At 32.5% G+C, this 288,358-nt stretch overlaps 6 protein-coding genes and 1 long non-coding RNA gene across 14 annotated transcripts; 4 read left to right on the top strand and 3 right to left on the bottom strand.

Moving 5' to 3' along the window:
* Positions 1-4,315: 4,315 nt before the first annotated feature.
* LOC134726955 (uncharacterized) lies at positions 4,316-17,938 on the bottom strand. Its single transcript, XM_063591352.1, has 7 exons — positions 17,844-17,938; positions 16,877-17,167; positions 14,836-15,108; positions 9,637-9,912; positions 8,824-8,895; positions 6,751-6,825; positions 4,316-4,962 (listed from the first exon to the last, which is right to left on the bottom strand). The coding sequence occupies exons 1-7, from the start codon at positions 17,887-17,889 to the stop codon at positions 4,457-4,459; spliced, it is 1,539 nt and encodes a 512-aa protein (XP_063447422.1). The 5' UTR covers positions 17,890-17,938; the 3' UTR covers positions 4,316-4,456.
* Positions 17,939-21,163: 3,225 nt separating this feature from the next.
* On the bottom strand, positions 21,164-25,298 carry LOC134726953 (uncharacterized). Its single transcript, XR_010108683.1, has 3 exons — positions 25,148-25,298; positions 22,825-22,943; positions 21,164-21,359 (listed from the first exon to the last, which is right to left on the bottom strand). It is a non-coding gene; the product is annotated as an uncharacterized LOC134726953 (long non-coding RNA).
* A 28,735-nt stretch (positions 25,299-54,033) lies between these two features.
* Positions 54,034-55,398, top strand: LOC134726336 (toll-like receptor 6). The gene has a single exon (XM_063590735.1). The coding sequence runs from the start codon at positions 54,034-54,036 to the stop codon at positions 55,357-55,359; it is 1,326 nt and encodes a 441-aa protein (XP_063446805.1). The 3' UTR covers positions 55,360-55,398.
* A 23,514-nt stretch (positions 55,399-78,912) lies between these two features.
* On the top strand, positions 78,913-91,123 carry LOC134726952 (spermidine synthase-like). Its single transcript, XM_063591351.1, has 9 exons — positions 78,913-78,970; positions 80,307-80,459; positions 83,096-83,216; positions 83,676-83,768; positions 85,465-85,615; positions 85,920-86,003; positions 87,942-88,087; positions 88,402-88,524; positions 90,879-91,123. The coding sequence occupies exons 2-9, from the start codon at positions 80,329-80,331 to the stop codon at positions 90,909-90,911; spliced, it is 882 nt and encodes a 293-aa protein (XP_063447421.1). The 5' UTR covers positions 78,913-78,970; positions 80,307-80,328; the 3' UTR covers positions 90,912-91,123.
* Positions 91,124-97,425: 6,302 nt separating this feature from the next.
* Positions 97,426-118,193, bottom strand: LOC134724909 (epsin-2-like). 3 transcript variants are annotated; one of them, XM_063588259.1, is made up of 9 exons: positions 118,127-118,193; positions 115,738-116,373; positions 114,498-114,603; positions 112,139-112,338; positions 111,044-111,070; positions 108,910-109,171; positions 105,609-105,866; positions 104,143-104,304; positions 97,426-103,675 (listed from the first exon to the last, which is right to left on the bottom strand). In XM_063588259.1, exons 2-9 carry the CDS (start codon positions 116,233-116,235, stop codon positions 103,458-103,460), a joined length of 1,731 nt encoding a protein of 576 aa, XP_063444329.1. In that variant the 5' UTR covers positions 116,236-116,373; positions 118,127-118,193; the 3' UTR covers positions 97,426-103,457. The 3 variants fall into 3 exon arrangements, with proteins under 3 accessions (XP_063444329.1, XP_063444327.1, XP_063444330.1); XM_063588257.1 differs by lacking the exon at positions 118,127-118,193 and adding an exon at positions 117,914-118,116; XM_063588260.1 differs by lacking the exons at positions 111,044-111,070; positions 118,127-118,193 and adding an exon at positions 117,914-118,116.
* LOC134724910 (uncharacterized) lies at positions 118,006-151,503 on the top strand. 6 transcript variants are annotated; one of them, XM_063588266.1, is made up of 13 exons: positions 118,006-118,227; positions 129,602-129,714; positions 136,349-136,462; positions 137,517-137,571; positions 138,608-138,711; positions 139,454-139,571; positions 140,417-140,483; positions 141,335-141,362; positions 141,689-141,715; positions 143,944-144,106; positions 145,005-145,140; positions 145,839-146,380; positions 147,865-151,503. In XM_063588266.1, exons 2-13 carry the CDS (start codon positions 129,666-129,668, stop codon positions 147,959-147,961), a joined length of 1,500 nt encoding a protein of 499 aa, XP_063444336.1. In that variant the 5' UTR covers positions 118,006-118,227; positions 129,602-129,665; the 3' UTR covers positions 147,962-151,503. The 6 variants fall into 6 exon arrangements, with proteins under 6 accessions (XP_063444336.1, XP_063444331.1, XP_063444335.1 ...); XM_063588261.1 differs by having other exon boundaries at positions 136,349-136,528; XM_063588264.1 differs by lacking the exon at positions 118,006-118,227 and adding an exon at positions 118,277-118,295 and having other exon boundaries at positions 136,349-136,528.
* An 11,144-nt stretch (positions 151,504-162,647) lies between these two features.
* On the top strand, positions 162,648-225,315 carry LOC134724908 (TATA-binding protein-associated factor 172-like). Its single transcript, XM_063588256.1, has 40 exons — positions 162,648-162,979; positions 164,472-164,595; positions 165,109-165,223; positions 165,963-166,100; positions 166,873-167,042; positions 167,878-168,005; positions 168,772-168,925; positions 169,725-169,883; positions 172,917-173,012; positions 173,723-173,899; positions 175,805-175,945; positions 179,715-179,842; positions 180,689-180,812; positions 181,052-181,309; positions 181,747-181,907; positions 183,099-183,273; positions 183,865-184,034; positions 187,314-187,478; positions 188,393-188,510; positions 189,013-189,166; positions 189,686-189,747; positions 190,437-190,529; positions 198,853-198,994; positions 200,969-201,072; positions 202,064-202,265; positions 203,131-203,279; positions 203,697-203,849; positions 205,846-205,983; positions 206,308-206,459; positions 213,523-213,600; positions 213,860-213,923; positions 214,845-215,052; positions 217,555-217,685; positions 218,182-218,304; positions 218,631-218,779; positions 219,716-219,871; positions 220,261-220,338; positions 221,793-221,922; positions 222,909-223,000; positions 224,748-225,315. Exons 1-40 carry the CDS (start codon positions 162,969-162,971, stop codon positions 225,013-225,015), a joined length of 5,538 nt encoding a protein of 1,845 aa, XP_063444326.1. The 5' UTR covers positions 162,648-162,968; the 3' UTR covers positions 225,016-225,315.
* Positions 225,316-288,358: the final 63,043 nt, after the last annotated feature.

The following is a 288,358-nucleotide window of genomic DNA, read 5'->3' as shown; positions in this document are numbered from 1 at the left end:
ATAAACACCGTATGATGGAGCCAAAGGCACATCGCCGTCTAAAAAAGGAAAATTAACAATAGGAAATGAAAAATCGTCTCTTTTGTCGTAAATTTTAGTGTGAAGTTTCCCGTTTGAAATTGAAATGTCTAAATCTAGAAAAGGACAACTGCTGCTGTTTATGTTAGATTTAGTTAAAGTAAGTTCGTTTGGGTAAATTTCTGAAGTATATTTAGAGAACTCTGGATTATTCAACGAAAAAATATCATCCAGATAACGGTAGGTATTTTTGAATGTATCAACCAAATGTAACAATGATGGGTATTTACTGAGTTTGGTCATAAACAGAGATTCATAGCAATATAGAAATAAATCTGCTATTAAAGGGGCACAGTTGGTGCCCATAGGAATACCTACTACCTGACGATACTTTTTATCGCCGAAACATACATAATTGTTATCAAGCAGAAAGTTTAAAGCTTCAATCATATCCTCACATTTCCAGTAAGTGTATCTAGCATACTTTCCTTTTTCGTTACAGAAAAAGGCCTTAAACGAGTTACAGCAAATAAAATTACAATGAGATTTTTCGAAAGACCATTTTATCAAATACAAAAACTTTTTCTTTATAAGATTGTGTGGAAGTGTAGTGTACAGAGTAGAAAAATCATAACTGTCAACAGAATAGTAAGGACCATTGAAAGCATGTATTTTATCTAAAACCTCTAAAGAATTTTTAACACTCCAAAAATAATTAATACCATTATTTTCATAAGCTTTATTACAAAAGTTAATAACCAGTTCTTTGATAGTAGTAAGGGAGGTGGTTAGAAGCACTGATAGATTAGTAGTAGAACACTTACTCGAAGCGGAGATGAAACGGAATTTAAATGTTTTTTTGTGTAATTTCGGTAACCAGTACATGGTAGGGACTTTCAAATGGTCGGAAGATGCTTTAAGCTGGGCAGTGGTAGTGGTATGCTTGTTAACGATTTGACTCTCTGTGGTGCGCACTGACCTGAATGTAGAGGAATTTAAAAAACATTATCAGGATTTAATATTTAAAGATTATATCACACAAACTGATTAAAAAAAAACAAATAAAATTGAGAAAAGAAATGGTGAATTTGTCAAAGCGATAACAACCCAACCATAGAGCAGACAACAACAGAAGGCCACCAATGGGTCTTCAGTGTAGCGATAAACTCCCGCACCCATAAGCGTCCTTCCGCTGGTCCATTTAAAAATTGCATACTAGTACAGTGATAATGGACGTCATACTAAACTCCGAATTATAATATTAAAAATCATACAAGATCTAGACTAACAAAGGCAAGAGGCTCCTGACTTAGGACTAAAAGCCAAAACCAATTAATAGTAAAAAATCATGCATCAGAGACTAAAATCGACTAAAACACATCACAGGGATTTAGTATTTTAACGTCATTAATAGTCAAAGAAGACATGACTTGTGCAATGCCAAAAATAAAGGTATCGACAGGTAGTAGTACAGTGAAGAGCGACTTTCTATAGAAATAAAAGTTAACGTGGCTGTGTCCCCTATACATCTCGCCTCAAAAGATAATGAAATTTAGTTATGTTTTAATTTGCTAATGACAAAATCAATATTAGTGCCAATGTGAACTATATTCAGAGATCTAATTACAATATTGGTACGATAACCCTTACTTATAAGTTTGTTTAAAGGTTCGATGAGTTAACAAGGATCACATTGTGATTTCCTCGCTTTAAGTACAATATTACCATAAAATTTAGGATGAGAAATACCATTTTTAATAAGCTTTCTACAGGTATAGCCAAATTTACCAACCAAATCTTTGTATCTATGAAAGAATTTAGTAAAAGTTTTAAGTAATACTAGTACAGTGATAATGGACGTCATACTAAACTCCGAATTATAATATTAAAAATCATACAAGATCTAGACTAACAAAGGCAAGAGGCTCCTGACTTAGGACAGGCGCAAAATTGCGGAGGGGTTAAACATGATTATGTATGTATACATATTCCAGGTTAGATATAGATATAGTATTATGTGGTGTTAGTGCCAATGAGACAACTCTCCATCCAAATAACATTTTTTTTAAAAGTAGATATATATATATATATATATAAAAGTACTTAAGCCGTGACAATATACATTTATTGTATATATGCAAGTCTAAATTGAAAACTACGTTCAAACCTATGATTGCGCTGGTTAAAAACCGCAATTTTTATACGTGAGCATGTAAAACAAATTTCGTTGTAGAAGGGTCTAAACACAGGACAAACAATTTTCCAAAAGACCAAAAAAGTGAAAATCGCATTTGACTAACAGGTCGAACAACTGATGTTCTTTAACCCTGCTAACTGCCATTGGCGGTTGCCAAATACAATGATTGATTTTTATATAAATTTGATACTAAAGAGAAAACAATAAACTTGTGGCCAAGATGTTATGCCACAAACATGGGGTGTCAATATATATTGTCGCGGCTGAAGTAGTTTTGTGTCCAAAAGAATATCCAACGAATTTATAATAAACTCATCATATATACCAGGATTGATATAACTCAGTAATGCATAGGTCACATATTCACGGATCACCTTGCCGGATCCACTACAGATTAACTTTCACGGGTGTTCACGGAAATGCAGTTTCGGTGGTCCGATACGGATACGATACGGATGATCAACGGTATGTTTACAGTTTTTGGCGTTACTACCACGCATAATAAAGGAAAGGTTTTAATATTTAAAAACAAATTCTGACGTCAGACACTAAAGTCAATCCATGTGTTCGTAGATAGTAGATGTTTTGTAGTCTGTTAAATTGTTCCCTTTAAAATTGTTATACGATGATTATTGATGAAACCATATTTTGACTATTTTATTTATTATGTCTGCTTATTTAACGCATCAATGTCAATATAACGAAATTTGATGATACTGTCATTAAAGTGAGAGGGTTAGCGCGTTAGAACCAGGTTTAATCCACCCTTTTCTGCATTTGAAAATGCCTGTACCAAGTCAGGAATATGACAGTTCTTGTCCATTCATATTGATACGTTTTGTTATTTGATTTTACCATGTGATTATGTACTTTCCGAATTGATTTTCCTCTAAGTTCGGTATTTTTGTGATTTTACTTTTTTACGAGTTCTTACGGTAAGACCCGGTTTAATACGGTCATGACACGTGTAGTAAGCAACAACAAGTGTCGGCCGTGTGTACTGCGGATAAACAGCAGTTTGCTACCGTATAGATAAGGGTTAGTAAGAATAAGAACAGTCTGAAACGGATTAGTACGAACCGTCACATTTTTACTATCAACCTATGAGTTATCGTTTCTCTATGGCAGTTAATCGTAGATTCTTTTTTGTTGTTGTTGAATAAATTATTTATATGTCTGTTCCCTGTGGTGTTCTTCGTAATCCGCGGACCAACGACATTGAGCAGTTCTTGGAACGAATTTGGGACTTTTTTTTTTCAAAATTTTAAATGTAGCTGGTTTTCCCACACAATTTAGTCAGGAGGGGGCTCATACTGTCCATGGTAAGGAAGTCAGTCTTTTGCCCACTGTGTACTCTGCCTCATCTCACATCTACAGCTAAATATTAAAGTAATTTCAATACCCATGCAATGCCAGCCATTGCAAGCAGCAGTTGTTGATTAATCTGTTAGATAATTTTATGTATAACTCAACGGCAAAACACAAAATAAATTCGGCCCTATAATAATGGAGTATTTATATACAAAGAAGCTTCAGATCATTTTGTCGTGGACAAAAACATTCCGTAAAATATCGTGTTGTAACGTAGTAAACCGAAACAGACTTTCATAACCCTGGCTGATACCTAGCTATCCGTAATGCAACGTAATGAAACCGTGCCGTTCCGTGATACATTTGTAACAAACCGTATTGTATACTTACCAATACGTGGTAAATCCGTACTATTACGTAGTTCTACGGACCAAGATGTAGAAATAATTCGGGCCTTCAAATAAGAACGGACTAATACGGTTTTGAAAGGACTAAAACGGTTTAGTAGGTCTTATACGGTTCAGTACGGATAAACTACGGTCGTATTATCCGTGGTCAAAATTTGCGCATGTTCAAAATTTGTCAAGGATAAACAAGTACTACTACGTATAACAACGACACGGAAATCTACGGACTAATACAGATTGCCACGAATGATGCCGGTTCGTATATTTAGCTTATCCGACGTCAAATCCGTGAATGTGCGACCTAGACATTACTCAAATGGCAAAATGCTGAATAATGAGTTTGGGTACTTGATATATTCTTATGTGGAAAAACAAACATGTAACTGATACAGATAGAACATTCATAATGTATTAAGGTCAAACGAATTATCTTTTCCGTATTTACATTCTAAACGAATTGATTTGCAAACATTACCGTGTATACACACTTTGAGTCACTTTCTTTCTTAAATCAAAAGCTGACTTATCGGTTGTTGAAGTTTACGGGTCTCAGGTAGTCACTGTTGTCACTGTTTTCGTTTGACCAATAATTATCGACATCTCCATATCTGATTGGATTCGAAATTGATTGAAAACTATTTGGATCATTTAGAGACTTGGGAACTGTCTCGATATCTGTTTTATCATTTGATGGTACGTTTGATTCTGATATACTCGCATCTCCGTGTCTGTGCAAAAGATCACTGAAAACATATTTTGGATCTGTCCTAGAAGAAGCTAATTCATGAAATGGATCCAGATATTCTGAATTTGGATTATACATATTTGTAGTAAGCTCCCTTTGTTCTTCAATTGTATCATATATGGCTGATACTGTTGATATTCGCTTGTCAGGTTCTTCAAACGGTTTTTCAGTTCTTTGGGAAGAGTTGCGATGTCGACGCAAGAATACCAGTATCAGAACTACGATACCAATAATTACAACAACACCAACAATTGGATAAATGATAATCTCTTTTGAGATGACACCTATGATTAAAAAAATAAAATGCATTACGTTGAACTGCCTTGATCAAGTAAAACCGACTCACCCTACAGCAAATGAAACGCCGAAATATCAACTGTTTTATTTAAAATTTTGTACAACAATATCCTGATTTGTCCTTATTGAACAATACGTAAAACTCATTCACCTGTTTTTTAACTTCAGATTGATTTTTAAAATCCTAACTCTCACAAATATAAATCCCTAACTAACCCTGAAATAGTCTCAAGGCAATAATCATACACACCAATCACCTGCGCACGCTGATCACATTATCCTTGATGTATTTGTTTCACGCAGTTACTGAATAGATTGTTTGACAAAAACAAATGTAGAGGCAGAACCAATTGCAAAGTATGTAGAGAAAAATCTTCAATATGGATTGATACTCGAGATAACAAGAATGTGTACAAAGTACACGGATGGCCCACTCGCACTATCATTTTCCATGTTCAATGGACCGTAAAATTGGGTAAAAAATCTAATTTGGCATTAAAATCAGAAAGATCATACCATAGGGAACATGTGTACTAAGTTTCAAGTTGATTGGACTTCAACTTCATCCAAAACTACCTTGACCTGAAACTTTAACCTGAAACTCGAACTTTCATTTTCTATGTTCAGTGGACCGTGAAATAGGGGTCAAAAGTCTAATTTGGCTATATAATTAGAAATATCATATCATAAGATAAATGTGTACTCAGTTTCAAGTTGGTTGGACTTCAGCTTCATCAAAAACTACCTTAACCAAAAACTTTAACTTGATGCGGGACGAACAGACGAACGGACGCACAAACAGACGAACGAACGGACGGACGGACGGACAGACTAGAAAACATAATGCCCCTCTACTATTGTAGGTGGGGCATAAAAATGAAATAATCCTGCAAAAATCTTCACAGTTCTGTCCCAACTATTATTATGCCACTGTAGGGACATACAAAGCGCTCTCAAATTACACCATATAAATACAAAAGTTTTCATAAGGAACCAACCATTCTTCGATATTTTTGGGCAGAGGGGATCAATTATGATTAAAACTAAAAACGGTTTGAAAAGATTGACGACATTCTGTGTTTGTCTAATATAAATTCCAGATAATATTATGGTCCCTATTCCTCCTTACAGTTCGTTTTCTTAATTGTTGTAACACCGACATGTCGAAGGATAAAAATTGTTTAGTTTTAAAAAAATGTATGATTACTGTTATGAGTATCATTACGTTTGTTTCTGTTACACCTGTAGATCTTGATTTATGCATTGCATTGTTCTTTTTCATTGTCTTTTCATTAATCTTATACTGAAAACAATTTGCTGCACAGGTAAATACAATAAAAACTTGAAAGAAATCGTATTTTAATGATCTTAGCGAAAAAATGTAATTATAAGTATTGAATGTTTCATTTGGTAATTTCATAAAAGCGTTGAACGTGCGCAAAAAGTTATTTGGTCAATGCTTTAACACCCCAATAAATTTACAATAAATAGCATTCAATTTGTACATGTAGCATAAAGCTACACAGTTATTCATTTTGGGGGCCCTTTAAAGCTTTTATGCCAAGACTCCGTGTTGAAGACCGTACTTTGACACATAACGGTTTACTTTACTTTTACACATTGTGACATGGATGGTGTCTTATTGGCACTCAAACCACATCCTCTTATGTTTAGTATGATTTCTAGTTAAATACTGACAATATAAACTTCACAAACTACAATTAATTAAAGTGTTCAAAACATTGCTACGAACGTGAAGTTTGCTGTAAACGTACCGTGTTCAGTTTGTCGGTTTTTTTCATTGGAATCTTCATCCGGGATTTGTGTCACATTTTCTGAGCTTGAATGGCCTTGAAATAAGAGATACAGGTGCATCATTTAGGTACCAAACCCACAAATGGTTATTAGTGAAAAAATACACATTCGAGATAATGAACTTTTGTAAATTATTTTTTTCTTTGAAATTCAAAAAAATTTCTACCTTAGAAAGATGAAAATAACTAATGGAATTAACTTTATTCATCAAATACAAGATTCAGTATAACAGATATTTAAGTATATATAAAGCAAACAGTTAATTGAAATAATTTTACAAAAAGCTTCAATTATTTTACAGGCTTAAGTATTGATGTTGCAGACAAAATTTAAATTGTTTAATTTCCATATCCAATCCAGGTCCAATTACGTATTAACGGTACTGATTGGTTGAAAATCAGCGGCAACGTATATATCGACCTGTCTGTAACTGAGGGCAGTCGACTTCTCAAAATTCCGAAAAGTATTTACCTGTAATTTTTCCACCAACAGGCAAAAAACTCAATTATTTTGTTTACTTTAATCTATACTAAATTTGATGAACATATTTATATTCGTTAATAAATACATCAAATATTTATATTGAAAGTTCTCGTTAACATTAGTGTCGAACATTTATTCACGGCAAATTTTGTTTGTACACATATTTCTTCAATCCGGATATAATTTATGTCTGCTTCGTTGTTAGTGGCTTTGAACTAGCTGTCAGATAACTGCGAGTACTCTTAGATCTGTTCATTGTGTCTTTTTGTGTCGGGATGTATAAGTACCGGGCCACGTCCACTTGTATTTTTGTCCATCTGATGAGTTAAGCCTTTATCAACTAGTTTTTATAGTTCGTTCTTATGTTGTACTATTATACCACTGTCCCAGGTTAGGGGAGGGTTGGGATCCCGCTAACATGTTTAACCCCGCCACATTATTTATGTATGTGCCTCTCCCAAGTCAGGAGCCCGAATTCAGTGGTTGTCGTTTGTTTATGTGTTAAATATTTGTTTTTCTTTCATTTTTTTATATAAATAAGGCCGTTAGTTTTCTCGTTTGAATTGTTTTACACTGTCTTATCGGGGCCTTTTATAGCTGACTATGCGGTATGGGTTTTGCTCATTTTTGAAGGCCGAGCGGTGACCTATTGTTGTTAATGTCTGTGTCATTTTGGTCTCTTGTGGACAGTTGTCTCATTGGCAATCATACCACATCTTTTTTTTATATTCACTTGACCGGTTTTTTTTTATATTAATTGCTTTGTTTACAAAGTAGCTTGATTACACGTGTAGTGCTTTAAATGGAATATGCATTTGTGTATTAGCTAAGGATTTTTTTTCAAACTATTTGTTATTGATAGATTATTAATATGCAGTTACTCTCTCTTGTTGTGAATATTCGTTTGAAATTCATATGTGTTATACAAAATATATCTACAGTAACATCGGATGCTATTTATCAGATAAAATTGAGAATGGAAATGGGGAATGTGTCAAAGAGACAACAACCCGACCAAATAAAAAAACAAGAGCAAAAGGTCACCAACAGGTCTTCAATGTAGCGAGAAATTCCCGCACCCGGAGGCGTCCTTCAGCTGGCCCCTAAACAAATATATACTAGTTCAGTGATAATGAACGCCATACTAATTTCCAAATTGTACACAAGAAACTAAAATAAAAATAATACAAGACTAACAAAGGCTAGAGGCTCTTTAAAAAATTCGGTGTTTATGGTTGACATGGTATGACCAGCATACTAACATCTAGTTTAGTGTGCGGAATTTTCGTTTAATGAAAACATGGAAAATGTTACACCGAAATAATGATTTGTTTACTTTGCATTAGGATGAAGATAACTGTATAAGCTTTGTGGACGTGTATTGAAAGTTTTATTGTGACAAATATCTGTTCACACCCTCTGTCACTAGATAAACTCAATTTGATACAGAAAAACTATACATGTACGTTCGATCCGCAATATTTCAAATACAATACAGGTATCTCTTGAACGTGCATACGAATTTGATTTATAGCAATAAATATAATTACTTGTAAAATCTACCGACGTTGTTTCTGTTCTTAAGATTTCAGCTTCTTCTGTTGATACTTCAATCACTTTTTCTAGTTAAATTATAAATACATCAGCCAAGATATAAGATCATATAAAAGACTACGTTTATATGTTTTGTAAAACAATGCTATGCATAAAAGTTTCTATTTGATCATTTTGAATGAAATATATCTAGTTCATGTTGTAGATTCATTCGCAATTCAAAATCATATGAAAATACAAACCGACAACTGTCATGAAAGTGAACCAGTATACGGAAAAATGTGACATACATGTCCATCGATCTTTTTTTTACTCAGTCTTTTCGAATATGTATTATTGTCTTTTCGACTGACGTGATAGTCATGTCATCTAACTCCATGATATAAAAAAAGGGAATAAGATTAAAATTGTCGACATGTATCAAGGTATCCAGGTTCTATAAACATCACATGTGTCACATTAGGAGGAAATTCTTCAACGGAGGGAAATATATCAAAAATATATAGTTAGTAGTGACAAACTGACAACTTCTAAGTTGTTTCAGTAACAGTTTGTGAAATTTTATTTCAACAGTTCGTCGTTTTCGTCTTTTAACATACAGACATGTAGTCAACAATAACATTTTTTGTCAATTTGTTTTGGACTGAAAGCTTAAAGCCTTCAGCCTCTTTTGTTCAATAATTAATTTCTTTATTAGTTGATTTTTTCATGTAAAAACCCATACTCTCCGTTGAGTTTGTGCAAAACTAAGTATTAATCGAAGTATTTGAGAATGCCAATTGAGAACAATCAATGTAAATAACACTTACCATGAACAATTATTGTAACTTCAATACTTCCTATTCTTGCGGTATCATTTTGATGTGTAACCGCGCATGAATAAATACCAGCATCATTTTGAGATACAGCGGTGATTGTGTATGTTTGATTATTTGTAATGTCTAAGATAACCCCGTCAGAAAGACGTGTCCAAGCAAAATAACATTTGGGATGACATATTGCGAAGCAAGTTACAATAAAGCGACTTCCTACTGTAACATTCACTGATTCGGAGTCTGTTGAAAGTCTTATAGATTCAGGACCATCTAAAACAAGACAAAACAGATAATAAAATAGCTATGATGTAGTTTGCTTTATTAAGTTATATTTGTTTTGTTCATCTCCAAATTTGATTTTTGGTATTCCATGACCTGCATGTCGATTTGAAGAAGTGACGAAAAAAATAGAGAATTGTAAAAAAGCAAAAAGTAATTAGTCATCAAAGGTACCAGGATTATAATTTAGAACGTCAGACGCGCGTTTCGTCTACAGAAGACTCATCAGTGACGCTCATATCAAAATATTTATTAACCCAAACAAGTACAAAGTTGAAGAGCATTTAGGATCCAAAAATCGCAAAAAGTTGTGCCAAATACGGCTAAGGTAATAAAAAAGGGACAGTCAAACTCATAGACTGAAAATAAACTGACAAACGCCATGGATAAAAATTAAAAAAATCAAACAGACAAATAATAGTACAGAAGACACTAATTTGTTTTTGTCCCGGTCGATAAAGCTGCTAATAATATTATTATCGTTTGACGTAAATTTTAAATTGAGGTTCTGAAAAAAGAAATCACCAATTCACCAACATTCCAACTGACTCCATTTAAAAAAAAACACATCTGTAACAAACATAAACTTATATCACAATATAAAAGAATATTAAAGTTAGGCTAACTGCAATACACTATTCTCGAGACACTCATACACAGGTTACCTGTACATGTGAGAAAGTAAACACACATAATAAACACACATAATATAATAACAAAACGGTACGGCGTAGAACCGTATTTTTTTCCCGATTTGTAAACAGATACACACAAAAAAAATTAAAATGAATGAATCTATTTGTATTGATGTTTATTTATATAATGTATTATGTTTAATTGTAAAATACTAACATTAATATAATATTTTATTATATATTCTCCCTGGATGTATAATAATTGATATACAGGGATACTTAGCCTAATGATGTAAGCTAGGTAAATTGTTAAACAGCATTTAGTGCAATAAAGATGATTTAATTGTTTTAAAAAAAAACCAAAAAAACTAACTTTTAGCTACCGCTTTACAAGCAGAGCCAAATACAATTAAAGTCTCAACTATGTATTGGCTTCCGAAGCTACACAAAACACCTTACAAATATAGATTTATTTCGTCTTTAAGCCATTGTTTAACTTCTAAATTGTCTATTCTTCTTACCAATACACTTGGTACAATTAAAAACCTGACAATAAATTGTTCAAATAAGGCCTTCGAAAATAGTGGAATTAATTTCTTTTGTAGTGTCAAGAACTCGTTGGAAGTACTTGATAAATTGCATGCTTAAATTGGTGATTTTGAATCTGTTCAAAGTTTTGATTTTTCTACCCTGTATACAACATTGCCTCACATTCTCATTAAGAAAAATTAACACGCCTAATTAAATGGGCATTCAAAAAGTCAGAATGTGAATATATTTGTTCAAACTCTTTTAGGTCATTTTTTAGTAGCAATAAACAAAAAAAAACTCTGTCAATTGGACATGCTTTGATACTATATATGCCCTTGAACTTTTTCTAGATAACATTTTTGTTCCCTTTGGGAATTCCGTATATCGTCAGATTATCGGAATTCCAATGGAGACTAACTGTGCAGCACTTATTGCGGACCTGTTTTTGTATTGTAATGAGTTACAATTTATGACAAAAATAAGCAAAGACCCATCGAAACAACATCTGACAAACAAATTTAATAACACTTTTAGATATTTGGATAATATTTTGGCTCTCAATAATGACGACTTCAGTATGTATATTAAAGAAATTTATCCTGTTGAAATTACTTTAAATAAAGCTAATACTAGCAATGACCACTGCCCTTTCCTCGATCTTGATATATATATCACTAACGGAAAGCTGAATACTAGCATTTATCATAAAAGAGATGATTTTTCATTTCCTATCGTTAATTATACATTTTAAGATGGTGATGTTCCCTTGTCACCATCTTACGGTGTTGGTATATCTCAACTTGTACGATTCGCTCGTGTATGTAACAATGTTTTAGATTTTAACGAGAGAAATTTGTATATTACTGAAATATTATTACACCAGGGTTTTCAATATCACAAACTAGTCAAAACATTTACTAAAATTTATTATCGGTATAAGGACATAATTCGAAAATATAGCTCAACATGCAGACTTCTTATGCGTTCAGGTATTTCACATCCAATTTTTTATGGAAATATTCTTTATAAATCACAAAGGTGTCAGTATTCACCTCAGAAACTAACAAAACCTTTGAATAGACTTATTAAGAAGGGATATAGGTACGAAACTGTTGTCAGGTCATTAAAGATTGCATGTTTCGGCGTTAATATTGATTCACTTATAGGGTCTTTGCATCGGAACTAAACATATTTATTTAAAAAACAGTTGTTGGCATGATACGGGTTATGTTCTTCTCCTATATGTTATGATGGTATGATACTAAAGCCCTAACGGAAAGGATTGTGCCTGATGTTCATATGATGAAATCATAATCTTTCAGTCAGTTTTATTGAAGTCTGGAGCTGGCTTGTCAGTTGACTGCTAGTAGTCTGTTGTTATTAATGTACAAGATACATATCCAGACATTTTCCCTGACCGTAACCGTAGTTCTTTAGCCTCTATCTTTCGGACATCTGCCACATATTTATGTGTTTTGACAATAAAATCCGTGGTGACTCAGGCTTTACACAGTTTTATAGTACATAAGTAAGATATGTTGTTATATTTCAGGACACTTATCTTCCGATTTGTATGGCCCTTGATGATTAAAGAATTGTCCCCTCGGCTCGTTTCAGTGTGCAATATGTCTATCATGTTACAATGAAGTTGCAGAAACATATGAATCAAAATTATCTTAATCATTAACGAAAAACATTTAGAACCAAATTTTACCAATGGTATACTACATGCACACGTATTAATTTACCTGTAAATCTAATTAGGAGCAAAAAAAAACAGGCGCAAATGAAAAAACAGTTTGGTATTCGTAATAGTGTTATCTTAGAAAGTCTTACTGATTAAAATACTGTAAATTCATAAATTATTGCGTGCATTTATTATTGCGATTTTGTCATTTTAGACTGAAATGCAATTTTAATTTTTACGATTTTGAGAAAAATCCTGTTAAAATCATATAAAATATTTCAAAATGCAAGTTTAAATTATTGCTTTTACAACTCAGTCGCATTTTTCGCAATAATAAAAACCTCGCATTAATTTCTGAATTTACAGTACTACACAATAGGGAACAATCTGACCCTGTGATTATGACCCGTGTTTATAGCAAAATCCTATAAAATACACCGTAAGGTGGTGCGCCTGTCAGATGCAGAACGTACAGATAAGGTAACACACCCCGGCGTGATATCGCGGGTCCGTGACTGAATTAAAGAATATAACTATGCGCAAGCCTTGTTTTAGTATTATTATTGTCATAAGATACACAGTTTTCTCTGCTTTCAAATCTTTCTGTTTGAACCCGTCGAACTGGAACTTATCAATTATTGGTATTTGGAAAACAAAAGGTCCTGGAATGGAGTATTTTTAATCAACAGCATTGTCCTATATTAGTTATAGATAAAGTTGAAATCTTTGATTCGCTGTTTTATGTCATGCCCGCTAACAAATTGAAAACTGTACCTATACGCCTTATTTTTAGTCCAGATTTTTAGTATTCGTATTGTTATCTTAGAAAGTCTAACTGATTTAAATACTACAATAGGTCACAATTTGACAATTTAGTAGTGTCAACCCTGTGATTATGACATGTGTATATATATATATATAGCATATTAATCCTGAATACACCGATTGTTGGTGCGCCTGTCAGATGCGGAACGTACAGATAAGGTAATAGGTAACAGGTGAATATACTATTGGTATCGGTATCGAACTCGACCCGGAACTTCTTAATTATTGGCAATATTAATTACGTGGAAAACATAAGTGCCTGGAGTGGTGTAATTTTTAATCTACACTTTTGTACTACAAAATGTATATAAGTTATATATAAAGTTGAATTTTTTGATTCGTCGTTTTTACGTGATGACGGCTGACAAATTGGACCTCGTAATTTTAGTATTATAGATTATTGTCATTTTGTTTATTTTCTTTGGTTACATCTTCTGACATCATACTAAGACTTCTCTTGAACTGAATTTAAATGTGCGTATTGTTATGCGTTTACTCTTCTACATTGGTTAGAGGTATAGGGGGAGGGTTGAGATCTCACAAACATGTTTAACCCCACCGCACTTTTGCGACTGTCCCAAGTCAGGAGCCTCTGGCCTTTGTTAGTCTTGTATTATTTTAATTTTGGTTTCTTGTGTACCATTTGGAAATTAGTATGACATTCATTATCACTGTACTAGTATATATTTGTTTAGGGGCCAGCTGAAGGACGCCTCCGGGTGCGGAAAGTTCTTGCTACATTGAAGACCTGTTGGTGACCTTCTGCTGTTGTTTTTTTCTTTGGTCGGGTTGTTGTCTCTTTGACACATTCCCCATTTCCATTCTCAATTTTAAAACATAGAAAACTAAAGACACGACCCCCACCAAAAACTGGGGGTGAACTCATGTGCTCCCGAAGGGAAAGTAGATCCTGCTCCACGGGCTGGTGAAACTTTCGGGGATGAAACGTCCACCAGTAGTTGTATCGAACCAGTGGTGTAATTAGTTACCAAAGGTACCAGGCTTATAATTTGAAATGCTTGACGCTCAGATCAAAATAGTTAGAAAGCCAAACAAATATAAAGTTGAAGAGCGTTGAAGACCCAAAAAATTTGAAAGCTTAGTTTATTTTTGTTATTCATATGAAGCATGAGTACTCCTTAATTTTACGTAAAACAGAAATCATAAAGAAGTAGATTGACAAAACATATACAGTAATCTACTAGTCACACTTTTATTTAAACAACTGATACTTACAGTAGGGATCTAAACTGACTGTATTGCTGGAGGCAGAAACTTTCCCCCTTTCGTCAGTTACAGTACATGATACAGCTTTGCCTTTATCAGACTTTGTAATTGGATTTATGCTTAATGTATTGTCCTGTTTAATACCGACTGCAGACCAGGTGTATCGCAAATGGCTTGGAAGATACATAGGATGTCGTTTAACTGCAGATGAGCACCTGAATACACTTGTACTTCCAACAAAAGGTTGTTTATCATATGTCATATATGGAGTCTTGGGGTTCTCTGAAATTCAACGATAGAAAAATTGTATATTTTACAATTTGCATTGGCAAATGTTGATAGGAAAATGTACTGCTAAAAAAATGATATCATAGACAAGTTTAAATAATACCTGGCTTTATGAAATATTTAAAAGCTCAAACACACCTCATACAAATGGAAATCAAGTGTCGTCATTTGGTACAGTAGGACGTCAAACGTATTCCATAAACTTTATAAATAAGAATTTATAGGCACAATATTATTCCAATATGTTTGCATTATTGATGTCATTAAGTACTTGAATGCTCGAATATCGCTGGGTATGAAAGATGATCGAATTGAGGAATGATATCCAACGTTGTGGAAATCAGTTTCCTGTTCAAAAATTATATCCGTTCAATTACAAGTATAACATTGATACTCGTAGGAACACCCCTTAGATCATCTGTCCTATATAGGCCGACATTTTTTACTCAACGTGTCTTTATGCAAAAAAAAACACGGTTGTATTCTGAACTGATTTTTAATTAATTGTTACACTAGTAGGACGAAGTATTATCTAGCCTTTCTACTTGAAATTTAAAAAAAAAATAACTGTTGTTTTATCTGGTTTGACTTTTGTCATTTATGTGCAAGAGGGGCGAAAGATACCAGATGGACAGTCAAACTCATAGTTAGAAAATAACCTCACAACGCCATAGCTAAACACAAACAGACAGTACAAAAGACACAACATAGTAAACCCCACAAAACATTGGGGATGATCTAAGGTGCTCCGGAAGAGTGAGCAGATACTGTTCAACATGTTGCACCCGTCGTGTTGCTCATGTTATTACAAACCCGGTGAATAGTCTAATGAGGTAGGTCACAATATGTACGTATTCAATTATTGATTTAATTATTGTTTAATCTTGTAATGATTTCACATAGTAAATGAGCTATCACCTCTGTATATAATTCTGATCATCTTGTCCTAAAACAATTACTGACAAACATCAGTTTTTGTATTCTCAGCCTAAACTATGTAGGGGCGATGTGATGTCTGTTAGACAACGAACCATTAATGTAAAATATGCACAATTGATTTCCGTTATGTTTGTTTTTCAGTGTGTACTCAATTATCATTTCGTTAAACCAACGACTATTAGAAAGTGATACCTCCTGACATTTGCATTTATATAAATTATATGAAACATACCAAAATAATGTATGAGTACTTAACTATAGTTATGTTGTGGAGAATAAAATTGAGAATGGCAATTGGGAATGATTATGTGTCAAAAAGACAACTACCCAACCATAGAACAGACATCAGCAGAAGGTTACCAATAGGTCTTCAATGCATAATTTAGGTTTTTCTTGTTGTAAAACACACAGATGGGTTCCAGGATTGATCCCGTAGGTAGTTCTTTCTGTGTACAAGTCTGACACCCTGAGGTGTGTTCTATGACAAGAAAATAATCTGGCTAATATATTGTTAAAAAAAAGTTGCAGAAGAAGCCTCCTATTACCGACCAGACTAACGTGGAAAATTCTTTACTATTTGAGTTCAGATTTTAATACGCTCTAATTAATCTAGATACAACCATAGAAATCATTATCCAAATTATCCAAATACAATCATTATTATTTACTGTAACTGCACTGACATATGATATCGTACGTGTTGATTTTTTTCAAAGGAAAATAACTACATATAGGCATATAAGTATACAAGTGCGTGTAAACATTTGAGTTCAGATGTATTGTAGACAAAATATATGAGCAAAAACAACATATATATGTGTACCTGTAATCACTAATAAGGCACATTCATCAATAACTGTGATGTCGGAAGCTGGTGCGGACTTGTACAACCCAACGTCAGAAATTAAAGCGTCTTGTAAGGTGAACTGAATATTCAAGCCATTTTTATTCAGATTCCTGTATTTCTGGGGATTATCAATTGGATTTTCATTCGCAAATATTTTTTTCAGTGTGTCTACTAGACTATCAAAATATACATCAACACTTGGTCGATCTGTTGGAGAGGTCCAAGTTATGTTCATGTTTTTATTCAGGTCAGAATAAACTAGGTTCTCTAGAACATAAAAACATTCAATAAAATAAAACAAAAAACATGTAAGGAATGAATAAAAAATTTGGTGCACACTGAATAACGCGCGTAGCGGGTTATTCAACAGTGTGCACCACATTTTTCATGTTATTTCTAAAATTCTAAATTCCATTTTAAACCGTAAAAATATGAAAAAATGTTGATGACGTCACGGTCACATGACCAAATTATGTCTATGGGCTGATAACAAAATAACGTCAGCCAATCAGAAGACGCGTTACATCCAAAATTAAATTATAGGAAAATGAAGTATAGGTTAATGATTTCATATTGAAAATACATGTTTTTTTGTGTAAATCTAAAACGCTTAATCACTAATAATTTTAAGATGTGAACCAAAACCTAATTTTAATGTTCTTGGTAAAATGTAATGCGTCGTTCTACTGTATGGACAACAATTATCGTTATTATACGGTCTAACTAAAATTGACAAATTCAGAGTTAATAATTTAAATCTCGTTCTTATATCAAAATGTTTAACAAAATCATAAATATTTGTATACAGAAAACCAGTTGAATGGATTGAAGGATTATATTTACAAAGCTACTTTTATAACTTCTGTTTCAAATATAATTTGTATGAGTACCGGTTTTATCCTATCATACTTATACCTTTAATTTACTCAATTAATCAACAAACCTGTTGCCCAAAATGTATGTTCTACTTTAGGGGACCATCCATGCATACTGTATAGACATCGAAGTTTTATTTTATATCGACGACATTTCTGCAGCTGAATTGCTGTAATCGTATGTTCAGTCACTGGATAGTATGCACTTCTGGTATAAACTATGGAAACATTGTTATTATACAGTTCGAGTTCTGTTTGCACTATATAATCTAGGATCACTGGAAAATTCCATGATACTTTAACACTCGTTGAATGTACGTCTATAACTATATCTTTAGGAGGTTCTGCAAAATAACATTCACAAAAGATATGAGATTGTGCAAATGAAAATAGTAAACGCTGTTTAGTTGGTTTAAGCGAAAAACAGCGTTAAAACTTTTGTAAAAAGTAAAATCACAAAAATACTGAACTCAGAGGAAAATCAATTTGGAAAGTCCATAATCACATGGCAAAATCAAAAAACAAAACGCATCAAAAACGAATGGACAAGAACTGTCATATTCCTGACTTGGTACAGGCATTTTCAAATGTAGAAAATGGTGGATTAAACCTGGTTGATTAAACTAGCATGAGTAAGCAAAATCCATCAAATAGGCGGTGCCTTTTAAATGTGTTCAATGAATACAAAAATGTTGGGCGTATCCATTTTCGACCACTCAAAATTGTAAGATGCAACCAATTCTGTTATTTTAATTTTTTTGCAATGTCAAACAATTGTACTGTTTAACGTCACAGATAATATTAATATCCCTGGCCCTGAAAATTTTAACGACCATGGTAGTCAAGTATTCATTATGAAATCCATAAAGACTACACACAAACTAATTGAACAAGTAACTCGTGAATATTTTAAAAGTAATTTGTTTATCTCTGTAACGATAAACGTATATCCACTAAGTTTGGTTACACTGTACAATTAAGCAAATGTTAGTAAATAGCTAATTTAAAAAAAGGATGCACTTACCAATAGTGACGCATGTCTTATTATCAGATGTCATCGCATAAAAATCAGGGCACATGCAACCAGATAATGTACTTTGATCACTACTGTAAGTCGGTAATGGAACACAAATATGGCTACAACCGCCATTACTTATTTCACAAACATTTGTTCCTGCAAAACATATTAAAAAGTAAAACCACAAAAATACTAAACTCCGAGGAAAACACACTGACGCTGGGTTCAAATATTTTATTAGTTCTCTGCGATTGTCGCGTTTACTCGTAAAACTGTGTGTACTATGATCATGATGATGAAGATTTACGAGGTAAAACAAAAACAATCTTCTTTTTTATATGATGTCTACTTTCCTGAACGAGGATTTAAGAAGCCGTGACTTTTGTCCGTTAATCATTTATGAAAATTATAAATATTATTTTCTTGTGAACACATCTTTTGATTTCGAAATTTTAATATAGAACAACAACCTTTTCAAAGTAGATTTTATCAATTCTCATAATAATATGTTAATTTTGATAACAGAAATTAGATTTTCTATGTTGTCAACAATATATATAACAGCAGATTCATCAAGGCAGTGCTTGAAATATATGTAGACGACCTAAAAGAGGGACGAAAGATACCAAAGGGACCGTCATACTCATAAATATAAAACAAACTGACAACGCCATGGATAAAAATGAAAAAGACAGACAGACAATCAATAGCACACATGACACAACATAGATAAAACTAAATAATAAACAACACGAACCCCACAAAACACTAGGGGTGATCTCAGGTGCTCCAAAAGGGTAAACAGATCCTGCTCCACATGTGGCACCCGTCATGTTGCTTATGTGATTACAAATCCGGTAAATAGTCTAATTCGGTAGGTCACATTCATGAAAGGGAAGGGGATTGTAGTTACGACGTAAGGAACATCTCCGATATCATTTGTGAAACAGTTATTCCATAACGGTCAACCAACTCGTGATGGTGTCCGTAAAATTTTCGAAGGGACGATTTCAACTTCACCTTTTGGAACTCTTGGTTTAAAATGATTTCTAAACATTTTGTTTTAAGACAATATCCTTCACCAAAATACAGAGATTATTCTGTAATTTTCTTCAAACATGGCAAAGGTATAATTACCTGTTTATGTTTATGTATATACATGTAAATATTTGATTTGAAATATTGGGATTATACTGTAATTTTTCATCAAACACTGCACATGTATAACTACCTGTTTATGTATGTGCATGCAAATTATAGTGTTTATCAATTGTGAGTTTAGATTTAACTGTATTTTCATACAACAGTCAGTAGTTGTTTTTATATGTATTTGTTATGTTTTCATGGTTATTACTTGTACTATATATTATTCGTCTCTTTTTGTTGTTGTCCACTCATATGTTTCCCCCCACTAGTTTAACGTTATCCAAGACATAACGTTACATTCTATAATCTGACATAAATGACAATTACCTTCAATTGATATGATAAAATAGCATCCGATTTTACTGTAGTCATATTTGGCAAAATGTATTTGCATATCAACCAAATATTCACAACAGAAAAAGATAACGGCATATCAATAATCCTTTCAAAACAAATATTTTGGAAACATTTCCTTGAATAAAAAGCACTTATTATTTCATATTCCAAATATATGCACTGCACGTGTTATCTACCTTCTTTGTAAACAAAGATACTAGTTTAGAAAATCATTCAGGCAAACCCATGAATTATATCCGGATTTAAGAAAATTTGTGTACTAACATAATTAACCATAATTTTAGATGTTTTATACTAATGTTAACGAGGCCGGGGTAAGATACCGGTATTTGATGTATATATTAACAAATGTAAATTTGTTAATAAAACTTACTTTTAATGAAAAAAAAACAATATCCTTGTGATCATTTCAAAAGATTAGACGTAGTACATTACGGCACGGATACTCATTTGAAATACACCCTTACGACACATCACAAAACTTAATGAAATTATATGCTGCTGGTATCAATTTCAAGTCAATGTCTTTATCCTTGACTTTTTTTAAAACTCAACTATAATTACATCTATGAGATATACATCAACTGAAACTTAAATCACTCATCTTTCAAATTTCCTCTGCATATATTATGCATGTGTATTACCAACTCGACCTGACAATATGGAAACCTTTTTTTTTTAAACCAACAAAACAATTAATATTCAAAAGAATCGGGAGCGAACGCGTCAAGTTCATAATTAGTTCATATAATACAATTGCCTTATTGTTTTAAATAGTCACCTTTAGGTTGCACTCCATCTGCAAATACTTGTATTCCCATCGGTGATCTTATATAATTTGCAACAATCGAAAAATCCCGCCCAGTGTTTTTGTTTACTCTGCATATACTTCTGTATTCCCAATTAGACCAATACACATAACTTCCATACACAACCAAATCAAATGGTTTTGGTAAAACGTTTTCATTTTTGATCACGGTATATGTATCTGTTCCATCAAACCTTGTACTTTTAATTTGGTTTAGGGAACCATCTATCCAATATAACCTTCTTCCAATATGATCTACAAACATCGAAACATCGTTAGCGACCATAAGCTTCATTTTAATCAGGGAAAAGTTTTTCGCACTAACATTTAAACGTATAAAATAGATATAAACGCACCTTTTTTTCTAAAATTAAACCTACAAAAAGTGTGATGATATTACACTGTGTATTCAGTCCATTGAATGAGTATTTTAGACGCAATTTTGATATACAATAATTAATTTAATATGGCAACCACTGGCATACAACAAAATGGGAAGGATATCAACCACAACAAAACCTTGAGCAAGGTTTATATCATGGCCTTTGGTATAGGTTTGATAACTAAAACTCTCTGAGTGATAAGCCTCTTGATCTATTCTGCATGTGTAATAATCCTGAAGAAACGATTAATTCAGATTATAATGTATTCATTTTGGAAACCGCCCCTTCGATGATGTGAACAGTTCTTACTCACACTGAACATATCAATTAACTCATGCGTTCAAGTGAACCACCTTATATGTCTAACACGTTATAGAGGTATGTGATATTGACAGATAAACTTTGATTGCTAACAACATTGCTGTACCAAGCCAGCTTATTATCAAACATCTTATAGAAGTAACGCAGAATTACAATAGACGACAAAAAACACATAACCTAAATAAGTAAAGCGGGAACTAGCATGACTAGGTAAGGCCATGACCAAAATCCCCAAATCACAACATTACAACATGTTTTCTTTGTAAATAAAACCACCTATTCAGGTGAAGAGGAAACCACAAGTAGAAATAAAAATCATCTAAACAAATGAACAAATCTTAAAAACAAACAAATAATAAGTTAAAAAAAAAAGACACATGAGACACTAATGTTTCACTTTGGCTTATAAAATCATTTCATTTTGTGTGATAATTTACATAAATGTCATGTATACAGGAGACTTTAGTGGGGATTTACCTCAACACATTTGGACTAATGCTACATTTAGCAACCAACAAAATGTTAGTGTTTAACGATCCTCAACTATTAAAGGCAGGACTTTAAATATACAGTCTTTCTAAACAAAGTATATGTAAGGTTAGATAAGGATGCTTATATTTGTTTTGATATTTTTAACTTATATCTAATATGTTTATTTTACAAGAGTTTATTGCTAAGATTAAAAGACAAAAGACTGTAAAACGAACGCACTTTTTTCCTAAATGAAAAATGTATACATGTATGTAGAGCAAATGGTAAAGTTTATTAAGGCCTAGGTTGGCTTTAAAATAAAATCCACTTTGCATCTTAAAAATGTAAACAGTACCCACAAAATTCGTTCCTTACATCTTAAACGGCAAGAACATTGTACTAAATGTGTTCTGCTGTGTATGAGTTCAAAATTTAACATGTTATTTATATTAAAAGAATACGAGCATAGTTAAATGTAATGTTCTTTCTTTTGTGACAGTTTTTCTAATTGATATTTTAATGAACTAAATTGTAATGTAAAATACCTATTGTCAATCCATTAGGCCATTTTATATCCGAGTTAATAATTATCCGTCTATCTCGTCCGTCCATTCCACATCTTTCTATTCTCGATGAGCTCCCCCAGTCAGTGAAAAACAATAAACTAAAACAAAACAAAACCATGAAGTGAACATGAAACCAACATCAATGGTTCTATGAAAAAAAATGCGTATAAAGTATTCTTGTATGAGTCAATGGTCAGTATGTTAAGCGTATGCATATAAGGTTTAAACATACATCAGAAGGCACGCATATATAATGAGATGATAAAAAAAACTAACTTTTACTACTGTATTAACATTTATTTTCGTGGGGTTAAAATTTTGTGGTTTTGTATCCATATGTAAGTTCGTGGGGATTAATTTTCGTGGTTTTTTAATTTTAGAAAACAATTATGTAAATGTCACTTTATAATTGACAATACTCAATAAAACTGATCTGAACTTTCGCCGATTTGAAAAAAATCAACAATTGCCTATCCTAGTAACAGTGAGCACTAATCAAGTGTTGCAACCTGCACACGCTTATTGGCTTTTACACACCTTTGATATTTTATCAATGGACAATGATTGTGTAATAAATGTATTACGACTTGAGGGCATTACAGACGCATTAGACTCTTAAATGACATTGATTGACAGTTCACGATCATTATTTATTACTGTACAAACAAAAAATTAGGATTATCATCTGATTTAAAGAAAACCTTTGAATATCGATGTCTAATAAAGTAACCTATTTATTTCATTGTTTTCTTTTATGTTAATCAATTATATAATGTCAATAAGATTTTGTTACATCATAGAATAATGTAAATCGACAGTTAAAATTTCGTTGGGGTTTTAATTTCGTGGATAATTCTTATCCACGAAATAAACGTAATTATTTTTTTAATCCCCACGAACATTTCTGCTTTTACAGTATTATTGAAAAACACCATGTCATAACTCAGAGCTACAATAGCCCAGTCAAACTAATAGCAACAGAAAATGTTTGAGTTCTAACATATAGCAGTATGCCCTTAAAATACACAGAAAAAAGTCCCATAAAATCTAATTTGAGGAAAACTCAAAATCAGCATTTTTAATTTCCTATGGAAATTAACATTTGAAGGGGAGATAACTCCTCAAAAATTAGTCAGTTTTTGGTTGATTTTCTTGAAATTTATGTAAAGTATGATACTTTGATGGGGTTATAAGTTGATATTTGACTAAATTCTATAATCGTCTGCTAATGAAATGTACAAAGCCGAAGTTGGTTTTTGTTTGTGCATTTTTTATTAAAGAAATTGCAAATTTGAAGCTTTGTGACCATTTTGAAAAAAAAATGTGAAAATTTGGTAGTGTTTATATCTGTATATTATATTTTTTCAGCATCTAACTTGTCTAAAGAAACTTTAAACCACAGAAAGAATAATACATGCTTAATTATTTTTATTCAATTTGAGATTCTTTACATTGACATGTTGAAAAATTCAATAAATGTCAACTAATGAATTACGAAATCTAGATTATAGCTTGATAAAAGATATGAATATAGTTATCAAAGGTACCAGGATTATAATTTAGTACGCCAGACGCGCGTTTCGTCTACATAAAACACCTTTAGAGTTGTTTGTTATACCCTAAAGACCGCTAAAAAATCAAGAATCAATAGATTCTGATGAATAGAAGCGGTAAAGTTATAATTTTGTTTCACTTTTTATTGATATTTCTGCCTTTTTTATAAGAGTTATCTCCCTTTTCAATGCAAATCTTCATAGGAATTTTAACTGGTGATTTTTTTAGTCTTCCTCAAAGAAGATTTTAAGCGACTTTTTTTCAGTGTATATTTGGGGTATAATGCTAAAGATTAAAATTTTAAAATCTTTTGCAATCACTTTCAGGTTAGGGTCAAATTTATGTTAGATTCACTGGACTACTAGAAAATATTATACTAATAAATATACTTATAAAATAAGAAACAACTCAAAATATGGAAGTGGTTTTGTCTTTTGGGTTTTTTGTACCTACTGATTCTACAAATCTTCCCAAAACGTTTGTGCAGTCGTCCTAGGAAATTTTCACAGCTTATTTGTCAATAAAAAGAGTCTCCCGTGATTTTGCCAGGACTTAGTTAATGTGTGTTTAACTTATATATTTGAATATCCCTCTGGTATTTTCAACCTCCCCTTTATTCTTCAATAACAATTGTTGTTAAATATCTGTTAAAACGAGAATATGTTTTTTCCCAGAATTTAAATACAAAAAGTCAATGTCTTTATCCCGGATGAAGGCTTCGTTTAAACATTCCAATATTCAAACTCACCCAGTATTTGGATCAACTACAATAGCCCTTGGTTGTTCCAGACTTCCGTCATTTTTAATGATTGTTTTTCTGTCTGTTCCATCAAGTCGTGACACTTGTATATGGTTATGTCCCGTATCTGTCCAGTACAAAAGGTTATAAATCCAATCAATAGCGATCCCATCTGGAGTATCTACTGTTTCGACAATAATGTCTTCAACATAACCAGAAACAGAAGTTCCTGTCACCGTACTCCTAAAAGTAAGAAAAGTAAAACTGGAAAAAAATCTAGTGCTATTTTTGTGTAACAATTGTTTTTAAATTGTTTTTTTACATTTTACATTTTGATGTTTTTGCTTCTGAGTTCACATCATAGCTTTTATTTTTTTATTTTTCTTATAGTTATGTTCTCACACAATTATTGCGTTGAATTTTATTTGTAAAGTGGGTTTTTTGCCAAAATGTCAGCACGATGATTTTGTATTTGTATTTGTATTTCTTTTTATCTCAGCTTACAATGAACGAAAATGATTAATTGAAATGATGCGCTATGAACAGAAGTAAAAGAGGGACGAAAGATACCTAAGGGACAGTCAAACTCGTAAATCTAAAACAAAATGCTACATATCTTTATACGAATTTTGAGAAAGTTCATGTAAATAGTAAGAATATAAGATATCTTCCTCGTTTTGTTTAATTGGATTTTCAAAAATCTTACGTTTCGGGCTTCCCGAAAACTTTGAGCTTTCAGTGTTTGTTTTGAGGTTGAACATATGAGATCAGCCCTTGTTTTCGGTGGGGTTAATTTATCGTAAGTCGAGTGTTCCTGATTATGTTTACGGCAATTCGTTCTTCGTAATTGTCATGGCATTGTCTGTTTGCTTTACACTTATGAGTTTGTTTTTCCCACAGATAATTTCTCCTCCTTATTCATGAGAATGTGTTTTATCATTTGACTCTTAATGAGTATTATTAGTATTGTGAATGCAATAATATCCATACCTTGATATCTTCTTGGCGCGTACATCAGACCAATATACGAATCCTTTCTCATAATGAATGTCTAGATCTACAGCATTAGTTGTTTTAGAAGCAATTGTCTCCGTAAGATTAGTCTCAAGGTCTATTCGTTCAATGGTGTTGAGATTAGCAAAGGTCACCCATTTACCAGAACCTTATAAAAGCGTAAATTAAGTATGCATATTATAGCCTTGATTAAATAACAGACATTAACTTGATTATAAATACCTTATTATCTCAGTAGTTATGTATAGTTTAACAAGTAGAAATGTTGTTTTAATGAAATGTGCTTTGATAAATCTTATGAAAGCGTAGACAATCATTTTAAATTTTGAAATATATATCCCAAACAAATAAAACTGGTCCGTATATGGAGTCTGCCTTACATGGTGGTCTTTTTCAGCGAAGATCAGCTGTTGAAGTCATTTATATGTTTAATAAAAAATACTGTGGCATCAATCAAGTAATGCTCGAATAAAAACAAGTGCAAATGTACATCTCTATTGGCCATTTTACATGTTGAAATTGAAAGTAAACAAAAAATTCAAAATAAACAAAAATATATATTTTACCTCTGTAAAGGCATGTTTTTTCATCAGCTTTCAGTTCAAATCCATCCGCACATGAACAAATAATTGTATATTGTGGAGTTGGCAGACAAAGTTGTTCACAACCACCATTGTTTGAAAAACACAGATTAGTACCTAGAATAACATGAAAATACACTACGGTGAAAGGTTGATTGAATTTATCATGTGTTATATTATATACAGTGCAATTAATTAGTTCACTTGACAATTGAGTAGGTTGCTTAAGGGCATACGATACAGTTTTGATCCCATGTTTCAATTTGCTGACAATTTGCATATAGGCTAATTTTTGCCTGATAAATTCAAATATGTAATTAAAAATAAACCTGTATGTGCTACTTTTTAAGTAAAATGAGGTCCAAATTTTATATCTTTGCTCAAAGTTCGGTTTTGTGAACGTAATTTTCCTTTCGACAGAAATACATAACTTTTTTGTTTAAAAAGATAAACACAAGCTGTTTTTTTGGTTTAATTATTTATAAATTTTGTTCTATATAAATGTCCTTTAAATTTGTGCAATTTGTTTTTCAAATAACTCATATTTATCAAATGTTCACGAATGTAGAAAAAAAAATGTCATTGTTTGCGTAATATAAAAAAAAATGCACAAGTGTGTGTAATTTTATTCTTTTCGTAGTTATTTGGTTGTATTACAATAAATACTGCATTATGTATTATAACTAATGATTAGTGAGTTGTAACAGAACCAACTTTTATCGATATGGTGGTCTATAATAAATGCCCCTCTATTTTTAGCAATTACAACGTGTTTAAGTACAGTGTTGCAGTTTCCGTGTTAAGTTTTTCACTTATTCTATTTGAGACTTTATATAACGACTAATTGATTATTTCAAAAGCAGATTGTTTGGAAGGAAATAACATTTATATCGATAAATCTATTAACAACCGTCATCTAGTTATACCTTTAGGCTGATTATCCTCGCTGTAAACTTTAATTCCTACAGGTTGATCTGCATTTGCTCTAATTATTTGGAAATTCGAACCATTCTGCTTATCTACTCGACATACACTATTGTTGCTAAATTGGGTAAGGTATAACCAATTTTTATACACTACTATACCCCACACCCATGGCAAATTGTCTGCAGACAGCATCATAAGTTTCTGAATATCTGTTCCATCCAACTTTGATGATTTTATATGCTTAAGCAGAATGTGATTGTCCGCCCAATAAAGTCGGTTTGTCGTAAAATCTAGATAATACGGTTTTGAAAAAAAGACAAGTATTTGCTTTTGTTTATTCTCAACATATGATCGGAAGAATACACTACAGTTATTCAGTGGAGGACATTATCCTAAATATGCTACTTTTATAAATTGTTATTTGGATGGAAAGTTGTCTCATTCGCACTCACACCACATCTTCCTATATCTATCTTATGTTTTTGGTTCTAATTACGCTTATAAACATGATATATATGGTATGAGTAAATTGAAATGTAGGAAATATTTCAATGGTACAGGAACCAACTGAAACATAACTTTAGATATCACCTGAAGATCACTAAAATGTCTTCAATACCAAATATATATCTTTTTAATATGATTTTACTGAACGATGTTTATTATGTCATCACTTGGACAAACAGAATGATTAACCAGATACCTGTGTCATTTGAAAACAACAAAATACACTTAAAAATCGATTATGAAGATATATTTCAAATAAAAATATTGTCTTTTGACTTGTGTCGGTTGAGATTTCTTATATGACGCCAGAAAACTTTAGGATTACCCATATTCATTTGACCTTTGCTCGTCAAATTCAGATCTGAGGGCATTCGTCGCCGAGTGGTCTTAGTCGTAACTACTGTAATCACCAGGGAGTTAACATTTAGGTTGTAAGTTCGGGTGCACTCGACTTCAATCTTAATTGACTAAATATGGCAAAATGAGCAAAAAATGCATACTATTTATAACTTATTATGTTTATTCTGAACAGAACTGTGTGCCTCTTTTGATGTTGGTGATAAATTGCATTAAGAAATACCAAGATAAAAAAATGTACTTACTCTTTTGGTTACAAATAGTTCAATATGGCATTATCCAAAACACATTGTTATCTTAACATCCCATGTAGTTGTATTAAACATACCAATTGACAATCCATTCGGAGAACCGATATCAGTTGTCACAATGGCTTGTCTGTTGCTTCCATCAAGGCCACATTTCTCTATCTTTGGATCGTCCACATCAGTAAAAAACATCCATCTTCACATACAATAAATGTTTGCAGTTTTTTATATACTTTTTGTTTATCTTGTTTAGGTTTATTCATATTCTATGTAATTTTTCTATTGGTGAGACTGTATGTTAGTTTATTAATCCTCTGCGCTGTTTTTTTTTTCTTTTGATTGGTTCTTAATGCATTGGCGTTTTACCTATATGTTTCTATTGTCTTTCAGTCAGATGGTAATTACTTTGAACATTTTGAATTACGCAATTGAACCAAAGAAATCTTTCGAATTTCGTGTGTAATAATGAATTACAGGTAACTTATGCCTTGGACTATTATAGTATGAAAGTCCTATTTTATGCAAATCTGATACAGTGTAACCTGCCTAATCCTATACTTGAGTATTCCAACATCCTGCTTTAAACGACACATTTCATGGTCCAAATATATGTCTATCCTTGCAGAAATAACATGAGTATTCCGACACCCTGCTTCATCCGACTTTTTTTCTGGTCCCCCAGTGTTTCGGATAACACAGGTTACACTGTAACTTAATGTGTGTTTCCCTTGTATCAGTTCTTAAATTGAAATAATGTCTACGCAATTAGGAATATAAAAAAGATATCAAGAAGTTTGCTCAAACACTTACCCAATATTTGGGTAGACAATAAGTGCACGGGGATATACCAGTTGAGTACTAATTATAGTTTTTCTCTGTGTGCCATCCAACTCAGAGACCATTATATGATCATGACTTGCATCAATCCAATAAAGATGGTCGTATATCCAATCTACAGCAATTGCATCCGCCAAGCTTAGCGAATTTGTGATTATGTCGACCGTATCATTTGGGTTGGACAGATTCATTCTATAATAAATAGTGACATAATGTAACGTTGTTTACGATGTGAGAAATACATATAAATTGCTTTAAACTGTAAATATCAATGAAATATTTTAGGTTAAGACACTTGTTTTGACTTGTTTACTGGTTAAATAAGGCAAAATGGTCATTGGTATAGAACTTGTGTCGAATCATTAGTAGTCAGGTCTTGTTTTTCTATAGTACAACCCAGCATAATAGTTTTGATCACTGAATATACGTATACCCCAAAAATATTTGACCCATCATTAAACTAAACTATAAAATCATATCTGTTAACATAGGCTAAAGTTCATATATAATAATTAAACGTAAGGATACCCAAGTTGCATCTATTTAAAAGGTGTTTTGCCTACGGTTACGTATGATCCAGACAAAAGTTTGAATACTGTGTTTATTTTGTAGGCTTATCCCTATTTACATTATATTGTTCGACCAATTTTATTTTGAATCCATATTGAATCATAGAAAAATGGATTTGAACCGACCTCCAAATAATTCATGATTCTGTATTGAGGAGTACCCAATATGTATTCATGCTTAAATTATATCTTAAAAATCGTATAACAGATGTATAGTTTAATGTCTTACAATATTTAGTATTATTTGACATTAGTCCATGGTTACTATCAACCTTTTTTTGCAGTGACGTTTAATGTTTTTTGAATACCTGCTACAAATGTGGTTGTTAGAAAAGTACATAAAGGGTCCGTAGTCGAAGAGCATTGAGGACCAAAATTCCTAAAAGTTGTGCCAAAAATTATCTAATGAGTTAAATCAAACAATTCATAGCAATATTGTCATGTACAATATCAAATCCGTTATTTGTAATCCATTGAGTCATTGAAGTGTACTCATTACTGAATATTCATTCTTGAATTTTCCGTCTTTACATGTTTTGTTTTTTTAAACAGTTTCCAAATTCCTCAGACAAATTGCCTGCAGGAGAATTTTGTCTATTATGTTTCGATCTCTTTTGTAACTGTCGACATTTTAAATGTGAACATAATTAAAGATATTTTAAAAGGTAAGCATGATATTATGGCTGCATTTCTTTCCAACCAAAATTGTGTAAACGTTGTGTGGCGTTTGTTGCTGTTTTCTAAACACTACAAAAGTAGAAACAAATACAATGTTTAATAAATCTTTACTGACCCTGTTTGAACTTTCAATTTTGCATGCACATATTGTTGGTAAAGTTAGTCAGGTCTTATTTTTCTACAGTACAACCCAGCATAATAGTTTTGATAACTTAATATACGTATACCCCAAAAATTGTCCCAAGTTAGAAACAAATGTAGCGTTTGTACTAACAAACGACGAACGACAAACTGTAGACGCATCTTTAGCGATTGCATAGTTTGTCAAAGTTTATGTAAACTTTGCAAACGTTTGTTAGAAACATATGATCAAAACACGTGTCCGCTTAGTCGTTTGCATCTTTTGTGATAGAAAGATATACACTCTATATGATATTTACCTTGATACCCGATCAGCGTTTTGATCAGAGTAGAAAATAAAACCTTTGTTAAAATGATAGTCTACTGATACAGCACCAACCATGCCGCTAACTACCGAAGAGTTTTTCCACGTCTCCATTTCTAGCCGATCAATTGTTAACCTGTTGGTGTGCATTACCCATGGGTTGTCGTCTTCAATAATCATAAGATGAAAATGAACATAGTTACTACAAGTGTCACTGAAAAGTCAACATTTGGTGATATGATGTTTAGTTACACAATGATTGAAATGTCAACCGGAGTTCAACATTTTATCCAACGACAACATGTATATAAACTCAACATAGATACCAGGACTAAATTTAGTATTTACGCCAGACGCGCGTTTCGTCTACAAAAGACTCATCAGTGACGCTCGAATCCAAAAAAGTTAAAAAGGCCAAATAAAGTACGAAGTTGAAGAGCATTGATGGTTGTGCATTTCATATGGAAGCCAAATTAAACGTAAAAATTCCAAAAGAATAGAGCTTATCGTCATGTAAAGTGGTAGACACGTAGTTGTATTAAACTATATGTTTACAAACATTGCATTTGATTCAACTGTTTGCATACCAGTGTACACGAATCTAAAAATAAAAACCATTAAACTCAGTGAATTTTGTTTGAAAAGATGATCTAAAGGTAAACTTGTCTTAAAAGAAGGACGAAAGATACCTGAGGGACAGTCAAACTCATATACTGAAAGTAATAAAATTAACGGTACCAATTTTCTTGCACCAGATGCGCATTTCGACAATACATGTCTCTTCAGTGATGCTCGTGGCCAAAATATTTGAAATCCAAAGCTTATATAAAAGATAAAGAGCTATAATCCAAAAGGTCCAAAAAGTATAGCCAAATCCTTGAAAGGAATCAGAGCTTTGCATGAGGGAGATACATTCCTTAATTTATAATAATTTCTAATGGTTTGTAACAGCAAATTTTAATAACTCAAAAAAATCCGTATTTACATGCCAGTACCGAAGTACTGGCTACTGGGATGGTGATACCCTCGGGGACTTATAGTCCACCAGCAGAGACATCGACCCAGTGGTAGTAATAAAATTAACGGTACCATTTTCTTGCACCAGATGCGCGTTTGGACAATACATGTCTCTTCAGTGAAGCTCGTGGCCAAAATATTTGAAATCCAAAGCTCATATAAAATATAAAAAGCTATAATCCAAAAGATCCAAAAAGTATAGCCAAATCCTTGAAAGGAATCAGAGCTTTGCATGAGGGAGATACATTCCTTAATTTATAATAATTTCTAATAGTTTGTAACAGCAAATTTTAATAACACAAAAAAAAACGTATTTTCATGCCAGTACCGAAGTACTGGCTACTTAGCTGGTGATACCCTCGGGGACTAATAGTCCACCAGCAGAGGCATCGACCCAGTGGTAGTAATAAAATTAACGGTACCAATTTTCTTGCACCAGAGGCGCATTTCGACAATACATGTCTCTTCGGTGATGCTCGTGGCCAAAATATTTGAAATCCAAAGCTTATATAAAAGATGAAGAGCTATAATCCAAAAGGTCCAAAAAGTATAGCCAAATCCTTGAAAGGAATCAGAGCTTTTCATGAGGGAGATACATTACTTAATTTATAATAATTTCTAATAGTTTGTAACAGCAAATTTTAATAACACAAACAAATCCGTATTTTCATGCCAATACCAAAGTACTGGCTACTGAGCTGGTGATACCCTCAGGTCGATGTCCTGCTGGTGGACTACTAGTAGTCCACCAGCAGGACATCGACCCAGTGGTAGTAATAAAATTGACGGTACCAATTTTCTTGCACCAGATGCGCATTTCGACAATACATGTCTTTTTAGTGATGTTCGTTGCCAAAATATTTGAAATCCAAAGCTTATATAAAAGATGAAGAGCTATAATTCAAAAGGTAAAGTAAACTGACAACGCCATGGCTAAAATTAAAAAGACAAACAGACTTATAATAATACAGGAGACACAGCATAGAAAGCTAACGACTAAGCAACACGATCCCAAAAAAAACTGGGGGTGCTCTCATGTGCTCCGGAAGGGATAGCAGATATTAATATATAGACAATAACCAGCACGTGTGTTTCAGCTTTGTAGACTTAAGTAAACATGATACATTTTTATGCTCTGTCTTCAATGCTTTAACCAATAAAATATAATTCCACCCTAGAAGAACATACAAAGATGAACTACTGTGTATTCATTTAGCATGTTTAGCGTATTAAAGTTGACATTATAATATGGTAAAAACCCTTTAATAACACTATTACAGTTATACAATTAACAAATCTTTGTAGAAGACATTAATTGTCACCCATCTCACCCATTTATCAGACAAGGAAGTTCTGTAATATGTATACTACGATGTCTTTGTTACACCTATTACTACTAAGTGCTCAAGCAAGCATAATGAATTCATTTACACTGAATGTCATAATTTGAATACACATGCGATTGTATGTTTGAATGATAAAGGCAGATATAATTGAATTAACGTATATATTTGAGACGTTTCTGTAATTGTAGATACTGCAAAAATGACAGTATTACATCGTGTATATTGTTTATTTTATAAAAATTCAATTGTATAAAAAAAAAACTCAAAAACAAAACATTACCTCCTCGCGTTACGAATGACATACTTTTTATCTCTTTTAATATCATTTGTTCATGTCTCATTTTACATTGTAATATTTAAAAATGAAATAATAAACGATATATTTAAGAACTCATAGACGGAAAACATTTGCTATTATGATTAAATTTGCGAAAATATATTTACCGTTTATCAAATATTAATAAGTCAAATATAGGGTTTTACTGTCCGTTTGTGCTTAAAACTAGTAGTGTTATAATATATCTCTTTTAGGCAGTGTCTCTCGTATTTTTAATCAGTATTTGTTTTCTTCATGTATTTTTCTTCTGACGCTGGTCAGCTGCACGGTAAATAATAAACTCATCATAGATACCAGGACTAAATTTAGTAAATACGCCAGACGCGCTTTTCGTCTACATAAGACTCATCAGTGACGCTCGAATCCAAAAACGTTAAAAAGCCAAATAAATTACGAAGTTGAAGAGCATTGAGGACCAAAATTCCTAAAAGTTTTGCCAAGTACAGCTAAGGTAATCTATGCCTGATGTAGAAAAAGCCTTAGTATTTCAAAAAATTCAAAAATAAAGTATTCGAACTATTCTTCAAGTGCTCTTAAAAATTAATGGTTTTACGGGTTTTAACTGGAGGATATCAGTCTATTGCCGTACCTCACCCAAGTGCTGTATACAGTCGTTTAAGTGGGTAGCCTTTTCAATTTTAAAATACTAATTCACGTTCTGTCGTAATGATATGTTTATTTTGATTCCTCGGGTTAGTGCACGTGGTTCACTGAGCACTCTTTACGTTGGATAATTCTTGTAACAACTCTCTAAATGTATAGGTTGCCTATTGAAATTTGAAGTCAACAATTACTTCATTACGGCTTTATATATCAACCACAAAAAGTCATTCTATTATATATTTCGTAGACGCAGTGAATGTTGTAAATCAAATTATATTTTTGGTATGGTTGTCTTGAGTATACTTCTTGACTGATCATTGTTTTATAATTTCATATCTGTTTTACTTAATAAATCATTATGATACAACTACAAATATTTATTTGTGTCTCCACAATTTAACATACATTTTATTTTCGTTGAATATTTTGTAAAAAATGTATAAAAAAAAAAAAAAAAAAAGAGAGAGAGAGAGCAAAACTAGTAAAACAACCTTTAGAAATCATGCAACGTCTGAGGAGGTATTAAATTAAATAAGACGAATGATTTAATATCCATAATTATTTAGTACCTACCTTTAGCTAGTACAATCCATTTATTTAGTATATTACAGTAAACAACCAATAATTGAAAATATCGTTTCAATGTAAATGTGTTCACCATGTTATTTTCAAATCAACATCTTATCCGATACAAAAGATATTCAAGTTGTCCCACAGGATGCACGAAATTTATCAAATATTGCACTAAATGGTATGAAATAATGACAAAACTATGAACACTTGCACGTTAGTTATTTATATAAAAGTCAGAGTAAAACATGTTAGCAGTTTGCAATTGCTTTCAAACATGTGTTATGTATTTAAATTTAACCCACTGTCGCCTCGAATCGAACTAGGAAGTAATTATATATAGGTATAGTAATATAAGTAACAGTCTCAAATCACCGTAGAAAATACCCAGTGAGGTATTCATATTTTTAGATGTTAAGCGATAAAGGCGAGGAGAGGATGATTATTGTTCATTGTGTCCATCTTTAATTCTTCTTTGTCATTTTTTCGTCCTATTCTTTGTTGTCCTCTTGTTGTGTTTCCTTCTGTTTAGCTGTGTACCCGGATTTTTTCTGTCAATGGATTTGTGACATTTGAACACCGGTATACTACTGTTGCCCTTCTTAAATCAGTATAGATTGTTTTGGAACCTATCAATGAAATTAGTACTTCAGCGTGTCTTTTATGTTATGTTATTGATAATGTATATTTTAAGGTTTGTTTTGTCGTATAACATCGAGATGAACGGTGTCAAGATCGATTAAATGAGAGGGACGCCTTTCTTTTTCATCCTGACACCACACGGTTATACAAGAAAACCCTTAAAATATGCATTATCTGACTTATCTACCGTAAACATATATTATCGTATGCAAAAATTTGCACTTTTGTTATCCTGTCGTTTCGAAGTGGAATATTCTTTTGTGACGCGATTTCGTTTCAATACTGGTTACGGCGCGTTTGTAATGTATCTGTCACTTTAATTGCGTGAAGCAAACACAAATGAATTGTAACGATGTATCAAAAATACAAGTCACTTTTGTAATTAATTATTATCAGCTTAGTTTATGAAAGGGGAATGCTATGTTTTGCGGTTGGTTTTTTTGTTTGTTTCTTTTGTGAAATATTCATCGTGTTGAGGCAGATAATTTTTTATCAATATGTAACGAGCTGTACAGAATTGTCGGTCTTAGCTTTATTTTCGAATAGCTAGACATTGTTTTTAGAACAGGTAACTTAGTCAGAATGAAATATTTTACATCCCAACCCAATCCTATCCAAAGGACACGGCTGTCTTCTATAGAAAATAATGAATTAAATAGTATATACCGTAAACAATTTCTGTACAGATCCAGCAAAAACTGAAAAACCAGATACAATTAAGCAGTGGTATTGACCGTGTGTTAGAAATTGAAAACAATACATCGTATACATTTGGTTCGTGTATTGTGTTGTTATCTTAACTTCAAGTGACTAAATGATTAACAACGCAGGTAAAAGTGTTACCTTTTGGATTGTATTAATGTTTTCATGCATCAATTGAAGTAAATTAAGATAAAATATACTAGTTATGTATAAGTTATATTTAAAAAAACAAACCTATTACTGTATCAGTAAAATGAACTCAAAAATTATTTGACATGATTGTATGTACATTTGTATTTACATTAAAATACAGAGATACAATTTCACCAAAAAGTAAATGAAGATTAACGTAATGCATGTAATCGTAAATTTTCAATTTTTATAGATTGATGCAAAATACAGGGCGTGTATAACATGAGCCTTTCACCGGTTTAATTAGAATTTAGTATAACTAGCTATCATTAATATTAAAAATTAATATTGTGGATTCATTTGTTTTCGTGGGTATCAACGTTTGTGAATTGCTGAAAAATTGCCTGTTCATGGATATTTGATTTACTGGTTTTGTCAATCCCTGGAAACAAAACGTAGTGAACATATGTTATCCATTGAGCATTTGAAATCGCAATTCACCTGTACCCAAGAAACCCACGAAAATTGGTATCCAACGAATTATAATGAATCCACAGTAGATTAAACATTAATTGCATCTATATATCTATGTTCCGGACCATATGAGTATTTGGACCATACGCGTATGGTCATGACCATATGGGTATATACTCATATGGTCGGGGTAATTTACAGGTACATTTGAATGCTTAACTCTTCATATAACCCTACTAGATGTCACGTCATTAAAAAGACACTACCAAAAGTCATTTTTTCATAGATCTATTAAAAATTAATAATAACAAGATTAACAAAATAAAATAAGCAGTTTCACACAGTAAATTTCATCACTAGTCAAAACTATAGTAAACACATTTTTTTTCATTACCGATAATAAATTATGTTTAATATTACGAGTGAATGGCAAAATGTCGACCTGGAAAGATAACTTTCAAAAATATTTTTATTAACTGTTTCACACGACTATAACCTGACATAAAAGTCGACAGGATAAAGAGTCTAATAATTTGCTCACTTTTGAAACTTAATATAATAAGCATTAGAAGTGCAAAATTCAGAATTTTTATACTTATACGTGATTTGTTTAAAAAAAAAATGAATGACGTCAACGGCAAGGACACTAGTTCATTTTTTTAAGTTGTCTGGTGATATGATGTACTTCAGTCATATTACGATATTGGAGATCTAGAGGTTTTTAAAATCACCGTAGACACATCGGAATGACCCAGGCCCCAAGAAAAGCTATGGTACATGTACCGTGTGGAAGTAAATGTCACCCTACACATACATACAAGAATGCAACTTAGCCATGACAACTAACTTTAGCATCGATATTTAATGTTATCTGAATTGTAAATAATACAATTGCATGTAGTAATCATTGTTTTTTTATGAAGTTTTCTAATGCATATTATTGAAAAAAATACCTGTATGGTCCAAATACTCATATGGTCCGGCCCGTTTATAACCAAACGAGTATATACTCATATGGTCCGACCATACGCGTACGGTTGGACCATATGAGTATACGCATATGGTCATGACCATACGCGTATGGTCCAGATACTCATATGGTCCGGAACATATATATACATACTAGTATATCAATATCTATAATTCATATTTAAATATTAGCTGCATTTTCATATACAACTTTATTCCCAATAAACCATATATATAGGTATATAGAAGACATATATGTACAAAATTTATAATAAAACAGAACAAACAAAACTAACAAAACAAATGTTCAGACAGCATTTGAAGCACAGTCGTTTTTGTCAGTTTATTTTCAATCTATGAGTTTGAGTGTCCTTCTGGTATCTTTCATCCCTCTTTTCTTTAGCCAGGGGCACATATAACTGAGTTGATAATCTTAAAACATTTACAACGTTAAATCATTCTGATTTGTGTTTTGAAGACAGAATCTGTTTTTAACAATATTTTCATTTTTTTGATAATAATGTGATGTTCAATGTTTCTTGTACTCTTCAAAGCGTTTGTATTCTTAAATACAAAAATTAAAACCTGGTTTAATGATTAGTTTATTTTAATATTTAATGAACTTCATTACCAATGTTATTTTTGTTACATAGAAGACACAGTATATTCTTTCTAAATATATTGTTCCATCTACCCTGTCAAATGGAGAGCTTGTGATTTCTGAACCTAAATACACACAAATCAAAAGATAACTTATTCTCAAGAATTTTGGCCAAGAGCATCTATGAAGAGAAATGTATTGTCAAAATGCGCATCTGGTGCAGGAAAATTGGTACCGTTAATGTTATTGTCTCATTGGCCCTCTTACCACGACTTCTTTAATTAATTTTCTACATTAAATTGCTTCGATTTTATTAAAATGACCTGTTCTTGTTATAAATATGCCCAAATATTAAATTCATCAACGATATTGTTTTGTTTATATTAAAGAAAAACTGAAAATTACATGATGGTCGTCTCTTTGTAAAAAACAAGATCTTTGGTTTATCAACAATTACTTTTAGCTTCCATACCTCTGTGTAATCTAGAAAAAAATCTAATATGTTTTGGAGTTCAGTTTCGGATTCGACTATAAACATTGTATCAATAACATACAAGATATTAAAAAGTTTTAAACATTTGTCAATTTTTTTTTCAAGCTCTGTTAACACTGATTTTAGGCCCTTTCTAATACTGGTTAGCATGAATGAAGATCATTCGAGAAAAGAAAAGGCGATAATTTTTTTCTAACACCGTTACTACATGAAAACTCATACATGGAATTGTATATATTTACAGTAAAATTATACATACACCCATTCATATAATTCAAACTCATTTTATACCACAGTGCGTTTCCCTATATCGTTTCAAATAAAATTGAGAATGGAAATGGGGAATGTGTCAAAGAGCCAACAATCCGACCATTAAAAAGACAACAGCAGAATGTCACCAACAGGTCTTCAATGCAGCGAGGAATTCCAACACCCGGAGGCGTCCTTCTCCTGGCCCATAAACAAAAATATATACTAGTTCAATGCTAATGAATGCCATACTATTTAACACGGGATTTAACATGTTGGCATCGTGAGGGCTCATCCCCTAACCCGTAATAGTGGTATTGACGCAAAATATATGAATGAAACTATTAACTTTAACTTCCTTCAAAAGATCTATACGTAACAAAACACAAAAACACAAAAACGTGTAACACACATCACCGATATACGAGTACTCGCAGTTACTGAAAGCTTGTTCAATGTCAATGTTCCGGACCATATGAGTATTTGGACCATACGCGTATGGTCATGAAATGTATGGTCCGACCGTACGCGTATGGTCGGGGTAATTAACACTCTGTAACAGTTTACTTTTAATACTTCTAAACTCTTCATATGGTATGACCGTTCATAAAAAAAGACGCTATCATATAGGTTATTTTATTATTATATTATGATAAAAAGATAAGCTAAATAAAAATTAGCAGTTTCACATAGTTAATTTTACTTAATTGTCAAAACTATAATAAACATATTTTATACCGATTTGTTATAACACGTGAATGGCAATATGTCGACTTAAACAAAATTCAAAACATTTCTTACTGAACTGTTACACAAGAATCTCTGGAAAGTAATATAGTTTATTCTGGTTGTTTTGCTAATATTTGTATTGGAGTTATGTTACGATATTCGAGATCTAGAGCTTCTTAAAGGTGTAATACCACCAAATCATGGTAGGTCACATCCGGTTGCATACGACAGTAGGTCTAAAAAATATTCCCTTGAATTTGACCGTTGTAGGCAATTAATCCTACATTTTATTGCAGTAAAACTATTTCTGAGTCATAAACATATGTCTTGGGTATTTCAAAACACCATTATATTTTATTTGTGATTTCTATAGAAAATTTTTGAATCTTGAGGTTACATGGTGACTAAACCTTGTACACAGATATAATAAGGGGAGAAATTTGATTGGTTAACTTCCAATGATGGTTATTTTCTTATATGCAATGAAATGTTATGTGAAACTTTTTCTATAGAACTGGACATGATAAAACTTTACTCATGCCAAGTATTTCTTTATTTGAAACAAAGATAAATTCTACACAATTTTTTGAAAAGTGCAAATTTAACAAAGACTAATAGGGGAAAATCAATGGTGGTATTACACCTTAAAAACACCATAGAAATATCAGAATGTCACCCAAGCCTACATGCAAGAATGTAATTAGCGATGAAAATTAAAATATTTAATTTTACGTAGCATTGGAATTGTAAAATAATACATTGTCATGTGACCATCATTGATTTTTTAGATAAAGTTTTTGTATTATTGAAACTTTTATATAATGTAATTTAAAAAAAAAACCTATATGGTCCAAATACTCATATGGTCCGGTCCGTTAATAACCAAACGAGTATTATACTCATATGGTCGGACCAAATGAGTATACGCATATGGTCATGACCATACGCGTATGGTCCAAATACTCATATGGTCCGGAACATCAATAAAAACGAATAAATAAGTCATATTCCACAAGTCTAAGGTATCAATCAGTTCAAATTAATCGGATTAAGTGTAAAGACATCATAAAAAAAATCAAAATTGTAAACCCTAATTAATTGCTATAATGTTAGTAAACTGCATCGACCTAAGTTTTTTATGGATCTGTAAAAATCAGTCAATGAATATATCATTGTTACTTGTGGAATTGTCCTTACTTTAAGGTGCTCCAGATAAGCATCATTCGTCGCGTCAGTACTACCCTATCATCCCTGTTTGTGTTTATAATAGTCGGATACTTATACTTATATCTCATCGTTCTCCTGACGCATAAATCCTGTAAATTATTATATATGCCTAAACCTCTTTAACATTTACTAAACATCGGTAAACACAATGTGTCATTTGGTTTCTTGTGGAGAGTTGTCTCTTTGACAATCATACCACATCTTCCTTTTTCATATGTACTACAGAATTCAATCAAATATTCGCATGATGTAAGTGAGACGAGACAAACATAAAAAAAACATCTACAAATACTACGTAGACTTATCTCAATTGAACTAGTAAACAGCAACACAAAATATTTAATAAAACATCCGTATATATTTAACAGGAAAATTAATCTGTTTAATGTTTGTTTTTATATAAAAGCACAACATATAGTAAAAATATTGTTTGTTCGCAAAAGAATTATACCTTGGATAAATGAACAGTAATAAAAGATAACAAATGCACAGTACAAAAAGGTTATACTAACATATTTATATACGAACACATGGTTCTTGTATATTATAAATATGAAGAAAAAAAGAAACAAAACTCACGAAATATTTTAAAACAGCACAAAAGTAATGCATATGAAATTAATAGCTCATTACTATCTAACACAATGTATTTACAATTCTGAAACTGGAGGTAGTCCGATGTCTTTTCGAAGATCTTCAACAACTGCAGTCCAAAATACATTTTCTCCAATCCCTTGTTTGTACCTCAGATGTGTGGTACTATCGAGTAAGGTACGCAGTGGACTTGTCATGTTTTTCGAGGTGACATTTTCAAGCATTACTAACAGGAGTGCATTTCTGCCTTGTCGACGTCTTCTCTCCTGAATTATATCGACCTCCCACTGGCACCATTCACTTTTAGCAAATGCATTCGATATTATAACAACAACCTTCCATGATTTGTTAAGGTATTGATCAATGTTGACACTGATTGGTTTTCCTACATCAAAGTCTCTGTAATGAACGCACAACTTAAATCCCTCATCATTTTCAAGTCTTTTGACAAAGTTGTCATGGACCCATATTCGGTTTTCATTACAATAAACGACAAAAGCGTGATATTCATAATCATCGCTATTCACTATTGGAATATATCCCTGTCGTCTGAATTGTTTAACTTTGATAAGATATATCAGATTTTTAATATTTGTATTGCATTTTAAGAAAACGATCGTTATCGATATTATAAGAAAAACAAATGCAGCCATTGATATTACAATCGTAAAAACTGGGTTGCACGATAAAACGGAAGGTTTGTAATCTTTTAACAACTTGCCATTATATTTTTCTGGTATAGAACAAATATATTGAGACGGATAACCAATAAGTGTTATATTTGTTTTCTGCAACCAATTAACAAACCATATTTGTTCACATGTACAAGCGAAGTAATTATAACCTAAATTTATCTTTTTTAGATTTGAAAGTAATGCAGTCGGAAAAGAAGATTCGTTTACTATCTTTATTATATTATTATTTAAATCTAAATATTGAAGAGAATTCAAAGAATCAAAAACATCTCTATCCCATCCATATACTCGATTACGTCTGACGATTAGCGTGGTTAAGAACGGTAAACCTGGAAATAAATTGGCAGGCAAAAAACCCAATCTGCAGTTTTCTAAATTGAGATATCGCAATTGTTTTAATGGTGATATAATCCTAGGTACAATGATTGAAGTCAGATAGTTCCCGCCTAGATCTAAGGATACCAGATTATTACAGCTTGACAATAAACTACTTTGCGCCGACGCAGACATTCTTTCAAAATGAAAATTGCAATTCCTGAGTGACAACTCCAGCAATGATGGTATATCAAAAGCTCCATCTTCGATTTTTTTTAACTGTTTTCTTATACCTTCTAGACTCAGTTGACTTAATACTTTTAACCCTGTAAAACTATTTTTATGAATACTACCGATCAAATTATAACCTATTTTCAATTGTCTCAGCCTCGGAAAACATCGCAATTGTCCAACATTTCCTATATAATTACCGCTAAGAGATAAATAGTTTAAATTTGGAAGGCTGCTGTTATAACCATGATTTATACAAAACTTTGGAATTTTGCTTATTTCATTGTTGTCTAAATAAAGTTTGTTCAGGCTAGAAATAATCCCAGGTATAAATGCTGAAATTCTATTAGAGCTGACTTTAAGTGTTCTTAGACTAGTAATATTTGTAAACCAAGAGAAATTCAAAACCTGAAGATTATTTCTACTAATGTCAATAGTATGAATCTTATTCGTGTGTATTGACTTAAACATGTTGTCTGGAATTTTGCTTATTGCATTGTTGTCTAAATAAAGTTTTTTCAGTCTGAAAATACTTCCAGGTATAAATGCTGAAATTCTATTAAAACTGACTCTTAGTGTTCTTAGACTAGTCATATTTGTAAACCAAGAGAAATTCAAAACCTGAAGAGTATTTCGACTGATGTCTATCTTTTGAATTTTATATGTGTATATTGATCTAAACATGTTATCTGGAAGAACCGACCAGTTATTGCATGTTAACGTAAGTGATTCTAAGGATGTAGTTTTCAGATTGTACAATGCGTTTTTGACATCCGTCGCAAACAATGAAGACTCTGCCGATATGGTTAATGACGATAATTTAGTCAAATTAGAAAATGTATCAGGTTCAATTCGAGCTATTGCATTGTTTGTAAAATTTAGCTCTTTAATTTTATTGAAAGTTAGATTTTTAGTCCTTTCTATTGACAGTGTTCCAATATTCCCATTCAGAAAAGTAACTGATTGAACACCACTTGGAAAACGTGGAACATAAGTAAGATTTTTACCAGAGCATATGGCTTTATCATCTGTACATTTACACATATCAATCGTACAATGTATTCCATCGTAACTTGTGACATGCTTGATCAAACTAATTAATGCACAGATCGAAATTATAGCCATTATATGTAAATGGTATAGATCACCTGAAAAAAAAGCATAAGGTCAAGCATAACTGTTGTTATCTCATATCTATGGTTAATCTATGAATAAAAGAACATGTAGATAATGTATGTGCACTTTATAAGAAGATAAAAGGCATGCACCCAATTTTGTGGTTTACGTAATATTGTTAAATTTTAGGTATGTCTATGTTTGAATAAGCAACGGTCATAAAAAGTTAAAACTATCTACTTTATGTGGGGCAAATTAAACATACTTTTGAATGCATATCATGCATATAGGTCTGGTTCTTGGGAGTTTTGTGTATAAAAAGGATTAAATCGAAACAGTTATCCTGGGTATTCAAGCTTTGATATGATATCAAAATCACATATGTTCTTCAAGACCAGGCCCGATTTAATGAGTTAATACATTGAAGCCATAACAAATTGGTAAAATTAATTTGAAAGGCCAATATTGGTGTTGGACAAACTGTTATGTACTGAAAATCCGAATCTTGATATTTTTATATTTGGTGTATAGTTTTCAAATTCAAAGGGGACTAATCTCTTCATACTTCTCATTTGATTTTAAAAAGTTAATGCCTGCTATTTTGATAATTTGTGACTTTGAAATATTGTTTACACTAAAAACCTTTGGTTTAATTGTGTTTTATAAGTAATAATAACTAAAATATTAGTACTCACTCTTATCGGTCAGGTATCGTCAATAAAATATTTATTTCCTTTTGGAATAATACAAAAAATAGCAATGTCAAATAACCTAACTTCCTTATTTGTCAATGAAAGAAAAAAAAACACTCTTAACAATGGCTTATGATTTTATTATTATCACCTTTACATCGTATGAATTCTACACATTTATACTTTTTTATTCGTGTTGTCCGAGGTTATTTGTCGTATTTGATATTTATTCCTCAGTTCAGTGAGCATTGCTTCCCTCCGATAAGATCAACAGATTATGACACATTTTTGTAGATATCAATTACATTGTACACTTGGTCTAACCCAACAGTCTGGAATATGACAGGTTTGTTTTTTTAAATTCGTTTGATGTTTTTGAACTTTAAATTTTGTCATTTGCTTAGAGTCTTTTCTTTTAGAATATTTCTTGTAGTTCGATATTTTTATTTCTATTTTTTTCGCTGATAAAATTAATTCAGCGTTAGGATTTTGACATACTTCCTCTCTGTGAATTTACCCTGAAGGTCGGTATTTTTATTAAATTGTTTCTCTCATAGTTATTTACCTACAGATAAACAAGTACACTGGACAAGCATACTATATATTACTAAAAACATACAATCATTCTAATGTGCGCGTCAGAATTCACTTATGGCTAAGCAATATACATGTATATATAAATGATGTTTGATTATCAATACCATATTTGATATAAAAATAACTTGATAAATGATCAGAAGATCATATCAGTTATTTTTAAATACTTGATTTTAAGATATTTCCGTATATGCCAAAATACTTGTCAAATGTTGAAAACTGTTTATTGACCTTAATTGACCTTTTTTTATTCTTTTATAGATTTTTTTTTAATATTTATAAAGTTAGCATTAATAGTACAATATTCAGAATTGTGCTTTCTAAACGTGTTAACGTTGTATCCTACTCTTGTGCTTTTCAGTTTTGTTCTTTTCAATCAAAAAAGATGTGGCATAATGATACATCTTTACACCCGAGATTAATTGACGCAATACTTTTCAACTATAGGCCTTCAATAGTAATTTCTTTTGTTTTATTCTGCTCCTCTTAAAAGCTAATTTATTTACTTTTCATTTTTTAGATTTTCAAAGAAATGCAAAAAATCCGATCTGCTTGCACGTTGGTATTTTGTAGTGGTAGTAATCAATTTGTTCAAGACTTTAGATTTAGTTCATGAAGGGAATCGGACTCAAAAAGAGTATAATAAATTATTCAATCTTACGGAACGCCTTTGTAAAAGATGTGTACAATTTGCCTGCCAGAAACCTCTAAATAACATAGCACCATTTGTTGTTGTATTTCGTTTATTTTTGCTCATAAATTAGAGCGTTGTTTTTCTTGTTCGAATTGTTTTACATTTGTCATTTCGGGCCCTTTTATAGCTGACTATGCGGTATGCATTTTGGTTATTGATTAAGGCCGCACGGTGACCATACCACATCTTCTTTTTATATATATCATAGACTAAAAGAGTAGGTCTGGTCAGGATCGATTTTGGCCTATAATTTTAGGTTCATCTGACGAAATATTTTGGACACTTTTCAAACACTTCAGTGTCTATTTCAGTCATTCAATTAGTTTAAGTGAAAGATTTTAACTTATTTAGTCATTAAAAACGCCCCGATTCAATCTTAAATATGAAAAATCTATCAAATTTGCTAAAACAAATGTCACTTTTCAGAGGATTTTTGTCAAAAATGAAAGTGGCCGCATCCGTGTTCATTCCCAACCTTTATATATGTTATGTATTATCATTAAATACAACTTAGATTTCAATATTAAGAATGAACACAAATGCGGCAACTTTCATATAAGACGGAAACCGTCTAAGATTTAAATAAAATGCTAAAAATGTGAAGATTTCAGTAACTTAGCATGACTTTTGATGCTAGTTCCCGATATATGTGCATTGTATTGTCAAAAACAGTCCATGTTTATGTAGCAGAAGCACTCTACTTTCCAATAAATAACTAAACGTTTACATTTTAACAATTTTGTGAAATTGCTATATTTTGGGGCCAAAAAGGGGTCTCATTGGACCTACTCCTTTTGTCATGTGACCGTGACGTCATCAACGTTTTTTCATGATTTACTCCGTCTTAAAATGGAATTTAGAATTAAATTATAAGAAATGACTTATACTTGTTTTGCCTTATTGAAATAACACTGTATTTATATAACTCGACTATATAGTTTGACCTGCTTTGCAAAACATATATTGCATGTTATTGCAGGTCAGACTAGAGTCGTGTTATATCGATTAAAATGCATACCAATTCCCTTCAGTCGAGTAAACGTATGTTTGACATCATCTATCGTCTCGTGATGAATAAAAAGAAAACAAATTAGCTGAGTGATTCCGCAACATCCTCAGCTGAAAATCATTGTAAAATGATAATTTAAACAGACGCTCTTTTTCTCATGTAAGTAGTTGTAAATGCTAAATTCATGGATGTTCAAAGTCGCCATTGTACATATTTCAATTAGGCGTCAACGGTATATTAAAGTCTTGTGTCGTTTCGAAAATTTCGATTTTCCTAGTCGGACTCCATTTTTGTTTACCTGTGATACTTGTAAAACACAAGTTGTCTCCTTTTTACCGAGTTTGACAGCGATATGACTTTGCCATGAAGTCAGACGACCGGAAATTTTATAGCGATTTTCAAAATTCCTTGACTTAAATCGTCATTTCGCCGTCAAGATTATGGACATATTATGTATGGATGTTGAACTCCTCATGCATAATTAGAACTACATAAACGTATTTCGTTGCTACAATAAAAGCAATAAAAGAGTAGGTAATCTTTTTTAATCATGCATCAGAATTTGAAATGCTATTACTATAATACATATTCAAAATAGGCATATAACAGAATCTGCCCTTTAACGTTTGACCTTAGTTGCAATTTTTGACTAGTAAAAACGATTCAAAAGAACACAATAAGCAAATCAATGACCAAAGAAACAGACATCAACTCAAAACTGAGTGTATGCCTATGTGAATAGTCACTTTTATGCTTATATCAAATAGACAACTAAATCAAGCAGTGTTCTAGTTAAGTTACTAACTTCGTTGATATTAATTATGCTAAGGTTATGACGTGTTACATAGTGAAGAACGCAATGGTTGAATCATTGAAGAAAGGGGCATATATTTACATATTTGAAGAACACAAATGTCTTCTATATTAATATTTATTCAACAGCGGTGTTGTATTTTTGCTAGGTTAGTATCCGAATCAATGCCAATGTATCTACCAAGTGGATAATTTTTCTATGGATAAGTATAGCATGAGTTTTCGTATGCCCGATTATTTGAAATGGTCCAAAAGATAGAAAAACTGAAATTATAATATGACGACCTATTATTGTCAACCAGTATAATCACAATATATCTACCTTTGGCGCAAACGCATTAATCCACAAAACAACTATTCCGCGTTACCACCAAATTCTTTACACTGCCAGATATTCTCAATTTTCATTGAATTATATAAAACTACTAATATTATCAAAATTGGGTAAAACAGAACAGCCGTATGTATTGGGCTTCCATGGTTTTTCTTTAATTAACTATTGATAGGTTTCTGGTTTTGTTTTTAAAATGCAAAAATTGTTTGATGATAACTGTTTGTTAACACAAATATCCACATTCACGTTAATATCCGTATTATAGTATATAAGGAAGTGTTTAATTTCTTATATGTATTGTAGAAACGTGATAAACATAACTGTTGGTAAATCAATTTGTGTAAATGAGGACGTTATCATAGACATTATTGTCATAAAAAAAGTGACGTGAAATAAAGCATTTGTCGACTTCAATATTTTAATTACAGTAAGTATTAAAATGTTTTGTTATTTATAGCAATCTATAACATGAATAATTATCAAAACAGTTTCTAAACGAAAACTGTTAATATAGAAAAATATCTAGTGGCCAGTTATATTTTAAACAATCATTTACTTCTCAGATAGAATTTACACCTGGATGTATTTTTGTTGAATGAACTTCAAGGGTTCGTTTATTTATTTTTTATATTTTAAACATATTTATTTATAGTGGATTGGGAAACGAGTTATTACAACTTATATTAATCACTTTCTACTTTGCAAGTATTGCTCTGTAGCGGCATTATCTTACTCTTTTTCAAAATCTACAAAGGTGCCTTTTACGTGCAAGAGATATGGCTCCTCTTAACAGATATAATTTTCAAACTTACCAAAATTAATTCAAAGTGCTATTTATTCTGAAAAAGTCATGATTTTAAAGGACATCTAAATGTATATAATAGCTAAAGATACATGTTAATCATGTTAATAAGGATCAATTTGTTTTCACAATCCGGGCAATACATGCGATCCACACACAGCGACTAATAAATACTTTTATCTTCACATAAAAACTGCTAAATTCTTTAAATGAACGATGATACTCTCAATTAAATGTTGATAATCATATCAATAAATTCATCTATATGATACAGATTTAGATTCAAGTACTTCCTTATAAATGACAAAAATTAAAAACATCTTCATGAAACGTTTTCAGAAAATAAAATATTTTACTTATCAATTAACAGTTTAATAGTTTAATTGCATCTGTGATAGATTTTGTCGATTGCCTTTGGTGAATAAGTATTTACATATCTTACACTTCATTAAACAGGTCGAGAACTCTAGATTTTCTGACGTCAGAATATATTAGCATAGTAATTTCCAAAACACAAGGCCAATATGGCCTTGAAAAACTGACCAATCGACTCAATGAACTACAATGCATTGTGGGCTACTACGAGTAAACTACTACTTAAAACACGTGGAATTAGTGGGAAAACAGTCAAATAATATATTGTCTGGGACTCTTATTTTCAATGTTTTTATTCTGCAAATATATTTAATGTAAAATATATAACGTAATCCTCAATTTGCATGCTCAGATTAAAAAAATATTGTTTACTGGCTTCAAGATTCGACTTTCTTTTTCGCCTTGCAAAAGTAGTTGAACCGGTTTTGTGCATTGTTATGAATTGAACCTGCATCAATTTCACGACACGAAACAGTGAATTATCCAATGAAGTGACCACTGTCAAGTAAGAAAATCATTTGAGCTCTTTTAAACCGGTATAATGTCATTCCAAAATCATTTCTGCCTAGAAAACACGAAAACTTTCATTGAAACACTTCTTTCTGTACTGAATGTGTAAATTTTTTTTTATCAGGACCTGAACTAAAAGTAAGAACATCATAATATTCAGTATGCTAAAGATAAGTGTTATGAAAGCGACAGAGGCGGATCCAGCCATTTTAAAAAGGGGAGGGGGTTCCAACTACATGTCCCCATTCAAATGCACTGATTGCTCAAAAAAAGGGGTCCATCCCCCCGAAACCCCCACCCTACTGGAGCGGGTACGGTATATAGCTCAATTCATTTTTTATGTTTCATCCATTGATAATATCCGTTTGTTTCTAATTTCATCACAAAATATACCTTAGAGGGTTTTTTTATCGTTCGGCTGCTGTCCTGTTGACATATGTAAAATATCTCCAATATCAAAAAAAGTTTCTGGACCATAGTGGGTGCCATATTACCTATTTTTTTTCTTTCTAAAACGTGCTTTGTATATAGAAATAAGAAGATGAGGTATGAGTGCCAAAATGAGACATCTTTCCAACAAAGACATAATTCAGTATATAAGCAGTCATAGGTTCAATACTGAAAAATTAAGTAAGCTATAAATGACCAAAAAATAACTTGTGTAAAACAATCCAAACAACAACAAACTAAAAACCGGCCCAATTAAATATATCAAAGGAGAAGAAATATATCCCATCAAAAAAAAATATTGTATAGGAGCCTGTATTTCAGTGGTTGTCGTTTGTTTAAGTGTTACATATTTGTTTTTCGTTCAATTTTTTGTTTGTTATATACTTAAGGCCGTTAGTTTTCTCGTTTGCAATTGAATTGTTTTACATTGTCATATCGGAGCCTTTTATAGCTGACTATGCGGTATGGCATTTGCTCTTTGTTGAAGGCCGTACGGTGATCTATAAATGTTAATTTCTGTGTCATTTTGGTCTCTTTAAAAATTGTGGACAGCTGTCTCATTGGCAATCATACCACATCTTCTTTTATTTTTATCATAGGTCCAACGCTGCAATTTTCACAAAACATATAAAATTTTCCACCTTGTCGCACATACATATGGATAACATTATTACAGCTTATTTCCTAATGCATGTAGACCAAAACTTTGGTTAGCTTGCTTGCTTTGTTTGTATATTGTACAAAATATAAAATCTACAAGTTAAACTATGCCTATATATATATAATATATAATTGTTTAAAGATGTCAATATTTATTTAGTTTTAAGCTTGTATAAACAACTATACAAACAAAGCAAGCAAGCCAACCAAAGTTTTACTTTGCAGGTATAAGAAACCAGCTGTAATGATATTTTTTTTTAAAGTACGAGCCTGTTAAAAAACGAACAAACTGAAACTACAGTTGCTGACTTCACTACCTTGAAAACAAAGGGAACAGCTGACAAAAATAAATACTTCTTAGCCTTTTTTTACGAACACAAAATTCAAGGATCACACATTTGCCTTTAATTATCTATACGAAAATTGCTGTACTCGTGAATATTGGCACTGGCTGTTATCAACGGCTTATTCTTACACTAGTAAGTTTTTCTCATGGGTAATTGTGTTTTTCGCTGTTGTTTCGTTGCTGTCTGGTAGACGAATACATGAAATCTCTGTGCCATCATCAGACATGTTAATGGCTATATATCGGGTATTTCAAACCCTGTTTTCTTCGCACAGAAACAACTCTTCGTTAATCTGAGCATGGAAGTAATACTTTATATCACGAACTATAAATGAGGATACACAAAATGAAAAACTGAGCGAAATTGTGAATCCCGCATTGCACGAAAAAATGTGTTGTATTTCAGTAAATAACACGTGTTCTTGGTTGATTGTAAACACGTAGTAGTCCATCATGCATTGTTACTCATTTAGTGGATTGGTCAAAAACCTAGGTAAAAATAAATTGCGTCACATGTAAATAAACAATTACATGTGCGAGAACATAAGTATGCTAATTTATGCATTTCTATATAAGGTAGTGGTCCTGACCTGTTAAAGAGAAGTTGAACACGCTTTATTAAATGAGCATTTGGAATATTAGAAATATTTATTGTTTTTTTCCCAAAAAAGATAAATCAGCTTCTGTCAGGTTCTTACAACCTGTTGGATTTTAACTCGGTGTTGAAACTCTATTTGATTAACATTACTTGAATTTCTTTAAAATAATAGAATAGGACAAAAAAGAATATCCATAAAAAATATTTTAATCAACATATTTAAGATGCAAAATTTAGAGCTTTAGAAAGGGACAACCCACAATACCCTTATACATACCAAAAAGAAAAAGAATGCAATTCGACCAAAAAGAAAATTGTAAATCTCAAAGTTTAAAATTTATATTGTTTAATTAGGATCATTTTAAAAGAGCATTTTTCTATCTCCTGGAATAAAAACAATCGTGAAATTTCAATTGCCATAAAAACTGTGCTGGTGTTAGGAATAAGTAGAAATGAATATTCGATATTGGGAAATAAGTTAAGTTTATATATCAATGGCTATCAAAAAATAGCATTGCTGGTAAATTCAAATCAGCTGACGCACCACGTTGAAAAAACAGCTATTTTCCTATTTCATATCGGATTCCATTTTGTATTGTCATTCTGAAGTGATAAACATACTGAGAATAGCGCACTAATTTGTTGGTTTACATGCATTTAAGCAGTGATTAAATTGGTATGATCATTCATTCTTTCATTTTTCGATCACATTAATGTTGGTCTTGAAGAAAGTATAAACGAATACAAGACAAAACAAATAAAACTTAGTCTACACAAGTTCCTAGGAAAAAACCAAATACATTTCGGTTCAAATATCTTTTGCTTTAAAAATTTGGAGAGGGTTATTTTAGATACATCACTAGTGACATGAAAGATTATACATATAAGGATTAACAGAAGATTATAAATGTATTGACTATTTTTAACTGTATTAGAACTACTTTTGAATCCTACGTTAGTTGTCTGTCCGCTAGATATGAAACAAGTTAAATTTTATTATTTTTTTTCTACTTCAGGTAACAGTAATCACAGAATTGTAATGGCATTTATTCAAATCTGTTTATTGCTCAGTGTCATTGTATATGTCTCAAGATCAGATGATATAAAATGTCCAGCTCAGTTTTGTAAATGTACGAATTTCGAAGCCATCTGCTCTGGTAAATATCTTACTTATATTCCAAGCTTACCCAGGAGTATTCGCAAAGTTACTTTTCTGAATGGAAATATTAGAACATTATCAGGAGGAAAGATAACAAACCTAACTTTCAATGTTATTGAGACTCTTAGATTCATCAACAATAACATAGTTCGACTTGAGCCTGACACATTTTCTAGTTTCCTTACAATGAAAGCATTGACTGTCTCATCCGAACCAGCATTGCAAGCAAAAGATGTCAGGAATGTTTTGAACAATATGAATACTGAACGTTTGAAGTCACTCAACATATCAGACAACAATTGGAGTTATCTTCCAGATGACATGTTTAAGTCAATGAAAAAGGATAGAATTCACTATATTAACCTTAAAAGAAATAGTCTTCGGCTGTTAAATTTCACATGGTTTTCAAATATGCCTGCTTTGCGTTTTTTGAAAGTCAGTTTTAACAAAATTGCAACAATTTCACTAGACAGAATTCCCAACCTGAAATCACTTAATCTCGACAGGAATTTAATAACAAACTTTCCAACGTTTTGTATAAATCATGGTAATAAAAGTGCACTTCCAAATTTAAGACAGTTATTCCTTAGCAATAATAGAATTGAACATATTGGAGATTTTCGGTGTTTGCCGGGGCTTTTCTTATTAAAAATGGACGACAATTTGATCGAAAGAATTGACTACAATACTTTTGCAGAGTTGAAAAAATTAACAAATCTCAGTCTTCAAGCTACAGGAAAACCTTTGAAAAAAATTGAAGATGGTGCTTTTAATTTTCCATTATTAAAAATGTTATCACTTCGTAATTGTGGTTTCCATTTTGATCATCTATCACTGTCGGCACAAAAAAGTATGCTGTCAAACTGCAAGGATATAAGATTCCTTGATCTTAGCTGGAACTATATTAAATCAACCAGTTTGGAAAGGATGATATCACAATTGCAACAGCTAAGATATCTTAATCTGGAAAACACTAGGCTGGTATTTTTGCCTAGCAACGCATTTCCTGACCTACCAGTCATTGAAACGCTAATCTTGCGCATGAATCGAATATATGGATGGGACATAGATGTGTTTGCTCATTTGACATCACTACAATATTTAGATTTACGCCATAACTTGATAAAGATAATAAACGAATCATCTTTTCCAACTACGTTACTTGAAAATTTAAAAACGATTGGTCTAGGAACAAATCAATTTGCTTGTACTTGTGAGCAGATATGGTTTGTCAATTGGTTAAGGCATACCAATATAACGCTTTTAGAATATCCAAAACAATATTTTTGTACTACACCAGACAATTATAATGGAAAAATGTTGAAAGATTATAAGCCTTCATATTTGTCATGCAACCCAATCGTTACAATTGTTACTTCAACGACTGCATTCGTTTGCTTGTGTGTATCGATTATGACAATTTTCTTGAAATGTAATACAAATATTAAGAATTTTTTATACCTTCTCAAAGTTAAACAGGTTAGACGACAGGGGTATCTTCCCATTTTGAATAGCGATGATTATCAATATCACGCTTTTGTTGTTTATTGTGATGAAAACCGAATGTGGGTTCATAACGACTTTGTCAAAAAACTTGAAAATGAGGAGGAATTTAGGTTCTGCATTCATCACAGAGACTTTGATGTAGGAGAATCTATAAGTGGAAACGTCGATAAATACCTTAAAAAGTCATGGAAGGTTGTTGTTATTATTTCAAATGCATTTGCTAAAAGCGAGTGGTGCCAGTGGGAAGTCGATATAATTCAGGAGAGAAGACGTCGACAAGGCAGAGATGCACTTCTCTTAGTTATGCTTGAAAATATCAAATCGAAAAACATGACAAGTCCTCTCCGTACTTTACTAGACAGTACCCCACATCTGAGGTACAAAAACGGAATAGGTGAAAACTTATTTTGGAGTGTAGTAATTGCAGATCTTCGAAAACCCGTTGGACAACCCCCCGTTTCTGAATTATAGAATGAACTTTAACTGTTATGTGGTTAAAATTTGTACCAATGGCAGGCTATGAATCGTTTAGTTTTAATCTTTCAATTAAGTATTTGTTACTACAAGAGTTGTGGTCACTTCTTTTATCCACTTTTAAATAAAATCAGTCTACATGTATCATAAATGTTACTTTAGCAATTATGTTTGTTTCAATATTTGTACCTGTTGTAAATATTTACTAAATAAACAAGGTGTTCTCATTGTGTAAATATGTTTAAACATTGCAGAATGTATGATTGATGTCATGTCATTTATACTTGTGCCAAAAGTTTTCTTTCTTTTTTTGAGTTTCTCAAATACGATTAATCGGGGGGTCGATGAAATGACAAACAAATCGACGAGATAAAATAATTGCTAAGAATTAAAAACTTTGAGATGTGTCTTTTGAGTGTTTGGGTAAAGGTGGGGTGTACAGTTGTGTTTGAAGACAACAAATATGTTGTTGGTTATACGTTCATAAGACAAGCAACTATGCAGAACACTAAGTTTAAACAGTTCTCAATATTTACGAACAAATATATTCTATATAATTTGGAATAATAGGTGGCGAAAACTAAATATAAATAACAAGTGAAACCGCAACAAAATATATCAGCAGTTCATGGAAGCAAACTCAAAGTATTCAACCCATAGATCAAATATTTAAAAATGCTGAATTCCGGTTGATGTTCATTATATAAAACTTTATATATATATATATATATATGTCTTTATCAGTGGAGGAAAGCATTATATTGATCAATGGCAAAAACAACTTTTTAAAAGAATGAAAAACAAGCTTAGTAGTTTTGCTTCAAAAAATGATGAAAAATAAAAAGGTGACATTAAAAACTCTTCAGTCGAAGACCACGCCATTGCAAAATGAAATTATGGTATCGTGCGTTTGATACGCCTTTCTTTCGGGTTCACCAAACATGCTTAAAAACTAGTAGTTAGCTCAAGCATATGTCATCTTAGAACCAGTAGCACATTGAAAATTTGAAATGAACTCTGGAAACGAGTATGAAAGGTACATTCAAATTCATTAGTCGAAAATAAACTGAAAACGCCATAGCTAAAAAAAGAAAATAGACAAACGCAAGTACACAAAATTCACCATAGCATGGACAACACGAACCGCAATAAAATGCTGCGGTTGAACTCATGCGTTCTGAAAGTATAAGCATATCCTGCTCCATATATGGCGCGCGTCGTATTGCTCACCTAAGTTCAAACCTAATGATATGTCTTATCCTTTATGTTACTTTCGACAGAAAAGGACATTAAGAATAGATCCAACGTCATGTGTGTGTAAGAAGATACTGCTCCAAGGGTGCCACATGTGGAGCAGGATCTGCTTACAATTCAGAAGCACCTGAGATCACCCCTAGTTTTTAGTGGGGTTCGTGTTTTTTTTTTCTTTAGTTTTCTATGTTATGTCATGTGTACTATTATTTGTCTGTTTGTCTTTTTCATTTTAAGCCATGGCATTGTCAGTTTATTTTCGATTTATGAGTTTGACTATCCCTATGGTATCTTTCGTTTATCTTTTAAAGCGATCACCAACTCTAGATGACCTCCGTAAAATTTACGAAGGAATGATTTTTGATTTACAGATTTAAACGGGCAGAAAGGAGTCAAGCTAAGAATGCAAATAAATAAACAAATGAAGATAAATTGTCAAAAATGAACTATTAAAAAAAACACATACATAACACAGAACACACACCATCAAAATATTAGAAATTATATTGCAATCCTCATTGATTGTTTTGCGTTTGTCTAACGTCCAGTGAAAAACATTCCATGCATTTCTTAAACAAAGCTATCGTACAAACGTAAGCAAGTTCAACAAGGTAAATATTAACCATGCTGATACTAGAAAATCATAGTTTGGTTGAGTTGGATATCAATGTTGCCTTGAAACAGATCAAATACGAAAAATGTTTCGAAGTTTCTATACCACTCAGAGGGCTAGCGCTTTTTCTTCTAGATTTATCGGATTAAACGTTACCTTTCCGTCCAGATGTGACTGTATATTTATACATCCTACACAGTCAGACCAGTGTTCCTCATTGCAAGATTTTCATTACCGGTACAAGTATGACATTTTAGACCATATTGCTGTACCCATTTCAACTCGTGGGGTGATAAAAATAAGAAAGAACCTTTATACCCTGTTTAAAGTTGAAAACAACACGTTTTATAATTTGTTGCGTCCGAAGAGCTTTTCTGGATTTACATTCATCAGGAACGCTCAAAATTAAACATTTGAAATCCAAAGATGTATAAGTACCGTAACCTTTGAAGAGCTATATGTCAAAAATCCAAAATAAATAGCCAAATTGATATAAAATTTATAAACGGACAATTTTAGTAAAGTGTTTTAATTCATGTACCGATGTACTGACTACTCAGCTGATGATCCCCTCGGGGACGTATAGTCCACCAGCAGAGGTATCGACCTAGTGATGTAAAAAAAATTGAAAGATACATTTGAATTCACAAGTCAAAATAAATTGACAACGCCATAGCCAAACAAAAAAAAAGACAAAACTTGCCATATCATGAGCAACACGACTCGCAAAACTAAGGGTGAACTTCGTGTTGTTTTTTCTTTTGTTTTCTATGTTGTGTCATGTGTACTATTGTTTGTCTTCTTGTCTTTTTCATTTTGAGCCATGGCGTGGTCAGTTTGTTTTAGATTTATGAGTTTGACTGTCCCTTTGGTATCTTTCGTTCTTCTTTTACATATGCCATCACAAATTAGTTGACCAATATTGAAAATGTGTTTGTTACCATAATACCGTCTCTTTTCTTCGAGTGTAACATATCTAATTAGATTTATCACCAGGTTAGCACTTGAGTTATCAATACGACTGGTGCCACATGTGAAGCAGGATCTCATTACCCTTCCAGAGCACTTAAGATCACTACTGTTTCCTTTCAGTTAGGTTTTTGTAAGTTAGTCGTCAGTTTTCTATGTTGTGGTTTGTCAACTGATGTTTGTTTTTTCGTTGTTTTACATTATTTGCCATGGCATTGTCCGTTTGCTTAAGACTTATCAGGTAACATATTCCTTTGTATCATTTGCCTAAGTTTTCCAATCCAATATGTCAATCTATGAATTGGCATCTGTCAACGTCAAACAAATGATTTTTTCATACACATTCTGAAGACTTGTTCTATTCGTCGTTCGTTTATTTTTTTTATTTTTTTTACCATTATAGTCATGACTTGTGACCTTTAAAAGATGGACGATAGATACTAGAGGGATAGTCAAACTCATAGATTAAAATAAACTGACAACGCCATGGCTAAAAATGAAAAGACAAACAGACATAAATTAATACAGAAGACACAACATGGAAAACTAAAGACTTATCAACACGAACCCCACCAAAAACTGGGGGTGATGTTTCCTTGGCATCTTAGTATCTTCTGCATCTTTCTCAAAACTGATTGGATCAGCATGTCATATTAAACAACTCTAAAACAGAAACCCGATATCTTTTAGCTCTGCATTTGATGTTTAATGACAGGTCGAAAATCAATAAATCAGTTAGATTATCCATATTCAAGCATCTCTTTATTGCTTTTTGATTGCCTCTTATCGGGATTGGTAAACCAAAAAATACTACATAAACTATACAGATTATAGAATGTTCAACATGAACCACCACAAGGAATTACTAAGATATAGATTGAGATTGCTGTACATTGGCTAGGATGAGCTAAATAATCATTTATACATCTAGTAGTATTACCTTAGTCTTGATACCTTTCAAGAAGCTAACCACACTCTTGAATAATAGTTGAAGCATATCTGATCAAAGGCATCCTCATTTTAAAAGTTCAAAAACTAGATATTTAGTAGAAGGGCAGACTATTAAAACAATTAGAGGCTAATAACCTAATTTATCACACATACAAACGGTTTTTTTTGGTTGAAGTAAAGATTTGCATTGATTAATTACTAAGTTGGGGGTTATGGTTTTTTTTCTGTGGTTTAAGAATATATCGTGTGCCAACTGATTGACCAGAAACCTTTTTTTCAGCAAATCGAGAATCAGATTATTATTAGAAAAAAAACATAACCCCTAACCCCACCCCTTTGAAGTTAAATGGTCGTTCCCTTATTTTACATTGGAGAACCTGCATGTATCCACAAGATCGATCGAGCGTGTACAACTAGTCCTAAACATTCATTTAAGAATGGAATTATAGAATTAAACACATAATGTGTTTAACGTAAAATTAAGACCTAACTGCATTTTGTTTGGTATCTATAAGTTAAAATGATTTTGGAAAAAGTAAAACAAAACATCTAATAGCTTGGATACAAACAACAAGACACGTGAATTTGACACAAGTTAAATAATTTTATCAAAGTCAGGAAGGTTAGTGACCCATTTAATTTGAACGATAAGAATAATTTACAATCCTTCCTGACGGTAAGGCTGGAACTATTTATGTAAGTTGTCAAACAAATATCTTATTTCATACCAAATGTTAAAGGAAATTACAGGAATACATTCATACCTTAATATTATTTTTTGATATATTAATTAAATAATGCTAAAAAAATTACCATGCTCAAAATTTTTTACACATACTGATATAATTGCACTGATGATTAAAACAAGAGATTCGCCTAAAGAAAGTGTATGGTTTACTTTCACCAGGAATGATCTAATGCCATATTTTTTTTAAATTATAGACAGGTTTGGTTTTTTTTATATTAATTTCCCAGAAAACTTCTTTCTTTTGAAATCGTGAAAATAGAAACCATTGTATAGGGAGAATTCGTTGTCAATTGAGATCTTCAAAACCGATTAATTTATACGCATAGCATCATTCCGATCCATATCTGATAGATGATAAACTCGTGCCGGAAAAAAAACGCTCATTTCACCAACAGAACATCGACCTAGTGATTTTTTGTTTAGGTGAGAAAAGACTTACCGTTGGTGATACATAAATCTTACGAAAAATGAAAAGCAAATTTAACATCATTGAAGGTCAAAGTTTCCACTCAGGTTTGAAAAATATAGATCGATCATCTATGTCTACATGCATGGTTCAACATGTATATATATAACGGATTACAAACGAAATTGTTTTTCGTTTCTCTAAAACCATTACAGCTTATATTTCATTTTGCCTTAGAAGTAATCTTAATATAAAATAAAGAGAGGTGATATGATTGCCAATGTGATAACTATTCTACAAAGATAAAAAAAAAATGAGCGTAAGCAACTATAGGCAACTATACTGTCTTCAATAATGAGGAAATCCATACCGTATATCTGACTATAAAAGGCTCCGACATGAAACATGAATAATTGAAAACAAACAGTTTTAATTTATTATAAAACAATCTACGAAAAACAAATACAAGTATGTCAGACTTGAAGATTCGAGACAACCACTGACCTATATGCCTCTGACTTCGGATAGACATCTAGAGAATGTGATCGATACAGAGAAAAACCTAAAACGACAGAGGTAGCATGGTATATATCCTTCTCTTATCCCTAACGAAAAACAAAGACATCAAAAACAAATGACAGATCTTAGGGCATTTGAATTTGCTAACAGCTAGTTCAAAGCCAATTACAAATTATAAAACGTCCATGTTTCTAAGAATAAAATATCAATCATCACACATCCGAATTGTCATGGAATAGGTGTAAGACTGCTTGGATTTATGATATCAGATTGATCAATTTGCATGGCTGCCAGTTATGACATCTTACCCCTCCGTAGCACCTGAGATCACTCCTAGATTTAGGTGGGGTTCGTGTTGCTTATTCTTTAGTGTTTAATGTTGTGTCATGTGTACTATTGTTTGTCTGTTTGTCTTCTTCATTTTTTTATTTTTTTTCCAGTTTATTTTCAATTTATGAGTTTGACTGTCCCTCTGGTAACTTCGTCCCTCTTCTATCGATGATATTCTTCGTATATACTGCAATATTCACCTTTGCTTAAAACTTTAAAAAATTCAACCAAACGCTCAAAAAGTAGTTCCTGTTATATACATTGTACATGATTTTTTCCGGTTAGATCTTCTACCGAGTCAGCACAAGTCAAAATTACTTAGTAAATTCCTATGCAAGATATCATTGTTAATTTCCACTAGGTATAACTATAAGAGCTAGTATATCAACGGAAAGCTGAAATAATTATATGAATAAACTGGTGTGTTACAACACAGATTACAACGGAACGGTTTTTCGTTCAGCAGCACCCTAACTTGGTTTCTGTTTTTTTGGGGGTTTTTTTTGTATAGCGTGTTCTTTTTAGTTATCGAATTTTGCTTATACATGTTTTGTAATTATAACATTTCTTAGTTTTATTTTAATTTTAATTTCCTATAGTCCCTTTTGGTATAATATTCCGTAGCAATACAATTATATGAACTAATTACAGATAAAATGAGCAGAAAACTACGACCTGCCATTAGTAGGTATTCTATGTATTTTTTATTCATTACATTTCATCTGTAAATATGCTAGGCATACGTAAAATATCGTCATTTAAGACTTAGGGGATAAATAATAAACATAACACATGTAAACCATGCACAATACTCTACTTAGAGAAAATGCATGGGATATGCAAATTGATTTTTGAAAAGAGTAAGATTACTATATGTTCACGTGTACTATATAGATACACTGTGAAACATTATACAGATACCAAGCGATAAGGGTAAGTTAACTCAAAAGAGGATCGAAAAATTAAAATTGTCACATTTACAGAATTTTAGATAGAACAGCTGTTTATCACTAACTATTTTTTGTTTATTTCAGAATTTACATATACTATAATTGTTGGGATTTGTTATATAGCCTATGTTAATGGTAAGTTAATATCTAAATAAATGAAGTCACATTTTTTTTGACAGTTTATCTCACTTACTGTAAAAGAGGGACGAAAGATACCAGAGGGACAGTCAAACTCAAAAATCGACAATAAACTGACAACGCCATGGCTGAAAATGAAAAGGACAAACAGACAAACAATAGTACACATAACTTAACATAGAAAACTATAGCATGAACAACACGAACCCCACCAAAAACTAGGGGTGATCTCAGGTGCTCCGGAAGGGTAAGCAGATCCTGCTCCACATGTTGCACCCGTCGTGTTGCTTAAGTCAGTGATTTTTGTTTGCTCGAACCTTTTTTGGCTTAACTAGTAATACGAATCATATTCCTAACTCGAAAAAAAATACCATTTATTTTCGTGGATACCAATTTTCGTGGATTGGGGAAAACTTAAATGTTCGTGGATATTTAATTTCGTGGTTTTGGAGAAATCTGCATACAAGCCTATAACAAATTTGATATTCGCTGAACATTTAATTTCGTTGTTTGTCTGTTCCCACGAAATCCTAGAAAATTGGTATCCAACGAATAATAATGAATCCACAGTATTGATGTTTGACTATATCTAAATGATATCTATTCCTTTGTAAAAAAAAAAAACACAGTGTGTGTGTAAGATTTTTATTATCACTTATAATTGTTACCTGCGTTCTCATATGTATATGTATTTGAAAACAGTTAGATAAGATAGATATAGTTTGAAAAATCAACGGGCGTGCTTAGAAAACTTCATATCGGAAGTCCCTTACTAAAAGGCAAAATCAAAAGCTCAAACACATCAAACAAATTAATAGTCATGTCTGTTCTTGTCCAATCAAGCGCCATTACGTCGATAACAATCAATAATTCTTTTGGGAAAAAAACTATTCATTAGATAAAAAGTAAAATCACAAAAATACTGTCTTCAGAGGAAAATCAAATCGGAAAGTCTCTCATCCTGGCAAAATCAAATGACAAAACACATAAAAAACGAATTGACAGCAACTGCCATATTCCTGACTGGTACAGGTATTTTTAAATGTAGAAAATGGTGGATTAAACCTGGTTAAATGGCGCTAAACCTCTCAACTTGTATGGCAGTATCATCAAATTCCGTTATATTTACAATGATGAGTGAACCAAACAGACATAATAAATAAAATAGTCAAAATATGGGTACAGCAGTCATCATCGTGTTACAATTTTAAAAGGAACAATTTAACAGAACACAAAATCATCTATCAAATTAAAAACACATTCATTGCTGTGTCTGACATAGGGTTACAGCAGTCATCATCGTGTTACAATTTTAAAAGAAACAATTTAACAGAACAAAAAGCATCTATCAAATCAAAAAAACCCATTCATTGCTGTGTCTGACGTCAGCAAATCTATGCGTCGCATTATATTGTCGTTCAATGTTTATACAAAAAATTTTAAATTTTCACGTTGGCAATGTTAACATACAGGGTTAAAACATCAAAAGTATGTAAGAATTAGTTTAAGAAATAGGCCGAGATTTGAAATAGTCAAAAAGTTCTAAAGAATTTATAAGAATCCTACAAATGGTTCATTCCACTGCGTGATTGAATAATTTTGACGTTTGTGGTTCAACGTTTTTTTCTAATTTATAATAGAAATATAACATAATGACATTTTATAGAGCAATAACATACTGACAGGATCTTTTGATTTACTAACATTAAGAAAAACACACATTTCCCGTACAATTTATCTGAACCCACTTTGATTAAACAACTTCAGACTTAAAGACACGATTATTTGACAAGGAGAGTATATCTAAAACTTCCTCTCTTGAAAGTATACAGAATGTTTATCAATGACAATGCAAAATAGGTGTCATTGTATGTGTCAAGCGAAATGCACGAATTGATTATCATCGTATAAACATGATGAGTATGTAATATACGAATATTGTGCATGTAATTATTTGATAGGATTGGTGTGCTTGTCTTGCAATGATGCTTCTGATTTAGACGATTGCTTAACTTCTACAGCTACTTGTCAAGATGGAACTGAGGTATTTGAATAAACCATTTGATAATGTGTTTTGGATTTGTGATGAGTGACCTATTATTTTTTTTTAAATTCTGCAAGTGTTGTGTTTTTTCTAGATATTTATATAGAGAATTTCTTATATTTAAAATTCTATTAAAGAATTGAGTGTTTCTTTTTTTAATTTTATGCCGAAGCGCTTCATTCTAGAAATGCGCGCACGATCAACACTTTTTAAAACTATTCAAAATTACTTAAAGATGCATTCAATTCTTTTAATTACCTTTATATGCTAGGATCATGAAAATCGATTTCTATCATGTATTTCTTTATATTAAGGTGGCTCGGGTGTCTTCCTCCATCTTGGATTTTAAATAAGCAGATATCTTTGGTCTATAAATTTGATGAAATGTGCAAATTTTGAGAGTTGTATGTAAATTATGTAAAAGACTTTTGATATAAATATAGAAAATTGTGTGTTTTAACATAACTTCAGTTGTAATTTTGTAAAAACGCCTTGTTTGTGTTTGATTAGATTTTTTCAAACTTTGCCAAATAAGGGGAGATAACTCCGATAAAGTAAATTTTACAATAGAAAGTGTTATGAATTTACCTATTTTGATATGTAGCAAGAAAACAAGTTCGGTGACCCCATTTTTTCTTTTGCTTATTTGAAAGCATGTTATAAGAGCAATATTCTCACATTTTATCTTAAAGTTTTTATAGTACGTTTTCGTTTTATCACACAAAATTTAATTTTCCATGAATAATCTATACAAAATCTGACAATTTTGCGCAACCTGTAGCGTGAAAAAAAGTCCGGTGACCCATACTTTTTTATACAGTTTTGAAAAAAGCATGATAAAAGCTTTATCTTGACAAGTTATCAAAAAATTCTGTCAGTTTTAATTAAGACGCCCCAGCCACCTTAATTGTGATTGCAGGTGTCATCACGAATATTACACTTCATTGGGATATGAAGGTTAATTTTAGTATGACAAGCAAGCGGTGTTATCCAATCAATAATTCTTTTGAAAAATGCATGTAATGTAATAATTGATATTTATTTTGCTGAGTCGACAATTACGACATGGAAATGTCAAAACTATGTGCCAAAGCAGGTGATTTTTATGACATTTTTTCGAAAAATGTAAATGATTTTTTTAACAAGATGTCCTAACAACATAACAAATTTGTACATGTCTAACCTGGCGTTTAAAAATACGTAATTAGGATTAACTTGTACTTATGCCTGCATTTGGTAGACAAAGTAGTAAACAGAGACTGTAGAGTTTCCGCAAAACAGCACTTGAGGATACATACCTATTACCAAATATAACTCTTCATATAATTTATCTAGGAATGTTTTTTGGATTGGCACGTTCTCCCTTCTCTTCAGTCTGTATTTACAGCTGGATGCAGATCAAAACAAGTACGTAGATTGATAACATTACTTTTTTTATTTCTTTTGATCATCTTTTTTTTTTATCGAACACAGATAACCCAAAAACATTCTCGACATGAGTGTTGCAGTCTTTCAATGTATTTCTTTACTCTGAATCTATTCGATGTTGGATGTGTTCTGATTGATAATTTAATCTAAGTTGCATGTTTCTTTTTATTAGCTGTTAGTGGCTTTGATCTAGCTGTCAGTAACTGCGAGTACTCTCAAATCTGTACTTACTGTCTCTTTGTTCTTGGGATATACAGGTATTCGGTCACGTCCACTCTGTGTTTTTGTTAGCTGTATTTCTATTTATATCCATTTGATTAGGTAAGCCTTTTTCAACTAATTTAAAAAGTTCGTTATTATGTTGCACTGTTAACACGGGTGTCATTCGGTTTAACGAGAGAAATGATCGTGAAAGAATCTCTTACGGCGGTCAAGTATTGAGAGACGATCGTGAAAGCTCGGGTAACGGATCGTGAAAGACATTTGATGTAAATTCTAGTTCAGAATCTTTGAAAAAGTCATTTAATTTTTAAAACGCGGAACAAATCCGAACAAAAAAATATGTCTGTCAAAATGGTTTATGTTCCTCAACATAACTGTGAAATAGGATAAAGAAAATATGCAGTACTTTATGCAAAAAACACAAAAGGCGCAATGCATGTCTAAGAAATTAATTACAAATAACACGCTTTTTTTATCTATAATGGTCATATTTCAGTTCATCATGATATATTTGAAATTTAATCTTTGGTGGATCTGATAGTACAGTAAAATTAAAGTATGTCTTTCCCTTATAAGCATTAACTTGTATATGAAAACCTTGAATTTGTTGAATTTCCATCAAACTTGATCGTGAAAGATCAGGCAACGCATTTTTTTTATCGTGAAAGATAATGCGTGACCAGACTTAATACTAGTAATTAGAAATCAGTATTTCTTTTACCATTTGATACACCTGCAACTGAATGAAGCCTGTAACTATTTTGATAAGGATGAACATTAAAGCTACTGGTTTTTTTTTTATTCAACACTTTACCTCGAAAGTTTAAAAAAACAACAACTAAAAACATGTCTAAATAAGTGTGAGAGATTCAGCACTGAGAATCGGTCAAGTGCAATTTAGAAAGACCGACACTATTTAGCCAATAATATGGATATGCAACGTTTAAACCAAAATGATATCCATCAAACAAAAAATTACAGCAAAACAGCATCTTTCATGGGTAATTTGAGATTGAACGATAACCAACATTTTGTGCAACAGTAAATTCTTAAGTTCTTTATATACAACGCAGATGTGGATTGATTTAACTATATACTACAGACTATATAATACCAGATAGCAAATGCTGTAAATTAACACCAAATAAATGTGTTCCGATCCTTACAGTGCCTTAGAAACTGACAAATGTAAAAATTATGCTTGGCCAATTAATTCGGAACATAAGGTCAAAAGTATATGAACCCGGACCGACAGCCAGACATATACATCTTACTATCATTCAATATATCAAATACAATTGACGTCATCATGATCATATATGAAACATGCAGACAGACATGTACACCAGACACGAATTACATTGGCGCTATAGCATACAGGTATATATCCAAAAGCTAAACAACATAAAACAAACATTGCCGAATGATGCCTTGCAGAAGTCGACAATCTACACCTTACAATCATAACAACAGACAGTTATCCTTTTTGAATTTTCCTCGGAGTTCAGTATTTTTGTGATTTTACTTATCCTAAAGCTAAACGAATCCACGATACGGACTTGACCACAACAATGAATCTTCATCCATGAAATGAGGCAAATTCGGGATCAGGTGAATTCTGACTGACGGACATGTAGTTTATAGGGTCCAATGTACAAAATGTGGGTATCCTATAACTCGTGATAAGTGAGTACTTCACATGACAATAAGAAGCTTCATTCTACAATCATCCAACTATTTCATTTCATTTACCAGAACTTTCACGATCGTCTCTCAATACTTTTAGATATTCCTTCACGATCATTTCTCTCGTTAAACCGAATGATACCCGTGGTAAATCACTGTCCCAGGTTAGGGGAGGGTTAACATTAATGTTCAACCTTGCCAATTATGTATTTATTGTATGTGCCTGTCCCAAGTCAGGAGCCTGTAATTCAGTGGTTTTTGTTTGATTCATATTATGTTTTCGTTCATTTTTACATTAATTATGCAGTTACTTTTCTCGTTGGAATGGTTTTACATTTGTCATTTTGGGGCCTTTTATAGTTTACTATACGGTGTTGGTTGTGCTCATTGTTGAAGGTCGTACGCTGATCTATAATTGTTAATTTTTGTGTCATTTGATTTCTTGTAGAGATATTATCCTGTATGCACGATGCCTTCAGTCACATGACATCAAATATAATACAGATCGCCAAAATTACATGAAGCTCAATCAGTCAGGCATATATATTATACATTTGAAATATACCTAACTAAACATGTTTTATGCCTATATAACGTTTTGAAGCATGTCCAAAACATATTGCAAAAGAGAATTTACAATGGTTTGATTATGGCACTTTCATTATAAATCGACAGCTTACTATATCTATTCTTTAACATTTTACAGTCTTAAGTATTCTGATCTCAAACATTTTTATTTTTATATCTTGTCATTATTATTTTGAAATACTGCTCAGGCAAATTAAAAATAACAATTGTCTATATTTATTCAGGTGTGTAATTTGTTATCAAGTGGTTTTGGAAAAAGAGGATCAAGGAGGTCACATGTTGGGTGTTCACAGTGCTGTAATACTCCTCCAAATAGTACACTATTTCCGTGTAATGGTTATTTATGTCAACAATGTGAGTTATGTTTTAATGTTGCATAAAATAAAATAAAAACGTGTAAATGGGACATTTAAACTCATTGGTCGAAAATAAACTGACAACATTATGGCTAAAAAAGAAAGAGATCAACAAACAACAGGACTCAAAACACAATAAAGAAAACTAAATACTGTTTACGATTTATGATCACTAAATTTAAGAGCCAAAGTCTATAATATTCCTTAGCTATTCAGCTAAATATTTTTATCGTAAGATTAATCATACACTTAAGATGTCTTGTGAAAAGGGCGGCAGATTTTGTAAGATTCGAAAAATTCAGATAGCAATATAAAGTTTGGTAAATATCTTAAAAGTTAACCTCATACTAGTACGTCATTTGTTTTTCGTCTCATTTTGTGATCAAATTGCGCCAAAATGTACATTGGCACTTATGAATTTTTGTAAAAGTTGTTTTATCTTAACTCACAGATAACCTTATAATCTACAGCACCTGCTCCAGGACCATATTGTGGCGTGTGTAACCTTGTCAGCGATCCGCAAAAGTGTAGTGGTGTCTCGAAATGTCCAGTTGATCAGGTAGGTAAAGTAAAAGTTGCATACCATAACATATCATTTTAGTTTATATATTTTATTACTGTTACATTATTCTGTGACGCATTTTGTTTTATTGTGTTCTGTATTTCAGTTAATACTATTGTTTAGTGTACATAAATCTTTCACAACGCTCCTTAATATCTATTTGACGCGATATTCATGATATTGTAGCTTTTAACTTTTGTTTGCATTTTTATAAATATCTTATTAAAAAAAAAACGCTCATTTTGATGGAATTATTCGAGTAAACTTTCAAATTATTTTCTTAAATGAGCTAGTTATCTACAGTTCGCTAAAACACAAAACAGTTCCCGCTCTACCGCTTCTCATTGAAAGTATACTAAAAAAATCGATTGGATATATCACTGTTTCCGCTCGACGCAGCAGGTCTTGCTAATTTATGATTTCATGCAAATTCCTCTGTTTTTGTTTTTAATCTTAATCTCTCATATTAAAAAAAATCTACATTTAAACGTGGGACACTAGAGCTGCATTAAGTGATCGTATCTAGCATTTTATGATATTAAGAGAATTAGCACTTACCTAAACTTTTTTGTTTTCTAAAAAATTGAAAAATTGGCAAAAAGTAAAAGCACAAAATTTAAAACAGATAGTCCCTAATCAAATGGCAAAATCAAATGATAAAACTCATCAATCGAATGGATAACAACTGTCATATTCCTAACTTGGTACAGGCATTTTTTAATGTAGAAAATGGTGGATTGAAACTGATTTAAAAGCTAGCTTAACCTCTCACTTGTATGACAGTGGCATCCAATTCTATTACATTGACAACAATGCGTGAACAAAACAAACAGACATAATAGGTAAACATGTTATATAGGAACCTTTTAACCATTATTATCACTGTTATCAGGATCCCTGAAGACTATTTTTTCATCGATAAGAAATGGAAGACAAATTCATATAAAAATAATTAAACCGTGTTTTTTTTTAGAAGACATAAATATCAATTATGTTATGATCGATACATTGATTAAATAGATACTCTCCAGCGAATTCAGTTTTACTTAAAAATCAAATTTACACTATTTTTAGGTCTGTTCAGTTGACATGATTTTACGCAATAATCAAATCGTACATCGTCTAGGATGTGAGCGGAGAACCGTAAGTTATTGTATATATTATATTAAACCTGACTAATTCACGCACAAACTAGATAAAAACCGAAATATAATGATTGCTTTCGTCACGTCATAATAATATAAAATACTTTTTTCTGCAAAACTTATTCATAATAAAGCAATGCTTTGTTTAAATAGTTGTCCTGTTTTGTTAAGAAAGTTCAAAAACACGTTTTGCACAATAGAATAAAAATGGACGATTTCATGACTAAACATATATGGTGTAAGTTCATGGTATACATATCATCCAAATGTTCTGACTAGAACTTTTGCTTAAATATTACACTTTCCTTCTCATCTAATTATATTACCTAAAGTTCCATAATTCATATACTTATGCTTTTAACAGAAAAACTGAAAACATATTCTATTCAATCCAGTTTATGATTAGGCTTGACAATAAACAGATCCAGACATATATATAGGAAGATGTGGTGTGAGTGCCAATGAGACAACTCTCCATCCAAATAACAATTTAAAAAGTAAACCATTATAGGTTAAAGTACGGCCTTCAACACGGAGCCTTGGCTCACACCGAACAACAAGCTATATAGGGCCCCAAAATTACTAGTGTAAAACCATTCAAACGGGAAAACCAACGGTCTAATCTATATAAACAAAACGAGAAACGAGAAACACGTATATATTACATAAACAAACGACAACTACTGTACATCAGATTCCTGACTTAGGACAGGTGCAAACATTTGCAGCGGGATTAAACGTTTTAATGGATCCAAACCTTCTCCCTTTTTCTGAAACAAGAGCATAACATCACAATATAGAAAAACATACGATAAAATATCAATTGGCAGACTTAACGCAATCTAATTAATAGGGTTTTAGAATCTTCAATATTTGGTACATATCTAAAAATAGAAGTTGACTGGGTTTTTGAACTCTCAAGCAACTTGCCACTAATTAAGCACAAATTGCAATGACAGTCTCATCATGCTCATCTTCTTTGAATATAAAATATTATCTTCCAAAGAAAATTGTTTTTTCTTATAATATCGTTATAAATAAATTATGTTGATAGATTCATGATGAATTTTAAATATATATTTTCCTACGAAATTAAACATTGCGTTGTATTTATCCGTTTGCTTAGTGCTTAGTTTTTCTCTGTTGTGGTTTTTAGATTTTGTTCTTTTGGTTGTGTTGATTCGTGTATGGTTTTGCCACCCTCTTTTCTATTTAGAATATTGATCATTTCTCTGTCGTCTTCCACATTTTATGTCAATATTTTGGTGAGACCATGTCACGTCCAGTTTGTGTGTGTTTGTGAAATGTCGCTACACTACTGGCCTAGATAATTATGGGTTGGCGCTTCCACACATGTAATGCAAACCACATCATGTATTTGCTGTATTTAAGTAGTTCATATCTGTCATATATGATTTGCGTAAATTGTGTTTACCTAACTCTACGGTATGACTTTTCTTCATAGTTAAAGGCTGTACAATTTTACGGGCGGCATTTTAAAAAACATGACCGATACAATGTGTAGGCGTTTCTTCTCTGCAGCTACCTGTTTTGCGGGCTTACATCACTGAAATTTCACTTATTGTCATTTAATTTGGTCGAAATCTCATCGAACGGTAAACTACTGTCGTCTTTATTGGTTTTTCGTATTTTTTCCTATTACAGATATGCGATGTTACTTTAAAGGGGTACAAAGATGGTCACCCAGACAAACATTTAACTAATAAAAGAACAGATGGTGATATCGTTATCTGTTCTGCATGTTGCGATGGCTTTGAGTGTAACAAAAATAAATGTTACACCATGATAAAAAGTAAGATAATTAAATATTAGTTTGTTGAAAGACGACACGGACGATACCAAAGGGATGCCAAAGGGATATAAAAACTCATAAATCAAACATTGTCCATTTATGTAGGTCCGGTAAGGGCCGATTTTGTCCCCAACTTTCAGGTGCATTTAATGAAAGATTTTGGACACTTTTAAACACTTACGTGACTACTTCATATAAACTGGAGTATATTTGTTTAAATCATATATTTGTTTAAATATACTTTTTCACTTTTTTTGTCTTTTGGAAAATGTTGTTTGCTCTGTTTTCAGACCCTTCTACAACGAAATTTGTTTGACATGCACACGTATAAAAATGGAGGTTTTTATCCAACGCAATCATAGGTTTGAACGTAGTTTTCAATTTAGACTCGTTTTTATATATATATATATGTAACAGAAGTATTCTACTTTCAAATAAATAGCTTAAAGTTTACATTTTAACAATTTTGTAAAACTGCTATATTTTTGGGCCAAAAGGGGTCTTACTGAACCTACTCTTTTCGTTAACTGTATGAGTATATACAACTAATATGATTTCAGTGAAAAATAAACGTTTCTCAGATGAGTAGACTTGTCTGTTTAAGTTTGACAATTACATCTAACGCCTTTTTAGCCCACCTGGCCCAAAGGGCCAATTGAGCTTTTCTCATCACTTGGCGTCCGTCGTCCGTCGTCTGTAAACTTTAACAAAAATCTTCTCCTCTGAAACTACATGGCCAAATTTAACCAAACATGGCCAAAATCATTATTAGGGTATCTAGTTTAAAAATTGTGTCCGGTAACCCGGCCAACCAACCAAGCACCGGGGTAAAATGCAGTTTTTAGCTTATAACTCAAAACCTAAAGCATTAACAGCAAATCTGACATAACGGTAAAATTGTTTATCAGGTCAAGATCTATCTGCCCTGAAATTTGCAGATGAATCGGACAAACCATTGTTGGGTTGCTGCCCCTGAATTGGTAATTTTAAGGAAAGTTCGCTGTTTTTGGTTATTATATTGAATATTATTATAGATAGAGATAAACTATAAACAGTAATAATGTACAGCAAAGTAAAACCTAAATAAGTCATCATTAACTAAATAAGTCACCCTTAAGGAGTTATTGCCCTTTACAGTCAATTTTTAACAATTTAACATTTGTAAATTTTCACTAACATTATCTACTGTAACTACTGGGCCAAGTACATTATAGAGATAATTGCAAGCAGCAAGAATGTTCAGTAAAGTAAGATCAACAAACATATCACCATCACAAAACACAATTTTGTTATGAATCAATCTGTGTCCTTTGTATTCACATAGACCAAAGTGAGCGACACATGATCTCTAGAGCCTCTAGTTATTGTTCTACTCACTCATATGCCGTTGACTGTCCGTCTGGCATATTTCGTCCCTCTTTCATGTGCATGCTCGCAAATTTTATTTTAAAAGAAAAGATTGGTATTCGCATACAAATAAAAACTTTTTTTTTCATTAATTATTAATTATTTGGAAAGGTTCCTTAACATATTAGATGAATTGCTGTTTAGTTAAGGTCGTTGAAGCAAACTCTTAAAAACGATTTATATTTATATATTTCCACTATAAGGAATTATCTAACATTGCTTATTCAGATTATTCAAGAGCAGATGCAACTTAATTTAACTATGCCGATTTTGTCGATTTAAAAAAATGACATACTGTTACATGTCACTTTAAAACAACAGCAAAAGAATTATGTAAATGAATAACTATAATCGACACTAAACAAGTTCAATGGGAAGACACAATCAACAATTGTTTGACCGATGCCGTGTGTTCCTTTTGTCATTATTTTTGTAGTTTTATATCTGTTAAAGCGGACACATATCTGGGATATATAGATTGCAAGTGTAGTAATTTCATATTTCTTACTTCGGAATTCCTAATTACTAAATAAATGTTTAGATGCATACATGGGCAACTCATTTTGGAAGCCTTTGGGGAGATTTCACATATAGTTTCTGACGTTGGTCAGTGACATGCACATTTAAAAAAGTGTTTGTGTCTTACCTTATCACAGATTTATAGTTAGCGTGATGAAATCGGCTTCTTTGAAGATTTACAGATTACATTTAAATATAATTATTTATCAAGAGTTATTGTGAAACCGATTATTTTCTTCATGATGACTAAGACTATTATACTAAAGGTTAGTATAATAGTCCAAGATGATGCCTTATATTTGTGTATCGCCGAGCAAGAGCATCTTTGACATTTTCGATTTCAATTAATTTATATCGTTTTTAAAATGAGATACAATTTTGATTCACCAAAAAACGTTGACTGACAAATACAAAGCATTAGTAATATTCATTCATTATTTTCAGATCAAACGTGCTACAACTCTGCTATCTGTGGATGATTATAGAAATAACAGTCACCATATTTAAGACAAATAAATATACTATTTAATTGATATTATATAATTATTGACTTTTGATGCGGTTGATACAATAAGTTATCAACCAAAGAGATGTGATATTCACCGAGGCCAAATGAAATCAAAATTCAACAATTGTTTTATTATATTGCTTTTAATCCTTTTCAAATTTTCTAGTATTTGCTCAGATACTCACTACATTTAAAACTGATTCTTGTATATTTACTAGATATGTCATCTGCTTTTTCTTTAGATAAATATTAAATAAAATCTACTAAAAAAATATATGCATAAACAATAAGAGAAGACAATTAAGATCGAAAACAAGAAGAAAAAGAAAAAAACGGTTATTTAAAAGACGCAAAAGAAACCAACGTCATTGACGTTGCCTTGGAACATCTACAAGGACGGTGTTCCAAATCTTATATTAACCTCTCGTGATTTACCCCGCGATGAATATAATGGTTTATATTAGAGGATGTTGTATGATATTAGCCAATGAAAACACAGAAATCTTTTAGTCATATAATAAAAAATATCACATATAGCTTCTTACATTGATACCAGTGGATTATCGGTTTTATCCAATAGAGATTGTTAAAAAATTTAATTATCTATCGAGATTGGATAAATCTGATAACCAACAGGTAACTAAAGTATGTAATAATCTGTTTCTATAATGATAAAACAAAATCATTGTTCTTGAAATCCCCTTCGAGTGCCTACCACATTCCAATAAGTTGCCAACTTCATGAACACCTGTTGGCATATTTTGATTCGGGCAGTGAGCTGATAAAGGTTATGACCCTTAAATGCATCCAATCATCTTCTGAGATCACTGACCACCACACTTTGATTAAATTTGTTTATACAATGTTTCGGAAAGGTATAAATGATTATATAGTATAAAAATATGAGAGTAGTGTCCTTTGTGGTTTTTGAACTCTTGTTTTGTTCGAACGAGTTTTACATAGATTCCATAACAAAGAAATTGTGATCACTAGATCATTTTTTTTTAATCTTCTCTTCGAAATACTAAACACATTATTTGTTCATCAACCAGTACAAAATTTCTTGATTCAGAAACAACTGTTCTATAATACAAAAAAAATAGTTTTGCTGTTCCTGATACGTATTTCGACAGTAAATGTCTTTTAGTAATGCTCGATTTTAACTGATATAAGTTGCATTCATATCGAGGACAGGTTGCAGGAATAAAACAAATAAAACTATGTAATTTCTGGTCTGATAAACAACACGTCCTTGTAGGAGCTCCTGGCATTGTGATGAATTGTCTAAATTCATTTTTATAGAACATAACAGATATATACAAGTAATACGTGAATTTTAGTCAAATTTTGTACAAATTTTAATGTGTATACTAGTAGTCACTTTTTGTACAAACAACAATTTCTACAAAGTCAAAATACAAATTATAATTATGTATGTTCCCTATTGGAATTTTGAAAACAAAGAAAAAATTTTGTACTAATTATAATGTGTACAAAATGATAACTTGTACACAACATATATATGGATGGGTTTCAGTTGATTTTTACTCTTTTAAAAGTCAACTTCATGTACTACATTGATGTTTTAAAGTGAAGAAAGGTTCAAAATGTTGGATTTATCCATGGCTTTATCAATGATCTGCAGCATTATGCAAATGAAGCTGTTATTAGAAATATGTTAGATTTTTGCGATAATCTGAGAGATGAAATTCTTTTTTCAAGGTCAAAGGAACAAAAAAATGTATCAGAATTCGTCTAGTTGTGACAGTTGCCTAAGGTTATTTTTCAAATGTTGCATGATTGTCTGGTGGATTGCCTTTTAAGAAAGTGTTGTTTTTAATGTATGTTGTGTATTAATAAAAGACCTCCTTTCTAACAGATACAGAAAAAAAAACAAACGTGAAGACCTTTCCATAATTTGATTTCAAGGACAGTTTTGTAATGCTAACTCCTTTTATATCAAATACCTCTAGCAGCATTATATATGATGATGAATATATGTACGTCATATCATATCGAGACAGAATGAAAAGTGCACGAGCTCGAGTGGCTAACCCTGAACTCCACAGTATAGATACATGTTAAAGAAATCTACTAGTTTTCAATTCTTCAACAATTACTAACGCTTATAGACTACCCAACTTTATACACATAAGAATAATAAAAACCAAACTAAAGTTCAAATTGAATACCCACACGACAGTGCCATATGCTGATTTTAATTGCACATTATGATACATAATATCATGTCGACAAAATATAGTCAGTAATTTATAAATACTACTGAAATCAAAACATTAAATATATCATCAAATAAATTCACATAAGCAAGATAAATAGAATAACTGGGATACACGTCTAATTGAGTCGGCCCTGTCGTGATGAATGGTTATATCCTATGACGCGCGGGAATACAAATAACGGTCTTGAATACCGAATAAGTTGGGAAATGTATATCCAAAATGCAGCTGAAGTTATTATATTGCTACTAAGGTGAAGGAAATTGTTAGTTTCAACATTAAATTATCTCGTTTGTGGGGATAAAGTAATGGAACCTAATCAGAAAAGTTGGATTGTTTATCATCAATATATCTGAATGTAAAATTAGCTGACAGCGCTTCTTTGATCGCTCCTTCTTTGACTTAAGAATATATGAATATATCGGAAAGGAGAGGCGCAGATTGTTCCCATTTGAATGCCAACAATTTATTGAATAACTTGTTTTTCAATCTAGTTGACAATTCTTTAGTTGAACATGCAGATGATCCGGCAATGTACTGTTTTTGTTTTGAATTTTATTCTAATCATCAATTTGGGAACAAATTCAGTATTAAAGATGCACACATAGATCTTGTTGAGTGACAGAGGTACTTTGAAGTCTCAAGTTTACATCACTAGATCGATACAACTGCTGGTTGAAAATCATATGAAAAATTAATGGAAAATTACAAAAAGCACTGATTTCTGATTTATTTTTATTTTTTAAATTATGATTAAGAAATTAAGATTTCATTTCCCGTTTAACTTTGAATTTGGTTATTATTTTGAGTTCTCTTTTTTTGCCATATAGCTTTTTAATGTTTCGGTTTAAAAACATCTTTGCCTCAAAAATTCTGCTTTCAGCGTTTTTTTATGAAGGTTATCACAAAAGCGCTTTTAACTACTGATATTTATAAAGAATGTTTTTCATTGTTGCGAACTCATCGTTCCCAAATTAAATGGTTTAACTTTGTTTAACTAATCATGTTGTTGAGCAAAAATGTTGTGTTTCTAAACCATATGTCAATTCAATATGTAAACATGCATTTAAATGAGCGTTTACAAAGTTATAGTCATGCTGTAAAAAAGAAGAACATAAGCTTGAGGAAAAAAATGAAAACAAGTTTTTTAACAATACCAAACAATATGCATGCATTACATAACTATAAATTATTACATAACAAAATTGTAATTGATAGCCAGTTGTTGATATCTAAAAGAATCATGCTATCCTATCTTATCGTTATTGTTTCATTGAGGAAATAATATAGAACTGTAGTGTTCGGTTTCTTTTTTGTAACCTGACTGTTCCCTATACAATGTGATTTAAGTATTTGTTGATTTTTATTGTTTGACTATGATATCTATAATATTAAAATAACGAGGTCCAATTTAAAAACGACACAACAAAGATTTTAACTTATAGCTAATAAAGGACAATGGTGTTGATTAAGAATTACACCACTCCAGACCTTGTTGCTTTCCCCTTAACTAATATTGCAAATAATTAACAAGTTCCGGGTCGAACCCGATACCGATACCAATAGTTTATTCACATGTTACCTATACCTTATCTGTACGTTTCGTGTCTGACAGGCGCACCCCCAAACGGTGTATTTAGGATTTGCTATATACACCGGTCATAATCACAGGGATGACAAAACTAAATTCTATCATTGTCACATTGTTTCTTATTGTACTAGTATTTAAATCAATATGACTTTAAAAGATGACAATACGAATATTAAAAATAGGTTCAGTTTGCAATTTGTTAGCCGGCATGAAGCAAACCAAACAAAAAAACATAGTTTCATCTATTTTCATAACTAATATTGGACAATGCTGTTGATAACAAAATTATTCCATTCCAGGCCCTATTGTTTTTCAAATAATTGATATTACCAATAATTGATAAGTTCCAGGTCGACGGTTTCAAACAGAACGATTTTTAAAGTAGAGAAAAATGTGCATCTTATAATAGGCATGACTTTATCAGATGCCAATATCAATACTAAATATCCAGGCTAAACTAAGGCTTACACATAGTTATATACTTTAATTCAGTCACGGACCAGCGATTTCACGGGTAAGTTATAGTATATATTAAAATTCAGGTCTGTTAACAACAGTAAGTAGTAGGGTTTTTAAGAAGTGGAAGAAAAATATTCGCGAGGTGATTAAACTTGAAGATATCAGGTTTGTCATGTTTTGTAATCCTAATGTAAATACTCAGTTTTGTTAATTTGAACATTCATTATTTGTAGTCCCTTTAACTGTAATTATTGTCATGTTTATGTTTAATCTATGTATGTAGTGGGCGGGGCACTAAAAAGACCGGGAATAATGTACAGTAAGATGAGTTTTGCAGATAAATATTTTAACAAGTGCCTATCATTTTAATGCTTAAAGTCATAATAAACGAGTGACGCGGTGAAAATAATGTTATTCCAATTCTTCAACCAATGCACACAAACATCATAAACTTAATCTTCTGTGCACGATTTTATCATTTTTTTCGCATAAATTTCGTATAATCGTCAATTTTTTTTTTCAATCGGTCAGTCTCGTTGTGAAAATATGGCAGATAATTAAAGTTCGTGTCTTGAAGCCGAAGTTCAACGATTGTCACCTGTTTGTCAAAAATCAACGAAACAGAATGAATATTGAGCACGCGTTTATAAAAAAATTAACATGTACAATCAGATTATAGTTTATTTTAAGGTCATCCATGCGTATTGCGGTCACCGGGTTTGTACGAGATGGGTCACATCGAGGTCACTTTACATACGAGAAAATGTGTCGTGGAATTTTCCAGGAAGCAATTAAAATAAAGTAAACTTTTTCTTTAAATGAACAAATTGAAGAATATTCTTCAGAAAAAATAGTATATGTACGTAAGTTTTATAATAAAAACTATCCATTTAGTTATAAAATACATATGCATTAATTTTTTAATTTGAGGTTTCTTATGATTTCAAAATTTTAAATATTTCTATTGCCGAAACTCAGTTGGAAGTCTTTTTAAAAAGGAACTGTAGTTCCGGTACGCCTGTTTTTGTTGTGAACTCTTGTTGTAATGAATTTTGTATTTTGAAATCTGAAACTTGATGCTTCCCGGCGTTTTTAAATTAAGTCGTACATGTTTTGAATTGACAGATATTTGTAATAACGTCCGCATTTTACTAGAAAGTGGAATCAAGTTTACTCAACTTAAAAGAAATGCTTTATCAAGCATTCATACATGAAGATATACTGTGATCAAATTAAAAACAAATATAATTGATATATCTTATCAATATGGATAACTTATTCAAATAAAAAAACTATTGTACAAAATAACGTGCCAAATATGTTCAAAATTTTGATTTACTTCTCATTTTGAAAATACACTTATAAACCAAAATTAATATTATGCATTGATATATTGATTTAAATGTATTATTGAAAACGAAATCACTATGTATCCTCTATGTAAATCGTTAGTGATTAATCTTTCATTTTTTGTTTTGTGTCTTTTTTCTAAACTTACTAGACAAAGTCATATATGAATCACAATGGAGCATATCGATGGAAACTGGTTTCGAGAGGAGAACGATAAATGGAGTGGATATAGCATTGGCATAGAAGTAGAGAGAATTCTTTACTCTGAAAAATCAGAATTTCAAGAAATACTTGTTATTAAAAGGTTAGTAACAGGAAAGAGCATTAGTACTCACATTGTCTCATAATATATAACTGAAATAGTTTTGAAAACACATGAAACCAGCCCCGGGTTTTGGTGAGGTAAGTTTTGTTTCTAAACTGTATTTTCTATACTGTTTTCATTTTCTGTGTCATTTGTTTATCTTTTTCCTTTTGCCGTTGTCAGTTGGTAGAAAAGGAGATGATATTGCAACGTGGTAAAATTGAAAACGAGACATCTATCAACCAATTTGAAAGATGAGAAGGGACTTAGGGGTATGGCCTTCACGGGCATTCCTGATTAGGAATCACCAATTGTTTAAGGATTTTAGGATTCTAGTATGTTTACATGTCTGATATTGTTTGGTTAAGAAATAATTCATGGAAGGCGTAGATTGTCGGAAATTAACACATGGCCTGAGCCGTGATATTCGAATTTTATCCTGAGCGTTAGCGAGGGATAAAATAAACGAATAGCACGACCCAGGCCATGTGTAAATTTCCAACAATCTATGGCTTCCATGAATTATTTCGATTCTAATAGAACAAATACGGTCAGTGAATAACTGAAGTGAAGGTGGGTATGCTGTGTGTGTGGCTGTTCATTTTTACTCCCTGTTAGATAAAGCTCAAATATCTTTATAAATGTGTAGCTTGCGTAGGTTATTTCGTGAATAACTGCTCAAAAAAATTTCTTTAAATTCTCAAACCCAACATTTGCCATTTTTAATTTACATGTTTTCTCTTAAGCTTCCGTCAAATCCAAAGTTGACATTTTGTAACTATATAAGGAGCCGCCATGTTGACTTGCTGAAATGAGTGAATATGCGAATAATGCAATATAATAGAAAATAAAACAAAACAAAACATACCTCAAAAATCAGTTTTAATACAATATCATAAGAATTCCGATGGTTCACGTAACAGAAAACTTTCAACTTTAGCGGTTTCATTTGTATGACGTCATGTTTTGAAATGACTTAAATGCGCCCAAAAGATTGATAGACTTTTCCGGAATTTTATTTAATTTTTATTTTGTTGATTTCTTCGAGCTCTTGTACATTACTCCTTTATATTATGCATACGAATAAGAATAAAAGTTATTTTGTCTTTTTTTAATTACACTTTTTAAAACAATAAAATCGGCAAAGGGTCTGCAAATAGGTTCCAGTACATGTAGATTTACATGAGAAGTATATCGTAACAGCCATTATTATATATATCTCTGAGTCTGCGCTTAGTATATTTTATCGAGAATTTTATTACAGTGTTGTTTACAAAGCCAAAGAAGCAAGTCATATTAGAATACTAGTTTTGTAATATTTTTTGTTGATATTAGATCCATTCAATCTATATAGTCTCTCATAGTTCTTAATAGAATAATACTTGTATATGTTTTAGTATTTTTAAGCTAATGATATTTTACTGTAAGTTTTAATATACAAATAAACTCATCATAGATACCAGGACTAAATTTTGTATATAAGCCAGACGCTCGTTTTGTCTACAAAAAAGACTCATCAGTGACGCTCGAATCCAAAAAAGTAAAAAAAGACCAAATAAAGTACAAAGTTGAGGAGCATTGAAAACCACAATATGTTTTATGTATTTTATCCAACATTTCATGTTATACGCAATGTTTTATATGTATATTAGAATGTATAATGTTATACAAGTGGTGAAACTATTGAATCTATGAATCTATGAATCTTTTTATCTTTCTTGGTGTAATTAAAGCTTCTATAGCTATCGGTCACAATCGATCTTCAACAAATATGAAAAATCATCACCGTATAGTTATCAATGATAAGCCCTGAATTGAAAAGTAGTTTTAAAGTTATTTTACCATATTGTATTACAAAAAAAAACAGTTGTCAAAAAAATCAAAAAAGAAGTTCGAGTCTGATGTCAGAAGATGTAACCAAAGAAAATAAACAAAATGACAATAATACATAAATAACAACAGACTACTAGCAGTTAACTGACATGCCAGCTCCAGGCTTCAATTAAACTGATTGAAAGATTATGAGTTCATCATATGAATATCATGCACAATCCTTCCCGTTAGGGGTTTAGTATCATACCATCATAACATATATGAGAAGAACGTAACCTGTGTCATGCCAACAACTGTTTTTTTAATAAACGTGTTTAGTTCCGATGCAAAGACCCTATAAGTGAATCAATATTAACGCCAAAATATGCAATATTTAATGACCTGACAACGGTATCGTAACTATATCCCTTCTTGATAAGTCTATTTAAAGGTTTTCATAGTTTCTGAGGTGAATACTGACATTTTTGTGCTTTATAAAGAATATTTCCATAAAAAAATGGATGTGAAATACCTGAACGTATAAAAAGTCTGCATGTTGAGCTACATTTACGAATGATGTCCTTATACCGATGATAAAATTTATTAAAGATTTTGACTAGTTTGTGATATCGAAACCCCTGGTGTAATAATTTTTCAGTAATACATAAATTTCTCTCGTTAAAATCTAAAACATTGTTACATACACGAGTGAATCGTATAAGTTGAGATAAATATACACCGTAAGATGGTGACAAGGGAACGTCACTATCTAAAATGGATAATTAACGATAGGAAATGAAAAAGACTTGTTTCTATATTTGCAGTAAATCATTCGGAAATGTACTTGTGTTAGATGGTGTTATATCAGCTGCTGAACGAGATGAGTTTGCCTATTTGGAAATGATGGCTAACGTACCCTTAAACTGTCATCCAAAACCAGAAAAGGTATCCTCCTTAATTTGTTAAGTAGATAATGAACACATTTATTATTTTTTTTCAATGAATAAAGGAGGCAACCGGGTTGTCATATATGGTATTGAAATGTTAGTATATATAGGTCTATATATCGATTAAAATGCGGCATATCATTAATGAATTATTGAAAAGATTATCCGCTCAATTTTAAAACTAAATAAAGTCAACAGTAGTATACCGCTATTCGAAATTCATAAATCGATTGAGAAAAAAACATATCCGGGTTACAAACTAAAACTGTTGGAAACGCATTTAATATAAGAGAACTCAACACAACAGAAACCAACATTATAATGTAACACACACAGAAACAAAATGTGTTTCTAAGTAGTAATTTTTAACTTTCAGCTCATTTAAAGGTTTGATGTTTGCATCTTCCGATGCATATTATAAACATTTGGTCTGTATCATCTTCTATTTGTGTTATAGGTTTTGGTCGTCGGCGCTGGTGGTGGTGGAGTTGTAAAAGAGGTTCTAAAGCACGTCTCTGTACAGAAAGTTGTCGCTTGTGAAATTGATAAGGTACACGTGCTACATGTTCCTTTAGGAAATGGTTGCTTGGTTCTAGGTTCAATGATAAAGTATTGCTTGCAGTTAATAGGTTGACTTTAGGCATCTCGCAAACATTCGCACAGCTACCTATCAAAGCAGGTTTCACACCAAATTTTCTTCATCAGAAAATGCATGTTCCAGTTCAGGAATATGACAATTGTTATCCATTCATTTTAAATGTTTTAGCTTTTGATTTTGAACTTTGATTATGGAGTCTTCGTTTTGGGTTTTCCTCGGAGTTTATAGATTCTTAAATCCGTATCTCGTTTATCAAAAAGTGCGTCTGGTGTTCATGTTATAATTATTGGCAACGAGCGTCTATCCACCAGAGTTCAAATTCCAAAGATATAACCAAGTATTAGTATGACTTTAACAATAACAAAACCAATACAATACAATCAGCTATAAAATGTCAAATCATGCAAAACGTGAAATCGAGAAAATGATCTACAACAATATAATTTGCGAGAAACAAATAGGATAGACATGAATCTATATCAACAACTAAATAACAGACACATAAAGAATTTGACGGGGCTCAACATATTTTACGGTACCCAACCCTACGATTAACGTTGTGTAAAGCACTGCATAAAAACGAAGTGTAAAAACCAGTTGCAAATCCTAACCTCAAAAGATTGGTCCGAGGGAAATAAGTACAAATAAAAAAAACAATACACACAAAATACCGATAAACAAGTACTTGCAGGTACTGACAGGTAATTCAAAGTCAACTGTACATAAATCATGTTTCCCATACAAAAGAGTCAATCAGTACAAATTCAACGGATGTAATGTAAAGTCTTCATAAACAGTCTGAAAAACGAATGACATTGTGTAAATAAACAGTATCAAAAGAGTGTAGGATAATGAGTACTCGTTACTGTAATTATGGTCAGATCATATGTCTTCGTACTATGCATGCGTTTTCAATGAAAAATATGACGTCACAATGCATTCTTAAAAGCATGAAAACCAATGAGACGAGGATATATATCAATATATTAGGTGAAGTTGTGTTATAATTGTTCAATGTAAGTACGAATTATTAGTATCTATATCTACAGATTCTAAGATTCTATATAGTCGTTAAATTCATGATTTCCTATTTAGCTTAAAATAAAAGAATATCTACTCTACTAGTACAACCAAATCTGCTCACCAAATCGTTGAAGTTCAAGATAATGCACTTAGTCATTTATCAAATTACCAATTATACATAACTTACGTTCATTGACATCTAAAATGCGGTTACAGACAAAATCATAGCGAACATTTTTTGAAATAAACAAAACATAAGCAGGGACCAAAGGAACAACGCCATCTTACAGTGTACGTCTTGAGTGGAATAAAAACCGAAACAATACTAAATGTCCTCTCTACATGTCGGACTTTTCTTTTGTGATTTATTAGACTTACATATAGGTTCATTTTAGCCTTTAGAAAAATAACTTAGTTTCGGATTTACCTTCATCAGGAACGCTCAAAGTCGATTATTTGAAAGCCAATGATGTATGAGAACCTAACAATTTGAAGATATATATACTAGTAACCAAAACCTCTAAAACTAAAATAATAGCCAAATCCATCAAGTTAGTCTAAGGGAGTTGAAACCTTAGTTTCTACCCATTTCAAATGTGTAAACAATTTCGTCTTATTTTTAAAGAAAGTTGTGGATGTTTGTAAGAAGTATCTCCCTAGTCTGTCACAGGATTATGACGACGACCGCGTTGAATTAGTTATTGCAAATGGAGCACACTATATGAAAGAACACAGTGGAGAATTCGATGTTATAATTACTGACTCTTGTTTTGAAGGTATTTGACGCTTTGATGATTTTTTTTTTACAAAATCACATTGTTTACATTTAAATATAATTGATGTAATAAATGTAAAGCAAATGCTTATAAATATAGAAATTGGACGAAACACTGAAATCATATACCTTTTTTATGTGGAAATTACTGAAGTTTATTAACTATAAGCCATTATTCGGTTTGCTGTTTAACCATAATTGAGACAATATTTGTCATCGATCTATTTATTGGTTTTGTTTTTTTAAATTATTATATTCGATAAGTGAAATTGTCAGGAAACTTTATCCAACTAAATAAATTACAGGACCTGGCGAAGGACTGTTTACAGATGAATATTTCAAAAGCATGAAAACGGCGTTAAGACAAGATGGTGTTTTATGTTTTCAAGGTAATTCTTATTAGATCAGAAATATGTCAGTTTTTCAGTTGCTTTAATTATTTCAGCTTTTGATTTGACATTTGATATGGGACTGTTTGTTTTTAATTCTCTTTTGATGTCGGTATTTTTGTTATTTCCCTTTTTTAAACCTAGAAGGGTAACCATTTGAATAATGAATAATCTAAGTTTTCTCTTATATGACAGGGATATCTAGTGCAGGTAAAACTCACATTTAATTCAGATATTGAATTTATCAACAATACACTTTTATCACAGAGATATGTCTTGCCTTTTTGTAATTTTGATTCTGCAAATTTTAAAATCAAAATAGCAATACTTTAACATCTTACACAAGTTATGAAAATATTCAAAGTCAATGAACCATCACTGAGTTACATGGAAAATAAGATGTGCAAATGCTTATACAACTGCATGGCAAATACCATCATGAACATTGACATAAGTCGTTCCCAAATCTAAATACAAACATTTACTAGTAAACTATAGAAAAGTTTCAAATTCAATAAAAGGGGGTGGGGCTGTATTATCTCCATGGAAACGATACTTGCAAATGGCGATAAATTTGCTTACCAAATATCATTGACTTGACATAAGCAGTTCATCTTAAAATGATCTTATCACAAACTAATACATGTAAACTATAATAAGTTTGAAAGTCATTAGATTGTGACTGAGTGGTGGAGCCTAATATTGATGGAAATGAGATGTGTCAATCCTTATACAACTGAATATCAATTAAGATTGGCCTACCACTAATGGTTCCCCTTGAATTGACCTAATCACAAACTGATTCATGATAGTAGACAAAGACTAAAGGGGCGAAGCCAAATTATCTCCATGGAAATGATATATGCCTATGCTTACACAACTAAATACCAAATGTCATTGACCTACCACTTGTGGTTCCCCATAAACTGACCTCATCAAAAACTAATACATGTAAAACAAGCAAAATTTTCAAAGTCAATAGACCATAACTAAGGGGGCGGAGCTAAATTTTCTCCATGGAAATGAGATATACCGATGCTTCCACAACTGCATACCAAATATCATTTACCTTAACTTGTGGTTCCCAATAAACTGACATAATCACAAACTAATAAATGTAAAATATTCAATGAGGTGTGCCAATGCTTATACAACTGCATACCAAATATGATTGACCTACCATGTGTGGTTCATCATAAACTAGACCTAATCACAAACTTACAAATTGTTGACGACGCCGTCGCCGACGCCACCGACGCCGGAAACAGCATAACATATGTATCGCTTTTTGACTCCTTCAAGGCGAGACAAAGATATAATTTACGTCTCTGGAAATTAACATAGAAATCAGGTTTTCGTTTACAGTAGCAGTAAATCGATGATTTAAATTTTCGTAAAGAAAAATAATCTAAAACTTTCGAATTGTTAATTTTGTTCACGCGTCAATCAATATATTGGAACTTGAACCAAGTTTTTGTCCATTCGTCATTTAATTTTGTCATTTGATAAGGGACTTTCCCTTTTGAATTTTCCTCGGAGTTCAGTATTTTGATGATTTTACTTTTCACTAGAAATGGACGAAAATTGAGTAGATTTCTTGTTCATCACTTACATAAGAGACTGTAGAACGAGTGCACGTTGTGTTTTGTGGATGCCTTTTATTTCAAGGAAATATATAGTCATCTGGTTAATCCACATTTGCGGTATTCATGGAGATTCAAGTCAATTACTGTTTAGTAATGTATGCAAGCCTTCCCAAATTTTAACACATTTACGTCACATTTCGGACCCCTCATTACGTATTGCTTTTGTTTTTCAATATGTTAATATGTATTTACAATATTCCAGAATGCTTTTTTATCAAGTTCAAGAATGAGTGTACAGAAATCCTTTTAAAAGATATGATATATATAATATTACGGTTTCATTAATTTACAGGTGAAAACATTTTCATGGATCTCCCATTGATCAAAGAGATCATGACCATATCTAGGAAAATATACCCCAACGTTGAATTTGGATATTCTATTCAGCTAACAGTTAATGGTGGTCATTTCGGCTTTATTGTTTGTAGTCTTAACAAAGTAAGGAACATGTATATGTTTTGTTTAGTGCACAATGCAATTTAAATTAATATGGTACACATTTTGTATGTCTCTAAAAACTTAAAGTCTTACTTGACATGTAAAATATTCCAAGTTCAAACATTAATTTATAAAATTAATACTTCGTTGAATAAATGATACCTGCTGTCTTTATATACAAATAGTAATTCTATGGAATGTCGCCGCATCGCTGGGGTTTATGTACACGGATGTATCTTTGAAAAACGTAAAAAGGGGGACTGTTACTTCTAAGAATATGTGATATAATATTACGACTTACCTGTTTTTATTAGAATACTAGTTTCAAAGAACCTTTGAAGACGTACACAGATAAAGAAATAGAAGAGATGAATTTCAAGTTTTACAACACTGATATTCATAGGGCTAGCTTTAGCCTTCCCAACTTTGTCAAGAAAGTAAGTATATTCAAATTGATAAATAATAATGATTTCATAAATGAAACTATTCCTTTATCGTTATAAGTTTCACAATATCAAACAAATGTAATTTAATCAAAGGACTTAGCTTTTATATTACAGGTTTGGTCATTGCTACATAAAAAAGTAGATGACTTATAATGTAATCTAATGTAAAGCATACTTCGTTCATATGATTACCATTTCCAGTGCAACCGTCTAAACAATAGAACATGTTTTAAATCACATCTATAGTTTACTGAAATGATATTGACAGAACAAATAAAACGAAAAAATTGAAAATGTTCATTTTGCATGCGTTTGAAGAGCCGTAATCAGTTACGCTCAACAAAGAATATTTCAAATCATCTAGGTTTCAAAAAGTTTCTAAAGATAGTAAAAACAATATTAGGTCAACAAGTGTTCAAAATCAATAAACACTGTTAGCGTTAAAGAGTTAACTAACCATTCTTTCACTTGTTTTAGCACTGATAAATTTATTATATGTATATATCAATTTTTCATAGCTTCAGATTCAAATGTAATGCCAAATCTACTTTATAAAAAACTTGCAGCACCTGATTCATATTATTCTTGCTGCAATGATTCTGGTGGTCGTTATGAATAGAATCGGTTGTTCGCATGCAGAAATGTGATATTCCTTAAATCTTATTTGACGTATTGTTTTGATTTTTGTAAGTTCATATGTTGTCTTAAGGTAGCTCAGTACAAAGATTTTTATACTTGCAATCTCCAACCTTTAAAATGCTATTACTTTCTTAAGACTGCAAATAAATTAATAAAAGAGGTATATATAGATAGATTAAAGATAAATCTTATAAATGATTGCAATATTTCTGTTATGCAATCATTATGTAATCAAGTATCATGCAATACGTTGCAAACTTGGTCAGTTTACTTGAATGAATTTAGCTTTGTCATCTCGATAACTATATAGGATTTTTTAACAAAATCTCAATCAACACAGCAGGAGTTACAAAAGGGTGTCTCAAATTATAGCTACCGTATTACATTCTCTCATAAATCTCTAATTAGTGTCAACATCCGTTACACATACAAGTAGATAATATTTGATTAGGTGTAAAATTTGATCTATACATTCTGATCAAAATCTGAGACACTCGTATTTAGATAATGGCTCTAGGAAAGCATATTATAAAATCAACCCTCTCGGGATATCAATGAAGATACTAATTTTAATTGAAAGTGGAAATTTCTTGTAAAATTTTGTAGACACAGTTAGCATTATAATTGATTATATAATTGTTGTATAATAGTAGCATTTCATTAATTTGAAAGTAATCTGTTAGCTGTTAGTATCATGCAATACGTTGCAAACTTGGTCAGTTTACTTGAATGAATTTAGCTTTGTCATCTCGATAACTATATAGGATTTTTTAACAAAATCTCAATCAACACAGCAGGAGTTACAAAAGGGTGTCTCAAATTATAGCTACCGTATTACATTCTCTCATAAATCTCTAATTAGTGTCAACATCCGTTACACATACAAGTAGATAATATTTGATTAGGTGTAAAATTTGATCTATACATTCTGATCAAAATCTGAGACACTCGTATTTAGATAATGGCTCTAGGAAAGCATATTATAAAATCAACCCTCTCGGGATATCAATGAAGATACTAATTTTAATTGAAAGTGGAAATTTCTTGTAAAATTTTGTAGACACAGTTAGCATTATAATTGATTATATAATTGTTGTATAATAGTAGCATTTCATTAATTTGAAAGTAATCTGTTAGCTATCCATAAATACCACATTTATAAATTTTCAAGCATTATAAAGAATGTTCCAGAATTTAAAAACTGGGGAATTGGAGGTACAAAATATTTGTATTGTGCTATGCTTTGGTGTTCTTTAAAATTCAAAATGTTACTACGCATCTGTCTTAACTTCATGACAAGTAATTTGTTGTCTCCTTAGGTAAATCACACCGCATAAAATGTTTGATAAAGGAATTAGGTACAACATATACCACAACACTTACAATGGAAGTAATCCTTAATCATAGTCAATTTGGAGCTTACCTAATGATGACTTTTCTTCTGCTTAAGTAATACCGTTGTGTTGCTTTATTTTTGACATAAATAGATTAAAACAAAAATACCAAACTTCAAGGTAAAAAAGAAGATCCATAGAATATGACAAAAACATACGTCATAAACCAACGGAACAAATCAGAGAAAAACACCCAGACATATTCCAGACCTACTAAACCATAGTCTTCTACTATAACTTTTCAAGTGTATTAATCTATCACATTCTATAAACCTGATATGTAATAATTTTGTTATTTTTTTCTCACTTTAGGAGTTGTACAACGATACAGTGATAGTACAATAGACTTCCAGATGACTATGTATTACATACAATCAAATTTAGTAACATGTTAGCAATGTTTAAATACATGTTGTTCCATTGTGACTAGTCCTCATTACGTTAAAAGTTATGTCAAAATGTAGTAATAGATGCACAATAATATATTTTTCTCTGTATTGTTCAGGAGTTTGTGCATGGTTTGTTTGCAAAGTTGGATTGTAAGCACACAAACTACAGCATACAAGTAGTAAATAAATATGATTGCTCCTACATTGTTCAGTTAACTACACTAGAGGCTCCAAGGAGCCTGTGTCGCTCACCTGATATTTCTATTTACAATTTTTGCATCAAATAATGCAACCACTATACTTTAGCTTCAGTATCAAGGATTTTAGTCAAAACTGCATTTTCCCCTATATTCTATTTTTAGCCATGTTTGTCATGTTGGTTGCCAGGCACGGTCATCAAACACATTTTGTAAACAAGAAACTCTAATGCTGATTGTGGCCAAGTTTGCCTCAGGTTTTTTCAGGAGCAGACTTTTGTAAAAGATAACAGAAATTTGTGAAAAATTGCTTAATTTTACTTTAAAGGGCAATTACTTCTTATGGGTCTGGTGCAGGAAAATTGGTACCGTTAATTTTATTACTACCACTGGGTCGATGCCTCTGCTGGTGGACTATTAGTCCCCAAGGGTATCACCAGCCCAGTAGCCAGAACTTCGGTACTGGCAAGACAACACGGATTTTTTTGTGTTATTAAAATTTGTTGTTACAAAATGATAGAAGTTATCATAAATTAAGGAATGTATCTCCCTCATAAAAAGCTCTGATTCCTTTCACGGATTTGGCTATACTTTTTGGACCTTTTGGATTATAGCTCTTCATCTTTTATATAAGCTTTGGATTTAAAATATTTTGGCCACGAGCATCACTGAAGAGACATGTATTGTCGAAATGCGCATCTGGTGCAAGAAAATTGGTACCGTTAATTGTATTGACCAATTTGGTCATGCTGAATTATTTGTAGATCTTCCTTTGCTGAACTTTAATGCCGTTTACAGTTCATCTCTTAGGCTATCTATAATAATATTCAAGATAACAATCAAAAATATTTTCTTAAAAATACCAATTCAAGGGCGGGACCAAACAATAGGTTGTCAGCTTTGTCTGAAAATATCAGTGCAGATAGATATTAACCTGATCATCAATTTTACCGCATGTCAGAATTGCTCTTAATGCTTTGATTTAAAAAAAATGTGCCAAAATCTACATTTTACTATTATGTTCTATTTTAGCCATGGCAACCATTTAGGTTGGCAGGCATGGTCACTGGACACATTTTTATTAACTACATACCCCAATGATGAATATGACTAAGTTTTGTTAAATTTTGCCCAGTAGTTTTAGAGAAGAGGATATTTGTAAAGGTAAAGGACGAATGACAGACAATGGCACTAAATGATGAGAAAAGCTCAATTGGCTCTTAGGGCCATGTGAGCTAAAACTAGAGGCTCTAAAGAGCCTGTGTCGCTCACCTTGGTTTATGAGAATATTAAACAAAGTAAGCAGATGGATTCATGACAAAATTGTGTTTTGGTGATGGTGATGTGTTTGTACATCTTACTTTACTGAACATTCTTGCTGCTTACAACTATCTCTATCTATAATGAGCTTGGCCCAGTAGTTTCAGTGGAAAATGTTAATAAAAATTTACAAATTTATGAAAATTGTAAAAAATTGTCTATAACGGACAATAACTTCTTAGGGGGTCAATTGACCATTCTAATGCAACAACGTTTGTAACGTTCATTTTGATTGGATAACGTCACTTTCTTACATGGCACCAATTGACAATTGATGCTATGGGACCTACGTGCAAGCGCAGACGGCATATGACAGATTTTAAATACATGTTTAACGTTGTTTTCTGTCAGTTTCATTAGAATGGAGATAACAATATTGTATTTTAAGCTCCGACGGCATCAATTGGGGATTTGATGGTCGCAAATACCCGTTTACTGTCTCCGCTAACGCGTCGCCAGTAAACTTAATTTGCGACCATCAAATCCCCAATTGATGCCGTCGGAGCTTAAAATACAATACAGTTATCTCCTAATTTCAGTCATGTTGACTTATTTGTAAATCTTAGTTTTCTGAACATTATTGCTGTTTACAGGTTATTACTATCTATAATAATATTCAAGATAATAACCAAAAACAGAAAAATTTCCTTAAAATTACCAAATTGGGCAGCAACCCAACAACGTGTTGTCCAATTCATCTGAAAATTTAAGGGCAGATAGATCTTGACCTGATAGACAATTTTACCCCATGTCAGATTTGCTCTAAATGCTTTGGTGTCAGAGTTATAAGCCAAAATCTACATTTTACCCATATGTTCTATTTTTAGCCATGGCGTCCATCTTGGTTGGTAAGTGGGGTCACCCCACACATTTTTAAAACTAGATACCCCAATGATGAGTGTGGCTAAGTTTGGTTAAATTTGGCCCAGTAGTTTCAGAGGAGAAGATTTTTTTAAATGAATACTAATTTTTTTGAAAAATTGTAAAAAATTGACAATAAAGGACAATAACTCCTTAAGGGGTCAAATGACAATTTTGGTCATGTTGACTTATTTGTAGATCTTACTTTGCTGAACATTTTTGCTGTTTACAGTTTATCTCTATCTATAATAATATTCAAGATAACTACCAACCAGATGCTCCACAGGCTGCAGCTTTATACGACCGCAGTGGTTGAACCCTGAACCGTTGGGGCAAGTATGGACACAACATTCAAGCTGGATTCAGCTCTAAATTTGGATTGTGATTAAATAGTTGACACAGCATAGGTTTCTGACACAGAATAAATGTGGTCTAATGAACTTAAAATTTTTGTTTTGCCTTTGAGCAATTCACTTTGCTGTTGAATATTAATTCTCTCCAAAAAATGTTTGAAGAAATTTTCTTTTCATTTATGAAATTTCATATGAGAAAAAATTCCCCCCCCCCCTCAATTTTTTTCACATCGCCCTTTCCTTCATTCCAAAACCGATCTCAATTCAAATTTCCAATGGAGTTTGCAACAATAGTTACCCATTTAAATACATCATCAAATATTAAAATGTAAAAAAAATGCTTGTTATCACTGAATGGTAAAGATTGTTTTAATTTATCAGTTGGTAGTAAAAGTGAATATATATTGTATATTGTATAAAACAATGGTTTAAGTTGATTCAACTACTATTCTGGACAAACACAGATAACTCCAATTGAAATTTCTTGCTATTGCACAATATTGTGATTAGATATTTCTTGCTATTGCACAATAGTGTGCAATGGAAAATACTTGTTATTGCACAATACTGTGCAATTGAAGATTTCTTACTATTGCGCAATACTGTGCAATTGAAAATTTCTTGCTATTGCACAATACTGTGCAATTAAAGATGTCTTGTAATTGCTGAGTACTGTGCAATTGAAAATTTCTTGCTATTGCACAATACTTAATATAATAATTTTGGATCCTGATTTGGACCAACTTGAAAACTGGGCCCATAATAAAAAAACTAAGTACATGTTGGGATTCAGCATATCAAAGAACACCAAGAACTCAATTTTTATTAAAATCAAACTAAGTTTAATTTTGGACCCTTTGGACTTTAATGTAGACCAATTTGAAAACAGGACCAAAAATTAAGAATCTACATACACAGTTAGATTTGGCATATCAAAGAAATCCATTTTTTCAATTTTTGATGAAATCAAACAAAGTTTAATTTTGGACCCCGATTTGGACCAACTTAAAAACTGGGCCAATAATAAAAAATCTAAGTACATTTTTAGATTCAGCATATCAAAGAACCCCAAGGATTCAATTTTTGTCAAAATCAAACTAAGTTTAATTTTCGACCCTTTGGACCTTAATGTAGACCAATTTGAAAACGGGACCAAAAATTAAGAATTTACATACACAGTTAGATTCGACATATCAAAGGACCCCAATTATTCAATTTTTGATGAAAAACTGGACCCGTTGGGCCCTTATTCCTAAACTGTTGGTACCAAAACTCCCAAAATCAATACCAACCTTCCTTTTATGGTCATAAACCTTGAGTTTAAACTTCATAGATTTCTGTTTACTTATACGAAAGTTATGGTGCGAAAACCAAAAAAATGCTTATTTGGGCCCCTTTTTGACCCCTTATTCCTAAACTGTTGGAACCTCAAGTCCCAAAATCAATACCAACCTTCCTTTTATGGTCATAAACCTTGAGTTTAAATTTCATAGATTTCTATTTACTTATACTAAAGTTATGGTGCGAAAACCAAGAAAAATGCTTATTTGGGCCCCTTTTTGACCCCTTATTTCTAAACTGTTAGGACCTTAACTCCCAAAATCAATACCAACCTTCCTTTTGTGGTCATGAACCTTGTGATTAAATTTCATTGATTTCTCTTTACTTAAACTAAAGTTATTGTGCAAAAACCAAGAAAATGCTTTTTTGGGCCCTTTTTGGCCCTTAATCCCTAAAATATAGGGATCAAAACTCCCAAAATCAATACCAACCTTCCTTTTGTGGTCATAAACCTTGTGATTAAATTTCATTGATTTCTATTTACTTAAACTAAAGTTATTGTGCAAAAACCAAGAATAATGCTTATTTGGGCCCTTTTTTGGCCCCTAATTCCTAAACTGTTGGAACCAAAACTCCCAAAATCAATACCAACCTTCCTTTTGTGGCCATAAACCTTGTGTCAAAATTTCATAGATTTCTATTTACTTAAACTAAAGTTATTGTGTGAAGACCAAGAAAATGCGTATTTGGGCCCTTTTTGGCCCTTAATCCCTAAAATATTGGGATCAAAACTCCCAAAATCAATCCCAACCTTTCATTTGTGCTCATAAACCTTGTGTTAAAATTTCATAGATTTCTATTCACTTTTACTTAAGTGAGAGTGCAAAAACTTAAAGTATTCGGATGACGACAACGCAGACAACGATGCCAAAGTGATAGCAATATACGACGAAAAAATTGCGGTCATATAAAAATTGCAACATTTCCTTAAAATTACTAATTTGGTGACAGCAACAGGATTCTGATTTGTCTAAAAATTTCAGGCCAGATAGATCTTGACCTAACATACAATTTTACCCATGTCAGATTTGCTCAAAATGCTTTGGTTTCTGAGTTATAAGCCAAAAACTGCATTTTCCCCCTATGTTCTATTTTTAGCCTTGGCGACCATCTTGGTTGGATGGCTGGGTCACCGGACAAATTTTTAAAACTAAATACCCCAAAAATGATTGTGGCCAAGTTTGGAATAATTTGGCCCAGAAGTTTCAGAGGAGAAGATTTTTTGTAAAAGATTACTAAGATTTGCGAAAAAATTGTTAAAAATTGACTATTAAGGGCAATAACTCCTTAAGGGGTCAACTGACCACTTCGGTCACGATGACTTATTTGTAAATCTTACTTTGCTGAACATTATTGCTGTTTACAGTTTATCTCTATCTATAATAATATTCAAGATAATAACCCCTAAACAGTAAAATTTCCATAAAATTACCAATTCAGGAGCAGCAACCCAACAAGGGGTTGTCCAATTCATCTGAAAATTTCAGGGCAGATAGATGTTGACCTGATGAACAATTTAACCTTGTCAGATTTGCTCTAAAAGCAATGTTTTTGAATTATAAGCAAAAAAACACATTTTATCCCTATGTTATATTTTTAGCCATGGCGGCCATCTTGGTTGGTTGACCCATTTTTTAAACTAGATACCCCAATGATGATTGTGGCCAAGTTTAGTTACAAATATTTTTGTAAAAGTTAACGCCGGGCGCCGGAAGACGACAGACAACGGACGCCGGATGCAAAGTGATTGGAAAAGCTCACTTGGCCTTTTAAGCCGATGAGCTAAAAAATATGTTGTAAATATTACCATCATGCAACTGTAATACTAAATGAAATTGAGACCAAACCAAATAAACTAAATTATCATAAAGCACCAAACTTCATCTACTAATCACCATGCATGAATACCATTCTTTGTGTAGGTCTCTTCTTTTTATTAATTTTTGTGTGGACCAAATCATAATGTCTGGCAAAAATGTTTCATCCAAAAAAGGCTCATATGGCAATAACACTGAAACATTGATTTTTAAAAGTCCAATCAAACCAAGATGTTTTGAATGATCTTTAAAATGATTACTAGATTTTATGAAGTTTCTCATATATCACAAATTTCAATGTCCATTGAGAATGTCAGAGTCACTTTTTGCATTATTGAATTTATTAAACTCAAATAAACAATTCAGGCTCCATCCATGCCTTGGAATCTTTTATCTTACTATCAACTCTAAATGTCACTGGTATACAGCTTAAAGGTAAAGTATTTAAGTATGATATGGCAGGGGAGACAATCAATAAGCCCCTTAATGAGGAAACATTAGTTGTCGAAATATGCATCTGGTGCTTTGAAATTGTTACCAGTTATGTTCTCAGGCTATAAACAAATAACAAAACTCCAAAGTTACTTTAGAATCATAATGTATTTTTGTTCATTACAATGTTTTCAATATCACATTTACTATCGTATAGTTATGTCATTAATGTACAAATGTTACATACATATTTTACAAAGCAATTTACATCTGTAGCTATTTATAATATATTAAAAGATAAATGATATCAGCTTAAGGTTAAAAATGTCACTTTCACTATTATTATTGCATGGTCAAGCTAAGCGATAGAAAAGGTCAAGCTAAGCATTAGAAAATATTGTAATCAACATCTGTATACACTACGTGAAATAATCAGTTAAAGAGAAACCATTCATGTGTAAACCAGTTTTCTTGAAAGTGGTCAATTTAATATAATTCTATCAAGGTGCTGCTTAAAAGTAGGGATTTGTTGAAAGCAAATTGTTTATGATCGACTCAGTATATCGATTATGGTAAAGTCCTTTTGTGTTATATTCTGTGCATACAAGCCGGTACAAAAATTGTAAGAGAAACTGTTAACAGATTTATGGTGAATGTTATTTGTGAAACTAAAGGATAATATATAAGATATAAAAGCTCTGAGTTTTATGAACAAATAATGATAATTTTGAGAGAGCTCTGTTATCTAAGCTCTGGTTAATAAAATCAATTACCTTAAAAATAGTTAATTATCAAAATTTATGATAATATTCCATGAATTTAACACTTGAACAAGTACAAATTCCATTGGATAGTGGAAATTTTTTTTTTGGCTTCGAAGAAATACAATTTATATAAAAATCTGATCTTCAGCATGTGTGTAAAAAAAATCCTACTATCTTTTTTTCACAGAAATTAGTCCATTGATATCAGTTGTGTTAAAACATCTAATTCTCACATTGTAACTGGTAAAACACTTAAACTTAACTACATATGGACCTTGATAGCTTGACTTTATTTATATTTTTAGAATTTTATGTAATTACAGGCAAAAAACAGGCACAAAAAATTCAACCTTGATAAATTGAATAAAATATTAACTTTCAATGTTTTTTTTAAATGCACTGTATTTTCATAGGCAAATCTCTTTTTAACTAAAATCATTCTAGTCCTTTTTCTTGTACAATCATTTTGAAACTATTTCAATTAAAAAATATTTGACACAGAAAATTATAAACAATAAAAATAAACTATCACATTATGAATCTTACACTTTTTTCCTACTAATAAAATACAATCAGATAAATGTAAGAAAAACAGTAAACAATGCATGAAGATTGTCTCCTATCAATAAACCTCAGTAAGTTTATGTTAGCCAATCGATGTGGAATTAGCTTTTAATATCTAAAATTCTATACTATTTGGTTTTTTTTTCTACAAAAACGTTGAACAATTTAACAGATCTCATTCCTCAGATCTATGCTCAAAATATCATACTATCAAAATGTGATTTTTTTCTCTATGACGATGATAAAGAAAGTTAGTCCCTTATTGTCTTGATTAAATGTGTTAGCATACAGTACATTAAATAAATAATCTAGTCTTTATATACAAACATGGTACTGTGTTATCTTTTAAGGTGGTACCTAACACAACAGGGAGATAACATTGTAAAATCAGCTAAACGTTTTAATTACCATGTGTTGTAAAGGCAATGTTAAGCTTCTCAATGATCGAAATAAGTGTTTGTCAAACTGCTATATAACCAGTGTAATTTTTCTGATAAAACGGTTGGTTCAAATTTTCTAAAATTTTTATATTTTTGTCAAAGGGTCAAAGTAAATACTTTGTCAAAATTTAAAAAAAAAAAAACGAGCCAAATTAATTTTAGTTGAAGTGTTGGGTACCACCTTAATATTTAATCATAAGATACATTATATTCTTAAATTACAAAATGTTTAAAAATAGCATTGAAAATTCAGATAGATTGATTACTTATTATCAATTGCTAGCAATGCTCATCCAGAACCTAATTAATACACTAAAGCTACTTACAGTTTTATGATTAAATAACTTCAAAGACTTCTGTAAAATTAGTTTAAAAGAAGACTTTATATAAAAAAAACTCCACCATAGACCAAATATGTTAGAATCATTGTCAAAGTCCAAAATCAGGTAATTTTTTATTATGTCTTTTTATCAGGTAGTCAACTAACAATGCTACATTTAAACGTATTGTAATTAAGGAATATGGTGATGACAATAAAGACATGCATTGAAATATGATTAAGGAGTTATCTTTCCCTGGTAATTTTTTACATTGGCATATTTTAGATGTTTTAAACTCCCAAATTAGTAAACACCTTTTGTATCTTTTCCTCAAAGTAAGTTACACCAGAAAATGACACAAATAATTCTGGTCTGGGGTCAGAAATTTCTATGGCATACATATATATTACATCTTAATTAAAACTACCCACATCTGTAACAATGATTAAATCATTAGAGTAGTCACATTCAAAGAAAACATTACAAAAAGAAAATATATAACAACATGTGAATATGTGCAAAACACAATTATATAAAAAATTAACACACTTAAACAATAAACTATAACAAACGAGGTAATTAACATCGTGAACAAAGCTTGTGATGAAAAATATGGCATTCATTCTCACATTTTGTTTTCTTTCCAACTTAAAGTCATTTACAACAAGAAACAAATTCCAGTGGCTCTTTTCAAAAAAAATCTTACAAGAAAATGTACTTTTGAGAAATAAACATTTCTTTATAACTGAATTATTATAACTAAATTTTAATCATAAGATTTTTGTAGGGAAAAAGCCACAGTATTCTGAAATTCTGATTACTTGAATGTTACATGAAGATATAGAGACCTCTAAATAAAAATGTTAATCTTCATGGTAGATTTTACTCTATCTTCACAATGAGGCTATTTATAAAGTTATAAAGTTACAAATGCATGATGGGTGAAAATCTTAAGCTTTTTCAAGTCAAATAATTCTGGAATCTATCAAACAGACCATTGTATTAGAGCTAATTTCCTAATGCATGTAGATCAAGACTTTGGTTAGCTTTCTTGCTTGTTTTGAATATTGTACCATTCATAGTATTTGGGATAATGTCCAATCAAATTTGGATATAATATAGAAATGTTTAATATATGCCTAAATATATTGTATAAAGATGTCAATCTGAATGACAAAGCTTCCATACATTTAAACAAACAAAGCAAGCCAGTCCACCAAAGTTTTACTCTATAAGCTTTAGGAAATTAGCCCTAATGTGTGAATTTCTTTGGCACAGATTGGTTATACATCAATCGTAGAAAAAATCAAATAAAAAAGATATCATGATATACAATAACACCCGTCTATTACACTTAACCCCTATAGTACTATACATTTTGTGCAGATCAGACAGGTAGTTGTTTTAAACAGGTTTAATTAAAATGAATATACAGTGATTATCCTGATACAAGACTTTACTTAACACTGGTTTTTCATTTGACATTTGTCCAATTTATGCAGAGTTCTTTTTATAGAGTTATTTTAACAGAAGTTTTTATCTTTTCTTAGAATGAAAGATACTGTGCATCTCTTTTCACAAAAAATCCTACAATTAAATTCAACTATGTTACAATGAATGGGTATTTTTCTTGTAATTTTTTTTTTGAGAAATGGATCACTAGTAATTTTAAATAGTTCATAAGCATAAGAAAACACAACTGCATTAAAAAACAAATTGATGACAAAATTTATATCTTTTGGGCAAACAAATTAAATACAAAATAAAATTGCTTAAAACATATTCTCTGTATCAATAAACCAATTTTTTTAAGAACATTCTCAGCAAGCAAGAGAAAGACTGTTAATAAATCTTTTTTTAATAATTAATATATACACACATTTAACAGCTTTTGATTGAAAGGGACAAACAGAAAGCAGTTTACCAACATTTACAATTTCCATTACGCATAAAAATGCACATGTTTGCATAGCTCAATTTATCCAATACTTTACATTACAACATTTCTACACTGCATACGTGTATTCAAAAAATAAAAATCAAACAGTGCTTTACAATATCTCTATACTTAAAAACACATAAGTATTAATAAAATAGACATACATTTCAAATCTAAAGCAAGTGTTGTCAATTAAGGCTAAGAGATAAAATATTAAAAACAAACCATTAAGAGTTTTTGAGCAGGTATAATTCAGGGACAATGAAGTATAAGACTATTGTCAAGTGGCAATTTGTTGCTAAGGATTTATATTTGTTAATTATGTTATCAAATTGAAATCACTTAAATATCAATTTGCCTAAATTTTATCTTTAATACTGAAGGTCTGTGGTGTTTTCACAAAAACATTTACGACACATAACAGTCAAGTTCATAGAAATGGTCAAGACTTCTGTGTTATTTTCTTGTGCGATTATTTTGTGAAATTAGCATGAGTTTCAGAAAAGTTTGCTAACCATAAAAAATTTAGTGCTGTTAATTGCTAAATTTTAAATCTAAAAAAATTAACAACTTAACAGCCCTTTTTCCGTTATTTTTCCGTAAATATGAGACAGATATGGAAATGATCTGGAATGTCAAATTGTTCATAAAATAAAAGATCATTTCCAACATGTCATCATACAATACTAGAAAATTTGCCAACAATATTTCAATCAAAAGTTTGAACAATGAAGGTTTAGAATGAAAGTACTGTAATCTAACAATAAAAATATTTTTAAATCTTTAAGCTTATCTTTAGATTCATTCTTATAGTTAGACTTTTTCTGTAAAATCTCAAACCTATCATAATTACTATCCCTCTTTATTTTTAATTCAAGCTAAGCTTTTTTTCTATTCCAATCTATAGTATGTATCTTTTGCTTTCATAGCCAGCCTAAAATGTGGTAAAAAGAATTAAAAAATCTACAGAAAAAATAAACACACTAAAGGCACAATTTGTTTATTTTATATATCATACTGAATTGGTAACTGTAAAAAAAAAAAAAACTTCCGTCTTTAAAAACTAACGATTGTGTCATCAGCTGAAAAATTAGTAAAAGATCCTACATTCCATTTCTTGCAAATTATTCAAGGTATACAATTATTTAAAAATGTCTAGTTTACAATGTATTGTTACATGAATGACTACGTAAAATGTCCAAAATGGTAACAAGAGTAGACAGTCTTGAATCCACTGCTGATGTTTAAAACCATAAAGATCTTAATTGTCATGCCATTCTTATTCAAATATTCAAATTCATTTACTTAAGTAGCTCCACTGCATGTATGTATGTGATGCAGAAAAAGGATATTATCAATTATCAAATAAAAAGTTAGAGCCCCTTCAGAATATCATTTTTAAAAATACTAGCTATCTATCACATCTTCAACTTCAAACAATATCTACAGTAGCATGAACATATGAAATACAAACAACATTCTTAAACATTAAAAAAAATATTGATGCATAAAACTGGAACAATGAAACATATGCATATAAAGACATCATCAGATTTGTTATTTCCCCATTCCCAAGCAAACAACTTAAAAAAACAAGGAAATTGGTCAATGTTTTTGACATATGAATTTATTATGAGTGACATTTTTAATGGATGATGAACAGTATTGTCGTATTCTGTTATATTCTTTTATATGTTTCAAAATATTTAAAGACATAGGTGAAAAAAAACCACCTTTTAACATTTCTAAAGACTGTTCCATTTTAACATACATGGTACCAGGGCATGCACTATGACACCAAAATTGAGAACTTCAATTACCATCTTCTCAAAATAAAAAGTATTTTGACACCCACAATTAGTTAAAATATTGAAGTGCCTTCCCTGGGTCTCGTGTGCATTTAATGGTACAGCCCTTAATCATAAGAACTGATGTACAAGCAGTTTAAAAAATAAAAACTGTACATATGACAGATTAGTAGTTTTTCACATTTTATCTTCCGAGTTCATTTCTAAAATCACTTCATGAACATGCTACTTCTAGATGTTGAGTAAACACTCATTTTCAAACAGCTTTCTCTCTTCCTTTCTCTTTCCATTCTCTAGAATATATATAACAATACAAATTTTCAGAATTTCTATATTTTTCATACTTTCACAAAAATGGGTTGTAACTTTGTTGTTGGGGTTGCGCAGGTCCCGTCGTATTTAGTGGAGCTAATGGTGCCGGCAGAAGTCCAGATGAAGCCGATTGTGAAAATCCTTGTTGTGTATTACTCTGTAATTGACTCAATGTCATACGTGCAGGCTGATTACTCATCTGTGCAGCAAAAGGATTTGATGTAGCAGGAGCTTCAAATGGATTCAGAGTTGCTGAAATACAAAATAATTGATTATTAACAGGAATTTCTAATTTCAGAAATACACCTCAACATTTTTAACTGGAAATGCCTTCATAAAAAAACAAACATTGTGAATCAAATTCAATTAAATAATCAAACTCATTTAAAAAAAAAATGTACTTTCAATGTACTACATAATATTAACCTATTACTTCACACATTGAAATCCAAATCCCCTTTTAAGCAAGTGAAAAAAAAACACCTTAAAACTGAACTTACTTTCATGCAAAATAACACAAGTACAGCAATTTTGGATCAAGTTTAAAAGTAGATACATGAAAATTTAACAGCAACTTGATAATATGAAGAAATTTTGTATCAGAGTTTCTCAATCGTTACATTTTCATCCATGGCGATCCCTTGACCCTATTACGTATGCATTTACCATGTTAACTTGTATCAAAACAGACAAGAACAGAAAAATAAACATAAACAAACCTTGTTTAGTACTTGTGGTAACCAGTTGATCTAAATTAACTAAATTAGCATTGTCTCCTAAAAATTCTTGTGGTGTTTTCCGATGTTTCTGCTGTTCTTGCTGTTGAAGTGTGGGCAATGTGTCTTGCATACCATCCAGCATCCAGAGGTCTTTTTTCTCACCTAAAAACAAGTAGAATAAACACATGTTGTTTTTTGTTTGTTTTGTGTTGCAATAAACAAGGCAATAGGATGTGTTTTGTTTTGGATAGGTATTTATCTGTTATAAAAATGAAAACTGTGGATTTGTTTATTTACGTGGGTACCAACTTTTCATGGGTTGAGGAAAACTTGCATTTTCGTGGTTACATGATTTCATGGTTTTGCCTAAGACTGCATATAAAACTATAAGAAATTTGTTCTTGGTTGAACATTTCATTCCGTGGTTCACCTGTAACAATGAAATCCCAGAAAATTGGTATCTCACCTAAAATAATGAATCCACAGTAGATATTATTTTAATAATGTAATATCTCCCTAATGTAAAACTATGAATCCATGACCTTTTTTAACCAAAAATGTTTGTCCTTTTAAGCTTATTTGTCTTTTTTTAAGTAGTTTTTGATTTTCAAATATTTTGGCCTTTAGCATCACTGTAGAGATATTTGTTGTCAAAATGGACATCGTGTGCAGTTAATTGATTAATGTTATTGTTTTAAATTCACTAAATTCTGTCATGTTTAATCTGCAGGGTTGTACTTCAAATTAAATTAACAGTCATGTTTGTTGAATATACAATAATACAAGCAAGAAATAAGACAAAATGTTAATTCTCCCATGTTTGTTTGTGTTGGCAATCATGTTTTGTCCCTTTTATCATTTTTACATCAATAAAACAAAAATGTATGTACATGTATCAACAACATATCATTTTCTATGAAAGAATCTATCAATATGAAATTTGAGATTTAATGATTAAAAGACACATTTTTAGTGCTTCTTGACAGTCTTTAATGTGTTTTCTTTACAATTGTTCACCTATATATAATGAATTCAATCAATAATATTTCAGGAAAAAAAGATTTAAATATATGAATCACTTTTTTAATTTTCAGAACTAGTTCAACAAGCTAAAGTTGAATGTCAAAACTATTTCAAAATCTGTGACATAGAGCTCTTAATGTACATTGACTGTAGCATGTTCTTTTACTGAATGTAATAATTTGTTACTGGTATTAAACAGCTGTTAATCTATTCATATCTCACCCCAGTATAGTTCTTACTTCAATATGTGCTGTTTGAAATATACAATAAAAAACACACAATGAACATGTTTCATTCAATTTCTTTTTTTAATGCTGTTCTGTTGTAATAATAAAATTAAATATTTACTATTTAAGATATAAATGAAGGAGATTTGGGGTAAAAAAATAATTAGACAGCTTCCCAACTTAACAAAATAACCAATATTTGATCTAAAAACAGACCTCCAAGTGGATCAAATCCATCTAAACCTCCATGACTAATAGGAACTTTAGCGGGAGAGTTTCCGGTACTTCTGGAACTCAATAAATCAAATCCATCGTCTTCTTTCTGTCCATTTGTTGTAGCTGCACTTGCTCCCATGCCAAACCCATTATCAAAGCCTGTGTTATTTTCCATTGTGGGTGAGGCATCCCAGGGGGATTTCTGTCTAGGAGGTTGTGACTGAACTGCAGCAGATGCTGCTGGTGTTATCCATGGATCTGTAATTAAACAGGTCACAACCAAATTAAGTACTGTTTTAAAATTCCTTCATTTTTTTAATGTATTCATTATATTGCAAAATTTGCAAAACTGTAATGAAATATTTCTCAAAATGTATTAAAAAGTCACATTTTAAGATTTAATATCATGATTTGTTTTCAACAGTTTTGGATAAATTATCTTACATTTTGTCAATTGTTTAACAATTAAATGTATAATAATAAATACACACAAACCATGTTGCTCTGGTTATATGAATATATAATTGCTTCTTCTTTTCCATTGAAAAAATTCAGTGTTATCTAATTCTGACGGATTGTATTTGTAAATATATATACAAAAGTAAAATTTAAACTAGAGGCTCTAAAGAGCCTGTGCCGCTCACCTTGGTATATGTGAATATTAAACAAAGGAAGCAGATGGATTCATGACAAAATTGTGTTTTGGTGATGGTGATGTGTTTGTAAATTTTACTTTACTAAACAGTCTTGGTGCTTACAATTATCTCTATCTATAATGAATTGGCCCAGTAGTATCAGTGGAAATGTTAATAAAAATTTACAAATTTTATGAAAATTGTTAAAAATTGACTATAAAGGACAATAACTCCTTAGGGGGACAATTGACCATTTCGGTCATATTGACTTATTTGTAAATCTTACTTTGCTGAACATTATTGCTGTTTACAGTTTATCTTTATCTATAATAATATTCAAGATAATAACCAAAAACAGCAAAATTTCCTTAAAATTACCTATTCACGGGCAGCAACCCAACAACGGGTTGTCAGATTCATCTGAAAATTGAAGGGCAGATAGATATTGATCTGCTTAACAATTTAACCCCATGTCAAATTTGCTCTAAATGCTTTGGTTTTTGAGTTATAAGCCAAAAACTGCATTTTACCCCTATGTTCTATTTTTAGCCGTGGTGGCCATCTTGATTGGTTGACTGGGTCACGCCACACATTTTTTAAACTAGATACCCCAAAGATGAGTGTTGCCAAGTTTGGATTAATTTGGCCCAGTAGTTTCAGAGGAGAAGATTTTTGTAAAAGATAACTAAGATTTACAAAAAAATAGTTAAAAATTGACTATAAAGGGCAATAACTCCTAAAGGGGTCAACTGACCATTTCGGTCATGTTGACTTATTTGTAAATCTTACTTTGCTGAACATTATTGCTGTTTACAGTTTATCTCTATCTATAATAATATTCAAAATAATAACCAAAAACAGCAAAATTTCCTTAAAATTACCAATTCAGGGGCAGCAACCCAACAACGGGTTGTCCGATTCATCTGAAAATTTCAGGGCAGATAGATCTTATCCTGATAAACAATTACACTCCATGTCAGATTTGCTCTAAATGCTTTGGTTTTTGAGTTATAAGCCAAAAACTGCATTTTACCCCTATGTTCTATTTTTAGCCGTGGCGGCCATCTTGGTTGGTTGACCAGGTCACGCCACACATTTTTTTAACGAAATACCCCAATGATGATTGTGGCAAAGTTTGGTTAAATTTGGCCCAGTAGTTTCAGAGGAGAAGATTTTTGTAAAAGCTAACGACGACGGACGCCGGACGACGGATGAAGCCGGACGCCGGACGCCGGACGCCAAGTGATGGGAAAAGCTCACTTGGCCCTTTGGGCCAGGTGAGCTAAAAAGAATTGGCACCACTGTTCATATTTGCATTGAAAATAGCAGTCAATAGAAAAACAACTAGATTTCATTGAGATGGGAGCCATCTCTTTGGGCCCCGCTGTCAATAATGTGGGGTAAATAAGTTGTATGGATAATCTGATATGAAGCATTATTTGGAAGTTATTACATAGTCTCACATGTGATTTTAATCTAAGATTTTAAGTTAAAACTGATAAATATTCTCAACTTACTTTCATAGTATAATAGTGATATGACTGCATGATGTGAACTCATTGTTGACTACTCTAAGGTGACTTCTGGATATATGGATTGATGTTTGAACAATGTTTAAAGATGCTGCCCAATTGATATTTGTCACATATTTTTAGAATTATGCCTTCAATATATTATGACCCACCAAGTATAAAGTATGAAATATTAACGGTTCTCGAGAGGTAAAGCGGACACAATTTGTTAAGAACAACGAACGGATGGACAGACCAACGGACTGACCTTTGACCTAGGATGCATACATTATGACACATTTAATATATATGTTAAGTTGAAAATGTTTGTCAGGTATAAAGTATGAAATAATAACAGCTGTCCTCTCAAAATATAGTGTGGATCAAATTTGTTAGCGATGGACAGACCAACAGACAGACAGACCTTTGACCTAGGAAGTGGTACATACATCATGACACACCCTCTGGTGTTGGTTAAAATGGATGTCAAGTATAATATTTGAAATCATAATGGTTCTCAAGATATAGAGCGGACACAATCTTCACAACAGAACACAGGGTTGTCAACTGAAACCAAAGTTTTTTTGACGTTGACCTTTGACCTAGGAAGTTGTACATACATCATGACACGCCCTCTGGTGGTGGTTAAAATGGATGACAAGTATAAACTTTGAAATCATAACGGTTATCTAGATATGGAGCGGACACGATCTTCACCACAGGACACGGGGTTGTCAACTGAAACCAAAGGTTTTGACCTTGACCTTTGACCTAGGAAGTTGTACATACATCATGACACACCCTTGGGTGTTGGTTAATAATCATGTTAAGTATTAAGTATAAAATCATAACGGTTATCTAGATATGGAGCGGACACGATCTTCACCAAAGAACACAGGGTTGTCAACTGAAACCAAAGTTTTTGACCTTGACCTTTGACCTAGGAAGTTGTACATACATCATGACACACCCTCTGGTGGTGGTTAATATACATGTAAAGTATAAAGTATGAAATCATTATGGTTCTCTAGATATGGAGCGGACACGAAAGTGTTACGGACGGACGGACAGACGGACGGACGGACGGACGGACGGACGGACAGACTGATCACTATAGGGCGACCCGCCTTTTCGGCGGGGCCCTAATAATAGTACCTGAAGCTGCTACACTACTGTAAGGAGGTGGAGCCTGTGGCATTGCCAATGGGGCTCCCCATGGGTCTGCTGACACTTGTTGTTGTGCTGGTGACACTGTTCTAGCAGGAGATTGCCATGGGTCAGCAGTTGGAGGTGCTGGAGCTTGTACTGGGGCTCCCCATGGGTCTGTATTGGCTACAGGAGCTGGAATAGGAGCACCCCAGGGATCTGTTGTCAGTTGCTTGGGCGAGTCCAATGTTAGCAATCCACCTGGCTGTCCCTGTAAGATTAGAAAATATATTTTCTGAATTATTGATTAAAAATATGTGTACATTTTGTCAATGCTTAAAAATTATCTACACATAACGATAGTAGTGAATTAGCATTGTATTTGATAAATAAACTGTTGATTCATTAGTAGTCATGTTATATCAATTTGTGTTCCTTTCTTGGGTATAGGCTATGTTAACCACATATTAATTTTTTTAAGATGTACTATATCTTGTATGCAGACTTTGTGAATACCCTTAAATCAATATATATATCAATTTGCTTCCTGACAGAAAAAAATGTGAAGGTGGGTGTAACAAATAAGACAGCTAAGTAAGTAAGTTAAGCTTGTCTCTTTCGGTGACAAGGCATCATGTTCAGTTGAAACTGCCAAAATGGTTGGCCAGTAATAAATAGATATTTTTGTAATTCAAAAAGGGGTCCAAAAAAGTTCTCAGAAGCAAACATCTAAGGCGTTCATATGTCTTAACTTGTGTTGGTGGTGTAAATGCATAAAATGCTCAGAAATTTATAAAAATGTATAAAATCACTGAAACTACATGCACATTCATCATAATATGCACACAATTGAAATAGATATGTAAGCTCCAATAAAAGCATATAAAATAACATAAACAAGACATTTACCACGTATCTAATACTTTAAAACTGTGGCCAATGAATTTGAAAATAGAATTATTTATATACCTGTAACAGTATGTGCATATGAGAGGAGTATTTCATATCTATCGATAATCTTTTTTTCTTATCTTTCAAAGAAAGAGAAAAAAGTTTTATAGGGCATGTGTTTGCTGGAAGCATTTGAAACTTCCAATTCATATTTTTAAAGTCTCTGATTTTTTCTTATACAGATTTTGGATCATAAATGTAACATCCAGCCAATATAAAATTGTTAGAAGTTGTTTCTTCAATAGAAAACAATCTCTAATTATCATAACACTGACAAGAGTCTGAAGTTATTTGTCTTGTAAAATGTGTATATGTTATTTTTTAAATCAAGCTAACTTTCGGGGTAGCCTAAGGAATAATATTCAATATTTTTTATACAGCCAAATAGATTATTGTAGTTTAAAGCGACTGTTGCAGCAGGGCAAACACATGGATTCAGTACATTCATGCTAAAAAAACACAATATCTGAACATGCAACACTTTAAATGCATTCCACAATACAGATAAATTGTATACAATTTTAAAAGTTACATAGAAGGCTATATATATAAGGGAGTACTTGGATAAAAAATGCAGTAATTTCAAAGGTCAACTGGACAATATCCAGGAATTTTGGTTTTATTCTACTTTAAGGGAATTCTTTACTAGAACAATTGTTTACTAATAATAAAAAAAAAAATACTTATAATTTGCCATTTCAGTATTTTAATCAATCTGTTCCCTATATTTTGTACTTTTTATAGTGTATGCCAAAACATTGCAATTGGTTAAAAACCCCTTCAATATAAAAAGAAGATGTGGTATGATTGTCAATGAGACAACTCTCCACAAAAGTCAAACTGTCAACATGGTCAAAGAAATTAACTACTATAAATCACTGTATGACCTTCAACAATGAGCAAAGCATAAACACTGGTTATTCAATACATCATTTTAATTTTGATGTGTGAACAATTATTACAACTCCCAATAAACCCAACTATCTGACATGTCTGAAATGGCAAAAGCTATGAAGGTACCCAAAATACAGGTACATTTGCACGTTAAGTAAATTCTGGTAATTTTTTTTTAAATCAGACGGTCTGGTGTATAATATAAAATGTGGACCTTTGGAATGACTGGTAATGATTTATGAAAACATGTACATATCAAATGCTTGGAAAGTTTGAAAACAGAAGATCAAACTCTTACTGTTGTTTTACTTTTACTTCTTCTTTCCTAAACAAAATAAAAATAATAACTAACAGACTTTAAAAAATCTACTTCTAGATGACAAAACAGAAATATCAATTTCTATTAAATAAAATTACATAAAATTACATTTATCTATGTATACTGGTAGAAAATTACCATCCATCCAAAAAAAATAATACTTAACTTGTCATTATATCAAACAAAAGGTATAACTTGCACATGTTGCAAGTGTATATATATAGTTTAAGTAATAAACATTTGTACATGATATATAATAACAGCATTAGTTAATTATATTGTCCTTTTTCCAAAACTATTCAAAATTTTTGTCTGAATTTGTTCTTTTTTCATATTAAAATATAAATTACTTAAGCATGCTTTATATCAAAATACAAAACAATATGTGACATGTGACCAAAAATTATTCTACTTTAACCTTGCCAAAAGATCAAATGTGAATAAGCACTGAATAAGATGACATGTGCAGTGGCATGGAGGCATTGTGAAACATTGTGGACTGACTATATCTGCCATTCAAGATGTGCTGAGAACTAGCATGACTTGCAGGTGAAATATACTATTTAAATGTAACATGTGTAATGGAGTTGGTATCTGGTTTATCATTTATCTGTAAATTATAGCCATTTTTACCAGAAATCTGTATCTGATAACCTGCCAACATCAATCAAATATTTTATAGTTACAATATAAATGTACTGTCAGTAAATAAAATTTCTACCATAAAATCAACATTTATGTAAAACTAACAATGACTAAGTAGATTTAAATTGATACCCAAGGAGATACCTTCAGTGACCTCATGATGAAGATGTAAGCATCTATAACTACATGTTGTTTTCTGCTCTTTGTTCGGGTTATTTTCTCTTTAATTCGTTCCCCTTTCCCATAATCAATTTTATTTAACCATGTTAACATTGAGCAATAGCAACATTTTCAAATTCAAACTAATGTTTTAATAAAAAATGATTGTCAATCACAAACATTTCAGTAACACTTTGGATCAAGTTTTGTAAAAATGTTTTTATGGAGAGAGCTGTAGAACTCAATAATTTGAGACATTTTTAAACTCACGTCATCTTGTTGTTTTCGACTTTCTTCCAAGGCCAGGGCTAATTTCACATCATCAGATTTCTGTTTCTTCAGTTCTTCGTCATGTTCTTCTTTACTCATTGCCAAGGCCAGTTGTAACTGTATTTCTTCTTCGCCAGCAGACGACGGTCTAGCATATTCTACCATGTCACCTGACCTACGACGCACTTCTACAGGAGAAGCTAAAAATACAATGAAGATGATTACTATTGTCTTTTATCAAGCCTAGTAAAAAGTATTTTTTCATTTCTCGTTGGCATAAAATTCCTCTCAAACATATGCCCTTACATTTCATTGTTCTGTTGAATCATGACTGTGCATAGAGAAATGTTGAAAATTGTACATGAATACAGCATAGACCTTATTCAAATACAAAAATGTACATATACATGCATTTTCCACGAACAAGCCTTAAAATAACTTTATAAATATCTATTCTCATAAATCATTTTTTCATTTGTGTCAGTTAATTTTAACATTTGCAAAATGTATGTTGTTCACAGCTTCTAACATTTTTTGTTTTCCTAATCTAATGAAATATTTTTTTCTAGCTTAACTTGTGCCCTTTGCTAAAGCAATATGTTTATGTTTATTTTTCTTTTTTTCCAGTTTTACATTAACATGATTAACCCTGACAATAATTTTTTTAGCAACAATGTGCTATTCAAAATACAAAAATTTCAACTTCAAAATGTATGCAGGCTGCTAACAGAAATTTCAGGAAAAAGGATAGTACAAACAATATAATAATCTAGGGGAACTGCTGGAATGGCTTGCATAAAGAACACAGAAAGGATAAACAAGCAAATCAAATATATAAGTATTAGTAATTAATTAGACTGAAAATTCAACTGCATGATTAATTTATCTTATATTGTTTGATAGTGAACTGTGGGAGATATACAAATGTAACAGCACTGGCATGATTAAGTTTTACTGGGGTCTTTTTTTTCTTAATCATCGACAATAAGTCATCCTTCATTTACTTCTTACTGACAAAGAACCAGTTTAAATGTTTAAACATGATAGTAAAAATAAAGCCAGTATGCTGCTGATAAAAAAGTATGAAAGGTAAAAAACTGCTTTTTTCAGTCATTATGAGGATTGTACAAATAAATAGAAATTATACCAAAAATATTTTTCATTATTCATATTATTGTCTCCCCTTATTCCTAATATCAAGTGGAAGTGAAAAAAAATCTTAATCAGGTTTATACGATGATTACATGTACGTGATGTATGTGAGAAGAAGAATAAAATAATTTCTCACAATAATTGCTTATATAGATGATGCCAATGTCAGAGAGGTCAAGGTCTCTTCAATCTAATTATTGCACTTTAGGTTGTACTGTTATACCACTGTCCCAGGTTTTGGGGAGAATTGGGATCCTTCTAACATGTTTAACATCGCCACATTATTTATGTTTGTGCCTGTCCCAAGTCAGGAGCCTGTATATTTCGTGGTTGTTATTTGTTTATGTGTTACATATTTGTTTCTCGTTCATTTTTTGACATAAATAATGCCGTTAGTTTTCTCGTTTGAATTGTTTAACATTGTCTTATCGGGGCCTTTTATAGCGGACTATGCGGTATGGGCTTTGCTCATTGTTGAAGGCTGTACGGTTCCCTATAGTTGTTAATGTCTGTGTCATTTTGATCTTTTGTGGATAGTTGTCTCATTGGCAATCTTACCACATCTTCTTTTTTATATTTAAAAACATTATACTAAAGCAGATAGCATGGATCATGCTTACTGCTAACTGGATAATTATGATAATTGCCTGTGAACTAATATACTAATCATCTTAATTTCAGGGATTTGCATAATGCACTTATTATAATCCACTCATGCACAATTTGTCTATCATTTGCAAACTGTTAAATGGTACTATAATTAAAATTTTCATAAACTATCTAATTATTAGTAGAAAAGATTGAGTAATAAAGAGTTGAAATGGCTAAGCTCTAATGCAGGGACAAATCTTTCATATCCTTCTCTAACTAAATGATAAAATGCAACAGCAAGTTTAGTTAATTATAAACAGAGAAGAATGACATGAATAAGTAAATGCAAAATCTGATTTGTACTCTGATCATAGTGCAATACGTATGTACAAATACTACATTTGTATATTCAAATTAAAATATAAATTAACTTGCTTTTGCATTTAATTTTAAAGAACAAAATTGCATAAATAATCCAGTTTAGTCTGCATCAACAAAATTGTGTTTTTATTTGCAAAAAAGAAGCAGGGTTGAACTGGCCATGCATATATACATGTACATGCCATGTTTTAATTTATGCAAATTTGTTTATTTATGTAAATTTCTAGCTGCTCACATGCATCACTGTGCACACCACTTTCACTCCCACCTCCATAAGGGTCAGTATAACCACCTCCTCCTGCTCCTGTGGACAAACTGGGACTTCCTCTTCCATAACGAACCTGCAGTCATAAACATTTATGCTAAACTTATATTTTGCAAGATACATACACACATGTATTTAAATTTGTTTAATCAATTACTGAAAAATGGTTGACCATGATGTGTATCTTTTTTTGTAAAATGCAATCAATTGATTTTTGAAGATCCCCTTATGCAGATTTGTATATCATGTTTATGGATGTTCATGTATCATGTGTATTGCAAGAATACTAGCTAGCAATTATTTTTTTTTAGGAAAAGAACTATTTATATTAGATATCTTCTAAAATGTTAAATACACATTGGGCACATGATAAATATTTCAAAAATATTACATAAGAACCCAGAGTTCATAAAACAGTACATTGATTAAATCATTTGTCTTTTCATCTGTTCAAATATATATTACTCATACTTTCAAAATGCATTCACTATGCCTTTGAATTGGTTTTAGTCCAAATACATGTACAATGGAAATTTTGAGAAATGTGCATGAGTCATCTGAGAGAGGTACTTGTAAATGTTGTATGATAATCATGATCAATAACTGGAACTTTTATAACAAGAAAGTTTGAAGTTCTAGTTACCAAATTTAAATATCCCCAGATTAAAATATTTAGACATGTTAGACAGATATATTTGATTTAAGTCATTTAACATGTTTAAATCCCTCGGTAATCTCTGTATTACATAATATATTATGACAGCAAAATACATAACCATGTCTAATTCCAGTATTTAAATATGTAATATTTTGTACTTGTATGTATGATCTAGATAACACCATGAAAATTGCCATTAAGCTTTTACACTTCAGTCATGACAGTTAGAAATTATGTCACTAGGAGCAACAAGTACACTTCTAACAGGAAATGTAGTATAACCTCAAAGAAGTATATGAATAAAAGGTCAAAATACATTCAGTAACCTCACAGAACTTTACAAAAAAATAATGAAAATAATACATATATGTAATCATGGTAATCTTTCTTGCATTGTTTTTTTTATGGAGAATGTGTCTTTAATTGTCTCTGTTAACTCATTAAAGTTTTAAAACATGGACCAATTTTTAGCTTTAGTATTGCAAAGTCTGATTTAAGACCTTAATGAAAATGTGACCTGTGTTGAAACTTGAAACCTTGGTGATATTTTACCTTGTCATCGCTACCAATTCCCATTGCATTCTGAGCGAACCTTTCTTTTGCTTTTAATGCTTTGGCCCTTTCATTTCTCAGTCTCTCATCATCTTTTAACAGAGCTACCAGCTGTTTTGCCTTCTCTCTTACATTCATTCCTTGATCTTTGTTATCCTCTCGATACTGAAAATCTCTCAATGTTTGAATTGCAAATATATTTTCCTTACATTGTTGCGCCACTTTTTCACTACCAGTTTTAATAATATAATCCAAGAGCATGAGTGATTTATAAACATGCCTCCAGTTTTTACCGTGATCGTTTAGTCTCTTCCAGATCATTTGCATAATTTCAGTAAATGCAACAACATTGTACGTAAGATCGGCTATTTCAGACATCAGTGTACTGGAAGGTCCCCAAGGGTCATTAGATGTTGCTTCTCTAACTTTAACCTGTGCCTCGGAATAGTTGTGAATAACATTTTTCACAGTCCGGCGTATGGGTGGCATGTTAGACATTGTTAAGCCGTTTGCGTCAACCTTTATTAAATACCAAATGTCCTAACTTCTTGCAATGGCCTTTTAATACTAAATTCTTTTCCAAAATCCACAAATATAACAAACTTTCTTGAAAGTTGTCTTTCTATGTCTTCCTATCTATATAAAAAAAATATCACAATTTGAAGATGATGAAATGAAAAATGTTATAAATCATACAAGAAGATAAATAAAAGTATGAAAGGTCTAACCACACTGTTTTTAATATTATGACCTACAAAAGAAGTACTTACCTTACATGTACATTGATGCTTGATTTATATGTGTTTAATGCTGTTTTCAGCACTAATGGCTATTTCATCATTTTGTTACTCACAGAGCTCTATAAGTTTTTATTGGTGGAGAGAGTTGAAATTGCCAGAGAAAACCACTGGCACTGACAATCCTAGGCAATTAAGATCAGTCAAATGCACCTGCGGACTGCTATATTTGAACATACGAAATCAGTGTTGACACGCTAGTATCATGATAATGCATTTGAAATACTTACATGCAGCAGTCTACATGGTCTATGCAATTAGCCACTAACCCTATGCCAGAGACAAGTAAAAATTGGTGAGGGCTAGTAAAAATGAATGAAAATTTATTTGAATAAATGAATATAGGGGAAACTTGTCAATTTGGACAGGGATCAGTACCTGAAAAAGGTCTTACATGTCTTAGTGCAGACTGAATTGTAGACCACTCATCCACAAGGCCCTGGCTGTGGCATTACACTCATTATAAATACATTTATGTAAGACTTTGACCAGCAATGTTACTCCCAACCAAGTGGTCATGCTGAGTGTGTTTAAAAGATACATGTAATGACGACGAATGGGGGACTTGTAAACTTTAAATACTACGAGAAACTGGGAAAATAAGAAGATAGGGGGAAATTAACAACCTATTTGATTTATTTAAAAAAAAATTATGTACAATGGAGCGTGGCATCCTTCAAATGTATACATGTCTGCAGATTCTCAGTATTATAAAATTATGGGAAAAAAGGAACTAAACAAGAGCATGAAGAGGGAAAACTGTCAAATAATGAGAAAATAAAGGTGGCAAGTAGGTGAAACTTACATAAATGAAGTTGAAAATGAACAAAATGAAGCCCAATTTATATGGATCCAAGGCCGTCAGTTGGCTCAAGCCAAGGCGCATCTATTTTGATATGGGACAAGTTCTGACGTCCCAAAGCTCCGGTTTGTCTGGCAAAACAGCTGTTGGACGCCAGAGTAATCTCAGACTATACAAATCAATGCTGAATACAAGTTACAACTAGCATGTGCATGTATCACATATAAAGCACCACATATATGACATACATGACATATAAACATCAAAGACAATGTCAAAAAAAGAGTAGGAGATGTCTCTAAAAAGTTGTGTAAGCGACAATAAATTACGGTCTTCAGTGAATAAAAGGACAGATGAGACAAAAATAAACAGACAAATATGAGACTGAAAGTGTGTATATATTATATGTATTTCTAAATACCCATAGTATGCCCATAGCATAACCCGGCTACTGTCAGGAGTAAGGTAGAGAACTCCTCAAAAAAATAATCATATCAGATGTAAAAATTTTGAATGATGATATTTTCAGTTAGAGTTTTAAAATGTTAACTAAGCTATACTCATGAAACTTGCGTACATTTTTGACAAGATACACAGTTGAACAATGAAGTGTCGATGAATAATATTTCTGACAGGAAGTTGATTAAGTCTAACTTCCGGTTAGTGGGTGTACGTTAGAACAGCCTATAACCTTTATTAATTTTAACCCGTAAAGATTGTTTTGGAGTCAATTTTTTTTTGAAAACATAAACATAAGCACCATGATATAAATATCTATCAATTAACAAACATTTGTTAATCCTAATAAACATTCCAACGAAAATAAACAAGGCCGATCCTACTTCCGACCCGTTTCCACATTTACCTTGCATTAACCACTTCCGGATTCAGGTGAGGTGCAGTTTCTTTGTTGTTTATGTTTCCTAAACATTGTGATGTTTAAATAACACAATCAACACGTAAACCTATTTTAAGAACTCTCAATGTAATAGTTTTCCAATTAATAGTCTGTACTTTGTTTGATAACAATGACTCATTACATAGCTCAATGCACTTGTTTCATGCACCCCCTTTATTATTTTTATTTTTCTTTCTTCAATTTGCAAAAGACTTGACAGACTGTCCCAAAATTTTCTTTCTTTATTGCCTGTATTTCATATATTTGTGACCAAAGGAACACATATTTATATTACCAGTGGTGACTTCAACTTACTTGCGTAAAAATGAGGGTAGGAATTCCCTTTACTGTCAAGCAGTTATTTTCAGCTAACCTAGCATTAGTGTCAAAATTTCTCAAAAAGTTTGGAATATAACAATGATTCTTTAAAAAATGCTCATTGCGATTTATTAGAGGTCTCAAATATTTATTGTTACTGTTATTTTGGAATCAGTTGACTTTATTATCGTCTTTATAATAAAGAAAGTGTTTATTTATCGTCATGCACCAATAATCATGGTTTACATCTTATCGCAAGAATTTTTAAAGTTATTCCTCATGAAGGTTCCTTCATTGCAACCCTCAAATATACCAACCTCAAGCAGTCAAGAGGTTAGGAATGCCCTTTACCATCAGGCGTTAAAAAGTCAGCTATTGTCAGTGTCAACTTTGTTAAGATTTATTTTATGTTTGGTCATTTTTAAAAGAGTTACATGCCCTTTGAAACATTAAAGATATAGAAAATGCTTCATAAGCGCTCTCAGGTATACAATTCTGGCCAGATTTTTGTAAAAAAAAGCAGATGTTTTAGGTTTATATCAGCAATGTCTTGAATGAGGTCGAAAATCAATGTTGAACAGCTATTTTGAAATTGAAAAAAATTATGGCCATTTAGAAATATTGATTGCTGGTTATCTTTGCAATGTGCCTACTTTGTTTCACTGAAAATGGTACAAATAATATTATTATACCTAACATTTACATAATATACAAATGTATTACAAACAATTCTATTGGGTTACCCAGTAACACACTATCACATGACGTGGAATAATTCAGTTAAATAACATTTGATTGCAAGGAAGGACCAATAACCCTAAAAATAAACACCAGCATTGTTCACCAGTGAACAACCTTTTGAGTTTTTCTTGATTTGTACACGAGTTATCTCCCATAAGAATGAAATCACAGAGGTATATAAACAAAATGGCAACCATCACGTTGCAGGGAGCTCATCAAGTGACAAAGAAACAAGACCAATCAGCGTTGGAAAATCATGTAGTGTCCACGATACAATGTATCTCTTGTAAAGGGCCCTTTTCAGGGCCATCTATATTATATACATGTATATTACAGAAAGAGTTCATACACGAAATGTCAATACACACAAAATAGTTTTCTAACGTAAGTGTTGTCAATTTGACATATAAAAAAGAAGATGTGGTATGATTGCCAATGAGACAACTATCCACAAAAGACCAAAATGACACAAACATTAACAATTATAGGTCACCATACAGCCTTCAACAATGAACAAAGCCCATACCGCATACAGTCAGCTATAACAATCTGTTACAATATTTTTCTTTCTGCTCATTTGGTATAATAAAACATTTATGGCTAATTGAGTAGGTGATTATCCAAAATTGTCAACCTGAGTAAGAGTTGTTCCCCTTGGGATATAGCCATCATGGAATAACCCTTACTTGGGTTGACAATTTTGGTTAATTAACTCCTCAGCTGGCCATAATTGTATAGGTGGATGTAAGGGGGCCTGGGCCCTGCTTTTGTGGGAAAAATTTGGTTGATTTTATAGGGAATCACTGAAGTTTGACTGTAGTCAGCCCCCTCCCCCTCCTGTTAGATCAGTCAGTGGGCCTCACCTTTCAAAAAGTTCTGGATTCACCACTGAATTGTATAATGTAGGCATGCTGAAATCACTAGTTTGTGTTTCCTCTGATGAAAATTTCTGTGATAATGTGTTTCCTCTGATGAAAATGTCTGTGATAACTGAAAGACATTATTACAGACATTATTTCTTAGTACAAAACTGACATGTGTTTTAACACATTCATGAAAGGAGGAGATAACTTTGTCAGAATTCCCACAAGAATACAAAATGTAGTATTATTATCTGTTATTTTCCATAATTACTTGTTTAAGTTATAACGTTGTCTAATTGCACAGTATCCTTGTACTTTTTGTACACATGGTACATGTATAATTTGGAGGTAAAATTTCTGTATGACCAATTAATTTTTTGTCTGAAATTTTTTTGGTCTGATTTTGTTTTGATTATGTTGCACATAAATAATGAGACAGGTTAAACAAATTTGCAAGTGCCCTGGCAACCCTCCCCTAATCTGGGATAGTGGTAAAACATTACAACATAAGAACAAACTATAAAATTAAAATTTAGTTGCAAAAGGCTTATTTCATCAGATGTTTACAAATAGAAATACATCTAACAGAAACTCAGACTGGACATGGATGGGTACTTATACATTGCAAAAAAAAAAAAAGTACAGATCAGAGTACTAACAGTTACATGTACTTACAGCAAGTTCAAAGCCAATAACAAAAAACAAATAATCATTAATGAAAAAATTGTTAAACTTAGACTTAAATATATCAGTCGGTACACATTTAACATCCAAGGAATTTTAGTGGAAAGACGTTGACCATTTGGGGTTTGAGAAATGTATATTATCATGATTATTGACATGATTGAAAAAATTATGATTAAAAAATGCCAGAGAAAAAAGAAGTCTGTTGTATAGGAGTAGGACCGATTTTGGCCTCAAATTTTAGGTTCATCTAAGAAAATATTTTGGACACTTTTTAAACACTTTAGTGTCTATTCCAATTGATTCAATAAGATTATGTGAACGATTTCAACTGATTAATTAATAAGTCATTAAAACGCTCCGATTCAAGCTTAAATATGAAAAATCTATCAAATATATATGCAAAAAATCGTCACTTTTAGTTTTCAGATGGTCTTTGTCAAAAATGAAAGTGGCTGCATCCGTGTTCATCCTCAACCTTTATATATGTTATGTATTATCATCAAATACAACTTACATTTCAATATAATGAATGAACATGAATGCAGCCACTTTCATTTAAGACGGAAACCGTCTCAAATTTAACTAAAATGCTTAAATTGTTAAGATTTCAGTAATTTAGCATGATTTAATGATAGTGGTACCCGAAATATGTCCATTCTATTGTCTTAAACAGCCCATATTTGTGTAGCAGAAGCATTCTGCTTTCCAATAAATAGCTAAAAGATTACATTTTCACAATTTTGTAAAACTGCTATAATTTTGGGGCCAAAAAGGGTTCTTACTGAACCTACTCCTTTTGAAAGTCACCATTGACCATGTTGACCTTATTTTACTGTATATATACATGTATATATGACATGTATGATATATAGTTATGAAACCTATATTATCCATTTAGACTTAAACATATTAAACTATGGTTGCTTATGCTAAACTGATTATTTTTAAATGGTTTGCCATGTGTTTTTTGTTTACAATTTTACATGGTCATGACAGTATAACATGCCAAGTTCATCTTACCTTGCCAGACTGCCAATTAAACATGCCATTAACACATGTCATACATGTACTTACATCTTGTTATGTCGGCTGTCAATCCCAAGCGTTAACTAAACAGACAGAAAAATTAGATTTCCTGTGAGGAATAATTAATAATCTATTGATTAGTTATCAAGATACAAACAATTGTTTAAATCAATTTGTCACCTCAATTGATTGTTTTAAGATTCGTTGTTAATAGAAAGAGCATGTAAAATTAGACAATAAATCATTTAGGTTATATGCAACAATTTTTTTTTTATTTCGCTTGGTATGGTTCTAGGAAAGATAGGTTACAGTGATTCGTAAAAGATTTCCATATTTTGTATGGTTATTGATTTAAAGACTATAATACTTATAATCATGATAATATATATATATATGCCTGATAAATACCAAAAATGTATGTACAATGTAATTAACATGGTATAAGGCAGTGGATAGTGAGAGCAAAGCATATTACAATAGGGTTAACACTGTATATGATTTGAAATTCCTAAAGAGAAATTTTATTAGGGCATGACTTGGCTGCAATGAAAGTGTTCACAGATTTTCATGACTTACAGTATATTAAAAAATCTGGCTTCCAACATATATCTTAAGGTTGCATTTCTGTAAATATTGAGAATGCAATTTCCCATAGGAACTCCTGTTACGGCTAAAACTGTACCACTTTTACTATGAAGTTTTGAAAAAAATCTTATCCAAGAATTTTTGAAAGTTCATTTGCACCACAATTTTTTTCAAAGGTCAATATATAGGGCTGTGCGGCATATTTTCAACATTTATATGCCCTGAACTTCAAGAGTTTAAACTTACACTAATTTTCTTAGCTACCCCTACCTCAGATGAAAGGTTACCACAGATTTCAATGTAAACAATATGCATGTGTTTATTTACTGTTAACATTCCCAAGTTCTGTCTCTGTGATATGGAACACAAGAGAGCATAACTGGGAACCAGTGTGTAAACAAAATTAATTTTCTATGAATATTCTATTTCTTCCCAAAAGAGGAGAGTTTTCAGAAACAGCTGTATTTACAAAGTGCAACCTATATTAAGAGTTGATTGATTGATTGTTGGGGTTTAATAAGCAACACTTTCAGCTAAAGAATTTACGTTATTATTGCTACTTATGTACTTGTTCATGTATTATGGGTAATTATAGTTCTTATAATCAAAATATATAACCATCTTCAAGTCATATTAGGCAGTGAGATTGATATTTTCAAAGACATGTATGAGGATACCCTCATGCCTAATAATGGTATAATTTTAACGGTAATTTTTGGTTCATACTGATAAAATATTCACTTTATTTACTGTTTGACGCCTGAATGTAGAGGCCATTACTTCTCTCTTGTATGTCAAATTAAGAACACAGTCAGACGTTCATTGTATACGATTAAAGGGGTTGATAATTTTAGTCATTAGGGTTAATAATTTCAATTGATAAACATGTCATTAAGTAGTAAAGGGCTGATAATGCCTGTAGACATGTCATAGTCCTTAGAGTCGATAATGTCAATAAACATCTGATAGTCTTATATGATATGTCAGTCATGTCAGTGGGATGATAAAGTTAGAAGAATCGATGACATGCGTCATTGCAATTGGTTAAAGCTCAAATTTGGTCATAATACATACCTGTTCTACCATGTTTACCACAAATTATCATTTTCATTTTAATGTATATATATCTTTTTTGATTAAAGATATATATATTTATATTTAAAAGATTTAAGGTAACATAACCTGTACACACATTTTCTAAATTTAAGACAAATAATTATTTAAATTAAAAATTTCAGAGAAAAAAACATTTCTTGTCTTTTTATTAAAAATTTGTCATTTCCTTACACCCCACCCAAATTCAGATCATAGATTCACATCTTATGAATTAAAATTGTATTGGGTACATCCAAACTACTGCCATGACTGCCTTTTAAATGTACAATGTCAACCATTGTCAGATATAAATCAGATTTTACTTTATTGAATGAACAATTTTGATTTAAATGGATGTTTACACTAGGCCTACTTTTCATCTTTCTCTATAACGACATACTTATATGTAATTAGTGACCCTTCCGTGAAATAGACAACATTATTTATTTATCTACTTTTAGAAAGGTGATTGTAACTTGTATTTTGTAACATGTGTAAGGAAAACAAGATTTGTATTCTATGTTCTTATTGAACATGTAAATAAAGAACAATTATTTTGGCGGTAACATGTTTTAAAAAAACAAATTCTATGTTATTATGTTGTTAAATGGACTTGTTTGTTAAAAAAGTATTTTTTCTAAAATAAGGTAAGGAAATTGATATCCTTTAAACATTTTAAATTACATAACATCATAAATATGAAATAATTTATGATATAAAGATTGATTTGGATGAGTTAGTAATTTTTAGGCCATTTTTGTCTTTTTTCCCCCTATTTGCCTGTTAATCCCTAATTTCTCTGTTACTTATTTTTTAGCATCTCATTGTCAAAAAGATTGTCTGAGTGTTCTATATATATTATTAGTCTTTTAGAAGCCCAATATTCTCCACTCTATTGTGTTTATGATATTTGGGTATTTGAATTTCTTCATCCTTGTTGCCAATGGCCATGATTTTATATTCCGTTATCTTAATACACATCCTCTTATAATTGGCTCATTAAATATCATTACTATATGGGCAGGAATTCGCTAGTGAAATTTTAGGGTCAATAGTGTTTATCCAATTAAAAAATAAAGAAATCATGCAAATATGGAGAATAAACATTGTTTAAATATCAAAGTGGGTTAGTCTTTATTGCCACATGCAAAAAAAATGGATCCAATTAAAAAAATCAACAAAAAATCAGCACTTGTTATGTGCTGGCAGTTGAAAACTGTAGACAAAAAGTGTGACATTTCTGCAGTGGCAAAACCCCTACTCATATTTAGAATATGCCTGAAGAATTGTTCTACTATAATAGTTGAAAATCAACTGCAAAATGATCGGTCTATCATTTAGAAACCCCATTTTGTACAGAATCCGATTATTGCTGCAAATAAAATACGTTTGAAAATGGACAAGTGCATGTAACTTTTCGAGTCAACAAATGTTACATGCACCTTTTCATTAGCTGATTAGCTTTGGAAACAAGTTATTGGTCCAGCATGGCAAATTTTGAAAGGTGTCAACAATGGTTACAATTTGGATTTCATGATTTTTATCAATCAACTGAAGTTTGAAAAATATAGAAGGTAAGAAAATTTATTTCATTTTTGTGTCAATACTGCCCAATAATACTCATCTTTTTATAACAGTTGTATACTTTTTATAGTAAGCATTAACACAATTATTTTTTTCACATTTCAACCCACTGACAATTACATTAAAATGTGGCTTTGTCATCTTTCACACTTGGCATCTACCAGTGATCAAGCAGATGATAAGAGAGTGGGACCAGGTTAATTTGACCTCAGAATGTCGTGTTACATGCACTTTTTGTGTAACTTAGGTTCTTTGATAATGATGTGCGACTTGCTTTGCAATTTTGTCAAAAAATATAAGTTTATCTTGTATTCAAACAGGTTTGACCCTTACGATATTCATTTTATTGCTGGAGAGATTTCTGTACATAACATTGACACGAAAATCTTTACCAAGGAAAGGTGTCTATGATACATGCAAAAGCTTTTTTTTGTACGGTTTGCCTTATCAATCTAATTTTTTACATGAAGTACCACAGATTAATTGCCAATTTGATTAACTAGTACTTGTATTCATTCTCAGCATTATAAAGATAACTGGCCACTTAATTTGAAAACATAAAATGTAACATTGACACCAGAATAAAAACAATATTACTTTATTACACTTAATGCATAATTGGCCAGTGCATAATATTAAATCAAATGTAAATTTATGCTGAATTCTTAACAGAGAAGTTGTTGATCTTTCTTGATTTCTAGACTTTACAATAATTACTTGTAATTCTTATCGTTTAAAGGCATGTAACATTGACACATCTTCTGCGTCCAGGTTACATGCTACAACCTAATAAATGTGCATACAATTATTCAATCAATAAAATCTTGTTGAAATTTAAATTTGCTTCATTAAAATGATATTAAAGAAATAAACGAGTTTTAATTATTTGTGGTAATTTTTTTCCTGATTGACTTGCAATTTTTCCTCATCATTTGTTGGTGTTCCTGTCAATGTTACATACATAACCCTCTGTTATGAGCTTTAAAATGAGTTTATCTGAGTTTATAAATGACTAGCATCTGAAATATTGTCATCACACAATTTCTTTGGTGCTCCTATGATAACTTTAAGAGTAACATGGACTACGATTTTTGTATGAGGTCTTTTTTGTGTTACCTGAGAAGATTTTACAGTGTTGAAATCAACAGTTAATCTAATTTTTAATATTCAAAGTTATTATTATGATACTTATTTTAAAAAATAATGTATAAAGTAAACCCAAATTAAACTTTTTTTTCATTAAGAAATTGTGTATGTAACATTGACAGAGTCTATTATTTAGACTTTAACATGTTCAGGCCAGTGTTACATGCGTACACAAAACTTACTGCCATATGGAGCTATTATCTTATTTTTATTTTACAAAATTAAAGCGTTTTCATGTTTTCCTGTTTAATTTGTCTTTTAACACTAGTTAGTAACATTGACAACAATATTTTGTGTCAAGATTTTTTTATGTTACATGCAAAGGTATTACTTCCTTAAAGTCAGACATTAATATAACATTTTATAACCTAAATAATTAATTAGATATTACTGGGCAGCAATTATATTATTTTCTCCAAAGTTGACTATTAAGCACACCACTTTCATCTTCTTGTCTTTATGTATGTAACATTGACATACAATCTTTTACTTTCTGTCAATGTTACACGCATGAACATAACTGATAACATTTACTAACTCCTTTGCTCTATAAAGAGATTATTGGATAATTTAACTTGTTTCACCACCATCAAACTTCATCTTTATTTCTAAATATAGATATTCTTTTTAGAAGTGTATTTTCTTCATTGACAACAAAATTGGTGTCGGTCTTGAAAGTTTACATGCAATTTTTAATAAAAAAAAATCTACCGGCAATATAAACCTAAGAAAGAAAAAGATGATCAGCAATAAATGTGATGAAGAAATCTCTCAGGAAGATGCTGCAAAAAGATACTGTCCCTGTCAACCAGTCAGATGGTGATGTCCCTGGCAGCCAGACAGATGGTGATGTCCCTGTCAGCCTGGAAGATGGTGATGTTCATATCAGTCAATCAGTTAGTTGGTGATGTCCCTGTCAGTCAGTCAGTCTGTGATGTTCTTGTAAGCCAGTCAGAGGGTAATGTCCCTGTCAGACAACAGATGGTGATGTCCTAGTCAGCCTGGCAGATGGTGATGTTCATATTAGTCAGTCAGTTGGTGATGTTCCTGTCAGTCAGTCATATGGTGATGTTCCTGTCAGCCAGTCAGATGGTGATGTCCCTGTCAGCCAGTCAGATGGTGATGTCCCTGTCAGCCAGTCAGATGGTGATATCCCTTTCAGCCTGTCAGATGGTGATAACCCTATCAGCCTGGCAGATTATGATGTCTGTGTTAGCCAGTCTGATAAGGTCCCTATTAGTGAGTCAGGTGGTGACGGTCCTTTCAGCCAGTCAGATAGTAGTGTTTGTCTGTGTTAGAAAACCAGATGATGGTGACTGTGTATGCAGACATACTAGTGATCTCCAATTTGACCATTCTACAACCATTCTACAGCAGTGTAGAAGATAGTTATTTCAAAATCTTGTTTATTTATCCCTTTTCAATCACCAGTCAACACATGTATCATGTGTATTTACTGATGCTCATTATAGAACTCACGAGGAATTCAATTTGTAACATTTTTTTTTAATTGTTATGCCAATAATTGACATTCCAGAATATCTTTTGCATTATAAGAGGTTCAGGCTCCTTCTGATTTCAAAATAATAATAACAAACTCATCATGGATACCAGAATTGAAATTTTGTAGGCCAGAAACGCTTTTCGTTTACAAAAGACTCTTCAGTGGCGCTAATGAAACAAAAAAGTAAAAGAAGGCCAAATAAAGTTTAAAACAGGACTATGGTCTAGTGGGTGTTGGTTTTCTCTTCTGAATTGTTTTACACTGGTCATTATGGGACCCTTCAAATTGTGGCTTCCTGTAGTTTAGGTAACAAGTTTTCAAGATGAAATGGCATTGAAAAATCGAAACAAGATATTTGAGAGTTTCTATATTTATAAATTGTAAATTTTATAATCTATGCATGGATTTTGGTTCTGACTGAGGGTAGATTAATTGTTGTTTTGTTTTTTTCTTTTTTCAGATAGATAGTTGAAGCTGTTGGAGACAGAAAACAAGAAACAAGAAACTTGTTTTGAATGTTTGAAATAAAATTTATTGTTTAAACCTTAAAAAGTTATCATAAATGTAAGCTTAACCAGCAGAAATAAAACGAGATATGGGGTAATATGTCTATCAGACAACAACCTCAAAGATGAAACCCAAATTGTTCTTTATAGAAGTTATGTAAACGATTGAAAATAAGATTCTCAATAAATGCAGCTGTATCAACCTCTCGTAGATTTGTCGATATTTTGTCTTGGTTTTTCATACTATTAGTTTTAAGTGTAACTGTGTCACATGAATGAGGGATACATGTAATCATTTTGTACCCTTACTTTGTCATTATAAGTTATTGAGTGAGAAACTTGTGGATGCTGATGGTTGTGTGGTTGCCTTCTTATCAATCTCATCCCTGTGCATAAAAAAACGGGTTGCTTACTTACTGATATAAAAATGTTTCATGTTGTGGAAATTTTGGATGACTCCTTCATCAATTGATCTATCTTTGGTCTTAATTTTATTTTTCTGGTTATTTTGACATTTGAATATCTTTTAATTTAGCCTTCCATAGTGTACAACCATGAACAAGCATAACTACTGGTATAGTTAAAAAATATGTCTGCTGTCTGAAATTTAGGTGAATGGTTTTGGTATTAACCACTATTTAAATAATATCAAATATGAGAAATGTGGCAGTATAATTGTATAATTTACATTCAGATGGTTGTTTGGAGGCTTTTTATATCTTTAAAGGTCAATTCTGGCATGGTTCATTATTCATATTTTTTGTGTCCACGTTACATGCAACATTTAAGTCACTATTTTATGACAGAAATGAGATAATTGCAAAAATATTAATACATTTTTTTAATGTGAGGGTAACACAATGAAAAAGAGCCTTTACATGTTCAGAAAGAAAATGATTCTTACTGTATTTATCTCTTAAACATTGCATGTAACATTGACAGAAAAGTAGAGGAAACTTGTTTTCACAAAATTTCTGAAAGAAATGAAAATATACATTTTAGAGTTTTGATGATAGACAATGTTTTGTGATCAATATATATGATATTGAATGTTGAATAAGTTAAGGAATCATTAATCTCAATTTGGAAAAAGTGTCCATGTTACATGCTCCAAATTCATTATTTGCTTTGGTTCCAAACTGACACAAGTTTAAAAATGATTTTTTTGGTTACAAATAGAAGGACACCATTTGTAGCAATAGTTTGTAAAAAATTTAGAAGCTTATAATGATTTTTATTTTTTTCTTACAATGTCACACTAAAGTAGCATTAGTGAATTCCTGCCCATATGTCAACTTTTTTATTTTCGTAGATAGTATTTACAAGTGGTGTATTTAGTTAAGAATGGCAACAGGAACCACTTGAGAAATCTGCAAATGGGAAGTTCACAATTAGTAATACTATTGGTGCTTCTTATTCAACAAGGTATTATAATAATCTACTGTTAAAAAACACACCATACAGTACACAAAAACATTCACAACTGTCACTCACAAGGTAATTCCTAAAAATATCAATCTTCCAAGTAACTTTTAACAGTGAATACTGATGTTTTTACAGTGACCCAATTTGTGTATGGTATTCAACAGAAACTATATCAGTATATTCATAGGTGCTTGTCTGTTAAAACATATCTATATTTCTATATACCATAATATATCATATGACCAAATGGTAGAAATCACCCTAATAAATGAACAGTTATAAAATTAACGCCATTAAGAGTAAACTAAGGCTGAAACACCCTATATGTACTGTAGATATTTGAAGAAGTTGCAGTGTACTTACATTACGATATTAGAATGTCATCAAGTGTGTACAACTGTCAGACTTAGAGGTTATGATGGGAATTTCCTTTTAACGTATGGTAAAGACAGTACTAATTGGTTCTGTATTGTTTCTTAAGGAGTTTAAAAGTGCTAAGACGGAAACCTAATATTATAATCTAAACTTAAAGAAATATTAGTTTTTCGTACTGGTATTTTAAGGGGGATTATTCTTTGCTAGTTTCCTTATTCAATTCCACTATTTTCAAGTTTGAAACTTTCTAAATTTTTTCTATAGAATAAGGAGAGGTGCTATGATTTCAAACATTTTATTGCCAATTAGACATGCTAGACAAGTATATTACTTAACATATTTCAATGTATATTATATCTTATATAAGTTTCACAGGAAACAATAAACAGTTAAATTTAGAAAGGAAATGGAGAATGTGTCAAAGAGACAACAACAAACAAAGACTTAATGGCCAACAATGAGTCTTCAACACAGTGAGAACATTCTTTACCTGAAAATTTATTGGATTGATGTGAATCCCTCGGGATTGATTTATGGCAATTGTGACCCCAAATAGATTTTTATAAAAAGATACATAGCAATTCGTCAACATGAGATTTATCAGTTTCACTCATATCAAATCAGTTGGGAAGGCCAAATAAAATATGAATTTCAAAAGCATTTAAAAACCAAAAAAAGTTGTGACAACTACGGCTGAAACAATCCTTATGTATTGCCTTGAAGGGAAGAAAACCCAAAGTATTGTGAATAATTCATCAAATTTATAAACAACCCTCATGAAAATATTTTTCTGAATTTTTTCTGAACTGGATGCTGAAATTTTACTGAACACATTTAGTAAACCCTTCTCTGAAAAATGCCTGAATTTGGCACGTTCCAGCAAGTTTTCAGCACATTTTCAGTAAAAATTCAGCAGTACGTTTTCAGTAAGTATTCAGCATTAATGCTGAATTTTTCTGAACACCTTGCTGAATTTTACAGAATCTATTAAAAATCTTTTGCTTAAAAATGTCTGAATTTGGCACATTCCAGCACATTTTCAGCAAATTTTCAGTAACAATTCAGCAAGTCATTTTCAGTAACTATTCAGCAATATTCAGAAATAATTCAGCATTAATTCTGAATTTTTCTGAACACCTTTCTGAAATATTCAGAACCTATAAAAAACCTTTTGCTGAAAGATGGCTGAATTTGGGACATTCCAGCAAGTTTTCAGCAAACTTTCAGTTACAATTCAGCAAGACATTTTTGACAGTAAATATTCAGAAATAATTAGCATTACTTCTGAATCTTTCTGAACAACTTGCTGAAATATTCAGAACCTCTTAAACACCATTTTCTAAAAAAAACCCAGCTATAACACGTTCCAGTGGGTTTTCAGCAAATTTTCTGTTAAAGTTCATCTAAGACTCTTAAGGTAAACTTTTCAGCATTTCTTTCTAAAATGTTCAACAAACTAAACTATATTTAAGCAAAAATTCACTAAAAATTTGAACTAATCTATACTCAGCCAATATTCAGTCTTCAGCTATTGTTCAGGATGTGTTCAGACCATTTTCAGTTATAATTCAGGAAAGGTTCAGATGATTTTCAGTTATAATTCAGGAAAGTTTCCATTGGTATTTAGACAATTTGAGCTTTTTAATATTCTGTCTGAAAGACACTTTTTATCCAAAACAAATAAACATTATTTAAGAAATACAATGGTGTCATATGTGAAGTAGACTTATTAGTTGTGTCTATGCCTTTTTATTATTTCTTTTTATTTTGTGTCTTATTGACTTATATAGTTGCAATCAGATCAGTCAAGCATTTTACAACTGATGATTAGTTTGTGTTATGTTGTGACATCATTGACCCAGCATTGTGACATAAGAAATTTATGAGAAAGTGGACACATTTTAAAGTCGGTTATACATAATACAGTATAGATTTTGCCCATTTTAATCTTTAACGGACCAGTAATGACCGTTTATTAAATCTCTGGGTTTTTTGGGTTTTTTTTATCTATGAATTATTTGCTCAGCATCAATCATGCCACATCTGATTATTTTTATATTTTGTATAATAAACATATAATTGTCCCAAGTGAAAGCTTCCATGCTGCTGTTGATACTTGGGCCAAGTATTGTACACCGTTAGGTTACCACACGAAAGGAGCACTACAGTAAATCTACATGTAATCTCACGTCTTTCACTTGAAACATTTCGTATCTATAACAGTAACATTAACAATATATGCGTCTTGTTCTATTTTCCAACTAATAAAAGAAGTCTTTTGGACTCTTTCCTGTCCTTCAACCCTTTGAAATTTTCTTATGTTAATAGGGAAAATCATCAATCCAATTTCAACGTCCTGATAATTATTTCAAATAATGTGAATCATGAATTATTCATGAACTTTTAATTCTGTTAATTCAGAAATTGAGAATCATTTGTATATTAAATAAAATCAGATTAAAATATATATGTAAACTTCTCTTTTTTTCTGTATTAATCAAAATTGAAGTTTCAGAGCTTCAAACTTAGATCAGTTCAATTTCTGCTTGAATTTCAAAAAGTTTCTGTGGAAGATGCAGGACTTTCACCTGCAAGAAAATACAATCCACAAAGAATCCAATGTCTTACTTATTTTCTAATTCAATATAAATTATGATTTTTTTAAAATGCCATTTTTAAATTGATTGATTTGATATCATGAAAGAAAACAAAATTAGAAGGGAAGAGAAAAAAGTATAAACATTTCAAGGATTTTCTTCTTTTTGTGTTGACTTTCTCAAAAATGGTATTTATAGATTGTCTCAATAAACTTAATCTTTAAATTAGATTTAAAATTAGCAATAAACATTTCAGTTCAAACTGTAAAATACTTATCTGATAAATATAGCTATCATTTCACAAATCGTATTTAGGGCGCCTAAATAGTTTTTTGTTGACGTAATTTATTATGCGTTTCCGGTTCAGAAAGGTTTCACTTATTAAACTGGTATCTACTTTCTACGAACATAGTGTAGTAGCCAGCAGGGGATCAGCTTAGATCATGAAAACGTTTTAACTCCCTATATAACTGACTGTACTATCTATGCTTGTAAATAACACTGTATTAGTTTACAACAACAACGATTGACTTATCTGATATTTTTCTTAGTTCTTTTTTTATGCCGAAATACAATTAAGTAAGGCATGTTGAAGAACTTGGAGAGAGATTCAGAAAACATCTTCTACAGATAAAATTAACACTGGCAGTGCACCAGCAAAAACGGATAGGCTATCGAACAAATAGCAAATAATTTCAACGTAAGTTCCCTTTTCAAATTTTGAATTTTTATTAATACTTCGACACCAAGACACATTGACACGTGGCAAGACCTCTGGTGTCAATATTTTAATATGACATAGGACCTGGGTTACCTCTAAAGTCTTCATATAAATGAATTCTAGACATTCCGGCAGCTTGTCAAATCGGCACTGTTATAGACAGTTCGGCACCAAGTCAAATCGGACCTGGTTAATTCGGTAAACGGACAGAAAGTCACAGGACAAAAAGTCACAGGACATAAAGTCACAAATTTGATAGGACAAAAAGTCACAGGACAAAAAGTCACAAATATTTTTTTGACAATTGTTTAAATATATTTTGATATATTTTCTTCTTATTACATATAATCATTTTTTAGTTAGAGAAATTGCTCATAAACCCTAATAAATGAAAATGTATTAAATTTTAATCATGAAAAGGATATATTTATTTGCAAAATGAAGCCATTTAAGTGCCAAGCCACTATTGACATTTTGTTTTCATAACAATCATGACAATTATTAGATGATTATTGATATTTATTGAATACATTTTAACAACAAAGCTGCTTAATATATGAGACTTCAAGAAAAAAACAAAAAACATAATTTCAAAATCAAGTTTTTTCATGTTCAAAGAAAAATTATCTCAAAACTGAATTGTGACTTTTTGTCCGTGACTTTTTGTCCTGTGACTTTCTGTCCTACATTCGTTAATTCGCCCCCAAAATGAACAGATTATGTTTTGCAAGTTGGGGAATCATGACTTTTAAAGAAAGGAAATTTATTACAGAAACAACAAACTTGTTATAAATTGTAAATGAGTCAATGATATAAGTTCTTCAGTTTTTAATGTAACATTATTAATAGAGTACTCATGACTTAAAACAGAAAGCCAGCTTATTTAATTGTTTATTGTAGATTTCACAGGTACCCGGGAACATTATTACATTTGGGTGCCCCTGAGTGGGAGAATCCTTAATGACACACAACCCTTTGTTTGGTACATGTAGTTAATGATTTTGAAATTTTTTATTTGTTTATATAAACTATTTTCACTTCGAATATATTTTGATTTTACTGATTGGCTAATATATCAAAAAGATACGACCCAAATTCTTAAACTTTCCCTTAAAAATCATATGTCACAATGCTTATGTTATATCAATAACTCTGCTCTAAAAATGAATTGTTTACGTTGTTAATGCCAATTGACTTCAGATCAACTCATGTAACATGTTTAATTAAAAAAACAACTTCAGTTTGGTGGTCTTTGGTGTACATGTCAGCTGGTACATGTATTCTGCTCTAATCTGATATAAAAGTTTTTAAAATATTGTTTTTGCCCCACCTTCGATAGTAGAGGCCTGTGGCATTATGTTTTCGGGTCTGTGGGTCTGTTCGTCTGTCTGTTTGTCCGTCCATTCATCTGTCTGTCCCTCTTCAGGTTAAAGTTTTTGTTCAATGTAGTTTTTTATTAAGACTTGAAGTCCAAGCAACTTGAAACTTAGTATACATGTTCCTAATGATCTAATGCCAAAATAGAGTTTTACCTCAATTTCAAGGTCCACTAAATATAGAATATGATAGTGTGAGTGGGGCATCTGTGTACTGTGGACACATTCTTGTTTGTATTATTTTCAGAAGATTTTCAGTATTCTGTCTGAACAGTTCAGCATCTGGCTAATCTGTTCATATAAGCTCTTAGAACTGTTCTGAACAGTTCAGCTTTCTATCATTTCAGAAAGTTTTTTTTTTAGCTGTTTTGAACAATTCAACACTGTCTGAATAGTTCAACACATTTTCAGATGTCTTTCTGAAAAATTAAGCAAGTATTAATTCTGTTCAGAATGATTTCAGTATTGTTTCTGAACATTTCAGGATCTTAAAAATCTGTTCAGAAAGTTTTCAGGGCTGTTCTGAAAAATTCAGCACTGTTCAAAGATATCAAAAAGTTTTCAGCATAGTTTCAGATGTTTGTCTGAGGAGTTCAGAAATAACTGAACAGTTCAGATTATTTTCAGCTTCAGTTCAGCGATGTCTGAATTTTTCAGCACAGTCTGAACTTTTCAGAAAATGTTACAGCACTTTTTCAGCAAATCTGAACATTCCAGTAATTTTTCAGTATTTGTTCAGAATTTGGAAAAAGTGCTTCAGCACTTTTTCAGATCCCAAAATTTGGTTCAGCATGCATTCAGCTAGGGTCCAGAACCTATTCAGCAAAACTCAGCAAAAATTCAGACATTTTATTTCATGAGGGATATCAATGATAAAATTAATGTCAACACAATCATGACAATAGTCCTTGTAAAAAAGAAGAAATGGTATGATTGCCAATGAGGCAACTTTCTAAGAGACCAAATGACACAAAAATTAACAACTATAGGTCACTGTACAGCCTTCAACAATGAGCACAGCCCATATTTTGTATACTGGGCTTATGATACCTTAATATTTACCAGCAGTCACATCAGAGTGACCAGTTGGTTGTAAAAACTCATTAAACATGTCAAAGGTACCAGGCTAATAATTTGGCTAACCATGCTAACCAGACACACGTTTCATCTGCTCAAGACTCAAAAACTTTGGAAAGCTAAATCAAATTCAAAGTTGAACCGAATTAAAAACCAAAAATTCAAAAAAGTTGTGATTTATATGGCTAAGGTATAATATGCCTAGGTTTGTTGAAAAGGCCCATAGCCAGGAATTGCCAAAGGTGTGGGGTTCGATACAATCATACTCAACTTTAACAGTTACAATTCAAACAGAACGTCCACTTTTTCAAGGGGGGTACAAACCCCTCAAACCCTCTGGCTAAGTGTGTGTTGAATTATCTTCATGACCTTAGTGTTCTGAGAGTAATTCATCAATTTATAAACATCAAGTTTACAAAAAATAACAAGTTATCAGTTTTGAATTTCAATCATGAATTAAAAAAATTATAAATATTTATATTTTTCAGTTTACTCAGTATGTCAGAATGGAGACTGTGGATGGAAAGCTTCATGTGTGAACAATAGTTGTGAATGTCCTGTCAATTATACGATATACTCAAACCAGTATGACTGTGTTCAAAGTAAGAATAGTTGTGAATGTCCTGTCAATTATACGATATACTCAAACCAGTATGATTGTGTACAAAGTAAGAACCTGTCAATTATACAATACACCTTATCGCTAATACCGGCTGACCCGGCCACTTGAACTTTTGATGCATACAACAATCACTTTTCCATTGTGGGGTCAGATATTTTGTATTGTGACGTCAAAATTTTACGGGAACCTGAGTGATAACCAGTAATGGCGGACAAATAGCGATAAGGTGTATATACTCAAACCAGTATGATTTTTGTGTACATAGAAAGAATCTGTCAATTATACAATATACTCAAACCAGTATGATTTTTGTGTACATAGTAAGAATCTGTCAATTATACAATATACTCAAACCAGTATGATTTTTGTGTACATAGTAAGAATTATGCATAAAGTGTGTAAATTGACATGTGAATGCTGACAAAATATAAACAAGACCCTATTAAAAACAAATACACAATGAAACATTGAATTAAAGTGAGAGACTCGTCCTGAAAGAGTCACCACTTCCTGTTGCTTTTGGTTATACATGAAATTGTCATGTTATTGAAGAGAAATTAGTCTGGGACAATGAATTTGTGACAAAGGGAGCAGTTTGTAGTTATCTGAAATGATGCATTGATTTTTGCATTTTTGTTTGATTGAGTTTTGCTTATTAGAATTCCTAACTGTTTGGAAAGACTTGTGATCACTAGATCATCAAGCCTTCACTTATGTTGTGAGATCAAACTGGGTGGTGGTCATTTAGATTTTAATTCATGAAAATTGGTACTTTCCAAATTTTACGCAAACTACAACTCTAATTTAAAAAATACCTATATGATCATGTTTTTTTAAAGATTTATTCTTTATGCAGCAGCAATATGTTGAAAAAAACTCATTCTGGTGATAAGATTTACTATATTTTGTTTTATAAACATGATAAAGGATGATCATAAAGGTATATTTCACAGTGAGAAATTGATTGTACTTTAAGCAATTTGAAGAAATTGTTGCACTAGTTTCAGTTTGAACTTTCAGTTTTTGTTTTGCAGATGGTTGTACACAAGATGATTGTTTAGAATGTGATCCACAGTTAGAATGTATCAGGTAATTTGATATGTCTGATAAGTGTTTAAAAAGGGGAGGGAATTTACTCTACAATGAGTATCACTTACAAAAGGCTTTACATATTGAGTAAGAAATGATTCATTTTTTTTCATTTTATGGAAGCTGGGTTGTCATGTTTGAGACTTTAGGTCAAATTTTCGGAATCCTCCGGTTTAATCAATTTGAATGCCTTGAAAAAATTTGCCCAGTGACCCCCATTTTTCTTTTTGTAAATCTTTTACATGTATAATGATAAGCCATCTGTAAAAGTCTTATAAACATTTAATTACTTTTTAACAGTTTTTGAGAAGTTCAACTTGTCAATGATAAAGCTATGAAAAGTCAAAAGATAATATTTTCTGCCAAAATTTCAATTGCTAATATTTCAAAAACAAGCATGGTGACCTATATATTTTTTTTGCTCTGTGTATTCCTTTCCTAATCTCCTATCAATATAAACTAGTGTTTGAAAAGTTAATTACTTTGAAACTGAGAAGCGAACTCCCTTAAAAGATAATACTTATACAAATGTATTGAAAAGATGTATTATGTGTACATCAATGATAGATAGCACCCAATCAAGAACACTAAAAGGAAGAAGACAAAAACAAATAATGAAAAATTTTGTGAAACATTTAAAAATGACACATGTACAAGATTCCATTAGAATGAAAACCAAAAATCAAAGAAGAACACACTAGGTCTTCCACTATTATTCCACATAAAAATACAGATTTGGTAAAATATTAAAATTTGCTGTTACAAAATTTTGAATTATAAGAAATTATATCTCCATCATGCAAAGCTCTGATTTCTTGCCTTGCTTTGGCTATACATTTTTGTTCCTTTTGGTTTATAGCTCTTCATCCTTTTTTTAAGCTTCAGATTTTCAAATATTTTGGCATTGAGCATCACTGAATAGATATTGATTATTGAAATGCACATCTGGTGCAGAAAATGGTACTGTTTATGTTACTAGTATTATTGCTCATTGTACATAGGATATAGAATTTTTAGCTATTTTATTTCATTGCAGATGTTCCAAATTTATAGATGAATTGACGAGAGAATGTTTAGATAAATGTGTGGGTGAAACAAAAGTTATCAGTGATGGGCTGCTGCATGGAAATGTTTGTAAACGTAAGTTGGTGAATTTTTTTTTTTTCGCTCTGGAATTTTGCTACATAAATTAAAAACTGTAAGAAGAAAAGTAAATATGGGGTAAGTGGGAATGAGAAAGAAACAACAGAATATGTGTTTTTTTTTTTAAATAGTCATTTTGAAGTAACACTGTAAGATCAATAACCAAATGCCTGTACACATATGCACAAACTTTAGAAGGATTTAAATTCTGTTAAATTCAACAAGTTGCCAAATCTTTGCCATGTATTCCTAATTATGTGAATGGAAATAAAAAGAAAAAACATTAAAAGCATATGAATCCATTCCTAGAATGCTGGATAACGCTAAAAGAATTAGAATTAAGCTGCCTCAAACTGATCATATTACTATGCATATAAATATAATATAAAATAATCATTATTTTCTTAATAGAACATAGAAAAATAATGTATCCACAGAAAGATATGTATTTTTAGTTATTAATGGAATATTTGTATATTTTAGAAACATTATTTCATATTGCATGGTTAATTTTCAAAACTGATATACTTTGTGATACTTTGTTATGTCACGTAATCAATATTTAAAAAAAAAGAAAGAAGATTTATGATTGATTATTTTAAGAAAAAAATCTTCAAATACATAAAATGTACACAAAAAAAACAGTTGACATACTTCTTTCAGGACAATATATCCTTGTATTGACCTCATTTAAAGGCTATAATGGTATAATATAAATGTGATACATTATATATTTCAGAGACAGAATCTACAGACAGTACAGAGTTAATAATAGCTGTGGCATGTGGTGTCGCTGGCGGTGTAATACTATGTATAGTTGTCACATTGATATTCTACTGTCATTATAAACATACAAGGTAAGGGCTGTAATACTATGTATTGTTGTCACATTGATATTCTACTGTCATTATAAACATACAAGGTAAGGGCTGTAATACTATGTATAGTTGTCACATTGATATTCTACTGTCATTATAAACATACAAGGTAAGGGCTGTAATACTATGTATTGTTGTCACATTAATATTCTACTTTCATTATAAACATACAAGGTAAGGGCTGTTGCATTTAGAATGTAAATGATTCCAAGAAAGACACTATAACAGTGGGTTAATCATCTACAAATACAATTTTAGATTTTTGTAATACTTTGTATACAAGCTAACTCACCTATGGATTGCTACCCAGCTGTTATTGAAATTCTTTACAATACCTAAGGCATACTGTTATTTAACTGAGGGAACCAACGTAACCCTTTTAGAGATGCCTTCCCTTAGTCTCATGTATGTTTAAATGGCATATCCTCAAATAGTATTCAAAAACAAATATACTGTGAATTTATAAGTATTCTTTAGATACTAATTTTCATAGATTTTGTGTACTAAGGTCATGATCAACTGCAATTATTAAGTGTTCAACAAAATACAATTGTTTTTAATAAAGGCTAGTGAAACGTTTGATTAAACCACAAAAATACAAGTACCTCAATTTAGGAAAACTAGTACCATTGAAAACACAAGGTTACATGATACAGACAGTTTTCACTGAAAATAATTCAAATAATGTAAATATATTAAATATTCTTCATTATTATTTGTTTATAATATTCTGTTTACTATTAAAAATGAATTTTATTGTTCAGAAAAAATAATCAGTCTTTTCTTTTTGTTTATTTAATATCCCCTCCATTTGACCTTCACAGGAAGAAGATAAACCTACAGCAGCAGAAGTATAAACCACAAAATATGCAATTAGGAAATCTTACACAGGTATGATACACAACTCCATTTAATAGATGAACTGTAAATTCAGAAATGTTTGATGCATGCATTTTTTGAAAATTGAAACTGGATTAATTGTGAAAGATGAAAGCCACAATTTTGACAACATCTTTGTATACAACATTTATTGAAATTATAACAATATTTTTTTCCTTATGCCAATTTAACAATTGCAATAATAAATCAACAATTTCTGAATAAACAGGGGTATGAGGGCAATCAGACAGCAACACAACAACATGAAACAACACATAATTATTAAGAGGCAAACATTGAGTTTTCTACATTAGTCAGTTGTCTGAACAATAAATCAAGCTCTGATTTAGTCACAGCTCTTTCCAAAAACACATTTCTGGAATCATTAATTTAACTCTTAACTTATAGAGCTTAAAACAGGTTATTTCCCTTGTGGCTTGTCTGGAAATTTTTGGTCTTTCACGTTTCAACATTCTTGTAATTTAACTCGATTATAAAACTTTAAAAGTTTGTTAATTAAAGTAACACATTGTTTTCTATTTACTCCACACAATTGCCCTCTACTGCAGCAAACCAGTACTTCAAAACAAGGGAAATAATTCCTATAAATCAATTGTACTTTTAAAATCAGATAAAGGCTTTTTGAAAAAAGTCCTATACTATTCAGTTTTCTTTAAAAAAAAAATAATATCACTGCCCTCTTCATAATTTTTTTTCCTTTATTTATTAACAGCTTTCATTGGTAAAACGTGCAATTCTTTCTCTGTTACAACATATGTTTTATCCTTATTATAATTCATTGGTTTTAACTGAAATCATGTTCAGAAAGTGTTTAGAAAAAATATCATGGTTTATCATTTCAGATACCTGTGTTTGACAATAAAGGTTTTGGTAAGTTTTGATATTTCTAATACTTTGAAAGCTTTTTATCCTTGAAACAGGACATAATATACAAGTGTTCAAGTTAAGTTTATCTGAATCTAACAATATAAAGTGAATTTAATCGAAAGAAGTGAAAAGTGATGTAGAACTTGAAACTTGGGCAAGTTCTATTTGGTGGGGCAGAGGGAGAGGATATATTAGTACTGTTAGTATTTTAGAAAAAAAAAAGGCAATTACCTTGATTTTAACAACGCTTGTTTGATTTGAAACGTTAAAAACACAATTGTCTATTGCATTTTTAAAAAATCAATGTATTAGTATGATTATTTTAACAGGAAGGTTAAAGAAAGAGCAAAAAGATGGTATAAAATTCAATTTTGCAGTTTTAGCACGCAACAGTTATAATGCTACTTGAATTTCACATGACCCAGTTTTCTAGCATTACATAATCAATATCTGTAACACTTACCATCTGATTTTAGGTCATAAATACATCCTTGTAGACCATCAATTGTAATATTTTAGGAAGTTTATAGTTGACCACACCCAATACTGTTGATTTATTGTTGGTTCAATTATGTTTTAATACAATGGGCATTACATAACATACCAACTTTATGTGAAATAATGCATATTCTAAGAAATGTTGAAAGTTAATTCCGTAAATTTGACAAACTCTGCATACAATTCAAGCCTAAAGGAGATGTTCTGTTTCTAAATTACTTATTTGAGTGGTCCATTTTGAACTGAGTTATCTTTGAAAAGTAGGAGCCTGTAGGACCAATTATTAGTAATGAATCCATAGACTTTAGAATTTAGTCTCTGGATTTTGTTTAAGACATTATCTCTCTTGTATTATACTCATTACTAAAGAAATGCATACATGTACTTCCATGAAATCTGTTATCTGTCTTTGAAATTATTTTTTTTAGTTTGAAACTTTTTTCATAATTTTTTGTCTCATTGTCATAGCTGAATTTTAAATTTTAGGCAAAAGATTGAAGGTTTCAAATTTATATTTATAAGCATTCCTCTTCATGAAATGAAAGCTTAAATCTGCAATCTTCTTCTTTCATTTGAAGCAAGCATGTTTGTGATAAGAATCATGAGAATGTTACAATTTTGTTTGTATGCTTTTAATATGAAGACTGGTTTCTTTAAAACAAAAATAACAGTTTTTTGTGTTATAAAAGATTATGAATTATCACGATTGCTGGTGATATGTAGTAAGAAATGACATTGATACTAAATTTTGAATTGGGTAAAATGAGTTTTTATTTCATAATGAAATATTCTATTTTTTTTTAGTTAATTCATACAATGGCTTTAGCAAAAATAACATTTTTGGATAATTATGCTTTTATAAAAAAAGTCTTAATTGGGTGCACCTGTTACCGCAATATCTGCAAATAAAACACATAATATGTAAGAAATGAAATCATGGATAAATAGCATATTGATTGAATGATTGGTGTTTGCTAAGTGCTGCATCATAGCCTAAAGGCTAAAAAAATATTGATAGCTTTCTAATAACTAATTAAAAAAAATTAAGTAATGGTAAGTCATTTTTTTGTACTGGTAAATACAATGTATACTATACATTTTCCCAATTTATATACATGTAGTACATTGTATATATTTTTTCTTTGTTGACATAGACATGTACTCGTATGTAGCTTTGAAATACAAATTATCACTCATATTATCATGTAGCATGTTATATCTCATGCATATTCCATGTATTCCTTATCAACTTTTCTGTCCATTAGATTCTGAATTGTTTGAATGAATTGTTCCTTAAATTTATTCTTTCTCTTCATATGGCATGTTTATTTAGAACTGATTTTTCTCCCCAAGTTATTATATGCTGTGTGCAGTTCATTATTATGTATGATTAAAAGATAATAGTATAGCAGCAAGACTATAACTCATATAACCGAGAGACATATATTCATATTGAACTCTGTTTATAACCAGGGCATTGCATGATTTTGACAGAAGTTTCTTGAACAGTATTGTGACTTAAATATTTTTTAACAAAACTATATTATGATTTCTGTTTGTACAATAACAAGTAACAATATATATGTACTATATTCAGTACATGTACTATCAATTTAATGGAAAATAAAATTAGACACAGCACAAAATTAATTGACATATGCTGAAAACTATGTGGGTAGCTATGTTCTACTAAAAGGGCCTAAAGAGTTAATGGTGGAATCAGGAAACAGTCACAAGAAAAAGAGAGAGGTTGACGATACCAATAAGAAAATATATAATCTTATATAGAAAAATTAGGAAACAAATACATTAACACTACACAGTAACCTCAAGATAGAGCAACAGATATAATAAAACCAAACCAAAAATCTGATTTCAAACTCAGATCTATTAATTCATAGATCACTATAGTTGTGTTTTTGACATAGTTACCTATGAACACATATTCTTGCTTTATTTTCAATTTTTGTTGATTTAGAAAACATAAATTGAATTATCATATATATATGAATATGATGAATATATTTGGTGTTTGAACTGGTTACTTTTTAGTACATTTTGTACTGTACAATCTATCTTATTGTAGAGAATGATGTTTTGATGGGATCCAGTGCAATAGATAATGACAACTACCACAAAGAACTGCAAAAACTGATGCCACAAGCACCAACCTTATTAGCAATACTTAACAATATCAGATCTCGTCTCAGATCCATGGAAGTGAATGATCCCCGTGTTCCTACTTACAGGTAAAAAAATTGTCTAGTTAAAATAAATCAGTCAATGTAATTTTTATTTGAATGTCAAACCAACCTTATGGAAAGTTAAACAGACATTTCTCTTATATATTTCATAATAAAGTGAAGCGTTTAAGATACAAAGGGAACAAATAGAATTCTTAAAGGGTAACACAAAACTCTGTGTTTTGCCTTTGATCGTACATGTTGCAGTCTGTGTTAACATGTAAAATTGACTGCCAAGAAATTTATAAATAAAAGAAAGAAAAAAACAATTTTGCTGACGCTTTTACCCAAACTTTAGAAGCTACTGTCAAAAATTCATGCCATGAACATGATGAAAAAGATTAAATCTTATAGTGTGACATCTATGAATAAAATACACAAAAAAAAGGTGAAATTAAAATTTGTTTCAGATATTATATATTTATCTTGTTTAAAATAAACAGGATAAAACACTTCACAAACACTGGATATAGAGTCACATATAATCTGTCAAACCATTTGTAATAAAATCAGCTTTTGTAAAATGGTTAGAGTATCTGCTTGTTGTACCTATCATGTTGCAAGTACTGATAAAGTGATGTGTCTCAATTGCTGATGTGTTAATAAAGAATGGAGCACTGGTGTAGTTGTGACAAGAACTTATCTTCAGTGATGTAACACATGTAGATTGCAACATATGATATATAACTCTTATACATGTACAAAACTACAAATACATGTTTCAGGGAACTAAGGCTTTCTTTACTGATAAAAACTGACCGCTACAAAATAGCACAACAGTGCTGTAAGTGGCATTTTACACCACCCAATCAATCTTATATATGTTTATGATATTACAAATGTACTTATGCTTATTATAAATTGATTTTTAAAGTAATCTTTTTCATCTTTTACAAATTAATAGAGGTGTAATTCACCAGCTGTGTAGAGTATTGGTGCTACTAAACAAAACGGACCCTAGAGCCAGTATTCCTTCAGATGCCCCAGGACTTCTTCAGTGGGCCCAACAAATGTTAGAAGACTACCAGATGGATGTACAGGTATAATATGCATTTACTCTTGACACAAAGAAACATCAAAATTTCAATACATAAACAGTTAGAACTGTAAAAACAAAAGTTCTTGCAAGTCTGTGGAAATTTGGTAAAACAACCTTTAAAAATAGAAAATCATTATTTAGAAAAAAGATAAAATAAAATGGGAATGGATAGTCAAATTCATAGACAAGGCAACACCATGGCTTTTAACAAAAAAAAGCTGAAACAAACAGCAAAGGTGAGCTTTACTTGCTTACACCCAGATCAGGGTTGTGATGGCTAGTTTGAAATTTAAAATCATTGCATATTACCTTAATTTTATAGCAATCTTCAAAACACAAGCAAATCTAAAATACAAGGGTAGGGATTCCTTAAACTACATATAGTCTTAACTCTGACAGTTGTAGAAAAATAAAATCTAATGTTTTGATAATTTTAGAGATATTATATTATAAATGACTTATATAGTTTTGGTGTCAGTGAAATTTCTAACAAGTACTGTTGTGGTTTAACAGATGTTTCACCAAAATGAAGTAGTTTTAGGCATATTTTTCACATAGATATTTTAATTGTTCAAACAACAGTTGCCTTGTGAGTCTGGTGATACACTGGTCTGTATGAAGTTATTTTAACATTACATTATATGTAGTAGCAACATTTGTCTGATGTTATACCAGTATATTCTTTACTTTTGTTTATAGGATCAGCACCTGTCTGGAGGGTCAGACGAGACACCCGTCAGCAAGATCTCTTACATAGATGTTCCTATTGAACAACAGAAATCTCACCAATATGCCGTGCCCCAACTCAATAAGGCAACAAAAGAGGAGGAGCGACCCGTCCATCATCATCAACCATTTCATCATAGTCAACAAAGTTCCCTGTCTCACCATTCTGATACTGGGTATTATAGCAGTACTCCCGTCCCTGTGGAATATCGCAGCACCACTCTACCGCATGCACAGATCAATTCATCATTCTCCACATTCACTTCCAAAAAACAGAAAAAGCATGACCCTCGGCTTATTCGTAGCTCTACTAATATTGCGCAATACCCCAGAGACAATTCACAGGGTTATTTTGCTAATGGACGGTATTATGATCCTTCACCGAAACCTGAAGTTTATGCACCTGCAAGTTCATACAGTGACCGTGACAATAAGGTCATGTCCACATTTCTTTCAGATCTTCCACAGGACCAAGGTTCTAGTGCCTCATCTTCAGATAGCTCATTATATGTTGAGTATGTTGCTTGTTTAACTTTACAATTTAATTTGTTTAAAAATATTTTATTAAATGGAGAATAGAAATGGGGAATGTGTCAAAAAGTTTAAGTTGAACTATTTAAGTTCTGAAAATTAGCTTATTTTGTAGGTTTCGTGGATTTGTTTATTTTCCTACAATCAACAGTACCTATAAAATAAGTTAGTTTTCAGAACTTTTAAAAAATACAAATTTATTTTTGTGGAAAGGGGGAAACAGCTTTGTAGTGGATATTTGATTTCACCATTGTGGTGAAAATGGAAAACAAGCCTACCAGTAAATGATAATATTTCTTTAAAATTTAATCTGTGTTTAAACTTTATCACACAAAACCACAAAAATTAGTATTCAACAAATAAAAGTAAATCTACAGTATTTGAAATTTTGGGAAATATTAGCTTATCTCGCTCAATGCCAAGAATTATATAATCATAGTGATATCATTCATATTCATTGGTTCAGCTTTGGTGTAAGCTTTAATATTGTGTTTGGTTTGGTGTCACTAATGTGTGTGGTGTGTTTGCATTCCCTAATTTAATACTATTAATAGTACTTTTAAATTTTACCAGATGTTTACAAATAGAATATTATAAATGCATTATTATTTGTTTATTTCATCATGACAAATCAAAAAGAATTAGCAGCCGTACAAATTAGAATGTATTGATAACGTTGGCAGTCTTGTCCACCTATACATTTTTACTTTATTTGATTTTAATTTTATATATTTTAATGAGGTAACAAAAACTAACAATTGAAAATTAATCTAAATCCTAAAGATTGTTTAACAGTGTTATAAACTTTAGGCATTTCAATTGCATGTTTCACACAAAAAATAAATAAATGAGAAAAAGTAATACTTTTGACCATTTTGTTGGGTGTTACCATTAATAACAAATAGACAGAATAGAGACAAAATATACTCAGTCTCCACAAAAATACCTGATGCACACTATAAAAAATATTTTCTTCTTAAAATATAACATGTAGAATTTTTCTTTTTAAGCAATCTTCGACAAATCAAAAGGAATAAGATTTTATTTGATTACCGGTATTGTTAATTAAGTCCCATGATATTTATTCTCAAATTTTATATAAGACATAAAATTAAGTATTTTAAGTGGTGCGGAAAGTCACTTGACAAAAATCAAACAGGGACTAATATTTCCAATTCAATTTCAAAGAACAGTCCAAAAGAAAATATGTTCAAATCCTTTTAGATGAACAAATCTTGCTACTGTGAGCCTTCATGAGACATCAGTCAGTATCTTTGCCATTGGAGAACTGCAATTCAGGAGTCATTTTCACAAAAAACTTATGACTAAGATCGATGGTATGTGAACTTAATTGTTTGTGACTACATTGAATCGTAGTCATAAGATTTTTTTGTGAAACAAACTTCAGAACTCTTTTACCTGTGTTTTATGCTTCATTAATTTTGAAATTATGTAATTTTCTTTGCAGTGCTGAAGAAAATGATAACAATGACCTTGACAGTTTACCAGAAGATGAGGTATTACCATTTGATCCTGAGGAAGCAACAGATCCTGTGGAGGTTTGACATCTGAGTCATTCAGACTCAATCAAACGTTTTGTTTTCTGCTGAAAATTGACATTTTTCTCTAGCTGCAAATTGTGATATACAGATCTTTTCAGAGAATTTATTGGTGCAAACTTTTCAGGGATTTTATTTTTGTAGCAAAAAGCTTTGACTGTGTTCAAAATATATCTTTGTTTACTCTCATTCACCGATTTATGCTATGTTTTAACTAACAAGAGTGTCTGGTGATCAGGTTTTTCTGCTGGACCTTTCATTCTTCTTAATATAATAATTTACATTATGGGTAATATTTACAAAAACCATTCACCATATCACTGTGATTGGTTTAAATATAAAAAAGAAGATTTGGTATGCTTGCCGATGAGACAACTGTCCACAAGAGACCAAAATGACACAGACAATACCAACTATTGGTCATCGTACAGCCTTCAACAATGAGCAAAGCCCATACCGCATAGTCATAGTTAAAAACTGTTTAAGTAATGAAATTTCAACCATTGATGTTACATTATTTTAATTTTGAAGAACGATAATCATTCTACTTATAGTCCTACAGATTCTGAAAAGACAAATTGAATGATATTGTTGTATCGTATCAATTTTATTACAGTAAAAGTAATTAAATTTGCTTTCGCTACACCTCAGTCACAGAGATCTTGTTATATTCCATAAGCTTGCTCGAATTTCAAATACTCTACGTCATAGATATATAACAGCTTCAAATGTATTATATGATCTTTTTCTGATTAGTTCAGCGAATCTCATCACTTTGTATCAGAGTATAACATTATTGTTTTGTAGAAAAATTAAGATAACCTTTTAGAGATGCAATATTTATGTTTTAAATCAAAATCCTAAGATTTTTCAGTTTTATCAGTATATTTGAATATATATTTGGATTAAAAAGTTGATGAGTGGTAAAAAGTGTTTTAAATATAAAAATAAATGTGTGCAAATCATAAATTTTTAGTAGTAAAGCATTTCTGACATGATGTCAATAATGGATGACCAGGCTTTATGGCATGGGAGGGTCCGAGATACACCTAGGAGAAAAAATAGTTTCAATGATACCAAAATTGAAATAACTTTTACAAAATTTTCAAATTAAAAGAATGTTTTGGATTTTTTGGGGGGTCCAGAAGCCATCTATGTCTATGGCTTAATTGGCATAGCATATCTATACATTTTTGTAGATGATTAAATGTGCTCATTTTTATGCCCCACCTATGATAGTAGAGGGGCATTATGTTTTCTGGTCTGTGCTTCCGTTCGTCTGTCTGTCCGTCCGTCCGTCCGTCCGTCTGTCCCGCTTCAGGTTAAAGTTTTTGGTCTAGGTAGTTTTTGATGAAGCTGAAGTCCAATCAACTTGAAACTTAGTACATATGTTCCTTATGATATGATCTTTCTAATTTTAAAGACAAATTAAACTTTTGACCCCAATGTCACGGTCCACTGAACATAGAAAATGAAAGTGCGAGTTTCAGGTTAAAGTTTTTGGTCAAGGTAGTTTTTGATGAAGTTGAAGTCCAATCAACTTCAAACTTAGAACAAATGTTCCCTATGATATGATCTTTCTAATTTCAATGCCTAATTATATTTTTAACCCATTTTCACGGTCCATCGAACATGGAAAATGATAGTGCGAGTGGGGCATCTGTGTACTTTGGACACATTCTTGTTTAAATTGTTATTAATCTTTTAATCCATTTATAGAAAATATGTGTAGGCTACATAGTTTTGTAGACTTTGTGATAGTATTAAATTAATATTTATACATTTTTAGGAAAATAAATAATGGATTCATGGCATCAACTGATATATATTTCTTTTTTCAACATACAACATGAATATTGTGATAGATCAGTATTTTAGTAGGTTAAACAATTATTGTCTTTTTATAAATTTGTGTAAATAAAAAATTGTCATTTTTAAATATTTTTTATTTATGTTAGAATCTGTTTTATATTCATTTGCATATCTTAAATTGAATGGATATCCTGATTTTGTTTTAAAAGTTCAATTTTAATACACAAATTTTGTACTTTTTTTTTTTACAATTTCCATGTAACAGTAATATTACCATTAGTGTTATGAGATATGGGAAATTATTGCACTGTTCCATGTTGAAGTTAAATATAAGTACAATGAAATAATTTGAATTATATAAGCAGAAGCATTATGATAAATGTATGAAAATGAAAAGATCAAGAAAATAATAATGGCCAAGAGCAAAATAGTTGATTTTATACCAGTGGCGGATCCAGGGGGAGGGTTCCGGGGGTTTGAACCCCCTTTTTTTAGACGATCAATGCATTTGAATGAGGACATATAGTTGGACCCCTTTTTAAAATGGCTGGATCCGCCCCTGTATACAGATATGAAAGTCAGGATATCAGTTCAAATTGGTAAAATCAAAATGATCTTATGAATTTTTATTTTAGTTTTATGTCTACAAATTGTAAAACTTTACATATGTACATAAATTTTGCTAGCTTGTTTTTTATGGTATTGGTTGTATTTTTAAAAGATATATTTAAATGAGATATGTACGCAATATTGTCAAGATATATTTTTAGTTTTTCATGACATTCCACTACAGGAATCTAAACCAGAATTAATCATGTGATTATTTAAAAGGACCCAAACGTTCTCTATGCAAGGCAGACATTGTAAAATTTCATAAATCGTCAATGTTGTAAAGAAATTTAAACAAATTATGAATGGCTTTTCCTTTTTATACCAAGTATATTCTAGTAAAACTAATTCTATAAGAAATCTTTTCAAAAAGCACAAAGGAATACTATATAAGGGTCTTTACTAGATATTGCTGCTGGCAGTTTTTTGCCCTTTAAAAAGCAGATGAGGATTCAGGAATCAGGACGCTGAAAAAGGGCCGGCCATGCAGGGCTCTCCAGCTAGCCAATGTTGGAGTAGAACATGTAAAAAAGTCCATGCATTAACGATATATGTAGCTCAATAAGGGCCTCCTCCCTAAATCCAATTCTTAAAAGCTTTTTTTTTCAATTTTAACAGTAGACTGGAAATTCATAAATTTGTGCTGGGATTTATTATTGCCATTAAAAATGTTGAACAAAGTTAAAATGATTCAAGATTATTTTTTCTAATTTTAGGAAAATCTCTATACAAATAGTGTGATGAAACTGGTTTTTTTTGGTTTTTTTAGAAACCTATCCCATAGCAATAATAAATTTTAGCAATAATAAAAACATTACTGAATTGGAAATACTTGTATTTTCACTATGCATTTTTTTGAATGGTTCACTTGTTACTTCAGGGATTTCTTCTTGTTTTATAAACTGTTGTACATTTTTACTTTGATGTTTAAACTAAAGGTTGTGATCTTAACTTTGTCCTTGAACTTGTTCCTATTATCGGGTAAAACATTTTAAAACTACACATATCAGTACTTGTTCTACATTTATAATCAACAGTGGTGCTAAATGTGACTTTTTCTATGCTGCAAACCATAATTTTCATTAACAGCTGTCAGCTTTGCAATAATAAAATGTATAACCAAACAATATTTGCATTTTTTCTTGTTTAAACACCTTGTGTCTTTTTAGTCCACTACCAACGAAGAGTACACTATAAGTTTGCACTCTGTCTGTCCTTCTTCAATCAGGCAAATCAATTTTCCACACTTTTTGCTTGAAGATATTAATTTGATATTTGGTTTATTTTATTGTTTTGACAAGTTACTGATCAAGCCCAAATTTTGTTCTGGTCTAATAATTTTGTGCAGAATAATAAAAAAAAAATTAAAATTATTGTGTCACATATTGATTGACATATTAATATTATACAATAACATTGAAACATACATAGATCAATCAATACCCAGCCATATCATTTGGCTTATGAGACAGAGTTACGATCCTTGGACTTTAAAAAAATCACTCAAATAATCAGTTTCCACTTTTTTCATCATGCTTGAAGGTGTTGATTTATTTATAGTTTCATCATGACAGATAACTGACCAAGTTTGAATGTTGTTTTGGTCTGATGATTTTTTGCAGAGTGTTATATGGTCCTTGATTTGAAATTATTGTCATGCTTGAAGAGTTTGATATGATGTTTGTTGTAATTTGATTATCACCATGACAAGTTATAGACCAAGTTAGCATTTTTTCCCAGTACAATTAGTCTTTAACCTGTTGGAGACTTTGTATTGCCATGCAACACTTTTAGAATGCTTGTTTTAAGTATGTTACACTTTAAGAAAATGGTCAAACCTTAGTGCGATTTTGACTGACTCTTATTTAAACAAAAAAAAGTTGATATTTGGTATGCACCAATGAGACAGCAACCTAGTACCAAAAAATAAATAACTAATGTTAACAGAAAACAAAGACTTCAATGATAGAACTCAGATGCCTGTACAAACGACAGCAATGCATATAAAGGGGAACCAAAGGATTACAAATAAGATTGCACAGTAAATAGACAACACTTTCAATGCTTTGCTCATTCGACAAAAATAGGTGAACTAGCAAAAACCAAAAATGCTGACAACACATTCATCAGATAACCTGACTTTGATAAAATAGGCACATAATTTGTCTTTCTAGACACCATATGTTGTAAAACTAGAGATTTTCTTTCAGAGTTTGCACTATTAAATTGTTGGCTTGTTTGCACTTAGAAATGAACAAAAAAATGTTTAAGATATTTGATGTCTGGGTGTCAATGCTACTTGAATGTGTTTTTATAACACAGCAAAAATTTGTGTTCATACAGTGGCAGGTCCAGGGGGGGGGGGGGTCAGAACCCCTCTTTTTTTGGACGATCTATGCATTTGGAATATAGTTGGAACACCCCCTTTTTTAAATGGCTGGATCCGCCCCTGTCATATAATTCTAGCATGTCATCATCCTGAACACATTTGGTTTCCGGACAACAGCTTTTGTTATTGGATCTCTATGAAATTTTACCAGTGTTCAATTCCACAAAAAGAAGGCTGGGATTGATTTTTGGGATTATGGTACCAACAGCTTAGAAAATAGTTTTTGTCAAGCCTGCGGCTTTTGTTGTAGAAAGCTTGACATAGGGATAGTGATCCAGCGGTGTTAGCCAACTTCTTAAAAGCTTAATATTTTATAAGATGGAAGACCTGGATGCCTTATACTTTGTATTAAGATGCCTCATGTTATGAAGATTCCTTCTGTCACATTTCAATTGACCTTGACCTCAATTTCATGGTTCAGTGACTACTTGAAAAAAAAGTTTTTTGTTTTTTTTTGTAATGTTCATTTCACTCTTTTTATGAGTAATAGAACTTGGTATGTGCATAGCTTGCAAGGTCCTCATGCCCGTCAAACAGTTTTCACATGACCTCGACCTCATTTCACAAATCAGTGAACAAGGTTAAGTTTAGATGGTCATGTCCATATCTCAGATACCATAAGCAATAGGTCTTGTATATTTGGTGTAGGACTGTAAGGTGTACATGTCTAACTGACGGGTGTCATCTGACCTTGACCTCATTTTCATGGTTCAGTTGTTATAGTTTAGGTTTTTTGTTTTGGCCTGGGTTTTTTTTTATGCAGTATGCAATAGGTCTACTTTATTTGATGTATGAAATGATTTTAGGTGTACATGTCTAGCTAGCAAGTGTCATCTGACCTTGACCTCATTTCCATGGTTTAGTGGTTACAGTAAAGTTTTTGAGTTGTGGTCTTTTTTTCTCTTATAGGTCAACTATATTTGGCAGGCGCGGATCCAGAGCCCCCCTCTGGATCCGCGCCTGCCAAATATAGTTGGTTGGAACCCCCCTTTTTTTTTACGATTAATGCACTTGAATGGGGACATGTAGTTGGAACCCCGCTTTTTGAAATGGCCGATTCCGCCCCTGTTTGGTGTATGGAAATAGATGTACATGTCAGTCTCACAGGTTTTATTTGACCTTGACCTCATTTTCATGGTTCATGGCTCAGTGTTGAGTTTTTATATTATGTGCTTTTTTTTTTTTATTTTAAACTTCAACATATTGCAATAGGTCAACTATATTTGTTGTATGGAATAATTGTAAGCTGTACATTTCTGCCTGACATGGTTCAAGATCTGAACTTGACCTCATTTTCATGCTTCATTAGTCAATGTTGAGTTTACTTGGTTTAGTCTTTTTCTAGAAATTATAAGCAATAGATCCAAATGATTGTAAAGGTGTTCATGTATTTCATGTATGGTTTATACATTGGTCTATTGGATATATATACATAAATGTAGCCGTCTCATTCGCAATTGTATCGCATCTCCTCGTTATTAAATATCATGTATTAGTCCAGTCAATCTAGCATAAATTTTACCCTAACCTGAAAGTAATTGCAACAGAAGATTTTTAAGTTTTAATCTTTAGCATTATACCCCAAATATTCACAGAAAAAAGTCCCATAAAATCTAACTTGAGGAAAACTAAAAAAATCGCCATTTAAAATTCATATGGAGATTTGCATTGAAAAGGGAAATAACTATTGCAAAAAAGGCAGAAATGTCAATAAAAATTGATACAAAATTATAACTTTACCGCTTCTATTCATCAGAATGTATTGATTCTTGATTTTTTAGTGGTCTTTAGAGTACAACAAACAACTCTAAAGGTGCTTTAAAATATTTTATCAAGCTATAATCTAGATTTCGTAATTTATTAGTTGACCATTTATTGAATTTTTCAACATGTCAAGGTAAAGAATCTCAAATTTAATAAAAATAATTAAGCATGTATTCTTCTTTATTTCTTCTTTAGTTCTTTAGTTTCAGAAAACCATCAACATACTGATGTTTATTTGGTTTAAAGTTTCCTAAGATAAGTTAGTTGCTGAAAAATATAATATACAGATATAAACAATACCAAATTTTCACATTATTTTTTCAAAATGGTTACAAAACTTCAAATTTTCAATTTCTTAAATGAAAAATATACAAAAAATATAAAACTACCCATAACACTTCGGTTTTGTACATTTCATGAGCAGAAGATTATATAATTTAGTCAAATACAAACTTGTAACCCCATCAAAGTATCCTACTATACATAAATTTCAAGAAAAACAACCAAAAACTGACAAAAAAAGACTATTTTTTGCAAGAGTTATCTCCCCTCCCAATGTTAATTTCCATAGGAAATTTAAAATGCTGATTTTGAGTTTTCCTCAAGTTAGATTTTATGAGACTTTTTTCTGTGTATATAAAGGGCATACTACTATAGATTAGAACTAAAACATTTTCTGTTGCAATTAGTTTGAGGTTAAATCTTAGTTTGACTGGACTATATCCCAAAATCGCTCACAACATATCGGTCAGCTCGCGTTACAGTTAAAACCACCCTTCGAAATAGAACATGATGCCCCAAGGCCCAATCACAAGGACCCTCTACCTTTAAATTGGGATAAAGGGTTTGAACAAGCTTAGTGTTTCTCAGACAAGGATGTACGATCATTCAGGACAGAGATCCTTATTCTATTCCACAAAACATGCGAGCCCGTCAAAGACTGGGAAACGAGATACATCTCGCAACTCGAATTTTGTGAAACAGAACAAATCCTTCTGCCTATCGCATTCGCCTTATTGTCATCATTGCAAGATAGTTAGGAAAATAGGCAATGATTCCATACTTCCAGAAGCTTCTCAGTTTGAAAACTATTTGTAATCATGGCGTGAGTTGCACCCCACGAAGTGGAGTTTTAACCTTGCAACAACACAACTCAATCGCGCCGTTTTGTCTTCACAGAAACTGTATACCAGAAGCATTTCCACATCGCTTAATTCCCTGTGAAACAATAGAAGAGAAGGAAAGGATTAGGAAAGTGAATTTAGGAAGAAACAGAGAGTAAAATGCAGAAAAGATTGAAGAAAATAGCAAGAAGACAGAGCGACATGTTTCCATGCCAGATGAAAGGAAAAGGATTGATATGCGGCAACTGCGCATGTGCTTTGTCAAAAACATCCGGTGCTCGTAGAAAAAGTATCCAGATTATTTTACCTGGATAATTTGTAATCCATCTGCATGGAAATGTTCATACATGGTTTATAATAGGGCACTTTTCTGAATTGAAAACCAGGAACACTTAAATCCGCACATTTTTTTAAAGCGACATAAAAGTCACGCAAAGAGCTAAATAAAATAAATGATACAAGTCAATCGGCAGTCATTTCGGCACCTTTTATAAATTATTTTTACCACTTTCTTTCCTTTTTACAGAGGATGACCTTGAGGTCACTCCGATGTATTGTTATCGCTTAAATTTCCGTCATTCATAAATTATAGTCAAATTAGTTTTGGGTTTTCAACACCAGTGAAAAAAGTGCATTTTCATACCTGCGATTTCTGTTCTCCGGTTGTACGATGTTTCAACAAAATATGGAATCATTTCAGTTGTTGATTTAGTGGTGAAAATTTGACTGAATTATATCTTAATAAATACGATTTTACATGTTTAATTGGTGTTTCAGAAAGAGGTCAGGTGCTCTTGTTCATTCATAAAATTATCGTTCATTCATAAATTTATCGTAAAATAAAAATCACTACACAGGTTATACGTGTAGTGTAAATGACCACCTGTAATCTAAAAATAGCGGTCTCACTAATAACGACAAGAAGAATTTAGCGACAAGAAGCGTCAAGAACGGACAAGAAGAATAAATTAAGCGACAAGAAGACTATTTAGCGACATGAAAACTTCTCGTATCGCATGAGGATGACACATATCAAATGAACAATTATGTGTGGGACTTAGTTTTAAGAAATGATGTCAAAGTAACACTGAAAATATTTTTAGTAAGCTGAAATATATATTTATTTTTTACATGTTTATGTCTTGTAACTTATTTTATTTCTGTCCCATTTTTCAACATTAGCGTCTCGAAAGGTGAAATGTTTTAACTGAATGGTTAATTTAAATTAATTATGAAAATTGTTAAAATTGAATAAATAAAAGTAATTATTGCCCAGTTACAAACACTACCAGGGGATAATCCATAATTACCCCCAACTTTAGCCTGGTAAACTTGTTGTCTCCTTGTGAAATATAAAACATATTAAAAATGATTTCCTGCTTAAGTCTTTTATTGATATAAAGTCAAAACCTTCTTGCTTTTCACTAGACAACCATGTCCTGTCAGGTTTAATTCTTATACATGTAGATGAAAAAAAAGTCCCCAAAACATTAACATGGCAGCAATTGCTTTTACAGCCTTTAAGGCTTAGATTTTTTTACAGAAGAGTGGCCACCATGCACTTGCACTGCACTATAATAATAGTAGAATAGAATTATCATATACAAATAGATGAAAATTATATATACATGCAATCGTAATATTAATAATATATATAACAACAAACCAGTGTATTCTCTACGACTATTATTATATAAGTATAATAGTCCAAGGTATACTGATTTCTTGCACTACAATATAATAGTTATTACGGTGAGGTTGAATTTCCTGTCATTTATTCATCATCCAAGCATGAACTTCTATCAGAAAAAAATATCTCTGTAAATTAACCCAAGTTTCAGGTATAGAGATGTGATCTGTTTCTGTGACATGCGCTTTTGACCATCCACAAGAACCTGCGGTCATCCGATGTTCAGTACTTCAGTACTTTGATTATTTTATTGTCGAGCCTGCGATTTTTGAGGCAAAAGCGAGACATAGTAATCCTACATTTCGTCATCGGCGTCAACATTTTCACTCGGTGGTTAAAGTTTTTGAAAATAGTTTTCTTAAATATCCCGGATTTCTGCGAAACTTTGATAGAAGCTTGTCGATCTAAACTTATATTCAATAGCTAGTATCAAGAAAGACATTTTGTAAATATTTATTCCCTGTTTACGTATATAACTTATAAGTGGAGTTATGTTTTCTTCCAGTTAAAATTCAGTCTACAGTTCAAGCAGAGACATATAATACAATTGTATTATATGTCTCTGGTTCAAGTTTATAAACCTCTTATAAGATTCATAAACCCGGCATCCTGGATTTTTCCAAACTTCAGTGGTCAGAATTATCGAAGCTGCGCCTGCTTTTTAACAAACAAAAGATAATATCTAGAGAATTTTCTTTAAATAATGTTTCCCCATTTTTTTTTAGCCTGCGAAACAACTCGCAAAGTTAGGCGAGACAATGCGTTTCGCGGAACCCTTACGAATTTTCAAAGTACGTATTAATAGGAGAATAGTTTTTTCGTATTTCAATACGACCGCAAAACTTTATTTTTGGGATTGTATACATAATGGTATGATGTCGTCGTCGTCCGAAGAAAACATTGGTTTCCAGACAATAACTTTGGTCTATTAAGTGAATGGCCATGGATCTCTATGAAAAATTTTTAAAGCTAGGAAAATTGATTTTGTTACATTCACTCTGTGGTTAAAGTTTTTTAAATTTGAATATCTTTCTTAAACTATACTGGATTTCTACCAAACTTGGATAGAAGCTTGTTTATGATCATAATTAAGATAGTATCCAGAAGTGAATTTTGTAAAAATAAAATTCCACTTTTTCGGTATTTTATTTATAAACAGATAAATGGACTTTGTTTTTCTGCGGGGAAACATTACATTCACTCTGTGGTTAAAGTTTTAAAATTTTGAATATCTTTCTTAAACTATACTGGATTTCTACCAAACTTGGACAGAAGCTTGTTTATGATCATAAGATAGTATCCAGAAGTAAATTTTGTAAAAATAAAATTCCACTTTTTCGGTATTTTATTTATAAACAGGTAAATGGACTTATTTTTTTCTGCGGGGAAACATTACATTCATTCTTTGGTTAAAGTTTTTAAAATTTGAATATCTTTCTTAAACTATACTGGATTTCTACCAAACTTGGACAGAAGCTTGTTTTTGATCATAAGATAGTATCCAGAAGTAAAGTTTGCAAAAATAAAATTCCATTTTTTCTGTTTTTTACTTATAAATGGACTTAGTTTTTCAGCGGGGAAACATTACATTCACTCTGTGGTTAAAGTTTTTAAAATTTTAATAACTTTCTTTAACTATCCTGGGTTTGTATCAAACTTGGACAGAAGCTTGTTTATGATCATAAGATGAGTATCCAGAAGTAAATTTTGTTAAAAAATAAATTCATTTTTTCCGTATTATACTTTTAAATGGACTTAGGTTTTCTGCCAGGAAACAACACATTCACTGTGTCATGTCTGTGATTAATTTTTTTTTTATAAATTAATGACTTTCTTATACTATTTTAAATTTGTACCAAACTTGGACAGAAGCTTGTTTAAGATCATAAGATAGTATCCAGAAGTAAATTTTGTTAAAAAATAAATTCATTTTTTCCGTATTATACTTTTAAATGGACTTAGGTTTTCTGCCAGGAAACAACACATTCACTCTGTCATGTCTGTGATTACATTTTTTTTTTTAAATAAATGACTTTCTTATACTATTTTGAATTTGTACCAAACTTGGACAGAAGCTTGTTTAACATCAAAAGCTAGTATCTAGAAAGGAAATTTTGTTAATATTTGGTACCTGTGTATCTGTATTTTACTTATAAACGGACTTAGTTTTTCTTCCAGTTAATATAGTACATACAGTCTACAGTTAAAGTTTTTAAAACATTTATTCGATTCATAAACTATCCTGAAATTTTTACCAAACTTGGACAGAAGCTTCTTACAATCAAAAGATAGTATCAAGAGGAATATTTGTATTGCTTGTTTTCCTCATTTTTGTTGAGCCTGGGACTTAAAGTAAAAGTAGGCGAGACACTGGGTTCTGCGGAACCCTTACAATTTTTTTTTAGAACGGCGTCTGTATAGCAGTATGAAATGTGCGCCTTGATATTGTTTCAGTTTCGTTTTCAAACGTACGCATCCTAAGTATTAAATTTTTCAACCCAAAAGTTGAAAATAAAATTGGTAATAGGAATTTCTTCATCCATTGCCATTCTCAATTCAATTCCAATTATAATGACAGTAATAAGACTGTGTAGGTGTGCAGTTAGATACCTAAAAGTGAACACTTTTCTCAGCCCCAGTTCTCAACAACAAACATTGAACTATATTTTTTCGCCTTTCAGTTTGTCACTACTAATCTTGTTGAAAAGTTTCACGAAAAAATCTTCAATTGCACAGTATTTCACAATAGACTTGAAAGATCATTGAACACATTTATTTTATGTCAGAAACCTATATTATGTCAAAAATTTGATCACAATCAAAATTCAGACATTATCAACCTGGAATACATTATCCAAATTTGCCCCAACTGTTCAGGATTCGACTTCTGCGGTCGTATCTGGCTGCGTTAGAAGCGAAGAATTTTATTTACATATAAAATTGAGAATGGAAATGGGGAATGTGTCAAAGAGACAACAACCCGACCAAAATAAAAAAAAAACACAACAGCAGAAGGTCACCAACAGGTCTTCAATGTAGCGAGAAATTCCCGCACCCGGAGGCGTCCTTCAGCTGGCCCCTAAACAAATATATACTAGTTCAGTGATAATGAACGCCATACTAATTTCCAAATTGTACACAAGAAACTAAAATTTAAATAATACAAGACTAACAAAGGCCAGAGGCTCCTGACTAAAAACAGTTGTTGGCATGACACGGGTTATGTTCTTCTCATATATGTTATGATGGTATGATACTAAAGCCCTAACGGGAAGGATTGTGCCTGATGTTCATATGATGAAATCATAATCTTTCAGTCAGTTTAATTGAAGTCTGGAGCTGGCATGTCAGTTAACTGCTAGTAGTCTGTTGTTATTTATGTATTATTGTCATTTTGTTTATTTTCTTTGGTTGCATCTTCTGACATCAGACTCGGACTTCTCTTGAACTGAATTTTAATGTGCGTATTGTTATGCGTTTATTTTTCTACATTGGTTAGAGGTATAGGGGGAGGGTTGAGATCTCACAAACATGTTTAACCCCGCCGCATTTTTGCGCCTGTCCCAAGTCAGGAGCCTCTGGCCTTTGTTAGTCTTGTATTATTTTTTTATTAGTTTCTTGTGTACAATTTGGAAATTAGTATAGCGTTTATTATCACTGAACTAGTATATATTTGTTAAGGGGCCAGCTGAAGGACGCCTCCTGGTGCGGGAATTTCTCGCTACATTGAAGACCTGTTGGTGACCTTCTGCTGTTGTTTTTTTATTTGGTCGGGTTGTTGTCTCTTTGACACATTCCCCATTTCCATTCTCAATTTTAAGCTTGATAATTTGCAATTAAGTGTGCAGATTTAACGTTGATGTGTACGAAATAACCAGTTTTCTCTTGACCTTGACCTCATTTCATGGATCAGTGAACAAGGTTAAGTGTTGGTGAATTATTTAAGTCCTCATCTCAGATACTATAAGTCTAGTATATTTGGTGTATGGAAGGACTGTAAGGTGTACATGTCGAACTAGCATGTGTTATTTTCATGGCTCGAGCTCGGTGGTTATAGTTATTTTTTTTGTTTTGGTGTGTTTTTCTGTATGCATATGTCTGCTATATTTGGTGTATGGAATGATTGAAATGTGTAGATGTCTAGCTAGCAGGTGTCATCTGACCGTGACCTCATTTTCATGGTTCAGTGGTCAAATTTAGTTTTTGAGTTTTGGTCCTTTTTTCTCTTACTGTATGCCATAGGTCAACTATATTTGGTGTATGGAAATATTTTATGATGTACCTGTCAGTCTCACAGGATTTAATTGACCTTGACCTCATTTTCACGGTTCATTGCTCAGTGTTAAGTGTTTTTGTTTTCTTTTTTCTTAAACTATAAGCAAAAGTTCAAATTTGTTGTATGGAAAAATTGAAAGCTGTCTAGCTGTCTGTCATGGTTCATCTGACCTTGACCTCATATACATGTTACATTGGTCAATTTTTAGTTTACTTGGTTAAGTCTGTTTCTTAGAAACTAAGCCATATGTCAACTATATGTTAACTAGTACTAGTATATTGAATGATTGTAAGGTGTATATGTATTTTTTGTTTTGTTTATATGACCTTGGCCTCATTTCCTTGGATCATGTTAAGTTATTGGGATAGTTGTAGTAAAGCTTTATATTTAGGACTATCAACATAAAATCAATGATTAGTAAAGAAGGCGAGACATTTCAGCGTGTGCACACTTGTTTTCCGTGGTTCGTGTTGCTCAGTCTCTGGGTTCTGTGTTGTTTTTTGTGTGATGTTGTTTGTATAATGGTCTTTTTCTTCTTTTTTTTGCCATGGTTGGGCTTGTCAGTAGCCTGGGTCCTGGTTAATCTTGTCGCGCATCTAGATATTGGGCCATGATACCAGGCTAGGCTTGTCAGTTTATTTTCGACTTATGAGTCAAGTTGGATGTTCTTTTGGTATGTTTCCCTTCTTTTTTATATTAATTTAAAAACAGTAGTGTTTTATAATTTAAAAAATATTACTTGGGTTCAGTATTTGGACATGTTTCATTCCTGATTTACATTATGTCAATAATTAAAAAAAACCCAAATCTGTTCTTTTTTGTTCAATGTTCACGTTTGGCGGAAATAACACTTTCACAGCTCGGACGTCTTCGAAGACACTAGGAATAATTAGTCTGTAGTTATATTCTGCTTTCACCGCAAATAACCTCTTATGAATGAACCTTGGAGTTGATTGGTCTTTGAAAGGTTAGAGGTGAGATCATAAACCAATGAAAACAATAAACCCACAGTCTTATTGAGACGATGTGCAAAATGGCAGTCAGTATAAATACAAATGCCGCGGTGACGAGCAGAGTGGACAATAAAGCGGAAATAATTATTATTCATTTATTATTTTTGTTGCAAAGTTGCTTTTACCCCTTCTGTAGTAGTTTCCACGCTTCAAACGTTGATGTCAGCTTTAGATTTTCAACTTTGAAAGTTTTTAAAACTCAGGATTTGTGTATATTTTGGAAAAAGTTTGAAGCTTGTGAAGAAAACCTATTAAATGTTTCTTCGCCATATTTGTCTACATGGCACAGGAAAATGAAAGGATATGAACAATGAAAGACACTGAGATTAATTGAAAATGACAACCAGGTAAAATAAACACATATATGCAAGAAAATCAAAGGGGAAGGGGGTGTAAAGGCAAAGTGTCAAGTGACATAAAGGGGATGCATAGTGATTTTAGAAATAAGGAATAACTAACACACATTGCGATGCATATTACCTCAAATCATCATTAACATAATATGTCAAGCCACAACAAGCTTAGCATTTTTTGCTTTAGGTAGTGTCGAAGTCTCAAGAGCACTTGTAGGGCAAGAGAAAGTTATGAAGGGAGTTGTGTACCCAATAAACCTCTACAAAGATTTTTGAAGAACTCCCCAAATTCAATTTAAACTGGAAAACCGATAGATATTGCCAGAAAAGTTTACAGCGTAAGGAGCGCAATACTGCTTTTATAGATTATAAAGTCTATGTATACATAATCACTATTCTACGAAATTTTCCTTTGATGTTATTGACCGTTAATTTCATTTCTCAGCATAGTAGAATGATTTGAAAAATTATCACTAAAAACTATCAAAGGGAGCACATGCCCTTTGTCAATGAAATTAACAATGTTGTCATAGATAGATAATATATAAATATAAGAAGATGTGGTATGATTGCCAATGAGACAACTCTCTCATCCACATCAAAGTATGGTCTTCAACACAGAGCTTTGGCTCATACGAAACAGCAAGATATAAAGCCCCCAAAAATGGCATGTGTAAAACCATTTAAACAGGAAAACCAAGGGTCTAATCTATAAAAAAAACAGGAAACATTTATGAACCACATCAACAAATGACATCTATACTGAACCTCTGACAGATTCCACTTCATTTGAATTTTAGTGGATAATTTACAATCATACATCTTTCCCTAATTTTTATTCAACTTGAATAAGGTCAAAATCCTGTCAAACTTTGTCAAAATAAAATTCCAAACATGTTGCAAAAAATAATCCATTACAATTTTCAAGGAAATGAACTCCCTTGACAAATTTTTAGATAAACCTTGCAAGAAGCATTTAACATGGACAAAACAAACATGTAATGATGGTAACATGTAACGATGGTAACAGCAATGTGTTTATAATGATGATATTGTCACATGCCTTGAATACAAAGATAAAATGGTTTGGATCAAGACATGTATGTGGTTAGGCCAAATTACAAAGATATGTCTGTTTCCTATTTCCCTACAGGTCTACCCTATATTTTATGCTTAGAAATATTTTACCTTTAAATAAGTTTTTTAGTAATTTTTCAATAAGCACTTACTAAATTAAAAAAAAATATATTGTCAAATAATAAAAAATTCCATACCTACCTTAGATGCTTAGTAACCTACCCTATTTTTTTCAAAGATAAAATAGGAAACGGGTATATTATTTTATTTGGCCTTACACACATTACTTTTATAACATAATCTAATTTAACAGATAACAGACTGTTGGTATTAAAAAGCAAGTAAAAAAAAATGGAGTGAGAAACTTTTCAATTTTTTTTTTTATACAAGATGTTTTAATTTATTACAGATTAGATCGGTTGTTCCTACTTCTGGATACTGGATCAACACCTCTGATAAGAAAATCTGCCGCTGAACAACTTGGCCAGGTCCAGAAATTACATCCTTATGAACTGAACAATCTTTTAGCAAAGGTAATTTTTTTATTAAGTTATAAATTCATGAAGTTCCATTTGTAATTTTAAAATAAGAAAACCTGGTATGATTGCCATTGACAATAAACCAATGCTAACAAGAGACCAAATGACACAGAAGTTTTCAGCTACATGCACCATGCTTTGAACGACTGGGCAGATAATTTCAGAGTTATGTCCCCTTTTGCCTAACAATTTGACTGTTATGAAACCTTACTTTGTGATTGCTTTTCCAAATACATGTACTAAGGTTAAAACATCTTCAAATTTAGTATGAATTATATATGTAACCTCTTTGCTTTCAATGAAAGTTTTTATCCAACTCTTTGATGTATGCACACAAAAGTAAGAGAAAATATATCAAAGTGAACTGTTCAGACTTAGAAAAACTCAACAATAAAACATTAAATGATCTTGACCATTTTGACCCTTGAATTATATATATGTTTTTGAAATATGAGTATTTTCATTATCAATTTTACATTGTATTATATTTTTACCTCCCTTTTTTAGGTCCATGGATACTTATGTAGCCAGAGTTGGGAAACCAGAATTGCTGCAGGCCAGGCAGTTGATGCAATATGTAGGAATGTGCCAAAATTTGAACCAAAAATATATATTAAGCAAGGTAAAAACTATTCAGTTATAATGGAGGTCAGAGGGTAGAACAGAACATTTTGTTATTGAGCATGGGTTGATGGTTATTAAAGGTAGTCTGTTGAAGGCAAATATATGAAACCAAGTATGTTTGTTGTGCCTAAATCTACAATTATTTGAGTGAAATATTTATTAAGCAACATGTCTTCATTTACTTGTTTATTATAAAAATAAGAGAAAGTTGTGATTGTCAAGGTCTAAAATAATATATTGTTTGTTTCCCCAATCCTGACCGACCCTTCAAAAAATGGTGCTATTAATAAGGTTTTAGTGTCAAATCAAAGTTGAATATTAATTTATTCATTTCTGATTTTCAGGCTTACTGGATTGTCCGATAATGTTCAAGCTGTTTGGAAAAATAAAATGATTCCCCTACCTACCTTCCCACACCTGGCTTGGCAGGATCTGGATTGGGGAAACAAACGATATATTAATTTAGGCCCAAGCTGAGAACACTTTACTAGAGACAAAATGACCTAAAAGTAAATAAACTCTAGATCACAGTATCACCTTCAACAATGAACAAAAACCAGCCTGCATAGCAAGCTATAAATTGACATATGTGGTTAAATGTTGATTTGTGAGTCAAAGACAAGTTTTGTACCTTAGGAATCTCTAAAAAAAAATTATATCATGTTGATTATACTGCTTATTTTATTTTGTAAAAACTATTTTTTTTCATATTCAAGTATTATTCATAATCATTTCAGAGTCCTCCGAACCTGCCACTTCAGAAGTTACAGGGAAGTTGCTGTTTTCTCAGTTTGATCTCAGGAAAGTTCTTGTTCATGGAACATCACTACTTAGCACTGAAGAAAAACAGTTTGAACTTGGAGAGGAATTTTCTGGTATGATTTAGAGTCAGTCTTCCTAAACTGACAGGTTAATAGTGGTCTGAAGGGGAAGAGGGACAAACAGGATATGGGGAGATCAAAAAAGGGGAAATAGAAAAGAGAAATGGCCTGTTGTAGAATGGAATGAAAGGGAGAGTTATAGGAGATTTTCCAGTTCAATATAGAAAAAAATGATGAAGTTTTATTACTACTAAAAATGCAACAGGGTTATAATCGCAATAGTTTAAACTCAAATATTTATAAATTTTTTATATAAGATAAACAAGATTTTTCTCAATATTGCTAGAATTAAAACCCATACCTGCCAACTGTCACTATTTGCGGGGGATTTCCCCTGTGAAGGCTCCCAAATTGAAATTTTGAAAGAGCAATTTTGTCCACAATTTAAACAAAACAATGAATTTAGGCTTATAAAAGTATGAAGAAGCCAAAAAACAACATTAAAATGTATTTGCCTCTTAAAGGTATTTTAGGACTATGACAGCCATCTTGAACTCAAAACCCCCATGGGCATTTTGAAAAGTTGGCAGGTATGAAAACCACATTTTTGTATAAAATGACAAAATTGCAATGATAGATACACACAATAATTTCTGAATTTACAGTATCTAATGATTTATGTATCTTTTGCAACAGTTGCATGGATTAATTAATGTATATTGATATATCAATTATATAATAACTACATGTAAAAAATATTTAACACATGTTTAAATACATTGTATGTTTTCCCTTAAATTAATGTTTTCTATTTTTTTTACTTTAGGACTAGATGATAAAGAGAAATTAAGTAGACAACGACAGATGTTAAACAAGAAACTTGGTTTAGATATGGCGGGAAGCTTGAAATTAGGGCTTGATGGAGATTTATTCTCGGACGAGGATCTTAAATCTGGATTAACCACATCTTATGACAATACTATTAAACAAGAAAAGGTATTAATTGTCTTAAAGTAGAGAATAGTCATTTAGGTATTGATTTATTGAACAAACTCTGCAACATAAAAAAAATCAGTGCATGTATTTAATATATATTTGAATAATACCTGTAATATGAACAAATTATGCTACATAAAATGTTAGTACATGCATGTATTTAATATATCTGAATAATATAAACAAATTATGCAACGTAAAAAGTTAGTACATGTAATTAATATATTTGAGTAAATTTGAGTAGTAAATGCACTTTTATTTATAAAACTAGTATATGCACTTGAGTCTGATTCTGAGGCTACACAACTAAACATTTTATCTTTATGGTTCCCAAACAAATTATGGAAGCATACATGTAGAGTTAAAAATTGCTTTGTCAGTATTTGTCTGAAAACTAATTTATGGTTTCTCCATGGATTCTGCTTGCTTGATTGATAGTACTTATACAGACAAATGACAGATGAAAGGTATAGAGAAGAGGAAGACACATTTTGATTTCTTCATGATAAATTGAATGGCTGCATAATGACTGCTAATTTTTTTGAAATCTAGACCAATCTTTTTGAATCCAATATTTTCCAAAGGCTTTCAAAAGAAACAAATATTTATAAATGCCCATGTGTTATCAGGTTTTCATTTTAAACTACCAGCAGTCAGCATGGTTAAGAGGTATTCAGACACTCTTAACAAATTCTTTGTTTAATGTTGCCTACTCATGGTATGTGTAGGTAAGTATTTTGTGGAGTGGAGGGGGGCAAAATTACATGTTTAAGACAAGCAAATGATATAAGAGCACAAAAAGCCTTTCAATGATTAAATATAAATATTTTGACAGACATGTGTATCAGAGATAATAAAACAACAATTAATGGATGTGACCAGTGGAATGAGTGCAAGAGAAAGGAACCGAGCCAAACGTAGAACTAAACTGTTAGCTAAACAGAGGTCAAGGGATGTTCAAAGGTTAGCAAGAATTAATAAATGATAGCTAGGTTATGAGTATTTGTAGATGTGATGTGAACATGGATAATATGGTTACAGAATTACCACAATTTAAAACCTCACAAAGTTGAGTAATAAAGGGTTTCAATCTGTCCATAAAACTATGGTACCATTTTATAATTACCATTTTTAGCCATAATTTAGGGTGTAAGTATAGATTATTGGGTTTTCTACACATTGATATTGTAAAATATCAGCCGCAAGCCACAATGTGAACCTTTATGGTGAGTGAGCGTAGTAAGTGGCTGATATTTTAAGATATCTATACAAAGAAAACCTGATTATCTGTTTATCATTCTATTACTGGTCTTTTTCCCTCTCCCTAAGACAGTTTTATGCTTCAGGAAAGCAAGCTTCATAATGTCTCCTTTTGCATTGTGATGATACAAGTATAACTGAGCGACAGAGCAGGGTGATATAGGCGTAGGGAAGGACGATAAATTGAATTATCTGGTTGGAAATTGATATGTTTTGGTTTTAAGCAAGTCTGATATTTGATTGTTGTCCAAATTCAACTAAGTTGTCTGTAATAACTGTGATTACTGAAGATTTGGGGAATAAAAATGTCGTTAAAAAAAATGAAAAACTTTTTTTTTTTATCGAAAATTTTAAATTCTCTGTACACATGAAAATAAAACTGTTATTTACCATTACAAAAGGCATTTATATTGTACTTATTGTAACTTTCAAATATTTGCTTTGTAAAAATTCTGCTTGTTACTTGTAGTGAACAGCTCTCATTTGATGCAGAACCTCCATTAAAGAAGTCAAGGTCATTGGCTGAAGGTGACACTAACAGTAATGGTAAATTAAATGTTGAGATTAAGGAAGAGAAACTCATCATAGAAAACAATGCTGATAATACTCTTAATATGGAAGAGGTATGATTATATTGACTAGAAACCAAGACATGTTAGAGGGTCATAATGGGGATATCTTCATGACGAATAACAGTAAAAATTCTTCCCAAATGATGTTAACCATAAATTTTGGTGTATAATGATAAAATGTACTTTTCTTTTAGACGATAAAAACATTGACTGATTTTAAAGAATCACATTAACTTTTTTCCAAAAATGACGGTAACGATAATTATTTGAGACCTCCTATGAATGACAATAAAGATATTTTGATGAATCGCGGTAACATTTTTTAACCAATTCAAAGCCAACAGTAGACAAAAATGAAAAATGGCATTTCACCCTCATGTTACATTCAAAAACTTCATCAGTTTTTCAGGCAAAAGGTCAAATCTATTCAGCTTGCAAGACAATCTTTTTTAAAAGCACATTGTTGTTAAATTCAATTCTTAAACAATAAAATTATCAATATCATAAGTATAATTGATTTCAACAATACATTGTACTTTAAAAACAAATTAAACTATATAGAGCATATACATATATTGTAGATTTATGACTTGAAAAATAACTGTATATTGATAGGGTTGCTCTAGATTAAAACGTTTTGGGTTCTTTGAAAATATGAAAATTTAGTAAATTCTACTGGATAGAAATGTATAACATGTAAATGGAGGAACCCTTTCAGATATTCATACAAAATTTGTATTTTTTTGGTATCTAGAAAATGTCTTGCTGAAGGATAAATGATTAAAAATGGCATAAAAATGTACAAGTTTTGTTTAATTTCTGTGCAATTACATATTATATATACTTGTAGGTAGAAGAATGGCCATTTGAATCCTTCAGTGAGATGTTAATGAATGACCTCTTCCATAGTTCATGGGAAACCAGACATGGTGCTGCTACTGGTCTAAGGGAGGTAATAAAATACCATGGCAACACAGCAGGAATGTCTATTGATACACCTCAGGATCAAGTAAGATATTCTTTTTTATGTCCTTGTAATAGTATTTGAGCATTAACACAAATAAGAGTTGATACAGTAAATTCATCAATTTTCGTGTTCATTTATTGAAAAATGAACAAAAAAAGGGCTTAAGATATTGCAATTTTCAGAAAATGCTAAAACATATAATGCTACAAAAATTTGTGAGATTTCAATAATTAATTATTTAAAAGACTAGACCCTTTGTTACTTAAATAGTATGTTAATTGTAAGTTTATATGAACAAAATTATGGGAATAAATCATCACCATAATCACAACAGGGTTTAAGCTAGGATTTTGAGGGCTTTAGTCACTTTTGCACGCCATGGAAATCAACCTTTTGTTTGTGTAACAGCAAAGGACCAAGGATGTATGTTACTAGCTTCATCTTTGACTTTGTCAGATTTTAAAGGACTTGTAGGCATGACTGGCAGTCATTATTGTATGATTTGACTGTATTGGTCCTTATTATGAAAGATTCTGACATGGATGTGGTCATGTGGAAACTTAGTTCACAATATTCTCTTCAGTTTGTTCCAGAGGACATTCCTGAACAACACAAGTTGGATTCGTTTTTTTAAACAAGGAATCACAGTAGAAATTAACTTGCAATAGTTTTATCTTTGCATAATCATTATCCTTATAAATCGTCTAAATCAAAATCTGGAAATCATTTCTATTAAGTTGGAACTGTATAAAATACTTTTTGAAACTAGTATAACGACTGAAAGGAGGTTGTAAACAAATCAAGAATAGATAACGTTTACTATTTTCGGTTTTAAAATGAAACGAAAACGGGAAGTGACATGTGGATAGTAAATTCAAAACAAGTCCGGATTCATCAGGAAATTATCATTTTTCGGTTTTAATTCCTTTATTATTAAAAATATATTTGTCTCTCGTTTAATTGCTTCTAAATGATTTTCGTATTTTACGTTTTTTTTATCAGGGTCTATAAATAGTTATAGGTTTACTTTCACGCATGCGTAGCCCAAAGTACAGGAAGCACCTGTTTATCTCGTGAAGACAATTTGAACGTTTTGAATAAAGTTCTATATAATATTTTTTAAATAGAAATTGTCAAAAGTTTTTGATGTCAATTTATATCAATTGTGACGAAAATGCGTTCAAATGACAAATCTACGACAAACGAACTTTGAATTGTGATTGTTTTAGAAATAACAACTTCAAATGCAAACTGTCTGGGGGTAAAAAAATTATTTCGATCAAATGACAAAACTATACTCCTGGTTGTTGAAATGCCAACTGACTGATGTTCCTGGTGAAAAAATTATAGTGGTCAATTATGAGATTTATTAATAATTAACGGATTAGTGACCCATGGGATGGCGAAAAGCTGATTAGTTGTAATCACAACTTGTAACACCTGTTGAAAATGTTAATTACCTAAGGGTCATACACTTGTCAAACACAAAGATAGATTTATAGTATTTTAATGAGAAAATATTTTTACACTTTCTTAATTTAAGTGACGAAATTGATTTGAAAAACTTTCGTCAATGCGAAAACCCTTTCGTAAATTCTGAAAGTGACGAGCGCTAGCAAAATCACTGATCACAAGAATTCAATTGTTTTGAAATTGTTTTAACACCAGCATTAGAAATGTTTAACAAAATCACTGCATTATCTGCTTGAAATATCTTAATGTAAAATTGAGAATGGAAATGGGGAATGTGTCAAAGAGACAACAACCCTACCTTAGAAAAAAAACCCAGCAAAAGGTCACCAACAGGTCTTCAATGTAGAGAGAAATTCACGCACCCGGAGACGACCTTCAGCTGGCCCCTAAACAAATATATACTAGTTCAGTGATAATGAACGCCATACTAATTCCAAATTGCACACAAGAAACTAAAACTAAAATTATACAAGACTAACAAAGGCCAGAGGCTCCTGACTTGGGACAGGCACAAATGCGGCGGGGTTAAACATGTTTGTGAGATCCCAACCCTCCGCCTGTACCTCCAGCCAATGTAGAAAAGTAAATGCATAACAATACGCACATTAAAATAAGAGAAGTCCGAGTCTGATGTCAGAAGATGTAACCAAAGAAAATAAACAAAATGACAATAATACATAAATAACAACAGACTACTAGCAGTTAACTGACATGCCAGCCTCAGACTTCAATTAAACTTACTGAAAGATTATGACTTCATCATATGAACATCAGGCACAATCCTTCCCGTTAGGGGTTTAGTATCATACCATCATACCATGTTTGAGAAGAACATAACCTGTTTCATGCCAACAACTGGTTTTTGAATAAATGTGTTTAGTTTTGATGCAAAGACCCTATAAGTGAATCAATATTAACGCCAAAATATGCAATCTTTAATGACCTGACAACAGTATCGTAACTATATCCCTTCTTAATAAGTCTATTCAAAGGTTTTGTTAGTTTCTGAGGTGAATACTGACACCTTTGTGCTTTATAGAGAATATTTCCATAAAAAATTGGATGTGAAATACCTGAACCTATAAGAAGTCTGCATGTTAAGCTATATTTACGAATGATGTCCTTATACCGATGATAAAATTTGGTAAATGTTTTGACTAGTTTGTGATATCGAAAACCCTGGTGTAATAATTTTTCAGTTATACACAAATTTCTCTCGTTTAAATCTAAAACATTGTTACAAACACAAGCGAATCTTACAAGTTGAGATATATAAACACCGTAAGATGGTGACAAGGGAAGGTCAAAAATGGATATTTAACTATAGGAAATGAAAAATCATCTCTTTTATCATAAATTTTAGTATTCAGCTTTCCGTTAGTGATATAGATATCGAGATCGAGGAAACGGCAGTGGTCATTGTTAGTATTAGCTTTATTTAAAGTAAGACTAGTTCAACAGGATAAATTTCTTTAATATACATACTGAAGTCGTCATTATTGAGAGCCAAAATATCATCCAAATATCTAAAAGTATTATTAAATTTGTTTATCAGATGTTGTTTTGATGGGTCGTTGCTTATTTTTGTCATTTATATTTCAGCTTACAGGAATAAACCAGTTCTGGCTTTCGGATGTATCACTCAGACTGTTATGTGTCATGGCTTTGGATAGATTTGGAGATTTTGTGTCAGATGAGGTATAATCTAGTATTCTTGTCCTTATGATAATACTGTTTATTCATTTCATTGATGTTGAAGAATACTTGAAATTTTTGTAGATTGAGAACAAATTGATTTTTTTATTTTGATTCTTGAAATTGTCAATTTGAACAGTTCAGTAAACAAACCTATAGAAACTACATACTTGCCAACCTCTGACAATGGGAAATCATGTCATGACATGACATGACTTTTGAAAAAAGCATGTGAAAACGTGTGAGGTAGATGCAGACTTTTTAATATGAATGTTGTCATGTTCATAATTTCACACACAAATTTGCTAATATTAAAAAAATATATATATTCTACTGGAAACTTTAACTGTATTAAACAGTGGTCTGTTATGTTGCTTTTGAAGCACCACCACTATATAGGCACATGTTCAAAACAACTGCCAGTTTCAAGTTTAGTTACATTTATTTGATATCTGTAATATTTTCATCCCCATGGCCTGTAGAAATCTGTTGGCTAGATTTGAAACTTAAATTGAAAAAGAAAAATGTTTTACAAATTTGAAAAGTGCACAAAAGGGGTCGTCATTGAAAAAACACCAATACCTTTCAAATTTTTACAGTGCTTTCAAACTCCCAAATAAGAATAAACATTAAAGCAATATGAAGAGAACTACTTGCAAACAAATTGCTAACATGACATGTGAATTGTAATTTCTGTAAATGTCTATTTTTAGGTAGTAGCTCCAGTACGGGAATCCTGCGCTCAATGTTTAGGTGTTCTAATTAAATTTTTAAATGCTCCCGAGGTAGAAGGTGTTGTGATGGTACTACTACAGCTGTTAAGTCAGAGTCAGTGGGAAGTCAGACATGGTGGCCTTCTTGGATTTAAATACCTTTTGGCAGTTAGACAGGTAATACTAATATGAATTTGCTGTTTCAAAATCTAATGCATGCTGGGTAATATTTTCAAAAGAGTACACCAAACCATTGTGATTAGTTTGAAACGTTCTGAACAATTAAGATTTAACCAATGACACAATGTTATTTTCATTTTGTGGAAGAACAAAGAGATTACCCAAAACGTGACGGTACCCAAATTGCACCTATTTTGACAGTTTTTTCACCTACGTTTTTTTATGATCAAGAAAAAAATGTCCATATTGTGTTAATTTTGTAGCCCTATCCTTCTTTAATGTATAGGTACACCAATTTGTTTTTTTAATCCATATTGAGTCATAAAAAAATGGGTTTGAATCAACCTCCGAACTATCCATGATTCTGTAATGAGGAGTACCCAAATTGCATCCATGCTTAAATTCACATCGTCAAAAGTCTAATAACCGAGCTTCTGTTTAATTTCTTTAAATATTTTGAACAATTGAATATTAGTCCATGCTTACTCTTTATATTTTACGAAATGGATACTTATAATATATTGTATTTGCTAATTTTAAAAAGATGACGTTTTGATGACATCACATGGTGACATTTTTCGTATATTTTGCTTTTTCAGTAAACAGTCCATCTGTTGATAAATACTGTGAACGTTTTATGTATATCTAAATATGTTTACCTATGTTGAAAGACGTACATAGTATCAAATCATAAAAAGACAAATTATTTAGTCTCTAGGAAATCTTGTAAGATTTCCGTTGCTATTTTTCTAAATAGGTGCAATTTGGGTACTCGGTGCAATTTGGGTACTCGGTGCAATTTGGGTACCCTTATGTTAGTCCTTTAGATTCTGAAAATGTGAATTGAATTGTATAATTGATTAAACAATTTTCATAGATTGAGGAAAAATGTATTTTCATGGATGCTTTATTTTGTGGGCTTCACAAATTCTGCAAAATGTATTGAAAATTTGTACTTTTTATTTAATTTAAAGTAATTTAAAAAAAATTAGAAAACTATAAAAGAAATCAATCTTCAGTATCCTTTACAAAAAGAATTGGCTAACAGCATAAAAATCAAGAGATGTGGTAAGACTGCCAACAGTCAAAAGTTGATAGGATGACATAAATAGCTTTTACAATATACACTCAGACATAATATTTGACAGCTCATCATAAACAACTTGAATAGTTTTCTTGTGAAGAATTTTATTTTTATGTCCCACCTACAATAGTAGAGGGGCATTTTCTGGTCTGTGTGTCCGTTTGTTGTAGAGGGACATTATATTTTCTGGTCTGTGCGTCCTTTAGTCTGTCCATCTGTTTGTTCGTTTGTCTGTCTCGCTTCAGCATGTTCAGATTAAAGTTTTTGTCCAGTTAGTTTTTGATGAAGTTGAAGTCTAATCAACCTGACACTTAGTATACATGTTCCTTATGATATGATCTTTCTAATTTTAATCCCAAATTAGAGTTCGGACCTCAATTTCACAGTCCACTGAACATAGAAAACAATAGTGAGAGTGGGGCATCCATGTACTGGGGACACATTCTTGTTAAGCCAAGAAATATGTAATTATCTATGTATACAATATTTATAATAAATATAACTTTCATTGTAAAAATGAGTAAAAGGTACCATGGCCACAAAAACCATCAGATGACATAAAAAGAAAACACCATTTCAACAAAAACGTGGAACAGACAAACACCAATCCTTTATACATTAAACAATAAAGTTTTATAGCATCAATGTCACTTAAAGAATCCTTAAAACATTTGGATGAACTTTGGGGCTTATGAAATCCTGTAGCTCCTATTCTCGTAACAGTCATATAATATAAATTTAAGTGAATGGTGAAAAAATTTCATAGTTTCATGTTTATTGTGTATATCAGCAATTTGTACTAGACGTTTTATGTTTAGGATATGACTGAGATATTACTGCCAGCCATTTTGCCTTCTTTGTTCTGTGGCATCCAGGATATAAGTGATGATGTCAGAGCTGTGGCAGCTGCTGCTTTAGTACCAGTGGCAAACAGTCTGATTACTCTTATGCCATTACAGGTAACTGATTGTGTTATTTGAAATAAAATATAAAAGAGTTCATGCACTCAATTCTATTATGACGTCCTTATTTCGCTTTGTAAACAAAGCCGTGTTCTAATGAGCACAAAATATGTTTGACACATGCGCACGAACTTAATGTTTATATTAACGTTATTTCCATCGCTATCCTTTAGATACATTCATTTAAGTGGCTAACATAACATTTTATTATATATTTTTATCAAACAACATATATATTTACCCTGCTCTTAGTTTTTCAACTCATCAAATATGATATGTAATGTACAGACTTCCGGGGAGGGAACAGGAAAATAAAGCATCTCTGTAGATTGACCTCTCACATGCAAAGGAAAGAAATGCATAAATGACACCATATACCAGGTGAGGTATTTGCCAAGTTATAGAATATTAAGCATATAAAAAAGATTTCGTGTGATTGCCAATAAGACAACTCTTCACAATTTAAGTTGACCAGGTAACACGGAAATTAACAATTAAATGTCTGACACAGTACTGCCTTCAACAATGATCAAAGCCATATTTTTGTGTTGATATAGCTATTCTGTTTAATATTCAGTTGTATAAATACTCCTTTTACTGTTAATGCTTTTCAATTTTTATAAAGATGGAGGTAAGTTTGTTTTATTGTTCAAACTATCATTAATGTAGGACATGGCTTTAAGGAGAATACAATTTATTTAACGAAGACCATGAAAAATGGGGGTATATACATGATATATACATACATTAAATCTTCTTAAGGATGTACTTAGGTGAGGTAAGGTAAAAATTAATAAATTAAGAAGTTAAAATTGATACTATAAGTTGGTAGATCATCAACTAAGGATAAAAATAAGTTAAAAATATTGATAGGTCATGGAACTGCTTTTCGAGATATTTGAGATTTAAGATATGGCGGGAAAAGGCTGACTCTAACTTTTCCTTATATTAACATTGGTATAATTAGGTCTCAAAATAAAAGAAAGAAAATTAAAAATCTTCTAAAATGTTGGTAAATGACCTTTCATGAGCTATTAAGTCTTATGTGTAAAAATAAATGGGTGTTATGGGGCAAATATTTTACATTGCATTGTTTGGAAAAACACCAAGGAATCCGAATATTTGACACAAAATTCCAAAACGTCACCTAAGTACATCCTTTAGATAATTGGTATGTAGTTGTACAGTAGACTCCGGCCAATTGGATACCCTAAATGTCAGCTATATCCGATTGTCCGATATATTCAATTAGCCGATGAACGTATATTCCCCCAAGTTTTTTTTCAAAATTGACAGACACAACCCTAAGATACCAATAGCTAATATAGCTGTTTAATTAAAGGAAATTTGTAACTTATCTGAATGTTTTTTTCAGGTTCAAGATCGGATAATTCGGTTGATTGAGTCGCTAATAGATCGATCAGTTGATTTGATTATAATGTATTTTGTTTATCTGTCAGTCTATTGATTTTTGTCGAGCCTTCGACTTTAGTCGAAAAAGCGAGACTAAGCGATCCTACATTCCGTCGTCGTCGGCGGCGTCAACAAATATTCACTCTGTGGTTAAAGTTTTTGAAATTTTAATAACTTTCTTAAATTATACTGGATTTCTATCAAACTTTGACAGAAGCTTGTTTATGATCATAAGATAGTATCCAGAAGTTAATTTTGTAAAAATAAAATTCCATTTTTTCCGTATTTTACTATAAATGGACTTAGTTTTTTCTGTGGGGAAACAAAACATTCACTCTGTGGTTAAAGTTTTTAGAATTTTAATAACTTCTCCAACTATCCTGGGTTTGTACCAAACTTGGACAGAAGCTTGTTTATGATCATAAGATAGTATCCAGAAGTAAATTTTGTAAAAATAAAATTCCATTTTTTCGGTATTTTACTATAAATGGACTTAGTTTTTTCTGTGGGGAAACAAAACATTCACTCTGTGGTTAAAGTTTTTAGAATTTTAATAACTTTCTCCAACTATCCTGGGTTTGTACCAAACTTGGACAGAAGCTTGTTTATGATCATAAGATAGTATCCAGAAGTAAATTTTGTAAAAATAAAATTCCATTTTTTCGGTATTTTACTATAAATGGACTTAGTTTTTTCTGTGGGGAAACAAAACATTCACTCTGTGGTTAAAGTTTTTAGAATTTTAATAACTTTCTCCAACTATCCTGGGTTTGTACCAAACTTGGACAGAAGCTTGTTTATGATCATAAGATAATATCCATAAGTAAATTTTGTAAAAATTAAATTCTATTTTTCCGTATTTTACTTATAAATGGACTTAGTATTTTCTGTGGGGAAACATTACATTCACTCTGTGGTTAAAGTTTTTAAAATTTTAATAACTTTCTTAAACTATCCTGGGTTTGTACCAAACTTGGACAGAAGCTTATTTATGATCATAAGATTGTATCCAGAAGTAAAGTTTGTAAAAAGATTACTCCGTTTTTTCTGTAATTTACTTTTAAATGGACTTAGATTTTCTTACAATCATAAAATAGTAACAAGAGGAATAATTTTTTTTATTTTTTTCCTCATTGTTGTTGAGCCTGCTATTTACAGCAAAAATAGGCGAGACACTGGGTTCCGTGGAACCCTTACAAATTTTTTAATTATGTGTTGATTATCTGAATAAAATATGTTCCTCTTAAATGATGAGATTTCTTGTTTTTGCGTGATTTGTTTCATTTGTGTGTTAAAATAGGTAAAAGTTAAAAATAACTATGAATTCTTGGAAGTAGGCCACAGGTAAATCTATTAATAGCTACGAATTCTCTAAACTATAATCGAACTCGGATCTATTTTTCTACAGCTTTTTATTTATGTAACACATTTCCAATTTCAAGTAAAACAAATATTTTTATTATTATAAAATTGGACACCAAGATGTGTAAATTAATTTGCTTTTCTATATTATCTGTCGTGGTTCAAAATAAAAGGCTGAATATTATGTAAATTAGGAAAATGGCGTACGTGTGTACAAGTTACATAATTCTATTTCACCTGGGATATGCTATTGACACACGATTCCTTATTTTTACACGGGACTTCTATATATATTTTAATAAATTTAATAAACATTGATGAACATCACGCACAGTTTATCATTTCTGTCGTGTCCTTGTTTGTGAAGTAAATGATAACGATCACATTTGGATAAACACATAACAAACACATATTAGACAAAATATAATATCAGATTCATAAAATAAACAAGACAACAAGAAAAATGTGTTTTATTTGTCTATAAAAGATCGTTTTTATTAATAAAATGAAACACATTTCTGTACTGAAGTTTTCTTAAACTTCATAATGGCGCAACTTCCGGCTTCATTTCCTGTGAAGAAAAATATGAATTATTTCAAAATATTCGATTGTACATGGTTTTCACCCAATTTTCATGAATATTCCTATCCAATAAGCTGATATATTCTAATAACCGATATTCGATTATCCGATGTATTTTGACTGAAATGTATAGGGAATGGTTCGGTGTTTTGAAATAATATTACAATAGCCGATATATTTGTTTAACCGATATCCGATTAGGTGGAGTCTTCTGTACCACCATTGTCAAATATCATATCTGAAGAAATTAATCGTCCCTGCATCATCAGGTGTATTGTTTTAGAAATAATTCATGGAAGCCATAGATTTGTTGAAAATTTACACATGGTATGGTCTTTGATATTCAAATTTTATCCTGAGCATTAGCGAAAGAAGCACGTTATATAAGAATTTTCTTTTTAAATTGCAGGTGCCATTAATAGTGTCATGTTTGTGGGAGACATTACTTGACCTGGATGACCTCACATCATCAACCAATAGTATCATGACTTTGTTATCAACAATGTTGTCACATCCTCAATCATCTATACTCAACTGGTAATGATCTGGTTAATTTTATATTCAAGGAACTTGTAACTATTTGGGATTTATTTATTTTTATATGTAATTTTTTTTGTTAATATTTGATTTCATTTTTTTTAGAAAACACTGCATACAATAAAAAAAGAAAGAAGATGTGGTAGGATTGCCAATGAGATAACTCTCCACTTGAGACCAACATGACACAAAAATTAACAATTTTAGATAACCATACAGCCTTCAACAGTGAGCAAAGTCCATACTGCATAGTCAGCTGTTAAAGGTCTTGAATAGACAAATGTAAAACAATTCAAATGTAAATACAAAAGCCGTATAAAAGTTGATGTACTAAATAATAAATGAAAATCAAAATTGTTACAGCAACAAACGACAACAACTGAATTACACGCTCCTGACATAAAACAGGCAAATACAGAATTTGGTGAGGATAAACAAGTTAGGGGTGCTCAAACCTCCCTCTAACCCGGGACTATGTTGTATTAGAACATAGAAGCCTATCATCAATTTGTGATTCACATGAGACAACAAAATCTATGAAATCCTAAGAATAATGATGGATCAACATAAAAGAACAATATAATTTCAACATAAGAAAATAAAAACCCAGAATTTGAACAAATTTTCTGGCATTGTGTAGATACATATTTGAAAGTTTTGCACAATTTGAAAAATATGGCCAGTTCTTTTAAAAGAACATGCCAAGTTATTTAAAGTTTCAAAATGCTAGTTTAAAATCTTAATGAAACCATAATATCATGTGTAATGTATTAGATTTGAACAAAGACATATAAAGTTTTGAATCAGAATTATTTTTTAAAATGTTTGAATTTTACTGATTTACAGGCTAACAACCCCACTTACAGAATTGGTACCTAGATTATGGCCATTTCTAAGACACAACATAGCTTCTGTTAGAAAGTCAGCTTTAGAAACATTTCATACATTATTAACTGTTGAAACCCCACAGGTAAGTTTATTTAACAAAACAATCTAATTGGAAAATTAAATCAAAATGTTCCTATCTTCATGATCTTAGTGCAATGGTAAAGTGCTATTGAATTGACATTAAAATAGAATATGTTTATAAAGTGTTCATTGCGCAACACACTAAAATTGTAGTTTCTTGTTTATTATTAGCTATTTTTTTCATTATTTGACACATTTTTATTACCACACTTTTGACTTATTTTATCCTCCTTTTTTCAGCATCCAATATCAGCGTGGCTACCATTTATTTTAAGTGATGCCCTTCGGCACATTTATCAGAGAAGCCTTCTTGAAGAGAATTCAGATGTTTTATCTGTTGTAATAAAAGTATGGTCCAAGCTGCTACTGAAAGTCCCCCTGGAACATTTGTTATCACAGGCCACACCCTGGTTAGGAGTCTGGTTGTCACAGTGTATGCAGCCTTCTAACATCCCTTTTGATCCAGTTTACATGCTGTCTGCTAAACATCGCGTTCGGGTAAGGAATGTTTTGATATGATGTCTGCAGAATGAAGCTGACATGTAATAAAGTTCAAAGACTTGTGATAAAAATACACCTGTAAAATTTAAAATTGTTTGTATGAAATTGCTGATGTGTTGGGCTCTGTATCATTGATCTAGGTATTGGTTATAAAAAACAAACTGTATATTCTATACCCTTTTGATGTTAATGTAGTCTTAATATATAATGCAACCCATGTCCAAAAAATCATCAAATTATAAGCCTGGTACTTTCAATAACTTATGCATCTTATTGTTATTTGTCTGCTATTTCTGGACATCACAAAGGTTCCTGTAAATTTATAGCTTCACACTAGAAAATATGGGATATTGTAACATTTTTGCATTAATACAAATATTTGAATTATTTCAGAAATTAAGAGTTATTGAAAAAAATGGTGTTTATTTTTTCAGCCTGAAGGAGCACGTAACCAGATGTGTCAGATCCCACAACAGTCCCCTATAGCTAGAACAGACATCATCAATAAAGATTATATAGCTGGAATGTTAACACTCAATGCCTCAGTCCTAGAAAGAGATACAGCTGTTCTGAAGGCCAGAATGACATCAGCTAAGTAAGTTTAATCTGTTCACACTCAATGCTTCAGTCATAGAAAGAGATACAGCTGTTCTGAAGGCCAGAATGACATCAGCTAAGTAAGTTTAATCTGTTCACACTCAATGCTTCAGTCATAAAAAGAGATACGGCTGTACTGAAGGCCAGAATGACATCAGCTAAGTAAGTTTAATCTGTTCACACTCAATGCCTCAGTCACAGAAAAAGATACGGCTGTACTGAAGGCCAGAATGACATCAGCTAAGTAAGTTTAATCTGTTCACACTCAATGCTTCAGTCATAGAAAGAAATACAGCTGTTCTGAAGGCCAGAATGACATCAGCTAAGTAAGTTTAATCTGTTCACACTCAATGCCTCAGTCACAGAAAAAGATACGGCTGTACTGAAGGCCAGAATGACATCAGCTAAGTAAGTTTAATCTGTTGAACTACCTCAGTTTTTGGTGTAGCATCCTGGCCTTGAGTTTGAGTGTTATATATGTAGTTTAATCCAGTGTAAGTTTAAACAAAAGACTAGAAAGATGTTATGTTTTAATTGTTCAGATTTTCTACTAAGCACATGTCATTTAGCAGAAAGCACAATCGTCTGCTCAGAGTAATAGTAATATATTTGGTTTAGGTGACATGTCTCCTGCCTGAAAAAATGTATCACTTGGCTCTTTGTGGCAGTCTAGAATAAAAAAGGGTTTAATTTATAATTAGCTATAATGATTAGTTCCCCTTTCTAATATGCATGTAAAAATTAACATTAGATGTTAAACTATTACCAAATATGCAGTTTCTTGCAATAATGTCATCAATCAAGAATTATTATTATGGGTTAATGACTTAATGTCAAAAATTGTTTGCCATTGGGTGGTGTAATGTTACTTTATCTAATAATAATAGTACCATTAAGATAGAATTTGATTGAAAGCTCAAGTTTAAAGTTTATTGTTTCTAGTTATAGTTTAGTTTGTGCTATAGAAAATTGATATTTGTTGTGAACCTTTAACATTTTGACATTTCAAATGTTGGTATCACATGAATTGTGATTAATCTACTGTATTCTTTATTTGTAGATTACTGGGTATGCTTTGTGATTTTATAACCAGAGCTGTACCAGACTTCCCTTCAGAAGTATAACCATGACATAGTCTATGTTGGTTTCCCCTAAATAATGATTAATCTACTGTATTCTTTATTTGTAGATTACTGGGTATGCTTTGTGATTTTATAACCAGAGATGTACCAGACTTCCCTTCAGGACCAGAGAAACCTGTGGACTCTATTGCCAAACTGTTTATATTTCATCTGAATAACAAGTCAGCAGTCCAAAGATTTGTCATAGGCCAGGTTACATATGAATGGGCCAATGCCAGTCAGGTGAGAGATTGTATGATTTTTTTTTCAATCTTAGTATTGTGCCACATGAAATATCCTATTTAAAAGATAACTAAGATTTATGGAAGTCCATCGTTAAATTTTACAGTTTACTGTTGCATATTTAGCTGTCCTGTCAACGCGTAGAGGAATGTGACTTTTGCACTTATTATTGGAAAAATTACATGCTGGCTTATTTTGTTACAGGCAGATTGAGATGTTTTATGTTAGAAACATAATTGAAAGTAAATAAAGTAAAGCTCTTTTACCAAATTTTTTACTTGCAAAGAAAAAAAGTTATAGATATAGAAGATGTGGTATGAGTGCCAATTAGACAATTTTCCATCCAAGTCACAATTTTCTTGGAATTTGTAGGAAAATGTAAACCATGAACTTAGATTATTCACAAAGTTCAATTTTGGTACATCCGTGTCTGCAAACTTGGCAAAAACCAAGAAATTTAATATCAATAAAAAAAAAATCTCAATCTAGGAAAATATACACATGAAAGTTACTAAAGTACACAGTATTCGTCACTTCAAACGAGGCATTGTTTGTAAACTGTATTCACGGTAAATGGAATTTGTATTTCAGAACTGTACCTGTCCTGAAAGTGTGACATCCAAGTTAATGGAATGTTTATGTGAATCTTTGTATTATGATGAGATTGCAGTCTCTTTCACACACATGCAGTCGGACTGTAAAGATTTTATATCAGCTCTCAAACAACAAGGTGTAGATTTAGATGTGTATTACCCGCCTGGGTAAGTGTATTAAAGATTTTATATCAGCTCTCAAACAACAAGGTGTAGATTTAGATGTCTATTATCCACCTGGGTAAGTGTATTAAAGATTTCATATCAGCTCTCAAACAACAAGGTGTAGATTTAGATGTCTATTATCCACCTGGGTAAGTGTATTAAAGATTTTATAGCAGCTCTCAAACAACAAGGTGTAGATTTAGATGTCTATTATCCACCTGGGTAAGTGTAGTTAAGATTTCATATCAGCTCTCAAACAACAAGGTGTAGATTTAGATGTCTATTATCCACCTGGGTAAGTGTATTAAAGATTTTATATCAGCTCTCAAACAACAAGGTGTAGATTTAGATGTGTATTACCCGCCTAGGTAAGTGTATTAGATTTTATAGCAGCTCTCAAACAACAAGGTGTAGATTTAGATGTCTATTATCCACCTGGGTAAGTGTATTAAAGATTTCATATCAGCTCTCAAACAACAAGGTGTAGATTTAGATGTCTATTATCCACCTGGGTAAGAGTAATAGAGTGTGCAAACATAAATATTATATTTTTTTATTGAGATACATGTCTATCATAATGACCAATTTTAATTGGTGGAGGGATCAGAGTACCTGACAACACTAACCTTAGATCAGAAAACTTGCAATCTTAAGGATTTAAGTCATTTGCACCTTGCTTCAACATGTTCAAGAGGGATTCAATTTTACAACTTCAGTGCTGACACGCTATAAATTGTTGTAAATGAATTACTTTGACTACAAACCCCCCTACCTCCTACCCCATCCCTAATAAATAGTATAGGTCCAAGAATATAGTTGCAGCAGATTTCAGTGAGTTTGAAGCTATAGGTAATATCTCTGGTTAGCTTGCTTGTTAGCTGAACCGTGAAGTCATTGTTAGGTTAGGTAAACTACCCTCCTTAATAGTAGACTAGAACAACAGATAACCAATCTATCTCTCTGTAAGACTAAGCTACTTTAAAAGGAGGGTAGTATACCTTACCTAACTGACTTCACGGTTCAGCTAACAAGCAAGCTAACCAAAGATATTACCATTAGCTACATACTGACTGAAATCTGCTGTAAATGCTGTGGAACGTTGTGAAATGCTGGTAGCTGAATTTAAATCATTGAATTTAAAATAAAATCCAGTAAATGCACTGTGTTCACATTATTTATTAACCAGACAGTTTTGTGCCTGGATTTTAATCAAAATTTATGCACACTTGGTACTGCAGAAGCCCTTAACATATGCCCCGTCGTTAGACACCAAACCTGGAGGCGTGGTTGCTTATAGCTGTCTTACTGCAGGATACCATCTAGGATGGATGGCCTGGGAACACATATTGTCTTCTGTATTTTTTTTTTTATCTTTATTCAATTCTTCAACATATACATACAACAGATATATTACATATTACACAAAATATCACAATGCAATGTTTTTAAGTATAATCATATATAATCAGCACAATATTTAGAAATTAAATGTTATTACACCTTCGGTTTCTTGTACCAGAATATTATTCTTTAAAAAGTGTTTCTCAAAAATATTTCTCATACATCTTGCATCACACAAATATTCATACAGGTAAGTTATATAATGTTTTACAGTGTATTTAAATAGTCTAATAAGATCAACATTACTGTTTAAATTTTTAAGTAAATTCCTTCTTCTGAAGATACAATATCTCGCTACAGATAACATGAAATTGACAAAACTTACATTTACGCCTTTGATAGGTCCAAATAAACCAAACATAAATACCTCTTCATACACTAAATTATCAATTTTGTCAGAATCAACATTATCAAATAAAACTAACAACTTTTGTTGCATAAACAGATGAAATTCTACTAATTCAGAACATAATAGAAATAAATGAGTGATATTTTCTACTTCCTTTTCACATACATCACATACATTGTAATTTATAAGTTTCATAGTCATAAGTTTAGAATTTGTGAAAATACAATAATGAGCTATTTTGAAATCTAGATCCATTAATATAGATGGTTTCCAATAGAAATTAACGTTTTTCCATACTTTACAAAGATCATTCTCTTCAATCTCAAAAACTTCCGTCCACTTTTTATAGCAAATAGGATGCTGACATAGTTTACTAGTAAGTAACAAATACAGTTCTTTTGTCGAACACATAGAAAACTCTGACAATTTATCTTTGAAAATGACATTAATATTTATAGAGCGAGAAACATTTCTCCTATGAATATTTTTATGAATAATTTCTGTCCATTCTTTAGGCAATACAACTTTTAAAGTATTATATCTTTTTACAATACTGTTAATATCACAATGATTAGTTACATTTTGTATCATCTCAACTATAGCCATTTCTGGTAAAAAACCCTCTATAACTTCATAACATATATCTTTTACTTGAACAATTCCAGCATTTATAAAATCATACCATATAACAGTTTTTCCATCGAACAACACATTTGGATTACAAAATAAGGGTTGATCATATACATTTTCAGTGCTAAGATCAAATTCAATATCATCTCTTAAGAGATCAAAACCTTTAAACATTTCTTTGTAAACATTAGGAATACACTTCAAGTTTTCTGGTAAAGTCTTCTGTATTATCAAGTGTACTGGTCGTCCAACTGGAATTGTTGTTAAATATTTCTTATGTTGATTTGAATATTTACATATAAAGAAGTCCCTTCTATAGAAAAAAACAGCAAATAAACTGCAAAAACATATACAGTTTAGAAATTAGTTTGCCTATCCTAAGAAAGGGTTGGTTGTTTTGAATTATTTATTTTAATTTTAATTTTATGAGTAATACTGTTATTAGAAAAAAGTTATAATTGCTATTTACTGGCAAGGGAGACAATAATGATAATACATGTACTACTTAGGCTTGATACCACTTTAGTTTGTCTTGGTATAATTTAAAAGCACCAACTTGTTCTATAATAATCCTTTAATGTTTTCATCTTTAAAAAATTGAAACAGTTATATCAATTATTTGTAGAAAATTACACATAATATATATAAAAAAGAATTATACCAAGAATTACATTATGTTGTTGGACAGAACAGCAGATCAAAGCATCACCAAACTCCTGACAACAGATGGATGTACTCATTATTTGAGGTTATATAATAATAAAGGGCTGTTACAATAATAAAAAAATCTGATGGGGTTGAGGGTTTGAAAGTACTTCTTTAAATATATGATAAATCATTGGTAATGTGGCTATAATTATTTTTCACACTTTATTTTTATTTTAACTCACATATCTTTTCAGTAACATATTAACAGTAGAACAGGCGACTGCCCTAACCACCTCAGTATATGAAGAGATAAAGGCCAATCTCCGTCCAAAGGTTCTTCAGACTTTTGAGGACAGAAGAAAACAGTTGCAGAAAATGGTAGAGCAAACAACCAAAGAACTACAAACTCTTACCCTTAGGTTTGTTGTCACGTAAACTTCATATTGCCATGTTACAAAAGAAGGTCGAATATACAGAAGAGACGTTATAAAATCATTAAGGAAAAGTCAACAACACATTTGTATAAAAGGAAAAATGCTGTTAAGACAGTCTTAAAACACTCCCAAGTATAGGGTTTAATTCATGTGTTCAGGAATGTTGGCTCAATTAAGGTTCCACTAAAGTCAAAATATAGGACACTTCATAGACATCTAAACTTTGCCTGTATTTTTCAACCTATAATGAATAAAGTCATAAACCATAGGAACAGATGTTCATTTAAACATACTTTACATATACACACTGTGTAAATTGTAAATAAACTTGAAATTGTTATGTTGTGGCCAAACCGGTTCTTGGGGTAAACACTAAATTTTCAAAAAAATCTGCAGGCCTGCAAGCCAACTTAATTTGCTTAAAATTGGTATGGATGAATACTGTTACATGAAATGCAGGGCAAGCTCTGGTTGAAAAATACAGGAAAAGTTAAGATGTCTATGAAGTGTCCTATATTTTGACTTTAGTGGAACCTTAAATGGAAAAAATGGAAATTTGTACACTTCTGTTCAAAGGGAGAGAACTGCTTTTACTCTGTTAGTCTGTCTGTGCTTCTGTGTATCCTATGAAATTTAATTTTAATTTTCTCTGACATTAATTACAAATCATAGTTTTCTGAATTTTCTTGAGAGACTTTCAAAGCTTGGCATTTGTAAACAAGCAGTTTCTAAATAATTCAAATCTAACACATTTCCTTTTTGGCATCAATAGAAACAAATCATAAAATTTTTATAAAGTATAAAGTTTGAAGAAGTATAAAACTAGGTTTTAATTTAATATGCGAGTATGATGTCAAATAATTTAAGTAATTACTTTCAATGTTTATAAAAACTTGCAGGGTGCAGTGTTCATTATCCAAAGCAGTTGTAGAATTGAACAATTTACCAGAAAAAATGAATCCAGTTGTTAGGCCACTTATGGAATGTATGAAAAAAGAAGAAAATATTGATCTCCAGGTAATTCAGAAAATTTCCAGTGGCCATATTTGTTTTTTCCTTACCAGTATTTGTTATTTTTCACCTGGTATACCATTCTAGTGGATTGTTATATTAGTAGCATGAAAGATAATCTATCGTCAGACTTAAAACGGTAATTGAAAGCTACCCTTAGTTTCAAATGGGTTTAAATTTTATCATGGTTCGTCAGAACTCTCCAATTATTATCTTTTACTATTAGCATTATATTTGTAAAGAATTTTAATTGATTCGTCAAAATTAGTTGATTGTTTTATTGTCATAATTAAAATGTACCTTTTATCCTTAGGCACGCAAGATTATCATCAGCATCATTTGCCATTTTTTTTAACAATTATACCTCATGAGTGTTCGTTCCCCCATTTCGACCCTCATGAAAGTGAGACAACAATCAGTTAATCAGTGTCATCTTCTGATCAAACTAAAAGGATCAATTTACATAAATCATTCATTGAAATCTATTTATATGTTATCTTCATTTTAGTTTGAGGCAGCTGAAAGTCTCTGTCATTTGATTAAGAAATGTCTGTCACGAAATCCCAATCCCAGTGTCAAGGTGGTGAAGAATCTACATGGATTCCTGTGCTGTGATCCAACGTTCACACCTCTGGTAGAAAATCCCCAGGCTGATATCTCAGGTATATAATTCAGATATTTTTTAGTGTGTCTTATTGTTTTTTTTCATCTTTGGCACGGCAAAATTTCCTGTCACCTCTTTAAGGAACTTCATTTAATACAAGGATTTCAGAAATTTGCTTTTTTATGAGTCAGCTATACAGTGTGATGCTTTTTCAGATTCATCACCTACAACTTCCTATTTACTGTGGATTCATTTATTTTCATGGGTACCAATTTTTGTGGATGAAGGAAAAATGACATGTTCGTGGATATTTAATTGGTGGTTTTGACAAAGTCTGCATACACTCCTACAGAAAATCTGTCATTCGTTGCACATTTAATTTCGTGGTTCACGTGTAACCACGAAATCCACGAAAAATGGTATCTAACTAATAATAATGATTCCACAGTACCTTATACTTTTAGCAGGGCAGGGTATCATTAGTGAGCAGTAGCTCACAGATTCACTTGTTGTTTTGATAATTAGATTTATGCTTAAATTGCATGCTTAAAACATCCGTGTGTTTATAATTTTTCAGATGGAGTTGAAGTGAAATGTACAAAAACCTCAGGAATTCTAACATTGACAAAACACCAAAAGGTAAATTACAAAATAAAATTTAAAAAAACAGATCTCGCAAAAGTTTTACCCAATAATTTATTGGTATTGATATGGAAAGAGAGTTGTAGATACAAATACATCTGTTCATTTGTGCATCTACACTGACAAACTGGATGAACAAATGAACAATTGAGACTCTCATGTTCATGAGTATATCCAAAGTCATGAACCTCGTTTAAAATATAGATATTGATAACAAACTAAAGTATTTATGGTCATCCATAGGATGTTTGTTAACAGATTAATATTATGCCTTGTACTCATACTACACTAAAGTGGGAGTATTACTTTTTCTATGTGTATCCATTTGCCCATCCCATGTAAGGTTAAAGTTGATATTAGTAATTGTTAATAGTAGCAAATGAAGTATATATATGTCAGTGCACTAGTGTTCTATGAAGTTATTGAATTTTATACTCCAACAGTTTTATATCATTCTTTAAAAGATTTGTTTTATATTCACAATGCAAATGTACCAATATTATTAAATTTGCACAGTTAACTCTTTATGCTTTTAAATAACATTCATCCCCTTCACCCCTCCAAAACAAAACAAACAAACTGCAAATAAAAATATTTATTTAAACATTAAGTTGCAAAGCAATATATGTACATTATTGTATAAAATAATGTGTAAATAAATGTTCTTCATTTTTTTTTATATTTAGGCAACTGATGTTGGGAGGAGATGGCTCAGGAAAACTCCAAGTGTTAAGTTAGATCTTGGTGTGTCACCTGAATTAGCTGAAGATAAAGCTGAGGTAAAATTATTTTCAGAGTTTTCTCCCTTGATATTCACAAAATTATCTCCCTTGATATAAAAGAAATTTGTCCAGAATCCAATGTTACTTTTGCCAAAGGAAAGTGGAGAAGTAGCAAAATAATTTCACTTTTAGAGTAACCCGCCTTTTTTAAAGACTTAGATAATATACTGTCAATTCAATTATTTTGGTAGGTACCAGGGATGGGCACGATTACTGACAAATGTTATCGATTAATAATCGATTACATGATGGATTTTTGTGCAATTGATTAATAATTGATTACTCAAATTTTAATATGTAATCGATTACAATTGATTACTTTATCAAAAGTAATTACATTACTTTTCGATTACTGTCAATTACATACTTCAACATTTCAACAAAAAATAACATGAGTAAAATACAATCATATTGATCAACATTTGTATAGTGGAAATGTAGATCTTTACCAAATGCATCATTCAAAGCATTGTTTCTAAATTATAAGTTATTAGCTGTTTTTTTAGATCAAATCTCTTGATGAAGATTAGAAATATTCAAAAAAATCTTGAAATTTTGACTTTCAACATAAATGAAAGATGTCATCACATTGCAATAATCACTTATTCATAACTAATTGTTTTTCAAAAATTTAGCTTTCTTACTAACTTACATTAGGTTTTTGGTTTTACTCTTTAAAAAATGTATTTTAGCATAGTTAATTATAATGTTTCAAGGGGCACTAGCTTAGCTAGGAGATATATAAAAAATCTAAAGTTTGATTTTTTTCTGTTCAATCAATAATGAAAGTGAAATAGTGAAATAAAAATTCACTTTTTGCAGCCAATAAGGTTCAATTTTGTCAAACTATGCTAAGAAACATTGATAATTAGTAATTCACTTGCAAGTGAATGAGTCAACCTCTTTAAATCCGTATTTATGTGAACTTCAATTTAACCCCTAGCTAGAGATTAACAATGCATGCATTGTACGTGTACTGGTTATTTAAAGAAAAAAATGCCAACAATGAAAGTGAAACTACGGTGAATCATTTGATTACTAATTAGATGCACATAAAATCATTCTTATACGGTTAAAAACAATGAGAAACATCTATTTTTAATCTATAAAATCAAATCAAACAGGCCTATAAAAATCCAATTGCACGTGTTGGTTTAATCTATTCATATCTGTATTTATGTTTACATTGCTTATATGGTCAAATGGATAGTTGGTACTAATTTTTGTGGATTGATTATAACTTGCATTTTCATGGATATTTCATTTGGTGGTTTTGCCATATTCAGTGATTAAGACAATAGAAAATTTGTGGTTCAACAAGCTTGAGTCATGAAAATTGGTATCCTATGATTTTTTATTGATCGACAATTTTGCTAGAAATGAGAGCAGAAGTGTTATTGTTTTACAGAGTTATCTTCCTTGATATCAGTTAAAAGATGCAATTTAATGCCAGAACAATTGATGACTTTAGGTGAATTAAAGACTGTATAACTCCTTCATTGCGCTAGATTTCAAATTTGTTTCTGTACAGAAATATTTGATTACTAGATTTAACTTTATGCATTTGAATTTTGTTTGTGTAAATCATACGTTTTCCAAAGAAAATTTATTTCAGATAGTGACTTAAATATTTTGTACAATGACAATTGGATATCCTGTGCCTGTGATAATATTGAAGACACCATGAGCAATTCTGAACTCATGGGTTGCCCTCTTCAGGGCTCCCCTAGACAGGTTGCAAGTGATTTTGCTTCAGTAGTATCAGAGTGCACACAACTTTGATTCTTAACTAGTCATATGACTAGTATTAATATTTCATACTGCGAGTAAGATTTACATTAGTTGGATTACTACTCATGTATTTAGAATATGGAAACATTACAAGGGATACATGTCTGTCTGACAGGGTTCATCTGACCTTGGCCTCATTTTCAAAGTTAAATTTGCATGGTAAGTAATGTTTCTCAGGCACACTTGTTTCTGTAAATTTAATCTTTTTAACCAAATTTGTCTGCAGGTATTGGCAGTTTTCTATGTGAAATATACTCTTTCATAGATAACTTTACTTGATAATTTGAGAGATTTTTTATTTATCATTTACAAGATTGATCGTTTATATAAATATACAGCGTTAATTTCCATTGTTTAACGCGAGCGTACATTTCAAATGAATAAATTGAATGAAAACTACGGTTTCTTATTTGTGCATTGTGATTAAAAGTTTGTATGTATAATTACTTTCATTTGTTTCTTACTCTGTCTTGAATTGGTCTCGTCGTACTATTGCAAATATTCAATTTCATGACTGCATCAAGTGTTTCTATCAGTTTACCATAGTGCTATCACATGGTAAGGTTAGAAATTAATGGTTAACCCTAGTTGTAAGTGTTTTAATGTCTTATCTTTATGTTTTAATTTATTGACATAACTGCACGATCCGATTTTTAATTAACAGTGGTACATGTAAGGTACATTTGTAATCGTTACAAAAAATCCTGCTCAAACTTTTGTCAAAGACGGTTTTAACTTTGAATTGTTGCGAGAGTTTATGTTTTATGTTGAAGGCACTTGTATATATTGACCTGAAATACAAGTACTGTTTCATTGAGTTTAGATACATGTCTCCTGTTTCTGTCCCTGACCCATGTTTTCTGTATTCGGCATGTGTAGTGCATCATGCCATGAGACATTGTTACGTGTACCGTGATGAACTTTTGTGCAGGACTGCTTTGTGTTTTTTTTTTACATGGAACTCCTGACCAGACTATGACTTTTTGACTCTTGACCTATGCACTTTGGGTGTGTCATCATGATACAGTGTGTTCCTTTGTATATTACCCTAACCTAGACGTATAATTTTAAATTGACCTTGCTTCTGAATATGTAGCATGAAGATGTATTGTCATAAGATGGTGAGTCTTGTGACACGAGAAACTTTATATGATCTTGACCTTTGCCCTCATTGTACAACTTGCATATTTTGTTTCAAGTATATGGAGAATCGTCTGATTGCACTCATATCCCATATTCTTATATCTATATTAAATATATAGATATATTTGTATGTTTTTAATTGTAAGATCGGTATTATGAATTGGAGTTTGAACTAGTGCACATTTTGTTAAGGTGCCATCTGAAGTCTGCCGCCGGGCGAGGGATTTTCTCACTATGTTAAAAACCCATTGGTGACCTTTAACTGCTTTTTTGCATTTTTGTCATGTTACTGTCTCTTAAACACATTTCACATTTCCATTCTCAATTTTTGATATGAGGAATGTTTTGATCAAATGAAAACTAAATCTTTTAATTGCCGTGAAAAATTAGAAAGAACATTTACTACTCTAGTAGCACCATGTGCTGCCAGTTGTGATAGCTAGATAATTCAAAATGGTTCAATCATTTCACCTTGGATTTCATTTCATGGACATGTTGATATGGATAGATATAGGAAGATGTGGTGTGAGTGCCAATGAGACAACTCTCCATCCAAATAACAATTTAAAAATTAAACCATTATAGGTAAAAGTACGGTCTGTTTAAGCATCTTAAAAATCACATGAAGGTATACGCATATCAATAGACTGAACTCAGTGCGAAGAAAATTTAAAAAGTACACTTAGACAAAGAGCTCAATCTAGTGAAAAACTTTTTTTATGCTGGTCACTGTCTGTTATCAAACTGCACCGCCATCCTTAAAAAAAATATGCAAGCTAATTCTAATAGAAGTAGAATCCAAAGGAAGCAAATAAACTGTTTACTGAAATAAATGTACAATATGTCTATGGGCCCCAGATGCCCCTGTCTGTGAAAAGAAAACAAAAGTAACCTTCCACATATAGAAACAGGATTCACGTAATTTTGACTGTTTAGTGACCATAAGCATTGTGTATAAGTTTCAAAACATTTGGTTGATGCAAACTAAAGTTAAAGAACAGAAACAACAGCTTAAGCATCTTTAGTCTACGTGTTGATATGTGTATCATTAGTACTAGTACCAACTTCATATATATAATAACTCTTGTGTTATGGGGTAATAAGCAGTACGTATAAGGTTTATAAAATTTGATTGAGTACAAATTATTTAAAAGAACGAAAACGCAAATTCAGCATGTTCTATGTTTTTAAAGGAATTTGATAACTCTTGAACGGTAAAAGTGACCCTACCCAATTTTAAATTCAATTTTTTGTATGTGGAAATAACCATTGTCCCAGGTTAGGGGGATGGTGAAGACCCCATTAACATGTTCAACCCCGCTTTATTCAGTATGCATGTACCTGTCGCAAGTCAGTGGCCTAGATACATTTGTCCATTTCTTTCCTCGTTTGAATTTTGTTTTATCGTGTTTTTTCTATGTTGTGATGTTATAATATTGTTTCATCCGGCTGCAAATGTTTCCCCTGTCCTAAGTCAGGAATCTGATGTACAGTAGTTATCGTTTGTTTGTGGAATTTGTACGCTTTTCTCGTTTCTCGTTTTTTTCTATTTAGATTAGACCGTTGGTTTTCTCGATTGAATTGTTTTACACTAGTAATTTTGGGGCCCTTTATAGCTTGTAGTTCGGTGAGAGCCAAGGCTCCGTGTTGAAGACCGTACATTAACCTATAATGGTTTACTTTTATAAATTGTTATTTGGATAGAGATTTGTCTCATTGGCACTCATACAACATCATCTATACATATTTGCTCATTGTTGAAGGCCGTATGGTGACATGTAGTTGTTTTAAATTTCTGTGTACTTGGTATCTTCTTTGCCACATAAGGTGAAGGGTGGGGATCCTGCTATCATGTTTAATCCGCCGCATTCTGTTTGTATGTACCTGTCCCAAGTCAGGATACTCTAATTCATGAATTGTCGTTTCTTTATGTGTTACATATTTGTTTTTGTTCATTTTTTGTACATAATTTGTCCGTTTCTTTTCTCGTTTTAATTGATTTACATTGTCATTTCGGTGCTTTTTATAGCTGACTATGCGGTATGGACTTTGCTCATTGTTGAAGGCCGTAGGATGACTTATAGCTGTTAATTTCTGTGTCATTTAATCTTTTGTGGAGTGTTCTTATTGGCACTCATGACACATCTTTTCTATTTTGTGTAAAAGTTTTGTAGTATTTGATTGGGGCATCTAAAGTTAAAAAAAAACGGAACCCTTTGTTTTTGACATTTGGGACGAACGGACTAGAGTAACTCCGTAGTTTATACCCCTTATCTATGGTACCGACACAGAAGTTCCGACTAGTGTGCTGGTGCTACTGATTCCACCAGCACTGTCATTAACACACACACACCAACACAATTTTATTATAAAAATATTCAATCTTAATTTTGATTTGATTCTTTTTGGCGTATAATGATTATATGCATGCCTTAATTTCACAAGTAGTATCAAATTTGACAAATTTATTGTACATATACATTTTTGTTATATTTTATAACTTATTTTTCAATTAAACTTAAATTGATCATCAGTTTCTTTTTATATGTCTTTTAAGATTCCGTTTTGAACAAAACGATTTGTTACATATATACTTCACACGTATTTCTATCAAATCTGACATTATTAGAAAGCAGCTATTAAATAAAATGCATTCGAATTTTACATGTGCATTTAAATATATATGCAAGTCGTCAACTGGTCAAGTGGCTAGATGCATATATCGTTGGCCAATTGAACGACAGGTCTCCAAATTTTGTTGTTTTAAAACGTCTAGAAATATTAACGGAAATAAATAAAGACAAAACGACTGAATTAAATAAAAATAATGTTCGATATAATGTACCATTTCGATTTATTTTTAAAATCTAAACAATGCTTGATTTTATCTAGTTTCCTTATCATTAGAATTAGAAAATAAATACCTTACATCTTCTTTTACCGTCGATCCTGAAATGTTTAATGTTATAAAACAATTTTAGCGTCTTTGACCTACTTTACCTTTTTATTCGGATACTTGTGGTTATCTTCTACAAGTTCAACGGGAACATTAGAATAATCTAGAATAGAACCCAGATGGAACCAGGAATTCAGGTTGCTATAACCAAACAACCCGGATGTTGAACCAGTTACCATGGTTTCGAACCAAAGAACCAAGGTTCAGAACCAAACAACCCAGATGGAACCAAGGTTTAGAACCAGAGTGCCCGGATAGAACCTTATTGCATTCGGAATTCTCATGACTTTTTTATACCTTCAACGTATTTGGAAAACATTTATTTATTTAGTATATTTATATATAATATATACTATACTTGTTATATTTTTAATTTAAGTCTTTTGAAAAAAATAAGATATTTAGTAGATTTTTGTATTACATATATACAAATTTTACTTGATATCATATTTTTTTCAAAATGAAAATAAAACAGTTAGTATTTAATATATTCACAACTTATCTCTCATCTTATAAATAAATAAATTGCCTGAAACATTGATGCATTTGCAAAAATTAAAACAGGCAGCGGCAGATATAGAGGAGGGTCCCATGTGGCCTGCCCCCATTTTCTGAGAAAAAATTGATTGATTATATAGGGAAAAAATGAAGCATGAACCCAGCGGGTCCCCTCTTAGGCAGCAAGTGGGCCCCCGCTTATGAAAATTTCTGGATCTGCCACTGACAGAGATTTCAATGGAACTTTATTTAGAGTTATTCTCCTTGATTCGTAAATGAGACAGAAGTATTCAATCATTGATAACTATTACTTATGACAGATTTAAAAAAAAAAGAGGTTGAAATTTATTATAGTTTTATAACCCCAGGTATCTTTTTTTTACATAATTGAAAAGGTAGGTAATTTGCCAAAAAATTATAAGTTTTAAAAGTTGCGCCATACTTTTGATTATTAAGTTATCTCCCTTGATAGTAAGGGAAAATTAAGAAATGTTACAAAAATAATTAATATCATTGATAGAATTAAAAGCTGCATATAATTCTAACATTTATAAAGGTATCAAATCTTCCTTTTTTGATACAATCTTTTAAATTGAATTTAACAATAAGTATAGGCAGATTTTCTTTATGTAACAAACATCTTATATAGAAACAATATAATATAATAAAACAAGTGGAGTGTTGAGTAATATGGTTAATGTCTGTGATAATATTGAAGACAGCACTTGTTTCATATCTTCAGAGGAGGCCCTACCCCGGGCCACACTGGTGCCCAGTGGAATGTATGTGCTTTTGCTTCAATAGTACCAGAGTGCATGTAATATTTTGAAAATAACTAGGCACATGTCTAGTACACTACAAGAAATGTACTACAGTGAAATTTAGACTCATATTTTCTCAGTCTTGTAACAGTATTCATTTTGTTTAAAAAAGAGAGACATGGTGTTTTGTTGATGTCAATATGAAAATTAATGCTGAATTAGAAATTCAAGCTCTTAGGAATGTCTAGTCTAAAAGAAAGAATGCTGAATGTTTTCATACCTTTTAAGGTTGTTCGTCATTAATATTGTCAATAATAAAAACTCATTTTGATTTGAACATTTGTTTCTGGAGTTTTGGTACAATGTGCTTTTAATTTCATTGGGATTTTACAACATACTTCACCTTCAAGCTGTGACGTCACAGTGCTCCAGTGACAAATCATTGGGGACTATTTTACTCTGACAAAGTTAAGTAATTCAAGCAAAAACTGGCAAATATTTTTGTTTTTAATTTCTCAATTACAATACCCAGTGATGGAATTTACATATCTGTCTCTGTGTGCATGTGGTCATCAGACCTCAACCTCATCCTTCTACTTCATGGTTCAATGTCATGTTTTACTGGTTTTAAAAAATCTCTTTCTGGTATGGCTTCAGATGAATAAAAAAGGTTTGTTGTTGTCTCTTCAAAACATTTTTTTCTGCCCCACCTACGATAGTAGAGGGGCATTATGTTTTCTGGTCTGTGCCTCCGTTCGTTCGTTCGTCTGTCTGTGCGTCCGTTCGCTTCAGGTTAAAGTTTTTGGTCAAGGTAGTTTTTGAAGAAGTTGAAGTCCAATCAACTTGACACTTAGTACACATGTTCCCCATGATATGATCTTCCTAATTTTAATGGCAAATTATAGTTTTGACCCCAATTTCATGGTCAACTGAACATAGAAAATGATAGTGCAAAGTTCAGGTAAAAGTTTTTGGTCAAGGTAGTTTTTGATAAAGTTAAAGTTACATCAACTTGAAACTTGTTAGTACACATGTTCCCTATGATATGATCTTTTTAATTCTAATTCCAAATTATAAGTTTGACCCCAATTTCACGGTCCACTGAACATAGAAAATGATAGTGCGAGTGGGGCATCTGTGTACTATGGACACATTCTTGTTTATTTCAAAGGTGCAAAAACAGCATCAAATACAAAGAAGAGGAGGAGATGTGGCTCTCAGTAAAATGTGTCGACTCTTTGGAAACAATCTGGGAGCTGAGTTACCTACCCTGTGGGAAGCTATTACTAGTCCATTAGAAAAGTTAGGAAAAGGTATGTTGAAAATCTATATATAAAAATCAGGCTTGTATGCAGATTGCAGACTTTGGGGAATCCACAAAATTAAACATCCACGAACATGTAAGTGTTTCTTACTCCATAAAAATAAATGAATCCCCAGTATACCATGCCTGACCTTGTAAAAATAAAAAGGAAATACCAAATGGATATTTGAAACCCATAAGTTAATGAGGAACTGTAACAACTTACCAAACATTAAAAGACAAATGATTAGAAGACAAATAACTAGATAGACCAGTGTTCTCCCCAGGCCGTTTTAGCACCGCGATGTTCAGCGCTATTTGAATTCACCGCGGTGGTATTTGGGCAGACCGCGGCGCTATCCAATCAAAAATCAGCGTTATTGTTTTTGAATTTCAAACTTCCTGTTATTTTGTACACATTTCGATCACGTGATCGACTGTATTGTTTATCTGAGAGTTCGTTAATTCATCCAATGATGTCAAAAATCGTCGGAACCAGTTCAATATATGATCAAAATGGCGCCATTTGCAAAACTTTTAATGCCAAATAAACCTTTCCTTCCTCGAGTTTTTCGCTTTAGAAAGATGCTGAAATTATGAAAGAAATGGACAGTGCTAACAGAGACATTTAATACATGTCTCGGGTGCTGAAATGGTCATTTCTAAATTATATAAGGGAAGTGTTACCCCCTTCTCTGACAACGTGGTCTCGACCATTGCTTGAACCATCTACGATTATAAATCATTACTTTTTCGCGTTTACAACCGAACTGTCAAATCTGGATTGCTTGAAGGAAGCAACCCTGTTATCAAGGGAATCATTATAAGCCCGTATTTTACGATTACTTGTCCATCAATGGCTCTTTTTCAAACAAAACGAACATTTTGTGTAAATATATATAAAATATCGATTTTTGTCAACCAATCATCAATATATATAATTTAAATATTGCTTTAAATTTAATGAAAATTGAGGATGGCTTGGATTAGAAATAGTAGTTAATGCTAAAAAAAAGCCACAAGTGTAAACAGGAAGTTATGTCAGTCAGTAAGAGAGATAATTTGGGAGGGAAAGACCTAAAAGAAGTATTGTCAAATCTTGACAAACTTATCTGTTGGCACATATTCAAATGTTTATAGAAATATCAAACACAACCTCTAAAGGTGGTAATTGTTTCAATTGGCATACATAATTTATTTGATTGGTAATTTACCTTTGAAATAAAAAAAAAAAATCTTAAAATATTTTTATAGGATTTCTTTCATATATGTCATATTCATAATTGGAATATTTTAGGTTTTTTTTAGCAAATCTTTGATAACATTTGAATATTATTGAAAGGGCAAGTTCATTTCTTCTTATGAAATACTATACTCATTTTTATTGCAAAGTTGCACTTTGCTAGAAATGTTAATAAAAGTAAATGTAAAAAAACCATTTGTCATTGAAAACTTTCTCACAGAAGCTGACAATGACTTTATTGTTGGTCCTACATGTTCTGCAACATCACCTATTAGTGATAAGAAATCTTCACATAGGCAGTCTGGTATAGACCTACCATGGAAAAGACTTCTCCTTGGGTTTTACGGACAGATAATAATATGAGGATTATATGAATTTACAATGGAGAAAAAAAGACTTTTCTTCTATCATGTCTATATCCAGACAATAACATTAGCAAACAAAGGGGTAACTTCCATGAGCATGATGAGTACATCATTACAAGAGAAAACATCAATAGCATAATATAGGAAAAACACATAAAAAATCTATTACAAACCAACCGTGCAACGCGACAAAGTTACTGAGAATTGTCGAAAATCACGCGCTTACCACAGCGCTATCCAAAAATCCTGGGGAGAACACTGATAGAAAACTATACAAGAAGAAACTCAAAACCTCATCAAAACTGAAGGCGATCTTTGGTGTTCGCAGATATTGCTAAACATCTCTTATTGTGAGCAAATTGTTGTTTTATTTCAGATATTACAGAAGAGATTCCAACTGATATTGCTCAGGAGACAGTTAATTCATTACAGTTGATAGAAGCTGTAGGATCCTCATTAGACTCATCACTCATAGAACAGGTATTTTAAATTGCTTTACTTCACCACATGTTTATGTGTCAACCTCTCACAGAACAGGTAACAATTGTTTAACCTCACCACACGCCTATGTGTCCACCTCAACTAAGGACCATGTCATTGTTGGTCTTTAGTCATATCTTAAAGGTTTTCGTCATTTTGAAAACCAGAAATGTCTGACATTGCATATTTAAGTTAGATTGTTTTGAATGAGGTTTTTGTGGCATACAGATGACAATTCTTTATGTTTTATGTGTTTTGGGATACTGTCATATGGACATAAGTATTAAAGCCAAACGTCTAATATTATTCAATTTAAAAATAGACAGACACATTTAATAAAGAAAAAAACCTCAGACTTAATACTTGTTTTAAACATAGGATCCACAAAATTTTTCCATTTGTAATCAAATTTTTCCTCATATTGTAAATTTTGAAATTTAGGAGATAACTGTATTGTATTTTAAGCTCCGACGGCATCAATTGGGGATTTGATGGTCGCAAATTAAGTTTACTGGCGACGCTTTAGCGGAGACAGTAAACGGGTATTTGCGACTATCAAATCCCCAACTGATGCCGTAGGAGCTTAAAATACAATATTGTTATCTCCATTTTAATGAAACTGACAGAAAACAACGTTAAAACATGTATTTAAAATCTGCCATATGCCGTCTGCGCTTGCGCGTACGTCCCATAGCATCAATTGTCAATTGATGCCATGTAAATAAGTGACGTTATCCAATCAAAATGAACGTTACAAACGTTGTTGCATTAGAATTCTTATTATAATGATGGTGTAGGTTTTGCAGAATAGCATTGTTTGTATGACCACTTAAAAAATTGCTATAAAAAATGCACACATACATTTCTGAAGTAGTAATATTCATATAATGCATTCAATGCATTCAAATAATTGCCATTCTTATGTGTAAAAATATATTGTAAAAGGCATGTATTTTCAGTATTTTATAATTATTTTTTTGTTAATTTTCAGATAAAACAGAAACTTTCCTCCATTTTGAATGGATTAAAGAATTCATACACAGCAATCAGACACATGTCTGCACGAAGTGTGGGCATGATGGCCCAGATATTAACCTCACATACCTTATCATTTATCATGGATAAAATCCTGCCATTAATGGGAGACATGGAACATGAAAAACATAGACAAGGAGCTTGTGAAGCTTTAGCCTGTATCCTTTTAAAACAATCAGATATTTAAGAGGTTGAGCATACAGATTTTAAAACTAGAATATGTGTCCATGGACTACCATACCCTTTAAATTTATCATATTTTGAAGTTCAATGAACTCCATGAACTCAGTGTTAACACTTTGGCTTATAATATATAAAGTTTGAATCATAAAGAACATGTGTACTAAGTCTTTTATTTGATTGAACTTTAATGTTAACATTACCACTAGCCTTAAAAACTCCTTGATGATGCATATACAACAACTGAATGTCTCTTCACTCTTAACAGATGAAAAGATGCACCCACAGACCAGAAAAATAGTTTATCTTAGGTGGGACAAAATAAGGAGATGTGAAATGATTGCCAATGAGACTACTATCCACCATAGACTAAAGGACAAGGATGTTATAAAGCTACAATTCTCCATGCAGCATTCAACAATAAGCAAATCATATCCTATAGTAAGCTTCATGTTCATATAGCTCCAGAATAATATGACTCCAAAGTGTGGAACTCGATGTTTGTCAATTCAGATTAAATAAGAGGCAATTGTACTTTGGTGCATGTATACCAATGATGATACATAATTCCGTTTTGAAGCATACTAAAGTACAGGAAATGCAGTAGAAAGCTTAGCTTATCGGAAAAGCTTTTTTGGATTGACATTTAAAATCAGTAACACTAACCTATTGAAAACACTTGAAAGTTTTGTATGTTAAATTATTTCAAAATGTTAGTAGCAACTTTAGCAAATGAGTCTGAAGTCAACATTACCTGAAGAAGATTAAACCTTAGTTTCTAAATTATTTCTTAACTTCTTCACTATATAAATATAACAATATAATCCTTAACACACTACATAGGTGTTATAGATGTGATGGGCATGGATCTCTTGCCATATATAGTATTACTGGTTGTCCCCATTCTAGGGAGAATGAGTGACCAGAATGAGGCTGTCAGACTCATGGCAACACACTGTTTTGCCACACTCATTCGACTAATGCCACTCGAGGTTAGTAAAAAATGTAAATAGTTGTTCCTATTCTAGGTAAAATAAGTGATCCGAAAGAAAGCTGTCAATATTCCTTATACTTTATAAATCAAATGATTTTTTTTGTAATGTTTTAAGATCATTCAAATCCATTTATTTGCATTAAGAATATTTTAGAAAACATTTTTTTTTTTTTTTAATCATCTTTGTATGATTTTGTAGAATGAGCTTGATTATATGAAAATATTGTTTCAAATCATTCAGTGGGTTTCTATTTGCATAAATTAAAATTGTTTGATTTAAAAAAACCACATTTAATACCATGTTCATTAGCAGTTCTTTAGTTAAAACATTAGATTATTTTATAATGTGGAGATTCACTGTTGAGAGATTTTCATGATAGAAGACGTTAATTATAAGTTGTAATTTTTTTTCCAGGCAGGGGTACCAGACCCACCTGAGATGGAGGCTAGGCTGACAGCAGAGAAAGAAAAGCAACGTCTATTTTTAGAACAGTTAATGGATAGCTCAAAGTTAGAGAGTTACAAAGTGTCTATACCAGTAGATGCAGAACTCAGAAAATATCAACAGGTACAGTCACAGGGGTACAAATTAGTGAGGGTCTGGGGTTTGGGACCTGTCTTTTCTTGGTGTTGACTTTGAATTACAAAAGTCAAGGAGCTCTCATTCTTTACATTGATGCTTTGTACAGGACCTTTGACTTTTTATGCCCCACCAACAATAGTAGAGGGGCATTATGTTTTCTGGTCTGTGCGTCCGTTCGTCTGTTTGTTCGTCCGTCTGTCCCGCGTCAGGTTAAAGTTTTTGGTAAAGGTAGTTTTTGATGAAGTTGAATTCCAATCAACTTGAAACTTAGTATACATGTGCCCTATGATATGATCTTTCTAATTTTAATGCCAAATTAGAGTTTTGACCCTAATTTTACAATTCACTGAACATAGAAAATGAAAGTGCAAATTTCAGGTTAAAGTTTTTGGTCAAGGTATTTTTGTCGAGCCTTCGACTTTAGTCGAAAAAGCGAGACTAAGCGATCCTACATTCCGTCGTCGGCGTCGGCGGTGTCCACAAATATTCACTCTGTGGTTAAAGGTTTTGAAAATTTAATAACTTTCTTAAAGTATACTGGATTTCTACCAAACTTGGACAGAAGCTTGTGTATGATCATAAGATAGTATCCAGAAGTAAATTTTGTAAAAATAAAATTCCATTTTTTTTATATTTTATTTATAAATGGACTTAGTTTTTCTGCGGGGAAACATTACATTCACTCTGTGGTTAAAGTTTTAAAAATTTGAATATCTTTCTTAAACTATACTTGATTTCCACCAAACTTGGACAAAAGCTTGTTTATGATCATAAGATAGTATCCAGAAGTAAATTTTGTAAAAATAAAATTCCATTTCTTCTGTATTTTATTTATAAAGGGACTTAGGTTTTTTTTGCGGGAAACATAACATTCACTCTGTGGTTCAAGTTTTTAAAATTTTAATAACTTTCTTTAACTATCCTGGGTATGTACCAAACTTAGACAAAAGCTTGTTTATAATCATAAGATAGTATCCAGAAGTAAATTTTGTAAAAAAATAAATTCATTTTTTCCGTATTATACTTTTAAATGGACTTAGGTTATCTGCCAGGAAACAACACATTCACTGTGTGTTAAATTTTTAAAAAATTTAATGATTTTCTTATACTATTTTTAATTTGTACCAAACTTGGACAGAAGCTTGTTTATGATTAAAAGCTAGTATCTGGAAAGGAAATTTTGTTAATATTTGGTATCTGTGTATCTGTATTTTGCTTTTAAATGGACTTTCTTCCAATTAACATTACACACAGTCTGCAGTTAAAGTTTTAAAACATTTATTCGATTCATAAACTATCCTGAATTTTTTACCAAACTTGGACAGAAGCTTCTTACAATCAAAAGATAATATCAAGAGGAATATTTTTATTGATTATTTTCCTCATTTTTGTTGAGCCTGGGAGTTACAGCAAAAGTAGGCGAGACACTGGGTTCCGCAGAATCCTTATGAATTTTTTGATAAAGTAGACGTCCAATCAACTTGAAACTTAGTATACATGTTCCCTTTGATAAGATCATTCTAATTTTAATGCCAAATTAGAGAATTTATTCCAATTTGACGGTCCACTAAATATAAAAAATGATAGTGCGAGTGGGGCATCAGTGTACTGTGGACACATTCTTGTTTTAAATTGTTCTTCATTATAAAAATTCAAAGGATCCTGAACCTTGCATAATTTAAAGCAAATTTGTACCCATTGATATTGAGTGTTTGAATTTTTAGTTAGTTAGGGTTTTGCTACTTAATATCAATTGGACTTTAGACCTTAAAAAATCTTGATGCTGAACGGAACTTATGAACTACATGATGTATTCAAGAACATGATTGTGTTGGATTTTTAAATTTTATTGACTACTTCCACTAAAAATAGTTCCATGGATTTCTGCTCCCAATATTGAGTTTTGATCTTGATACATTACCTAAGTATAAAAAGCTTTATTAATTTTCTCTTTTTCAACCTTTTTGTCCTATTACAACAGGATGGTGTTAACTGGTTAGCGTTTCTGAACAAGTATTGTTTACATGGTATACTGTGTGATGATATGGGATTAGGGAAGACCTTACAGTCTATCTGTATCTTAGCTAGTGATCATTTTCTGAGAGATCAAAAGTACCAGGTATGTTTATAGAAATTTAACATTTTAATAAATGAACTCATTCAATTTCAAATGTGTCCAACTTCAACAATAAGAAAAACTTGTACTGTAATATCATCTATAAAAGGTCCCAACATGACAAAATGTGAAACAACTCAAAACCAATAATTAATGAACATGATATTTTTTTCCATTGGCAGTACACTTTTCCGATTTGCATTCCAAAGTGGCAACTTTACCAACCTGATTGATTTGTTTTGTCCTGAATTTACATGAAGTATAAGCCACTTGACATTTGATTATATGCAATCAATCACTCATATTCTTACAAATTTTATATATCAGACAACCAAAGGTCCTGATTGTGTACCCATGCCATCTATAGTTGTGTGTCCACCGACACTGATTGGTCACTGGGTATATGAAGTTAATAAGTTTGTGGATGTGAAATATCTGAATCCTCTGATGTATGCTGGACCCCCAGGGGAGAGAACTAGGTATGAAATATTGTCATTACATTACTAGTTAATCTTATTATATCTTTCGTGTTGATTATGCCCCATTTATGGGCATTATATTTTTCTGGTCTGTGCGTCCGTCTGTTCTTTCGTTTGTCCTTCCCTCCATGCATCCCACTTTAGGTTAATGTTTTGGTTAAAATTTTTGGTCAAGGTAGTTTTTGATGAAGTTGAAGTCCAATCAACATGAAACTTAGTACACATGTTCCCTATGATATGATCTTTCTAATTTTATTGCCAAATTACGGATTTTCCCCCTTTCCATGGTCCACCGAACATAGAAAATGATAGTGCAGATCGGCGTTTTACGTTTCCGCAAATTGGCATTACTTTTCTGCGAAAAAAAGATGACGTTTCTGGAAAAAAAAGTTTACGTTTCCGCAAATAAATATCTTACTTTTCCGGAAAAAAAGTCACTATTCCGGAAAAAATAAATTATTACTTTTCCGCAAATAATTCAGGAATACCTATTGTTTGAAAGCAAAGCTATAAGAAAAAAGTGAATATGTATTAAGTTAAAGGTCATCATAACTTGTAAGTAAAATACATCATTAACGTATGTTCAAAAATATCTTGATATGAGTTCAGAAGTCAGTTCTGTCAGAATATTTGTAGCCAACACGTCGTACAAAGTCCGTAGTAGCACATTCACCGTTTACAAGTTTTGTATTTTGTTCAGGAAGGAAGTCCATCTTCTCCTTTTCATATTTCCTAAAAGGTGCTTTTACAGTTAGAGTTCTCGTCTTTATGTAAGATGTTGTCTTCAGTTTCAATAACACATGGACAACGACAAATATGGTAGGATGGCTAGCGTAAAACTGCTCGTTCAGGTAGGCACGAAAAGACTCGACACTATTCGTTGTTCTCTTTTCCACTGGGTCAGGAGGTGATGCCCAAATGGTTGGTGGAAATCTCAATTGCCATCTATATAAAATTCCAGCATATAGTCGGCAGACCTCATGCATTTATCGTCAGATGGAGTATCGGCAACTTATTGAACAAAGCCTTCTTCAATCATGTTTAAGTTGGCAAGTAAGCCAAACCAAAGTTCTCTCAATGAAGTTTAACTCACCCTTACTCGAGTCAACTAGTTATATCTAGTAAATTTTAGTTATGTTCTTCTTCGCTGTACTCATACGAACATAAAAATTGTCTTAATTATATATAAATAAAACAAAAAGCAATTTGGGATGAGAAATTGTACTGATCAGTTTAATAAATAATAGAAATAAATTGTGACAACTCTGGTCATGTAAATCGTGGTCTCTGGATCTCCGAATAATGGTAGGAAATCTACAAGTATAAAAATGTTACATCAGAAACAGAAATAACTGCAATTACATATCATCAATGCAAAATATACGTGTCGATCTGATCAGTAAATTTTTCTCGACAAGAGAAAAGGCGCGAAATCCAGATATATATGTGTGAAAACCGAATTACTGCGGATATAAGCGTATGCGAATATTTATACGCCAAATTAAGAAATGAATTTATGTTCTTCTTCGCTGTACTCATACGAACATAAAAATTGTCTTAATTATATATAAATAAAACAAAAAGCAATTTGGGATGAGAAATTGTACTGATCAGTTTCGACAAAAACAAAGGAAGGAAGGATGTTCTAATCACATAATTATAATCCCAAATTTTGAGAAATTTTAAGTCTATTTTCTAACTTTTCTTTTATGTAACCATCTTTAGCCTTGTCTGTCTTCCATCTACCGTGAGCTTTCAAAAGCCTGTCGGGAACAGAATTACTAGCAGCTGCTGTAACGCCCCCGCTCCTTAGACTATGTAAGCCAAATAAAGAACTATTCAGGCCTATTTCAGAAATCGCGTTTAAAATAATTTCCCTAGTTCGAGTGTAAGAAAGCGGCCTATTCGTGCAAGCTAGTTTATGCTTATCAATAGATTTGAAGTATGAAAGAGCTCTGAAGATGTAATCTTCACTCCCAACTGGCAAACTTGCTACGCGAAAATATTTCTGTAGCATAGCAACTGGACAAAGGTCTGTACCAGTTCTAGAAATCAAAATAGTGTTACCCTGTCAATATCTATCAGTCTTACTTTTTTGAATGTTTATTTGTAGATGAGAATCGTTGAACGTTAAATCAGAAGATCGGATGTGTGCTAACTCATCGTATCTTAAAAACCCGGAAAACCCTAACAACATCATAGCACAGATTCTCAACCCTGGCAGATTGTCATTTTTGTCGAATTTTGTAATAATACTCTTCAAAATAGTAGGGGTGATGGGTTCTTTCCTTTTCAAAGGTTTAGATAACAATCTTATACCACCTTCTAATACCATGTCTAATAATTTGTCATTTAATATACTGTCATATAAATTCAGATCATGTTCCCACTTAATTGAATAGTATGCTGCGTTTAAAACGGCAGTGGAAACTCCAGATTGTATCAAATGGTTAAGATAAAGAGCAACTGTACACACAGTGGTAGGCAAAAACGGTAGATTGTACTTTAAGCACCAGTATTTGAATCTTTTGAAATATCCTTTATATTTCTTCAAAGTATTTTCGCTTTTTGAAGCAGTTACTACTGAACACAAAGAAACTGTTAGAGCTTTCAAGTCAGGATTAGAAAAATGCCTTAAGGATTCCCAATGTGAATGTTTGAATCTAAACTGAAAAATAAATTTAAATGAAATTAATTTGATTTAAAAAATTATATAGCGAAGGACTAAATGTAAAAGAATTTAATCAAAATACTCTCAATTTTGATTTACAAGTATACAATTAACGGATTAAATGTATTAATATAAATTAGAAAATCATTAAATTAAATGGCATTTTGAGAGTACCAAAATGGAATTATCTCCTTTGTAAAATTCAACAATGCATGATAAAATACCTTGATGTCCGAAGGGGACATAACTCATGCATACTAGAGGCCCAAGCTGGACTTATCTCGAACACAATAAAAAAGAATAATGCTCAAACGAGACTTTGATGTATACGTGCTAGATGCCCACTCGGGACTTATCTCTCCAAAATAAAACAATACAATGTCCAAACGGGACTTATGTTAATGTGATAGAGGGCCCAAACGGGACTTATGTTAATGTGATAGAGGGCCCAAACGGGACTTATCTCTCCATTAAAGAACACATAAAGAATAAATCAATATAATGCCCAAGACGGGACTCATATATGCACACGAGAGAGCCCAATCGGTTCTTATCTCTGACATAGAATAAAACATGATAAATGAACCTAAGTTATGCCCAAACGGGACTTTGGTAAGTGCAAACAACGGTATAAACGATTCCATACCTTATAAAATGCGTATTTAATGCATAACTCCAATTTTAAGTATGCTCAACAAATGCGTGTCGCAAAATAATTTGTATATAACTACTATGCCAAAACAGGATTGGTTTGAAACTACTAGTATAACACCCGACAAAAAATACAAATAAAACTAATAAAAAATAAATAGATATTTAAATGGATATTGAGTGATATACTTACGGATTTAACTACAATCAATCTTTAAAACAAGAACGTTGAAAGTTAATGGAGAATGAATGAAAATGCTATTTTTATCCGAACCTTGGCAAAAAAAATCCAGATGGTTTAACGTACTCTACAAAATCCCTTACAAAAGATTTGTATTGGTTGTTCGATGATGACCACAATAAAGGCCAAAAACATGACGAGGTCCATTTCGGAACAACGATAGTACCCTTTCCTTTACAAATTAACATATGATTTAATGCTCTACCAACAAGGTGAACAGGGGGAACTAACCAACAGTTATAAGTATTCCACGAAAACCCGAAAGCATCAACACCACTAGTATCTGGACACCAATACGCCGAAAAGAAAATCTGTAATTTGTGATTGTTATAGTCGGCAAAAACATCACAATCGAACGGACCCCATAAAGAATTAAAATACTTGAAATACACATCATTCACATACCAGTCATTAAAGTCAAACAGTTTACTGTAAAAATCTGCAGTAGTGTTAAGCTCACGGGGAACCCATTCTACTTCAAGGGATATGCAATTACGAATACATAGATTAAAAATTTTCAAAGCGATGTCTTGTAATTCTGATCTCATGCTCCCAGCCTGCACAATTTTAACTACATTTTGATTGTCCGTATAAATTTTCACCAAACGATTTTGAAAATCGGGCAATAAGGAAAATAGGGTTATAAATACTGCTGAAAGTTCTCTGAATGTAGAGCTTTTCTTTGCCTCGTCGGGAGTCCACATTTTATGTACGATTTTATTTGAAGTTTCAACAGCAAACCCCGCACAAGCGAAACCACTTGCATCAGTAAAGACAATTCTATCTGGTAAAAATGAAACGGGTAAGAGAGATTTCCTGGGAAGTGATGTGCAGTTATTCTTCCAAAAGTTTAATTCAAAAATAGCTTCGTCGGTTAACTGAATGTAAAAATCCCAATAATCGCTAGCGGCGATAAGAATGAGCATATTCCTAGACATTATTCTGCAAATGTTTCCAAAACTGGGAATAAATGAAATGATCTTGCCAGTAACTCGTGCTAATTGTCTAGCAGTTATATTATTGATATTGCTAAAAATATCGTCTATAGTAGATTTAAAACGCTCAATCTTATCTTCAGGTTACTCTAAATTAAAAGTGTCCAAATGCCAACGGAACCCAAGCCAAGTTAAAACTTTTGTGGTGTCCCAAATACTTTTTTCATGATTCAGGAAAAAACCTGCTGACAATAAATCATGCTTTACGACCTTAGAAAGCTTCACACAATCCTCAAAAGAGGACTCAATCCCCCAACCGTCATCTAAATATATGATCATACGATAACCTTGTGATCTCCAGTGCTTAACTAGTGGCCTCAACACTTTAGAAAACACGTGACCAGCTGTAGACAAACCAAACGGTAAACATCTAAAAACGAAATAACGGGGGCCAGTTGGGAAAACCCAACAAAAACCTAAAAACTTTTGATGATCTTCGTGTATATTAATGTGATGATAACCACTCTTTAAATCAAATTTTATCAGAAATCCTGGATTTGATACAAATTGCAAAGCCTCAGTAACACCTTCGTATTTAAATTTTCTTATTAACTTATTAACGTGCCTCAAGTCCAAAATCAATCTCTTTTTACCTGAGTCGTTAACTGACACCGATAACGGATTAACGATAAAAGGAATGTGATCTTTCACCTCACGAATCACACCTGTTGACAATAATTCTATAATTGATGACTCAACAAAAGATGTGTGTTTTACAGCTGAACTGTTGTTCTTTAAAAAAGCTGACGGTGGCAATTTGTAAAAAGGTATTAGGTATCCAAATTCGACAACATTAAGAACAAAATTATTAGCATTTAAAGTATATTTCCAAAAATCTAAATTTCTCCGTAAATTATCTACTCTAAACGAGCTGGCTGAGGAGCACTGAAATTCAAAATCTTGATCGTGACTTATAAAAGGAGATAAATTGTACTTAACTGTTTCATCACTTTGCTCCTGAAGAACCACTGGTCTCCGCTGGTTGGAACCTCCGTCTCTTTGGGCAATGATAGGCCCAGTGACCCTCTCCATTGCAGTAGTAACACCTGTCTGTTGGTTGTGAACTGGTGAAGTACTCATTCTGGTTGTAGATACCGGTACGAGGTCCTGTGCGGGTTTGTGATCCTTGGGCAGCCGGGTATTTGTAGTTTCTAGATACTTCTCTTGTAGATGCTGATGAAGTTTTACGAAAAGGCTCATCTTGAGGAACTAGGAGACTCTCTGGTTCTGGAATATAAGGAGCAGGACGGGTGCTTACTTTGTTACGTCTCTTAGCTTTGGCCCGGTAGTCGGCTTGTCTTAACTTTGTTGCGTCGTCGGTCCCCTCTGTAATAGGGTCGTCTATATATTCGTCCACTACGTCCCACCCGTACTTGTCGGCTATTCGAAGAAGCTTATTTCTTTCCTTTAGGGCCTTTATGCTCTTTTCTAGGTACTGAATGGCTAAAGCCGGGGAATCTTTCTCTATGAATTTGAGGGTCTTTTCAAGTTCTGTTAAACGTTCTCCGTTAAAACTAAATTGCTTTTCATTACCGTCGTACCTGAATTTAGGAGTCTGTTTTACCGGAGGAACACTTTCAACTTCTTTAGCACCAATTCGCGTGTCAATCTCCTTGAATAACTCTTCTTTGTGCTTTCTCAATGTCAAATCAAGGCTCTGGGTAAACAGCGATAAGGCATCCTCAGGTGAAAATCGAGTAGACCCTTCACGTTCTTCACTGCATTGAATTCGTATAGGCGATTCCGGTTCAGGTTCACTCATATTACCAAGGTCAGTATACGTGTCGATCTGATCAGTAAATTTTTCTCGACAAGAGAAAAGGCGCGAAATCCAGATATATATGTGTGAAAACCGAATTACTGCGGATATAAGCGTATGCGAATATTTATACGCCAAATTAAGAAATGAATTTATACTAAGATCAGAATATTTTCTTTATTAGAAAAAGAATTAAAAAAATATATCATATAAATGTACATTCAAATCTTTATAATTTACCAGGTAAATTTGCGGAAAAGTAATAAATACAAATTGCGGAAACGTATACTTTAAATTTGCGGAAACGTAGTATTGGGACTTTGAAAAATTAGCGGAAATGCAATATGCCCGTGCAGATGGGGTATCCGTTTACTGGGGACACATTCTTGTTTTATTTTTCATTTGTGAAGTATCATTCATAGAAAAATTCATATGTTGTGATGATCTGACATTATCCAAATGAGTTGTAAAAACTTTGTGAAAACACAGATAATAACACAATTGAAAATTATTATTATAAAGTAAAACAAAATCAAATTATAATTTAAATTTAATGTTTTTTGGTAAATTTATAATAATTTAGATTTGTAAACTGCTTTAACATTAGTTATTATGACTTTCTTCAATGAATATTTTCATTATTTCCCTATTATGCATAGGGATATGTAACCAGAATAGGGCAGATGGGTGTTGTTTCACATATGTTGGGCCAGCTAGTACACTGATTTGACTTCATATTTTTTCAGATTACAAAAGAAAGTCAAGAAGCACAACTTGATAGTGGCATCATATGATGTTGTAAGAAATGACATTGATTTCTTTGGGTCAGTATTATTTTCTGTAAATCTATCAAACAAGTCTATGCATTAATGGATTTGTTAAAAATGATATTCATACTTAATTATAGCTACCTAATATATGTCTGGTTTTGTTAGGCTTGCAGTTTTCACACTTATATTAAAATGGCAGAACTTTAATTGAATACAAACAAAAGCAGAAAGTTCTGCATGTCCTGAAAACTAAACTTTCAAATGGGTTAGATAAAAATGATTTTGAAATTAACTCACATTTTTGTAATTTTAGGTCAATAAATTGGAATTATTGTGTACTGGATGAGGGACATGTTATTAAAAATGGTAAAACAAAGGTAAGTTTTCCTGTATAATCTACGAAAAAGAGGTACAATTAGCAAAACATCTAGAAAGTGACATGAAAATAGGAAAATTTAATAATGGAGAAACATTACTACAGATAGTATAATAAAGATTTGATAACTTATTGCAAATTACAGCATTTAGTTAGATGAATTTATTGACAGTTAACTGAAATATACCTATCCTAAACTTTTGCTGAAATCTTGTAATTACATCATGAAGACTTGTTTAAATTATAAGTAAAATTGAGAATGGAAATTGGAAATTAGTATGGCGTTCATTATTACTGAACTAGTATATATTTGTTTATGGGCCTGCTGAAGGACGCCTCTGGGTGCAGGAATTTCTCGCTACATTGAACACCTGTTGGTGACCTTTTGCTGTTGTTTTTTTCTATGGTCGGGTTGTTGTGTGCCATACTAATTTCCAAATTGTACGAAAGAAACTAAAATATAGTGTATATTTATCAGGTTTAATTTTTTAATCTATAGCTAAAACTTGTTTGTTCCTTTTGTCAAATTTAAACATATAAAGTAGTAGCATTTGCCATACATCCATAAGCCAGTTGAATTGTAAATATAAAATGATAGAAACATGTAGAACAATTTTGACCCCCTTTAACTTAATGAACGTATTTACACTTTTGGTATTTAGCTGTATTTTGACTTTGAATGACTTTATATCACTTCCGAATAACCTTTTGACTTCAAGCAACAATCACTTTTTAGTTGTGACGTCAAATATTTTGAATTCTGAAGTCAAAGTTTATGGGAAACTGTGCGACATTATGTTATGGCAGACAAACTTGCATACAAGTGTAAATAGGTCTACTACACCATATGATAGCTGATGAGGAATTGGTTGTTCATCCAACATATGTCCAAATCTTACAATAGTTCTTTAATCTGTTTCAGTTATCGAAAGCTGTAAAACAGCTGAACTGTAACCACAGACTGATATTGTCAGGGACCCCCATCCAGAACAATGTGTTAGACCTGTGGTCCCTGTTTGATTTCCTAATGCCTGGATTCTTGGGTACAGAGAAACAGTTCCAGGCCAGATATGGTAAACCCATTCTACAAAGTAGGGATGCCAAGAGCACGTCTAAGGAACAAGAAGCAGGTAATGTATATTTATAAACATTTTAGGGAATTTCACTTTATCAAAAAATTAGATTACAATCCAAATTCAGACTGTCATAACTATATCGGACTTCAATAATTTGTCCAACCTTGCCCCAATTGTTCAGGGTTTGACCTCTGCGGTCGTATCAGGCTGCATCTGGTCAACTAATTTAATTGCTTTAAAAATGAGAGGCATTCAAGATCAGTTGATTGATGCAGTGATCCAGTTTATCCATCTAACATTTAAATTAGTCAAAAATTAGTGTTATTTTAAAAACAAAAATTCTGGTAATAAAAATGATTAAAACAAAATGTATTCAATATATAGGAATATATAATATGATTTTTATCTTCATTTGTTAAAAAACTCATCAAAGATATGAGGATTCAATTTTATATGCTAGATGCATGTTTCAGCTACTAAAGACTCATTGGCTTCAATCAAATAAAAAAGTAAAAAAATGCCAAATAAAGTTGAAGAGCAATTGGACCTGAAATTCAGAGAGATTTTGGAAAATATGTTATCTATCAGGAAAAGTCTCATATTCTAGAAAATATAAATAAAAATATTTATAAGACTAATACTGTGGATTTATTTATTATTCGTTGGATACCAATTTTCTTTGATTTCGTGGGTACAGGTGCACCACAAATTCAAATGTTCATTTTTAGCTCACCTGACCCAAAGGGCCAAGTGAGCTTTTCTCATCACTTGGCATCCGACGTCGTCGTTGTCCCTCGTTAGCTTTTACAAAATCTTCTCCTCTGAAACTACTGGGCCAAATTAAACCAAACTTGGCCACAATCATCAATGGGGTATCTAGTTTAAAAAATGTGTCCGGATGACTGCCATGGCTAAAAAAAGAACATAGGGGTAAAATGCAGGTTTTAGCTTATAACTCAAAAACCAAAGCATTTACAGCAAATCTGACATGGAGTAAAATTGTTTATCAGGTCAAGATATATCTGCCCTGAAATTTTCAGATGAATGGTTGGGTTGCTGCCCCTGATTTGGAAATTTTAAGGAAATTTTGCTGTTTTTGGTTATTATCTTGAATATTATAATAGATAGAGATAAACTGTAAACAGCAATAATGTTCAGCAAAGTAAGATTTACAAATAAGTAAGCATGACCAAAATGGTCAGTTGACCCCTTTAGGAGTTATTGCCCTTTTTAGTCTATTTTTAACAATTTTTTCGTAAATCTTTGTAATCTTTATCAAAACTCTTCTCCTCTGAAACTACTGGGCCCAAAATATCCAAACTTGGCCACATTGATCTTTGGGGTAACTAGTTTGAAAAATGTGTCCGATGACCAGGCAATCCAACCAAGATGGCCGCCATGGCTGAAAATAGTACAAAGGTGTGAAATGCAGTTTTTGGCTTATAACTCAAAAATCAAAGCATTTAGAGCAAATCTGACTCAGGAAAATTGTTATTAGGTGAAGATTTATCATGCCGTGAAATTTTCAGATGGATCAGACATTCTATTATTAGGTTGCTGCCCCTGAATTGGTAATTTTGGGGTAATTTTGCCGTTTTTGGTTTTTATTTTGAATACTTTTATAGATAGAGATAAACTGTTAACAGCAATGATGTACAGCAAAGTGATACCTTAAAATGAGTCAACATGACCAAAATGGAGTTATTGTCATTTACAGTCAACTTTTAACAATTTTCATAAAATATGTAAATTTTTACTAACATTTTCCACTAAAACTACTGGGCCAAGTTCATTATAGATAGAGATAATTGTTAGCAGCAAGAATGTACAGTAAAGTAAGATGTACAAACACATTAACCATCACTAAAACACAAAGTTGTCATGAATCCATCTGCGTCCTTTGTTTAATATTCACATAGACCAAGGTGAGCGACACAGGCTCTTTAGGCCTCTAGTTAAATTTTCCAATATTTTGTATGCAGACCCCGGAATTTAAATGTCCATGAAAATACAAGTTTTCGTCAGCCAATGAAAATTGGTACCTACGAAATTAAAAGAATCCACAGTACTTGATATAGGTTGCACTTTGTAAATGCAGCTGTTTTTCAAACCTTGCCTCTTTTGGGGAGATTTAGAATATTCTTAGAAAATTAATTTTGTTAACATACTGTTTCCCAGTTATGCTCTCTGTGTTCCATCTCACAGAGACATAACTTGGGAATGTTACCCGTAAATATACATGTGCATATTGTTTACATTGAAATCTCTGGTAACCCTTCATTTGAGGTAGGGGTAGTTTAGAAAATAAGTGTTAGTTTGAACTCTGAAAAGTTCAGGGCATATAAATGTTGAAAATATGCCAAACAGCCCTATATTTTGACCTTTGAAAAAAATTGTATTACATATGAACTTTCAATTCTAGGATAGGATTTTTTTCAAAACTTCATAGTAAAAGTGGTACTTAGCCGTAAAAGGAGTTCCTATGGGAAATTGCATTGTCAATATTTACAGAAATGCAATCTATAGAACTCACCTGTGTTAATCATTTTTTAACAGGAGCTTTAGCTATGGAATCTCTACACAGACAAGTTCTACCATTCATCTTAAGAAGATTAAAGGAAGATGTATTACAAGACTTGCCACCTAAAATTATACAGGACTATTACTGTGATCTCAGTCCATTACAGGTAAGTCAATGGTTTGATCAGTTATACTTTTCTATGTTTTGGTATCAACCCAGGATAAATGGGGGGAAGGTGTTCCAACCACATGTTCCCATTTAAATGCAGCTTCTCTCTAAATAAGAGTGGTTCAAAACCCCAGCATACTGGGACCAGCAACTGTTAGCTTCTTTGTGTTCTGCCACACTTAGTGAAATATTTCCTTATTTTTTTGTACATGTACCACATCCTGTTTGAAGTCTGGTTACACTTTTATTTATAAAATGTCATGCAATAAATAGCATTTTTCTTGTCATATGTTTATTCATCAAGGTGTAGCCCACAGCGTCTTATATTTTATATGGTACCAGCTGTGTCCAATTTTTTCCCCTTCATCCAAATTTCTCCTTTCAATTGTTTAAGTTTTGCAGCATTCATTGATTGATGTAATATTCCTATATTTTTATTTTCTAGAGATATTTATCATCTTTAACAATTATAATAAATAAACCTTATTTTTCAGGTTCAATTGTATGAAGATTTTGCCAAGTCAAGGGCAAAGCAAGGTTTGGATGATGCTGTCACTCAGCTAGGAGGAGAGGAAGATTCACAGAAACAGAATCCATCAATTGGTCATGTGTTCCAGGTAAAATACTAATTAGTCATGTTTTTTAAACAAAAATATCAAAATTTACATGCTAAGAGCAAAAATATGTTTGAAAATTATTAGATGTTTTTGGGGGCCCTTGAAAAGGATACATATTCTCAAAGAAATACTATGAAACTTATATACAACACTTATTACCATAAAACTCATATCAATTTCCAATTTGGGTGTTAATGATTTTATCATTTTCCATTTATGCTCCTTTATAAATGGAAAAATTGCAAGCAGGGGTATTTTTTTTCATTCCAATAAGATTTTAAAACATTTATGCTTATATTAAATATTAAAATACTTAATATTTGTAGGCATTGCAGTACCTGAAGAAAGTTTGTAATCACCCGTCTCTGGTACTGACGCCAAACCATCCTAAATATAAAGAGATTACTGTCCAGCTCAAACAACAGAATTCCAATCTACGAGATCTCCAACATACCCCTAAACTAATGGCCCTCAAGTATGTTCATGTATATAAAAGAGTGTGAATATTCTCACTCCTGTGATTTTTCATGTGATTTTTGGTTAAAGAGCTCACCAAAGCTCATATTTTGTCTGTTATTATGTATGTATATGGTGACTCTAAATAAGATATACTTGATAACTTACTTGTTAATTATGAAATATAAACACTGTATTTAATTTGAAATTTGTGGACTGAATTCAAATTGGTGCCACTTAATATGTATGATTTCCAGCTTCAATGAAATATTTGCGGTTATTTTGATTTTGCATATTAACTCTTATCCTGAAAAAGTGAAAATAAAACTGTCACAAAAGTGTTCTTGTTTTTTATAGATTAGACCGTTGGTTTTCATGTTTGAATGGTTTAACACTAGTAATTTTGGGGCCCTTTATAGCTTATTGTTCAAAAAGAGCCAAAGCTCTGTGTTAAAGGCGGTATTTTGATCTATAATGATTAACTTTTATAAATTGATATTTTGATAGAGAGTTGTCTCATTGGCACTCATTCCACATCGTCTTATATAAATTTGTTAACACAGAAGGTGGAAGTAAAAGTAATTGTATTAAATCTGCAATGGAGAACTCCACTAGTCAAACCTCTGTCATTCTGCTTCACCATAACTTATTTCTGTAAAAAAAAACCATTGGATATGTTTTACCTTATGATGTTCCTTTTATGATCTACTTCCTTGATTGGCGAGAACTTACATCTACTGCAGGTTCATTCTTAATTTTTCAGATACCATTTCTGTTGATTTCATGGATACTGGTGAACACAGAGAAAATTTAAATGGTCAACAAGTTACAATTATACTTTTCAAAATGCAAGACAAAAACCATGATACAATTTTAACATTCTTGAACCCTTTACAAATGAGAAGATTATTAAAGTTTTTCCTTTTGGTAAAATATTGCTTTATTTCTATTACAGACAATTATTAAATGATTGTGGTATAGGAGTATCCAGTTTTAGTGGTACCAGTGGTCAGGCAGCTATGAGTGAAGGTCCAGTTGTTGGTCAGCACAGGGTCTTGCTCTTCTGTCAGCTCAAAAGTATGCTGGAAATCGTAGAAAATGATCTGCTCAAGTAAGTAATATATGATATAATTGAGAATGGAAATGGGGAATGTGTCAAAGAGACAACAACCCGACTAAAGAGCAGAAAACAGCTACCAATGGGTCTCCCAATACAGCGAGAAAATCCTGGACCTGGAGATGTGCTTCACAATGATGACTTTTTTATCCTATGAAATATCAAATACCGTAATCAGTTGGATGTGTACTGATTGGTACTTTAGTTTGGAAAAAAAATGATTTATTTATTAGTTTGAATTGACTTTTTTCTTTAAAGTAGCTTTCAGTATCTTGTATTGTAGTTGGGTCCATCTTCATGTATATGCATCTAGCTTATCCTATGAAGATATCTTTGATGCTGAAAAAAATATTTTAAATTCATAAAATTGTTTTTGTTTTCAGAACTCACATGCCAAGTGTTACTTACCTCAGGTTAGATGGAAGTGTACCTGCCAATAACAGACATAATATTGTTAACAGGTATGTTATCATTAACAGTGAATGACCTTGGTATTCATAATTTTGAAACTGTGGATTCATTTATTTTCACAATTTCAGAAAATTTATATTTTTTTAGTTTTACCCCAATTTCAGGGTCCACTGAACATAGAAAATGATAGTGCGAGTGGAGCATCTCTGTTCTATTGACACATTCTTGTTTTTTATGCCCCACCTACAATAGTAGAGGGGCATAATGTTTTCTGGTCTGTGCATCTGTTCATTCGTTCGTCTTTCCATTTGTCCTGCTTAGAGTTAAAGTTTTTGGAGTTAAAGAGTTTTTACCCCAATTTCAGGGTCCAGTGAACATAGAAAATGAAATTGCGAGTGGGGCATCCGTGTACTTTGGACAAAATGCGAGTGGAGCATCTCCGTTCTAAATTGTTTGTATACGTGGTATACAAGCTGGAAGAAAATGTGTACTTCACTGTACATTTTAAAACTTGTGGTTACCTTCAACTTGAAATCCACAATAAGTGGTATCCCGAAAGTAATATTGAATCCACAGTTACTCTTGAGCCAAATATTTAATTAACACATAAAAAGGAATTATGGAGATGATTAATTGAACAATGGGAGTGAATGGTCAGGATTTGTATTCATTTTTCAATAAATGAAATTGAGAATGGAAATAGGAATGTGTCAAAAGGCTAAAACCTGACCACAGCAGAAAATCTATTTTAAATAGAAAAAAGTTCATCATGGCCAGTGTCTATCATTTGATATCCATGAACACTAACTAGTATTTTCAATGACATTTGAATAGCTGATTTTCATCATAAATGGTACCTCTAGCTCTATATGTTTGACTGTGAAACAATTAAAAAACAAAGCCTAAATGGACTTCAAAGAACTTTCCTTAAGTTATGCAATGTAGCAGGGAGTTTTGATTTTGTGAACCTACAATGACAAAAAAAGATATGATTATGTTATAACTGAAAGAAATTTTTTAATTTGAATTTTAATGAAAAAACTTCGCAATTACTTTACCTTTTTGAATGTCATGGTCAATGTTTTCCCCTTCTTATTAAAGGTTCAAGAATGATCCATCTATTGATATTTTATAACATAATCTTGTGGATTCATTTATTTTCATTGGTAACAATTTTCATGGATTTACAAAGTAAAACTTACATGTATTCGTGGATATTTAATTTTGTGTTTTTTCCGAAGTCTCCATACAAGCCTATAGATAAATTGTTGTTCATTTCAATTAATTTTGAGGTTCACCTGTACCAACGAAATCCACGAAGAATAAACAAATAATAATAAATGCACAGTATGTTTTTTTTTATCATATTAAAGGTTCAAGAATGATCCATCTATTGATATTTCTTTACATGATTAATGTTTTTTTCCCTCTTACTAAAGGTTTAACAATGATCCATCTATTGATAATTTATTACATTATCTTTGTATTTTTCTTCTTATTATAGGTTCAACAATGATCCATCTATTGATATTTTATTATTGACTACTCATGTTGGAGGACTTGGATTAAATCTGACTGGCGCTGATACTGTCATCTTTGTGGAACATGATTGGAATCCAATGAAAGATTTACAGGTATTTGATCAATTGATAGATCATTTTCATATTACCAACTTTTGACCCTGAAGTTTATATTTTTTCAACAGGTTACTTAGTCTGTGCTAGGACATCAGACATCCTGCTACCGAGTCAAGAAAGAGCAAGTAAAGAAGTAAAATCAAGCTCTCAAGCAGTGAAATGTTTGTGGAAAACTGACTGCTTTATATTTTCTTTACACAAAAAAATCATCAAAAAATGATAAATTATCCCCTCAAATTACACTGATTATATGATTGATTTTCCTTATTTTGGTAACTTTTACAAGACCACGTACCAGGATGCCCTACCACAGAAAGGTAACCTGTTGAAAAACTACATAATTCCGAGTCAAAAGTCAGTGATATAGTCTATTGCTATTGCTAGGGAACACTTTATCTTGTGGAGTCAGCTGCATCACATTTACTGTTAATGGACAACCTCTTAAAAATAGCAGGATGGAATTCATTTATATCTATAACACTGATTCTTCTGAAGTGCAAGTTCTGATTTTTAGATTTGCTTGACAAAATTTTACTTAACATGCTTTTGCACGCCAAAAAAAACAGTGGAAGAGTTACTGAAATTTCATGAATTTAAAATACAGAATTTCTTTATTTTCAAATACAAATGTTATGAAGATTAAAATATTTTTCGCACTATCAAAAATCTCATCATAGTGTAAGCTTTATTTCCATAGACAGACCAAAATGTTAGACAAATAAGGAGATGTGGTATGATTGCCAATGAGAAAAATAATCACCATTCAAATGATTTGGATGTAGGCAAATATAGGTCACTGTATTTCCTTTAACAATGAGAAAAGTCTATGCATTTTTGTCAGCTATAAAAGCTTTTCAGCATTATACACAAAACATCTATTAGAGTACTCACAGTTATTGAAAAATAGTTCAAAGTCAAACAACAACTGATAAATGAATCATATTCTCTGAGAATAAAGTATCATTTTTTGTCTGTATTCATAGGCCATGGACAGAGCACACAGAATTGGTCAGAAGAAAGTTGTCAATGTATACAGGCTGATTACAAGAGGAACTCTTGAGGAAAAGATTATGGGGTCAGTATTGTAATGCCGTCAACCCCCCTTTTTTTTTAATATGCTGTGTTATTAAGTACAAATAATAATACGGAGAGGTCTGTGAGATGATGTGCTTTGCATATGCATGTATTTGATACGCTGATTACACTAAAATTGATTTAGTTCTATTGTGTTTCAAGTGATGTTATGAGTGGAAATTACTCGCGGTGACTAAGTTTGTTCCCGAAGTGATGGTACCTTTAGTTCTGTTGTTTATTTGAGATATTAACCTTTTTCATGTGTTCCTAAGTTATCCTGTTGGTGTAATAACCTTCATGATGAATACATATGTTAGTTCTTAATGAGTTTAAGCTGGAAAACATCTTTATTTACAATAAATGTCCAGTGTTTACATTTTGAATTGCATTTCGGGAATTTCCCTAATTTGAGAGATGGTTGCTGATTGGTCCGACTTATGTAAGAGAGTCTGTGATTGGCTGATTTTCTTATAAAACTAAAATGATCAACTACCGAAAACAGTTATTGTTATGGTTTGGAATTGAATGTTATGAAACACCAAACTTGAAATCTCTGAGAAAATTAAGGAGACATATTTGGGAGACTTTAGGAGGAAATTAAGGAGATAAATTTGGGAGCTGTGGGAGTAAAGTTAGGAGACATATTTGGGAGACTTAAGGAGGAAAGTACGGAGATAAATGTGGGAGCTATTGGAGTTAAGGAGGAAATTAAGGAGTAAATCTGGGTGACTCAGTTTGGATAGTTTTGACAATATATGTAGAGGTTGAATTATACATTTAGTTTTTTATTTATTAAAGAGATATATGTCTTGGTGATAAAAATAACAAGTATTTTATACAGATAGTTATTTTAAATAGATGTTGGTGAATAATTTAATGCTACATAATTTTATAGGTGTTCTTTTATTGAGACCCTATGTAAGCCTGAATGAGCTATATGCTAATGGTAGTTTTTAAACTTGTCGACTGAATCTACAGAGTAGTTACTCTGGATTGTTATATATGTATGTGCATACATATATTTAATAAGATAGACCAACCATACCAGGAACCCAACCAAACCAGTAACAACCAGAGCCTTCACAGCCATTCTCTCGGCCATTTTAAGATTGTCAAATAAATGATCAAAACTTTTATATGCTTTGTCTTTATTTATGAATAATATTATATAACATTTGTTAGAATTCCTGCATTTCGATTGTTTGAATTTATTCTAACTCTGAGTATAATCATACTTCAAATTTTCATAACTCATGGTCTAGTATTTGCTTTATAAAAGAAATTTACTCATGAATACATGAGAACATTTCATTTAAGGTGGTACCTTGACTAAAATAAATATGGCTCTTTTACTTTTCATAAAATTTGGATTAAGTATTTACTTTGACCCTTTGGCAAAAATACCAAAATTTCACAAAATTTGAACCAACCATTTTATCAGAAAAAAATACACTGGTTATATAGCAATTTGTCAAACAATGTTTTGTAGGGATGTAAATGATACAAGTTGTAGAAAAAATCAACAATTTTTTTAATATTATTTGCAACTCCTTTTAATATATAACAGCTGAAAGAAATATGCAGCAGTAATCAAATTAAATAAATATCAAAGGACCCTTACATTAGCACCATATTCTTGTAAAATGTCAAGCGTCACTTAAAAAGTGTTGCATTACCATAGTGACGACTTCTCACCTAAAAAATATTTTTCACAATAAAGTAATTACGTATTCATTTTTATTTTGTAGTCTCCAAAAGTTCAAAATGACAATTGCTAACACAGTTATCAGCCAAGAAAATGCCAGCTTACAAAGCATGGGAACTGACCAGTTGTTAGACCTGTTTTCATTGGATGAGAAAAACAAAGGAGAAAAGATTGCAGGCTCATCACAGGGAGACAAATGGAATAAGAAGGAAAGCATGCAAACTGTTATTGAAAGTCTAGGAGAGCTATGGGATGAATCACAATATGAAAAGGAATACAGTCTTGACAATTTTATGGAATCTCTGAAATAAAGCATTGTATGTTGGGTTTAAACTTATATCTAAAATTCAAGCCTCAAGAGGTGAGGAATTGAAAAATAGCAAGCTGTCCTGGCTTAAACTACTCGCAACCAGCTGGAATTTATTTTTGGACTTTAATTATGGTTTGTTGATGTAGTGTTTCCTTTGGGATGAAATATTTGTCACTGTAAGCAAAACCAACAATCAATGTGTAATGTTTCCTCTTCTCTGTTTTGAAACTTTTGAATTAAAAAACTTCAACAAAGGTCAACATTGAAGGGTTATTTAATTGCTCAGTTGTACCCAATAGCAACACATTCCTCCTTTTTTTATATTCAATTCCTCAAGCCTTTGTCCTGTCTTTATATTTGTTGACAAAAGATAGAAATTGCAGATATTTTTAACAGCTGGCAACAATAATTTTCAAGTAATTACACATATTGATGAGGAATTCTATAAAGCGATTACTAATAATGCTAAGATAGATTTCTAAATGTTTTACAAATATTTCAAAATAAACTATCAAAATAATGTTAATCCTGTCAAAACCATGTTATGGTAAAAAAAAACTAAATTCCAATATATACAACTAAAGATAGTGACTCATGATATATTTGCTGTTTGTGTATATGTGTAATTTGTGGGTTTTAATTTATAGTTGTTGGTCACAAACTTGCTGCTATTTGATATAAATGAATTTAATTTCAATATGGAAAAAAAACTGGTCTAAAATGGATGTAAAACTAAGAAGCCTTGAATTATGAAAGTAAGGAATAACAAATACTCTCCTAAACTTTCATTGAAAATATCCTTTTGGAACAAAACTTCAAGAAAAAAAAGTTTTTGAGGATTTTAAACTTACATCTTCCAGTCTGAAAGAAAAACAAAGGCTCCTGCTGTCATTCATAGTCTTGTCTACTGGAATGGAAACATTATATATCACTCCAGTAGCTTGATATGAAGAATTTGTGGCAATGAATTATAATCAACCAGGATATAATTCTTTGTATTTAGTAAATAAAAGCATGCAGAATCTTTGTGACTATTCTTAAAAATAAATTGTGAAATTATATTTGTCTCTGTCTGATATTGCTTGAGAATAGAATTTATTTTGGTTTGTCTTGAAATCATGAGAATAAATGTAATATTTACATTGTATTCATATTTATGGTGTATTTTTTATGTTTATGTAAAAATGTATCAATATACACAATATTTGTTGCTAGTTCAATCCATTATTCTTCCTGGTTTTATTTTGTATTTGTCCAAATAATTCCTTTCTTACAAAATATTAAGCTTTTAAAAGACACTTGAAGGAAAACTACATGCCCTTTTCTTCTATCATATACATTTTGTTTATCTCAAGTTATTTATGAAAAACTTCTCTGAAGACAGAAGTCAAAATTCAACTATATTTCTTTATCTTTTTATCAAATGTTTCATAGCAAGGAAAACTGCAAAAAAAGACAGATGTCCAAAAATTCATTCTATGAAAATAAGCAAAGTTTCATACTTCAGAATTTGATAATGAAGAATAGTCATTAAATTGCTTGGATTAGGTTTTATCAGGATTTTTTAAGGAAAAAAATGGGATATTGATTTGGGAATATGCGACAGGTGGGTGGGTTAATGATTATAATCTCTGTAGGATGGTATAAGTATAGTTTAAAATTCAGTTTATTATTTGACATTTTAAAGATAATCACAGATAAGTTTTATAGCATTGTAAAACACATTGTATAAATGATAAATGACAATTTGATGTATTTTTCTTTTCTTAGTTGAATTGTTTAAATAACTTTTGTGGTAGGTTTGTTTTTATTTCTGTATAAACTGATTGTCTGAATGCTAAAAAAAAAAAAATTTGTTGAAGCTAACTTCTTTAAAAACTAAGCTTTTATTGTCTATTTATAATCATATATTAAGATTTTTGATTTTAGTGCACAATTTTAAAGTTGGTCCAAATCATGATCCAAATTATACTGTTTGATTTCAACATAAATTGAATACATATAGAGTTCTTTCAAATGCTGATTCTATAACTGTATTTATTTTCATTATTAATTAGATAATACCACATTGAGATCTACAGGGTCCTTAATTAAACTTTAGTTTGATGTCATCAAAAAATGAATTCTTAAGGTTCTTTGATATGCTGATTCTAACAATGTTCTTAAATTTTGGATATTGGACCATAATGGGTAAATTTTCAATTAGAAATTTTCAGTTCTTTGACCACATTCATTTTGTGTCACAAACCTATGCTGTGTCAAATATTCAATTACAATCCAAATTTAGAGCTGTTTTAAGGTTAAACGTAGTGTCCATACTTGCTCAACTGTTCAGGGTTGAACTGCTGTTACTCTGACAGCCTCTTGTTTTAAGTGTGTCGTGAGATTTTTTGTTATACATATTATTTACATCATAATTTCCCTTTATTAAGTTAATGGTAAGTTGTGTTTCCATTTCATTTAAATAAAATTGAGCAATAGTAAATCCTGTTTTTGAAAGCATATAGTGGGTTTTATTCCTGCATGATATTTTAGATTTTGTAAATTTATTATATTAAAGTAGCATCAACCAAAAGATATTTTATTTTAGTTTTGAGATAAATATACAACACAAAAAAATAAATGAACAAAAATGTGAAATAACTGAATGCTTATACCATGAAGAGGCAGAATTTAAAGTTTATACTACTTGAAAATGAATTGTTATTGTTAAAAAGAAATTGTAATTGTTAAAAAGGATTTATAATTGTTAAAAAGAAATTGTAATTGTTAAAAAGAAATTGTAATTGTTTAAAATGACGAATATAACCATGCATGAATAATTTCCATTAAATTTTACAAACATATTTCACAAAACATTGTACTTATATAATTACTACAGGACTACATACAACTTTATATTTTAGATTTTTTTATGATGGCATAAATTGGTGTTTATAAGTAATAACTCTTAGTTTTTATTTCAACCAATTTAAATTGATTCTTAAGATATTTGAAATATTTATAAAAAGTGGAAAAATTACACATATTTATTTGTCGCATTTCCAGGAGAATCTTGAAAATTAACTTTGAGAATTAATTCAAACACTTCCGCTGTATACATGTACTTCATACTGAGATTTCATTATTAATTGGGTGGACATTTTATTTGTGTTGATGGGCACAAGTGAACTTTAAATTGGGGTTAAACAAAATATATTTAAATATCCTATAGGTTTTTATTCATATATTATCAAAGAAATAAAATGAGGTATCCAAAAAGATTCAATTTTTCCCCTGATGAAAATTGATACTAACGAACTAAAATGTATTGTACATCATATTATAATCATGTTATTGTTTTTGTCTGTTATTGTTACTGTTCATATTGAATTTGGTCTCAAATTTTGTTTAAAAAGCAATAAAGATTAGTGCTGTGGTTTCATCAAATGTTTTTTTTCATTTTTAGTCCAATTTATTTTGTCTTCAAATCACCTAACGTGACGGTACCCAAATTGCACCTATTTTGACAGTTTTTTCACCTACGTTTTTTTATGATCAAGAAAAAAAATGCCCATACTGTGTTTATTTTGTAGCCCTATCCTTCTTTATTGTATAGGTACACCAATTTGATATTTTAATCTATATTGAGTCATAAAAAAATGGGTTTGAATCAACCTCCAAACTATCCATGATTCTGTAATGAGGAGTACCCAGATTGCATCCATGCTTAAATTCACATTGTCAAAAGTTTAATAACCGAGCTTTTGTTTAATTTCTTCAAATATTTTGAACAATTGGATATAAGTCCATGCTTACTCTTCATATTTTAAGAAATGGATACTTCTAATATATTGTATTTACTAATTTTATAACGATGACGTTTTGATGACGTCGCATGGTGACGTTTTCGTACATTTTGCTTTTTAAGTGAACAGTCCATCTGTTTATAACTACTGTGAACGTTTTGTGTATATCTAAATATGTTTACCTATGTTGAAAGACGTGTATAGTATCAAATCATAAAAATACAAATTGTTTAGTCTCTAGGAAATCTTGTAAGAATCCCGTTGCTAATTTTTCTAAATAGGTGCAATTTGGGTACTCGGTGCAATTTGGGTACCCTTACGTTAACTATTCTCATAACTTGGAATATGTTGTTTGTCTTTCCATAAATCTTACCAACTGAAATTATTGGCTTATTTGAATCCAACTTGGCCACAACCAACATTATGGTATGTAACATTTGTCTTTCAGACAGCCTGCAAACATGCCTGACATGGAAATAAATAGAATGTAAGGGTCAAATACCAGTTTATCTCTACAATCATTAAAATCTGCTATGTAGAGAGAAAATCTGACAGGGCAGAAATGTTCAGAATATTAACAATGTATATATAAAAAGTTATGGTATTGCAATTTAAACAACTATCTACTAAAAATGAATAAGATTCAACCATATTGCCTTCAACAAGGAGACCCATGTTGAATAAGTGGTTTAAATACAACATAAAAAGTGTGAAACAATTTAAAAATGATGGAATGAGAAAATCATGCTTTAATTCACATCTAAACAATTTACTTAAAAAAACAAATATGACTGACATAAACCAGTAATAACCGTTGAACTATAGGCTTTTGACTTGGGACAGGCATTTAAAGAATGTGGCAAGATCAAACATGTTTGTGAGCGCTTATCTGGCCTTCCCTGTATCTGTGAATGTTGCAATTGACTTTAATCATAAGATCTGTATGATGCACAAGAACAAGAACAAGATGAAAAGGATATAAACAAAGCACCTAAAAAGAGTACTTCCAGTAATGAAAGCTAGTTCAATGCCAGTTATAACTAACAAATAAATCATGTTTCCCATATTTATTTACATCTCATTGTAGGATATGTTGCCTTATGAAAAATAAAACATTTTTTTTTCAATCCTTCCCTGTTCCCGGAGGTAGACAAAAAGCATTATGTGTAACAAGGATTTGTATAGTTAAAGGCCCTTCTTAAGTTATACCTCTTTTTGACCTTGAGAATTGCAACAAGAGTGTGTTTCATCAAAGTTTTAAAACCATAAAAAGAAAATTTGATAGTAGCAAAAAATTTCAGAATTTTGAGCTCTGCCAATTGTTTTATAAATCAAAATTGTCAGACGACTTTAATAGTTCTTGCCAATAAATGACAATATTTTTCATTTTTGAGAAAAAAAAATTACCCTTTTTTGTGTATTGAACACAAAGACTAATCAATATAGAGAGAAACTAAACAGACTAAATGATCACAATAGAACTTTTAACTTTAGGTGAAGAATTGACGCAGTTGATGGTCCATGCGAACTGCAATTGGGGAAAGACCCAAGGCAAGGATTTTGTTGTGTACTTTTTGTAAACTTACGATTTACTGACTAAGGTCAAATTTTTGCTTAGATGATGTGTCCATTGCAGAAATTTTAACTATTTATTTCGATTGTCCACTAATTCATTTACAACAGAAGCCAGTTGTTGGAAGGAACCCTGCTGTTCAAATGCACTTTTAAATTGAACCGTGTCAGTCGTCAGTTGTTGTCCACAACATTGCATATCTTATTGGTCTGACCATCAATTCCGCCAAGCAATTATTACTAGCCTTGTGGTCTATCATGTCTTTAGACTGGTGAAGTTACTGAGATATTGCTCTCATTTGTTCGTTGAGCATTAGATTTTCTATCTGCTAAAAATTCTTGGTACAATTGTTTAATAGTCATTTCTGAGCTGTCCTCTGTTTAAGCGTCTTCAGCTGTGGGTTTCTCCATATGCCAAAGTGATTCAGTTTCTGCCATTTCAATGTTCTTGTCCTTGTCCTCAATTCATGCCATTTCACTGACATGTGTTTAAATGATTCTCCATTCACAGTTTTTATACGACCGCAAATTTTGAAAAAATTTTCGTCGTATATTGCTATCACGTTGGCGTCGTCGTCGTCGTCGTCGTCGTCGTCGTCGTCGTCGTCGTCGTCGTCGTCGTCGTCGTCGTCGTCCGAATACTTTTAGTTTTCGCACTCTAACTTTAGTAAAAGTGAATAGAAATCTATGAAATTTTAACACAAGGTTTATGACCATAAAAGGAAGGCTGGTATTGATTTTGGGAGTTTTGGTCCCAACATTTTAGGAATTAGGGGCCAAAAAGGGCCCAAATAAGCATTTTCTTGGTTTTCGCACTATAACTTTAGTTTAAGTTAATAGAAATCTATGAAATTTTGACACAAAGTTTATGACCACAAAAGAAAGGTTGGGATTGATTTTGGGAGTTTTGGTTTCAACAGTTTAGGAATTAGGGGCCAAAAAGGGGCCCAAATAAGCATTATTCTTGGTTTTCGCACAATAACTTTAGTTAAAGTAAATAGAAATCAATGAAATTTGAACACAATGTTTATGACCACAAAAGGAAGGTTGGTATTGATTTTGGGAGTTTCGGTCCCAACAGTTTAGGAATTAGGGGCCAATAAGGGACCCAAATAAGCATTTTTCTTGGTTTTCGCACCATAGCGTTAGTATAAGTAAATAGAAATCTATGAAATTTAAACACAAGGTTTATGACTATGAAAGGAAGGTTGGTATTGATTTTGGGAGTTTTGGTCCCAACAGTTAAGGAAAAAGGGGCCCAAAGGGTCAAAATTAAACTGTTTGATTTCATCAAAATTGAATAATTGGGGTTCTTTAATATGCCGAATCTAAATGTGTAAGTAGATTCTTAATTTTTGGTCCCGTTTTCAAATTGGTCTATATTAAGGTCCAAAGGGTCCAAAATTAAACTTAGTTTGATTTTAACAAAAATTGAAACCTTGGGGTTCTTTGATATGCTGAATCTAAAAATGTACTTAGATTTTTGATTATTGGCCCAGTTTTCAAGTTGGCCCAAATCGAGGTCCAAAATTAAACATTGTTTGATTTCATCAAAAATTGAATAATTGGGGTTCTTTGATATGCCAAATCTAACTGTGTATGTAGATTCTTAATTTTTGGTCCAGTTTTGAAATTGGTCTAAATTAAAGTGCAAAGGGTCCAAAATTAAACTAAGTTTGATTTTAACAAAAATTAAATTCTTGGGCCTCTTTGATATGCTGAATCTAAACATGTACTTAGATTTTTGATTATGGGCCCAGTTTTCAAGTTGGTCCAAATCAGGATCTAAAATTATTATATTAAGTATTGTGCAATAGCAAGTCTTTTCAATTGCACAGTATTGTGCAATGGCAAGAAATATCTAATTTCACAATATTGTGAAATAGCAATTTTTTTTTTAATTAAGAGTTATCTTTCTTTGTCCAGTATAGTAAGCAAGAAATATCTGCAAGAATTTATTTTAATTGGAGTTATCTTTCTTTGTCCAGAATCAACTTAAATCTTTGTTATATACAATATACAATGTATATTCACTTTTTACTACCAACTGATAAATTTAAATAATCTTTACCATTCAGTGATAACAAGCAGTTTTTTTACATCTTAATATTTTATGATGTATTTAAATGAGTAGTAATTGTTGCAAACTCCATTAGAATATTTTAATTGAAATTAGTTTTGGAATAAGGGAAAGGGGGATTTGATTCAAAAATTGGGTTCAATTTTTCTCATTTGAAATTTCATAAATAAAAAGAAAATTTCTTCAAACATTTTTTTGAGAGGATTAATATTCAACAGCATAGTGAATTGCTCTAAGAGAAAACACAAACAAATTTTAAGTTCATTTGAATACATTCATTCTGTGTCAGAAACCTATGCTGTGTCAACTATTTAATCACAATCCAAATTTAGAGCGGAATCCAGCTTGAATGTTGTGTCCATACTTGCCCCAACCGTTCAGGGTTCAACCTCTGCGGTCGTATAAAGCTACGCCCTGCGGAGCATCTGGTTTTGAGAGGATTTATATTCAACAGCATAGTGAATTGCTCAAAGGCAAAAAAAAATATTTTAACTTCATTAGACCACATTCATTCTGTGTCAGAAACCTATGATGTGTCAAATATTTAATCACCATCCAAATTTAGAGCTGAATCCAGCTTGAATGTTGTGTCCATACTTGCCTCAACCTCTGCGGTCGTATAAAGCTGCGCCCTGCGGAGCATCTGGTTAATATATCAGATTGCAAAATATTGCGACCCAAGCAATAAGATAGACACTGAATAATATCTTAAAGCAGTTAAATCCCAAATCACAGCTTTTATGTGTGACCCAACAAGGCCGTAACTAGGCATCTTATTTGAGTGAGGCAAAATAATTGAGCCGAGCGAAGCGAGGCGAAATTTTTTTTGGAGGGTATGAAATGAATGGTGCAAAATCCTGCATTCTAGGCATTTTTAGAGAGTTTGATAATGTTTTGAATTTGGGCACTTTTTATATAAATTTTTCATATTTTAAGACTTTTACTTACACCAAATTTTTAACAACTTTATTAAATTTATATGTAAGATAATCATCCAAATATCACTGATTTGAGTCTGCTGCCAGAACATAGAACAAACATCGATTCAGTCAGAGTTTGCCAAATTTTTCTATGTACGGTTCAGTCAAATCGTTTCAGAATCATAATTTAGTCTGCTGATATCCTTATCGCGATAAAGGGAGCATGGCAAGACCGGACAATATCGCCACTCATGCATGTTCTTTTCCAAGTTTTCAGTCGTTTCAGGGTAGTCTGTGTTTATAAAGGTAGCACATTATCATCACATTCATCAACACAATGATCAATGTCTTCTCCCAATTCCTTCTCCATTAGCAATTCGGTAGCAGCAACGGTAGTAACAGTTTTGTTTGCAAAAGGAAATTAAGCGTTCCTGCACTGTAAGCACCGCTATACAGTCGCAGTTGCAAAAATATTAAACTCGCATTTACGCTGACAAAGAGTAGACAAACTAGGGATATAATGAGATAAGATACATGTACTAGTATATGATTCTATTTATAGAGTAAGTATATATGATATAGGTACAGTGGAATTGGAATGGAGTTTTTGACGTAAATACATGTAGTAAATTCAAATTATTTCTGGAAATAGTTGATGGTATTTTAGTTCCAGAATTTATAAATTTAGGGTTAGGGGTTGGGTTGTTCGATACCGAAACCCCGATTATGAAGAAACGAAATTCCGTAGTCCGAATAAGTAGAGACAAAATCCTGTGTTGAAGGTTTTACCATTCTTCAATAATATTAAATTGGGATATGGGATATTCTTTCAATTTTTAAGAATAAAGAAACATTGATAAAAACTAATCCATGCATGTTTCATATCATTTATATGTTATTTTATCTGTAAAGAGAAACTTGAGATTAAAGTTCATGAAATGAATACGCAGGACTGTCCCCTTGCGATGCCCAGTACTTGATTTGTCAGTCTACTTATCGTTTTTGGATTGTTCTAATGAAGTTATATGCAATACTCAGACTCTGTTCACCAAAAGACTAGTTTACTAGAATTATTCCTTCTTTACCTTTAGTGTCACTTTTACTTTTTCTGCAATAGCCTGTTTTTAACTAGAGATCCATGATGATTATCGTAAATAGGTTAATGTAATCGAGAATCATCACCCGTTGAGATGCTGAGTTATATCCCGGAAAAAATAATTTAAAAGGAGTGATGACAAGTTATAGAAATTAAGGTTGAGACAGAACAACAAACGATTTTTATATTTTTGTAACAAAAAACATTATAGACCACCAAGTCCGTAACAACAAACGTGCGGTCATAGTTCCAACTAGTAAGACAGAACAGTACAAGAACTCTATTTTTGTGCGCACTGCAATAAACTGGAACCATCTGGAAGACTCAGTAGTGTGCGCCACTACTGCCGAGGAGTTTAAATCAGCACTCCTCAGCAAGCGCGACTAATTGTGCGCAGACCAACCCGTCACATAATAGCCGAAAGGAATCTGTGACGTACCCATCCTAATTACAGAAGTGGGAAATACAGATACAGATATATGTTTAAAAAAATAAGAAGTGTCGAAATTTTAGTGAGGCAATTGCCTCACTTGCCTCAAGGGTAGTTACGGCCTTGCCCAAGATAACAAATAGTGCAGCTTTTAATGAAGGCACTGGCTACGGTTACATGGAAATGTAACAATAATAAAAATATTATTGTTACATTGGAGACTAATTGCCGGAATGCAAAGTTGGGTAAGGAACTGATTAATAACGAATGTAACAATAGTTATTGAGGCTACAGTTACATTGCGTTATTTTTATATAATAAAACGGCAATGTACGATGGGACTAGTAATATGTTCTAAAAAATAAAAGTTGAAAACAATTATTTTATATTTACAATACATACAATTTCTTTATTTATTTTTTTACAATGACAGATTCTACATATCAAGTAAGTGGTTTTTGGAGCATTTTTTTTTATAAAACCTCTCCAAACAATATTTGAATATAGATACATAGATTAAAAAAAGGGGGGAAAATACCTAAAAATTTAGTTTAGGCTCCATCTGATTTTGAAACAAAATTACGTCCTTCATGGATACATGTATACAGAAGTTCACAGTTAGCAAACTTTGCTTTTGATAAAAAAAAAAAATTCAGAACTGCGTTTGTATAGTTGCATGAAATTTGTGTCTTTTTATTAAATCAGTTTCTTTTCAAACCAATCCAAAGTTTTAAATTTTTCACCCAAAACTTAATTGGTAATAGGAATCTCTTCATCCTTTGTTCAAAGTATTATGACAGTTATGAGAGTATATGTGCAGTTAAATACTGAGAAAAGGACACTTTTCTCAGCCCGACTCGGTTTCCAACAACAAACCATTGAACTATAATTTTCGCCTTTGACACTACTTATCTGTTTAACTTCAAAGTAAAATTAAGAATGGAAATGGGAATGTGTCAACTTAAAAGCGACAACAACCCGACTATAGAGCAGGCAACAGCCGAAGGCCACAATGGGTCATCAAGAATTAAGCAACAAAACTATAGAAGATTTGAATTTAATAAATCCCGCGGCAGCGGATATTGCTGTTTTTCATGTAACAATTACTCAATGTAACCGTAGCCTCAATAATTATTGTTACATTCGTAATTAATCGGTTCTTTACCCAACTTTGCATTCCGGCAATTAGTCTCCAATGTAACAATAATATTTTTATTATTGTTACATTTCCATGTAACCGTAACCAGTGCCTTTGATGAAAGCTACTACTGCAGCTTTCGATGAAAGCTACTACTTTATGTATGAAATGACAAGCAAAGCAAAATAAAAAAAAGTACAGAACTGTGACAGATACGTCATAACACTATACATTAATAAAATGCTTATATTCAGGTCAATCCTCAATAATGAATATTTGCTTATTTTCAAGGCGGCCATTTTGAAAATAGCCGCCATTTTGTATTTCAAAGATAGATCAAAACAAAATCTTGCTAAGTTTTCCAAGTCATTCAAATATGTTGATTTTTGTGCTTCCAGCATCAAATCCACTGTGGTTTGTGCACTACTGGAAAATATGTTAGAACGTATGGCAGCCATTTTGAAATTAGCCACCATATTAAATTTTGAGCCTTTTGTAGCTTATCTTTCTCAGTACACAAAAATGTACAAACATGCAAGAATTGGTGCTTTCCTCATTATTTGAGCAAATTTTTCACCGATCGACCGGAATAAACTGACGAATAGACCAAAACACTACTAGGCTTAAAAAAGGTCGTTGTTCACGTGCTTAGAGATCCCAGGTTTTCTTCGTTTTACCAATGAAAATTCTCGTTACATAATTTCGTCACTAACCACAACATTTGAATTGGTCACTCATCATGAATTTTTTCTTGTCAACCAAGCTGACACTTTAATCTAAATTATTGATTTTCGTATACTTATGTTGCGACAATCTATGCAATTTTGACAATAGGCTTATTTGCCTACACTCTTTCTTTAATTCAAAATATAGCATGTATAGATATATTTTGAAATTCCGAACTTGTAAAATAGGAAATAAAACACTTCCACCAAATACGAAGAACATAATAATGTGTAGAAGGCCAACAGGTTTGATCCAAACTGTCATCGGTCTTCCAAAAAAGCTTACCCGAAAAAGCAATTTTGTATCTTTTCATAAGAAAAGTTCCAAAGAAATCGGATTCCTTCAATTAGACAGATTTGTTGTAGGCGATTTAGTAAAAAATGCTGTTAATGACAAAATTTTAATAACTGAGGATCAAGTTGAAGCAAGATCTGAACTTGTACCTGCCTCTTGGTTCGACTCAATTCTAAACATTGATTTAATCGAGTATTGCCAAAAAGATGCCTGGGAAGCTATTATTTTAAGAGCGTATATAAAGAGAAGAAAAAGAACCCTACCTACATATGCAACATATGCACACAGGATGCAGATTCAAAGGAAGCCAGTGTATTGTGTAGTTCCTGTTTGGAGTGGCAACATTTATCTTGTGCTAGTTTTAAACAACTTCCAAAGACAAAGAATTGTTTTTGTAACAATTGCAAATGTTAAATCATGTGTCCTTTTGAAACTCGAAGCAAACCACTTTTAATATTATCTTTTTTATGATGTGTGTAGTTTACATAACACTATTTTTATCGCTTGGCAGGATATTTAAACAAAAGATTTTACACAGATTTGGACATCAACTTTTTTATAAATATTTTAGAAAAAATATATTTAGTAAATTGCATATACAGATGTGTTTTCGTGTTTTGAATTAATATAAAAGAAAGTTATAAATTATTTATTTATGAACATCTTCAATATTTTATTTTTGATTGTACTGTATTTTTTTAATGCTTGATGTTGTGATAAAATGATTTTAAATTATTACTAAGCTTTTTTATTCTCTAATAATCACATCAATGAACAGTTTTATTCAGTGCCGGTCAAATAGCCACTGCATTGAAGACCGATTGGAGACAGTAACATCTGAGTGATTATGTTCGTATTATATCTCTGGATTTGTTTTCGCAAGGACAAATGTTCTTTGGTGGTCATTTAGACATTTTTGGAAATATACATTGATTAGTGTATTAAATCAGGTCTTTTGCATACTAGTAAATGGCACCAAGTTGGCAAAACAAATCATGTCATCTGCTGTTTTTGTTTTAATTAAAGAAAATTATAAATTCCGATCGATACAATTAACTGTGTGATCTATGGTTATTTTTTATTTAGAGAATACCAGTTTCTATATATGATATCAATATTAATTCCTAGATTTTATTCAAAGAGCAGATAACAGCAAAAGGCCTCCAATCGGTCTTCAATTCAGTCAGAAAATCACGCACCCGGAGGTGGTCATCAGCTGGTCCCTAAATAAAAATGTGTACTAGTTCAGTGAAAAATGGACTCAATTCTTAACTCAAAACATTTAACTAAACTACCCAAGTGAGCTTTTCCCATCACTTGGCGTCCGTCGTCCGTCGTCGCCTTTAACTTTTACAAAAATCTTCTCCTCTGAAACTACTGGGCCAAATTTAACCAAACTTGGCCAAAATTATCATTGGGGTATATATTTTTAAAAATGTGACCGGTGATGGCTGCCATAGCTGAAAATAGAACATAGGGGTAAAATGTATATTTTGGCTTATAACTCTGAATCCAAAGCATTTAGAGCAAATCTGACATGGTTAAAATTGAAAACAATATCTATTTGCCCTGAAATTTTCAGATGAATCGCACAATGGGTTGTTGGGTTGCTGCCCCTGAATTGGTATTTTTAAGGATTTTGTTTCTGTTTTCGCTTATTATCTTGAAAATTATTATAGATAGAGATAATCTGTGAAAATGCAATAATGTTCAACAAAGTAAAATCTACAAATAAGTCAGCATAATCAAAATGACCAGTTGATCCCTTAAGGAGTAATTGCCCTTAAATAGTAATTTTCACCAATTTTTCTTGAATTTATGTAATCTTGAACAAAAATCTTCTCCTCTGAAACTACGGGACTAAATTTAACCAAACTTAGCCACAATCTTTATTAGGGTATCTAGTTTTAAAAATGTGTACGGTGACCCAGTCAACCAACGAAAATGGCAGCCATGGCTAAAAATAGAAGATAGGGGTAAAATGTAGATTTTGGCTTATAACTCTGAAACCAAAGCATTTAAAGCAAATCTTACACTTGTTAATCTAGTAAATATCTATCTGCCCATAAATTTTCAGATGAATTGGACAACTCGTTGTTGTGTTGCAGTCCCCCAACTGGTATTTTTCAAAGAAATTTAGCCGTTTTTGTTATAATCTTGAATTACATATAGAGATAAACTGTAAACAGCAATAATGTTCAGCAAATTAAGATCTACAAATAATTTAATATGATCAAAACGGTCAGTTGACCCCTTAAGGAGTTATTGCCTTTTATAGTCAATATTTAACAATTTTCATTAATTTGGTAAATTTTGTTAAGTTTTTACAAAATGTTTTCCTCTGTAAATAATGGGCCAAGTTCATTACAGATAGAGAAAATTGTAAGTAGCAAGAATGATCAGTAAAGTATGATCTACAAACACATAACCTTCACCAAAACACAATTTTGTCATGAATCCATCTGTTTCCTTTGTTTAATATTCACATAGACCAAGAAGCCTCTAGTTATGTTTGTTTTACTGTGTTGTTACGTTACCGTCTCAACAAGGTATACCCGAAATGCACTGATAAATATTTACACAATAGAAATAGTTACAAAACAGAGTATTATAGTTCAAACAAAACAAAACATTTAGTGACAACTGAGCAGCACTTCATTCGGTAAATCATAATGGCTACGTGTACTTTTAATTTCATATTCAAGTTTATGTTTATAAATACGACATTACATTAACCTTGCATTTTCATACTCTCATCACCAAATACATGAACAATGAACATGTATACTCAAACTATTTCTATATAGTGATGCGAATCCTCATACATGTATTGGGTATCATCTTTATCATTTTCGGCTATTTCCTGATACCCAGGAGTAATAGATAAATCTCCATCCGTTGATGGTTCTATGTAATTCGGCTCCGACATGTTATAAGTATGTTCAGAATCACCGCCTTGAGGTGCAGCATAGTATCTAAAACAACAATAATCATTTATCACAATCTTTAATACAATCAAATATATAATTTTTATTCACAATTATAATTTACTCGAAAGATAACTAGAAGAGGTTATCTCATGATAATAGCCTATGACTATTTTGTTTTTGTTTTATTGCTATTCTTTTGTGTGTGTATTAGTTTTCACATATTGCTCTAAACTTTTTAGGGATACTTTTATTTTCTTGTGGGGTTAATGTGTATGTCCTTTTTTTAAACACCTCGGGAATTAAAATGATTTTTTTCATGTTTTTATTTAAATATACGAACAAGAAAAGGAAACACATACTAACTTTAAATGTGCAGTACATGTCATATAGAAAAGACAACTCAACAAAAAAAATCAACTGATGATATCCATAGCTGCAACACAGCTGGCTACTATACAATATGTTAAGAACTACAAAAATGACATTTAAAACGACAAGATAAACGACAACGATAAAACATTATGGATCCTAGTATACTTTTTTATGCCCCATGTATGAGCATTGTGTTTTCTGATCTATGCTTCCGTCTGTACGTTCGTCCGTTCGTCCGTTCGTTCGTTCGTTCGTTCGTTCGTTCTGTCGTTCGTTCGTTCGTTTGTTCGTTCGTTCGTTCGTTCGTTCGTTCGTTCGTTCGTTCGTTCATTCATTCGTCCGCCCATCCGTCCGCCCCGCTTCAGGTTAAAGTTTTTGATCGAAGTAGTTTTTGATGAAGTTGAAGTCCAATCAATTTGAAACTTTGTTAACATGTTCCCTATGATATGATCTTTCTCATTTTAATGACAAATTACAGATTTTATCCCATTTCCATGATCCGCTGAACATAGAAAATGATAGTGCAGATGGGGCATCTGTGTACTTGGAACACATTCTTGTTTCGTACATGAAATTTAGTAAAGAGATAAACATTAAGTCCCATTTAGGTAATAATTATAGTCACACAACTTGGTCGAGGAACTACTGATTAAAGCTTCATGCTATACTTACATTGACCTTAGAGCAGAACGACTATACTGGTTAACAAAATCTACATTTGAATAAAACAAAAATAAAGTCGTATAAGTTAAATTTTAGAAAAATAAAAAAAAATAGTTTTGTGAATAGAAGTAGTAAGTGTCAATGAGACAGCAATCCAATGACCCAACGAAAAAAATTCCAAAACATCTCTAATGAAAATTTACAGTACTTAATGACATACAAATGTTCATACAAAATGCAGAATCTTAAATCAGCATGCGTCTTAAATTTCAGAATAGAATAAAGAAAACATGTTAACGGTCTAACAACACTCTTCAGAAGAAGAACTAGAGGCTCTAAAAAGCCTGTGTCGCTCACCTTGGTATATGTGAATATTAAACAAAAGAAGCAGATGGATTTATGAAAAATTTTGTTTTGGTGATGGTGATGTGTTTGTGCATCTTACTTTACTGACAATTCTTGCTGCTTACAATTATCTCTATCTATAATGAACTTGACCAAGTAGTTTCAGTGGAAAATGTTAGTAAAAATTTACAAATTTTATGAAAATTGTTAAATAGTTATCAAAAGTACCAGGATTATAATTTTATACGCCAGACGCGCGTTTCGTAAAAATTGGCTATAAAGGACAATAACTCCTAAGGGGCTCAATTGACCATTTCAGTCATGTTGACTTATTTGTAAATCTTACTTTGCTGAACATCATTGCTGTTTACCCATATATTCTATTTTTGGCCATGGCGGTTGGTTGACCAGGTCACCGGACACATTTTTGAAACTAAATACCCCAAGATGATTGTGGCCAAGTTTTGATTAATTTGGCTCAGTAGTTTCAGAGGAGAAGATTTTTTTAAAAGACTACTAAGATTTACGAAAAATGGTTAAAAATTGACTATAAAGGGCAATAACTCCTAAAAGGGTCAACTGACCATTTCGGTCATATTGACTTATTTGTAAATCTTACTTTGCTGAACATTATTGCTGTTTACAGTTTATCTCTATCTATAATAATATTCAAGATAATAACCAAAAACAGTAAAATTTCCTTAAAATTACCAATTCAGGGGCAGCAACCTAACAACGGGTTGACCGATTCATCTGAAAATTTCACGGCAGATAGATATTGACCTTATGAACAATTTAAACCCGCTAGAATTGCTCTAAATGCTTTGGGTTTTGAGTCAAAAGCCAAAAACTGCATTTTACCCCTATGTTCTATTTTTAGCCATGGCGTCCATCTTGGTTAGTTTGGGCCAGGTGAGCTAAAAACTAATGACTTGTAACTGTCTAGAGAACAACTGACGTAGATTTTTGTTTTGTTTTCAAAATCCCAACCCTCGCCCTTTTCATCCTCGATCTGTGAACTGTAAAAGGACATATAATTCAAAAAGAATAATGACGGAGCATGTCATAGCTTTCTATGCGATATGGATGTTACTCATTTTGAAGACCGTACAGTGACCTATAGACGATATCTTCTTCGTCATATGTTCGCTAGTGGAAAGTTTAGAAAAATCTTCTTTAAGTTACTGTCTATTAAAAAAATCACTTTATAATAACGGTATAAAAGACAAGGAAAAATAAAGAACAATAAAGCCCAAATAAAGAACCAAAACAATGATATTCAGTGCCATAATTACAAATGAATGCTCGTCTTTCATGATAACAAGCAAAAAGTACATAACCTGCCGAAATGAAATCATGTCGTAAGGTGCACTCTGATATTGGCAACTGTACATCGCCTTGCTTCAAACCGTTACGGTAATTGGAAACTTGATGTTCAATCTCCAATCCTTGAAAATGCATACAATAGTTAAACAAAATAATAACAACTTAATTAAAGACGATTCATAAACTTTATCAATGGTATTACCGCGTTAAACGATAAGTGAGGAATAAGAATATGGAATATAATCATTTTCCCCTAACAAATTGTATCTGTGATGAAAATTAGCTAAATGTTTAAACAGTGATTAGAATATACATACAGGCATGTTGTCTGCATCTCATGGCACTTGTAGTTAGTACGACTGTAACAATAAAAACTGAGGCAACTACCAGAAATATAACAATCAGTTGTAAATTGAAATTATTTGTGTGATCTGGAATGAGACAAATGTAAATTTAATCGAAACATATTCAGTTAAAAACAGGGAAAAATTCATCAACGTTAGCCACTCCTCTCTCCATTATGGTGGTGGAATAAAAACTCACCATGAGCGTAAGGAGAACAAAAATTACTACAAAAACCTAAGGTGGCCGGATGCGGCCTTTCCGCCTTTTTGTGTTTTCTCCTTTTACTAAAAATGCAAACGCGAAATTGTGAAATCGGCAAATCAGGAAATCGTGATCTCGAGAGATAAGACAATCGAGAAATTGGGAAAATCAAATAAATTGAGAATGCAGGAAAACAAAAACGCGAATACGTTAAATGAATTTATCTATTTCGCGTTTTCGATTTCTCGCTATTTTGCTTTCCCGATTTCCCGATTCTCGATTTCTTGATTTCTCAATTTTCCTATTTCCTGATTTTTTCAATTTCTCGATTTCCCGATTACGAGAAGGAAAAGCGAAAGAAGAAAACGAGAAAACACGAAAAGGAGAAATTGCCGCAACCGATATTATTCCACGTAGCTTTTATTAACGATGTCACAGACTAATGCTTACTTCACTTTATGGTTAAAGGAAAAGTACTTTTAATCTACACATTTGTTTTGTCTCTACAATTACAGGTAAATAGTTCATTTATATGTTTTGATGTTTAATATGACGTCTATTTTCACTGTACAATAGTAGCATGAGTAGGGGCCAGCTGAAGTAAGCTTCCGGGCGGGGATTTTTCTCGCTGTGTCGAAGAACCATTCACTCTTTGACTTATTCCGCATATCCATTCTCAATTTAATTACACATTATTATACAAGTAAGTAAACACATCAAAACAATAAATACTGGAGAAATGAAAATAAGATAATAGCTGATTAAGGACGAAATACCAAATAAATATGTTACAGAAGTTAAAATTTCAATCAGTTCTGCAATTAACTAAGATGTGACGTTTCATAACCGGTATCAATTTACTACTTATAATTTCGAGGTTTTGCGTGTTACATTTGTATTGATTCAGAAGGATCTCACAATTGGACATACATGTACTCACTGACGGACTTTATCATGTCTAAATAAAAAAGTAACTCCTTAAAATAGTGACTAACTTACTTTCTGAAATATGGAATGGCACTCTCGATTCTCCAAATCTGTTTTTAAGAACTAACGTATACCTTCCAGGTGAATTATCGGTAACTGTCAAGTTGGAAATATATCCTAAATGATTGGTCTGTATCGAATGTATATTTAACGCAAAAGTGCATGTACCTTTAGTTACTGTACTTTTTGATGAATTTACTATTTCGTCGTCGTAATAATACCAATGAGATGAAATCGATCTGGATAGTGTATAAAATCTTACAGAAAACACTGTAAGTGTGTCTGAAAATGATTCTGCAATTGCTTCATCGAACAACGGTGGTGCTAAAATTGAAAACGTAGGAAAGAAATTCAATTATCAATCTACAAAACACACTACACTACACTACATAATCTTCATACTAGTGTGGATCTAGCCGGCGTTAATATTCATGAGGCTAGCCGTCAATAATATTCATGAGATCAAAACCGCGTTCGATGAAATGTTTTGGGTAGTTATTAGATTGTGACAATAAAATAACTTTTGCTGTTAATATCCATTATTGTTGTGCTATTTATAGCAATATTTTTAGTAATTGAGAAATATTAAGCCAATAGGTGTCTTCTGCAAGGTCCGCGTCATTTAAAATGAAATTAAATGAAAATTTTAATTGCAGTGCCTCACACAACACAAAACAATTATGATCATTAAAATATTGTTATTATTGAATCAATGTAAACTATAGTTATTAAAACAAGATGATTAAAAATAGAGTAATTAAATGGAATTAATTGTCATATGGGCATTCCATAATCTGTTCGTTGTTAACAAATATAGTCCAATTCTAAAACTAAAATATACAATACATAGCTAGTATCACACAATTAAAAAGATCAGAAAAACAAGAAACATAGTTAATTAAAGAAATATAATAAACAGAAAAATAGAAACTGTCAATTACTGTTTCAATGACATAATTCTTCAAAATTATGGAGATCAATGAGAGTCTTTGATCTCAACATTACCAGTCCATATCATTGCCTCTAAAATGGCCCATAGCACTTATGCCATAGACCCGTACGAGTTAGTCACAAAAGGATAAGGGGGGTACCGTGGTATATCACAAATTCGAAAATGAACTATTGCCGGCTGGCCAAACGAAGAGATTCTCCACGTGGGCAATGATACCAGAGGAAGAGGTACTTATTGCCTTTAAAATGGCCCATTGCACTTATACCCTAGACCCGTACGAGTTTGTCAGTAGAGGGTTCAAAGGGGGGATATGGTATCCCGGATACAACGAATTCGAACTGAACTATTGCCGGCTGGCCAAACTAAGAGATTCTCCACATCGACCATTATTCCAGAGGTAGAGGTTGGTATCGCCGCTAAAATGGCCCATAGCACGTATGCCCTAGACCCGTACGAGTTAGTCACAAAAGGATAAGGGGGTACCGTGGTATATCACAAATTCGAAAATGAACTATTGCCGGCTGGCCAAACGAAGAGATTCTCCACGTGGGCAATGATACCAGAGGAAGAGGTACTTATTGCCTTTAAAATGGCCCATTGCACTTATACCCTAGACCCGTACGAGTTTGTCATTAGAGGGTTCAAAGGGGGGATATGGTATCCCGGATACAACGAATTCGAACTGAACTATTGCCGGCTGGCCAAACTAAGAGATTCTCCACATCGACCATTATTCCAGAGGTAGAGGTTGGTATCGCCTCTAAAATGGCCCATAGCACTTATGCCCTAGACCCGTACGAGTTAGTCACAAAAGGATAAGGGGGGTACCGTGGTATATCACAAATTCGAAAATGAACTATTGCCGGCAGGCCAAACGAAGAGATTCTCCACGTGGACAATGATACCAGAGGAAGAGGTACTTATTGCCTTTAAAATGGTCCATAGCACTTGTACCCTGGACCCGTACGAGTTTGTCAGTAGAGGGTTAAAAGGGAATGGTATCTCGGTTAACACCAATTCTTACTGAACTATTACCGGCTGGTCAAACTAAGAGATTCTCCACATCGACCATTATTCCAGAGGTAGAGGTTGGTATCGCCTCTAAAATGGCCCAGAGCACTTATGCCCTAGACCCGTACGAGTTAGTCACAAAAGGATAAGGGGGGTACCGTGGTATATCACAAATTCCGAAAATGAACTATTGCCGGCTGGCCAAACGAAGAGATTCTCCACGTGGGCAATGATACCAGAGGAAGAGGTACTTATTGCCTTTAAAATGGCCCATTGCACTGATACCCTAGACCCGTACGAGTTTGTCAGTAGAGGGTTAAAAGGGGGGATTTTCCACTTTGACCATTATACCAAAGAGAGAAGTAGACCTAGCCTTTAAAATGGCATATAGCACCTATGCCCTAGTCATGTACGATTTTGGCAGCAATGGGTTAAAAGGGAGATCTAGCTGGTATTTCTGTTTACAACGAAGTCGAAATAAACTATTGGCGGCGGCCAAACTAAGGGAGTCTCCACGTTGGCCATTATACCAGTGGTGGAAGTGTGTATTTCCTCTATAATGGCTCATAACATTCATGCCCTAGACCCGTACAAATTTGTCAGCAGACGGTTTAAAGTGGGATATTGTATCCCGGTGTGCAACGAAGTCGAAATTAAATATTGCCAGCTGACCGACTAATATATCCTAAACGTGGACCATTTTAGCAAAGGTAGAGGTGGCCATTGCCTTTAAGATAGGCCAAGGTACTAACCCTGATGGCGTTGTCCATTATATCAGATGTAGAATATAAAGTTGCCTCGAAAATTTCCCATGGTTCTTATGTTCTAGACTAAAAAGATAATATTGAAAGAAATAAGAAATTCTCCTTGTTAAAAAGATTAGCGTAGGTGTTTTCTCATATATTGTATATCATAGATTAGTGTATTGGTAGACAAAGGGTTTGGGAAGTACTCTTGTCTATCAAAATATTCAAACATACTTCTATCATCCCTTCCCAAATTTTACGGACGCCATCACGAGTTGGTTGACCGTTATGGAATAACCGTTTCACAAATGATATCGGGTATGATCCTTACGTCGTAACTACAATCCCCTTCCCTTTCATGAAAGTGACCTACCGAATAAGACTATTTACCGGATTTGTTATCACATAAGGAAAACGACGTGTGCCACATGTGGAGCAGGATCTGCTTACCCTTCCGGAGTACCTGAGATCACCCCTTGTTTGTTCTTTCGTTTTCTATGTTGTGTCATGTGTACTATTGTTTGATTATTTGCCTTTTTTTCATTTTTAGCCATGGCGTTGTCAGTTTGTTTCAGAGTTTATGAGTTTGACGGACTCTTTGGTATCTTTTGTCCCTCTTTTACTTGCTGGCCATTTTAAACGCAATTATTACCTTAACCCCTGTATCATGGTCCATGAGGAGACACTTTTAGTTTGACAAGTCGTCAAAAGTTCAATTTGACTTTGAGGTATATAAAATTACCCGCCTTTCTCTTTGCTGACTAAGTCTTATAGGTCCAGGGAATAAGTAGTATGGTTTGTTGTAGAGGCAATGCCTACCTCTTCCTCTGATATAATGATCCACGTGGAGAATTTCCTAGTTTTGCCGTCCGGCAATAGTTTATTTCGAATTCGTGATGAATCGGAGCACAACACCCCACTTTTACCCTCTACTGACAAACTCGTACGGGTCTATGGCAAAATAACGATGGGCCATTACACAATTACTACATTTACCTCTGGTGTCATGGCCTATGTGAAAAATGTCTTGGTTTGGCCAGCTGGCAATAACAGGGGCGGATCCAGGAATTCAGATTAGGGGGGCGCAAAATTTGATTTGCCGAGCGGAGCGAGGCGAAATTTTTTTGAGGTTATTTTTGTTTGTTTGAAATATTCTTCTAAGGGCGCGATGTAGGTATTTCGAACTATTGTGAGGTACAGTCAGCAAGAAATTATAGTTTCAAGTAGAAACCTCCTAAATCCAACCTGACAACAATCTACAATCACTAGTATCATGGACGGATGTAAAACAATATGTTCATTTTCCGCGAAAAAAACAGGCTCTCAGTTATGATGGCAAGGTCTCCTACAAACTTGAAAAAACTTCAACAATCTCCTGACACCAATAACTTACGCACTACATGTAAGAAATTCATCCTGCATCTATGATAGAGTTTATAAAGCTGCAGCCCAAAACAAAAACTGAAGATCATGCGAACATTTTATTTTGTGTCTGTGTTCCTATGCAAGCCAATATACACTCAAGACACCAGCACTTCTAAAATAATCTATATATCAATATCAGGTCATAAATATATGTCAACCAATCCTTGAAAGACATTGGTGCTGGTAGTTGTGATAAACAGAAAAACAGAAACATCACTAAAAATAAAAAAGCCCTTATTTCAGATCGTCAATGTGTCTCAGCCATTCAACATGGTTTTAGTCATGTGAAAATGAAACCGGTTCACTTAAGAATTACTTTAACACTACATAACACCATTCTCGACAAACTTGGTTAGAACGATTGAAATGTAAAGAGTTGACAGATAGACGGGCGGATCGACGGAGGTAAAGTGAGACAAGACAGATAACATCAGTTAACATGACCAATATAAGATAAACTGACTGTTTTATATATTTTGAATGTTAAGAAGGTATAGTCTCTTCTGATACTGACTAAACACGTTGAGGACAACCCATACTTTGCAAATTTTAGGGGGCGCACGCCCGCCACGCCCCCGCCTAAATCCGCCCCTGAATAGTTCATTTCGACTTTGAGATATATAAAGGTACTTACCTTATCCTTTCCTGGCTAAGTCGTACGAGTCTAAGGCATTAACGATTTGGGTCATTTTAGAGGCAATGGATACCTCTCCCTTTGATATAATGGCTCGCGTGGAAAATCTCTTCGTGTGGCCAACCAGTTATAATGTATTTCGACTTCGTGGTAAACCGGGTAACTACCCTTTTGACCCACTACTGACAAACTCGTACGGGTCTAGGCTATCGCTTAGTGGATAAATCTGGCAACTTTATGGCTAACAATAACAAATATCTCTATTTAAGCTCTAATGTCTAATGTTACTCTTATGTAACGTTACAATGAATAGCGGCACCGAGAACGTTACGTTTGTGATTTTGCTCTTTACATGCTTGGGCCGCACATGAGTTACATTACTTAACAATAAATAAAAATGATCACAACTTTAATTATTAAAGTTCTAATAAAATGAATTAAAACTTTAAAGTTTATATGTAAAATATTTAGCAGCCAACGGTGTATTTTCATTTTAATGTCCATGTCCTAATAACACATTATCATTTTACTTTTCACAATTTACATATAACACATGTTAGTCCATGTTTTTTTCCGTCTTTGCCTCACTCTGCCCTACCGTACTTTCAAGTTCCAAACAATTCAGTTCTAACGGATAAAGTTTGATGATTTGTCTAGATATCAAACCAATTTTTGTTCGAAATATGGCTGATCGTGTAAGTCCATATTTGCCGTAAAATAATTTGTCAATGATCGCCAAAGTCCAATTTACTCTTGATTCATAGTCCTGAATCTGAACTACATCTCCGACTTGAATATTCTATGTGTTTCGATCTGTGTATCAGTAAAGCTAATTTATGTATTCCTGGTTTCTTCTGTTTGTGTAGTTTTCAAGAAATAATGAAAGAAACTTCGATTTTCGAAGTTTCTGGTTCATGCGTAGTGTCTTTGGTTCCTGGTTGTGAACTACAGTCTTCAATGCCGTTATACGGCAGCGTCTTGGTCCGTTTTCAATATAATACATGTGACGGAGTAAGGGGTTCGTCGTACGTTTGATCCGATGAAACGTATGTTAGTCGACGATCACTGAGTAAACTTCTACTTCAGTAATTATTGAGTGTCGTCCATTTACCCTTTTTTGCAGTTTTTCGCTATTCCTCTCAATCTCTTCTACCATCCGCAGAACAAAATGGTTCCATAAGAATTAAGCTTCTCGGTTTAATATGATGATTTTAATGAATGTTCGATTACTTATGCTCTCGCATCATACAAATCATTTACAAATACTAAACGTGATGCATGAAAGAAGTCTAACACGGCTCTTTGTTTATTAAAGCTGGAAATAATATTGTCAAAATAAAAGTCTTTCTTTAACATAGTTGTCCAGTCTGTGGAATTGCAGTCAAATGTTTACAGTATAACAGCATTTAGGATAAACGGAGATAAAGTTTCTCCAAATTAAACTGACTTGAATCTGTTTGCGGTTACTAGTAGTTGACTATTTGGGTCATCCGGGTTGCTAAGCTAAAATAATCTAGTAACATCACGACCCTCTTCATCCAACCAATATTAAGAAGGCTTGTTGTCTATATCTGTCGACAAGGTGTATTTGTGCATTCTGAATCGGAGAAAAATTCCGGTTAAATCAGTAAAGTTTGGCCAAAAATCCATCAAACAATCATTTAAGCTCAGATTAAAAGTCAATGTTTGCAGCTGCAGTCAAATACAATTCAGACTGGCGTGGTTGACGACTTTTTACGGAAATGATGGTGCAGTACTGAATAAACATTAGTTTTGGTTGATAGTTCATCAACTCGCTCGATAAATCCACGTTTGTTTTTGTCATTTATATTTTTTCAGTTTTTCTGTAAAAGTGTAAGTTCAGGACTAAGACACTTAATGGCGTTTTCTGTTCTTCGTTGCGCAATACTTATGTTGTCTATTAAGGTGTGGTGTTCCTCCTTACACGGTAACTTAGCAACATATCTTTCTGTTTCCATATGGTAACCTGTATAATTTGATTCATATACATCTTGGAATTGAATGTTTTCAGATTTGTTGTCAGTATTATTAATACTAGCAGCTTTAACTTCCCAAAATTTCTCCAATATATACTCTTCAACTGTACGTGTGACCTAGTAATATAAAATTGAGAATGGAAATGGGGAATGTGTCAAAGAGACAACAACCCGACCAAAATAAAAAACAACAGCAGAAGGTCACCAACAGGTCTTCAATGTAGCGAGAAATTCCCGCACCCGGAGGCGTCCTTCAGCTGGCCCCTAAACAAATATATACTAGTTCAGTGATAATGAACGCCATACTAATTTCCAAATTGTACACAAGAAACTAATATAAAAATAATACAAGACTAACAAAGGCCAGAGGCTCCTGACTTGGGACAGGCGCAAAAATGCGGCGGGGTTAAACATGTTTGTGAGATCTCAACCCTCAATATGTTCATTATTGGCGTATGTGTGTGGTCTGGTCAATTGATTGTGCCGGACAGAAGGTTACATATTTCAAACTTGACGGTAGTAGTTCCTGCTCCTCATACTATTGGATCATAGACAATTGACCAGTAATAATCGAATTAGATAGAATTCAATAGAGACATTTTAACCATTGGCTTATGTGAGACCGGGTGGTCTATTTTCAAGCCACACAATTACTTTAAATTGGTAATATTATGTACATAAGTCTTCATTGGTACAGCTTTTTCTGGTACAATCAAAACGTTGATAGGTCATTTTCCGTTGTCTGCAGTAAGTAGGCAAATGGTACCATTATTTAGATGTCGAACTTTTTTGCCCTCACATGTGTCACCAAATCCTGACAAGTTTATGGTCTCCTGTCTGGTAATTGTCAAATCAAGCTCTGTAGTTTTTTTCTGTGATGAAGGTCACGTGTGCACCCTTGTCAAATAATGTGTTTGTGTTAGTACATGGAATGCCCAGGCTTACTTGCGCTACGGCAGATTTTAGTCTGTGTCTGTGAGTTAAGAAATGTACACGTTTTCTTCGCGTTGTGTTGTGTTTCCTGAAATGTGTTAATATTTACATTAGTGTTACTCTGCTTTTCACCTTTCAACCTCGTCTTTGAATAAATTAGTATGGTGACATATTTTATATTTCCTGCAACTTTGGTGTGATTTGCAATCAGCTATATTGGGAGGTCATAGACATTTAAAACATAAACGATCCCTTTTAACAATAGAAATATTTGCTGATCCTTTTGTCATTTTGAACAATAAAATATGTTTAAACTACAATATTTGCTGTGTGATCAATTATCTTAGTGCCGTTAACGGGGACATGTGATTCGTTACAAAAGTACACATGGTTTTACGTTTATTTTTCTGTTGATTTATTTTGTACGTTCCTTTGAATTGGTGTGAAGTGCTGCTGTAGTGGCATAAGTTTCCGTATGATCAGAGGAATTGCCTTCCTCCGTAATGTTGAGTTCGTGAGATAGTATTTGTAATAGTTCATTTACTAGTATTTGCCAACTATATATTCGAATCATGGTGTCTTGTTAGATTTATGCGTACGTCCCCCGGTTACTTTTTCAATATATTAGGGACCAATAATGGGCCATATGTATTCTCTGTCAGACCAAGGGATTCTAAACCACGTACATATGGTTCAATTTGTCGTAAAAAATAACGTAAACTCTTGTATGAAGATATGTAAAATAATGCATTCGTGTACTTTTGCGTGATGTTGTGAACTTGTGGCATTTGTGTTTAGCGTTGATGTTTGTACTTAAATTTTGCTATTTGACTTATTTTTGTTTCTAAATTAAATAAATACTCATCAGAGTTAACGATTGCTGTTTCGAAAGTTCATCGGAATGAGAAAGTTCTGTTCCGCTCTCCCCATTTTCGTCGAATTTCTAGAATATTCTGGAAACGGCGCTTCTATGTCCTGCTAGAATCGATTTCAGCTTCAAATTCGTCCTGGTTACTTGACACCAATATCGTTAAGATGATACATCGGGCAACTATAAAGCTAACAATAACAAAAACAGATAGAATGTATGTATATCTATGCGGACTATAATGGCAACACGTCTCACTTAGGTAACATAATACTGATTAACAGCAGCGAAAACTTATTCAATTACTCCTTAACAAATTGTCTAAGTATCGGTACCCAATACGATTGTAGTACGTAAGTAAGCGTAGCGTTGAGTCCAAAGTGAAGTGAACGCTCGTGTGCGTCTGTCACTATCAGTTTGGTAAGTAAATGATTCGCAGGTAAAATACGGAAATTTGGTATTCTCTGAAATCATTGCGTTGTGAATCTTTCCATTGCATCTCACAACGCTACCGTCATCTATGAAGAGTCCTAATTGTCTAATGCTAGGATATTTCCTTGTGTTGTTATCTCAGATGTTTGGTATATCAGTATATAAGTAGTTGAATATGGACCGCTGAACGTAAGCAGTTGCACGAATCGCTTTCCTGAAAGTTCCATATTTCGAATTGTCTATAACGTTAATGATACCATAGTGATCAGTATGAACTTCATTGTTTAGAAATCCCTCGTCTTTGTTTTCTTCTGTAATTGTCAATACCGTTAACTAATTCGGTCTTTTTTAATGACACTATCGATGTTCTGATCGACGCCTATTCCTCGTGTAAAGAGTTCGGTTGGGTTGCATTCTTTTGTGCAATATCTCCATTAATGTTGAATTTGTAGATTTTGCTATTTCTCGCACTCGATTCAATATAAATCAATTAAACGGTTTCGATGATTTTAACCAGTGCAATACTATACAGTTATCCGACCAGAAACCCACGTTTTTACATTCAGGTCGATTTAACATGAAAAGCTAGTCTAGTTCCAATAACTACGCCCATAAGTTCTAGTTGCGGTTATGTAAGGTTTTTCACTTGCGATCATCTGCTTTTCGCAATCACTAACATAATTTTGTTCCGTTGCTCAGATATTCAGTCGCAAAATACGTGTAGTTCAAGGTATTCCGAAGATTAGATGAAGCAAAGGAGAATACAAATTTCGATGAAGTAGCAGTCATTTCAACATTCGGAAAACTTGTGCAAAAACAAACACTGTTTTAGTACTTGAATGAACAAATTTTAAAGTTAACGGAACCGGAAGATGTGATAAATAAGATTATTGAAGATTCGACACGTACGTCGACTCATACAAAATGTCCCAAACAATGCAGTTTCTTCATATTGAATCAAATTCTAAAGTACTAGAACGCACATTTAAAATCCAGAAACTATACCGTTTGTTTCAACACACAACATAGCCAACCCACACAACGCACAGTCGTTTAAAAACCAGTTAGCCTAAGCCAGTCTCACAATCAACACGCAATAAAGTACATTTCCTGCAGCCATTAATCAGTCACGGCCTACCAAAACTTACGCTTCCAACTTTCTAAGGCATCATTTTAGAATGGCAAACCTTCTGGGATTCATATGAGTCTGCCGAACATCTGAACCTTTCATTACAAATATACAAAAGTATAACTGCTTGAAAGCTAATGAGCTTGCACACAAAGCACTAGGTTTAGAAACTCATTCGCCTTTAAATCAGTTAACAAGCTTACGAATTTTTTTTACGATCAAATTGAAGGTAGCGGCAGGGTCTAGACACTTTGGGTCAGACACATGAAACATACGGCACGCTACTTGATCCCATTATTGTTAACAATTTACCCATGGAAGTCAGAAAATATCTCGCGCGAGTAGAACAAAAACCTACGGGACCTTCGTAGACACATATTAGACGAGATCGTTATACCGGACACAGGACAATAGAGTCGGCTCCCAAAATTGGTGAAATCTAAATCTTACAAGAATATCGAGACTAGACCTAGCGTTTTCTGTCACGAAATACATGCACCAGCTCATTACAGTAAAATAGCCGACACAGAATCCCGTATGAACAGATTAGTTATTCTTTAACTGCCTTGGTATACACAGGCTAAACGAATGTAAATCTAAACACACATGTACACATTGTAATGAGAAACACCATACGAACTTATGAAATGCACTTCTAAGAAACAACATAAAACAAGGGAATAAGGTACGCCATATAAACAAGGGTAGTTACTCAGCGCATACGAATTTTCGCGCAAAAGATAATTAGAGCAGCAACCCGTTAAACCCACTATCTTCAAATTCGACCAACGTTCAACTCTTGAATGACATTCACGATAAGGAACATAATGCTACTATTTTGTTTTCTCAATCTACAGAATTGCAATCAAAGGTACTTTTGAAAACTGCCGTAGCACAAGTAGGCTCAAATCAGTAATTTATCGATACGAACATTCTTTTTGACGAAGGAGCGCAAACATCTTTTTTAACGCAGAACTTAACTAAATTTACAGATAGCGGGAACAGAAATAATTTATTTATCGGCATTTGGAGGTGCCGAGAAAGACGCGAGACACATAGAAAAGTCAACAATCTATCTGAAAACCGAAGCAGGACACGTCTTGTCAATCAAAGTACTGATAGTACAGATGATCGGCATGTTTCTACAGAATCACATAGTAATTACGTAACATTATTACACAGAACGGTTATTTGCGTGGTTTAAAGTTAGCGCACACGGTGACAAAGCAAGATTCATTCGAAATATCGTTGAAGGTAGGCGCATATCACTACGGGGCCATTTTTAAAGATTATATAGTACGTGGAAACGATCTGACCGCCGTGAAATCCAAGATTGGATATATGCTTTCGGTACTTACATACGGTAATAAATCAAACACGTTGAAGACTAGTATGTTTAATGTTTTAGTATCACACAAAATTGAAGAATTCAATCTAGAGAAATTTGGAATTTAGATTCAATAGGAATAAATAGTCGGGAGGTAGACGAAGACGACAATGAATATATTAAAATCTATTAGGACAGATCAATTGGGTTCTAAGAATAAATGTTTCGCTAGGTTACCTTGGAAACGTGATGAATTGCCTATAAATTAAGCAGTCACAAACAGAAGGACAAAAAACGTCCTTCAAAGACTTGAAAGGACGTTACTCAAAATTCAGATACATGTATGTTAAAGAAGTACGGAAACATTATACAAGAACAGGAACGAAGAGGATTCATAGAGAAGGTAGATGAAACTGCTGAACTTAAGAATAATATCATTACATTCCTTATCATCCTGGCAGAAGGAATCAAGCACTATGCCTATCAGAATTGTTTATGACTGCAGTTGTCTACAGTCGCATAATTCGCCAAGTCTGAATGACTGCCTTTTGGATATACCGCCGAAGCGAAACGACCTGAAAGAAATTCTGATGAGATACATGTATACAGCCGAACCTGTCGCCATAACAACGGATATTTATAAAGCTTTTTACATGTAGAATTAACAAAGGGTGATCGAGACGCTACACGTTTCTGCTGGCTAAAGAAACTCATGCGACTCAACAAGTTATTTACAGAAGTTCAAATCCGTTCTGTTCGGAGCGACTTGTTTACCGTTTATACCAAACGTTACGATACTTAACATTTACAACGTAATAATACAATAACAGCTACATTAATGGAAAGAGATTAGGATGTGGACAACATTCTGTTAAGTTTACAGAATGAGGTTGGGCTGACTATAAGGAAGGGTGAACAATGATGGAGGAAACTAGATCCTATCTACGATCCTGGACGTCAAACAGTGTGGATATACGTAAGGTAGCTAAGAAGGAAAAAGTACTATATGCGGACAAAACACAAAAGTACTTGGTATGTTATGGATAGCTGATTCGAAGATCGGATGTACCAGAAATAAATACGACCGCTTTGTGAAAACTTTTGCAAATCCTGCTACAGGAATAAAATATGGCATAGCATTCCTAAGCTATTACTCTTTTATTTCAGATAAGGAGGCATTTGAAAAAAAAATTCTCACTTCCAGTAAAAGTTCAAATTGGTCGAAATCATACTTCAATCATCCAAATATCAGAGGCTAGTATATGAAAATCGGGTTTTATCATTCTGCTATAATGATATTAGGTACAAACCTTTGTTATGCACTTCTTTTTGATATATTATATAGATTAAATGTCATAAAAAAACCTACTCTCGGTACTTTCCAACATTGCGGACATGGTACTAAAATAATCTTATTTTTTAGGGAGGGTAATTGAAACGTGTTTTGATGTATTGCTACTATCATTAAATTGTTCAGAGACCTTTCTTTCATGCTGCAAATGGATAAAATAAATGAGACATATGTCTTCAAAATCATTACTTCCGGTTAAATTCAATCTGGCGGATATTAAATATCATTATTTTATTTTGAAATTCAACTTTATTTCAAAATGTAAAAAAAAACTGCTTTTTTTTTTGGTGCTGGTCAGTGAACATTTTGCTTTGCCTTTAAGTGATCATCTAAACCACTTATTCTATGCTATAGATAGTTCATTTTCGAATTTGTGATACACATGTACAAGGGTACCCCCCCCCCCCCCTTTATCCATTCCTGACTAACTCGTTCGGGTCTAGGGTACAAGTGCTATGGGCCATTTAAAAGGCAATAAGTACCTCTTCGTCTGGTATCATTGCCCATGTGGAGAATCTCTTCGTTTGGCCAGTCGGCAATAGTTCATTTTCGAATTTGTGATATACCAGGGTACCCCCTTATCCTTTCCTGACTAACTCGTACGGGTCTAGGGCATAAGTGCTATGGACCATTTTAGAGGCAATACCAACCTCTACCTCTGGTATGATTGTCGATGTGGAGAATCTCTTAGTTTGGCCAGCCGGCAATAGTTCAGTAAGAATTGGTGTTAACCGGGATACCATTTCCCCCTTTTAACCCTCTACTGACAAACTCGTACGGGTCTAGGGTACAAGTGCTATGGGCCATTTTAAAGGCAATAAGTACCTCTTCGTCTGGTACCATTGCCCATGTGGAGAATCTCTTCTTTGGCCAGCCGGCAATAGTTCATTTTCGAATTTGTGATACACCAGGGTACCCCTTATCCTTTCTTGACTAACTCATACGGGTCTAGGGCATAAGTGCTATGAGCCATTTTAGAGGCAATACCAACCTCTTCGTCTGGTATGATGGTCGATGTGGAGAATCTCTTCGTTTGGCCAGCCGGCAATAGTTCATTTTCGAATTTGTGATATACCAGGGTACCCCCTTATCCTTTCCTGACAAACTCGTACGGGTCTAAGGTACAAGTGCTATGGGCCATTTTAAAGGCAATAAGTACCTCTTCGTCTGGTACCATTGCCCATGTGGAGAATCTCTTCGTTTGGCCAGCCGGCAATAGTTAATTTTCGAATTTGTGATCTACCAGGGTACCCCCTTATCCTTTCCTGACTAACTCGTACGGGTCTATGGTACAAGTGCTATGGGCCATTTTAAAGGCAATAAGTACCTCTTCGTCTGGTAGCATTGCCCATGTGGAGAATCTCTTCGTTTGGCCAGCCGGCAATAGTTCATTTTCGAATTTGTGATATACCAGGGTACCCCCTTATCCTTTCCTGACTAACTCGTACGGGTCTAGGATACAAGTGCTATGGGCCATTTTAAAGGCAATAAGTACCTCTTCGTCTGGTATCATTGCCCATGCGGAGAATCTCTTCGTTTGGCCAGCCGGCAATAGTTCATTTTCGAATTTGTGATATACCAGGGTACCCCTTATCCTTTCCTGACTAACTCGTACGGGTCTAGGGCATAAGTGCTATGGGCCATTTTAGAGGCAATACCAACCTCTACCTCTGGTATGATGGTCGATGTGGAGAATCTCTTAGTTTGGCCAGCCAGCAATAGTTCATTAAGAATTGGAGTAAACCGGGATACCATTTTCCCCCTTTTAACCCTCTACTGACTAACTCGTACGAATCCAGGATACAAGTGCTATGGGCCATTTTAAAGCCAATAAGTACCTCTTCGTCTGGTATCATTGCCCATGTGGAGAATCTCTTCGTTTGGCCAGCCGGCAATAGTTCATTTTCGAATTTGTGATATACCAGGGTACCCCCTTATCCTTTCCTGACAAACTCGTACGGGTCTAGGGTACAAGTGCTATGGGCCATTTTAAAGGCAATAAGTACCTCTACGTCTGGTACCATTGCCCATGTGGAGAATCTCTTCGTTTGGCCAGCCGGCAATAGTTCATTTTCGAATTTGTGATATACCAGGGTACCCCTTATCCTTTCCTGACTAACTCGTACGGGTCTAGGGCATAAGTGCTATGGGCCATTTTAGAGGCAATACCAACCTCTACCTCTGGTATGATGGTCGATGTGGAGAATCTCTTAGTTTGGCCAGCCAGCAATAGTTCAGTAAGAATTGGTGTAAACTGGGATACCATTTTCCCCCTTTTAACCCTCTACTGACAAACTCGTACGAGTCCAGGGTACAAGTGCTATGGGCCATTTTAAAGGCAATAAGTACCTCTTCGTCTGGTATCATTGCCCATGTGGAGAATCTCTTCGTTTGGCCAGCCGGCAATAGTTCATTTTCGAATTTGTGATATACCAGGGTACCCCCTTATCCTTTCCTGACTAACTCGTACGGGTCTAGGGCATAAGTGCTATAGGCCATTTTAGAGGCAATACCAACCTCTACCTCTGGTATGATGGTCGATTCGGAGAATCTCTTAGTTTGGCCAGCCAGCAATAGATCAGTAAGAATTGGTGTAAACCGGGATACCATTTTCCCCCTTCTAACCCTCTACTGACAAACTCGTACGAGTCCAGGGTACAAGTGCTATGGGCCATTTTAAAGGCAATAAGTACCTCTTCGTCTGGTATCATTGCCCATGTGGAGAATCTCTTCGTTTGGCCAGCCGGCAATAGTTCATTTTCGAATTTGTGATATACCAGGGTACCCCCTTATCCTTTCCTGACAAACTCGTACGGGTCTAGGGTACAAGTGCTATGGGCCATTTTAAAGGCAATAAGTACCTCTACGTCTGGTACCATTGCCCATGTGGAGAATCTCTTCGTTTGGCCAGCCGGCAATAGTTCATTTTCGAATTTGTGATATACCAGGGTACCCCTTATCCTTTCCTGACTAACTCGTACGGGTCTAGGGCATAAGTGCTATGGGCCATTTTAGAGGCAATACCAACCTCTACCTCTGGTATGATGGTCGATGTGGAGAATCTCTTAGTTTGGCCAGCCAGCAATAGTTCAGTAAGAATTGGTGTAAACTGGGATACCATTTTCCCCCTTTTAACCCTCTACTGACAAACTCGTACGAGTCCAGGGTACAAGTGCTATGGGCCATTTTAAAGGCAATAAGTACCTCTTCGTCTGGTATCATTGCCCATGTGGAGAATCTCTTCGTTTGGCCAGCCGGCAATAGTTCATTTTCGAATTTGTGATATACCAGGGTACCCCCTTATCCTTTCCTGACTAACTCGTACGGGTCTAGGGCATAAGTGCTATAGGCCATTTTAGAGGCAATACCAACCTCTACCTCTGGTATGATGGTCGATTCGGAGAATCTCTTAGTTTGGCCAGCCAGCAATAGATCAGTAAGAATTGGTGTAAACCGGGATACCATTTTCCCCCTTCTAACCCTCTACTGACAAACTCGTACGAGTCCAGGGTACAAGTGCTATGGGCCATTTTAAAGGCAATAAGTACCTCTTCGTCTGGTATCATTGCCCATGTGGAGAATCTCTTCGTTTGGCCAGCCGGCAATAGTTCATTTTCGAATTTGTGATATACCAGGGTACCCCCTTATCCTTTCCTGACAAACTCGTACGGGTCTAGGGTACAAGTGCTATGGGCCATTTCAAAGGCAATAAGTACCTCTACGTCTGGTACCATTGCCCATGTGGAGAATCTCTTCGTTTGGCCAGCCGGCAATAGTTAATTTTCGAATTTGTGATATACAAGGGTACCCCTTATCCTTTCCTGACTAACTCGTACGGGTCAAGGGTACAAGTGATATGGGCCATTTTAAAGGCAATAAGTACCTCTTTGTCTGGTATCATTGCCCATGTGGAGAATCTCTTCGTTTGGCCAGCCGGCAATAGTTCATTTTCGAATTTGTGATATACCAGGGTACCCCCTTATCCTTTCCTGACAAACTCGTACGGGTCTAGGGTACAAGTGTTACGGGCCATTTTAAAGGCGAAAAGTACCTCTTCGTCTGGTATCATTGCCCATGTGGAGAATCTCTTCGTTTGGCCAGCCGGCAATAGTTCATTTTCGAATTTGTGATATACCAGGGTACCCCCTTATCCTTTCCTGCCTAACTCGTACGGGTCTAGGGCATAAGTGCTATGGACCATTTTAGAGGCAATACCTCTGGTATGATGGTCGATGTGGAGAATCTCTTAGTTTGGCCAGCCGGCAATAGTTCAGTAAGAATTGGTGTTAACCGGGATACCATTTCCCCCCTTTTAACCCTCTACTGACAAACTCGTACGGGTCTAGGGTACAAGTGCTTTGGGCCATTTTAAAGGCAATAAGTACCTCTTCGTCTGGTACCATTGCCCATGTGGAGAATCTCTTCGTTTGGCCAGCCAACAATAGTTCATTTTCGAATTTGTGATATACCAGGGTACCCCTTATCCTTTCTTGACTAACTCGTACGGGTGTAGGGCATAAGTGCTATGGGCCATTTTAGAGGCAATAACAAACTCTACCTCTGGTATGATGGTCGATGTGAAGAATCTCTTAGTTTGGCCAGCCGGCAATAGTTCATTTTCGAATTTGTGATATACCAGGGTACCCCCTTACCCTTTCCTGACTAACTCGTACGGGTCTAGGGCATAAGTGCTATGCGCCATTTTAGAGGCAATACCAACCTCTACCTCTGGTATGATGGTCGATGTGGAGAATCTCTTAGTTTGGCCAGCCGGCAATAGTTCAGTAAGAATTGGCGTAAACCGATATACCATTTCCCCCCTTCTAACCCTCTACTGACAAACTCGTACGGGTCCAGGGTACAAGTGCTATGCGCCATTTTTAAGGCAATAAGTACCTCTTCGTCTAGTATCATTGCCCATGTGGAGAATCTCTTCGTTTGGCCAGCCGGCAATAGTTCATTTTCGAATTTGTGATATACCAGGGTACCCCCTAATCATTTCCTGACTAACTCGTACGGGTCTAGGGTACAAGTGCTATGGGCCATTTTAAAGGCAATAAGTACCTCTTCGTCTGGTATCATTGCCAATGTGGAGAATCTCTTCGTTTGGCCAGCCGGCAATAGTTAATTTTCGAATTTGTGATATACCAGGGTACCCCCTTATCCTTTCCTGACTAACTCGTACGGTATAGGGCATAAGTGCTATGGGCCATTTTAGAGGCAATAATATGAATTGTTAATGTTAACTGATTAATGACTCAGATTGTTCTCCGTTATTTGGAAGAATCATATGTCATTGAAATAGTAATTGACTGTTTTTATTATTCTGTTGTTTTTATTTCTGCAATAAACTATGTTTCTATTTTTCTGATCTGTTTAAATAGAAAATACTGTCGTATGTATTGTATGTAACGAACAAATTATGGAATGCCCATATGACGATCAATTATCTGTCATTCCTAAATTTCTATATTAAATCCTTTTTTTAAATTTATTATAGCTAACATTGATTCAAAAATCACAAAATTTTAATAAGAACTGTTATTTACTTTATTTGTTTGTTGTAATGTCCCGTTAAATTTCTAAATGTAATTATATAATTTTTTTTAACTTGTCATTGCTTTAGTTTACATTATTTCTCTAATCACAGAATGTTAAAAGATCTTAAAAGGCCATTTCTTTGTTTTATATTTATGGAGGCATTTACATTATTTTTATTATATTTACAATGTTGTTTAAAGACGTAGACCTTGAAGAACACCCACAGTTGATTTGGTAAACGCGGACCTCGAAGAAGACACCTATTGACATGCCTGTTTGAAGCAATATCAAATATAAATAGGAACGTTATTTAATTATAATTATCGTTCATAGTTTCTAACAACACTTCTTCGAACGCAAGTCATCTCAAGAATATTATTGACGGCTCATGAATATTATTGAAGGCTGGCCTCATGAATATTAACGCCGGCTGCTATCGACGGCTAGATCCACACTAGTTAGATCTGCAGAAGAAGAAAAGATTGAACTAAGAAAGTTGTCCACAAAATTTATGTATGTTCAACGGCATATAGATTTTGGAAATAGCTTAAAGATGACAGGACTTGTTTATTATATTACCTTCATATTCAACAAATATTTGTTTGCTTGTTTTGTTGGAGTTGTCTAAAAAGGAACTCCAGACACTACATGAATATGTCCCATAGTCGTCTGCGCTACACGGATCGATGTGTAAGGTTGACATATTGTCTCGAATATCACCAATCATATTTCTTATCAGTATGCTGTTGACGATGTGCGTCCAAGGAGCAAAAACGTATACATGTGTATCAACTCCAATAGAACAACTTATGGCGAGAGCCGATGACCCATTGCAGTTACCAATCACCTGAATGCTAATGGTTGGTAAATCTAGAATAATTATGAACACGTGATTTAAAAATAGAACATATGAGAGCATGTTTAAAAGTGTATTTATCATTACAAAAATGCCGTAGGTTCCCGAAACAAGAGCTACAATTTAAATGTGCCTGGAAAATAATAGATTTTTTTTTTATCAAAGTTTAACTCCTTATACAGGTATAAACCATTTTTTTTCCGAAGACTGATCATTAGCTAAAACATGTGATATGTTGTATTTATACCGTCACGTTACTTATCATCATCTTGTATATCACCAACTTGGAAGCCGCATTTGACCAAATGCACTATTGACTCTGGGGGATACCGGCTAAGGTTGTTGCAGACATTTCGAATTATTCAACCTAGTCATCATTGCTGGTTATCGAACACATACTCCGATTTGCATCGTGGTTGTCTGAATAATGTTTTGTTTGAATTCTGCATTTCACAAAAGGTTATCGTTAAAACTGTTATATTAAAATTTTGTATTTGTCAATTCATAATTTTACTATGACAACATTTGTTAAATTTCTTTACCCGTGATGTATTTTTAATTTGAGTGCTTCAATCAACATATACAGCAAAGACGCCATATAGCAATTAACGCCAAATAGACCGGTGCCTTACTATAAAGATAAGAAAAGGTGGTATAAAAATATCATTACTTTCGAAACTCTTATTGTATAAAATTCTAAAGTAAATCGAAGTTGGTTTTCTTTATGTAGATTGCATATTACAATAATTGGGAGTAAATATATCTTGTATTGCGTTGTAAATTGGTTTGTTGTTGGTGCGTGTTTGAGTAACATTTCTACTGACCATGCAGTGGTTACATCGGAAAAATGAAATGATAATACGATTTAAGTATAGGACACCTGTATCATATTTGTCTGTACATGCAATGTGGTAAACATTATACGTTTCACAAAGAAGTTTACTAACCAATAATATGGACGGTTATTTTGTCACTAATTTCCTCACTACCAAATCGCATTATGCATTCTATACTTAATTTATTTCCTTGGCCAGTCTGCTTTGTTTTTAAGTAGTATTTTTTACCGTCTGCAGAACAAGTACAGATATCAGGTGAACATAACGTGCGACCGTTATAACATCTTTGGTTATGTCTTCTTAAACTAGCATCAGTTCCATTCTCAACAACAAACTCTGCAGTCAAACCATCAGGGCTTTTATCAGATATGCAGGTAAGATTTATTGAAATCCCTCTAGAGACATAGTCTTTAGCATGTAATTTTACGTATATTGCTGCAATAAAACCTGAAAATAAGGTCAAAAAGTTATGAACATAAATGCCGTAACTGGTACATTTGAGTCCATTATGAGATCCTTGTGTGTCTTTGTACTAGGAAATTACGGTTCACATTATATGTTCTCAAATTGAAATCAGTCCGCAGACCACTCACCTAACATTAAATTAAAGAATTTGCTATACTGAAGTGTACGCGCGAAAACTTGATCAGAACCGAGGTTACTTATTCGAGAGTATCACATGTACGTATGAGCTAAGAAATTACCTGATTAATTTTACGAATTCAAAACACTGTCTTACTATATAGATGGAATTTACAAGTAAACCAATGTCAAATTTTAAAACGAAAAATTAAAATACTTATACATTTGCATATGTCGAAATAAACAAAAACTCAATAAAAAGACGTTTTTATGTTTGCAAGAATAATTAAGTGCATACGATACAGTTTTGATCCTGTATTTACAAGTTCGTAAAAATTTGCATGTGGGCTATTTTTTACCTGATTAAATCGAATATGTAACAAAAAATATACCTTCGTGTGCTACTTTTTGAGTAAAATGAGGTTGAAATTGTGTGTATATATTTGCTTAAAATTAAGATTTGTGGCCGTAATTTCATTTTCGAAACCTTTTTGTTATAAAAGATACACACAAATTGTTTTTTGTTAAATAATCGGTAATTTCTGTATTTTATAAGTCCTCTAAAAAAATATGTATTTTTCATTCAGAAATACCTTATATTTATCAAATGTTCATTAATTGAGGAAAATACTTCATTTTTTGCTGCATGTTTATCAAAATTAAAAAAAACCCCTCTATTTACAGTTTTATAAAATTTGGGTAACATAATTTCCCTACAAAATAAAACAAATTGCTGTTTTGAAAAATGGGGGTCCATGGACTCGTTTTCAAATTAAATCAGTTTGAATGATAAAATTCAGTCGAAAAATGCATCTTTTCTCGATATGTCACAGTTGACGTCGCGAAAATAACATTTTACGTTAGCAACGTCATTACCTCCCTTGTAACTGTATCGTATGCCCTTAACTCTTTATATATTCCCCAACAATTCACTACCTGTAAAAGGCGAATAAGATGAATACAAAGTTATGAAGTTATGGCCGAGAAAGGTGAAAAGTCATTATAATGATGGAATCGGTATATGTTTTGTATGTGCTTTTCCAAAGTCAGAAGCCTGTAATTCAGTGGATATCGTTTGTTGCTGTATATCATTTTTGTTTTTCGTTCATTGTTTTATACATAAATAATACCGTTAGTGTTCCCGTTTAAATTGTTTTTCGTTCCTTATTTCCAGGCCTTGTATAGCTTACTATGCAGTATGACGGGTTTCGCTTATTGTTGAAGGTCGTTTAGTGACCTATATTTGTAAACTTCTATTTTATTTGGTCTATGGTTGAGAACAAAGTAGAATCACAAAAATACTGAATTCTGAGGAAAATTCAAAACGGAAAGTCCCTAATCAAATGGCAAAATATAAAGCTCAAACACATCAAACGAATGTATAACAACTGTCATATTCCTGACTTTGTGAATAAAACCTGGTTTAAATATAGCTAGCTAAACCTCTCACTTGTATGACAGTCGCATCAAATTTCATTATTTTTTGAGAGTTGTTATCTTGGCAATCATACCACCTTTAATGATTTTTATATTTGATTGTATTGATCAGATATGCATCACGATGCCTCCTAATCGAAGTTTTATAGTATACACTTTCTGCCAACTCTGTCTACGCTAATTAATAACTAAACTGTGTGATTTTGAAAAAAAACAAAACAAAATTTTTATCTTTCTAAGGAAGAAAGCAATAATATAATACTTACAGTGGCATAACAAATTGCTCACACAAAATATAAATTTTGGAAAAATTGTAGAGTAACACATCATCATATATTCAAGTTCTGTTTCGAAATGTATGAATAAATATGTAATAAGGAAATATTATATTATCCGTTATAATTCAACAATTGGAATGACGTATATACTTCCTGGAATATACTATTAAATCGCAATCATTGTAACGCTAATTACATATATACAACAGGGCCACTTCCTCAAATATTAAAAATATCGAATAGATATTTGCGGAAACTACGTCTATACCTATATGATTACACTTAGACATACGATTACATTTGACAAAAAACAAGGGGTCATTTCAAGATGTAAAAACTAGAGGCTCTAAAAAGCCTGTGTCGCTCACCTTGGCCTTTGTGAATATTAAACAAAGGAAGCAGATTGATTCATGACAAAACTGTGTTTTATCTATAATGAACTTGGCCCAGTAGTTTCAGTGGAAAATGTTTGGTTTATAAAATGATTTTGACATTTCCTTTTGTACTGATGTTTTATTTAACTCAATATGGAATAGTCATTACATGTACTTAAAACTATTTAGATATTACACGAAATGGTTGTGTATTGACTTGATATAGTTTTGTCTTTACTTAATATGGTTTTGATATTACTCGATATTGTTTCAACATTATTTTGGTTATTTAATGTGGTTGTGTCACTAGGCAATGTGGTTTTAACATTTACTTGATGTGTATGTGACGTAACGTAACAAATGAAGTTGTTTTATTACATAAGGTGGTTTTAATATTTCGTTATAATGATTATGTGGCGTTAACATTACGTCATGAACTTTCAAATTTTGACGCTTTGGCACTACATGATGTGTTTGTTTCAGTTTTTGATGAAGTGGCGGATCCAGAAAGTTTCATAAGTGGGAACCAACTGACTGCCTTATGCCTTAGAAGGGACCTGCATCGGGGCTGGACAAAAACGTGTTCTAATTCACTGATGATCGACGTAATACTTCAAGTAAACTCAGAAATAGATTGAAAAAAAACTAAAAATCATACAAGACTAACAAAGGCCAGTGCTCCTGATTTGGGACAGGATTAATAAACATGTTTTTTTGAGATCTCAACCCGCTCCTATACCTCTCAGTCAATCTAGTCAATATAGAAAATAAACACACAGCAAAAATCAGTTTGAGAGAATCCAAGTCCGATATCAGAATAGGTATTACAAAAGAAACTATACAAATGACAATGATACATAGACAATAATTAACAAAGACCTACCAGCAGTTTCTGACATGCCAGCTCCAGCCAAACCGCCACTAAACTGATTGAAAAAGTATGTCAATGTTTAAAATTAAAACTAGTCTTTCCGAATTGGTGACGTGTTTTTACCTCATCAATTAATGTCATAACCACATCAAAGAATGAAAGGACCACACATTCTTGAACAAAAACATCATGTAGTGTAAAAGCGTCAAAGGAGTAGGATCAATAAGGACCAAAATCGGCCCCAGCCTAGAACATTCTTTTCATTTTTTCTGAAAATCATGCCATTACAATCCACTTTATAGATCAGAAAAGATTTTGTTCATATCTCAAGCCGATTTTGCGTAAGAAACTTTTAAAACTGTTGACAAAAACATCAAAAAAATCGTCGTTTTTCATGGAATATTTTTATTTGTAGCCGTTTTGAAATTTCAATGTAGCATATACTGTTTTAACATTCAGTTGATAAGGGAAATGTTAGTTTTCAACTCATTCATTGTACAAAGGCTATTTCATAATATTTGTTTGCAATTCATTAATTATTACAAATAACATAGTTACCGTTGCTATGACAACAGAAACATACATAAAAGTAGTCAAAATCCTAGATAAGCGCTTTCAGTTAGCTTGGATGTTAAATTGTTGGACGATATATTTTTCTTAAACTTCTTTTAAGACCTCTGGATCAATAAATTTTCGATTTTCAATATAAACATAAAATCTTGGTCATCGATATAAAAAAGCAAGATATGGTATGATTGCCAATGAGACAACTGTCCCCATAGACCTTATTTTTTCTTTCTTTCTGGAATTCCTTATTGAGGAAAAATTAAATGATATAATTGTTTAAAATTAACGGAGAAAATCGCTTTTCATGAATAGTTCAGAAACATCAAATCAAAATGTTAGTAATAGGCCCTATTTCCATTGAAAAAAATGCAAATTGTCCTATAAAGTTCTGTATAACTATTTTAAAATGATTATTCTCTCTAAATATTTTAGATACACTTGAAGACACTTAATTTTTGAGAAGGAGAATTTTTTGAACTTCACGTTTTTGATATTGACATTATTTTTCAATGATTCTTTCTAAAATTTTCTCAAACCAAGATTATTTTTCTAAGATGCCAAGAAGATAAGTTCAGAAAAAGAATCATATACACGTGGAACTGTATATGCATATTCGAAAAAAAAATAATCTATTTTTTAATCAATTGATTTGTAATTGGGTCGTTATGTATCTCAATTCTTTCTTAGAACTTTCATAAAATTCTGTTAAATGTGAACATCTACACTGAAATAGAATAAACAATAGGTATATGCATACATTATTTGTATCAAAGAATCTAGTGAAATGTTTATTAATTCTGCAGTTTGTTACAAATTATTCTATTTTTCTGCAGTCCGCAATTTTCTGCGAGAAAGGAATGATATTACTCTAAATACCCAAGTCACAAGCTATAAAAAACATACAGTGTCATTATGCTTTATCGTGAACATAAGTTTTAATTAGTTATGTACTTATTTGTTAAATCTGGGAATAAATTGCATATAGTAATATGAAAAACATGTATATGAAGAACTATGTTAAACTAGTAACTCAACATATTAGAAAACAGGAAGTTATTGTCTGAGAGATTCGAAAAAACGCACAAAGATGCAGTTCGTTCAACAGTTCAATGCATATCACAATTTATCAAATGTGAAAAATTATCATACACTGTAAAGTATATGATTGCAAAAGGAATTAAACGTTTTGTCATTTCTTCCAAATTAAAAATTATGAATATTCATGTCATTCACTCTTCATCGTTTGCTTTCTCGTTGTCACTTTCGTCAACATTACCTGGATCTGGCAGGTTACGAGCGTCCAGAAGATATTTGCTCCAATCACGACAGTTTTCAAAATTATTATCCGTGTACTTTCCAATTAAGGTTGTAACATGAGAGCAGGTTCCTACAACACGACTTCCGGCTTTGCACTGGCAATACCAACCCACGACACTAATGTCATCATAGTTAACCCATACACGATAGCGTTTGATGATATATGTCTTGACTGAATTTTAGCACACAAAAGATTCTCTTCATGAACACATGTAAAGACTTCATAATTACCATCGTCATCTAGGTGTTCTCTGGTATAACTTAGAGCAAGTTTTAGTTGTTAGACTCCAACAGTAATATTTCTTATATCTTCTTCTGATAATCGGGGAAAAGTAGGGGCTGATGAAGCATCAATCGTTTGCCATTTACAAGAACGTTTTTCGAGGCTTTCCTCTAATATTTTGTCATGGAGTTAGTTTTTTTGCTTTGAAAGATAAAGCATTTTAGACACCATTTGTTCATTTTGTTCTGAGTCCCCTGTATTTAGTTCTGGCCAATATTGGTTCATGATTGCACAGGCAATGTTGACATAATCAGACACAAATGATATTTCCATGATTTGATGCGGCCATTAACGGACTCTACCACCTAACGGATTTTCGTAACAAGTCTTGTTAAGTTGCTGTCTTCAACTGGAAGTTGAGACTCCCCCCTTTTTTTTTTTATTAAAAGCTGTCATTTTTGTTTGAATACCCATTTCTTGCAGCATGTCAAGTGCATCTCTAAAACCACGGACAAAAATCATAATATCATCCTCAGCCACCCATTCTTTAAATTCTTCAATGTCATGTTGGATGATGTGCTTCATTATTTGTGCATCGTTGTTTTTTCTATCGCTAAATTAAGGTCCAATTACACTTATATTGTAACCAGAAGTTGTTACACAGACCATTGGTTTAACCAGTGGTCGATGTTTGTGCATGTTATAACATTTACGTTGGAACTTGAATTGTGAACTTTTCTGGATATAGATGTAAGTGCCACCTGCGACTATAATTGCTGGATACATTCCTTTTCCGAACAGTGATTGTGCAAGAGGTCGAGTATGCGATGTTATAACATCTTCCCTTCTTATGTGATTAAATCCTAGATTAGAGGGAACAAAATTTTCAGACAAGTATTTTCTAGTTGATGCAATAGCACGTCTAACAGAATCTTTACCAAGATTAAAAAGTGTTGATAAAAGTTTATTTTAATAATCCAGACTTCAATTTGGTTAGAAATATTCCAATACAAGTCCGGACACTACGAGTCCGAGAATCCCGTAAATTACCCTTTTGGACAATTGAACTTAGGTCATTAAAGTTTTCCTTAGAAAGGCCTGTAAGATTTAAAATGTCTGAGCTTGTAAGTGCATTTTCTGTGTCAAAATCTATTCGCCGCTTGCTTCCTCTCAAGGACATATCTCGGATTTGCGTAATAAGGTCCATTAAATCAGTACGGTTGACAATGGACGAGGACTGCGAACGCGAAATTCTGCCAAGTGCATCAGGTAAAAATATTTTATTACACAAGTGTCCTGGACAACATCTGGCACCAACTGTGAGTATAATGAGTTTATCCAAAAAATACTAAATCTAGCGTTTGTTGGGACAACTACTAGCTTTGGGCCACGGCGTTTACACACAACACACTGCGAGTGGCCACCTCCAGCTGATGGTATAGGCAGTGCGATACTTTATGGAGATTTACATGGATGGCATCTGGCATACTTTGCTGGAGGGACGTACTCCGTGTCATCATTACTTGATTCAGATATTGTAGTTTGTATGGGGCATCTTACATTTGTGTCAATTTCTCGAGAGCATCGTATTGTGCATTTAATACATATAACACTGTTAGCGTGATTAATTTTGTCATGTTCAGTTAAAACTTCTGTTGTTAACATTTACATAGTGATTTACTGTTGGGTCCAATAATTTTCTGCCTGTCTCTTGTTTTTGGTCTTTTTGAACACAAAATGCAAGTATAGTTTCTGGGCGTTGACATTCTCAGAATTAGAAATAGAAATTGTTAAACACTTAGCATGAGGTAAATCAGAATAAAATAAAGAATATTCAAAGTGTGATTTAAAATTGAGAATATCAAAGTGCGTACGTATCTTGTTGTGTGTATTTGTCTGAGCACCATGTGTGTTTTCTTTTTTGTTAATTTACATGTCAATTCCTTCACGAAATATCAGTTTGAAAATATGATGTATTCACCCATGATTGTCCATACTTAATTATCGTTTTACGTTTACAGCTAATTTCCTAATGCTTGTAGAATAATACTTTGGTTGGCTACAAGCATTTGATCAAGCTTTGTAATAACAATTTGCATCTTCAAACAATATATAGTGCTACTATCTTGTTTGTTTATAGTTCCGTTTATAGTTTAATGGAAATTTTGGCACATGCTTGCGGAGGGTACGAATTATCGTAAAACGTACTGAAAATCTTTGTTTTTCAAACAATTATTACAAATCATGGCGTTTTCGATGTTCTATTGTGACGTCACGGAACGTGATTTTTGGCGAAAATAACATTTTTTTTGGAAAACACACTTTATAATGATTATTTTAGTTGGTAATATATAACTGTAAAGGAACTTTGTTTTTTTGTGAAAATTGGGACCGATTTTGGCCCTTATTGCACCTACTCCTTTGAAACATTATGACGTAATGTTACAGACATGTATATAAAGAATTGGCAAATTATCATTATGAAATAACAAAACCACATTATATAATGAAACAACCAGATAACTTAATTATTTGGGACTGAGAGGGTTAAGTCACAAACATATCAGGTAATGTTAAAATCGCTTTGCCAAACAACATAACCACATTAAATAAATTCATTGGAAAAAAGTAAAATCACGAAAATACTGAACTTAGAGGAAAATCAATTCGGAAAGTCCATAATCACATGGCAGAATCAAATAACAAAACGCATCAAAAACGAACTCTCATTTTCCTGACTTGGTACAGGCATTTTCAAATGTAGAAAATGGTGGATTAAACTTAGTTCTGTAGCGCTAACCCTCTCACGTTAATGACAGTCTCATCAAATTCCGTTATATTTACATTGATGCGTTAAATAAAACATAAAATATAACAATTTTAAAGGAACAATTTAACAGAACACAAAAACATCTACTATTTATATATATATCATCAATGCTCTTCAACTTCGTACTTGTTTGGCTTTATAAATATTTTGATATGAGCGTCACTGATGAGTCTTATGTAGACGAAACGCGCGTTTGGCGTACTAAATTATAATCCTGGTACCTTTGATAACTATCTACATATTAATTGATTTGAGTGTCTGACGTCAGAAAATTTTATACGTCACATAACTTTGTCGTTCAAGGTGCATACAAACACTTTTAAAATCTACATAGGCAATGATAGTATAAAGGGTTAAAAAATCAAAAGTATGTAAGAATAAATTTCAGAAATAGACCGAGATTTAAACTAGTCCAAAAGTTATGTTTAGAAAATCCAAAAATAGTTAATTCCACTACGCGATTGAATGATTTTAACGTTGGTGGTTCAACATATGTAGTAATTCATAATAGAAAAATATCACAATGTCATATAATAGATCAATATCATACTGACTGGGTCTTTTAAAGTACAGATTAATGAAACCACATTGAGTAATGACAAAACCATATTATGTAATGAAAAAAAAAATATATATCAAGTCAATACGAAACCATATCGTGTTATTTCGAAACATCATTAAATAGTGACTATTCAATTTTCAGTTATATCAAAACATCATTACGTAATGTCAAAACTATATAATGCTAAAACAAAATATCATCAAGTAATAATAAAACATCATAACGTAATACCAGAATTCCACATAAGAAAGCTGTGGCATTCCATACGAATACATTCTTTACATCTTCTGATGACCCCCAATGAACAGTTAAATTTCGAATCCTGACGCCGTTGTAAACATTAAATGTGTTTTGTGAAGATAGTTCTAAGTATGTAATGAGTTATTAGTTATGGTAATTCCTTGTCCCAGATACTAGATATGCAGCTGGGTTTTCTTCCGTTGACCAACATACCACAGAATGAAAATACGTATGTATGTGTTTCCATTATAAGTAGGGTGCCCAATAAACAAATTTTATCGATTTGCCTTAACGGAATAACACACGGCTATATTTTATATCATTGGAAAGGGTTGAATAAACCTCATCGAAATAGCGTTGTCGTCGTTGTCTACCGTGGTCATGATTTTTAAAACCAGGGTCAAAGGTCATAGCAAAAATTCAAGAAAAATGCAGTCACATTCAGATAGCTTGATTCTCCTAGATCTATGCGTTTAGAGCAAAATAAAAACAATTAATTTATAATAAAATATCTTTTGTATCTACTTTAAGAACTTTTTTTAATATTTGTGTCCCCAAAAATGACTTCAGATTGACTTTTTTGCATGTAGAGTGCAAATTTGAAATTTTCAAACAGCTGATAAATAACAGTGACCTTGACCTATTTCAATTTCTAAATTTGTTATTTTTGTATTCAATTCGTTAGAGGTGATATCTTAAGATGTTTTTTAGATCTCAAATTTAATCACTTGTTGTAAAAAAAATGTGTTATTCACGTCTTTTGATAGTAAATAGTTATCAAAGGTACAAGGATTATTATTTAGTACGCCAGACGCGCGTTTCGTCTACATAAGACTCATCAGTGGCGCTCAAATCAAAAATATTTATAAACCCAAACAAGTACAAAAATGAAGAGCATTGAGGATTCAAAATTCCAAAAACGTTGTGCCAAATACGGCTAAGGTAATCTATGCCTGGGATAAGAAAATCCTTAGTTTTTCAAAAAGTTCAAAGTTTTGTATGCAGGAAATTTATAAAAATGACCACATTATTGATATTCATGTCAACACCGAAGTGTTGACTACTGCGATGGTGATACCCCCTCGGGGACGAAACGTCCACCAGCAGTGGTATCGACCCAGTGGTGTATATAGTTATCAAAGATACCAGGATTATAATTCAGTATGCCAGACGCGCGTTTCGTCTACACAAGACTCATCAGTGACGCTCAAATCAAAAATATTTATAAACCCAAACAAGTACAAAGATGAAGAGCATTGAGGATCCAAAATTCCCAAAAAGTTGTGCCAAATACGGCTAATGTAATCTATGCCTGGAATAAGAAAATCCTTAGTTTTTCAATCAGTTCAAAGTTTTGTATGCAGGAAATTTATAAAAATGACCACATTATTGATATTCATGTCATCACCGAAGTGTTGACTACTGCGATGGTGATACCCCCTCGGGGACGAATCGTCCACCAGCAGTGGTATCGACCCAGTGGTGTATATAGTTATCAAAGATACCAGGATTATAATTTAGTATGCCAGACGCGCGTTTCGTCTACACAAGACTCATCAGTGACGCTCAAATCAAAAATATTTATAAACCCAAACAAGTACAAAGATGAAGAGCATTGAGGATCCAAAATTCCAAAAAAAGTTGTGCCAAATACGGCTGAGGTAATCTATGCCTGGGATAAGAAAATCCTTAGTTTTTCAAAAAGTTCAAAGTTTTGTATGCAGGAAATTTATAAAAATGACCACATTATTGATATTCATGTCAACACCGAAGTGTTGACTACTGCGATGGTGATACCCCCTCGGGACGAAACGTCCACCAGCAGTGGTATCGACCCAGTGGTGTATATAGTTATCAAAGATACCAGGATTATAATTCAGTATGCCAGACGCGCGTTTCGTCTACATAAGACTCATCAGTGACGCTCAAATCAAAAATACTTATAAACCCAACAAGTACAAAGATGAAGAGCATTGAGGATCCAAAATTCCAAAAAAGTTGTGCCGAATACGGCTAATGTAATCTATGCCTGGGATAAGAAAATCCTTAGTTTTTCAAAAAGTTCAAAGTTTTGTATGCAGGAAATTTATAGAAATGACCACATTATTGATATTCATGTCAACACCGAAGTGTTGACTACTGCGATGGTGATACCCCCTCGGGGACGAAACGTCCACCAGCAGTGGTATCGACCCAGTGGTGTATATAGTTATCAAAGATACCAGGATTATAATTTTAGTATGCAAGACTCGCGTTTCGTCTACATAAGACTCATCAGTGACGCTCAAATTAAAAATATCTATAAACCCAAACAAGTACAAAGATGAAGAGCATTGAGGATCCAAAATTCCAAAAAGTTGTGCCAAATACGGCTAAGGTTATATATGCCTGGGATAAGAAAATCCTTAGTTTTTCAAAAAGTTCAAAGTTTTGTATGCAGGAAATTTATAAAAATGACCACATTATTGATATTCATATCAACACCGAAGTGTTGACTACTGCGATGGTGATACCCCCTCGGGGACGAAACGTCCACCAGCAGTGGCATCGACCCAGTGGTGTATATAGTTATCAAAGATACCAGGATTATAATTTAGTATGCCAGACGCGCGTTTCGTCTACACAAGACTCATCAGTGACGCTCAAATCAAAAATATTTATAAACCCAAACAAGTACAAAGATGAAGAGCATTGAGGATCCAAAATTCCAATAAAGTTGTGCCAAATACGGCTAAGGTAATCTATGCCTGGGATAAGAAAATCCTTAGTTTTTCAAAAAGTTCAAAGTTTTGTATGCAGGAAATTTATAAAAATGACCACATTATTGATATTCATGTCAACACCGAAGTGTTGACTACTGCGATGGTGATACCCCCTCGGGGACGAAACGTCCACCAGCAGTGGTATCGACCTAGTGGTGTATATAGTTATCAAAGATACCAGGATTATAATTCAGTATGCCAGACGCGCGTTTCGTCTACATAAGACTCATCAGTGACGCTCAAATCAAAAATATTTATAAACCCAACAAGTAAAAAGATGAAGAGCATTGAGGATCCAAAATTCCAAAAACGTTGTGCCGAATACGGCTAATGTAATCTAAGCCTGGGATAAGAAAATCCTTAGTTTTTCAAAAAGTTCAAAGTTTTGTATGCAGGAAATTTATAGAAATGACCACATTATTGATATTCATGTCAACACCGAAGTGTTGACTACTGCGATGGTGATACCCCCCCCTCGGGGACGAAACGCCCACCAGCAGTGGTATCGACCCAGTGGTGTATATAGTTATCAAAGATACCAGGATTATAATTTTAGTATGCCAGACTCGCGTTTCGTCTACATAAGACTCATCAGTGACGCTCAAATTAAAAATATCTATAAACCCAAACAAGTACAAAGTTGAAGAGCATTGAGGATCCAAAATTCCAAAAAGTTGTGCCAAATACGGCTAAGGTAATATATGCCTGGGATAAGAAAATCCTTAGTTTTTCAAAAAGATCAAAGTTTTGTATGCAGGAAATTTATAAAAATGACCACATTATTGATATTCATGTCAACACCGAAGTGTTGACTACTGCGATGGTGATACCCCCTCGGGGACGAAACGTCCACCAGCAGTGGTATCGACCCAGTGGTGTATATAGTTATCAAAGATACCAGGATTATAATTTTAGTATGCCAGACTCGCGTTTCGTCTACATAAGACTCATCAGTGACGCTCAAATTAAAAATATCTATAAACCCAAACAAGTACAAAGATGAAGAGCATTGAGGATCCAAAATTCCAAAAAGTTGTGCCAAATACGGCTAAGGTAATATATGCCTGGGATAAGAAAATCCTTAGTTTTTCAAAAAGTTCAAAGTTTTGTATGCAGGAAATTTATAAAAATGACCACATTATTGATATTCATATCAACACCGAAGTGTTGACTACTGCGATGGTGATACCCCCTCGGGGACGAAACGTCCACCAGCAGTGGTATCGACCCAGTGGTGTATATAGTTATCAAAGATACCAGGATTATAATTTAGTATGCCAGACGCGCGTTTCGTCTACACAAGACTCATCAGTGACGCTCAAATCAAAAATATTTATAAACCCAAACAAGTACAAAGATGAAGAGCATTGAGGATCCAAAATTCCAATAAAGTTGTGCCAAATACGGCTAAGGTAATCTATGCCTGGGATAAGAAAATCCTTAGTTTTTCAAAAAGTTCAAAGTTTTGTATGCAGGAAATTTATAAAAATGACCACATTATTGATATTCATGTCAACACCGAAGTGTTGACTACTGCGATGGTGATACCCCCTCGGGGACGAAACGTCCACCAGCAGTGGTATCGACCTAGTGGTGTATATAGTTATCAAAGATACCAGGATTATAATTCAGTATGCCAGACGTGCGTTTCGTCTACATAAGACTCATCAGTGACGCTCAAATCAAAAATATTTATAAACCCAACAAGTAAAAAGATGAAGAGCATTGATGATCCAAAATTCCAAAAAAGTTGTGCCGAATACGGCTAATGTAATCTATGCCTGGGATAAGAAAATCCTTAGTTTTTCAAAAAGTTCAAAGTTTTGTATGCAGGAAATTTATAGAAATGACCACATTATTGATATTCATGTCAACACCGAAGTGTTCACTACTGCGATGGTGATACCCCCCTCGGGGACGAAACGTCCACCAGCAGTGGTATCGACCCAGTGGTGTATATAGTTATCAAAGATACCAGGATTATAATTTTAGTATGCCAGACTCGCGTTTCGTCTACATAAGACTCATCAGTGACGCTCAAATTAAAAATATCTATAAACCCAAACAAGTACAAAGTTGAAGAGCATTGAGGATCCAAAATTCCAAAAAGTTGTGCCAAATACGGCTAAGGTAATATATGCCTGGGATAAGAAAATCCTTAGTTTTTCAAAAAGTTCAAAGTTTTGTATGCAGGAAATTTATAAAAATGACCACATTATTGATATTCATATCAACACCGAAGTGTTGACTACTGGGCTGGTGATACCCTCGGGGACGAAACGCCCACCAGCAGTGGCATCGACCCAGTGGTGTAAATAGTTATCAAAGGTACCAGGAGTATAATTTAGTACGCCAGACGCGCGTTTCGTAAGGTGTTCGTCAATTCGTTTATTGGGTGCGAAATAGTTCATATAAATGATTTGTTCCGAAATTAACGTCGAACTTGGTTGCATTTTAAGCTCTGTATATAGTTTTGCTTTAAAGAAGTAAAAATTACTGCAAACAGAGAAAAGGAGGAAGGGCAAAATTTATGAAACAAAACGTCTATTGGAACAGGTAAAACACACCTTCCTACATATACACAAATATAAATGACTGAATGAGCAACAATTGGCTATAATGTTTATAAGTATTCCAAATTTGTAATAAGGGAAAGTTTTATGTAAAGCACCGATGTTTTTACAAACAAATGCAAACAAAAAAGGCGTGAGAAACCAAAGGAACATCAAAAACTTATAAAATGAAAACAAGCAGACAACAGTATGGTTAAAACACACAAAAAAAAAAATGCAAATAGAAAATGCTGATCGAGGCTAGTATTACCTACTACGTTCTATGGTCTCCTGTACGTTTAGCCCACCAACCATGACAAGGTCAGAGAACATGTGGCACTTTTTTTTTTATTTACATATCTTTCGGAATCCCCAGTAGAAAGGTTATTACCATATTTCTGACGATATCAAAATTGATTATATGTATTGTTTTGAAAATATTATGGACTTCTTAATTTTCATTCGATAGCTAACAATGATTTATGTTTTTTTTTTATACATCGTCATCTTCGTCGTCATCAATGTTTCTATCTGCAACCAGACGAGTATTGACATTTTGACATGTCTTTTGCCTGACATGGGCATACATCTGTACAGGATAGATTTTATCGAAGCAAATGCAACCCTTTGAAAACACAGATTTCCCTTCACAAGTACAAACAAAATCTTGCAGAAATTAGGATGACATCTGACTTTCGAGATAGACAAGTCATTTTTCTTTTCCAATTCGAACTGAAGAGGAGAATGTAAGGTTATGTTTGCTATTTTGGAAGGTATCTTTACGTCTGGAGTGAAGCGCTTATCTCATATTGTTTAAAAGTAGATTCACCAGAAGGAAATGGACAAGGGAGAAATTTTGAATTGTAGACAATTTTATGTTCTTATCCTGGGCATACAAACAATGCCGTATTTGGCAAAACCTTTTCAACTTATGATCTTCAGTGCTGTACAATTTTGTATTTTTTTCACTTTCGATCTTTTATATCTGGGCGTCACTGGTGAGTCTCGTGTGGACTAGACGCGTTTTTGGCGTATTGAATTTTAAACCTGATGCTTTTTGTTATCTATTAATCATGCTTTTCTTTGTCTAATATGTTCTGCTTTTTATTTGTATTGTAGTCCTGTAATATTTTGTTTTCATTTCAATGTTATATTTAACTGTGCCATTAAAGTGCGAGGTTTGGCATGCCATAAAACCAGGTTCAACCCACCACTTTTATTCCCCTTTAAAAGTGTCCTGTACCAAGTCAGGAAGATGGCCATTGTTATAATATTGTTCGTTTCTGTGTGTGTGTTGCATTTTAACGTTGAGTCGTTTGTGTTTTCTCTTATTTTTGAGATAAAACGTGGCACGGTACTTGTCTATCCCTAATTCATATATTTGGTTTTGATGTTATATTTGTTATTCTCGTGGTGTTTTGTCTGTTGCTTGGTCCGTTTCGGTGTTGTGTCGTTGTTCTCCTCTTATATTTAATGCGTTTCCCTCAGTTTTAGTTTGTTACCCCGATTTTGTTTTTTGTCCATGGATTTATGAGTTTTGAACAGCGGTATACTACTGTTGCCTTTATTTACGCTCAATTTGTTTTAGCACAATGATCTATTTTTAGTTTTGACTTGAGATCATCCAACCTAACAACAAGATATCGAGCTGCAACTATCGATTTATCGATGTCACAAAAAAAAAGGTTTGAAAACTCAGTGAAATCATCTGGGTTGTCCTTCAAGACTAATAAACAGTGCGCCTATCGATCCTAAACAGGACCGAATTAACATGGTATCACATCATGTGCGGCTGGTACCATGTTAAAGGTGGCAAACCCAAAACTTTTACATGTGTCATGGATAGGTAAATAGCGCCGCAAATCTTGTGTGCAACCTATATTACCTTTTTGAAACCATAGCTCATGCGTTTGCTGCATGGAGGGGAAGTAAAATCACAAAATACTGAACTCCGAGGAAAATTCAATCGGGCAGTCCTTAATCACATGACAAAACACATAAAAAACGAATGGACAACAACTGTCATATTCCTGACATGGTACAGGCATTTTCAAATGTAGAAAATGGTGGATTGAACCTGGTTTCATAGCGCTAAACCTCTCACTTGTACTTATGAACCCATTAGATCAGAACATCTGTATCTTGTGACTTTATCATTATAGCCTACCCTTGATTCCTTTCACACCGAACCGTTTGTCTACATGAATAGCATGTAAAATCGTGCGAGTATCTACTTCATCGGGCGTACAAAATAATTCTAAAAACCTGAATACTCCGTCTGAGATGATTTAGGGTCCTTGGAAGTGCTAAATAGAATATGACTCCTTAATGTATCATAGTAACTGTTGCCATACCATGATGCCGAACAATCAATTCACCAACAAATCTGCTAGTGTTAGATTTATAGCAAGAATGATGGTACAACATTTTGTAGTCATCAGTACGAAGATAGTCGAGGTATGAAGCATCGTGCAATATACTAAAATATAAAAGATCTTTCCGTCCTTGCATAGCCTCGATAAAGCTTTAGTATTAATTCCTCGCATATCCATAAGCAATTTAGTAGAAGAACCATGACATATAAGTTATAACACACTTATCCCAGTGTATTTAAGTCCTACTTCGCTTAGGGTTTGATTAGCATAGTTTAACAGGACTGTAAATATGTGCCATATTCCGGATCAGAAACGTCACCGAAGGATTTGTTTTGTATATTACAATTATAACAAAACTATCAATTTAAAAAAACCAACTAAAGTTATAAAAACCAACAAAATAATATTTCAAGTTACAAAACAATGATCTTCAAACAAACTGGACCATTCAAAACAAACAAATTGACCATACAACAAGCAAAAAAGAGAAATGAAGTTAGTGATATTGTCCTAGTTAATGACCTAATAGTGTAAGGGAGCTACCATTTGATTGTTATGTGGGGGCTAGGATTAAATTTGAAAAAAATAGGCAGGACAGGAGTTTAAAGTAATAAAAAAAAGCAGGATGAGACACTTGCAAAAAAAAAAGTCAGGACAACAATTTAGGTAAAAAAAGTCAGGATAAACTAAAAAAAAAAAGGCAGGACCGAACAGAGTGAAAAATAAAAAGGCAGGACAGAGATTACAGCTAAAAAAAAATGCAGGACAAAATTTTTCATCCTAGCCCCCCATAAAAATCAAATGGTAGCTCCCTAAGCTACAAAACGATTAACGGCACGAGAAAAGGCGTGTTTGAATCAAGGCAAAATTATCACTAAATTTGTGTTTTTAGTTGCTCTTTTCTTCTCACCGATTAACATTACACGAAAAATATTTGGCACACATATGAATCATGTATTTTTGATGTAATCAGAGTAAAAATCCCGTGAAAGTAACACGCAATATATTTGCTTACGTTCAATTTGTGGTAAATTTCGGCTAAAAAAATAGTCTTACTAAAATAGTAAATTCAAATTCAAATTCAAAGTTTTATTGCCATATAAACTTTACAGTTTGTGACATAATATAACAATAACAAAAACAAATAAAGACAATAACTAAGTAACTCAATATATATACACAAATTCAGGTAAATATTAAAGGGTCCCCTGTCCTCAGTTCCATTGACTTTTTTAAAAAGGATCCTAGTTTATTCACTTGTGTTGGTGTTGATGGGTTAAGTATATATATAACTTTGTCATTGTCAGTGAGATAAGCAAATGAATTACTTTCTCTGTTAATGCAATCAAAATATGTTAATCTAATATTTGAATTATGAAAACAATTTATTAAGAAATGTTTCTCATCATGATATCTAGTACTTTGCATTTTTTGCAAAGTCTCTCTTCGCGAGGAATTTTGAAATGCCTCCCTTTTTTAATTAATAATAAATGTTCACTGATTCTAAGTTTTGTAATTAATTTTCTAGATTCAAAGTTTGGGTTAGAGAGGTAAGGTTTGATCAATAGATTTGGCTCAAGTGCTTTATAAAAATTTAATTTTCTTTTATCATCAATAGATGTTAACTTATTTATCAACAGGTTGTTGTAGTATGAGTTTATTTGGGGTTTAATATAGCTTTTAATATTTTTTAATTGTTTTAAATTATCACAGGTTTTTAGTCTATCTATATCTATGTTAGATTCAGAAAGAATATCTTTTGCAAAAGTGAACCATGAATAGGTGCCACTAGAATCCAAAGTTTTAATTAATTGAAAAGATTCATGTAGTAAGGGATTCAAATTTGAGGTGAAAAGCCTTGCTAAATACATAATAGTTTGGGTTTTTATATGACATTCAATAGGCAGTCTTCCCAATTCGTTCATTGTACCAAAATTTGAGGCACTTTTGTTAGTGCCAGGGGTAAACTTGCAATAACCAAGATGCAAGTTTTCTATTGGAGTCTTGTCAATAAAATTAAATGGGTCCACAATTTTTCCAGAAACCAAAGCTCTTTTTTAAGTTTGAAATATGTTATATGTGAGTCCAAATAACCAGACTCAAGCTGGCAGCCACTTTTATCGGCCAATCAAGATAGCAACCACTTTTTTCCAGCAGCCAATTTTGACGATATGTCTAAAAACCAAAAAATTGCATAAGACTCAAACGTTCCAAAAATAGCTAAATCTTAGTTAAATATAATTCAACAGCGGATTTTCAACAATTTCGCGGCTTGTACGGAATTTAAAAGCATTTCATTACGTTTTAAATATGTATGTGAAGTTGTACTGAATTTAAAAGCATTTCATTCCATTTTAAATATGTATGTGAAGTGAGCTGCCGGTTGGTTATTAGATATTCGATAATCAATATCCGACGGTTGCTAGCAGTCGGTTGAATATTACAATTTAGTTGAAAATCATTAAAAAGTATGATTTTCATAGTTAACAGGAATGAAAAATTACGCCGCAAATAGTTTTATGATCCCTTCAAGCTGTCGTAAATTCTCGTTGTCCTCGAATATAAACCCTTATATCAATTGCATATTTGTCTTTATGTAATCTAGATTTTTATCAATAAAACGACGTCAAAGATTCATCAAAGATTTAATTTAATATATAATATATAAAACTAAAACTAAAGCCGGCCACTCTAAAAACATTCAGAAATATAAATAGAAATATCTATGGAAAGCCAAAAAAAAGAATGAATATCTAGTGAAAACCTACGGGAGACTGCCCAGATGACAGTGAGACCCCTGGTGTTTAAATATCCCAAAATGCAACGATATTATAAACTCTGTAGTATATAAAATTTGGTGTACATATATAAACGTGACTAAAAGGATCTTGGGTTATGGTTATTAAAAAATACGTAAATGGGCAACTTTGAACCTCTGTGGTGGCCAGACGGGCCCGGATCCCAGAAAAATATTTAAGTGGGGAATAGCTTGGGACAATACCTTTAAAATGAGCTAGGTCCGGTTCGGAACTTTGCCGTAGGTATATACCGAAGAGTACCGAATGTGTGATTGATATGAAAATACGTAAATGAGCAACTTTGAACCTCTGTGGTGGCCAGACGGGCCCGGATCCCAGAAAAATATTGAAGTGGGGAATAGCTTGGGTCAATACCTTCAAAATGAGCTAGGTCCGGTTCGGAACTTTGCCGTAGGGATATACCGAAGAGTACCGAATGTGTGATTGATATGAAAAAATACGTAAATGGGCAACTTTGAACCTCTGTGGTGGCCAGACGGGCCCGGATCCCAGAAAAATATTTAAGTGGGGAATAGCTTGGGACAATACCTTTAAAATGAGCTAGGTCCGGTTCGGAACTTTGCCGTAGGTATATACCGAAGAGTACCGAATGTGTGATTGATATGAAAATACGTAAATGAGCAACTTTGAACCTCTGTGGTGGCCAGACGGGCCCGGATCCCAGAAAAATATTGAAGTGGGGAATAGCTTGGGTCAATACCTTCAAAATGAGCTAGGTCCGGTTCGGAACTTTGCCGTAGGGATATACCGAAGAGTACCGAATGTGTGATTGATATGAAAAAAATACGTAAATGGGCAACTTTGAACCTCTGTGGTGGCCAGACGGGCCCGGATCCCAGAAAAATATTTAAGTGGGGAATAGCTTGGGACAATACCTTTAAAATGAGCTAGGTCCGGTTCGGAACTTTGCCGTAGGTATATACCGAAGAGTACCGAATGTGTGATTGATATGAAAATACGTAAATGAGCAACTTTGAACCTCTGTGGTGGCCAGACGGGCCCGGATCCCAGAAAAATATTGAAGTGGGGAATAGCTTGGGTCAATACCTTCAAAATGAGCTAGGTCCGGTTCGGAACTTTGCCGTAGGGATATACCGAAGAGTACCGAATGTGTGATTGATATGAAAAAATACGTAAATGGGCAACTTTGAACCTCTGTGGTGGCCAGACGGGCCCGGATCCCAGAAAAATATTTAAGTGGGGAATAGCTTGGGACAATACCTTTAAAATGAGCTAGGTCCGGTTCGGAACTTTGCCGTAGGTATATACCGAAGAGTACCGAATGTGTGATTGATATGAAAATACGTAAATGAGCAACTTTGAACCTCTGTGGTGGCCAGACGGGCCCGGATCCCAGAAAAATATTGAAGTGGGGAATAGCTTGGGTCAATACCTTCAAAATGAGCTAGGTCCGGTTCGGAACTTTGCCGTAGGGATATACCGAAGAGTACCGAATGTGTGATTGATATGAAAAAAATACGTAAATGGGCAACTTTGAACCTCTGTGGTGGCCAGACGGGCCCGGATCCCAGAAAAATATTTAAGTGGGGAATAGCTTGGGACAATACCTTTAAAATGAGCTAGGTCCGGTTCGGAACTTTGCCGTAGGTATATACCGAAGAGTACCGAATGTGTGATTGATATGAAAATACGTAAATGAGCAACTTTGAACCTCTGTGGTGGCCAGACGGGCCCGGATCCCAGAAAAATATTGAAGTGGGGAATAGCTTGGGTCAATACCTTCAAAATGAGCTAGGTCCGGTTCGGAACTTTGCCGTAGGGATATACCGAAGAGTACCGAATGTGTGATTGATATGAAAAAATACGTAAATGGGGAACTTTGAACCTCTGTGGTGGCCAGACGGGCCCGGATCCCAGAAAAATATTTAAGTGGGGAATAGCTTGGGACAATACCTTTAAAATGAGCTAGGTCCGGTTCGGAACTTTGCCGTAGGGATATACCGAAGAGTACCGAATGTGTGATTGATATGAAAAAATACGTAAATGGGCAACTTTGAACCTCTGTGGTGGCCAGACGGGCCCGGATCCCAGAAAAATATTTAAGTGGGGAGTAGCTTGGGACAATACCTTTAAAATGAGCTAGGTCCGGTTCGGAATTTTGCCGTAGGTATATACCGAAGAGTACCGAATGTGTGATTGATATGAAAATACGTAAATGAGCAACTTTGAACCTCTGTGGTGGCCAGACGGGCCCGGATCCCAGAAAAATATTGAAGTGGGGAATAGCTTGGGTCAATACCTTCAAAATGAGCGAGGTCCGGTTCGGAACTTTGCCGTAGGGATATACCGAAGAGTACCGAATGTGTGATTGATATGAAAAAATACGTAAATGGGCAACTTTGAACCTCTGTGGTGACCAGACGGGCCCGGATCCCAGAAAAATATTTAAGTGGGGAATAGCTTGGGACAATACCTTTAAAATGAGCTAGGTCCGGTTCGGAACTTTGCCGTAGGTATATACCGAAGAGTACCGAATGTGTGATTGATATGAAAATACGTAAATGAGCAACTTTGAACCTCTGTGGTGGCCAGACGGGCCCGGATCCCAGAAAAATATTGAAGTGGGGAATAGCTTGGGTCAATACCTTCAAAATGAGCTAGGTCCGGTTCGGAACTTTGCCGTAAGGATATACCGAAGAGTACCGAATGTGTGATTGATATGAAAATACGTAAATGAGCAACTTTGAACCTCTGTGGTGGCCAGACGGGCCCGGATCCCAGAAAAAATATTTAAATGGGGAATAGCCTGGGTCAATAACTTTGGAATGAGCGAGGTCCAGTTCGGAACTTTGCCGTAGGTATATGCCGAAAAGTACCGAATGTGTGTTTTGTATGGAAAATATGTAAATAGGCGACTTTGAACCTTTGTGGTGGCTAGACGGGCCCGGATCCCAGAAAAATATTTAATGGGAAATAGCCTGTGTCAATACCTTTAAAATGAGCTAGGTCCGGTTCGGAACTTTGCCGTAGGGATATGCCGAAATGTACCGATTGTGTGATTAATAATGAAAATTTGCCATATGGGCAACTTTGAACCTCTGTGGTGGCTAGACGGGCCCGGATCCCAGAAAAATATTTAAATGGGGACTAGCCTGGATCAATACCTTTGGATTGAGCTAGGTCCAGTTCGGAACTTTGCCGTGGGTATATGCCGAAAAGTACCGATTGTGTGGTTGAAATGGAAAGTACGTTAAAATACAACTTTGAATCCTTACGATGGCCGACGTGCCCGGATCCCAAAAAAAATATGTTAGCTAGGAGTAGTCCAGGTCAATACAATTGAAATAAGCTAGGTCTGGTTCGGAAAATTGCCGTAGAAATATGCCGAGAAGTACCGAATGTGTTGTTAATCTTGGAAGTTTGCTGAGATGCTACTTTAAACTTCAGGGTTAATATTCAACGTTACATTCTATATTACACTAAGTTCTGTAAGTTTATTGCATTATTACAGGATATAAAAAAATACCTTAAATGACAAAATCCCGAGTAAAACTTGTTATACCTAGCTAATAAAACAGAGTCATATTTTCATAGTACCCTTTCAAGAGAATTTACAATTGATTTTTTTTTCTGTAAAGAATATATAAGTGTATGTTGAGTTAAAGAAATAAACAAAGTTTTTAGAAAAATGATGCTTTAGATTGGGTATGACAGCGAGTACTTTCCAGACTGTTTGAATACCAAGTCAAAAGGGTACAATCATTTAAAAAAAAACACAATTCGGAACATTTCGTTTTTGCAGGAATATGTATAAGAGAAACTTTTCAAAAAACACCTTCAGTTGGGTAGACTAGCCACATTTGCATTTTGAAAATAATATAAAGGAAACAAATATTTTCCGGAGTAGGTATTCACCAGAAAAATATTCCCAACGTCTCATAAGGGCTAGTGATGCCATACAGGTTATAAGTTTACTGCTTAAAACGGGTATCCTCTTGGCAAAGGATTTTAGGTTAAAAGGATAAAGTAGAAAACCAAAGGAAGTGCTGGTAAAGCTTATTGGAGTCATGACGCATCATGTGTGAACCCGTACAGAAGTGTTTCCTAAAAATAAATTTATACTACCAGCAAAAAAAACGTGGTATACCTTATACATCTAGATTAAGGAAATACGACTTCAACAAGACATAGAAAAGGAATCTGTTATTTAAGTGAAAGATGGTAGAAAATTACCACAGTGACCATTGAACCATTTTTTAGGCAAGTCGAAGTGCTTTGCATACATTTGATTAGTAAAATGTCAGAAGCACAAATTTTTAAAGTGAAGAAGGCATCGAAGGTAC

Source organism: Mytilus trossulus, chromosome 7 (genome assembly GCF_036588685.1).
Source record: "Mytilus trossulus isolate FHL-02 chromosome 7, PNRI_Mtr1.1.1.hap1, whole genome shotgun sequence".
Lineage (NCBI taxonomy): Eukaryota > Metazoa > Mollusca > Bivalvia > Mytilida > Mytilidae > Mytilus > Mytilus trossulus.
Note: the sequence above shows the minus strand (reverse complement) of the source record. Positions and strands in the feature narration are given on the sequence as shown.

Excerpts from the sequence above, each read along its gene's own strand:
- LOC134726952 (XM_063591351.1), top strand. The coding sequence starts at position 80,329 with ATGGAGCATATCGATGGAAACTGGTTTCGAGAGGAGAACGATAAATGG. Across the intron at positions 83,769-85,464 it reads TCGCTTGTGAAATTGATAAG|AAAGTTGTGGATGTTTGTAA; the intron begins GTACACGTGCTA and ends TTATTTTTAAAG. Across the intron at positions 88,525-90,878 it reads TTCCCAACTTTGTCAAGAAA|GAGTTGTACAACGATACAGT; the intron begins GTAAGTATATTC and ends TTCTCACTTTAG.
- LOC134724910 (XM_063588261.1), top strand. The coding sequence starts at position 129,666 with ATGGGAAGTTCACAATTAGTAATACTATTGGTGCTTCTTATTCAACAA. Across the intron at positions 136,529-137,516 it reads CCAGTATGATTGTGTACAAA|ATGGTTGTACACAAGATGAT; the intron begins GTAAGAACCTGT and ends TTTGTTTTGCAG. Across the intron at positions 140,484-141,334 it reads AATTAGGAAATCTTACACAG|ATACCTGTGTTTGACAATAA; the intron begins GTATGATACACA and ends TTATCATTTCAG.
- LOC134726955 (XM_063591352.1), bottom strand. The coding sequence starts at position 17,889 with ATGCATGGATGGTCCCCTAAAGTAGAACATACATTTTGGGCAACAG. Across the intron at positions 9,913-14,835 it reads AGTCAGTTTAGATCCCTACT|ATGGTCCTGAATCTATAAGA; the intron begins GTAAGTATCAGT and ends GTCTTGTTTTAG. Across the intron at positions 4,963-6,750 it reads AAACCGACAAACTGAACACG|GTGTCATCTCAAAAGAGATT; the intron begins GTACGTTTACAG and ends TTTTAATCATAG.
- LOC134724909 (XM_063588259.1), bottom strand. The coding sequence starts at position 116,235 with ATGTCTAACATGCCACCCATACGCCGGACTGTGAAAAATGTTATTCAC. Across the intron at positions 111,071-112,138 it reads GTCGAAAACAACAAGATGAC|GAAAGAAGAAGTAAAAGTAA; the intron begins GTGAGTTTAAAA and ends TATTTTGTTTAG. Across the intron at positions 104,305-105,608 it reads TGGATTTGATCCACTTGGAG|GTGAGAAAAAAGACCTCTGG; the intron begins GTCTGTTTTTAG and ends ACTTGTTTTTAG.
- LOC134726336 (XM_063590735.1), top strand. The coding sequence starts at position 54,034 with ATGGACGACAATTTGATCGAAAGAATTGACTACAATACTTTTGCAGAG.
- LOC134724908 (XM_063588256.1), top strand. Across the intron at positions 189,748-190,436 it reads CATTGACAAAACACCAAAAG|GCAACTGATGTTGGGAGGAG; the intron begins GTAAATTACAAA and ends TTTTATATTTAG. Across the intron at positions 205,984-206,307 it reads TGAGAGATCAAAAGTACCAG|ACAACCAAAGGTCCTGATTG; the intron begins GTATGTTTATAG and ends TTTATATATCAG.